At 37.6% G+C, this 288358-nt stretch overlaps 4 protein-coding genes across 5 annotated transcripts; 3 read left to right on the forward strand and 1 right to left on the reverse strand.

The window, feature by feature from the left end:
• The first annotated feature begins 10271 nt into the window (after positions 1–10271).
• LOC126810384 (uncharacterized) lies at positions 10272–31848 on the forward strand. The gene is made up of 8 exons (XM_050535419.2): positions 10272–10387; positions 23153–23343; positions 24547–24712; positions 25930–26150; positions 26652–26765; positions 28288–28417; positions 29824–29926; positions 30766–31848. The coding sequence occupies exons 2-8, from the start codon at positions 23219–23221 to the stop codon at positions 30906–30908; spliced, it is 1002 nt and encodes a 333-aa protein (XP_050391376.1). The 5' UTR covers positions 10272–10387; positions 23153–23218; the 3' UTR covers positions 30909–31848.
• Positions 31849–35327: 3479 nt separating this feature from the next.
• On the reverse strand, positions 35328–52087 carry LOC126810373 (reticulocyte-binding protein homolog 2b). Of its 2 annotated transcripts, XM_050535399.2 has the most exons (9): positions 51988–52087; positions 48589–48702; positions 45848–46015; positions 45291–45410; positions 42011–43450; positions 40264–40548; positions 38587–38649; positions 36819–37973; positions 35328–36328 (listed from the first exon to the last, which is right to left on the reverse strand). In XM_050535399.2, the coding sequence occupies exons 2-8, from the start codon at positions 48680–48682 to the stop codon at positions 37327–37329; spliced, it is 2817 nt and encodes a 938-aa protein (XP_050391356.2). In that variant the 5' UTR covers positions 48683–48702; positions 51988–52087; the 3' UTR covers positions 35328–36328; positions 36819–37326. The 2 variants fall into 2 exon arrangements, with proteins under 2 accessions (XP_050391356.2, XP_055954409.1); XM_056098434.1 differs by lacking the exon at positions 51988–52087 and having other exon boundaries at positions 48589–49789.
• Positions 52088–73680: 21593 nt separating this feature from the next.
• Positions 73681–123243, forward strand: LOC126810381 (zinc finger protein 260). The gene is made up of 11 exons (XM_056098435.1): positions 73681–73704; positions 74639–74810; positions 76715–76798; positions 77356–77454; positions 99885–100060; positions 108861–108989; positions 110048–110214; positions 111876–111995; positions 112724–112880; positions 114367–114565; positions 121833–123243. The coding sequence occupies exons 1-11, from the start codon at positions 73687–73689 to the stop codon at positions 122081–122083; spliced, it is 1572 nt and encodes a 523-aa protein (XP_055954410.1). The 5' UTR covers positions 73681–73686; the 3' UTR covers positions 122084–123243.
• A 134663-nt stretch (positions 123244–257906) lies between these two features.
• On the forward strand, positions 257907–266766 carry LOC126810385 (G1/S-specific cyclin-D2). Its single transcript, XM_050535420.2, has 5 exons — positions 257907–258359; positions 259450–259665; positions 260845–261004; positions 263137–263279; positions 264440–266766. Exons 1-5 carry the CDS (start codon positions 258165–258167, stop codon positions 264593–264595), a joined length of 870 nt encoding a protein of 289 aa, XP_050391377.1. The 5' UTR covers positions 257907–258164; the 3' UTR covers positions 264596–266766.
• Positions 266767–288358: the final 21592 nt, after the last annotated feature.

Genomic DNA, 288358 nt, shown 5'->3' on the forward strand with positions numbered 1-288358 from the left:
TGAACTTAGAACAAAAAAATAATTAAGTGTTCATTAAGGCGTTTTGTCATTAAAACTTTGAAATTATAAAAATATTATTTCAATTTTACATTGAGACCATTAGTAAAAAAAATACACTCTCGTTTCAATAGAGCATTTAACACATTTAGATTATTTCTAATGGTTGTTTTCTGAGTTTATCAAATTCCAACTTTTTTTCTAAGACTTTCTTTCCGACTTTGCCTATAGAATATATTGTCTTAGTATAAATTAGAGAGATTTCAAAAACTTTAATAAGAAATGTTTAATATACCCATCGTTGAATAAATAACAAACTTGTAATAATACATGGGTTTATTTCTAGGACCAATGAACTATTTTTTGAATTGTTAAATTTATAAATGAATAAATTTTCTACTTTTTGAATTTACCGGTTAATTTTGATATTATGAAATGTTTCCTGATAAGAAATTTAGCCTCGAGGTCATAATATGCATTTAGCGATAACACTATTTATAGATACTGATGAAATATACGGGTCATATGAGTATGATATATGTCAAAAAGTTAATTACAGTGGCAAATAGGCTTGTATTCTATATTCTAATGCCACTCCTGTGTGTGGGTGGGGTGGGGGCATATGACCAGGTCTGGGGAAGCTCCTTATCTAGGTTAATTTTACCCGAACAATTTGTGTTTTTGAGCTTGATAACTTTCGCTCTAGTTTCTATGTTTTTAATTTCGATGATGTTATTTGTTTGTTTTCTTGTTTGTTTGTTTGTTTGCTTTGTTTTTTTTTTGTTTTTTTTTAGGGGAGGGGGGGTAAATTGATTTTGAATTTTATTTTTAATCTGCGATTTAGCTGTTCAATGAACTGGCAATATTACATAAGTTATATATAAACTAACAATGATGATGTAGAATTTGAACTCCCGTTTTAATAAGAGGATGAGCATAAGGGATAAAGCACCTGTGTCGACCGGTAGTACTACCCCTAGGGATCGACCCCCTCAGGCTTTAACTTAACAATGGTACTGTTTCCTCTATTATTTTTACTGTTATTCCTATAAACCCCTTTAAGTGACCCTTAACACACATATAGAGTAGCCACCTGTGTGCAGTCGAACCCTAGTAACTATATAATACGTACCATTATGTCTTGGGTGATTTTACATACATGCTTTATAGGAAAAGCAGGTTTTATGGTATGCCCTATTTGTGCCTAAATCATTAATTTGTAGAACATTCATAAGATAGATTCTTTTCATATTATAAAAACAATGGCTGTTGTTTTTGTTTTGGGGATTGCGGGGAGGGATGGGGAGTTACATGTGTTTTTGTTGTGTTGGGTTTGTTTAGGGGGGGAGGGGTGCAACGATATCTATCACATGACCCCAAACCTTTTCAAAATCTAATTCTGAAATACTCAAAGTAATCTATCTTCCAGTCGTCTATAAATCTCCCCCATCATTTAAATATGTAATCTCAGGCTTTATGTCCGTCGCTCGTACGATGGATGATCGTCTACGAATATAAATTTGTATACAAATGATCGATGAACAAATTACCTACAATTTTTCATGACAAATTGAAAAAAGATGCACAAAACAAAATATTATACGAAGCGTAACAAATAAACTGTGATATATCACATTGATATACCATATATCATGACGTAATGATATAACATCGACGTCACAACACATTCACAGAATTAAGTTTGGAATGCGCGCTAATGCAAAACGATTAATAACACAGTCTTTGATAAGTCGGCGATCATTTTTTAGACTTTCGAGGTTTAATTATGTAGAAATATAGATTTATGGTAGTATATAGCTGGTGACAATTATTTTAATATAGATTTTAAACCCGTCAAAATGTCAGAATACCTCATCAATATACCCATCATTTGTCGTGTGTCACTCGTCAAAATGACGTCATATAGATATGTAAATAAAAATGGCTGATATGACGTGTTTTAGTTGAAGACTTTATTAGTGACTTCTGGTGTCAATTCTGGGGTTTCGATGCCTCGAAGAGTGGTCAATATACAATTATAATGGCGTTAATTGATTTACGAGGGACATGACGCCCGTTTAACCCTCTTCATTTTAATCTAGCACTCCGTTCAACTTCTTTAACACCCGTAATAAACAAACACACCCTATTTAAAATCGTATAAACCACAGTTTTAATGGCTCAAAATCATTCTTTAAAACGCAGCATAAAATTTTAAAATAAATGTTTGTTCATGCCAAGATGTTACTATGGAGGTCCTTAAAATGCCACAGCTGACGCCCCAATTAAAATGTCCATTAATGGAAATATTATGGACAATGTGAGGAGGGAAAAAAACATATAAAACTTAGAAAATTAACAGGTTTCGTTTAGAGTATGTGAATTTGATGTAATTAAAACCAATTATCCGATATTTAGATTGACGTATTAATTCCAGGAGTCTTAATATCATTTTCGGATTATTCATTGATTCTTTAAGAAAGAGAATATTATTTACAAGCTTTTCGTTCGTAAAGTTTTAACAAAATAATATTCATTCACCCAAGTAAATATTTAATATAGGAAAGATAAAATAATAGTAGACCCAGAAAAAATAACCCTGTTACACGCAAATTCCTCATACTCTTAATACCAATTAACGATTTGGAGATCTTAGTAAGTTCGACAGGCATTGAAATGAAATGAAATGAAATGAAAGGGGTTTAACGTCCTTCTGTTCTGCTCCGAACTGGGCTAATAAAGACGGGCATACGCCATACAGTGTGCTATGAGGGAAATTTTGCCCAGAGAGCGACACTACGGCCTACTCTTATCTCAAATTCCAACTGTCAAGGGATCTTCTACGTGCACGCCAATGGGTACACGAGACCTCGGTTTTTCGTCCCATCCGAACGACTAGACAGCTGTCCTTGCCAGGCCCTCCGTCCTGCATCACTGACAAGGGGGGACCACGCCGGAAAATCTGGATGAACTTTTTTGGCCAATGCAGGGATAGAACACCCGACCTCCACAGGCTAGCGAGCCAGCGTCTTACGCGCTCTTACCCAAACTGAAGTTTGCAGATATAGGGGTTGTAGCAGTCAGACAACATGCAGGGTTAGAGTTAGGGTTGTGGAGAATTTGAAATGAAATGAGATTTAACGTCATAGGCCCACTGTTCTACTCCGACTATCTGGGCTAATGAAGACGGGAATGTGTCACGAGGGAAATTTTTCCCGCACAACGGTGCAACGGCCTACTCTTATATCGAATTCCAACTGCCAAGGGATATCTTACGAGCATGCCAATGTGTACACGGGACCTCAATTTTACGTCCCATCCGAACGAATAGACAGCTGCCCTTGTCAGGCCCTTCTTCCCGCACCACTGACAAGGGGGAAATCATGCCGGAAAATCCCGATGAACTTTCTCGGCCATCACCTGGGGCGAACCGCGCGACCTCCAGGCTAGCGAGTTAACGTCTTACTTAGCCACCGTGGCTCCCGTATGGAATTTGAAAACACGTGTGTAGGATTTGAAAACACGCCCAATCCACGTTTCATTAATCGTTACAACTTGTATATCGTTAACACACGTACAAAATGCTTTGATTTGAAATATCGTATGTACATTTTTCGTCCCATCTGAACGACCCCACGTCGTACCTTGACAGGCCCTTCGTCCTGCACCTCTAACAAGGGCTAACCACACCGGAAAATCACGATGAACTTTCTCGTCCAACACTTGTTTAGCGAGCGAAAATCTTACTTACAGATCCACTGCGGCTTCATGATTTGTATTAAATTTAGATAAAGAGCTAGCCATTCTTGCTATAATAGTTCGAAAATAGATAATGTAAAATGAATAATTTGAAAATTTCATTCAAGTTTACTCTATTGCGAGCGAAGAAATGAAATGAAATGGGGTTTAACGTCCTACTGTTCTGCTCCGAACTGGGCTAATGAAGACGGGCGAGCGAAGATATTAGCCTTTGAAGGTTTGACAAGACGTGTGCAATAATTTCAACCACTGTACTGGTGTTCGAACCTAAGTCTCGCTCCTCCATTTTTAGCTTAAATCAAAATATGGCTGAGAGAGTTGATTATGGCCTGGATAAGTTAATTAATGTCTAATTAATAATTTAGAAAACATTTCAGGCCTAAAGAAAGACCTGCAATTGGCAGATTTAGCTCTTGCATAATGTATGTTTAAGCCAGCGTTTTAAAAATTTGGGGAAGTTGGTGCTCATTTCATTATAAAATTTAGAGAAGTTGGTGTTTATTTGAATATGTTTTGAATTTGAATATTCCATTTATTTTCTTGACCAATATCTATAATGTCGCGCGTCTCTTTAAATTGTCTATTCATAGAATTATATTAAAGTTCTGGGACGTTATTCACAGAGTTTGGGAACATCAGTGAGAACAGGGGGCTTTAGGCTAACTTCACACATACTTTGTTTAAGCCAATACCAAACTTATAAAAATCTAAATTTTATTGATGACTTGGAGCCGGTTGACACTTCAGACTTAAAAACATTGGTTTTATTTATAACAAATTTCTTATTGAAAGGGGGATAATCCGGTATTTTTTTACTCATTAAAGTTCATTTTATAGTCGAGCTTAAATACACAGGATTTTATTTGGTATTGTAATAACTATAAACTGTACCTAATCCCTTATTTTACATACATTACGTCGTTCAGGGGCTGATTTCTAATGAAGAAAACAATTATTTTATTTGTCTATGTTCTTATATGCAGGCATATAGTTTAGCCATTAGTCGATTTTAAAGAGTTCTGCCACCGTCTTTGTTTTCTCATTAGAAATAGTTTATCCTGGATAATCCCGGATTAGCGTGTATATCCTTGAGATGTGCGTATTCAGTTATATAGACGGTTGTTCATTAAAAGTCTATTAACAGGAATTCTGTTTTTATTTCGACTCAGCGCCCGGCTTCCTATGTTTTAGCCTTCTACACGTGTTGTACCTTAGGCTATAGAATTAACTTTTGTAAAAAAAATGTCTAAAAGATTATTTCACATCGTGTAAATAACAGGTGGGTTCGAACGTTCTCCAAATATTTCACACATTTATCGTATGTTAAGGTACGCGAATAGATATATTTTTATTTCATTTACCATATGTTCGAAATATTTACATATTATTTAATTTTTTTGTTTACATCCGCCTAAAAATAATAATGTTTTCGGGAATTTCAAAATAAGCGAGAAAATTTAGAATAGTAAGACTATTAATATTTAATGATCTGGAGATGTATGTTTCATACCACAGGTGTTAGAAGTAGAATATCCCCTGACCTTTGAACCCGGGAGGTCGTAATACATATGGTATATGCAGGGGGGTGTAACCAATCACGTGATAACAACATAAGTACAATAACTAATATACACATTAAAATCAAAGATGGCTACATTTATATCCCAGATGGTAAACGTGTGTTTTGTTCAATACATGAATAGTGGCCAAATTTGATATTTTTGGGGGTATTGTGAAAAGAGACGCCGTGGCTATACTAGCCTAATCTGGCACCACAGGGGATACAAAGCAGTTTTTTTTTTTTGCAAGGTTTCTGAAATTTATTTTCCCGAATTATCTTCAAGTTCCAAAAATGGTTTTGTTATCCGGAAAATAAATGTGGTCTATATAAAAATGTTTGCCGATGACTTTCTGATTAAGATTAAAACCATTATAAAATGTTTATAAAATGTTTCCAGTTGATATCAAAATCCAATATAATCGAATAGACGACCTATTCTCCTAAACTCCAAATCCGAAATTTGAATCCATTCTTAAAGATTTAAACCTTTAGACCTTATAAAAATATTTTCGTCTTTTTGGTCGGTTGAGTTAATGACGTCATAACGGTCACCCGTGGTTTTTGTATAGGATTCGTCCAGTCTTTTCAAAACATTGAATTCGACGTTCTGGAAATAGTCGTGTTTTTTTAGTCTTTTTGAAGTGGTATACTTTAACGATCGTAAAAAGACTTGATAATGTATCTCGACATGGCTTCATTATTTCTTCAACCTAATGATGTGATTACGTGATAGACCCGCGGTGCCTTTGATGTCTAGAAAACAAAGGGTTTTGATCTTTGATGTGCCGCTATCGACGGGAACAATAAAGGACTGATGTTTTGACAGATAAAAAGAAAAGATCACCGCTTAAAGTGAGAACGATATCATTAAATAAGAAACCAATCTATTGGGGGAAAGAGGGGTTGTATGGGTTTATTCCTCTCTCACGATCACCAAAGTATTGTTTTTATTCCAGTTTTTCTTAACGGCGACACTTATTAAGGTGTTAAAAAAACACAGTAAACGTATTATTACTGTGCATTACTCGTCAATAGAACGACACCCGTAAATAAAATAAAACGACCTTTGATCAAAATTGACATGCGATGACACAATTTGTTTTTAACATGTTAAGTATGGGTAAAACAATAGACCACAAGTCGTGACAGGTGACTATTATTTTAAGTTAATTAAAACTTAAGTAATTAAGAAAAAGGACTAATGAGTAATTACAAATGTTTAATTGAAGTTGAGTTGAATGAACAATGCTCGGCGTTTTTTTTGTCTTAAATAAACTGCGAAGATGTGTTGTTGTTTTTTTTTAATTGTTAAGATTTCTTTGTTAAGAAGAGATGATATTTGAATTAATTAAAAAACGAGATAAGATCAGAGGTGGGAGTAATATTTGGATTAACGGGCATTATCGAGTAATAATTGTTTGATACGATATCAATACCTCAAAGATGAAACCATGCAGAGTTACGAGGGAGGGGGGGGAGCGAGAGGGTTATTTATTATCAGTAGATTAAGGAACTGGGTGGGGGGTAAATCTAGTGCAACATATGTATTTTTATTTCTACATCTAGTTGTTATCACATTTATCAACATCAATGGCGAATTAAAAGGCAGGGGGTGCGTGGATTGAAGCTGAGGGCCCCCAAAACCATAGGCGTGGGAGGCCAATCTCAGTTGTGAGTATGGGGGTGCTCAAAATTCTCTTTGTCCTCCAAATTTTCAGAATGAATCAATCATTATACACTTACATTTTTATGATATATGGTCGGGATGTGGGGGGGGGGGGGGCTGTAGCTCCTACGCCTATGTCCAAAGCCCAGTTACCAGAATATAAAACTGTGTGTATGTTGTATAGATATATACGACGACATATGCCAGAAATGCGAGGGAATAACTTTACTTGAGATCTACTTTACTTAATCGTTATACATCCATGGACAATAATCCCCTCTTTCACAGCAGACTTTAAACATCGTTTCATTTTATTTCTCCTTTCACTTGAAGTTATGATTTAAACAATATTTTATTCACCAAAACAAGCCACTGACAAAAATAAACATATTATAGGCCAACTTACATGATTATAGAGAGAAAATAATTGTCAAGTTGAACGAATAAAGTAGCTGTTAATGATTATCACCAAAAACATCGCAGGCCTTAAAGGTCGGGCATTGTAGAATTTATTTTTTAATTGTATTTTTATTAAAAAACCCAACAAAAACACATACTAATGGAAAACAGCTACTATAGTGTTTTTAAGGCGACGTTTAGAAGAATATTCTCTCACAGTTGTACGTAACAAGGAGTAGGGTCGCCTCTCCAGCCTCGTGGATTTTCTCCGGGTCCTCCGGTTTTCTCACACTGCTAAATACCCCTCCGCGCAAGTGAATTATTGGAATAAAATTGAACCATTGGTTACTACTGAAATTACTTAGTTTGTGTCGAGTGGACGTTAAAGCCCATTTCTCTCTCTCTCCTATTTTGGTTGACAAATATTTATGTATGTGCAAGCGAATTATTGAAGTAAACTTGAACCATATGTTAGACCCAAAATGGCCTAGTTTGTGTCAAGGGAATGCTAAACCCCATTTATCTCTCTCTCTCTCTCTCTCTCTCTCTCTCTCTCTCTTATTACAGTAGCCATACGCAATAAAAAAATAATCGGATACTTATTATCAATAACATTGGCTTATGTATTGTCATATATTAAATTAATTTGAATATAGAAGAATAAGAATGGCGAGGATATACAGTCAGATCAGAACTAATTTGTTTTTAAATCTTTATCTATATCTGGCCACGTGTTACAGATCCAATCAATGACGGTAATAACGACACGAGACTAGTTTAAAACGGCACATTAGTTTGTTTTAAATGGCTACAAATCTTTTCTTAAATCGATCAGAATCCATGACAACAACGACGGTCAAGTCGTCAGTCAGATTGTATCAGTACTTCAGATTGGTCGTTACAGGCAATCATTGGTTTCAAATTTCATGTTTTTCCACAGTTTCGATTGTCTTTTAAAAGTTTTTGTAACCCATTGAGTTAATTTCACAACCCGTCCGGAAAACACGGAACAAAAACTTGTCTTTTGACACGCATTGAAACAGAGCTGACATCACTCGCTTGATTAAATTTTAGCTAATAAATCAAAATGGATGCCGTTTGAATGGAATATCTGGTGATATAACGATCTAACAAGCCGTGAGGCGCTCGCTTCTCGATCACTTGTAAATAACACCTGAATATCATAGATAATTACAGGTGTATTCAAATCCTTTCAAAATTTGCCAAAATACTCAATAGGACTACAAAAATAACTCGTAGAAATGTGATCTAGTCTATCGAAAAGTGCCATTGGTTTGCAGTAGGCATTAACCGCCCTACATGATCAAGACGACGTATATCACGTTTCAAGCCGTTATGCTATTGTTTCGCGCCATAATCAATCTTTGTCTACTCTTGACGTCTGACTTCATCAAACCTGAAAACAAAAGATTGCCCATCAATACAGCAAGCTCTCTCTCTATCCCTAGGGGGGCCTTCTCCACTCACTTCCATAGAAGCCACAACTTCATTAGAATGGCTTGGGACTTGGATAGTAAACACCCCACAGCTTGCGGGTAGATTCGGGACATTCAAAAAGTACCGTTACTTTCAAGGGCTTGTCAATCAACGATTTTGATTGATGCTTTTCGGAGTATCTCAAAACTTCATCATCGGGGATTAAAGAAAACGTTCAAATTAAATCAACAGCGTGTTTTTTGTTGGCTTTTATCAAAACCCGTTTTAAGACTTTGACACATTTTTTGATTTGTGGTGATTTAATCAGCAGATTTTACTTACTTGTAGTGGCTCGATTTCTAAAAGAATGCATTCATGATGAGAAGGAGTGCGTTTTGATATAACGGAATCTATCGATGATTACCCTTATATCTATATATATGACGTCACTAAATTAGTTAAAATTATCGTATACATTCGTTATTGCATAATCCCTATTTTAGTGCTTACCACAGTTTGACAGGTTCGTATAATTTGTCGAATTTAGATTGGCTCTTAATTCAAATTTGATCGTCCTCAGATTGCCTTTTTTATGCAGAAAGCTATTTGTTATCTGTTCCAGTTTCCGGTAACGGTTAACTATTAGAAAACCCACTATAATATGGGCCTGCATTTGTTATAAATATAATTATATTAGGCCTTATAGAATCCGGAAAGAGACATCAGGGCTAATTTATTTTTAAATAAACACTTGATTTAAACTAAAATTATGTTGATAAACTCAAGATGGAATCATCTCGAAGATTCACGGATATCTTGGAGCGACTTTTTTTTTTTTTTTTTTTTTTGTATTCGTTCCGCACTTGAAAGAATCCTTCACATTTGGATTTCGACGACGAGTCGCCAAAAGCGACGCTTTCATGGCAAAATCTCTCTCAGATTCAAAGCACACTGCTTGACCCGTCTTCATTAGCCGGTTTGGTGCGGAATTTCAGCCACTAGTTCTACGTACAGAACGTTACCATTTCATTTCTTCTACTAATTATGTGGCTTTTCGAAGATCCCGCGTAGATTTCTCTTTTGACGATGTAAATGACGATAAATTATACAAATTGAAATTTGTAGTCTTATAATAGTTAAATATCAAATTTGCTTTGAATTTTTTCAAGGATGATATAATCGAATAAAGTGTCTTTAAAATTTAATTATGCGCGAAGTAGAAGTCTGGACAACCACGACTATAAAACAAGAGTTATCTCTAAATCGTGATGTTCTGCTTATTTTCCTAATAGACAAAGACTATAAATATGTTATTGTTTGGTTTTAGCTTATTTTTGTTTATTAGTTACCATAGAAATTATCATAAAAGTATTTACATAAGTTGTGTAACAAATATTTAACAATATTTACAATAAAATAATTATTTCCGTCTATTTTAATTATGTGGATGTGATGCATCGTAGAAATAATTACATGGAAATAAGCAAGAACTGGATTCTGGAAAATAAACAAGATTATTAACGAGTTTTGATATATCGTACATTTAATTCAACAAATTATCAAGAAAGGTAAGTATTTCTAATCTGATGAAGCCGAGACCATTATCACCTTCGTCACAGATCATTCGGAGAATCCTCAAGGCCAAGGCTCAACGTAACGTCCAGTCGCTCACTCGTCTCATCCACTGACACTCAAGACATAGTCATTGTCATTGTCATTGTCATTCATTCAATCATTCAGATTGTCATAAATTTTATAAATAATTGAACACATATTGAATTAACCACCAAGCACCAACACATTCCCGACAGAAGACTTAGTGCAGGAGACGGAACGGGTCGACAAAAGACAAAAGTCACCAAGCCAAGCCCAGAATGTTTTATTATTTTAGTTCCCACTCATTTCTATCAGCTTGCAACTAATAATACTAACTCAGCAATTACTGAAATAAAAATAAACAACAACGTTAGTACCGAAATGCATGGCATAGATAGTTTTTTGTTTTTATCCTTGAATATAGAAACACTTATAGGAGCTTTTACGCGTGACGTATTTCCGGTGTCTAAGTTTAGCCTGGCCTTTTTCAACACAGGTCTTAACATGGTAAATTCTAGGGAAAATGGGGTTTTTCCTCTTTTTCTCTTTATACAAAAAGTATTCTTGAATGCCACTCTTGTTGTAAGTTGCGTGTAGCATTCGTAATAAATTACCAATTTCAAATCTTGTCTAAATTATTTTTGTTTCGTTTTATTGACGATATACTGCGTTGTAGCAGACGATATATGTCAAGCTCGCACATGGTCCAGTTGACCGCAGTACGCAAAAGCACTACAAAGATGCATTGCTGTATGAAGCCGATTTATATGTTTTGTTTTAATTTTACTGCAAACAATTAATAGATAACATCTGTTTGCTTGTAAAATGCCATGAAATAGAGCATAAGAGTAAATAATAGAATGGGTTAGAGATGTTGACCTGCGGTTCCACGAACGAATTATTCAAGACGATATTAAAATTTAAGCACGACCGTAGCACATCTAAGAAAAGAGAACAAATAATAATCACGCTGTATAGAATGCACCGAGTCCAGTTACATATTATTTTCATTCAACAGTTGTTCTCTGAACCAAATACTGAATTAGAAATTGATAAAATGGATACAAATGTATCGTTCTTCTTCTTGGTTGTGGCAAGATAAACTGATTGGATTAAAATTTCACTGAGTGCCAAAAGCTGAGCCAAGACGATTTATGTGGTTACAATTAACAGAAAAAAAAAAAGTTTTAAAAAATATTCACAGATTCAACTTGATCGTCGTTTTATTCTTTCCGTTATTCATATCCCATCAAGAGGAAAATTTCTAAAAATGGCTAAAGTTTTACCCCGTGCACCAAACTATTTTATCATTGGTTAGAGCCGTCTAAACACGGGGAAATTTACAATAGCTATTGACTAACAATACGCATAAACAATCTTATTTGCATATTGCATACTATTTATAGTATTATTAGCTGGAATTATTTTCAAATTGACAGCCTCAAAGACCAACATAGTACCGTGTTTCGTGTCGAGTAGGGTAGCATGCAGTGCTATAGCAGACGATATATCAACCTCGCAAAGAACTGTCCAGTCGGCAGTTGAATGTAAATAGGATAGACCATTTAAATCTTTTGTGTTAATAGTCCCGTAATTAATATATAACATCTGTTGGGCCGTAAAATGCGTAATAAACTTCCTCAATTGCAAACAGCCAATTACGGGTCTTTTAAACTTGCCGTATCATTCCTATATCGAAGTTTTTGTAAATATCGCTTTCTGGCATCTGTCGGTAAAGCTTACACATATATAGAAATGTCGTTCAGTTCCATTTTATGTAAAAGAAGCTTGCTGTACGACGGTATTTTCACAAAAAAACACACACTGGCCTATGGGTTTCAGTCTACGAATAAGGCCAGGGTCTGCGCATGACCGAAAATGACGTCAAAAGGAAAACCCGTAAAAGCTCCTATAATATGAAGAATTGTCTGACTTATGTAGGAGGAATAAAATAGGGTTTCCCATCCTACTGTTCACCACCAACTGGGCTACTAGTAGTATGCCATGCCGTGTGCTATGTATATTATGCCATGGAATGTGCTATGTCTATTATGCCATGCAGAGTGCTATATCTATTATGCCATGCAGTTTGGTACTGTATCATTGTATGTCCATGAGGGAAATTCAGACCCTTAGTGGCTCATTCATTAAGTAAGATGTTGGCTCGCTAACTTGAACGTCCCATGTTTGATCTGGATTTGATTTCTTGGGTGGTTCCTGGATGGACAGCCTGGCAAGGGACAACGTATAGTCATTCGGATTGGAATAAATTGATGTGCACGTAAAAGAACCCTTAGTGCTGATGTCCGGACAAAATTCCCCTTATACCATGGCACACTGTGTCCATTCGGTGCACATCAGTAGGATGTTAAACCCTATTTCATTGGATGAGGGACATCTTGCCTGTCAAGGGGTCTTTATTTTTACTTTATTTGCATTAAAAAGCAACAAAGCTGAGAAAGTGAATATAATTTATAAACTATTAATATAAACATCACATATTTTTGGACCCAAAATATTGCAGCAAAGAAAGTAGTTACCATACCACAATGAGAATAGAGACTGATTTCTTTCTGTCGAAAAAAACCCCCACTAGACTAGTAGTCATCAAATTAACCTAGAAATTAATTAGATTTAGATATTACAGAATAAACATTAGTTTCTTTAATTAAATTATTTTAATTAATGACCCTTTAGACATAAAGAGATCAGACTATTTGAGTGAAAATTGGCAGCCATTGTAAGTAACCTATAGACAGTAGTTGTTAAAAGCTTCAGGTTTTTTAAATTGGTTTTTAAACTGATTTGATTTTTACATTGATGTTTCACTAAATTATAAGTTCTTTTGTTTCATCTAAAAACTATTAATTTGGAATGAAAACTTGATAAGCTTGAAGCCATATTTTAATGAGATTAGTTTATTGAAAGAATTTTCAGTGAATAGAGATTAAGACTGTTATTCCACTAAATTTAGGTTTATTTTGTTAATTGTAAATTAGATGTTAGTTTATGGTGAATTAAGAATGTGAAAGGCTTCAAGTCATTGGTTTATTCTCGAATGATTTTTGTTTATGGTTAAAAGTGGTTTCTAAATCAAGATATTGTTAGTTTATGAAAACTTCACAGTCTTTTTTATTTGAAGTTAAGCTGTTTATTTACTCAATATTAAAGACAATGTTATGAAGTGACGAGTTTTGTCTTAAGGAAACATACAACAAAGACAGATGAGTTTGAAGCCATTGTGTCTAGAGAAGCATATTTTAATACAGTTGAATTGTTATCTCTCTAAACGTACATTATGCAAGAGCTAAATCTGCCTAAATTATCTAAATTATTAATTAGACATTAATTAACTTATTCAGACCATAATGAACTCTCAATGTTATATCGCTAGCCTGCAATATTTACTGGATTAGGATCCGATCTGCTGCTCTACGCTCATTCATGATTATATCAAGAAATGGATAATCAAGACAATGCATTTTATCGTACCGACTTTAGGCCCAAAATTCAATCGCCAAATTCGCGGTTCAGAGTGGATCAATTTGACGGAAATTTTCAGCAAATTCCCTTTACATTATCTAGTTTATAACTATTATAGTGAGAACTGCCAGCTCTTTATCTAATATCGTATAATGTATCTTTAAATGAGTTTATATTCAGGAATTATTATTTGAAGATTTGGAATCACTTGCCATATTGTGATAGTTGAATATAAACAAGTGAACCCCTCCTGATGGATCTCTTTATATTCTGATTGTATCCAAGCTGGGAGATTGTCTACTTTTATTTTTCTTTTCTTAATCAAATGTAAATCGTATTTGAATATATTTACTCAAACAAGTGATATAATGCCCCAGGAAATGGTATCATAAAATATAATCTCTATCAACTGATCATCAGTTTTATGAATTATACACATTATAAAATCAGATATTAATCTACTTTATCATAATAAGCTAGATATAGACATATTATAAAACCTTTTACTATATTTATTAAGGTCTTGAGTAGATATAATCTCCCTGGGCTGTGGTTTTAATAAAAGATATTTTTTAGTGATCATTGGATCATCTGTATTGAATGATCATCGCACAATCTTTAAGATATCTAGATATCTCTACTTGTAAGATTATCTCTTGTGATATACAAAACATCAAAGGGAAGATAATCCATGTCTTATCAATTCATCTTTATTGACTGAGGATTTAAGATGGGTGAATCAGTATTAATTAGAATTGAGCATTTTGTCTCTGTGTTAGGTTCAGTTTGAATATTGTGTATTTAGTTGAGTTTATCAGTCAATTAAGATACAGTTTTAAGCCAAATCTTACTATTAAATAGTATGATTATTTACAGGTTTTATCAAAGGGAGATAAATAAACATACAAAGATGTTGGCTTGTCTTAAAACAATTCTTAATCCCAAGAAACTACATTGAACATGTGCATGTATTTTGTTTGGCTAATTTCGGTAGATAAACTTGCTGACTTTTTGTAGCTAATTTATGAAATATTGACGTTTGTCTTGGTTTATAAGTAGGCCTATTTCTATGTTTGTTGCTAGGATATTAAACATCAAGGGTTTTAGAGTTATGTTTCCATTGTTTCATCCATCATATTTAGTAATGTTATATAAGATAGATTCCAACTTATTTCATTCCAGGAAGTAAGATCAATATTATTTATAAAGTTATTGGGTGTTAATTACTGTGTAAGCGTAGATTGAATTTATAAAATGATTATTTTATTCAACAAACCATATTTCTGTCTTATTTAATAATGAATTTTGTAATATTACATAATTTACAATCAAATTTAGATATTTGAAGGAATTAAAATAAATATATGTTTCGTTAAGAGTGTTAATTGCTGTTTAATGGCAGATTTAAAATGTCTTGAATCTTGTTTAAATATCTAGATTGCTAGATTTAGTAATCTTATGTAAGACTAAGAGTCAGGCATATTTATTGTTAAGAAATAAAAATAAATATTATATGATGATTAAGATAGTTTGAATGGGTTTTAATCAGTTGTTAATTGTTATTTATATTGGAGTCGTAAAATTAATAATTTGTTTAAATGGCTTGGTTATGTAATTAGGGTTTATATTAACTGCCTATGAGAGAGAGAAATGGGGTTTAATGTCCACTTGACACAAACTAGGTCATTTCGGGACTAACATATGGTTTTAAATTTTATTTCAATAATTCGCTTGCGCGTAGGGGTCTTTAGCAGTGGGTGGAAACTGGAGGATCCGGAGAAACCCCACGTGGCTGGACAGGCGACCCTACTCCTTGTCACATACAACCGGGGAATCAAAACAACGCCAGTTGACTCAATGACAGACTTTATGATACAGCGCGCAGGTGCTAACCATTCGGCCATCCACCCCCTCCCCCCCCCCCTACCTTATATGGGATATTTTATCAATCTGTTTCACAGAGGATTACGAAAGTCTTCTGATATCTCTGTAAAAGATGACTGCCTTCAACACATGACGTCAATGGCGTCATTGGCGTGTGCATTGTTTACATCAGACATTACTGAATCGGGCAGAATGCTGCCTTTTACTCATTTTAATACCCATTTATATTAAATAGGAAATAAGTTGTACCTACAAATACTTTAAACGTCTTTATTTATTTTTCTAATACATAACAAAAATGTTTTAGAATTTAATTTGTCGCAGGAAAAAAGTTAATATTTGTTGCTCATTAAGTCGCATTGATGTCATCCTTATCAGTGATTGTAGCGGCCTAGCGAATATTCACTGCGGATCAGTGTTATATTTTATAACAACCATTGTTGAAATACTGGTACAATAAATTGATGATATGTTTTAAACACAACAGTTTGTTAGGATGTAATACTATTTTGTTGATGTGCGCACTGTATCACAAGGTCTGTCAACTGGACTTGGTTTCGAATCCCCTGTTGTACGTGACAAGGGAGTAGGGTTGCCTGTCCGACCTCGTGGGTTTTCTCCGGGTCCTCAGGTTACCTTCCACTGCTAAAGACCCCTACGTGCAAACAAATTATTGAAATTAAAAAATTCAACCATGGTTTGGTTCCCTGGTTGTACATGACAAAGAGTAGGGTCGCCTTTCCAACCTTGTGGGGTTTTTTTTCGGGTCCTCTGGTTTCCTCCCAACTGCTAAAGACCCCTACGCGCAAACAAATTGTAGAAATAAAAAAATACAACCATGTGTTAGTCGCAAAATGACCCAGTTTGTGTGTGTGTGTGTGTCTCTCTCTCTTTCTGTTTCATCCCACAGTGCATATGGAGCAATAGATCATGTTTTATTATAGTAGTACTGTTAGATACTGTGTGATATAAAACAGTATTTACCAGTTTTTTTTAAACCAGATGGGATAATAGAAGATGAAAGGTTGTACAAGGTTGAACAGTGTTGGTATTAATTACTTGTTAATGAGTCATCTAACAGTGGTTGATGTAATTAATCAACTAATGAGTTTGTTGCTCACTGATAATGATGAGACTAATAATGGACATCTTTATAATTGTTCAGACATCATAGAATCTTACTGGAGTTTATTTATTGTTCTCTTCAGACATCATAGAAATGAGTTTTTGTCTTTTATTTATTGTTGATCAAGATGTGGGATATCAAGTTAAAATGATTTATTGTACAGTATAGTTCATCTAGTCCCAGGTTATTGTACAGTGTAGTTCATCTCGTCCTGGGTTATTGTGGTGTTTTGGCTACAGGTCTCTATGAACGATAGGTGTACCAGGACTCTATGAACGATAGGTGTACCAGGACTCTATGAACGATAGGTGTACCAGGACTCTATGAATGATAGGTGTACCAGGACTCTATGAATGATAGGTGTACCAGGACTCTATGAATGATAGGTGTACCAGGACTCTATGAATGATAGGTGTACCAGGACTCTATGAACGATAGGTGTACCAGGACTCTATGAACGATAGGTGTACCAGGACTCTATGAATGATAGGTGTACCAGGACTCTATGAACGATAGGTGTACCAGGACTCTATGAACGATAGGTGTACCAGGACTCTATGAATGATAGGTGTACCAGGACTCTATGAATGATAGGTGTACCAGGACTCTATGAATGATAGGTGTACCAGGACTCTATGAACGATAGGTGTACCAGGACTCTATGAACGATAGGTGTACCAGGACTCTATGAACAATGAGTATACTGGTATAGTACATTATGAACGATAGGTTTGCTAGTAAGGGACTCTTTGAATGATAGGTGTACTGGTACAGGGGGTTGGATGGCTGAATGGTTAGCACGTGCGCGCTGTATCATAAAGTCTGTCATTGAGTCAACTGGTATACGTGACAAGGAGTACGGTCGCCTGTCCAACCTCATGGGTTTTCTCCGGGCCCTCCGGTTTCCTCCCACTGCTAAAGACCCCTACAAGCAAGCGAATTATGGAAATAAAATTGAACCATATGTTAGTCCCAAAATGACCTAGTTTGTGTCGAGTGGACATTAAACCTAATCTCTCTCTCTCTCTCCCTCTCTCTCTCTCTCTCCATGTCCTATGAACGATAGGTATACTTGTACAGGATTCTATGAATGATATAGGTATACCAGGACTCTATGAACAATAGACTTACAGTACAGTTTGTCTAGCGTCAGTTCATTACTTTAAAGACAAGAAACAATAATATTAATCTTGTGGTATTATTTAGTAATTGGATTGAGCAATTAACTATAACATATACTGGCTGCTAATTTATTTGGGTGACGTTTCGAAGAGTATTCTCTCAACATTATATAGAAGTATACTTTCATTAGACCTTATGTTCTATATACTGGAGCGGGTTGGATGGCTGAATGGTTAGCACATGCACGCTGTATCACATGGTCTGTCATTGAGTCAACTGGCGTGGTTTCGATTCCCCGGTTGTACGTGACAAGGAGTAGGGTCGGGTCACCTGTCCAACCTCGTGGGTTTTCTCAGGGTCCTCCGGTTTCCTCCCACCGCTAAAGACCCCTACGTGCCAGAGAATTACTGATATAACATTGAAACAAACATTAGTTCTAAAATGACCTTGTTTGTGTCGAGTGGACGTTAAACTCCATTTCTTTCTCTCTCTCTCTATTAGTAACTGTTTTCTATAAATTATGTTTGCTCGTTAGATCACATGGTATATCATTGAGTAAACTGGTGTCGTCTCGTTTCCCGTTTGTATATGACGAGGAGTTGGGTCGCCTGTCGAACCTCATAGTCCTCTGGTTTCCCTTACTGCTAAAGGGGGGTCACAGTGGCTAAGTGGGTAAGACGCTGGCTCGCTAGCCTGGAGGCTGGGTATTCGATTCCTGCATTGGCCGAGAAAGTTCTTCCTGATTTTCCAGCGTGGTTCCCCCTTGTCAGTGATGCAGGACGGAGGGCCTGACAAGGACAACTGTCTAGTCGTTCAGATGGGACGAAAAACATTGGCGTGCACATTAAAGATCCCTTGACAGTTGGAATTCAATATAAGAGTAGGCTATAGTGCCGCTGTCTGGGCAAAATTTCCCTCATAGCATACAGCCTGTATGGTGTATGCCTGTCTTCATTAGCCCAGTTCGAAGCAGAACAGTAGGATGTTAAACCCCATTCCATTTTATTTCATTTCATTTCCCACTGCTAAAAGTAAAGACCCCTATGTTCAAGAGAATTATTGAAATAAAATTGAACCATATGTGAGAAATGACCTTGTTTGTGTCAAGTGGAGTTAAACTCTCTCTCTTTCTCTCTCTCTCTCTCTCTCTCTCACTCTCTCTCTTTAAACAATGACCTGTTAATATTAACCCCTTACTGTTAATAATTACCGGTAAAAGTTGATAACAATTGTCTATTAGTTCATTTGATTAATTACCGATCACTTACTGTCTGTTTCCGTCTGGTTTGGGGGATCAATTTATTTCTGATCAAAGATCACATGGTAATTATTGCGTCTGCTGATCTTGTGATCATCAAAGGTTTTCACCTCATTAATTATACAGGCCTGTGTAATTTTGACTCGAACATGAAAGGGGTCTGAACAGTAAGGTGCCTAAATTAGGGAAATCAAAAGTATTATTAAGGAAATAATTAGATAGGTGTAACTATATGACCCCTAGTGTGAAACGCCTCATAAAGTAAAGATCCCTATTATTGAAAACATAGGGGTTGTTACTTATCTTAGTTTTGTTGACTGTTGTATTGAGGCCTTAAAAATTTGATTTTCTGCTCTTTGGGAAAACCCGTAGTAATTTACCTTCTTAATTCATCAGGAAAAAGACATTTTTTAAAAAACAAAACGTTTTTGGTTCTGCTGTTCAAAGGCTTTTAGTTCCTAAATTTTAATTTTTGAAATTTTAAACATCTTTCACATGATTCAAGTGGTTATTTGTTTATCAACACTCTGAAAAACAGAAAATCACATTGGTATGGCCTGATTGATTTACTAACATAAGACTGCCCTATTTACTTGTACAGATTTATAACAGATCACCATCTTCTATTCATAATCACCAATTTCAGCCATCTAATCTATGACTTGTACAGATGGATGGTAATGTATAAACAAACATATGAATGATGTCAGGACACACTTTTCTTGTCAGACGATACCTCTAAGTTAAGATACCGGAACATCTAGTAACAAGTCCAGTTCTCTGTCTCCTCAACTATCTTCTTCTCTGTTTCCATCGATGGTGATATCACAGACGAGTTGTCTTATTTTGTTATGTTTAGTACACGCGCAGGGGTCTTTCTTGTAGGAGGAAACCGGATTACCCATCAGGTTGAGAGAAATTGAACCATATGTTAGTCTCGAAATGACCTAATTTGTGTTGAGTGGACATTACCCTCTCTCTCTCCCTCTTCATAGACAAAGGCACAAAAACCTTATTAGTAATAGCATCCAAGTTGTGTGATAGAAAGGTGTTTTAATTATAGAAATCAGAGACAATTATTACCTGTATAATTATAGATAAGTGTTGTTTTATAATCTACACTTGTTAAATACCCTATCCAATAACACCTGATGACAATAGATATATATATATTGTTGTAAATAACACCCATATAAGTATATTATTATATACATTGTTGTAAGTTGTATGTATGTAAGTAAATAGAGATTTACATGGGTTATAAAACACTGAGTTATTATGTTGTAAAATGTTGCAGTAGTTCCCAGATCAAACAATACTAATAAAATTAACCACTGGTATTATTAGACATCAATGGTTACTAATCTCTCTAGGGATAACATCTGATCTTTTTATGACTGCCCATGGTTGATTTATAAGATGGAATGATTTGTAAGATTGTTTACAAGTTTTTTACACAATCTGTAGATTTACTTCTTCAATAGATCAAAGTCTGTTAGAATCAACAACATATCATTCATTCATTCATTCATTCATTCATTCCCAGTTACACACCTGCAGAAGTTGTTAATTGGTTATCTTATAATAAATTAGATGTAAATATAAAATGATGCTACCTGCTAGACTTGTTACACCTGCCACACAAAGGTATTATAAACCTGTAATTTACTCTACAATTAACACAAATCATGAAATAGATTTCAAATATTTCTATGTCAACAAAGGTGATTGTTGACTTGTACAATAACAAATAAATCAGCTCATATCAATTAAATCTTCTAGATATTTTTGAGTATAGGTAATGAATCTATCAATTTATTTATCTATGTGTGAGTAAAGTTATGGAATCTTTCAGTTTATTTATCTATGTGTGAGTAAAGTTATGGAATCTTTCAGTTTATTTATCTATGTGTGAGTAAAGATATGGAATCTATCAATTTATTTATCTAATTGTGAGTAAAAATCTATCAATTTATTTATCTATTTGTGAGTAAAGATATGGAATCTATCAATTTATTTATCTATTTGTGAGTAAAGTTATGGAATCTATCAGTTTATTTATCTATTTGTGAGTAAAGATATGGAATCTATCAATTTATTTATCTATTTGTGGGTAAAGATATGGAATCTATCAATATTTTGTTTATCTATTTGTGAGTAAAGTTATGGAATTTATCAGTTTATTTATCTATTTGTGAGTTGTGGAATCTGTCAATTTGTTTATTTATTTGTGAGTAAAGTTATGAAATCTATCATTTTTTTTTTACCTATTTGTGAGTAAAGATATGGATATTAGTTGAAGTTAACGAATCTATCAATTTATTTATTTTGAGTAGATCTAATTCTTCAATGTTACAATATTTGTATAATAAGTGTTTTGTCTATTGTTTTTCTTTTTATTTTTTAAATTGAAACATATATTTATTGGCTAGAGTAATTATTTATTTGACTATTATTGGCTAAAGTAATTGTTAAATTTTTTATAATCAGTTTTTTCTATTGTTTTTTTTTTTAAATTGAAATGTGTTTTTGTTAAACTGTAGTTGACCAGAGTATTGTTGATGATAGTTTAAGTTAATGGTCATTTATAAGAGTATTATTCACTGGTCAGTCATCGAGTTAACAAAGCATTCTCAGACTTAAAATAAGAATTTAATCAACTTTCAATCACTGTTTATGAGAAATATCTTTGATTCAGAAATACAAAACTTTGCACATAGTTTCTTATTGATGTATTTGATACATTAAAACAACAAAAGTTTTATAAATGTTTATATCTTAGTTAAAGATACATTATGGGAGATTCGATAACGAGTTGGCAGTTCTCACTATAATAAATAAATAAATAAATAAATAAATAAATTTATTGAATTTGTATAGCGCCAAAATCCAGCTTGTAAAGCTGCTCAGTGGCACTTGTACTAAAAAATATATATGATTATGAGTACACCATGTAAAACAATACAGATAGAAAGTCATATACAATAAAATAAAACTGTTCGGTAAATAATAATAATTAAAAACTAGATAACGTAAAGGCAATTTGCTGAAATTTCATTCAAATTGATCCACTATGAACCGAAAACTAAGCGAATGAAATTTCTGCCTAGCCTCGGTCATCATTACAAAAATCAGTACGATAAACAGCATAGTCTCGATTATCCATTTAATCGTTTAATCGTTTAATCGAGAAGGAAAGTTATGCAGTAAATCGGCTCACACTCCACTTAAGATCGCAGGCTAGCGATGCCATCTAGAGTTGATTATGTTCTGAATAGGTTAATTAATGTCTAATTAATAATTTAGATAACATTTCAGGCCTAAAGAAAGACCTGCAATAAGCAGATTTAGCTCTTGCATAATGTATGTTTAACATAAGGCGAACAATTTTGGGTAAATTCTTAACTTAAGTCTGAGAATGCTTTTGGTTTTAAGAAAATAAATAATTTATTCACCACAAATACATGCAATACTACCAACATTGCCAGGTCATATAACCTGTAGGATCAAACAGGTTAGTGAGCCAACATCTTACTCACTGAGCCACCATGGCTCCCAGCTTGTTTTTATCATCTTGATACCAGGCTACATAATTTATTATATATTTGGGGTCAGAAAGACAACAATCTAGTCATTTGGATGGGACAAAAAAACGAGATCCCGTGTACACATTGACGTGCACGTAAAAGATCCCGTGGCAGTTTGAATTCAATATATGAGTAGGCCGCAGTGCCGCTTTCTGGGAAAAATTTCTCTCATAGCACACTGTATGGCGTATGCCCTTCTTCATGAGCCCAGTTCGGAGCAGAACAGTAGGACGTTAAACCCCATTTCATTTATTATATATTTTATTATGTATTCCAGGTTGAAGAATACAACACATGATTATTAACTAGACGTACATAAATTGTGTAATGACTGATTGTTACCATGGCGGCCGAGGATCGTGACACAGTCATTGAAAAAGAACTGGATGAAATAAAGAGTAGGGCTCCATCTATTGATGGACTAAAATTAATCGCATGTGTTCCGATGTTGGTCTCGGCCAGCATTACGTAAGTTGAACAAATTAAATTCATCTTTTAAAGGGACCATCCCGATTTGAACAGAGTCTCAGAAATAAAAGTTTGTGTACATATGGAATTTAAGCGCCAAAATATAGAGGAATGGTGTATTTACCCTGTCCCAAAATTTCAGCTCAAAATATTGTGTTGTTTGGATGTGAACGTCAAAACCGCTTATCTAGACATGTATGTGAGCCTTTTAAGATTTCGGTTCAATTTTTTCGTTGGGTGACCTGATAATCTATTACCATTCCTTTAGAGGTCTATGCAGTGAATGACCCTTGTGCTGTACTTGATAACGAAAGGTGAATTTCACCTACACGTTTTTTTTATAAACTGTATAATACAGCTTGGTCTCCATTTCCAGATGACAGGATTATGTTGTTTGAAAACATATCACGTATATTGAGTTAGTTACTCAGTCCTAAGGTAGAGGATTTTAAGGGCTTTTAAAACAAAATTAAGCAGTTTTATTCTCTAAAATATAATCGAGATTGTCCCTTTAATCTGCATGTAAAATACCATGTTACAAATAGAACTAAGATAAATTATATATATAGATACAATTTATAGACCAATTTAAAAGATCAAGTGTATTTAAAATATATATATATATATATATAGATAAAAATAATAGGCCCCATGTCCAAAACGTTTGATTATCAGTAAACCTCTTGGTTACACCTATGGAGTTTGTCTGAATTATACTGGTTTTGTCTCATCTCGCATCGTCTATATTAAAATACAATAAAGAGAGACGGATTGAAATGGAGTTTAAAGTCCACTCGACACAGACTAGGTCATTTCTGGACTAACATATGCTTTAATTTTATTTCAATAATTTGTTTGCGCGTATGGGTCTTTAACAGTGGTAGGAAACCGGAGGACCTGGAGAAAACCCACGAGGTTGGACAGACAACCCTACTCCTTGTCACGTACAACCGGGAATTCAAAACCACGCCAGTTGACTCTATGACAGACTTTATGATACAGCATGCATGTGCTAACCATTCAGTCATAAATTGATGACTAGATATATGTTAATTATAATAATCATAAATTGTTGATGATAAATATAATAATATTGATTCCTTGATAGTCAGAATTCGAATAGACAGAAATACTACTGTTGAGACACAATTTTCCTATTTGATTAGGGGTTGATCTGACTAACTATTTGTTTTTTTATTTCAGTAAAAATGAATATAAACAGTTAACAGCTAATATACAGTTTCCAGCTGACTATCCCCGTGAACCCATTTTAGTACAAATGAAATCTAAACACCTCGAACAGAAATTTACTGATAAACTGGAGAAGATCTGTGAAGAGGAGGCCAAAAAATGGATTGGGGGCCGTCAGGTAAGGGTGATAACTCTCAAGTTTTATTTAGGACTGGGACAGTTTTTAAAATCACGTTAAATTAAACTTCATAATTTTATGAATATTAAATCGAGAATATATGGTGCAGAAAAATAGGACTTTATGAAATGAAATGAAATGAAATGGGGTTTAACGTCCTACTGTTCGGCTCCTAAACTGGTCTAATGAAGATGGGCATACGCCATATAGTGTGCTATGAGGGAAATTTTGCCCGTGCATACTCTTATATCGAATTCCAACTGCCCAGGGATCTTTTACGTGCACGCCGATGTGTACACAGGACCTCGTTTTTTTGTCCCATCTGAACGACTAGACCGCTATCCTTGTCGGGCCCTCCGTCCTGCATCACTGACAAGGGGACATTATGATTGAAGCCTATTTGATTTCTAGAATATATCTCTGTAGATTTCTTTGTTTATATTTGTTGTTGTTTAGGCCTACCAGTAATCACATGGAAGTTAATTCTTTCCATCTTGACATAGACTCATTGTTTTACGATTTTATTTAGAAGTATTTTTTTTTCGAGTAATGTATAAAGCAGACAAGTCTAAGGGGAGATAAGTCAAAACAGAGTTATCCTTTCTAGATGAGAGTAGTAGGTTTTTGTCAGTCTTGTTCAATATTCGACAGTTGTTTGTGGGTGCTCTGGAGGCTAAATTTAATATCTGATTGATTTTAAATATATACACAGTGTTTAAGGTCATGTCACGAAGAGGCCTATTGTTTTTCAACCATTTCCAATAATTACTGTCAGAGTTATAGTCCTTGATCACTTTGAAATATCTTGTGGACTCTACTGAGGGAAAGGTTAAAATCCAATTGACTTTATATTAATACACAGTGTTTAAGATCATGAAACGAAGAGGTCTATTGATTTTCAACGATTTCTGATAATTATTACCAGAGCTATAACCCTTGATATTAAATGTTTTGTATATTAAACGTTAGCATAGGGCAGTTGTTAATATGTTTTCATTACTGATATAAATAAGACTTAGCTGCTGTGGACGTATGTTCTGTTGCCTAGCAACCTATCTTTCATCGAGTAGGTAATTATCAACAGGGTTATTGCCCTTTACTTCAAAAATCGAGTAGCCAGATTGGGGAATAATTTGTAACCGAAATTGATAAAAACACATCCGTCATCATCATCTTCAATTTTATTATTAACTTCATTATTATTATTATTATTACAGGTGCTTGTGTTATTGAAGTTTATTCGGACATTTTTAGAGGAGAATTCATTGTGTGTTTGTAGTGAAGAGATTGTATATATTAAACGTGAATTGATCGGTGAATCGGACGAAATCAAACTCAAACAAAAAGCGTCACAAATTGTGATAAAAGTCAGACAGAAAAACTATTTTATGAATCTAAATATAAGTGTACCAGATCTCTACCCAAAACATCAGATACAGTAAGTTTTATCCATATTATTACTACTTGTCTGTATTCGTAAACAAACATGGATGCTCCCATGTGGTTAATTAAAGGGCATATAACTCTATTCTTTGGAATCTTAAAATAGATTAAAATTAAAATGGTTTGAAAAGCAAATTTGATTGTAATTTCTAATTAATTATGTTTGGTGAAGTGCATGAACTGTCCAAATTGAATCTCAGTTGTTTTGCACCTGGTTAATCCAGTCTACATGTTTATCTTTTCTCTTTTTGTTGTGTGAAAATCAGAGGTCCTGCTTAGATATTGGCGAGCATGTAATACAACCCTTGACAGATGGAATAAGCAGACGTCATAGTGCCGCTGTCTGGGCAAAATTCCTCTCAGAGCACACTGTATGGCGTATGCCCGTCTTCAATAGCCCAGTTGGAGTAGGACATTAAACCCCATTTCATTTCTATATTATCTATGGTGTGATAGTTTTGACTATAAATATTAAAATGTTTACATTGTTTTACAGAACTGAATTAATCGATACAAACTTACCTGATCTACTAAAAATAAATTTTATGGCTCAAGCGAAAGAATTAGCAAGACAATGTGTTACTCCTCCGTTATTAAAACATTCAAAATCGTAAGTTTTACTTTTCCCATTAAAAAAATTGTGATGAACATGAAGGTTTGTGGTCTAAGGGGAGATAATTTAGGGTTAAAACAGAGTTATCTCAGTTCTGACTAGATATTAAGATTTAGTTCTTGGAGTCTTGTGAATAATGGTTTATTTGTCATGAATATGAAGGTTTGTGGTCTAAGGGGAGATAATTTAGGGTTAAAACAGAGTTATCTCAGTTCTGACTAGATATTAAGATTTAGTTCATAGAGTCTTGTGAATAATGTTTTATTTGTCATGAATATGAAGGTTTGTGGTCTAAGGGGAGATAATTTAGGGTTAAAACAGATTTATCTCAGTTCTGACTAGATATAGTAAGGTTTAGTTCTTAGAGTCTTGTGAATAATGGTTTATTTGAAATTTTCAAATTTACAAATAGAGGAACCATGTTTTTTTTGGTTTTTTTTTAATTTAAAAATGAGTTTTTTCCTGAAGAAATAAGAAGCAGAATTTTGATTGGTGTTCCAAGGGTGTGGTCCATAGGCATGTTTGATAAGACTATTGTGTATTTCTATGTCAGCCATACATGAATTTGGTTGGGGGTTGATTTTATTATTCTGAATGAATTCTTATAAATCTGATTGTATTTGACAAGAAACCAACTTACATGAAAAGTTGAAATTTAAAATAATACTGTTTGAATTTAGATGTAATGAAACATATTTGGCTTCACTGACTAGTTGATGGACTGGAGAACTTAGAAATTAGAATTTCTTGGAATTGATCCTTAAAATACAATATATACGATTACAATTATAGTTTTTTTGTGTGTAAAAACAATACAAAATAAAAATATGTAGAAAATTGGAGTGATGTTAAAAATTGTCACTGTGAAAAAAACCATATTTTGATAAACTGAGGTAAACAGTTTTTGTGAAAAATTGGAGTGTCATTCTTTGAAAAAAACCAATATGTTGATAAACCAAGGTTAACAAAATCTGTCAAAAATTGACCTGCTGGCAGAAATCTCAAGTAAAATGAGACATCGCCTGTCCAGCCTCCGGTTTCCTCCAGCTGCTAAAGACCCCTACATGCAAGCGAATTATTGAAATAAAATTCAAACCGTGTGTCAGTCCGAAATGACCTAGTTTGTGTTGAGTGGACATTAAACCCCATTTCTCTCTCTCTCTCTAAATGAGACAAGCTATTCTTGTGGTCTAAGGGGAGATAATTTCTGGTATTGACAGAGTTATCTTATTCTCTTAGTATTTAAAAAATTTATTTTTTATTTCGAATATTTTAATATCATAAATCAATATATAAGAAGGATAATAACTTCATGGGTTCTTCCTCTTGATAAGTTTTTAGCATCTTTTAAAGGCAGTCTCCAAACGATAAATGTGACTGCTCGGACAGCGGTTGTGGACTGCTCGGACAGCGGTTGTGGGCTGCTCGGCAAGCCGTTGTGGACTGCTTGGACAGCCGTTGTGGACTGTGGGCGTATGTTTTATTGTATGGCAACCTATATTTTGTTTATGTTTTTCAGAGGTGCCGTATTCGAACATAAACCCTCATTAAAAGTTGTTTGTAATTATTTGATACGTGACTGTGTCAAGAGATATCCACTTGAAAACTGTCCACTGTGTAAAAAACATGTTTTAGCTGAAGATCCTGAGGTAATCTTTTTTTTATATTTAATTGTCTAATAACCAAAGAGTATTAATTCTCTAACAACAAACTAGACAAAGACTGTATAATATTAATAATGGTTTAATCTGGGATGCAGCCATTTATAACCTAGCTATAGACAAAATGCTGCACCCTTGGAAACACAAAAAGTACAATTTGTTCCATGGAAGCACAAAAACTGTTAAATCTGTGAAATTGATATAAAAAAAAGTACAATTTGTTTCCATGGAAACACAAAAACTATTAAATCTATGAAATTTGAAATTTTCAAGAGGCAGAACTACTACAATAGTAGGATGACCCGTGCACTTTACAGAAAGTTGGTCTCGACACGGCTTAATGTGCATGCTTCAGTTGCGTGTCTCGAACTGATTTCTGACTACCCCGCACTCGCTTTGAGTCGATAAATAGCCATGGCACGTGCAATTCTCTACAAATATATCAACTATTACAGCCGTAAAAAATCTATTGTTGACGATTTTGAATAGCAGTAAAATTTAGCTTCTTGGTTATTACAGCAGCTTTAGTAATTACGTTTGTTTTATTTTTTAAATTGCTTTATCATTAACTGTACCATTAAGAGCGGCATCTTTTGGTTTAGTATAAATACTATCTCTGAATCACTTTCTTTAGCAGGAACATGATACTAGCAGTAGTTTCATTTTACTTTTACAAGTTTCTTAAAACAATTGTTGAGTTGTCTAAAGTGCTTATTTCTAAATTCAATTTCTTGTTCTAGCTTTCTGTTATGTTTCGTAAAAAAGTAGTCTTGATTATCCCGACCTGTCAATCAGACGTAGAATGGTCGATAGACTGGTTAAGCGAGACTAATTTCAAAACAAGGGCACGTAACCTATCTTTTACTCAAAAGTGTCTGGATGTTATGGACGCAACTTGGAACCAGTTTTCAGTCTAGTATTTATAGATGATTAATGGTCATAGCTTATTAAGTACAACATGATCGTTTATTTAGTGACTATAATTGTGTGAAACTGATTTGAGGCTTGGCATATATATAAATATTGTGGCGTAATTGTCGAGATATTTGGAGATATTTATTTATGGTGGGTCACCCTAACAATAGGTTATTTCGCGTGGAAAGTTTTTTTTAAGATATCTTGAACGGTTTAAGAAATATGGGCCTCCAGACTGGAGAAACAAGACAAAGCCTGAAATCTTTCGATGGGCCTCTTTTAATTTGATTGAAATGAAGCCAGGAGATTATACCACTGTTAATATTCTGATTTTATTTTCTTAATTAAATTAAATGTGAAATAATCAATTTGAGTACAGGTACAAAGCTGTGAACAATTAGATAATGTGTGAAAAATTATCAAGTTTAGTCATGCTAGAAACCCTTTTTTATTTTATTACTGAAAATATTTTATTTCAGAATCAACTGAAAGGTCGGAAAAATCAAATAGAGAGAGTTTATTGTGGTCATCTTTTTCATAATGGTTGTTTAGATGTGTACATGAAAACACCTCCATTTATAGGTAAATATTTATACTTCTGGGAGTCATGGGGACCATCTTCATTTCCTCAGTTCAGGCCCGTAGCCAGACCATAGCTCTAAAATACCTACTGTAGACTGTACCGGGTATGCCAACCCCCCCTAAAAACTTCACTGCCCCTCCGAAGCTAGCAAGCTGGCTACGGGCCTGCCTCAGTTGGTGAAGAAAACTAAAACTTCAAACCCCACTTCATGTCCAATTATTATAATTCGCTTAAATGGTATGGTTATTAAGTGTTACTTGGGTCTTCTATTTTGTTTTGTTTTAATGGAAGCGTGGCGTGCGATCGTCTTTATTACCTCATTTGATGAAGAAAACTAAAACGTCAAACCCGATTTCATATCATATAGTTATAATTCGCTTTAATGGTATGGTTATTAACTGTTACTTGTGATTTCTATTGGTTTTGTTTTGTTTAATGAAAGCGTGGCGTGTGACCGTCTTCAATACCTCAGTTTAAAACTTCAAATTTGGAATTTTGTGGAAGACTAGGTGTCAAATGCCGCTATCTGGGCCAAATTTCCCTCATAGCACACTGTATGGCGCATGTCCGTCTTCATTAGCCCAGTAGAAGCAGAAAAGTAGGACGTTAAACCCTATTTCATGTTATATCACTAGGCATGTCGGGTCCTCCGGTTTCCTCCCACTACTAAAGACCCCTACGCGCATGCAAATTATTGAAATAAAATTGAACCATGTGTTAGTCCCAAAATGACCTAGTTTGTGTCAAGTGGACGTTAAACCCCATTTCTCTCTCTCTCACTAGGCATGTCTCCTTCAGCTTGTGCTTTTTAAGACTTAGCTTATGTTTTTTTTTTCAGGAGGTAAAAAATGTCCTTCCTGTGATAAACGAATTTATCATGAAAAATGGAAAGTGTCCGCTGAAGTAATGGAGAACAGATGGGCACATAAACAAGCTAAACAAAGAGAACTAGAAGAAGTTGTAGATTTCTTAAAAGATTGAAAAAATTTATAATACACTTCTACCAAATACTTAAAATTTACTAACAAAAATATTTATTTACATTTTATTCAATGCCTCTGACATTTGAGAGATTGAGGAATTGTAAAAATTGAATCTCTGAAAGGCTTATCAGTCCATAAACTTCTGTTGAGTAATTACAAAGATATGATGAATATAAAAATTTGTCAATATTCGGAGTCCTCTACAGATGATATAAATGGGATATTATCAAAGTCAAGGCCACCTGTGATCTTCGTTAAAATCTTCTGATTGCTCTCTGTTTAATCGAACTCGGGAGATTTTTTAACGTTAATTCAATCTGATTAAAACACAGATCCAATTTTGTTTCGTTTTTATAGTTTTAAATTTCGATTTTACTTGTCTTTACTACACTTGGATCTGGAAGCGTTGTTATTTAACTCATGTTCTGCTTGAAATGAGAGGTCAGCCAATCAAATGGTCTGTCGAATCGAGCGTTTGACCTTTTTTGCACGGAACTGTGGGTAGACATTAGCGGCAATAGAAATCAAAACAAAACAAAAGTAGATAAGAAATACATGGCGGTTGTTAATTGAATGACTGACGTAATCGGGTCAAATGTGGCTTGCTTGGTACCTGACGTCATAGAACGTGAACTCCCGCTATAACTTGTTAGATCTACATGTAGTGTAGGCTATCGAAAGTATAAAAAACGAAACGAAATATAGATCTATATTTTAATTAGATTGACGTTAATTTTGCTTTTTTTAAAGATGCACTATATAAGATTTAGATAAAGAGCTGATAGTTCTCGCTATAATAGTTCTCGTTGCTTGTAGTGAGCCTATAGGAGGCATGAATCAAGCCCTTGTCTATGTTTTAAAAACATTTTTATAACCTGACACCTATCTTACAAATTATAAATAGTATTTATTAGTTAATAAACCAATGTAATATTGTTTTTAAATCATTTATATAATAAAAAAAACCTGACATCCCAGTGTGTACATATTTGTGTGCACGTGAAACAACCATTGACAGTTGGAAATCGAGGAAGAGGTTCGTGGAAAAGTCGCGGTCTGAGCAAAATTCTACTACCTCGCATTGCCCATAAAACCATAGAAATAAACATTACAATATGTTTGTAACATCCCACACCCCACCCTCGGGACCATTTAACGCTCTCTTCTTCTCCACCAACTAGACACATAAAGACTTGCATATGTCATTAAGAAGGAGGGTTATAGCGTTGTTGCTATCGGTAATCAATCACCTTGGAAACAAAATGATCTGTAATATACTGCAACATATATTTCACATAAGTTTCTTTCAAGCTTTCTGGGGGGTTGGATGGCCGAATGGTTAGCTCATGTGTGTTGTATCATAAGGTCTGTCATTGAGTCAAATGATGTTGTTTCGATTCCCTGGTTGTACGTGACAAGGAGTAGGGTCGTCTGTCCAACCACGTGGGTTTTCTATGGGTCCTCTGGTTTCACCCCACTGCTAAAGACCCCTCCGCACAAGCGAATTATTAAAATAAAATTGAAGCATATGTTAGTCCCGAAATGACCTAGTGTGTGTTGAGTGGACGTTAAACCCCATCTCTCTCTGACTTTAAGAGAAAAGTTATTTCAATTATTGGATAATTGTGTTTGTAAGGAATTAAGCAAAGCAAATGTTTGAATTTTATTTGTAAAAAATAATAATTACTGGTGAACTCTTAGTGAACACGGTTGATTCGCAATTCACAATTGAGCGGAAACAGAACGCTCTCCACTACGGTTTGGTCACCTGGCCCCAAGTTCAAAAAGTATTCTCAGACTTAAGAATTTACTCAACTTTCAATCACTGTTTATGAGAAATATCTTTGATTCAGAAACACAAAACTTTGCACATTGATGTATTTGATACATTAAAACATCAAAAGTTTTATAAAAAGCTATATTTTAGTTGAAATAAGGTGAAAGTTTCTTATTGATGTATTTGATATATTAAAACAACAAAAGTTTTATAAATGGCTATATTTTAGTTCAAATATTAAATTCTTAAGTCTGAGAATGCTTTGTGAACTTGGGGCCTGGATAGCTAAAAATCTGTTCATGAGGGCACCACACATAACACCCATAAGACAAATCTGCGTACAAGATATACAATAATTACACACACATTGATAGTTATAAACAACAAACATACATATAATATTAATTAAATTGATCCCGGGTCCTGGTAAATCCTGATAGCACATATATTGTCATATTATTGGTATCAACAGCTGGGTTCTATCATAACAATCGGCAATGAATGTCGAGGCGTCGAATTCAGCGCACTGTCTGTTCACCTAATGCCATGGGTGGAACAAATTAAGCTTATGAAACAAATGAGAACTTGACTTTCGCATAACGGCACTGATGAATGGCGATATGTTGGACCTCTGCCTCACCGCTGGACAAATGTTAGGAGCTCTTTCACTGGATTCCGGGACAAAGAGGTCCTTCTATAAATCTGGGCCTTTTCTTGGATTAGGGGCCCGTCTATTGGACTCGGAGGGTCAATGCCACAGAGGGTCTATTTTAAATTTTCTCCCTGAATTCAGCGTTTTCTTTCGTGTTTATTTTTTTGGCGATTTTAGTTGTATTTTCTTGGACTTGCACTGAAATCAGAGAGGCCCTTTTCTGATTCAGGAGCCTTCCTTCGACCTCAAGGGATCCATATCAATTTTGACGCCGAATTCAGTGTTTTCTTTCAGTTTTATATTTGGCGATTTTCAATTTTATTTTCTGGTCGGTGGGTAGCGCTTCTGCTATAATGTGGTCGTATATTGTCGTCGCCCCCCGTCCGTCCACAATTGCTTGTGGACGCTCTAGAGGCTAAAGTTAATATCTGATTGACTTTAAATTTATACACAGTGTTTAAGGTCACGAGATGAAGAAGCCTATTGGTTTTCAGCAATTTCCGATAATTACTGCCATTTAATATCTGTATTGTGGATGCTCTATAGGCCAAAGTTATTATCCGATTAACTTTAAATTTATACAGTGTTTAAGGTCATGCGATGAAGAATCCTATTATTTTCAGCAATAATTATTGTCGGAGTTATGTCCCTTGACCATTTCAAAATATCTTATGGATGCTCTAAGAGGCTAAAGTTATCATCCGATTGACTTCAGATTGATACAGAGTTTAAGGTCATGAGACAAACAAGTATATTGATTTCAATGAATTTTGATAACTTGAACAGCTAAATCCATGATATTAAATGTTTCATATACTAAACGTTAGCATGGGGCAGAACTAAAAGCCAAACAAATTCTAATGATTCTCTGATAATTACTTAATGAGTTGGTACTCTTAATCAGATTTTAGTGTATTATGAATTTTTCATTACCAAACGAAAGTAAAAATATGCGACTACTGTTGTTGACTGCCCGGACGATTTAGCTGCTGTGGGTGTGTTTCATTGCCTGGCAACCTATCTTTGATGCAGCGTGGACATACCCAGTGTTTATTGAACCCACGAACCCCTGCCTAGAATCCAAGTGCTAGGAAATTTGTGACATGGTTTAACTTAACTCAATAAGCCAACATAAAAAGTTGAACTTTGGCATGTTTAAAACTTATGCCTCTATAGCTTCGGTAAAATAAAGATCTTCGAGCCACCAAAGCCAGTTTAGAAGTTAATGTGCGCGCAGTGAGTCTACCCTATTCCCCCCCCCACCCATATTTCAAGAGTTTTTACGGTAATTTATCTCGAAAATGCAACAGAGGAGTCTTCCGGAAGTTTGCAATCTAGTAGTTTATGCTCATCTTCGAACTCCATCAAGGCCTTGACCCAATCAACACCTACACCAAGTTTGAACGTTCTAGCTCAATTAGGAGAGTTATTGTGTTCCATAATCTTGGCCAATCAAATTGCTTATCGCTCTGCTTACCCTGAGCAGAAAATGCTCATTATCGAACTTAGTCAAGGTATTGATGTAATGAAACTATACACCAAGTTTCATCTCTCTCACTTAATTAAAACCAAAGTTATCGTGTCCCAAAGCATCAATCAATCAAATTGCTTATCTCCACTTACCCTAAGCGGAATATGCTCATCTTCGAACTCCATCAAGTTATTGACCTAATAAACACTTACACCAAGTTTGAACATTCTAGCTCAATTAGAAAGAGTTATTGTGACCCCAAAAGTGTGACAGACGGATGGACGGACAGATAAATATATTAAGGTTTTTATTGGCGCTAGGAATATTTTTGCTAACTTAACTTTGAATCCAGGTGCTGACCAGGTGAGAGATTCACTTCGGTGATGTTTTTCAATATTTTGCCTATTGCGGACCTTTCTCCGACCAATATGTTTTAGCAAAGTGACCTCGAGTTACTCCATATCACGTTGTGCACTATGTGTCTTTCAAACTCACATGGTATCTGAACGTAAAGGCATGGCAGGGTCTCTTTTATAGGAATCATATTGACATTAGCCTTGAAGTCTATCACGCTCAGATCAGGTTATTTAAAACACTGGATCTGTCCAATTACTGATATGATTGGATGGTTACAGTGTATGATGATGCAATTAGTAAATTTCTAATCACGCGTATTTTACACAATAAAAATGAAATAAAATTTAACGTCCTACTGTTCTGCTCTGAACTAATGAAGATGGGCATACGCCATACAGTGTGCTATGAGGGAAATTTGGCCTGGACAGCAGCACTACAGTCTACTCTTATATCGAATTCCAACTGTCAACTTTCACAACCATCCATCCCACAGTTATGTCCCTTTTTCAGAAAACCATGTGAATGTGACAGTGGATATGGTTTTGAATGGATTTGTTCATATCTGGTTTGAAGCCTTGGGGTAAAATGAAATGACAATATTCAGTTTTGCAACATTCTGTTCCTGAGTCACCCGTCTTTTCACTGTTCTATCCACTGTTTTATCTGCACAGCAGTGTTTTTTGTCCCACCCAAATGTGTAGACTGTTCCTTTGCACTGGAATCGAACTCTCAACCTCCTTGTAAGTCAACCAAGGTTCCCGGATAAATTTAAGTAAAACATTTTGTACGAGTGTTATCGAAACTAGAAAATCACAGTTATACACTAAATCAAAACCCAATAAGAATACCATGGCTAATCTTCTCCTGTGCGGCTGACAAGTAGATTGGATTGGATGAAAAACCGAGGTCTAGTCGTGAACACTGTAGCAAGCATGTAAAAAGACTGCTAACAGTGATTTACCAACAAACATAATATAATGTTTATTTCTATGGTTTTATGGGCAATGCGAGGTAGAAGAATTTTGCCCAGACAGCGGCCTTTCCATGAACCTCTTTCTTGATTTCCAACAGATAATGGCACTCTTAGGTGCCCACTAATATGTACACAGATGGATTTCAGATTTCATTATATATTATTATTTGTGTTTGAATACAGCAGCTCTGAAAAACATAAGCAAAACATAGGTTATCAAGGTATTGTTTATACAATTTTTAACATTATCCCCATTTTTTTTATAGATATATTTAGTAGTGTTTTAATACATAGAAACTATCAATTTAACTGTATGTATTGTATTTTAAGCTTAAATTCTTAGAAATTGTATTTTTTTTCACAGTGCCAGTTGGTCAAATGGACTAAATTCTACTTCTATTATCATCCAGAAAGGATAACTCTATTTTTACAAATCACATTTTTATTTTTTTAATATTTCTAAATAAAATCATAAATAATGAATCTATGTCAAGATAGACAGAATTAACTTCCATGTGATCACTGGTAAACAACAACAAATATAAACAAAGAAATCTGGAGAGATATATTCTAGAAATCAAATAGGCTTTAATCATTTAATGATATTGGATATTTTTAACTCTCATGAGAAAAGTGGAAGTCAATTTATAAAATCAAAAATAATTCAATTTTTCTTACCTTCTATAGTAAATATATTATTTTCTGAATTATGTGGGGTATTCAGTTTGAACGGCTGTAGATAAATTTAGTTTTACATCCATACTGGCCGGTTGTCTTCTATTATTACAGGTTCAACATCATTTCAAATATTATTCTATTCCTCTCCAATCATATCTCTTGGTTAATGTAATTCACTGTGTTATTATTTAAAAGAATGTTGTATTAAAGTTGACTTTCCTGACCAACAAAACATCACATCAGTTGATTTTCTATTCATGTTATTCAACCTGGTAATAATACTTTCAATTTGTTTATAGATTTAATGTGACCTACTGAATTGTAATCACGTTTTACTAGTTTTAATGGCAGGTAGGTGGCCTGTCTATGTACAGAATGTTGTTGATATTGACAAAAAATGATTTATAATAAATTTACATCAAAATAAAACAAAACATTTTCATTTAGTCCTAACATACTTATTAACTACAAAAATAAAGATGTTGTATGATTATTTATATTCTATTTATCAAAGGCCTATTTCGCGTAAAAATGATTCACATTCTGTTTTACCAAACATACGAGCCCAGTCTAATAAATTACCATCATCACTCTTGACATCTAACATCGCACCAGCAGAAGAGAGTAATTTTACTTTCTCTACTGGGTTTATTTCAGACCTAACACAATAAAATACTGGCGTCCTATTACCACCATCCCTACCATCTTTATCAAGCCCTACTTCTAGCAAATATTCTAGACAGTCTGTTGTACTAAACTGACATGCATAGTGTAATATATTACGACCATCATAACGAGTTTTAACATCTAACCTGGCACCAGAAGAGTAAAGTAACTTTACCTTCTCTAATGGTTTTATTTTAGAATGAACACAGTAAAATACTGGTGTTAGACCCAGATCGTCAGGATTATTTAAATCTATGTTTTTATTTATTAAACTGTTGACTTCATCAAGTGTACCATATCGACAAGTATCATATATTGATTTTGTGTTAATTATATTTTTGTCAGTTGTTTTATTAGATTTAGTTGTTATTGCATCCTGAGTAGTATTATTATTTTCATACATAACAAATGGTTGGTGTAATACAGGAGTTATTGATGTGGTGGCCATATTATTGTTTTGTACAGATGTCTGGTTATAATTTACATCATCTGAAATTATATAATATTCATACTAGTTGATTACCTGTTCGTATATACCGTTCTGGTGGTGGTTAAAAACCCTGGCCATCTTTAAACTAGGTTATCATTGTTGTCTGAACGTACAAGTGGAGTAAATAATCCAGTTTGGATGGCCGAATGGTTAGCGTGTGCGCGCTGTATCATAAGGTCTGTCATTGAATCGACTGGCAGGGTTTCGATTCCCCGGTTGTATGTAACAAGTAGGGTGGCCTGTCCAACCTTGTGGGATTTTTCCAGGTCCTCCGGTTTCCTACCACTGCTTAAGACCCCTACGTGCAAATGAATTATTAAAATAAAATTGAACCATATGTTAGTCCTGAAATGACCTAGTTTGTGTTGAGTGGACGTTAAACACCATTTCTCTCTCTTTTCCCATCTGAATTGACTTCAGTTAGCTTTGTGCCTGGCGCCTGCACATTTCCGTATTTTACTATTGTGGTTTCGAATAGAAAAACAACCTGTCAAAGCTAACACTTAAGTCTGTGTGAAAGATATACAACCCTGGCTTAAAAACACCCCGACTAGAAAATTGCTTGCCATTTTTTCAATTGGTCATTAAAATGGCTAAATCGTAATGATATACCTGGAATTGTCAACCCTCTGCTTTCTTCATCTATTGGTAAGTGATCATCTGTATCATCAGTATCTGTAATAGAAAGATATATATTAGTAAAGTGCAGAAGAACCATACCATATAAACAAAGATAGGTTGCCAGACAATGAAACATACACACACAGCAGCTGAGTTGTCTTTACAGTCAACACAGGTTGTCGCATATTTTGTGTCGGTAATTAAAACATTTTCAACCCACTAAAATTCGATTTAGAGCAATAAAACAACCCATTAAGCTATTATAAGAAATCATCGGAAATTTTATTTCACTGATCAAATGGACATGGGTTACCATAAGCATATTACAGACAAAAGAAATGAAATGAAATGGGGTTTAACGTCCTACTGTTCTGCTCCTATGCTAGGCTAATGAAGACGGGCATACGCCATACAGTGTGCTATGAGGGAAATTTTGCCCGGGCAGCGGCACTATCGCCTACTCTTATTTCGAATTCCAACTGCCAAGGGATCTTTTACGTGCATTCCAATGTATACACGGTACCTCGGTTTTTTCGTGTCATCCGAAGGACTAGGCAGCTGTCCTTGTACAGACAAAAGAGAATTGTCATCTTTATAAAATTGTTTAATTAGTTAATACTCAGACAATATTGTCGAAAAGTTTGAATTTTAGTGTAGGTTTCTTATTTAGCATCTTTCTTAATAGTGAAAGAAATAAAACGTTTTGTTGTAAAGCTGTATGACGCCATGACGTCTTAGTTTTTATGGTGTCATAGTTGGGACCCAAAATGACATCTGGAAACGAGTTGTCATAACTTTCCCTATAAAGGGCTTTGAAAAAATCTAGACTATGGTGTATTACGTCACATGGTACAATATCTAGACTAGTATGTATTACATCACGTGATACAATATCTGGACTATGGTGTATTACGTCACGTGGTACAATATCTAGACTAGGATGTATTACATCACGTGATACAATATCTAGACTGTGTGTATTACATCACATGGTACAATATCTAGACTGTGTGTATTACATCACGTGATACAATATCTAGACTAGGATGTATTACATCACGTGATACAATATCTGGACTATGGTGTATTACGTCACGTGGTACAATATCTAGACTAGGATGTATTACATCACGTGATACAATATCTGGTCTATGGTGTATTACATCACATGGTACAATATCTAGACTGTGTGTATTACATCACGTGATACAATATCTAGACTGTGTGTATTACATCACGTGATACAATATCTGGACTATGGTGTATAACATCACATGGTAAAATATCTAGACTGTGTGTATTACATCACGTGGTACAATATCTAGACTAGGATGTATTACATCACGTGATACAATATCTGGACTATGGTGTATTATGTCACGTGGTACAATATCTAGACTATGGTGTATTACGTCACATGGTACAATATCTAGACTATGATGTATTGTGTCACATGGTACAATATCTAGACTACCGTGTATTACGTCACGTGATATAAATGTAGACTATGATGTATTACATCATGTGGTATAAATGTAGACTATGATGTATTGTGTCACGTGGTACAATATCTAGACTATGATGTATTGTGTCACGTGGTATAATATCCAGACTATAATATATTGTGTCACATGGTATAATATCTAGACTATGAAGTATACTACTTACCTTCTAAGAAATCATCTACCAATTCATTGTATCCCATTTCTCTCAAGCATTCCTTAAACTTATTAAACACAACTTCCTCCCGTTCACAAAGAACATCTATCAGAGACGATATCCCTACTTCTGGATTGTTCTCGCTAATGACTTTTTGAATTGCCTTTGCTTCAAATGCTTGTAATGCCCACTTTTCACGTAATCTTGCAATAAGATCTTGTATATGGTCAGCCAGCACAGACATAAATTTCCGTCTGTTTCCATTGAGCTTTTGTTTATATTTAGCATCATAATCTGAAAGGAATAAAAAGATAGGTTGTCAGGAAACTAAACATATGCCTAGAAAAGTTAACAATTACTCGATCTGATTTCAATAAGTTGCAAAAAATGTATCTTCGATGCTGCAGTATGTACAGCAATGAAATGAAATGAAATGAATGGAGTTTAACGTCCTACTGTTCTGCTCCTAAACTGGGCTAATGAAGACGGACATACGCCATACAGTGTGCTATGAGGGAAATTTTGCCCGGGCAGTGGCACTTCAGCCTACTCTTATATCGAATTCCAACTGGGATCTTTTACGTGCACGCCAATGTGTACACGGGACCTCGGTTTTTTTTTTGTCCTTTCCGAACGACTAGACAGCTGTCCTTGTCAGGCCCTCCGTCCTGCATCACTGACAAGGGGAAACCACGTCGGAAAATATGGATGAACTTTCTCGGCCAATGCAGGTATCGAACACCCGTCCTCCAGGCTACAAGCCAGCATCTTACCCACTGATGTTTGTAGAGCAGGCCTGGGTTAATTCTGATTTCAGTGGAAAGGTAAAGTAATCATTACACAAGTTTGAAGTATTAGACATCTAATGGATAATACGACATTTCAAATTGCTAAAATGAAATTAGTTTTTTCTTTCTAAAAGCCTTATATTTCTATATACTTTTACCTGAGAGCAGAATCATTTATATACATGTATAATACTCTTCAAAAAAAGTAGGGGATATGGAAATGGAAATACCTATGCAGGTTGTGATATGATAAATAGTCATGGACACTTGACATGCTTTGAGAGTATGTTCACAGATTAAGAACTTATCACCCCAACAGAACCACTGAGCTGCACATGCGACACGTGGGAGGGGTTCATTGTCAAATTTGACACTGCAAGGAAGGGTTGATGAAAATTGCTGCATGCTGTTTTATCTATCCATGTTTGCTTTCCTGTCAATTCTTGCATAAGATTTTCTGTTTAGCTTATCTTTGCTTTAGTGTGTTACGTTTAATTTGATCGGAGGACGTTTACGTCAACGGACAACACTGCAAGAATTGGCCGTGGCACTGCAAGAGGGATTGTCCCAAATCGTGATTGGACGGTTGATTAGGAGCATTCCACGACGAATTGCTGAATGTCTGAGGATTGGTGGAGCAATTACTCATTATTAAGACAAAAATCAAAAACGTCCATTTTCACTTTTGACAGTGTATATCTTTGCGAGTGAAATGGGGCCGTCAGATAAGCCGCCTATAAGAACTGTTTATGTTCATGTGTAGGCAATTGGCCTGTTATTAACATACACTGGTTATCTCTAATAAAAACAGCAGTGCATTTCCACAGTTTTGTATTGTTTCTGAATATCCCCTACTTTTTTTGAAGAGTATATTTTCTCGCTAGCACCTAATCAATTAATCAACCAGTTGTCTTTTTAACTTAGTTTGTGGCTTTCAGAATGAATGCCTATCCTGCTTTCAAACTTACCTTGTGTTGTGTTGTTGGTTTCCTTGGTAGTTCCACTCTTTAAATGGTTAATAACAATGATGTAGGCCTTGTTATTGTTGTTTGTTTTATTTAATTTATCCATAAGTGTATCCATTGAGGATGACGATTCTGATGAAACTATATCCTCTTTATCTTTTTCATTCAAACAGCCATCTTGTAAAAGAAGACTACATAGTTTCACAAAATCTACATTTTGAATATTTACTGTTTGTCTTAATTTTTCCAATTCGGCGATTTGTTGTTGTGAATCCGTCGCCGTCTTCAAATCTATCTCTTGTCCAGATGGATTAGATAGAGTTTCAAAACCTACACTTTGAATATCTACTGTTTGTTTTGATTTTTCCATTTCGGCGATTTGTGGTTGTGGATTTGTCACAGAGTTGACATCTGTCTCTTGATCCGATGGACTTTTCTTGTTATGTTCTTCCAACAATGTTTGGTTTTGGAGATTCAGTGCTTTATTCTCTTTTTCCATATTTTGTAACTTGTTATTCATTTCGTCAAATTCTTTCTCTCGCTCTTTAAATTCTTTTTCTCTTGCAGCAAATTCTCTCACCATAATTTGGAACTTATTATTAGTCGCTTCTAGCTCATTTTCTCTTTCCGTAAATTCGCTCTCGCGCTGTTTAAGTTGTTCTTCCTTCAGCTTGAGTTGTTGCTTAAGTTCTCTTTCTTGTTCTTCTTTCAGCTTGAAATGTTGTTTGAGTTCTCTTTCTTTCTGGTGGAGTTGTTGTTTGAGTTCCCGCTCTACTTTAGTTTTCTCATCTTCTTTCTGCTGGAGCTTGTCTTCGTATAATTTCTTAGCTTCCTCAAACATTGCATCTCTGTAGTGTTTGCCATTATTGTTTCTTTTTGTTTTCAGCAAGAGACTTAAAATACCATTAACATCATCAGGCCGTGGGTTTTTGTTGTCGATAAGAGAATATCGATTCCCACAGTAACCTTCCAAAAATTCTTTAAATTCTGGTTTAACATCTTCCAAATATTCATCAAATGTTCCATCCAGTGCATCTTTTTTTGTAAAAATAATCACTCCAAACTTTTCTAGGCATTCCCCAAATAATTCCTTGTATTTTTCCACAGTTTCCATGACATGTCCATCAATCCTATCTATTGGTAAAATAAACGAAAATATATGGGGTCCTGGTGCCAGATGAATCATACATTTTGCAAGTTCATTTTTAACGTTTTGGTGTGAAATTTTGGTATCTAATAATCCTGGGGTATCAAGTATTTTGAAAAGATACTTGTCACCGTCTACCTCTCTGACACAATGTTTACATGAATTACAGCTTGTAACCGAGGCAGCGCTTGACTTAGATAAAAATCTAGTATCTAGTGATAAATCCAACAAACTATTCCCCAGGGCACTTTTACCAACACCAGTTTTTCCAATTAATATCAACCGCACTTCCGCTTCTGAAATTGAGAACAAAAATCATAGGCATTTTGAGATTGCCTAAAGAGGGTAGGCAGACCAAACTTTGGTAGGGTATGGGGGTGGGTGAGGGGCGGGTCGATCTGAGGTATAGCTGATCCATGGCATACCATTCCTTGACACTTGGTTGAGGGATTATGATTAAGTCCTAAAACTCAGAAGATGAATTAGTAAATTGTTTCCATGGCATTTAGTAATTGAACTAGAGTATACAGGTCACAGGTCACAATTCTATGGAATACAAGTACATGTACTGCTTATTACTGACCAGAGAAGCCTAGTCGAAACGTCGCTCAGTAATTGTATTTCATAGAATTGTCACCTGTATATGAACATAGTAACAACTTGGTTGAAACAAGGGAGGGGTATCCGGAAAAGATTGGACAATATCAGCATATGGGCAATGGGAATATGGTAACATTGATGCAGGCATTTCTTTGAGTATTTGAGGTAACTCTTTCAAAATTTGAGGAAACTTTTTCAGAAAGGAAGGGACAAACCCCTATATCTTGGTTGGAACTCTCATCAGATTCAAGCATTATCAATCCTTTCTGGCTTCTTTTGTTTTATTTATGAGGGCAGGGAAGCAGCTTGCAAAAACTTATTATTCACACAAATAAGATGTTTAAGTGTTATATTCATATCATTTATGGGGGATCACGATGGCTAAGTGGGTAAGACGCTGGCTCGCTAGCCTGGAGATCGGGTGTTCTATCCCTGCATTGAGCGAGAGAAAGTTCATCCAGATTTTCCGGCGTGGTTTCCCCTTGTCAGTGATGCAGGACAGAGGGCCTGACAAGGACAGCTGTCTAAGTCATTCGGATGGAACGAAAAACCGGGGTCCCGTGTACATATTGGCGTGCACGTAAAAGATCCCTTGGCAGTTGAAATTCGATATGAGTAGGCCGTAGTGCCGTTGCCCGGGCAAAATTTCCCTCATAGCACACTGTATGGCGTATGCCCGTTTTCATTAGCCCAGTTTAGGAGCAGAACAGTAGGACGTTAAACCCCATTTCATTTCATTTATTTAAAGGAACAAATCAGTTCTTAGTAGGCAATACAAAAATGGTAATAAACTGTCCATTTCCTGCAAAAAATCACTGGACTAATGAAGACAGCTAGTAATTCGACATTAACTCAATAAATAGCTAAAAATATGATTACGAGAGAGAGAGAGAGAGAAATGGGGTTTAACGTCCACTCGACACAAACTAGGTCATTTCGGGACTAACATATGGTTTTAATTTTATTTCAATAATTCGCTTGCGCGTAGGGGTCTTTAGCAGTGGGAGGAAACTGGAGGACCCGGAGAAAACCCACGAGGTTGGACAGGCGACCCTACTCCTTGTCACGTACAACCGGGGATTCGAAACCACGCCAGTTGACTCAATGACAGACTTTATGATACAGCGCGCGCACACTAACCATTCAGCCATCCAACCCCCAAAAATATGATTACATTAACATGTGGGTGTATTAAAATAAAGGCCTATATTAACAACATGTGGGTGTATTAAAATCAAAATCTATATTTACATGTGGGTGTATTAAAATACATGTGGTAAGAAACAAATCCATTTATATTCATAACATGTAGAACAATAGGAGTTTGACTATTAGTTTTAGTTTTTAATTTGGAAAGACTTTTACCAAGAATCCCACATAACGGGAAGCTGTTGATTTAAGGTTAATTTTAAAATTATTCATTTCAGAATCTTGAGCTATCTGTAATCAATAAGTATTGAAGTAGGATCAGTTTGGAAATAGAAAACAAAGTTTCTAAACAAATGCTTTCTTAGAACAAAATAATACTGAACTTACTGACAATTTCTAGATTAGCTGGAAGTGAATCACTCATTCCGTCATTTACTGTAACTGTTAGAGTCACACAATTACACGTAAACACAGAATCTGACGTAACATGCACACGTAATTCATCATCTACAATGTAAAATATAGATCTAAATATAGTAACAAATATCTATCAATCACTCTAGTAACGTTTGATTATAGGACAGAAACAGCTAAATTGTACCAAATAAGACGCCAGATATCAATCCAATATACATCCATTGAACATAAATCAAGAAATGTATATCTGCTTCTTACAGCATATATCTATTCCAATTATATCTATGAGTGTCATTAAGTCTAGAAAACCAAGTTGATAAGTTGAAAGTTTACAGTTCTAATACCCAGTGAACAGTAGCATCAAAACACAAATAATTACTTATTTCTGCCTTCTTTTATTCAAACAAACATTAAGAGCTCTGCAAGAAATTAGGCACACTTGTTTTACATTTCCAATTCCATAGAAGTGCACATATTCCATGTCCCTCATTTAGACAATCTTTCAAAATATTGAATTGTATACATACATTCAGGATGGAGAGTGAAATATTGTTCAGCTTCTTCAGGATCCCAGCTCCATTTAAATTTGAGTGGTTGATTATTGGATGTTTCACCAGTTACAGTAAATATAAGTCCTTTACGTTCCTCTATGGCTACAGCATCCGGTAAATTGGTGATTTTACATGTTGTATTTACTGTAATATATAAATATTTAGAGAGAGAGAGAGAGAGAGAGAGAGAGAGAGCGAGCGGGAGGGATTAACATCCACTCGACAAACTAGGTCATTTCGGAACTAACATATGGCTCAATCTTATTTCAATAATTTGCATGCGCGTAGGGGCCTTTAGCAGTGGGAGAAAACTGGAGGACCCGGAGAAAACCCACGAGGTTGGACAGACGATCCTACTCCTTGTCACATACAACCGGGAATCGAAACCAAGTCAGTTTACTCAATAACAGATCTTACAAGGTTCCCGTGGCTTCGTCAAACATTTTTTCAAGGATAATTATACGTCAAATTCAAGGATTTTCAAGGACATTTTTTTAGCCTGAAGTTACAATTTTTCATCTTAAAAATAACCAAAACATTACCAACTATCGTTATAAAACTTCTAATCTAAACGGGATTTTCATATCAACTTACTATTATTACCAATTTGAAACAAAATTAAGGATCTCAACTGAAATTCAAGGATATTTTCCCATTTCCGCGAAATTCAAGGATATTCAAGACCTTGAAAATGAAATTTTAAATTTAAGGATATTCAAGGATTTTCAAGGGCCGCGGGAACCCTGTCTTATGATACAGTGTGCACAAGCTAGTCTTTCGGTCATCCAACGCCCCTATAAATGTTTAGATAACCCATCAAACTAGTACATAACATATTCAGTTAGTAAATAAATTATACTGGTTGCATGGAAGTTTTATACTTTGTTTTTCGCTGGTCCCATTTACAGTGACGATAGTAGGCATATTTTTAACCTAAACCCAATGATATTTGCTTCCATATGACTTATTTTAAAGATATATTAGTTTAATTGGTCCATTGGATGTTTCTTAAGTGTCCATCACGTGTTCAATCCAATCGCTATGCTAGGTTCCCACTGTTGTGCGATGTGTTACGATCGGATTGTCCCTATCGAGTCCACGATCTGGTAGGCGTAGATACGTTTCGATACAATCAACACATGTATGATAAGACCGGATAGGATCACCATGATTAAAACCACGGTTTCAATCGAAGCACAAACCCTGATACTGGGAACCTAGCATTAACACAGGGCTAAAAACACCCCGAAAATACGTATATATCTAATTAACATTACTAAGGCGGTGTTGAATTGATTCCTTGTTTCTCCTGCCACCACTTTGGCAATCATGTGCGGTAGTGCGGTAAACACAACACAAAGTGGGTTTCAAAACACAAAGTGGTCTGGCATAATACCTATATAGTCTGAGGGTTGTGTACCATTTTTAATAATATTATAAATAATCTAGTTATATTATTGGTTAGAATAAAAACACAGATAATATTTATTTAATTAAATAAATTTAATAACAAGCTAAAATTTGGTAACAAATTTGGCTTCTTTGATTAACTTTTTAAAAAATGAAATAACCATATTTTGATATAAATTTTCCGTATTCTTGTGTTACAAAATACAATACAATGGAAACATTCCAGTTAGACGAAATTTGATTCGCTTGTTGAGTTATAGATGGTTTCGACAATATCATCGAACGTGAAAGTGCTGGGAATACACACCAAAGACGAAATTTGATTCGCTTGTTGAGTTGTAGATGGTTTCGACAATATCATCGAACGTGAAAGTGCTGGGAATACACACCAAAGTCGAGTCGAGATAAGTAAATTCGCGTACCGGTCGGCCTAATTTATTGATGTTCAAGGAAATAATAGTGGTCCCGTTCGTTTGTTAATTTATTGATGTTCAAGGAAATAATACTAATAATAGTGGTCCCGTTCGTTCGTTAAACTCCGGAAACGAACTAACGGGACCACTATTTTTTCCTTGAACATCAATAAATTAGGCCGACCGGTACGCGAATTTACCTATGTCCCGGCATAGCTCACCATTTTGTAAGCGTGCGTTATTTATTACACAAGATATGATTGGGTAATACTTGAATAATAATGACGCGTTATAATTTTAGCCAATGAAAAAATTGATTATTCAGGTTCCCGGTTGAATATTGGCGACTGTCTTACAGTTTATAATATGCTTTCTCATTAGCCGAAATGACTGCTACACGCGCCATTTTGCGGAATTCATCCAATCATATACAGTGTAACTTATTCCATAGTATGCGGGCCCCTACATTTGTATTATCTACCGGATCCATTCACTTGATTTGATATTTGTTTATTCGGTGCAATGCCTATTTTCTGTCTTGTCCGCAGGTTTATCTTGTAGATTTTTCTTTTGCGTGTAGTGCGGCCCCCCCCTGCACTCACTTATTTAGTTCGTAACGAGGAATAAACAACGAGAATTGACTTCTGATGTTTGGTAGAATTTTTTTTAGATGTTATTAACGTAATTTTTTGAATATTTTTTTTTGTGTTAAAAACGTAAGCGCGCGATTTTCGGGGTCCTTGACCTAAGCGCGCGGGCGAGGAGAAACAAGGAATCAATTCAACACGGCCTAAGGGGAGATAATGAGAACCCCTGTTGACTTATTTAGTGCAACGGATTAGAAAGCCATATTTTGTCAATCCAATGAAAAGCATACTGTTCATCAGAACTTACCTTTCTGAAGTATATTCATTTCCGCCATGTCATCGATGGCCATGCGACCTTCTTCACTTGCCTTTTTGCTTGTCGTTTCCTGTGAGTATGCCATATTTATCTGATTATCTGAAACTATACAAAATAATTAGATGCCAACGGGGTCTCTAAAACCGTGCTTCTACGCAAACAAATGAAATGAAATGGAGTTTAACGTCTTACTGTTCTGCTCCTAACCTGGGCTAATGAAGACGGGCATACGCCATACAGTGTGCTATGAGGGAAATTTTGCCCGGACAGCGGCACTACGGCCTACTCTTATATCGAATTCCAACTGCCAATGTGTACACGGGACCTCGGTTTTTCGTCCCATCCGAACGACTAGACAGCTTCCCTTGTCAGCCCCTCCGTCCCTACGCAAACAAACATTTTGCCATGTCCAATCTTCCTATATTTACAAGAGCTGGAACGTGGAAAGACAAAATTGATAGTGCTCATCTTCTGATTGTCAGAATGCTTCACATCAAATATTTCAAAACAGTATTTGGGGTTGGGGTTGTATCTCTGGAGAGAGAGAGAGAGAGAGAAATGGGGTTTAACATCAACTCGACACAAACTAGGTCATTTCGGGACTAACACATGGTTCAATTTTAGTTCAATAATTCGCTTGCGCGTAGGGGTCTTTAGCAGTGGGAGGACCTGGAGAAAACCTACGATGTTGGACAGGCGACCCTACTCCTTGTCACGTACAACCTGGGAATCGAAACCCCGCCAGTTGACTCCATGACAGACCGTATGATACAGCGTTATTTCCCCGCAAGTACCTCCCGTACATATAGCGCTTATATTTCGAGAACTTTTGAGTCAGATTATTTGCATATATTGAGATCGATATCAAAGTATTATATATAATACAGTCGCTAGAAAATGAAAAAGTAATCTAAAATCGCAGATTGAATCACGAATGTCGGCTAAATTTCAGTCATGCAATGGCCTCCTATTTGAATTTCACGCTAAAGTCACGTGGCGTGAAATGTTTTCTCTTCGCGGGAGAATTGTCAAAATCGCATAGACGTTTAGATCTACTAGCCATGGATAAAAATGACGTACGTACCTTGTACAGCCAGTGCAGGTCTCTATAGAGTCGATAATTTTATCAGGTACGCTCATTACAATATACTTTTATTTACCCCAAGCAGTAATTAATAGCCTAATAAACACAGCACCACCATACTACCGGAATTAGAAGTTCCGTTCAAATTCAGCCAATCAATGAGGTCGATTTATACATGGAAGACAGGGGGTTACCTCCCTTCGTGAAAGCATGGACGTATTATAAAGTCCATGCTGAAAGTAAATCTAGCCTTTGTCTGCGATATCACCTCGGTGGAAGCGGACGTTAAATAAAACTAACTCACACACATAAATCTAGCCATTGAGTACATTGATCTAGTATTGGCAGGTAACCATTCTTGGGTTTATTGCTAAATGATAAGGCCAGCCCAATTTTTCGTCAGCGCCACCAACACCGAAAACAACTTTGTATATAAAATTATTTTTATAAAACCAGGGATTATCACGAACTAAATTTTCATCATCCTACTTAGTGCTATGTGGAGACCCAACCTCTCCCCCAAATTCCTAAACCTAACCTACAATCTCACCAACAATCACGTGCCCTAACCTTATTTACATATCAGCGACCTTGACAAAAATTGAGCTGGCCTTAACAAGTAGATTTAGCCCACTCTCCGTGAGAAATTTCCTCCCGTGCAGGAGATCGGGAAAAGGGTCGTGAATCCGTGAGTATCAGGGAAAAAAACAGGTTAGTTGACAAGTCTGTGTGCTTGGCGTTTAGGAATTAAATTGGTTTAAATTAATATTACGAAAACTTATTTTATTAAGATAAATAGAAATTACTGATCGTTTTTAGCTGAAAAGTAGCCGAAAATTGGCCTAATTTAAACGGCGAAATTTGCCAGAACTGCTGGCTTCAAATGACATCCCTGATATAACAAAAAACCCAACAAACCCTCTCATCGTACAACCAAAAAAGTACAATAATAATCTGTTAGAGGCATTTAGTAACTGGATCGAGCAAATACACTTATGGAAAAACAGCTATTAATTTATTTGGTTGAAGGGGATACTGCCACAGCTCCAATGATGACGATAATAATCTTTAATGCCTGTTACATTCTAGTAGCTGTTTTTCCATATAATATGTGCATAGTTTAATACGATACATATTAAACTAGATTTAAAGAAAATATTTTGTGCTGTCGTGTTTGAATGATAATGATAACCTTACCAGAATAACTGTACTTTACACTAATTTTATCGGCTTCTACAGATGATATTTTACATCAGGGGATGAACGAATTAATATTTATACTGCCAGTGATATATAGTATCCTGCGTTCTACGAGACTCGATTACACAGTCTCTAGGTGTGCAATGTTTAAATTCATGTATGAATCACTGATGTCTATAAATTTATGAATATGGAAATAAATGACTTGATAACAAGAGCTATTAAACTGGTTTTCCCCTTACCATTAATAGATATTGAGTCACATGTCACATGTTTCAAGGAGTTTAAAGGGAGTTTCATAGTTAATCCAAATGGCAATTGGTGTGGAATTTACCTGTTTAAAATGTTTATTTTAATAAATAGGCCATGTAGACTATATACCGGTATACTAATACTGACCTATATATATATTACAATATATATTCAATTAACTACCATAATACTGACTCTATATGTTAGTTAAAATATGCGACTGGTATACATAAATCAGTAAGTCAAAGACAGAACCCAACGTGTCATAATCATCTGATAATCTGATAAAAAAATATTGAAGGAGGTTGATCATTTCGATTTTGTTCTAGGAATGATCAAACGAAGTAACAGTTTGTGAGGTTGGCGACATTCGTAGTAGTCCCAATCCTCAGAGAGAGAGAGAGAGAGAGAAAGAGAGAGAGAGTTTCATGTCCACTCGACACAAACAAGGTCATTTCGGGACTAACTTTGGTTCAATTTTATTTTAATAATTCGCTTGCGCGTAGGGGTCTTTAGCAGTTGGAGGACCAGGAGAAAACCCACGAGGTTGGGCAGGCGATTCTATTCAATCCTCAACTACACGGCAGGCTTAAAAATTACAATATTACACACCATTTTGTCTGAGATAGCAACTCACCTTTTACAGTCCTCTATCCTAGAAGCTCACTTTTTTTTTTATTTAAAACGTTTTATTGATCAAGAATTTTAGTCGCTTTAAATGACAAGAAGATATACTTATTGGACGGAAGTAAAACTACTCCACATAAATGTTTATCAAACTGATGGAAATATTCTAATATTTATACGAAATTGTCTTTTTGAAGTCAACACAGCCCTTTATCCTAGAAACTCACCTATTTTATTTTTACTTTTATTCTATGTCCAGTAAAATATTTCGTCCCCTGTTTATTGGCGACTTTGTATAATAATTTCTTCCCTGTTGATGGTTTCGGGTTTGCATGCAAGGGAGATAAATCTTTTTGACAAATCAGGATTTAGACCAGTAATTTTCTGCACGAACATGTCGCAATCATCTGATAAAACTAACAGTGTAAGGACCTCCTTATCCCAGGTTGACGTGACTATGAAGACAGTTAGTAATTTAATGTCCACATTTTGGCCGCGTATCAGAATTATCTATACGACCTAGATCATAGTTCACAAAACCTCTACGTGCATTGATAACTTCGCGCATATGGTACCTTCACAGGGATGAGAACAGTACACCAATCTTAATTCACTTTTCCTTAATATTACGTTTTCATGTATTTGTTGCTTCCTTGTAGTTTTTTATTTACTTATTTAGCCTTTGAGGGCAAAATGAACACAATGATATTATAAAGGGCTAGATTACAGGCAGTCACGTTGCATTTTATTTCACGTGTAAATATTGGAAAACCGTCTTTGTATGTTTTTTTTTTATCATATTCTATTATTAACCATGGTAACATATGGTTCACAATTTATATTCGTTAGTCCATGTTCAGTTTGAGCTCAAAAATGTTGACTGCACTCTAATATGCGCGCTAAATTATATCTATTTTTCATGTATGAACGTAAACTGCATATCTAAGCTTTAAGGCCTAAATCAAACAAGCAAATGATTAGCTCAATTTAGATGTAACTAATTAACATCTAAATGACAATTCGTCAACTACGCCCGCTTATCATGGAATATGTGTCGCTGTAATATTATAGGGTTATTTTAGTTCCAAGAAAGGTGTTCTGTTTAATATAGAAATTCATTACCTACATGATGCGTGACGAGAACTAGGGTAATGAAGTAGCTTGCATTATTCTACTACTTTCTTAGACTAACTCACCAACAGTTATGTCAGCATCCATTGCTGGAAATAGGGTATTATCTTTCAGGCAACTGCTGCACAGATTAGTGCAATTAAATGGAATAGTGTTGACGTTAAACGGTGCCCATAGCCCATACAAAACACTTACCCAAAATGATAATTGTCCCGCCCTAATAGCTGACGCATTTACTTTCTATATAAGAAAGAGTGAGTTTTATTTCACTTCAGACATCATGATGAGAATGTAGAAAAGACATAATCCGTGAGTTCCTGGGGGAACGTCATATACACAGCCGTCTCGGCTGAGATAGAGACAAAATGTGATGTTTAAGCCGTTCGGTTTGAGTTATTAAGGATGTTAAACTGAGACCGTGGATATTTCAATAACTCCTAAAGTATCTCTAATAGATGTTGTAGTTTTCCTGTATTTGTTATATTTGTTACTAGCAGGATACCCGGCTTCGCTCGGGGGTCATAATTTCAAAACCGGAAGTGGTAGACTAACGCCACCTGGCCTATGCTACTCCCCAGTCCGAGCTACCCCTATACCCCAAATTTCAGACTCGGGGCAGACCTAGTGTAGCCGCCAACCCCGAACAGACCGGCTTCGCTCGGGGGTCATAACTCCGAAACCGGAAGTGGTAGACTAACGCCACCTGGCCTATGTTACTCCCCGGTCCGAGCTACCCCTATGCCCCAAATTTCAGACTCGGGGCAGACCTAGTGTAGCCGCCAACCCCGAACAGACCGGCTTCGCTCGGGGGTCATAACTCCAAAACCGGAAGTGGTAGACTAACGCCACCTGGCCTATGTTACTCCTCGGTCCGAGCTACCCCTATACCCCAAATTTCAGACTCGGGGCAGACCTAGTGTAGCCGCCAACCCCGAACAGACCGGCTTCGCTCGGGGGTCATAACTCCGAAACCGGAAGTGGTAGACTAACGCCACCTGGCCTATGTTACTCCTCGGTCCGAGCTACCCCTATACCCCAAATTTCAGACTCGGGGCAGATGTAGCCGCCAACCCCGAACAGACAGATTTCGCTCGGGGGTCATAACTCCGAAACCGGAAGTGGTAGACTAACGCCACCTGGCCTATGTTACTCCCCGATCCGAGTTACCCATATACCCCAAATTTCAGACTCGGGACACCTAGTGTAGCCGCCAACCTCGAACAGACAGACAGACAGACAAACGACAGTCTCAAATATATATATAGATATAAACTTAGTAACAACATAAACGGTGTTCCAGAGTCAGTTAATTGATGATTGAAATAATTGATCCCACAAAGTGAAGTCAAAGAAAGTCCGAGGCGATAGTGTCACATCTACCCCGTAGTGCCACATCGCCTCCTACAATAACGCGATTTGCAAATAGTGAGTTAGCCCCCCCCCCCCGCCCCCATATCCTTTTATAACTCATAGATCAATTGTAAATCCATTGACATAAAATTGTACATTGCAATGTTTTTGTATTTTAATATGATTTATTACAATACAATATTGGAACTTAAACTCTCTCTCCTGTTTTTAATTCAAGGAACACGAAAAAATAAACTACGGCGTATGACACGAATACGCCCCTTTAAATTTGGTGGAGCATTGTCTTTAAAGACACCGCATGAATCCAGATAATCAAGAAACAGGAGCGACACCAGACAACTATAAGAACACAATTTTAACACTTGGTGCTGCGGCCTGTACGTCATCAACGTCGAGTACAAATACGGTGGTGCAAAGTGCATTAACAACCGTCTACATCAACGCAACTGCCAAAACAGGACAATGAATTCAGTTCGCTTTACAATTCCCACGCTACACTATGGCTCACAAATGTGGAATTGTATAGCTCTACTACACGCAATCATTAGATAATGACCGTCAATTGCCAACAATTATTCTTCATCTCTGCGACGATGCAAGAAGATGGTACGATAATCTTTAACTACTATTTAAAGATACATTATGGGAGATTAGACATAGGACTGGCAGTTCTCACTATAATAGTTAAAAATTAGATAATATAAAGGCGATTTGCTAAATTTTTTTAGTCAAATTGATCCACTATGAACCGAGAATTAAGCGATTGAAATGTAGGCCTAGTTCGATCATCATTACTAAAGTCGGTACGATAAAAAAACATAGTCTCGATTATCCATTTTTTGATTTAATCAGAAGCAGCAGACCGGGTTTTAATCCAGAAAATATCGCAGGCTAGCGATGCCATCGAGAGTTGATTATGGTCTGGATAAGTTAATTAATGTCTAATTAATAATTTAATCTGCAATTGGCAGATTTAGCTCTTGCATAATGTATGTTTAAGACTGTTAAAAGAACAATTTCTTAAAACATATCAACCAAGCACATTTTTGTTGATATGAGAATAAACGCAAAAACAAACGGTGAAACATGTGAACTGTTATTTAATCGTGTAGAAAAAAGTATCACAATAGAAAAATGGACGAACCTGTTATCATGAGCTCAGCAATTGAAGGACTTCTACCCTATTAAAAGTCACAACCCCTTTAAATATATTGATGTACACTAATAAATAAATGGATTTATTGAAAATCTCTATATATAATGGGGAGCAACTAAATAAATCCGTTCATTGATGTAATGTGCAGTGTTTATCGTCCCACTGTTCTACTCCGGCTGGACTAATGAAGACGGACATAAGAATAAGACATACAGTCATCTACAATAGAAGGCTTGATCTCGCCTTAACTACGTACATCTTATCAAAACTCGCAGTGGTGGCTTCAGGAACATGACCTACAGTGTGCCGAGAGAAATTTTGCCCGGACAGTCGCACTACGGACTGCTCTTATTTCGAATTCCAGTGTCAAGAGTTTTTTCCGTCCCATCCGACCGATTCGGACTATGGTGTCTCTTACCAGGACCTCTGCCACGGGGACCACGCGGGAAAATCCAGATGAACTTTCTTGGCCAACCCCGGGATCAAACATCAAACCTTCGGGCTGGCTCGCTGAACCGCCGAGGCTCTCTAGGATATAAAGAGCTAAGTCATCAAGAACGATTGCGGAAGCTGAAACTCTAACATATCTCTGCGTACAATCTGAACGATCTGCGTATTGTGTTTTGTCCGTATTAAATTTGCCTTGTTTCATCGTTTGTGTGTGGTGCAGTCCCCCTGCACTTACTATATATAGACTTAAGCGGGTTGTGACAAGATCGAAATACGTAAAATAACGTCAGGAATCTACAGAGCCGGATTAACCTTGTTGGGACCCAAGCAAGTCAATGGATGGGTGGGGTGGGGGGCGCGGTCTGAATCTCAAAACATATTATATCCATATTTCTGTCGAACTGGCGACATTATGAACATATAGATGTCTATCAGAGAAAATCAGGCCAAAGTCCCAATTACCCACGAAGCCAGTTTTGCCAACAGTAGCCAAATACACGTACATCTAAAAGCATGGGCCATAGTGAAAAAAACTATATATATTATCTTAAAAGATCAAACAATAATATTAGGTAAGAACGTTTTCTCACGAACAGCACAATACCAATGTGGAACAGTCTACTTGAAAATGTAATAATGTTCTGGTTCAGAGAGACAGAGTGTGAGAGAGAGAGAGAGAGAGAGAGAGAGAGAGAGAGTTTACTGTCCACTCAACACAAACAACAAACTAGGTCATTTCGGTACTAACATAGTTCTATTTATTTCAATAATTCAGTTGTGCGTAGTGGTCTTTAGCAGTGGGAGGAAACGGGAGGATCCGGAGAAAACCCACGAGGTTGGACAGGTGACCTTACTCCTTGTCACGTACCACGGAGCAATCGAAACCACGCCAGTTGACTCACGTTAACCATTCGGCAGGTAAGCCCCCCCCACCCTCAAAGTTGAGAATTCAATTTTTAAAAATAGTTGTGTTTTGTCTTTAGCAGTATAGGGGATCACGGTGACTAAGTGGGTAAAGCGCTGGCTCGCTAGTCTGGAGGTCAGGTGTTCGATCCCTGCATTGGCCGTGAAAGTTCGTGAAAGTTCGTCCAGATTTTCCGGCGTGGTTCTCCCTTGTCAGTGATACAGGACAGAGAGCCTGACGAGGACAATTGTCTAGTCTTTCGGATGGGACGTAAAACCGAGGTCCCGTGTACTCATTGGCGTGCACGTAAAAGATCCCTTGACAGTTGGAATTCGATATCTGATATCCAGAGGATATCTGACAATTCGTTACCATGTTTTTATTAAGTATAGAATGAATAAAAACATTTCGGGACTAACATATGGTTCAATTCCATTTCAATATTTCGCTTGCGCGTAGGGGTCTTTTTCAATTTCATAAATACAAGGCCGTCTTTACAGAATTATAGACTCAGGACAAAACAGTGCACTGGCGTCCCTATCTACATAACCACTCACAAGAATAAAAATACAAATGGTCGATAAAATTAAACATATACTCAGCCAAATTAAAAACTTGACCCTGATGAATTTCAACAATTTTTTTTTTCTGGTAAGTCAAATAAATTTTAAAGTGTTTCTAACGATAGTAAGTAGTAAGAAGCCTTTAATTTCATAAAATTGTAAAGTCACGTGGATCACGTGACTTTTGAGCATATAAAGATGAAAAACCTGAAAAACACCTGCAAACACAAACTTGTGAGGTCAATCGATGCAAGTTTGCTTAAACTGAACACGCACACATAACTTGAACTGGAAAAACAAATTAAAATTGTTATTTTCATCTTTGTTAGAAAATGCCGCGCCTTTCAAATGTAGAACGTCTACGTGCTATAGGTAGGCTCTATGCTGGTCAGTCTGTGGTCACTGTTGCAAGAGCCTTTAATTGTTCACGCCAGACAATAATTAATCTTAGAATGAGAGTGCTTCAAACTGGAACTATTGCCGACCGCCCAAGGGCGGGAGCGCCACGTGTGACGTCACTCCAGGAAGATCAAGCAATACGATTACGTCATCTTAGAAACAGATTTGTCACTGCAACCTCCACAAGTAGAGAGATGTTTGGTGGAAGGGTAACTGCACAAACTGTTCGAAATCGCTTGCAGGCTGCTGGTCTTCGAGCTCGGAGGCCCTATAATGGACCAATATTGACACCTCTTCATCGCCGTAACCGACTTGTGTGGGCCACAAGACACATAAGATTTACTCAAAGACAGTGTAATTCGGTTGTCTTTAGTGACGAATCTCGATTCACTTTGAGATTTGCCGATGGCAGGGCCCGAGTGTACCGCAGACGAGGTGAACGTTACGCTCAAGTATGCGTCAGAGAAGTTGACCGATTTGGTGGCGGCAGCGTCATGGTTTGGGGTTCTTTTTGTGCACATGGACGTTCTCCTCTTGTTGTTGTCCAAGGGAACTTAAATGCTGTTCAGTACAGGGATCAGATTTTGCAACCTGTTCTTCTTCCGTTTATGCAGAGACATGGGCCTGGACTAACGTTTCAACAAGACAATACAGCAATTGCTACCCAGAATTTTTAAAGAAATGCCGGTGTCCAAGCCCTAGATTAGCCGTCGCTTAGCCCCGACCTTAATCCTATTGAACACATCTGGGACGAACTGGGTCGACGTGTTCGTCAGCAAGTGAATCCACCACTGACGTTTCAGGACCTTCAACATGCTCTTGCTGAGCAGTGGCGACGTCTTCCTCGGGTAGTGTTTACTAATGTTCTGAGATCCATGAGAAGACGTTGTGTGGCAGTACGAGACGCTAGAGGAGACCACAACCGTTACTAAACACTTTATTCCGATTGTTCTCCAAGTCTGTGAAGTTCATTTTGGGGGTACTGTGACATCACGAACGTTATCAATGTCAAGGACTTTTGGCGAGACGTATTCTTGCTTTCTGTTGATGTCAAGGTCGTCTGTGCACAACATATACACTAAAATAGTTGCCTTAAACCAAATATTAAAAATCTAGTCCCAAAAATCCCGAGTGTCAAGTTTTTAATTTGGCTGAGTATATATTTATTGTATTGGTACTTCCAACAAAATCTTAAATTTTAAACCTTAAAACCCCCATTATGACAACAAGGCATAATAGAGTAGCATGCGTGTCCCTGCGTACTATCTGTATTATAAGGCTCATGGTAATATCAATTACGTCCTTTGTGTTTATAACCTATCATGTACTCTCTCTCTCTCGATAAATATTCTTGATACAGGGACGGAAGCGTGACAAAGTTGAAAGGTTGATTACGATGACATACAGTAGAAAGTTACATATTTACGTGTACGCTACGCCTATCTCAAAATGTCAACGGTCAACCTCGCACAATCTTTGGGGAAAGACATTGCCAGATGTTGCTCCGTCTTTAGTAGAGAGAATTTGCCACAACGAAAATATAGGAGAAAGTTGGAGCCGGGCAAAGAGAGAGAAAAAAAAATATGAAAATAAATACACAGTGAAAGAATTAGTGGTCTGTATCCATGGCAGAAAAGTGGAGTTGCATCCCTTGATTAATGACGACATAAAATTATGGGATGGATATCAAATCTGTGCAGAAAATAACAACTGCGAAATAAATCAATTATTTACGGTGGGTATACGGATCAAGTACATATCATTCCATTGTTTCAAATTCAGTTTGATCATTTCAATATGTCGACCATTTTTGTTTTCCAATTGACACGAATTTAAGCTGCGTTTCTAGTTTTCTTTTTGCCCGATGGCTGCCACGGGCTGAAGCTGATTTGCATAAAATTATCTCTATTTCATCGCTTCGAGAATAAATGGCATTTTATTTTACGGATATTTACGATTATTAAATATCCATGATCTTCGGACAACCCATATTTGTTTTGTTGTTAATTTAATAATAGCTCAATGGAAGGAAAAGGAACGATATTTATTAATTTCGTACAAGAAAAAAATCAGCCATTTTGGACCAATCAAAATTGGCATGTTATGAATTTTGCTGAAACGAATAAAAGTTTGGCGGGAAATATAAAAATAATTTAAATATAAACCACATCTTTCAGAAGAAACATCTTTTTTTGTTTTTGTATTTTGAATTAAATGCAGTTTTATTTTTAAAAGTCACATTTCTAATGACAATATAAATTATGCATGGCCAGGAAATAGTTCCACTTGACGACATCGCAACTGAACATGATGTCTTCCGTCTTAATTAATTGCCTTCAGCCACAGGCCATGGGGCCTAAGCAAGTGTGGATGATTCTAATTCTAGTACTGTAGGCTATTACAACAAAGGACTTCCTTGCACAATCAAACTTGATTATAAAAACAAGTTACAGTTACATGTACAGGCCTCAAACTCCATAAGTTTCTAATTAAATTGCTCCGTATTTAATTAAAGTAGCTAAGTCTCTAACTCAAATTATCATCCAAAGTCTTACACGTTGAAAATTATACGAATTATTTGTCAATTCAAATCAACATTGTTGATTTTGTGATCTTACCAGGAAAAAGTAAGCTTCTCAGAGCATCATTTTTGACGGGCATCTGCTAAAAATTCAGACAATTTCGACAGTTTTATCAAGAAAGTTGAGCTTGAAAAGTTAAATAAAATATTATCGTGAAGAGTAGTTTTGTTATGGTATCGAGACATTTGGGTTGAAGATTATTAGCTCGGTTGTCAAGTCTCTCCATGACGTTTGCATTCATGATAGATTATTATTTATTAGTGATAGTATTACATTAGTAATAAACGATTGATCGTTTTTAAATGAAATGCTTTCCGTGTTACGGCGTTAGTTTTGTAAGAGTTTTTGATTGTGAAATTTGAATAAATATAACGTTTTGAATTTCTGTCGTGGTCATATAGAAAGGGTCTGGATAATCACGATATATATACATTCCTTTCCCGCCTTTGACATTGAGCCAGAGATTTACTCAAACGTCCAAGGTAGTGTTTTCTGTTGTAAGCATAAGACCGGTAAATCGAGTACTTGACAACCAATGGCATGTTCAATGAGCGTATTCGTCTGCTAGAATTTGGAATTAAGTTGTCCGTTAATAACTAATAAGTACAATTAAATAAATTGGATTTTTAACTGTTTTTTTTTACACCATTTGGATAGATGGTTAAAAAAAAGCTCTTGTGAACAAATTTTTATGTGCTCCCGGAAATTTAAGTGCAAGAGCTTTTTGTGACTCCTGCATGTTTTACAGAAATGATGTCCTGGCTTCTGATATCCAATATTTAAAACAAAATAAACATTTTACCATTGGTACTCGAATCGTGTAGCATAGTGCGTTTCAGCGTCATTTGTAACAAGTGACCAGAAACAACGAGGCTAGACATATTCCACAACTCATGTCAAATGGTGACGCCATATCTTATCTGGAGAGCATGCGCAATAGACTGGAATAACCTGACACTAGAAATTGCTATTCGGTTGAGACTCATGCCGTATTTTGCTGGACATAACTACATGTAATTTGAAATAAGAGTCAAAACGGAAACAATTGAATGTAAATCAGTTTATATACAATCAGATTACATTATTATATGTGTTGCAACCCATTTGGGTCAATTTTTAGGTCTCAAATATTAGGGCAGTGACCGCCCTAGACTCTTAAAACCTTTAGCCAAATTTTTAGCCAAATCAAAATTTTATTATCCAATTCAGAAAGTTTTAGCCAAATATTTTATATCATTTTTATTCATATGTTTGTTAATTAAAAATGAAAATAAATGTGTGTGTGTTAGTTTTATTTTACGTCCGCTTCTATAGTACACAAGAATATTATTTTATCTCCTTGTCCATGCAAAAGTTCACATTATTGAGAGAATGAATGCAGATAACACAGTCACATGATTTAATTTACTTCATCGTCATAACAGAAAAGACACAACGATTCTTTTTAAGACACCACTGATCAAATGCTCTGACAAATTTGAAATTTATGCTTTCCGGTCCATCCATTTTTATAAGCATGAGGTCATTGAGGGTTAGCTCGAAGGTCTCGGTTAAAGGTCTAATTTTTGTCCACATGTTGATGAAGCCAACGATTACGAAGGACTCGCGTCCGAGATGACACGCTCAGTCATGGAAGTAGATTCTGGACTAAAAGTAGTCGTAGGAAGGAAAAAGGAATCTATCCTTATTTTGGGTTTACTAGTATTAGTTGTCATTAATGTGCGTTTTATTTATTTGCTGCGTAAGTTAAGTAAAGAAAACTTGTATTGAAGCGAATGTAAACAACGCAGTGCCACACAAAAGGGGCGTAACTGTGTTTTATAGTCTCGAGACTCGATCTTTCTGTCGTTTTAATGCGTAACATTGTAACATTGACTGATTTGCGACTTGTAAGATCGAGACTAGAGTAATTAATGTACTAAAAATAGACACTTCATCGAGTCGATCGAAAGAAGCGTTTAACGAGACGATTTCAAGTTTAATATTAGCAGATTTACGAAATAACACTCTCTAAAATTCATTCGCCAAATTTTTCGCCAGTATCATCACTTTATTCGCCAATAAAAATAATTGTCGCCATTGGCGAATTGGCGAATGTCTAGAGCGGTCACTGTTAGGGGGATCCCGTGGCTAAGTGGGTAAGACGCTGGCTCGCTAGCCTGGAGGTCGGATGTTTTATCCCCGCATTGACTGAGAAAGTTCATTCAGATTTTCCGGCGTGGTTCCCCCTTGTCAGTGATGCAGGACGGAGGGCCTGACAAGGACAGCTGTCTAGTCCTTCGGATGAAACGAAAAACCGAGGTCTCGTGTATACATTGGAATGCACGTAAAAGATCCCTTGGCAGTTGGAATTCGATATAAGAGTAGGCGATAGTGCCGCTGCCCGTGCAAAATTTCCTCCATAGCACACTGTATGGCGTATGCCCGTCTTCATTAGCCCAGTATATATAGGAGTAGGACGTTAAACCCCATTTCATTTCATTTCTCAAATATTAGGGATTTAGCTCCTTTAAATTTGTAGAGTACTAGTTTAGTACTGCACATACATATGTAGAATTGGTAATAACCATATAAATTATTTGTAAGCCATTTTCCATTGAATAAAATATTGATACTCTAAACCAGTGGTTCTCATTCTCAATGGAAACCTTGGAAAAAAAGAAAAAATAGTTACACACCTGGCTAAATATATTAAAAATATTTGAATTTTGCAAAATAAAAACATGGATAGACTGTAGACGACCTACAACCTTAGACACAGACTAGTGCATAGGCACATAGAATGACTCAAACTAAATAAAGAAAATCACAGCTATGAACTTACCAGTAGACACCAATGAATACACAATTGGGATCACATGGTTTTTTGCATTTCCCTAGTGTGCTGTTCACTGCTCTAAACTGTATAATTATGTGATTTTTGATAAAATCAAATGGCTATGCATTATTCTTTCCTTTTCCTACTTAAAGAGGGGGGTTGGATGGCTGAATGGTTAGCGTGCGCGCGCTGTATCATAAAGTCTGTCATTGAGTCGACTGGCGTGGTTTCGAATCCCCGGTTGTACGTGGCAAGGAGTAGGGTCGCCTGTCCAACCTCGTGGGTTTTCTCCGGGTCCTCCGGTTTCCTCCCACTGCTAAAGACCCCTACGCGCAAGCGAATTATGTAAATAAAATTAAACCATATGTTAGTCCCGAAATGACCTAGTTTGTGTCGGGTGGACGTTAAACCCCATTTCTCTCTCTCTCTCTCTCCTACTTAAAATGGCGGACTGACATAATATGGGAGTCCATAGAAGATGCTAATAGTATTTGGTTATCGTAGGCCTAAACAAAACCTTTAAATGATAGGAACGTTTGGACCTATGCAACACAATATCTGGTGAGTTTTCACCTGGTTGATGTCAAGGCTTTACAGAATTTGAAACATCGCTTCAAAAGTGTAGAACAAATTACCATCCAGAAAAACTGATGGGTAACTAGGTTAGTGACCCACTCTTGTGACTCTTAACTATTTATGATAGAATTACTTATTTTACTTCGAACTGTGTATATGGGGGTCATGGTGGCTAAAAGGGTGAGACACTGGCTCGCTAGCCTGGAGGTCAGGTGTTCGATCCCTGCATTGGCAGAGAAAGTTCATCCAGATTTTCTGGCGTGGTTCCCCCTCGTCCGTGATGTAGGACTGAGTGAGGGCCTGACAAGGACAGCTGTCTTGTCGTTTGGATGGGACGATAAACCAAGGTTCCATGTACACAGCACACAGTAAGTCGCAGCACCACTGTCCGGGCAAAATTTCCCTCATAGCACACTGTATGGCGTATGCCCGTCTTCATTAGTCCAGTCGGAGCAGAACAGTAGGATGTTAAACCCCATTTCATTTTCAACTGTGTGCTATATCATGCTGAGAATTCTTGGTTTCAGGCTATGTTTAGGCTAGTTGCACAGAAGAATGTAGCGACAGACAAGACAGACACTACTACATACAATACATGTACTGCAGCTAAACATGGCCATGGCCATCATGTGAGACAGATCAGTATACATGTATTATATAGGCTATGTTTAGCTGCTGTTGGAGAGAGAAATGGATTTAAAGTCTGATTGAAGCAAACTATGTCCTTTTTGGACTAACATATGAATCAAGATGACACAATTTTTATTTTATGGGGGGGGGGGGGGTGGATAGCTGAATGGTTAGCATGTGCCCGCTGTATCATAAAGTCTGTCATTAAGTCAACTGGTGTGGTTTTGATACCTTGGTTGTACGTGACAAGGAGTAGATGAAGAATAACTATTTCATTTTTCAATATTTTTTGTTTATTTCTTCTGGAGTTATGGCCCTTGTTTCACTTTGTTGCACCTTGTTAATACTATAATGACAAAAATTATTATCTGATCTTAAATTTATATGCATCATTTGAATTAGTGAAATAAATAAGTCTATTGATTTTCATCAATTTCCTTAAATTACTTATAGAGTTATGACCCTTGTTTTACTTTGTTGAACTTTATGAACGCTCTAATAAAAAAAAATTATCATCCAATCTGTATGAAATTTACATTCGTCATTTAAATTAGTGAAATGAAAAAGCCTATTGAATTTCAGCAATTTCTGTCAATCAGTTCTAGAGTTATGGCCACTGTTTTACTTTGTTGAAGCTTGTGAAGGATCGAATGACAAAAGTTATAATCTGATCTATATGAAATTTATATGCATTATTTAAATTAGTAAAACGAAAAAGCCAGTTGAATTTCTGTAAATTACTTCCCAAGTTAAGACTCTTGTTTCAGTTTGTGGAACCTTGTGAACCCTAGAACGACAAAAATTATATTCTGATCTGTATGGAATTTTCTTGTAAATGCCCCTAATTACATGTACATGTACCTACAAAAGAACCACTCGATCGATTTAGCTGCTGTGGCCATATGTTTCATTGCCTGGCAACCTATCTTTTCAATAATTCACATGAGCGTACAGTGTAGGTAAGAGATGGTTATGTTTCATAGCCTAGCAACCTATTTTTCATATTGTTTTATTAACTTATCATGAATCAAAAAGTATACCAACAGCTTCCTTAGAATGTCTGATTTTATTTCTATTTTCAGCAGATATATAGATATCTGAATGTAACTTAAAAATGGAAGATGAGCAAAATCACCAAGAAATGATGCAGGAAGTGGGAACGCTAGATCCGAGTACAATAGAAGCTCTTCAAGAAGGGGAGACGATCACACTAAGTCTCGAAGAAGCCAGTCAGTTATTGTTAGATGGAGCAGAATTTGCTCCAGGCACATATCAGATTTTGACTACACCAGATATTATTCAGGTAGTGTCCATTTTTTTAAATCAGATATTTGATGGTGCTATGGTGATCGAGAGAGAGAAATGGGGCTTAACGTCCACTCGACAAAATTTTATATCAATAATTCGCTTGTGTGTTGGGGTCTTTAGCAGTAATAGGAAACTGGAGGACCCGGAGAAAACCTATGAGGTTGGACAGGCGACCTTCCTTCTTGTCACGAACCAGTGAGGAATTGAAACCACTCCACTTAACCGCTGCCCCATAATGATTGAACGGTGATCGCACTGGAGTCTCGATCACAATGTTCGGTGTTCAAATATTAAATTTGAATTTAAATAATTGAAATTTGAATTTAGATAATTGAAATTTGAATTTAAATAATTTAAATTTGAATTTAAATAATTTAAATTTGAATTTAAATAATTTAAATAATTGAAATTTGTATTTAAATAATTGAAATTTGAATTTAAATAATTGAAATTTAAATATTTAATTTTTTGTAATTTGAATTTACATGTTTATATTTTTGTAATTTGAATTTACATGTTTATATTTTTGTAATTTCAATATTTGTAATTTGGATACATGTTTTAAAATATTTGTAATTTCAATATTTGTATATTTGTAATTTCAATATTTAAATATTTGTAATTTGAATCTTTGTAATTTTTATCTTTGTAATCTGTGTATTATGAATATTTGTAGTGTGAATATTTGAATACATGTATAATATTATGTAATTGGAATATTTTAAAAATTTGTCTGTTTATCTATTTGCACAGAATGGTGAAGTTCCGTTTGAGATTATTAATGGAGATCAGGAAACATTGCTGTCATTTCTACCTCAGAATGCAACAACAGACGGAGTACATCACGCAACAACAGAAGATGGCCGACAGGTCAGTCATTTCAATCTTAGACCTGCATTTTGTTGGTTCCATCTGATTAAAATACAAATCTATATTTCGTTTTGTTTTTTTGCTAATTTCGATGGCCTCTACTACATGAAGATCTGACCCGAGGGATCATACAAGCGGCTTTTGACCCTATGACGTCAGGCACTTGATTAACTGATCAGTGTTGATGTTTCTAGTGGGTTACCCACAGTTCCGTGCACCTCATGGCAAAAACTTGCCGTAACAGACCGTTTCATTAGCTAATCCCTCACATCAGGCCTTGCAAAAAGTTTCGCCCCCCCTGTAAAATAAATGTCGACCATAAAAACAATAGATACACATTGTCCGTAAATTTTACAGCACCCCCTGAGAACACTTCACGCCCCCCTCGTTGCTCTGAGCTAGTTACGGTCCTGCCTCACATCATCCAGAACTCAGGTTATATAATAACTCTTCCAGATCCTAGTGTAGTAATGACAAGTAAAATGAAATTTTGAACTATAAAAAACGAAATTAAATAGTAGCTGTGTTTTAATCCGATTGGTGTCAGCTCTGCCATATTGACTTAAAATTTACATTTACAATTTCTCGTTCAAATGGCTTCCAATGGTTGATCATTTCCTTGGGGAAAAACTTCCTTGTCACAATGATTGGGTTCAAGTGGGTTGGTACATGTATCTATGGGATGTTAAACCCCATTTCATTATAACCATACACTAGTGTCACAATGATTGGGTTCAAGTGGGTTGGTACATAGGTTGTTAAACCCCATTTCATTATAACGATACACTAGTGTTGCAGTGACTGGGTTTAAGTGGCTTGGTACATGTATCTATGGGATGTTAAACCCCATTTCATTATAACCATACACTAGTGTTACAATGATTGGGTTCAAGTGAGTTGGTACATGTATCTATGGGATGTTAAACCCCATTTCATTATCTCTCTTATTGTAGATGATGATTCACATCAAGACGGAAGACGAGAGTATGACTGAAATACAAGAGCCAGTAGAGGAAGGCGTTGATGAACAAAATATCTTAACAGAACACAATTCTCAAGAATCTGAGGAAAATGATACTGTTGACAAGGGAGATAACTCACTTAATGAGACTGAAGAAGGAACTCCAACAGAAATTGTGTTAGATGCTGATTCGATAACGACAGATGTAAATCTAGATCAAACTGAAGGTCAAGGTTAGATTATCTAAGTTAATTTCAATATCTAGCGAAACTTTAGTTGTGTTCTTTTTTTTTTTTGTGTGTGTGTTTGTGTTTTCTACCAAATCAGGTGTCACGGTGGCTAAGTGGGTAAGAGTAAGACGCTTGCTTGCTAGCCTGGAGGTTGGTTGTTCGATCCCTGCATTGGCCGAGAAAGTTCATCCAGATTTTCCAGCGTGGTTCCCCCTTGTCAGTGATTCAGGGCGAAGGGCCTGATAAGCACAGCTGTCAAGTCGTTCGGATGAGACGAAAAACAGAGGTCCCGTGTACACATTGGCATGCACGTAAAAAAATCTCTTGACAGTTGGAATTCGATAGAAGAGTAGGCCGTAGTGCTGCTGTTCGGGCAAAATTTCCCTCATAGCACACTGTATGGCATATGCCCGTCTTCATTAGCCCAGTCGGAGCAGAACAGTAGGACGTTAAACTCCATTTCATTTCATTTCTACCAAATCTATTTATTTAGGCTGACAAATGGTAGACTTGTAGTTGAGCTGTGGACACTGATCTCTTGACCAGACTGCGATCTGGTGAGAATACCCGCGTCGACCAAGATGAACATTCTTGTCTAACAAGAAAGTCAGCCTAATGATTTGGATGGAACAATAAGCGGTGGTCTGCATGTGTACACCCTGGAGTGCACAATGCTTCACTTCAAATTGAACATAATTCATCGAAAATTGTAGCCTGTATATCACGTTCACAAGGTTTTCGACAAAGGGGGGATAACTCTGGAACAAAAATTCACAGAACGCTGAAAATTCCCTCATGACCTCAATGCTTCCCTCTATAGCCTGAATGAAAAATTGGTTGGCTTTAATTACAAGTTTTTTTTTAAAAGAAGCATACCTCTCGAATGAAAATGACCACGAGAAAAGATTTGAATCTGTAGCTTCTATCGCGTTCCCAAGCCAATATGTTGACAGACTGACTGTCTGGGTGACGACATATGACCACACTGAAATGTGAACGTATAACAATTGCAAGTGAAATTGAACCATATGTCAGTCCCAAAATGACCTAGTTTATACGACATACAAATGCATGTCAGGACTAAAATTTGAATCATTTTTTTCAGTAACAGGTCAACCTCAAGTAGTCCGGACCAAAATTATAGAAGGAGGAAAAACTCCACAATCCAAAGAACTAAAGACTGTTAAAAAAGAACCGAAACCGGACTTAGCGTCTCCGATATCTGTTAATGATCGAACGGAAGTGGTTATAAATGGAAAGAAATGTGTCTTATTGGTCAACCCTGATACAAAGGAGATGTGTGCTTATCCTATTTTACCACCAGAAGGTAAGAAACGTATTAAAGATACATTATGTAAGATTTAGATAAAGAGCTGGCCATTCGTGCTGTAATAGTTTAAAGGGACTATCCTGATAGTCTCAGAAATAAAAGTCTGTGTATGTATGAAATATAGAGGAATGGTGTATTGACCTTGTTTCAAATTATTGAGTCGTTTGGATTTGAATGTCAAAACCGCTTATCCAGACATGTAACGCTTTTAAGATTTCAGATTCATTTTTTTCATTGGGTGACCTGATAATCTATTGCTGTTCCTTTAGGGTCTATATAGTGCATGACCCACATGCTGTACTTGATAACGAACGTTAAATTTCACCACGAACGTTAAATTTCACCTACACATTATTATTATAAAATAAAAGTCTGGTTTTATCCATACACCGTATAATACAACTTGGGGCACCGGTCTCCATTTCCAGATGAAGACTGGCGGGTTTAAGTTGTTTGAAAACATATCATGTATATTGAGTTAGTTGCTCAGTCCTAAGGTAGAGGATTTTAAGGGCTTTTAGCACAAAATTAAGCAGTTTTATTCTCCAAAATATAAATGGCCCTTTAAAGATGCAATATGTAAGATTTAGATAAAGAGCTAACAGTTCTTGCTATAATAGTTCAAAAATAAATAATGAAAAATTAGTATGTTGAAAATTTCGCTCAAATTACTTTATTCTGTGCGAAATTATGAGTGTTTGAAGTTTTGACAAAATGTAGTGTAGATTGTTTACTATGTCTCAATTTTCTCTTTTAAAGTTCAAATCTTAGATGGCTGCGGTGTTCTAATCTACTTAAAATCGGCCGAGAGGATCGATTATGGGCCTGTCATGTTAATAAATGTTTAAATTATAGTTTATATATAACATTTAAAGTCAGAAAAAAGACCTACTCTCACATAATGTATCATATTAATTTTACTAATAAAGTACATACAGAAATCGGCAATTATTGAAAGTTTTTATCTTAAAGGGAAAAAAAGACGCGGTCGTCCAAAGAAAGCAGCGAAGACAGCAGAAGAACTTGCAGAAGAAGAGGAAGAACGAAAAAAGAGTAGGGGAAGTAACTCATCACAAGATGTTTTGTCAGAAGGGGGAGCAGATCAAGCTACTAGTGCTGTTGAAGGTTTACTGGAATTATCAAATACAGGTTTGTTGTTATTTATTTGTTGGCTGTTGAATTATGAAATACAGGTTTGTTGTTATATTCCTTGGCTGTTGAATTACCAAATACAAGTTAGTTGTTATTTATTTGTTGGCTGTTAAGTTAAATACAGGTTTGTCGTTCTAAAACTACTACTGTAGTGTTTTTTGAAGGTATATTTGAATTATCAAATTTAGGTTTGTCGTCATTTTAGAACTCATTTGCTTTTCAAGGTTTACGCAAATGATCAAACACAGGTTTATCGTTATTTATTTGTTGGCTGTAGCAAGCGAGTATTTAAAGTTTTATTTTTCTCCACGACAGCGACACTACGTCCGTGGATACACCAACCTGTGTTTGTTGCCCCATCCGAATAACAAGATGTTTTTCCATGCCAGGCCATCTGACATGCTCTTGAAAAAAAAAAAGTCCTACATTTCTGCACCAACCATGCTAATGAAGATGGGCATATGCTATACAGTGTGCTGTGAGGCAAAATTTGCCCGGACAGCGGTCGTGCATCCTACTATTATTTCAGATGCCCACTGTCAAATGTAGTATTATATCATAATTATTTTAAACAGATGAAGAGTCCAGGTGAAGAACGATCTAAGTCACATTTTTGTCTTTTCGCGAAAAAGGCTAAACAGAATTTTGGACGTGAATGTTTGACGCGAACAGAACAACGAGTGGGTTTATTTACAACTTCAAAATGATGTTTACTACGAATCATAATTACCAGTACAACAACTGACTTCCACTTTTCAGCCAAATTAAGGTCAAATAAAGGGTACAATGGACGTATTTGTCAGCGAGGCCATTTCAGAAGGGCCTTGGTTCGATGTGACTCTGATCATTTTTACCTGAAATTGATTGTTCCACAGAAAGCTTATACAATTTGCTACCAGATGGCGCCATTAACTGGGGTTTGTTGAAAAAGTGTCTTAGTTTGTTCTTACCCCGGGGCTCTTCAGATATTTGTCCATGATTATTATGTTATTATTTTCTACCTACAGGCAATGTCAATATTTCTTTTTTCCTACCTACAGGTCCAGATGGTGTCAGACGAAGCAACCGACCACGGAAAAAAACAAAAACATTAGAAGGTAAATAATACATAAGCAGAAGTTCCACAGGTTTCACGAGTTGACAATACATGCAGCTTTAACATTTTGTAGAAGTCCACTCTTAGACGAACTGCTTCAGTAAAATAAGTAAAACTGGTTATATCAGGTTGAAGGATTGTTGCCAGGCATTAGAGATGTATTATGTAAGAGTTAGATAAAAGAGCTGGACGTTCTGGACATAATAGTTAAAAAATGAAAAATGAATATTGACAATTTCACTCAAATTACTCTTTTCTGAATAGTAATGTTATAAATATTTGAAGATCGTTCGTTACCCCATAGCAATGGTACTTGACAATCAAGTCTATGTCTCGTTTGTCTATTTTATCGCTAAATTTTTAAATCTCGCAGATGTTTAAATCAATTTAAATCTCTGCCATCCGATGTCTAGAGAGATGATTACAGACTTGTCATCATGTAAATAAATGTCCAAATGATAGTTTTCTATAACATTTGAAGTCAAAATAAAAACCTGTAATAGGCAGATTTAGCTAGTCTTACATAATGCATCTATAATAATAATTTGATCTAAAATGTAATAAACCCCAAATACATAAACATATTTGTATTTAAATCTACTAGATAAGTTTGTTAATGTTAATATCAGAGTTACTTCCCCTGTCACATAACATTCATCAGAAAATTGGTTTGTAAGAAAAGCATTAGAAAATTACCCCTATAGCTCAATAACTAGTAAGTCTAGATTGGTTCTTCAATCTTTTAATTACTGGAACTTATATCTTACAAATGACAATAATTCAATACATACAATGTATACCTACACAGTGGATGACCTGTTAACATAGCTGCTACTATGTCAGGCGACCTATTATAATGACTTGCCTATTGATGTACATTAGACTTTTTATATTCTAACTATGAATGAATAAGCACATGATTATCACTAGAGACAGTAACATAAATAAACAATATTGGATTAAATACTTAAAGATACATTATGGGAAATTCAATAACGAGTTGGCAGTTCTCACTATAATAGTTAAAACTAGATAATGTAAAGGCATTACTAAAGTCAGTACGATAAACAGCATAGTCTCGATTATCCATTTAATCGTTAAATTGTGAAGGAAAGTTATGCAGTAAATCAGCTCATAATCCACTAAAGATCGCAGGCTAGCGATGCCATCTAGAGTTGATTATGGTCTGGATAGATTAATTGATGTCTAATTAATAATTTAGATAACATTTCAGATCTAAAGAAAGACCTGCAATAGACAGTTTTAACTCTTGCATAATGTTTAACTAATTAGCTTCTATCCTGATTTATATTAACCATGACACATTAAATGCTGACTGTCTTCATTGGACTAGTCAAACGCAGAAGAGCAAGAAGTTAAATTTCATTTCATTTCTTGGACAGAGTATGAAGCGTTGGTATTGTCTGGTGATGAAGAAGATGTTGGTGATGCTGGTGCTATCGATGATGATGACGATGATGATGCAGACGTTGTTTTACCTGGATATAAAAGAAGAAAATTACAAGACTCAAGCTACCAGACTTCTTTTACAACTCAAGGTACATGCAGACGTTTGGCAAGTTTTCTGTTATTTCAGTTGGATGGCCGAATGTTTAACAATCGATTATCCAGTGCCTTTTTTCAAGCGTGTGGTGGGGGGGGGGTGATGGCCTAATGGTTAACATGTGCGTGTTGTATCATAAGGTCTGTCATTGAGTCAACTGGTATGGTTTTGATTCCCCATAGCTCACGACTGCAACCAGCGGTGACCAGTCAGCTACAACTCGAAATGCGACACTCTAGGTCTTCCCGCCCGCCTTACTTTTGTTGCATGTTAGACTACCTAAATATTGTCCATGAGAACTCTTGTAGTTTATATACAGTTTTTCGTTGCCAGGGTTACTGTTATATATTACTATATTTAACAGGTGAAAAACGTCCACGAGGTCGACCAAGACGATATCCACCACCTGGGCAGACAACCACAACATCCTCTATACCTGCTGTTCTTATTCCTTCACATAACGGGCAAACACTGATGATGGCACCATTACAGGTACGTTAAACATTGGGGGGGGGGCAAACATTGATGATGGCACCATTACAGGTACGTTAAACATTCGTTAAACATTATGGGGAGGTGCAAACACTGACGATGGCTCCATTACAGATGCATTAAACATTCCTTAAACATTGGGGAGAGGGGCAAACACTGATGATGGCACCATTACAGGTACATTAAACATTCGTTAAACATTAAGGGGGGGGGGGCAAACACTGATGATGGCACCACTACAGGTAGATTGGTTAAACATTGGGGGAAGGGGCAAACACTGATGATGGCTCCATTACAGGTATATGAAACATGGGTTAAACACTGGAGAGAGGGGCAAACACTGATGATGGCACCATTACAGGTACGTTAAACATGGGTTAAACACTGGGGGGAGGGGGAAACACTGATAATGGATCCATTACAGGTACATTAAACGTTGGGGGGGGGAGATGTTGAGGGGGGGGAGGCGCAAACATTGATGACGGCATCATTACACGTCTGTTAAATAAAGGGGGTGGGATGGGGGCTAGGGGAAACATTTAAAACGTAGGGTGGTGCCAGGGGGGGGGGGGGGAAGGAGCAAACACTGATAATGGCATCAAAACGAATAAGTTAATAGTTAAGGGGAGGGAGAGCCAGCAACTGAAAGAGAAGGAACAAGAAGATGGAAATCATTAAAATCTAGGGGATATACTGTAGAAGATTGGAACCAGTAAATTCTAGGGGATATGGGGGGTTGGATGGCTTAGTGGTTAGCACGTGTGCGCTGTATCATTAAGTCTGTCATTGAGTCAACTGGCGTGGTTTCGAATCCCCGGTTGTACGTGACAAGGAGTAGGGTCGCCTGTCCAACCTCGTGGGTTTTCTGCGGGTCCTCCGGTTTCCTTCCACTACTAAAGACCCCTATGCGCAAGCGAATTATAGAAATAAAATTGAACCATGTGTTAGTCCCGAAATGACCTAGTTTGTGTCGAGTGGACGTTAAACCCCATCTCTCTCTCTCTCTCTCTCTCTCTCTCTCTCTAGAGGGGATATACTGGAGAAGCTGGTACATAATTCAAACGGCAATTTTTTGAGTAATTGAGTCTGGTGTGAAAGATTGATCCTAGACCCTTTGTTACACCACATGTGCTCTGGTCCCCGGCGACTATATCTAGAGGGCAACCGCACATCCTCTATAAAGCCTGAAGAGTTTGAATTGAACAAAACTAGTCGCTTCTTGCGAGAAATCTGGGAAGAATATTCGTCAATTAATAGATTTTTTACTATTTTCTTTGTGATTTTATTTTTTGCAGGGTGTTCAGAATCTTCATTCGTTACAACAGCAAGTGAAATCTCTTCCTAATTTAATGCCGAGAGTCCAGAATGATCCGTCACTATCGGCCGTTTCTACACAGACCATCTTTTCGTCAACAGATTCAGAGTTACAAGATGCTACCAATAATCTACAAATCGACCCAAACTCAGGTAACGCTTTTCTTTTCCTCATGTTTTCCTTTAAAGATGCATTACGTAAGATTTAGATAAATAGCTGACAGTTCTAGTTATGCTACCTCAGCTATTTCATTCCATTGATAAAACTTTTATTGTCCACATGTTTTCCTTTAAAGATGCATTATGTAAGATTTAGATAAATTGCTATAATACTTTACAAATTGATAATGAAAAGGAAATATGTTGAAAATTTCAAATTACTTTATTCTGAGTGAAGTTATGAATGTTGGAAGTTTTGATTAAGAGCATTTTAATCTTGATTGTATAAATAGGTATTTCATTCCATCGATAAAACTTTCATGTCATCTATCCTACATGGGAAACCATGCTGGGAAATCCAGAGAAACACTAGAATTGATCCTGAGATCTCTTGGACAGTGAGTCATACAAGATCTCTATTATTCACATTACGGACTCATAAGTGGTAGACACAATTGCCGAATCATTTGGTGCCAGATTTTAATTGATCGAATTGATGGACACACTAGGCGAATCCTTCGCCCGATTACCAGTCAATTGCATCACCTTTCACGTGGCCACGACCATGTCTCCAAACAATCACTTGACTTCTCTATATGAGTGGATGATGAGTGATGATTGGCTAATGAATTCTACAATCGGGCAAATGCTTCGTTGAAGCGAACACACTATGTGAATATAATTCAGCTGAAGGAAAATTCATCCGAATATGTCAAACATGATTCGCCCGAATGACGGTGGACACACAGGTGACTTTCGACACCGATTGATTCGGCCGAACAATTCGGTCAAATCATTCCGCTAGTGTGTCCACCGATTAAAGCAACAAACCTGTTTTGAAAGGATTGTCAGAGTTGCTCAGAAGAAAATCATGAACACCAACCAATCAAATATACACATCACTGGATTCTATCTTTGGTTGTAAAATATTTACAAAAACATTTGGTCTGTTGTTCATTGGTTCACCTAATAAAATTAAAACTTTTATTAAAACGTTATGTAAGATTTAGATAAAGAGCTGTCCATTCTTGCTATAATAGTTAAAAAATAGATGATGAAAAGGGAATACGTTGAAAAATTTCAACCAAATTACTTCATTCTGAACGAAGTTATGGATGATTGAAGAGTATTATGGTCTCGATGTTACAATAGTAAAAACAAAGTCTTGATTATCAATTTTAATTAAATTATAAACTGGCAAACGTATTTATATCCATTAAAAATCAAAAACATCTGATGATATTTTAAAGATGCATTATGTAAGAGCTAAATCTGCCTATTGTAGATCTTTTTGCTGGCTTCAAATGTTATTTAGACATTTATAAACAGGATTAGCCTTTAATCAGCTCTCTAGACAATAGGATGGTCGAGATTTAATAATTTAACCATGAAATGGATAATTGAGACTTAGTTTCAATTGTCAAGTACTGTTGTTATGATAATAAACAATCTACCTAAATCTACAAACAGTAATAACTTCACACAGAATAAAGTATTTTGAATGAATTGTTCAATATAATCATTTTTCATTATCAATTTTGAACTAATATTGTGAGAATGACCAGCTCTTTATCTAAATCAATCTTACATCTTTAAGTTTGAATCAGTAACGTCTTATTTAAACAATGCACGCGTCATTGAGCCAATGATTGATGCCGTGTGATATGTTGCCATGTGTTGAAAACAGTCATCTTTTACAGAGATATTAGAAGACTTTCGTAATACTCTGTGAAGCAGATTGAATTTTTATAGGTGCACATTGAAATACATCTACCTAGGATACTGTGAACAAAATCAAAAGTATTTAGAGAGATTTCCGAATTGTGACATTACCGAATTGTGGCAGCAAATTAAGATGATACCATGTTGTTTTTAAATGTTTTTTTTTTCTTTTCCAGTTTTAGAAAATAATAATATGCTATCATCATTAGATGGTGAAAATTTGAATTTAAACACAGTAACTTCTAATCTCGATTTACCAGGTAGGTTGAATGGTTTTATTGTAATCTACCCACATTGTAAATTACCCAAATTGTAATATACCCCCATTGTAAATTACCCTCCTTGTGATATTCTCACATAATAATATACCCGCATAGTGATATACCCACATTGTGATGTACCCACATTGTAGTAGTGTACCAACATTGTAGTAATGTACCAACATTGTAGTAATGTACCCACATTGTAGTAAACACATTGCAATGTACCCAAATAGTGATATACCCACATTGTGATGTACCCACATTGTAGTAATGTACCGACATTGTAGTAATGTACCAACACTAGTAATGTACCGACATTGTAGTAATGTACCAACACTGTAGTACCCATATTGTAATGTACCCAAATTGTAATTTACCCAAATTGTAATTTACCCACATTGTAATCTACCCACATTGAAATCTACCCATATTGTAATAGACTCACATTCTAATCTCCTTGTGTTGTAGTATACCAACATTGTATTTTGATTTATTATTTAAAGATATTTTATTTAAAAATGATTATTGATAGATTTTATATTTTGTTATTTTAGATGAGAAACCAGTTGATGGAGATGAGAAACCAACAATAATACAAATCCCTGAAAATCTTCTACCAATGTTCATGCCGAAAAAAGATCCTGTGCGGATTGGTAAGTTTCTGTAAAACTATCCCATCGTCTGGACCCAACCCAGTATCTGGACATGTAACAATCCACAGTTGGGATTCCCAACCTAACATCTGGACATATCCTGCTGTTTTAGCAGGAGTTGGAGTTTCTGTATTGAATGTTTAGTTCACAGTCACACCACTGTTGGAAAATTGTTGACATTTGTTGAGAATCACAGTTTTCTTGTTTTTATACGCCCACATGGAAATGTGGTCTTATATTTCCGTGGCCCCCGTCCTTCCATCGTCCACAATTTCTTGTGAACATTCTACAATCACCTGATTGTTTTAAAATTGATATATGTTGTGTATATGAGTGAGATGAAGAAGCTTATTTATTTCGTTCAGGAGTCTTGGCCCTTGTTTCACTTTGTTGCACCGTGTGAACGCTTTAACGACAACAGTTACCATCCAATCTGTATGAAAATTATATGCATCATTGAAATTATTGAAAGGAAGTAGCCTGTTGAATTGCAACAATTTCCATTAAACATGCATTATGCAAGAGCAAAATCTGCTTATTACAAGTCTTTCTTTAGGCCTGAAATGTTATCTAAATTATCAATTAGACATTAATTAACTTATCCAGACCATAATCAACTCTCGATGTCAAGGCTAGCCTTCGATGTAGGCTGGATTAGATTCCTATATGCCGCTAACGGCCACAGAAAATTAAATCAGAAAAAGTGGATAATCGAGACTATGCTGTTTATATTAATGATTTTAGTAATGATGACCGAGACTATGCAAAAATTTCACCCGCTTCTTTCTCGGCTCTTAGTGGATCAATTTGACTGAAATTTTCAGCAAATTACCTTTACACTATCTAGTTTTTAACTATTATAGCGAGAACTGCCATCTCTTTATCTTATCTCCCATAATGTATCTTTAATTATGACTAGAGTTATGGCCTTTGTTTCACTTGGTTGAACCTTGTGAACGTTCTAACAACAAAAGTAATCATCCGATCAGTATGAAATTTACATGCATCATTCAAATTAGTGAAAGTAGCCTATTGAATTTCAGCAATTTTTGTTAATTACTTCCAGAGTAATGTCCCTTGTTTCACTTTGTTGAACCTTGTGAACATTCGAACGACAAAAGTTATCATCTGATCTGTATGGAATTTATGTATCATTTAAATTAGTAAGTTGTAAAGGCCTGTAAAATTTAAAAAAATTCTGTACATTACTTGCAGAGTTAAGGCCCTTGCTTCAGTTTGTACAACCTTTTGAACCCTCAAACTAAGAAAATTATAATCTGATCTTCTACAAAAGAATAAATATGCGACAACCCTTGTTGACTGCACAGACAATTTAGCGGCTGTGGGCGTATGTTTTTTTGCCTGGCAACCCATCTTTCTGTGATGTAAACCCATCCCAGCATTTTGACATATCACATGTAACTACTATTATAAACTCAATCCAGCACCAGGACATATTACATATTATAAACCACACTTCACACAAACCAAAACAGACAAGACAAACCAAAACAGAGAGAGAGAAATGGGGTTTAACGTCCACTCGACACAAACTAGGTCATTTCGGAACTAACATGGTTTAATTTTATTTCAATAATTCGCATGCGCGTAGGGGTCTTTAGCAGTGGGAGAAAACTGGAGGACCCGGAGTAAACCCATGAGGTTGGACAGGTGACCCTACTCCTTGTCACGTACAACCTGGGATTCAAAACCATGCCAGTTAACTGCTAAATACCTATATGTGCAACCAAATTTTTGAAATGAAGTTGAACCATATGCTAGTCCCGAAATGACCTAGTTTCTCTCTCCCCGACATCTGGTTACCTACGAATGCAATCATTTTTTTTTTTAATCATTCTTTCCCTGTTCACCCTATTGCTTTGCAAATTTTTATGTAGAATTGAAGATAAGATTTGAATATACATTTTCTGCCAGGTTTTGGTGAATATTCATGATTTTGAGGTAGAAGGATACGAGAGTTAATAAACTGACTACGTTGAAATGTTCGGCGGACAGTTTCATGTTCACTACTATGCTACTTCCAGTTTGTGTGCATCTCAAGTTTTCCATGATGAACCTCATACGCGCTTTTGAGCAAGAGGTTGCCACACGTTGTTCCATCTGCGGTAGAAAGCAGTCTACCGAACGAAAATTTGGGAAAAAGTTAAGAGAATGAGGAATCCATAGATAGTATTCTGTGTCCATTTGGCTTTTAATTGAGACGTGTATTGCATGATTGGTCCTGAATAATAGCCTATTAGCATTCTTTCGTCTTTCCTGTTTGTCATTGAACGCATGCCTCCATATATTCAAATATATCCGTAACTAAGAAACTACCATATCCACCATTTCTTTATTTTTTAGTTATTTTCTTTTGAGTTTTCTTAATGACAGTTATTTCCCTTGGATTGTCAGTTAGATTTTTTTTTACCTAATTCTGTGAATTACCACTCACATTTAATGCGGTCGATAATTTTTTATGGTTAATCCGCAGCACTGCTATTAATAAAGTCCAATTTTGCTAAATTTAATTAGCAAATTCAAAATCAAAAATTTATCAGCTGTTTTTCATTTTTAACACAAAACACCTAAGATTTTACTTTTATTCATAACATTAACTAATGACGGTCTATTAGAGCAGTGATTCTCAACCAGTGTGCCACGAGATCTTCCTAAGTGTGCCACGAAATCTTGAACGGGAGACTAAGAAAACGGGTAAAACCATGTAACTCCAGTTGAGTATTCACTGGTGTCTACTGGTAAGTTCATAGCTGTGTTTTTCTTTATTTACTTTGAGTCACTTTATGTGCCTAAGACTAGTCTGTGTCTACGGTTGTATGCCGTCTATGACTTGCCATGTTTTTATTCTACAAAATTCAAATATTTTTCATATATATTTGGCCAGGTGTGGCGCTATTTTTTCATGTGTTCCAAGGTGTGCCGTTGGCAAAAAAAGTTTGAGAACCACTGTATTAGAGGCATTTAGTGACTGGTTAGAGCAATAAACTATAACACGTACTTATGGAAGAAAAATTACTGATTTATTTAGGCGACGTTATTGTTATTGTTTGTCTATATATAATTGCCTTACAGATTTGTTACTGTACTTGCTTGATAACGTTGAGAGAATACTCTTCGAAACCGAAACGTCTTCCAAATAAATCAGTAATTGTTCTTCCATAAGTATGTGTTATGGTTTATTAACTAATGACTGAATAATATGATAAAATTTTATTATTCTTTAGTTTTTACTTATTCTTAAATTTTTCTAACATTGCTACATGGAGATGTGAGAGTCTGTGATGCTTCTTCTTAATTGTTATTTCTTTGTTAGAAAATAGTTTTATGGTGTGTTACTATTTTTGTTCAATCAGAGATACACGGAAATTAAGGAATAGACTCTATTAAAGTGATGATTTCACTTTTTAAAGTCATATGTTTAAAATATGTTAAAATAAAGCCATAAAACACATGGCATCTATACACACAGTCCTACCTTGTTAAAGAATAATCCTAAATCCAATAATAATTCACTTGTGTCAGTTGAGAAATTGGCGAATATATAATTTTATTTTTAAATCCAATGTTGCTTTTTACGGTGTTATTATCACGCGTGCGATTTGAAAAGTCTCGTTCAACCAGGCATCATTATCCTTATCTGTTTAACCATGGACCTTGACAATCAAGACAACGCCCTCTTCCATTGTGTAGACTTCGTTTTCTAGTGAAAAGAAATGATAGAATTTTCAAATTGGCGGGTAGAAATTATTTTAAATTTTTAAGTGGTAGAATGATTCCTATGATTTTATATTAGTGATTTGACAACCTATTAAACATACATTATGCAAGAGTTAAATCTGCCTATTGCAGGTCTTTCTTAAGGCCTGAATTGTTATCTAAATTATTAATTGGGCATTAATTAACTTATCCAGGCCATAATCAACTCTCGATGGCATCGGATTTCCCCGATATTAAATAGATTAGAACAGTTCAGCCATATTTTGATTTGAGCTAAAAATGGAGAAGCGTAACTTATAATAAGCTTCGAACAACCAGTACGGTGGTTGAAATTATTGCACACATCTTGTCAAACCTTCAAAGGCTAATATCTTCGCTCGCAATAAAGTAATTTGAATGAAATTTTTGAATTATTCATTCTACATTATCTATTTTCGAACTATTATAGCAAGAATGGCTAGCTCTTTATCTAAATCTAACATAATGTATCTTTAAGTAGCCTAATAGTAATAGATATAGAAATAATTATATTTTGACTTTCTTAGAAAATATGCAATTATCGCTGTAACAAAGATTTTCAAATCGAATACTGATATAATTACTTGAAATTGACATGTCCCGCAACATGAGTGGTACTTGACCTACTTGATTCTCTATTTCCTGTTTAATAGTCCCCACTCATAGAGTTATGTCCCTGTTTTATACAGTGTAATGAATTGAGTCTGGGTAGTTGAGATGAAAAATGCCATACAAAGAATTCAGTTTTCTTTTTAAAATTTTATTTGGCATTTTATGCACATAAAAATGTTGAGAAAGCCTTCTAGTCTTCAAAATGTGGATAAATCTCTGTGTCAATATAAAAAAAAAATTGGCATATTAAGATTCGCAGTTACTGCCAATCAAAAATATTAGATTTTGATTTTTGATAAGCAAGGATGGCCATTACCCTTTCTAACTCTTTGGGTGGGGGGTAGATGGCCGAATGGTTAGCATGTGCACACTGTATCATAAGGTCTGTCATTGAGTCAACTGGTGTGGTTTCGATTTCTCAGTTGTACGTGACAAGGAGTCGTTTCGCCTGTCCAACCTCCTGGGTTTTCTTTGGGTCCTCCGGTTTTCTCCCATTGCTAAAGACCCCTATGCGCAATACGAATTATTGAATAAAATTAAACCATATGTTAGTTCTGAAATGACCTAGTTTGTGTCGAATGGACGATAAACCCCATTCATTTCTCTCTCTCTACTAAATTAAATGCAAAGTGAAATTTTTTTTTTAGGAGTTTGTCCCTTTAAAGTTTGTTCAGCTAATTATAACAGGGATGGTCCTTTAAATATAATATAGGTCAAAATGTAATGATAGAATTCAAAGTCAGGAGGAGAGTTGAAAGGTTAAAGTTATTTATGAATGAATGAGGATGTACGAATGAGTCACATGATGTGCTGGAAGATGTATTTATGAATGGAACTATGCAACATGTGTGAGGTTCATACAGAAAGCGTGTGAAAGTCTCAACAAGGGCTGATCTAGTGAAGGGGGCTGGGGTGTAAGGAGTACTGGGGGGGCGGGGGAAGGGCATGTGTGAGGGTCATACAGAAAGTCTGTGAAAGTCTTAACAAGGGCTGGTCTAGGGAAGGGGGGATGGGGTAGAAGGGCATGTGTGAGGATCATACATGTACCAGAAAGCATTTGAAAGTCTCAAAAAGAGCTGATCTAGGGAAGCGGTTTGGGGTTTAGGGGGTACTGGTGAAAGAGGGCATGTGTGAGGATCATACAGAAAGGGTGTGAAAGTCTCAAAAAGGGCTGATCTAGGGAAGCAGTTTGGGGTTTAGGGGGTACTGAGGAAAATGGGCATGTGTGAAGATCATACAGAAACAGTTTGAAAGTCTCCACAAGGGCTGAGCTAGTTATTCCTGAGAGAGTCAATTTTTATCAATTGAATGTTTAAAATATAATGATTATTAAGATATTGCTCTATCGCTGCTCTCTAATATTAAAAAACTGTTTTTGACAGTGGTCCGATTGTTATTTATAGCTATATCCTGTGACTTAGATCTGCCAGTTATATATTATTGAAGGCTCCATTACCCCCCACTATATCCTCTGACTTATATCTGCCAGTGATCAGTCTATTGAAGGCTCTATTATCCCCCCCAAAGTCAGGTGACTTAAATCTGCCAGTGATCTATGATTGAAAGCTGTGACTTAGATCTGCCAGTGATCAGTCTGTTGAAAGCTCTATTGTCCCTCCTATGTCCTGTGACTTAGATCTGCCAGTGAACAATCTATTGAAGGTTTTATTCCCCCCCCCCCCAGTCCTGTGATCTATGATTGAAAGCTCTATTATCCTTTGCTATGTCCAGTGACTTAGATCTGTGTGAGTAGAACTACTAGCAACCCTCTGTCCCCTGACATGGGTCTGCCAGTGATCAATTATTGAAGGCTCTATTATCCACCCTATGTCCTGTGACTTAGATCTGCCAGTGATCTATGATTGAAAGCTATGATTATCCCTTGCCATGTCGAGTGACTAAGGTCTGTCAGTAATCGGTCTACGAGTAGAAGTACTAGCAACCCTCTGTTCCTTGATATGGGTCTGCCAATGATCAATTATTGAAGGCTCTATTATCCCCCCTATGTCCTGTGACTTAGATATGCCACTGATCTATGACTAGAGGACATCTAGAGGTATTAGAACCCCTCTCTGCCCCTTGAATTAAATCTGCCCATGAAGTGTCTATGAATGAATATGTTGCTGTTATCTATGTTTTATAGATGGAGACAGTGGTATGTAGAACGTGTGGTAGATAGTTGGGGGGTAAGATGGAGAAACAGGGTCGAGAGGAAAACAGATATGTAATAACATCCTTTCTTATTGCCACTGGTTACAGATAACACACACTTTAGGTCAAAACAAAAAAATTCATCCCTCAACAACAACTTTTTATTTTCTTTTCATAATAATAGCTAATTCATTTATACAGCGCAACAAGTCCAGTCAAGACGATGGCGATTCTTTATTAATTTTAGACATAAAGAGAAACCACATGTTTGTCCAATAACACGACAATAGTTATCGATAAAACACACGACTAGCAGTTATAAGATATTTTAGCAACTCTTATTTTGATTTCCAACTGCCAGGGGATCTTTAACGAGCACCCAGTGGTATACACAGGACCAACTGTCGGGGGATCTTTAACATGCACTCAATTGTATACACAGGGCCAACTTCAGTGAATCTTTAACATGCACCCAATGGTATACACATACACATAACCAACTGTCAGGGATCTTTAACATGCATCCAATGGTATACACAGGACAAACTGCCATGGGATCTTTAACATGCACCCAATGATATACACAGGACCAACTGTCAGGGGATCTTTAACATGCACTCAATCGTATACACAGAACCAACTGTCAGGGATCTTTAACATGCACACAATCGTTTACACAGGACCAACTTCAGTGAATCTTTAACATGCACCCAATGGTATACACAGGACCAACTGTCAGGGATCTTTAACATGCATCCAGTGGTATACACAGGACAAACTGCCATGGGATCTTTAACATGCACCAAAGGGATATTTAGGACCAAGTGTCGGGGGATCTTCAATGAGCACTTAATGGTATACACAGGGCATGTTTTTTTCATACCATCCAAACCCTCCATCCTATACTAATGATAACTTTCTCAAACTTGAAGGACCATATTGAAAACAGATCTAGGCTGATTGAATGAATGAAATAGGGTTTAACATCCTACTGTTCCACATCAACCATGGGTGTAAGGGTGAATTGTGCCATGTTGAAGAACATGAACCAAATATTTTCTGGTTGTAGCCTTAGTCTAGCTTCTTTTAATTTCTTTATCTAGTTAACTAAAAGCATATTTAAAACTAAAAACAGGTTTACATATAGATCAAACACTCTTCAGGGCTTCAGGCCAAAACATAATATTAATACCAGTTTTAATTATTATAATAATCTACCTAAACATAATATTATACTGACAATACTATACCGGCTACCTAAACATAATATTATACCGGCTACCTAAACATAATATTATACCGGCTATGAAAACATAATATTATACTTGCTGCCTAAACATAATATTATAATGGATGCCTAAACATAATATTATAATGCCTGCCTAAACATAATATTATACTGGCTACCTAAACATAATATAATAACGGCTGCCTAAACATAATATTATAATGGATGCCTAAACATAATATTATAATGCCTGCCTAAACATAATATTATACTGGCTACCTAAACATAATATAATAACGGCTACCTAAACATAATATTATAATGGCTGCCTAAACATGATATAATAACGGGTACCCAAACATAATATCATACCAGCTACTTAAACATAAAATTATACCGACTACCTCATAATAAAATACGGGCTACCTAAACATAATATTATACCGGCTACATATATTGAAATTATACCAGCGACCTAAACATAAAATTATTTCGGCTAATACAGTTCACATAATTTACTTTTGGTAATTTATTTTATTCAACTTATTAGTGCATGTAATTTATTTTCGATAGTTGCAGGTAATTTTTCAATGTAAAATTCTGAAATTATTAATTTATTCTATTTTAATTGGATTTATGACATTCGTGTGACTAAGGGTTCTAAAGTGTAGGCTTTATATCATAAGGCCTGTTGTGGGTTTGATCTTACATTACTCTGTGGGGATGGTTGATCTTTGGGACTTTATTTTGACTTTTTTTCGCATGACAAGCCTATAATCAACTCTCTAGACTATCTCTAGATGGTGGAGATTTAAACGGATTATAACATGATCGCCATTTAATGATTCAATTTAAACATTATGAAGCGATGCAGAGTCTCAAATAACAAGTCCATTATTACGATAAGCTTGCCCAGTCAGAATAAAATAATGGGAATGAAATTTTCATTATATTCATTTTTCATTATTAAACAAGAACATTCAGCTTTTTATCTAAATCTAACATAATGCATCTTTAATGTTATTGGGGGGTGGGGTGGCTGAAAATCTGTCATTGGGTCAAGTGGCATGGTTTTCATCCCCCGCTTGTACATGACAAGGAGTAGGCTCACCCGTCCAACCTCATGGTTAATTTTCCAGGTCCTCTCACTGCTAGTGAATTATTGAAATAAAATTCAACCGTTAGTCCCGAAATGACCTACTTTGTGTGTGTGTGTCTCTCTCTCTCTCTCTCTCTTTATTTCCTTCCACTGCTAAAGACCCCTGATGTTGCAATTATATTGAACCTTATGTTAGTCCCAAATTAACCTAGTTTGTGTGGAGTGGACGTTAAACACCATTTCTCTCTCTCTCTTTTTAGTTTTCTCCTACTGTTAAAGTGAATTATTGATATAACATTGCACCATGTCAGTCCCAAAAATGACCTCTCTCTCTCTCTCTCTCTCTCTATCTCTATCTCTCTCTGAGGTTATTTATTTCTGAATTTTATAACCATCTGCTGTACACTTGGTTCAAGAAGACTGAAACAGATTGTAATCCCTAGAGGCCCCAGGAGCATTGAACTCAGTTCTATATCTATTCAGTATGTAATTTATTTAGATATTTTTTACAACCATCTGTTTCTAATGTTTATATAATTATTGTAAAATGATGAAGCAGTAGTTATAATAAGGTCAGAGGTCAAGTGATGTTTGAAAATGGTAAAATGAAAGTCATGAAAGGTTATTAAGTAGAGAAGTATAAAAAAAATCCCCCCCCAACACCCAACCGAAACGGACGATTTGCCCTTTTGATTGAATTTAAATACTTTGTTACTTTTACTCAACTAGCCCAAGGTGTACACTCTCCGAAAAAAAGGTTTGTCACTGAGTCGACTGCTGTGGTTTTGATTCCCCGGTTGTACGTGACAAGGAGCAGGGTCGCCTGTCCAACTGTCCAACCTCCTGGGTTTTCTCTTGGTCATCCGGTTTCCTCTCACTGCTAAAGACCCCTACGCGCAAACGAATTATTGAAATAAAATTGAACCACATGTTAGTCCCATCTCTCTCTCTCTCTCTCTTTCTCTCTCTCTCTATTACTCAACTAGCCCGGGGTACACTCTCCGAAAAAAAGAAAAAAGCCAATGTTACGATAAAAATAATTGGACTTTTCACAAGTGGGCGGATCACGGTAACTAAGTGGGTAAGACGCTGGCTCGCTAGCCTGGAGTTTGGGTGTTCGATCCCTGCATTCGCCGAGAAAGTTGATCCAGATTTTCAGACGTGGTTCCCCCTTGTCAGTGATGCAACATGGAGGGCCTGAAAAACCGAGGTCCCGTGTACACATTGGCATGCACATAAAAGATCCCTTGACAGTTGGAATTTGATATAAGAGTAGGCCGTAGTGCCGCTGTCTGGGCAAAATTCCCCTCATAGCACACTGTATGGCATATGCCCGTCTTCATTAGCCCAGTTAGGAGCAGAACAGTAGGACGTTAAACCCCATTTCATTTCATTAATTTTTTTCATGAGTGATCCCGACTGAGACATAAATGATATGCCACACGGTGGATAATATTGGAACCATTTAAAATCAAAATGGATTTACACAAAAAGAAATTTCACAACGAATGGCTATCCAATTTCATAAGATTGAGTCCCGAAGGTTCTCCACATTCTTCATATTCTTCATATTTATATCAACTAGCTTTGTCCGAGGATATCCTTCAGTATGACAAGGAAACTGTGTATAATCTTTCAGATAGCACAGGAGGGGTGGGTGGTCTAGTGGTTTAACATGTGCGCGTGAAATCATAAAGTCTGTCAATGAGAGAGAGAAAGAGAATGGGGTTTAACGTCCACTCGACACAAACTAGGTCATTTTGGGACTAACATATGGTTTAATTTCATTTCAACAATTCGCTTGCGCATAGGGGTCTTTAGCGATGGGAGGAAACCGGAGGACCCAGAGAAAACCCACGAGGTTGGACAGGCGACCCTAATCCTTGTCAGGAAACCACGCCAGTCGACTCAATGACAGACTTTATGATACAGCGCATGCACGCCAACCATTCAGCCATCCAACGTGGTTTCGATTTCTCGCTTCATCGTGACAAAGAGTAAAGATCATTTGTCCAACCTGGTCAGTAGGGGGGGTGAATTGCTGGATGGTTAGCACGCGGTACTTTGTGTCATAAGATCTGTTGATTCCCCAGTTGTAGGTGACAAGGAGTAGGGTCGACTGTCCAACTGCTAAAGACCCCTACGCGCAAGCAAATTATTGAAATAAAATTGAACTCTAAGTTAGTCCTGAAATGACCTAGTTTGTGTGGAGTGGAAGTTAAACCCCATTTCTCCTTCTCTCTTTCATTTTGATGTAAATTTAAATTTTGTCCCAACATGTAGAGGAATGGGGTTGTAGTTCATACACAAGAAAAACTACGGTAAAACAACCGTGAAAGAAAGTAAAGATATTAAATTGTTTTTTTGCTGATACAGCATTTTTTTTGTAGACAGGGTAATTCCCTTTACATCAGATAAACCACTTACCGTGTATATTAGACTCTTTTAAACTCTTCAACATCATCTAAATCATATCAATAGTCCAACCCAAAAAAATCCTGGCTTTACTTTCACACAAGGCTAAAAACAATAATACTTGCGTTTACCCTTGGTTTAATTAACTCCTCCCCTCCTCCCCCCCCCCCATGTAAGATGTAGATTTCATCTTTTTTACTAATTTCTCATACATTTAACGTAATCATTTGTTTAAGGTGGTTTTCTTGTTACCATGACTTGTTATTTTAAAGGGAACCACGGTGCCTAAGCGGGTAAGGTGCTGGCTTGCAAGCCAGGAAGTCGCGAGTTCGATCCCTGCATTGGCTGAGAAAGTTCATCAGGATTTTACGACGTGGTTTCCCCTTGTCTGTGGTGCAGAACGGAGGGCCTGACAAGGACAGCTGTCTAGTCATTGGCATGCATGTAAAAGATCCCTTGGCAGGGATGTTAAACCCATGTCATTTATTTATTTTAAAAATTATAAATTTAAATTAAAAAATGGGACATTCTTAAAAGATTTCAATCAGGCATTTTTTTAAAGAATTCTTTTTTATTTAAACAATTCTTGATTTTGAAATGAAATGAAATGAAATGGGGTTTAACATACCACTTTTCAGCTCCAAGATGGGCGCAGGCCAAGCACTTATTTTTTTTTTGCTTATTTTTATTTTGCATTCCAATTTATGTGCGCACAAATGTGTAACGGCGGTGGATACAAACAAAGATGGCATATAATTTGATTGACATTGAAAAACAAATACCCCTAAAATCTATTGTAAGAGCTTTCAAGATACATTATGTAAGATTTTTGCTATAATAGTTCAAAAAAAGATAATGTAAAATGAATATACTGAAAATTTTAATTCAAATTACTTTATTCTGAGCAAAGTTATCAATATTTAGAGTTTTGACAATATGTGGCATTGATTGTTTATTGTCGTAACTCGTAATAACTGTACTTGATATTCAAGACTCGGACACGCTTCACCATTTAAATCATTAAAGGGACAATAACACTCTTGCTGGCTTGAAAGCTCCAGAAAATAAATAATATCTCTATCTAAGTACTAGATGTTTAAGTGTCCTACCTGTTGTGTAAATTATCCATTACATCCTATTTTACTTGTCCAGAGGGTTCGAAAATATTTTTAAATCGAAGTTTCATTTGAAAAGGTTTACGTTAGACGTTTCAAACCATTATGTTGAATTTTTAAAAAATTTTAAATAAGGTCTGTTAAGATGAAATTTGTATCATCAATTAATTGAAATATTCTAAAATAGTACAATTTGTTGACCAGAAAAAAGATTGGGACATATTATTCAGTTACAACAAGAGTGGTATTGAGCCTTTAAATGCCAGAAACGTTCTAATCTACTTAAAAATTGGATCTATCCGATGGCTTAAAGAGTTGATTAAGGGCTTGTCACGTTAATAAATGTTTAGATAATAGTTGACATAGCATTTGAAGCCTGCAGGGCCTGACAAGGACAGTTGTCTAGTCGTTGGGATGGGACGAGAAACCGAGGTCCTGTGTACACATTGGCGTGCACGTAAAAGATCCCTTGACAGTTGGAATTAGATATAAGATTAGGTCGTAGTGCCGCTGTCTGGGCAAAATTTTCCTGTAAGGTGTACGTCCTTCATTAGCCCAGTTCGAAGCAGAACAGTAGGATGTTAAACCCCATTTCATTTCATTTTAAGCCAAAATAAAAAAAATGTAATAGGCAGATCTAGCTCTTACATAATTCGTCTTTAAAGAAACTATTTGAATTTCATTTCTCATTTGATGAATTCACATAGCTAAAAAAAAAAATACCTCTGTACTGGAGTCAACCCGAAAGTGATACTATTACTTAGTCATGTAGGAATTTGTTAAGTAATTTTATCGCACATTCCATGAATATATTTGAACACATGGTGAAAATGTCTACATACCAGTGTGTTGTTTACTAATTAGTTATAATTAATTAGACCTAGAAACAATCAACCTGTGAATAGACATTCCACACAAGTCACCATTGACTAATATATCACTGGTATTTTTATTGGTAATAAGAGTCAGTTTAGGTGTGATATTGTTAAACTGTGCAATGCTGACTTGCAGTATATCCTGTTAGTTCATCTGTTCACATATATGTAATGCTGACTTGCAATATATCCTGTCAGTTTCATCAGTTCACATGTATGTAATACTGATTGTACCCTGTCAGATCACATGTATATAATACTGACTGTACCCTGTCAGATCACATGTATAATACTGATTGTACCCTGTCAGATCACATGTATATAATACTGATAGTACTTGTATATAGTACTGACTGTACCCAGTCAGATCATATGTATATAACACTGACTCTATCAAATCGCATAGTACATAATACTGGCTGTATCCTGTCAAATCACATGTACATAATACTGACTGTATCCTGTCAGAGTACCGGTGCGGCGGTACATGTATATAATACTGACTGTACCCTGTAAGATCACATGTATATAATACTGACTGTACCCTGTCGTCAGAGTACATATAATGCTGACTGTACCCTGTCAGATCACTTGTACATAATGCTGAGTGTACCCTGACATATCACATGCATATTATACTGACTACCCTGCCAGATCATAAATGTATATAATGCTGACTGTTGTCACCCCTCCAGGTGCGGATCCAGGAATTCTTGCAGGAGGGGGTTTGCCAGGTTCCTGAGACAATGTATCCCCCCCCCCCCCCAACATGGTCTCTATCGCCATTTTGGCGTATATACATACACATTGAGCTTTTTAAACAGAGGAATTCAACACCTCGTTTGACGTCAATTTTTATTATTATACGTCCACATTCATAATGTGAACGTATTATGCCGTCGCCCCTGTCTGTGTGTGTGTGTGTGTGTATGTATGTATGTGTGTGTGTGTGTGTGTGTGTGTGTGTGTGTGTGTGTGTCTGTGGTTCGCCTACAGGGCGCAATTCTTCATGGATTTTCTTCAAACTTGGTATACTTATTCCTTATACCCCAAGGAAGATCCCTATTGTTTTTGGTGCATGCCCGACCCCCCGGGGCAGAGCCACGCCCATTTCTAGTATTTGTTTGTTTGTCGTCTACAGGCCACATTTCTTAACTAATAATCTTGAAACTTTGCATACACATTCTTTGTACCCTAAGGAACATCCCTATCGTTTGGGGTGCATGCCCAACCCCCAGGGGCAGAGCCACGCCCATTTTCTTTTCGTGTGTCTTTGTGTCGCCTACAGGGCGCAATTCTTACTGGATTTTCTTCAAACTTGGTATACTTATTCCTTATACCCCAAGGAAGATCCCTATTGTTTTTGGTGCATGCCCGACCCCCAGGGGCAGAGCCACGCCCATTTCTAGTTATTCTTTAAGTGGCATTTAGCGATCAGGGAACAAATTAACAGAACACAGTTTTTATGGGATACAATCACTAGTTTATTCTAAAAGCACGACGTTTCCACAAGTATTCTCTTATCGTTATCAATCAAGCAAAAAAAAACAAAAAAAAAACGTCATGCTTTTAGAATAAAGACATCGATTGTTTTAAAATAAAAATTGTGTTCTGTTAATGTGAACGAAATGTTATACTGATAGCAGTCCTACAACCCAGTTTTATTTCACAGACCCTCAATGCAAACTGGACCATATCAAACAAAACAGGAATGTGGACGTATATTGCTGCGTTAGCGATGCTCTTGTGAATTAATACAATGACATTGTGATTCAATTTCATGGATGCAAAGCATTAATATTGTGATATCACATAATGTCTATATCATTATCTCGTGCTTTGAGTGCCCATCTTGTCCCACATCTGACGATAAAGGATAAAGCACACGGCCGAGAAACTTTTCTCATAAAAAGTGTTGATTTAAAAAAAAAATGTATGTAGCTGAGCAGGGGGGGTGGGGGGGGGGGGGGTCGACCCCCCAACCCCCCCCCCCCTCTGGATCCGCTCCTGCCCTCTAGGTTTATTTCAAGAGAAAGTTTACATTTTCCTTCTTGAACTGTCAGCTTAGAATCGCTGACCATATTATATAGTACTTTTTTACGTGTTATTCACTTACATGTTTCTGTAACTTAGTTTATATTTTGAGAATAAAGTTGGCATTCTGTACGTTTCGGTTTATTTTTTGCTGCCATAATGGAAGTTAGTGTTTTGAGATTTTTCTACATTTTACCTTTTACAATCCAGTGTTCATTCTTTTTATTCTGTGTTTAATAACTATTTAATAATTGTTTATTAATTATTTAATAATTGTTTATTAATTATTTAATAATTGTTTATTAATTATTTATTAATTATTTAATAATTGTTTATTAATTATTTAATAACTGTTAAAGATACATTATGGGAGATTAGATAAAGAGCTGGCAGTTCTCACTATTATAGTTAAAAACTAGATAATGTAAAGGGAATTTGCTGAAAATTTCAGTCAGATTGCTCCACTCTGAACCGATAATTTAGCGATTGAATTTTTGGCCTATCCTTGATCATCATTACTAAAGTCGGTACGATAAAAAATCATGAATGAAAGTTGAGCAGCAAATCGGATCCTAACCAGTAAATATTGCAGGCTAGCGATGACATTGAGAGTTGATTATGATCTGGATAAGTTAATTAATATCTAATTAATAATTTAGCTAAAATTTCAGGCCTAAAGAAAGACCTGCAATAGGCAGAATTAGCTCTTGGATAACATATGTTTAATTAACAAGTTTTTACATTAGAATAATTCATATTGTTTACGTTTTTAACTCAACGTGTGTTAAGCAACCTAATAACAACATTCCTTGCATTAAAATAGTCCATATTTTTTACTTTTTAAAGTTTTAAAAGATATATTAATGTTCTGACTTGAGTCTGTAATGGACGCTACAGGAAGTTACAGATTCTGACAAAATACTGTATCTAAAAAAAAATATGAGAACAGTCAAAAAAAATTGTGTATAGTAGTTTGAAACAGACTATAGAGAAGGTCTTTGACATTCTTGGTTTGTATCACATGGCACCAAGCACAGTGTGGGAGTAAACCACTAGAGGTCAGTAGGTCAGGGGTCATTAGGTCATGTCTATTTCTAGCTACCAATGATATAAGACCTGTAGGCATAAATACATGTAAATATATATCACGGTTCAATGTATAACATATGCTTTAACTACCAGCACTGTTCTTTATAATTATTCAACATCTGTGAATATTATAAACGACTTGTTTGAAAATAAATTTTACTAACTTTGTATGGGCAGAGTTAGTCCAATAAGGTACTCAACATGAGTTGCAGAAAGATCTATACTTGTACAGTCAACAGGCTTGGATTCAAGGTGGGACGCACCCGGCGCAGGCCCCCCCCCCCCCTATTTTTTTGCGGTGGCGAACAATTTGCGGGAACGGAGACATAATTTACTCTGAAACAAGCCGGTTGGTGACTTGGTTGACTGTCAGTCCGCCCATCGAGGGCCAGGCTTCACACTCCCAGGTGGGGGCATCACGCCCCCTCCCCCTTTCTGAAAATCCTGGATCCGCCCCTGGTCAACTCAACTTGATCTTGGTACTGTCTGTATCCATGTATCTATGTGACGGTCTTAATCAGAATGTTCTCTTGACAACTCAATCTTGATACTGTCTGTTGCCATGTATCAGAAAGATCTCTACTACAGTCAACTTGATCTTGTCACTATCTGTATCCATCTATCTAGGGGGATGTCCAATTGTTGGTCTGGAACGTTCCAAATTGATGGAATTGAAATCGTGTGACGTGGAATTTGGTCCTATCACAGTTCTGTCAGTACCGACCAGGGAGGTGATGTGAGTAGATTCATGGCGTAATTAAACACAACAAATATGTTTCAGCTGTCATGGTTGGTTGAGATTTTTTCTTATGCAGTCAGTGCATGTGTTCAAACCCCCAATTCCCAACTATTTTTGGGGTTTGAAGGAATTCAATTCCGGAACGGTCAATCGAGCATCCCCTATGTGACTGTCTTGTCAGAAAGATCTCAACTATTGTCAACCTAATCTTGCTACTGTCTGTATCCATTATTTTATAACATATTGTCAACATCATCCTCAGTATCCTAGTGGTCTTATTCCATCTCACTCCGTCGCCGGTCCCGAAATGACCTAGTTTGTGTCAAGCGAGTGGAGGTTAAACCCCATTTCTCTCTCTCTCTCTCTCCATCTCACTCCACTAACTTCTGGGTTCATCCAAGGGGGAGACACATATTCAAATTATCTGCCCTTAATGATTGTGCTCTTTTTTATTGACCAGTAAAAAAATTTGTTAAATACAAAGGAAGTTGGTGAAGGAAGTAACTCCCATCTTGTTGCAAACTTTCTCAAAATCGAGCAAACATTGTTGTGAACGTAAACAATGAGGCTAAGACAGGTTTGATTGGTTTATAGAATCAAGCTACGATTATGGGCAGATAACTTGAACATGTGAATACCCCATGGAATGGATGGACCCAGAGGTTATTTGAGTAGACAGGAATGAGATCACTGGCGATTCGAAAAAATTCCACAGCAGAATTCAAACATAGATATTCCAGTCGATAGTCAACCACTGTAGATCTCCCCACCCAATCTGTTTTACAGAGGATTACGAAAGTCTTCTAATATCTCTGTAAAAAATGATTACCTTTAACATGTGACGTCTCATCACGCGGCGTCAATCATTGGCTCAATGGCGCGTGCATTGTTTACATAAGAAGTTCTAGTTCGGGCAGAATGGAACATCGATGTCATCCTTATCAGTGATTGTAGCGGCCTAGCGAAAATTCACTGCTGATCAGTGTGCTCCCCACCCCTACCTCCCAGTTGATAGTCAACCACTATACACCTCCCCACCCCTACCTCCCAGTTGATATACCCCTCCCCTTGTTCTGACCTAATTGTTTGCGATAGAGCGTAGGTGAAGTTGCCTGCCTGTAATAAAGATAATATACAATATTTCAGACCCTTTCTCTCCAGGCCGAATGGTTAGCGCATGCGGATTGTATCGTAAAGTCTGATATTCAGACGTGTGCGTTCTGAATCATTAGATCTGTCATTGAGTCAACTGACATGGTTTCGATTCCCTGGTTGTACATGACAAGGAGTAGACTCGCCTGTCCAACCTCGTGGGTTTTCTCCTGGTCCTTCGGTTACCTCCCACTGCTAAAGACCCCTTACACGCATGCAATTTATTGAAATAAAATTGAACCATGTTAGTCCCAAATTGACCTAGTTTGTGTTGATATGGCATTAAACCCAATTTCTCTCTCTTTCTCTCTCTCCCTCTCTTTCTCTCTCTCTCTCTCTCTCTCTCTCTCCCTTTCTCTCCAAAACTTTTTTAACATAACTTTTCTCGGTTTCAACAAGTGACACCAATCATTTATAATATAAAAAAAATAAATATTAACCTCTTAATGTATAAAGGAAGTGACTGGTGGGGGAGAGGGAGTTTGTTTGAAATTTCTAAATTGGTTATAAATGGTTAAAATTTAATAATTTAGATGCTGGGAATCAGAAATTGGCCACATAAAATTCAATGTTCTGTCGGTTCTTCAAGGCCAAGTTGCACTTTGCACTAAGACAAGTTATTTCTATTACCCCGTAGTGACTGTGTTTGACAAAGAAAAGGAAGTAGTCCCTCTCATCATGTCTCAAGTGACATTATATCTGTTTATTATATATAGCTGGGTGTTTTTTTTATGGTGGTTGAGGAATTTCAAGTGTCTGTGCCTGATTATTAATCCGACTCAACGATTCATCTAGATCTCAGTCAGTGGGTCAGGTTGTAGCCTCGGGTATGTTTAATAAACAAGGGACTTCCTTAAGCTGTGTATTTTAGGGGGCTTAGCACTGCCGCTTACTTCTCATCGAGGGTTGGGTGGTCTAGTGGTTTAACGCGTGCGTGTGAAATCATAAGGCCTGTCATTGAGTCAAGCAGTGTGGTTTTGATTCCCAGCTTGTACGTGACATGGAGAAGGTTCACCTGTCCAAGATTGTGGAATTTTTCCAGGTCCTCTGGTTTCCTCCCCGGACATGTGAAAATCGGGCATAATATTCAGTGATTTTTCTTTCTTGCATTGGTCCTTGCCAGGTCCTCCATCCTGCTCCCTATCCTGTAACTACATTGGAGAACTCCAGATGAAGTTTCTCGGCCAACGCAGGGATCGAACACAGGAGGCCTTACTCAGAGCCCTGCAGCTTCCACTGCTATGTAGATTTCCAAAATCAAAGGATGACCACACTTCTGAATTAAATCTGGACCAATGACTTATTCCTGACGACTCTGATGAAACTGGTGCGGGTGCTCACCACTGAATAGATTTCCCAAGTCAAAGACATTTATCCATTATATTAAGGCTATGTCTGTTTAAAAAGTTTCTACATGTATTTATTTGTATCTGCTAAACCAGCTGTTTGTTATTTTAAAAAAAAACAACTCTGCGTCTGCTTTCTATTACTTCAAATGTTCGACTCAGATGTGGTGTGTACGATATTAATACACTTAACACTGCGCTGTTTGCTGCTCGTACAAGCACACACAGCAATGGTTTTTTAATGAAGATTATTTTTAAGAAAACATTAGTTTTGACACTATATGTATGGCAATTATAATAATTATGTTTTAAAACGGAGCACTGAGTGACTTGATTTCCTTCTTTCCTCTACTAAAAAAAAATCTATGCATTTAAAAAAAATGGTAAACAGATGCGTGACAGTGGATAAGGCTGTTAAGAGCTGTACATTGATAATTTTACTGGCTCAAAACTACATTGTTAATGGGGGAGGGGGGTGGTGGATGGCCGAATTGTTAGCACGTGCACGCTGTATCATTAGGTCTGTTGTTGAGTCGACTGGCGGGGTTTCGATTCCCGGGTTGTACGTGACAAAGAGTAGGGTCGCCTGTCCAACCTTGTGGATTTTCTCTGTGTCCTCCGGTTTCCTCCCATTGCTAAAGACCCCTATGTGCAAACGAATTATTAAAATAAAATTAAACCATATGTTAGTCCCATAATGACCTAGTTGTGTCAAGTGGACATTAAACCCCATTTCTCTCTTTCTGTTGGAAACTACAATATTGTGAAAGTTGAATCTCTAAAAGGTACATCAGTCCAAAAATTACCAAGATATAATTTGAAACTTTTTCAACATTTGGCACCTAGCAGTTGATCACGTGCCTAAGTGGATAAGACGCTGGCTCGCTAGCCTGGAGGTCAGGTGTTCGATCCCTGCATTGGCCAAGAAAGTTAATCCAGATTTTCCGGCGTGATTTCCCCTTGTTAGTGATGCAGGATGAAGGGCCTCACAAGGAGAAGAAAAACCGAGGTCCCGTGTATATATTGGAATGCACGTAAAAGATTCCCTGGCAGTTGGAATTCGATATAAGAGTAGGCAATAGTGCCGCTGCCCGGGCAAAATTTCCCTCATAGCACATTGTATGGCGTATGCCCGTCTTCATTAGCCCAGTATAGGAGCAGAACTGTAGGACGTTAAACCCCATTTCATTTCATTTGGCACCATGCAGACAATATAGAGATAGGATATGGTCACCATAGACCAGGTTTTGCAGGGGGTGTCTCTGTTTCATCCAATTTACCATTGATATTTCCCTGTAACCGGCCGAAATGCAGCGAAGAAGCAAACCTGGAAAGCGAGGCTTACCGGGTGCACAAACTCATTTACCTAGACTTACTGCTACATTATGTAAGATTTAGATAAAGAGCTGGCCGATCTTGATATAATAGTTCAAAAACAGATAACGTAAAATGAATATAATTGAAAATGTCATTACTTTATTCTGAGAGAAGTTGGGAGATGTAGGGTAGATTGTTTATTATCATAGCAATGGAACTGGACAAACGAGACTTAGTCTTGATTATCCATTTTATTGTTAAATTTGTAAATTGTGGAGGTATTCTAGTCCATTCGAATCTCTGCCTTCTTTAAAGGAGTTACATCTCTTACATAATATATTTTTAAAGGAGTTACATCTCTTACATAATATAAATCTTGAGTATCCATTTTATTGTTAAATTTGTAAATCTTGTGGGTATTCTAGTCCATTCGAATCTTGGCCATCTTTAAAAGAGTTACAGCTCTTACATAATACATCTTTAATAGTTTCCTCATCTGATATCATTCCTGAATTAAAAACAGTACTTGTTAGTCTTGAAATGACTATAGGAAAGTGTCAGTGTAATTTCAATACCTTCTTTGTGTCTCATAGTAAGTAATTATTATAAACCGTTCTAACACATGACCACTGTTCTTGCACTTAATTAGATGCTTAATGTGTGGTAGAAATCATACCATCTTAAAGTTTAAATGGCTTTACAACTTCATTAAATGTGGTTGTATATTGCTGTAGGTCATTAGCCGAGAAAGTTCATCCAGATTTTCCGGCGTGGTTCCCCCTTGTCAGTGATGCAGGACGGAGATCCTGACAAGGACAGCTGTCTAGTCCTTCGGATGAGACGAAAAACCGAGGTCCTGTGTATACATTGGAATGCACGTAAAAGATCCCTTGGCAGTTGGAATTCGATATATGAGTAGGCAATAGTGCCGCTGCCCGGGCAAAATTTCCCTCATAGCACACTGTATGGCGTATGCCCGTCTTCATTAACCCAGCATAGGAGCAGAAAAGTAGGATGTTAAACCCCATTTCATTTCAATTAATTTCATGTCATTTCATTTTGCTGTAGGTCCGCCTGTGATCCACAATTTTTTGTGAACACTCTACAATCTACATTTATTATCTGATTTTTTTTTAATTGTAAAAGCCTATTGAATTTTAACAATTTCCGTTGATCACGTCTAGAGTTATGGCCCTTTTTTTAACTTTGTGGAACCTTGTGGATGCTCTACTGACTAAAGTTGTCATCCGATCTGTATTTAGTTTATATGCATTTACTTTGTTGAACGTTGTGAACACTCTAATGACAAATGTTATTACCGGTATCCAATCAATATTAAATTTAAATGCATTAATTTGAATTAGTAGAACGAAGAAGCAGCCTATTGAATTTCAACATTTTAGATTTATTACTTTGTATATGATTTAGAAATTGATGAACATCTGGCGAGAGGAATTGATATTCAGTTTGTCTTGACAAATCTACTTTTTGTCTTATTTCAGGTTTAAAGGCCTCGGAAAGTGAATTAGAAAAATTGAAATGTCCGAAGTGTGATTTCCAAGCATATTATCCTCAACAGTTTCAGGAACATATCGGAACGCATACAGAAGCTATTCATAAATGTAAATGTTGTAATTTTAACAGTTTTGATCGAGATGAACTGCTCACACATTTTAAGGTAAGATTTGCGGTTTATTTTATTATTTTAGTTTGATTTGTCATTAGTTTTATTATTTTAGTCCACAATTTCTTTTCATCAGATTGACTGGAAATTGATACATATTGTTCATGTTCTTTAAAAGAAGAAGCCTATTGATATTTTCTGTCAGAGTTATCTTTCTTGATAAGTTATTTCATTTCACAAAAAGAATACATATGTGACAACCTTTATGAACTGCTCTGATGGCATTGCTGCGGTGTTGCATATGTTTCATTGGCTGGCAACCTATTTTTTTAAAATTTAAATAAGGAAAAACATTATTAATATTAGTCTCCTTGAGCAGCTAGGCTTTAAAAATTATTTTTGTTTAAATTTATTTTGTGAATCTGCCCACATAATATGGTTATGTTTGTTTGTGCTGGAAATATTCAAAACATATTTATTTAGTAAACCTCTGAACTCTTACAGTTAATTTTAGCTCTCAGAAAAGGTTTTCATATTTCTTATCAATTTATTTTTTCGCAGACTCGGCACTTTTTCTTCTTTCATTTTCTCCAAAAAAGTTTTATGAAATAATTTATAAAATATTTGAATGTTTTTAGTTTAGTTGGTACAAGTAAAACAGAAAGCAATTTTAACATATTTCAACTGTGACAACATATTTTATCCATTTCCGAACCTGGTACTTTCTCCATTTACGTTATTTCTAGGCTGATCTTTTGGACTGAGTTAAATGTATTTTGTATGTAGTTATCATGAACTAGGTGGGTGTGACCAGTGAGGGTATAAGGGTGGGTGTGTCTCGTGTGTATATACGTATGGTATTTATATTGTATACTATTAAACTTTGTTTACTTCTCAACTCAACACATTGTTGCAGTTTGGATGACTGGACAAGAGATGTTAAAGGAGAATAGTCTCTAACTCAGAGAGAGAAATGGGGTTTACCGTCCACTCGACACAAACTAGGTCATTTCGAGACTAATGCATGGTTCAATCTTATTTCAATAATTCGCAAAGGACCTGGCAAGAGACAATGTATAGTCATTAGGATGCAACAAAAAACTGGTCTAATGTACACATTGGCATGCGCGTAAAAGAAACTTTGACAGTTGTCCGTAGTGCCGTTGTCCGGCCAAAATTTCCATCATTATAGCACACTATATGGCATATGGCTGTCTTCATTTGCCCAATCAGTGCAGAACAGTAGGACGTTAAATCCCATTTCATTGATATCAAGTATTACCTAGTTATGATTCAGTTATGAAAGTGTCTAGTGTGCAGTATATTATGAAAGCTATGTATAATACAAAGGTTATAGAGTATATTTATATGTGATATTTATGACAGGTATTAACACATTGACCTTTAGTAGTTATACCATGATGTCAAAATACAGGAATTTCATTTGATACATTACACCTTAAAGAGCCTGTCTTATTGATGTGAAATCACACTCGATTGACTATTTAAAATATTGCAATAATAGCAGCAGGTTTCATCTGATTTGGTTGACATTAATAAATACATAAATAGTCCTCTTGATAAAAAAAAAATAATTACAATATTGCTTTATGAGAAAAGGTTGCCATGCAGTTGTCATGGAGGTTAATGCAGTATGGTTGTCATGGTTTATTGACCTATTGCAGTTGTCATAGAGTTTATCATAGTTTATTGACCTATTGCAGTAGTCATAGAGGTTAATGCAGTACGGTTGTCATGGTTTGACCTTTTGCAGTTGTCATAGAGTTTATCATAGTTTATTGACCTATTGCAGTAGTCATAGAGGTTAATGCAGTATGGTTGTCATGGTTTATTGACCTTTTGCAGTTGTCATATAGAGGTTAATGCAGTATGGTTGTCATGATTTATTGACCTATTGCAGTGGTCATATAGAGGTTAATGCAGTACATTGTCATAGTTTATCAACCTATTGCAGTTGCCATATAGAGGTAACACATTACAGTTGTCTTGGTTTATTAATCTATTACAATTGTCATAGCGATTAAAACAGTACTATTGTCATGGTTTATTGACTTACTGCGTTGACATATCATAAAACTTAATTTAAATGTTGCTATAAACGACTGAATATTTCATTTAATTGGGAATCTCTGCAAACTGCAATATTGTACAAAGTCAAATCTCTAAAAGAAATATCAGTCCAAATATGGTTCAATTCCATTCACAAGTTACAAAAACATCATGAATTTGTTTTTTTAAACAATATTGAATGGTATTAAGAAACAGGCATAGCCAATATGACCTCTCTTCTAGATACATAAATAAATATGGATATATAAAAGAAATAAGTGAGGAAACAACAAAACAATGCGATGAATACTAAGACTTGATCAACAGGGGGGGGGGTGGATGGCCGAATGGTTAACACGCGCGCGCTGTATCATACGGTCTGTCTGACTGTCATTGAGTCAACTGGCGGGGTTTCGATTCCCCTGTTGTACATGACAAGGAGTAGGGTTGCCTGGCCAACCTCTTGGGTTTTCTCCGGGTCCTCCGGTTTCCTCCCACTGCTAAAGACCCCTACGCGCAAGCAAATTATTGAAATGAAAAAAATTAAACCATATGTTAGTCCCGAAATGACCTAGTTTGTGTCAAGTGGACGTTAAACCCCATTTCTCTCTCTCTCACTTGATCAACAATTGAAACTTTTTGCAACATTCTGCCTACTCTTTTAGACAATATAAACTAACCTAGCCCCACCTATAAGTGTTTGGTAAAATCTGTTTTAATCTGATTAATTCCAAGCCAAGAGATAATCTAATTCTTTTCTTAATAAAATGTTAAATAATCAGTTTGAGTCAATTTGATCTTGGATAAAGCCGTGATCGAGATTGGTGACATTAGTTTGAAATGATTCCAGGTATTCTGTTGTGATTCCAGATATTCTGTAGTGATTCCGGGTAGTCTGTAGTGATTTCAGGTAGTCCGTAGCGATTTCAGGTAGTCCGTAGCGAGTCCGTAGCGATTTCAGGTAGTCCGTAGCGATTTCAGGTAGTCTGTGGTGATTTCAGGTAGTGATTCCAGGTATTCTGTAGCAATTCCAGGTAGTCTGTAGCGATTCCAGGTAACTGGGGCCTGTTTCACGAAATTTTAAATAAGATAAAATCCAAATTTTAGTAATTTGATTGGATGATATTAGATTGATTTTAGTGCTTAGCCAATCCAAATGGAAGTATCTACTAAAATTTGGATTTTATCTTTAGTTAAGATTTCAAGAAACAGGACCCAGGTCTTATGCACAAGAGAAATCTGAATTATTTTTTTTGGACCAAAGGGTATCTGTTGTTCTTTAATATATTTGAACTACAATCAATGGATCTAATATTCTGGGTAATAAAACATTATTCATAATGATCAAATCTAATAGGAATTACTGTCCCATAAATCATATATAGTTACAGGAATCAGACCAGACTATTGCTGCTACAACGTTTGATCTTAATCGTACAAATTGGACAATTTAATATAATATCGTCCATTTCTCACCGGTGGCCTGGGTTTATTGCCACTAATAAATTATTTGGACTGTTTTTCATTGTATTTTGACTGGTGTTTGGACAGTAGTTTGACCCATATTACAATCAGCTGATCATACTAAACTCTGTCTGTCTGTCTGCAACTAGCTTCTCTTGAGAACAGACACTAAGCTAGTTGACAGACATTTTAATTCTTTAATCGATATTTTAGTGGAAAACACTAAGTATACTTCCCAAATTATTTCGCTTCCATTTAATTAAACATACATTATGCAAGAGCTAATAATATGTCTATTGCTGGTCTTTCTTTAGGCCTGAAATGTTATCTAAATTATTAATTAGACATTAATTAACTTATCTAGACCATAATCAACTCTAGATGGCATCGCTAGCCTGCGATCTTAAGTGGATTGTTAGCCGATTTACTGCATAACTTTCCTTCTCGATTAAATGATTAAATGTATAATCAAGACTATGCTGTTTATCGTACTGACTTTAGTAATGATGACCGAGGCTAGGCAGAAATTTCATTCGCTTAGTTTTCGGTTCATAGTGGATCAATTTGAATGAAATTTTCAGCAAATTGCCTTTACATTATCTAGTTTTTAATTATTATAATGAGAACTGCCATCTCTTTATCTTATCTCCCATAATGTATCTTTAAATTGATATTGAAATGGTTTAATCAATGTGAAATGGTATAGAACCGCATTACAAACAGTATACTTATTTTTTAACCCTTGTCGGTGCACGTTGTGAGAATCACATAGCAGATAACAAGGGGTCCATATGGACCCCAGTTATAAATCAAAGTTTTTGCGTACAAATATATTTGAATTAAAAGGCAGCGGTTTAGTTTTTATTTGTATTCATATTTGACAATTGAAAAACAACTAAATTATTATACAAAAACATTTTAGTGACATTTTGGAAAAGATTTAATAATCCTCACAAAATTGCTACTTTGTGTACTATGTGATAAAGAGGTCAAATGGCAATTAACGCTTGATACAAAAACCATTGAATATTTGGAATTTATCATTTAATTTTTGGTATTTGTAACATGCAGATGTTAAAAGAGAGAATACTCTGGCATACGCAATATGGTATCAGGCAGCAAAAACATTAGCAAAATCCCTACTGTGAGTTGTAAGTTAGGGGTCCAATTGGACCCCTTGTTCCCTTCAAGTGTTGGGCCTGATTTGCATGTAACAGAACTCTGCATGTGGGAAGCAGATGAATACCAAACTCTTCGCTACGTGTAAAAATGTATAGGAGACAAAGTCACTAAATTTCAGAAAGCAGTGCCCAGTAGTTATTACAAAACACTATAAAACATGTGCATGGGGTCCACAGAGACCCCACGTGCACCGACAAGGGTTAATATGGCTGTCATTGAGGGCAGAGATCTATTCTCAGAGTAGATAATTCTCTGTGTGCTGAATGTCACCTGGTGTGATGAATAGAATAGATGGGGGCAGTAACACCGCTGCCTGGGCAAAATTTCAGTCATAGCACACTGTATGAGGTATATGTCCATCTTCATTAGCCCAGTCAGTGCAGAACAGTATGCCGTTAAACCCCACTAGTTTATTTGGATAATTATAGTACAACTTGAGGTGTTGCTGATAGATCATGTTTTATCAATAAAATTTCTTTGTTCTCTAAATATAGAAATATTCTTTCCACCATTCTTGTGTTGTGTGTCACCATTTTAAACAGATGGAAACAGACCGGTTATTTTCTCTATTACGAGGAAAAAAAGTTTTTAAAAAGCTGAAACACGACACTTGTCATTTTTTTTTTTTTTCCCTTGAAGGGAATCTGTCTTCGTTCCACAAAAAACTTACAACATCTGGTGTCCCTGGAATTCTCCGCCTACAAGAGGTCAAAGGTCAAATCATATTACATTTATCTACATGTATACATCCTGGTTACCATGACCTTGAAGACAAAATGGAAAAACTTTTCGAGTTTAGAAATAAAATGTGTTGACAAATCTGGAGAAAAAGTTGACTGGATGACGAGTGTATCTCATGGTCATCTACATGCATAAATCTTTGTCTGGTTTCCACAGTTAGCACGTGCATGCTGTATCATAAGGTCTGTCATTGGGTCAACTGGCGCGGTTTTGATTCCCGGTTGTACTTGACAAGGAGTAGGGTCGCCTGTCCAACCTTGTGGGTTTTCTCCGGTTTCCTCCCACTGCTAAAGACCCCTACGGGCAAGCTAATTAGTGAAATAAAGTTGAACAATGTGTTAGTCCCGAAATGACCTAGTTTGTGTCGAGTGGACTTTAAACCCAATTTCTCTCTCTCTCTCTCTGGTTTCCACAAAATGTCTGTGGCATTGTGTCTTTCTGTTGTCTGTCAACTTTTAGATTTTCCTTACTTCTACTTAACTTGTAGATTTTCCTTACTACTCAATTTTTAGATTGTCCTTACTTCTGCTCAACTTACAGATTTCCCTTACTTCTACTTATTTTTTAGATTTTCCTTAGTACTCAATTTTTAGATTTTCCTTAGTACTCAATTTTTAGATGTTCCTTACTTCTATTCAGCTGTTTAAATGATTATGTGGGTATAAATTCCTTGATTCCTTATAAGGAGGTCAATAAGCTGACCTTGGTGGGGAAAATGTTAGACATTTTGGATTTGAATTACAGCCTGGGGCTGGGAAAAACCTTTGGAATTTTTACAATCTTATCCTAGCTCGTTCAAGGTGGATACAGACAGAGCTGGCTAAGGTGTACCTAGTTGTTCAATAAACCTATATCCATGCTTCTTTGCTGTTCGTGTAAGAAAAAAAATTGATTTCCAGAGATAAGATCAAAGTTTTAAAAACATATAAAAAGAAATGTTTGTTCACATAATCAGTCATATTATAGGCTTTGCAGTAAACAATAAGTGTCCAAGACCAAAGTTGTAAAAACAATAAAACCATTCAAAATAAAACTGTGCTTTGTGATAAGCTCTGACTTTATCGAAGTATTGCTATATTATTGCAATACAATTTTTGATCGCAATACACAGCCCTGTTATTTTGGCTTCAAATGTTATTCAATTATCATTTAGACATTTATTCATAAGCTTATACGTGACAAGGAGTAGGGTCGCCTGTCCAACCTCATGGGTTTTCTCTGGGTCCTCCGGTTTCCTCCCACTGCTAAAGACCCTTACGCGCAATTGAATTATTGAAATAAAATTAAACCATATGTTAGTCCTGAAATGACCTAGTCTATAGTAGTGGGTGGACCCGGAGAAAATCCACGAGGTTGGACAGGTGACCCTACTCCTTTTCACGTACAACCGGGGATTCGAAAACCACGCCAGTTGACTCAATGACAGACCTTATGATACAGCGTGCACGTGCTAACCATTTAGCCATCCACCCCCCCTAGTGTGCTCTGTATCAAAAGATCTGTCATTGAGTCAACTGGTGTGGTTTTGATTCCCCGGTCCTACTTGACAAGGAGTAGGGTCGTCTGTCCAACCTCGTGAGTTTTTCTCCTGTTTCCTCCCACTATAAAGACTCCTATGTGCAAGTGTGAAATGAAATTAAACTAAATGTTACTCCCGAAATGATCTATTTTGTGTCGAGTGGGCATTAAACCCCATTTCTCTCTCTCTCTCTTTCTCTCTCTCTCTCTCTCTCTCTGTCTCTATCATTGATATAGATTGTCAAGTTATCAAGTTATTGCGTATCATACTTCATTGTTTTCCATTGTTTAATGTGAAAAAAGGTTGACTCAAGTGAAAAAATGTTGATTGTAATAGATTACCATATTATGATTCATTCACAAAATAACTGGTGTGGAAATGATATGAATGTAAAATATATAATAACTGGAGATGGGCTGCATCTTTCTTACTCCCACGCTATCATAAATGCTATCATAAATTACGCAATGTTGAAACAACTTGAGAATATGTATATTTATCAGGATATGAACTGTCAGGGTTATAATTGAACACATTGTTGCCATTCCTATCATATTTAAAAGATCGTCAGATTATATAGATTGACATTTCTATCCTTGACATTCTCATGTTCTCAATTTAAATAATGTATTATTATAGAATATTCACAAACAGCTGACTAGTCACAACATTGTTACTATTATAAATATATACAATGCTCAGTTATTAATTATGTTTATGAGGTTTACCTAAATTAGGGTCAAAGGTTAATGTCTGTATGCACTTTTAAAGGTCAGGCTCTGTGCTGTATAAATTATAATTATAAATTGTCAAGTTTATTCACTGATGAAACCATGCACCGAACCAGGGTAATAGAAGAGGGCAAATACATTGCATTCTCCTATGAAGGTTCTTTTCCTTCCATGTCAATGTGTACGAAACCTCAGTGTTATCCCATCTGAGTCATGTAATCACAATACCTCATTTTGATGAATATAAATGAAATGAAATGGGGTTTAACGTTTGATGAATGTAATCTCAGTGACACAGTTTGATGAATGTAATGCAATCACTATGCCACATTTTGATGAATGTAATCACTATGCTACATTTTGATGAATGTAATCACTATGCCACATTTTGATGAATGTAATCATAGTGCCATGTTTAAATGAATATAATCACTATGCCACATTTTAGTGAATGCATTCACAATGCCACATTTTGATGCTTGTTATTCACTATACCACATGTCATCTAATGTAATCTCCATACCCGTAGGGGCTGACAAGGAAAGCTGTCTAGTCGTTCGGATGGGACGAAAAACCGAGGTCCCGTGTACACATTGGCGAGCACGTAAAAGATCCCTTGGCAGTTGGAATTCGATATAAGAGCAGGCCGTAGTGCCGCTGTCCGGGCAAAATTTCCCTCATAGCACACTGTATGGCGTATAACCGTCTGCATTAGCCCAGGTTAGGAGCAGAACAGTAGGACGTTAAACCCCATTTCATTTCATTTCATTTCAATCTCCATACCATCCTCAAATAATGTAATTCCCCCCCGCCCCCCAACAAATGTAATTGCCTTGCCACCTCAAAATCAAATGTAATCACCAGACCAGGTCTTCCCCAATAACCAAAATACAGATTTGGCGCAAAAAGAATCAAGCCAGTAAGAAATATCTTTTTTTTGTGTTGAATTATATTTCATTATATTTAGAATCTATATATAATATTTTGTTTTTGTTTGTTACAAGAATGTCATCCCCGATGTATTTGTAATATCTTATCTTGTTTATTACAGGAACGTCATCCCCGACGTATTTGTAATATCTTATCTTGTTTATTACAGGAACGTCATCCCCGATGTATTTGTAATATTTTATCTTGTTTATTACAGGAAAGTCATCCACGATGTATTTGTAATATTTGTGAGTTTATGGCAGAGCATGCGTATGTTATAAAACGTCACATGGTTCGTCACAACAATCAGGGATGTAGCTGTAATATCTGTGGTAAAGTTTACAAGGTAAGTTGACAGCAGTGCACCTACGTTACAGGCCATTTTTTTCTGCAAATTTTCCACAAATGAACTCTCTTCTGTATTTATAAAATAATGTGGTGGTATTCGGTAGTATTTAATTACTATTGGGTACTATTGGGTAGATTTCCTGCCCTTTAAAACCTCTATTGTTTAGGGTAAAATGGGGGTTGGATGGCCGAATGGTTAGCACGTGCGTGCTGTATCATAAAGCCTGTCATTGAGTCAACTGGCGTGGTTTCAAATCCCCGGTTGTACGTGACAAGGAGTAGGGTTGCCTGTACAACCTCGTGGGTTTTCTCTGGGTCCTCCGGTTTCTTCCCACTGCTAAAGACCCCTACGCGCAAGCAAATTATTGAAATAAAATTAAACCATATGTTGGTCCCGAAATGACCTAGTTTGTGTCACGTGGACGTTAAACCCCATTTCTCTCTCTCTCTTTAGGGTAAAAATAACCTGTGTCCTAAACGTGCTGCACGATAAAAAGGTCTGTTAGTAGGGTAGGGTGATGCTTCCTAGAATGTACTGACAGTTTGTCAAACACATGACAACACCCACTTCTACAAGATCTGTTAGGAGGGTAGAGCATCGCTTCCTAGAATGTACTGACCATTTGTCAAACACATGACAACACCCACTTCTACAAGATCTGTTAGGAGGGTAGAGCATCGCTTCCTAGAATGTACTGACCATTTGTCAAACTCATGACAACACCAACTTGTACAAGATCTGTTAGTAGGGTGGAGTGATGCTTCCTAGAATGTATTGACAGTGGTATGATGTCTGTTCATTTGCGGTTTCTGAGTATGATGTCTTGTCTATGTATTTCCTTTTTATGTAAATTATGTGTGGTACAGTTCCCCTGCACTTACTATTAGTGATATAGCATATACTTAATGACCTGATTATTGACAATTTTAACTAATTAATGAACATTATGTATATAAAATGTCGACTTTGATCTATTGGTGGCTAATATTATAAAAGTTATTTTTTGCTAAGTCAACGATATCAACTTTACAGTGTCTGTTATTTGTATGTTTCAGGATCAGTATATTTTAAAGATGCACGTAAAAATGGTTCACATGCCAGCCGAGGTTCTATTTGAGTGTAATATATGTCTAAAGAAATTTACTCGGAAAGCCCATTTAAAAAGACATCTTCGTATCCATGATCCAGAAAAGCCATTTAAATGTCCTCATTGTGATTACAGGTAGGGTATATTTAATACATGTAATTACAGGTAGGGTATATTTAATACAGCTGATTACAGGTAGGGTATATTAAATACAGGTGAATACAGGTAGGGTATATTAAATACAGGTGAATACAGGTAGGGTATATTTATAATACATGTGATTACAGGTAGGATATATTACATGTAATTACATGTAGGATATATTTAATACAGGTGATTACAGGTAGGATATATTTGATACAGGTGATTACTGGTGGGGTATATTTGATACATGTAATTACTGGTGGGGTATATTTAATACATGTAATTACAGGTAGGGTTTATTTAATACAGGTGAGAGGTGGGGTATATTAAATAAATGTGAATACAGGTAGGGTATATTTAATACAGGTGATTACAGGTAGGGTACATTTAATACATGTGGTTACAGGTAGGGTATATGTAATACATGTAATCACAGTTAGGGTATATTTAATACAGGTGATTACAGGTAGGGTATATTTAATACATGTGACTACAGGTGTGGTATTTTTATACGCCCACATTGAAATGTGGTCGTATATTGTCGTCGCCCCCCTCCGTCCGTCGGTCCGGCGTCCACAATTGCTTGTGGACGCTCTAGAGGCTAAAGTTAATATCTGATTGACTTTAAATTTATACACAGTGTTTAAGGTCTTGAGACGAAGAAGCCTATTGATTTTCAGCGATTTCCGATAATTACTGCCAGAGTTATGGCCCTTGATTACTTCAAAAAATCTTGTGGATGCTCTTGAGGCTCAAGTTAATATCCGATTGAGTTTAAACTTATACACAGTGTTTGAGGTCATGAGACGAAGATTCCTATTGATTTTCAACGATTTCCGATAATTACTGCCAAAGTTATGGCCCTTAAGTTATCATCCGATTGACTTCAGATTGATACACAGAGTTTAAGATCTTGAGACGAACAAGTATATTGAACAGTTAAATCTATGATATTAAAAGCTTTGCATACAAAACGTTAGCATGGGGCAGAACTTTATAAAAACCAAACAAATTCTAATAGTTTTCTGATAATTACTTCGTGAGTTCTTGCTCTTAATCAAATTTTAGTGTATTATAAATGTTTCATTACCGAAAAAAGTAAAAATATGCGACAACCCTTGTTGACTGCCCGGACGATTTAGTTGCTGTGGGCGTATGTTTCGTTGCCTGGCAACCTATCTTTAATACATGTGACCACCGGTAGGGTATTTTTAATACATGTAATTACAGGTAGGGTATATTTGATACATGTGACCACTGTGGTAGGGTATAATTAATACATTTAATTACAGGTAGGGTATATTTGATACATCTGACCACTGGTGGGGTATAATTAATACATGTAATTACAGGTAGGGTATATTTGATACATGTGACCACTGGTGGGGTATAATTATTACATGTGATTGCAGGTGGGGTATATTTAATACAGGTCCAGCTTAAAGCGAAATCTATCTGTTGCTGTAGAAGAGGCTGTACCTGTTTTTAAAGAGATACAAAGAGATACATGTATCTTCTGTAGTAATATTTTACAGTGGCTGTTGTCCATGCTATTGTCTGGTAATATTTTACAGGGGCTGTTGTTCATGATATTGTCGTGTAATCTTTTACAGGGGCTGTTATTAATGATATTGTTTTGTTATATTTTACAGGGGCTGTGAAAGATCAGATATATCCAAACATTTGTTAATTCATGAAGAACCAAAACATGTCTGTGAAGTGTGTAACAAAGCTTTTAGACATATTAAAAATAAAGAATTACATGTCAAGAGGTAGGTTAATAATAACACTTCTGTCTATAAAACTAGTGGCCTGTCTATGAACTCTAGTGTCCGGTCTATAAACTGCAGTGAAAGCAATAAGAAAACATGCTAAGCTCTTTAGCAGTGAGAGGAAACTGGAGGACACAGAGAAAACCCACAAGGTTTGGCAGGTGGCCTTACTTCTTGTCATGTCAATGCTTTGGTTCGAAACCTTATCACTTGACTAACCAACAGACTATATGATCTAACATGCATGCATTAAACCGTTTACCCACATAATTCCCACGTGGCTAAGTGGGTAAGATGCTGGCTCGCTAGCCTGGAGTTCGGGTGTTCGATCCCTGCATTGGCCGAGAAAGTTCATCCAGATTTTCCCGCGTGGTTTCCCCTTGTCAGTGATGCAGGACGGAGGGCCTGACAAGGACAACTGTCTAGTCGTTCGGATGGGACGAAAAACCGAGGTCCCGTGTACACATTGGCGTGCACATAAAAGATCCCTTGGCAGTTGGAATTCGATATAAGAGTAGGCCGTAGTGCCGCTGCCCGGGCAAAATTTCCCTCATAGCACACTGCATGGCGTATGCCCGTCTTCATTAGCCCAGTTTAGGAGCAGAACAGTAGGACATTAAACCCCATTTCATTTCATTTCATAATTCCCATGCCACCAATGTCTTGCCTCAAAGAGACAATAAACAGAAGCGTTGATGAGAAATAAGACATGGCTGTTGTTATTTTAGACATAATGGTCAGAAAGATTATAAATGTGGTGTCTGTGGTTTCTATGGTTACACGTTTACAGATATACGTAAACATATAGAACGTAAACATGGTGATATGAAGAGTCTAGTCTGTGATAGATGTGGTATGGCCTTTAAAACAGAAATAATATTACGGGTAAGTTATATGTATATATACAACCATAAGAAATAATATTACAGATAAGTTATACGTATACAACCATAAGAAATAATATTACAGGTAAGACTTTGTTTCAATGGTATTTAGTAATTGAACTGGAATAAACAGGTGACAATTCTATGGAATACAATTACTGCTTATTACTGAGCAACGTTTCGACTAGACTTTATCAAGTAATTTCTGCTTATTACTGAGCGACATTCCCACTAAACTCTATCAAGCGAAGATTTGACTAGGCTTCTCTAGTCATTATCAAACAATTACTGTTCATTACTAAGCGATGTTTTTTTACTAGGCTTCTCTAGTGTTTATCAAGTAATAACTATTTATTATCAAGCAACGTTTTGACTAGGTTTTTCTAAACTTTTTGCAGCCGTAATTGTATTTCATATAGAATTTTGACCTGTATATAAATTCTAATACTGTAAAAGATTTTTCCCTTGGAAATTTGATTGTGATTTCAAACGGTTAGAGGGACTAACATATGGTTCAATTTTACTTCAAAAATATGCTTGCGCGTAGGGGGCTTTAGCAGTGGGAGAAAACCCATAAGGTTGGACAGGCAACCAACCCAACTCCTTGTCATGTACAACCAGGGAATCAAAACCAAGCCAGTTGACTCAATGCCAGACCCGCACACATGCTAGCCATGCGGCCATCCAAACACCGCCAACCCCATCCCCCCACAAGGTTGGACAGACGGCCCTACTTCTTGCCAAGTAAAAGTGGAGAATTGAAACTACGTCACATAATAGGAACATGAGACATCTGACTGTATTGATTTATTATATTGTCAGCAACATGAGACATGTGACTGTATTGATATATTATCAGGAACATGATACATCTGACTGTATTGATTGAGACATCTGACTGTATTGATCTATTATATTGTCAGCAACACGAGACATCTGACCATATTAATTTATTATATTATGAGACATGTGACTGTATTGATATATTATCAGGAACATGAGACATCTGACTGTATTGATCTATTATATTGTCAGCAACATGAGACATGTGACTGTATTGATATATTATCAGGAACATGATACATCTGACTGTATTGATATATTATCAGGAACATGAGACATCTGACTGTATTGATCTATTATATTGTCAGCAACATGCAGTGGCGGATTAAGCTTCACCAAGGCCTGAGGCGGCAGTTGCTGGAGGGCCTATTTAGTTTTTAAATAGGGCCTATTTAAAATGGTGTGGGCCTAATTAATTTCGGATCAGGGCCTATGTTGATTCCTGTTGGGCCTAAACCCAACCGCCTAACATTCATTGTCTATGCGTTTTTAATCGTATCAGACAAGTCTAAAAAAATTTTAGACCTGAGGCTGCAGCCTCATCAGCCTCACTGATAATCTGCTACTGGCAACATGAGACATCTGACCATATTAATTTATTATATTATCAGAAATCTGACTGTATTGATTTATTATATTATCAGGAACATCAGAAGACAAGTTGTGGAGGTGTAATAGAACAAGCACTGGCTATAGCTACATCAGATGGTGGTACCAGTCAAGCCATGATACAAATACCTTCTACATTATCTGTTGATGGTCAACATATCACCATAGACGGGCAGGAAATATCTGTAGATGGTGACGGAGCCGTTAATATTACATTTGAACAAGTTTTAGCAGGTAAGAATTAGTATTCATGCTGAATTAATTTTTCACGATTCATTTTTATGTTGTTTTTTGTCTCATCAGTAAGTAACCTGTCACTCTTAATGATCAATGTAAGGCATTATCCATAGGTACACACTCTTAAATTGTTTTGATCCATATCAATATCGTGAAAAACAGTTTTATATCTTCAATATTGGCAGGACTTGGTAAATATTGACCGGGTTATGAATCGTGATACGAATCGTATCGTATCGTAGCACCTGAATCGCAGCAATACGTGTCATATCGTGACTGCAGTAGCAGTACCCAGCACTAATAAGAGCAATTATTATTATCAGGTTCAAAATGCAATCTAAAATCAAAATTAGAAAATCAAAAGTAACCCAAAAAATTCTTGTCTAAAAGTGAAATTTCAGTGGTTGAATCGTTAGAATCCAAATTACATGAATTTCTACATTTGACTTTCTACTCACACTTTTCTTAAGCAGATTTTATCCTCTAGAATTTCTTGTTAAAAAAAAAAAAAAAAATATGGACATTGCTATTCTTTGTTTTCAATCCTCCCTTAAATATACATTATGCAAGAGCTAAATCTGCCTATTGCAGGTCTTTCTTTAGGCCTGAAATGTTATATAAATTATTAATTAGACATTAATTAACTTATCCAGACCATAATCAGCTTTTGATGTCATCGCTAGCCTGCAATATTTACTCGATTAGGATCCCATTTGCTGCTCAACTTTCATTCATGATTTAATCATGAAATGGATAATTGAGACTATGATTTTTATCGTACCGACCTTAGTAATGATGATTGAGACTAGACCAACAATTCAATGTGAAAATCTCGGTTTAGAGTGGATCAATTTCATTGAAATTTTCAGCAAATTCCCTTTACATTTACATTATCTAGTTTTTGATTATTATAGTGAGAACTGCCAGCTCTTTATCTAATCTCCTATAATGTATGTTTAATACATAGACAACAATGATGCATAGCTGTCACATGATCTAATTTATTTCTGTTATATGTCAGTTGGTAGATACTTGATGGTTTATCAAGCATGGTAATAATTAAAATTCAGATCTATACTTCTTTTCGTTCATTCATACTTTCGATGGCCTACACTACATGAAGATCTGACCGGTTGTAGCGATACGGCGCGTCAGAGGTCATAGGAGCGGCTTTTGAACTTATGACGTCCGACATTTGATTAACCAAATAGCATTGATGTTACTAGTGGATTACCCATAGTTTCGTGCATCCCGCCCCTAAAGCTCGCCATAACAGACTGTTTCATTGGCTAATCCCTCACCTCAACCAAAATGCGGGTTATATAACAACTCTTCTAGATCCCAGTGTAGTAAAGACAAGTAAAATGAAATTTTGAAATATAAAAAAAAAACAAAACGAAACAGAATCTGTGTTTTAATCAGATTGTGTATATATATATACCTGTCTTCATTAGCCTGGATTTTAAGCTCCATTTACCTTTATAATCAGATTTATTTAAAGGCACCCAAGTATGGCATAGTTCATAGTATGGCATAGTTTATAGCATGGCATAGTTCATAGTATGGCATAGTTCATAGTATATATCTGTCTTCATTAGCTGGGATGGTCCTGAAAAACTAGGATCTTAAACCTTATTTCACTTTACAACCTGATTTGGGCGTCACAGTGGTTAAGTGGGTAATGTCCCTCATAACACACTGTGTAGCGTATGCCCGTCTTCATTAGCCCAGTTCGGAGCAGAACAGGAGGACGTTAAACCCCATTTTACTTTAAACCTAATTTATTTAAAGGCACCCAAGTATTTTAGTTTGTGAAACTACAGCAAGGCTTGTAATATACAGCTTGACAGACTGAGATGACTCATATAATCATGGCTCTAGACATTCTGGGTGTGTTTCAACCTATTTATTGACAAGAGTGATGTCCCCTGTACTGTATTTTACACTCATTATACATGTATCGCACTACAAACCAAACAGCTAACACAGTGGTACTCAGTTGACCTATTTAAATATCCTGTATGTCTACTTGACACAAACTAGGTCATTTCAGGACTAACATGGTTCAATTATATTTTATTAATTCGCTTGCTCGTAGGGGTTTTTAGCAGTGGGATGAAACCTTGGGACCTGGAGAAAATTCATGAGGTTGGGCAGGCGACCCTACTCCTTGTCATACATACAGACAGGGATCGAAACCATGTCAGTTGACTCAATGACAGACCTAATGATGCTACCTAAAAGGGGTTGGGTGGTTTAGTGGTTTAACGCATGTGCATTTGATCATAAGGTCTGTCATTGACTCAAGTGGTGTGGTTTTGATTCCTAGCATGTAAGTGACAAGGAGTAGGATCGCTTATCCAACCTCGTGGGTTTTCTTTTGGTCCTCCGGTTTTCTCCCACTGCTGAAGACCTATACGCACAGGCGTATTAGTGAAATAAAATTCGTAATAATTAAATGATGTCCTAATAATTAATTGTATGATCTCATTGATTTAAAACATTATTTAGTCAGATAAGATTCACACATTCTCAAAAAGTAAGGATTCAAAAACATGCCAAAGGCTTATATTAATTTATCTCCTTATTTTTAATTATAATACAATTACAATATGTTCACTTAATAATATACAAAACACAAGTAGCAGTATGATGATTAATTTATATTATTTACTATTAATTGTGCATGTTAGTAAATTATGACGATTAATTTATATTTACTATTAAGCGAGCATGTTAGTAAATTATGACGATTAATTTATATTTACTATTAATTGTGCAAGTTTGTAAATTATGACGATTAATTTATATGTGCTGTTAATCATGCATGTCCGTAAATTTAATAGTTTGTATGAACACATGTTAACAATAGGCCTGAGGAATTTTCTACAATCCAGTTCCCAAGATTCTTAACTTTGATAAAAGTTTTCTGGATTGAATATTTTCATGTTCTATTGGCTTTTCACACAATCGTAGGGTTTTACAACAAAGAGGGGTCATTATTTATTGTCAAATAATCAAAACTCCCTAAACCCCTTTCTTCATTCAAGAGACAATAACATGGTGCAAGAGTCTTCGCTGTTATTTAACTCTTAATCCTGTTGAAAACATTTCACACAATCAAACAGCACGCTAGCCATCTTGTTCAATACTGACGTTGATAATCTAGAGATGAGGGTTGTTGTGGATGTCGCGATTATTTGTTAATGGTTTAGACGATGTTGTTCTATGGTTTTCCTTTGTTATTCAGTTGTTATGTAATCTGTAGTCTGTGATTTATTGATGTCTGGTCGACTGGGTCATTGGGTGATGGCGTTGTTTAACCAGTGTGTGCCCTATGCAAGTCATGGGTATGGTCCCATGTTTTGTACTTGAATTGACAAGGTGTATGTTCAGCTGAATTTCTCTCTGTTTTACACTGATGTTTGTGTATGAGGTTAGGGTATCAGATAATGATGTGTTACCTGAAGATGGGGAGGTGTGAACATTACCTGTATCTATAGTTACCTGCATCCTTTATGAACAATTTATAATCTTTTCTTTTAAATTAATGTGTTTTTGTGATCACTGACCTTTTATTTTTGGCCTTGTATAATCATACCAAGGTTCACAGGCAAAGTTTCCATCATAGCACACTGTCTGGTGTATGACCGTCTTCGTTAGCCCAGTCAGTGCAGAACAGTTGGACGTTAAACCCAATTTTATTTCTTTTCTTTCTGGGGGTGGGGGGATGGTCAAATGGTTAGCGTGTGCGTGCTGTATCATAAGGTCTGTTATTGGGTCAACTGGTTTCGATTCCCCGGTTGTATTTGACAAGGAGTAGGGTCACCTGTCAAACCTCATGTGTTTTCTCTCAGTCCTCCGGTTTCCTCCCACTGCTAAAAACCCTACGTGCAAGTGAGTTATTGAAATGAAATTGAACCATATGTTAGTCCCGAAATGACCTAGTTTGTATTGCGTGAACGTTAAACCCCATTTCTCTCTCTCTCTTTTCTTTAAATAAATGTATTTTTGTGATCATTGATCTTTTATTATTGGCCTTGTATAATCATACAATTACCAAGAACCGTGGGTAAAGTTTCCCGCATAGCACACTGCATGACATATGCCTGTCTTCATTAGCCTAGTAGGAGCAGAACGTTAAACCATATTTCATTTCATTACTTTAGTGTAGATTATATGCTTTGTGTAATAAATTATAATGGCACCAAGGACCACAGGTAAAATTTAACTCATAGCACACTGCATGGCGTACTCAGGACGTTAAGCCTAATTTCATTTCATTTCATTTCTTCATTAGGCCAGTCGGAGTAGGAGTTAAACCCCATTTCATTTCCGGGGTGGGGGGGTGGGGGGTGGATAGCCGAATGGTTAGCATGCACGCTAATTAGTTTAATCGATACGACTGTACTTCTATCACACAGATCTGTCAAGTCTTGAAAAGCTCTTTTGTAAATTAAAATTAAACCATGGAAATAATTGGATGTTCAGCAAAACTACATATTAAGGTCTTTGGAATGTTGCTTTTTGTAAGGGGGGTTGGATGGCCGTATGGTTAGCACGCTCGCGCTGTATCATACGGTCTGTCATTGAGTCAACTGGCGGGGTTTCGATTCCCCAGTTGTAAGTGACAAGGAGTAGGGTCGCCTGTCCAACCTCGTGAGTTTTCTCCGGGTCCTCTGGTTTCCTCCCACTGCTAAAGACCCCTATGCGCAAGCAAATGATTGAAATAAAATTAAAAACCATATGTTAGTCTCTCCCATTTCATTTCTTCATTAGCCCAGTCAGAGTAGGAGTTAAACCCCATTTCATTTCTTTTCTTTAAGGTAGATTATATGTTTTGTGTAATAAATCATATATGGAAATATGTCTCTTTATGACTGGAGTAATTTAATACTTCTTATCTACTTTATACTTTATATCAAAACTTTTTATCAACCCTACACAATTTATATTGATTTAAGAAAAAAAAGATTTTATCTCAAATATTTATTAAAAGATGAACTATAAATCTACGACAATCTCTTGAATGTCTTTTTAAACACCTTTACCTTTCTACACCATTTTCACTCCAAACCATAAATTAGAAAATTATCTTTTTGAATAAAAGTTTGCCCTCGGGGGCAAGTGATAGTATAGACATTATTATTAGTCTGACCACCCAGTCGTGGTAGTGTCCAGTTCGAAATCAAACAAAACAAATATTTTCTCACTCACAAACAATACATGTACACCCATCACACTTTTATTGTTTCCTCCAGGTAGTTTTTTTTTTCTGTCGGGTTTCCTTCAGTTATCAAAATACCTTGTATCAATGTAATTATGAATCGTAGAAATCCAGGTAACAAAAAGCTCATGTTGCCGTCTCCTCACCTATCCAGAGGATGTGGGGAGATTGTTATTAAAGCATTGTCTTCTATAGACATTGTTACTATATACTACAACAATGTTGTACATTTCAACACATTGTTTATATACTACAGGTAAATACAGGTAGAATCCCTCCATGACAATACACAGGTGTAAATATAACATATGACACTTGTCATATACTCATCAAATACAACCACAAAATCCCTCAATACAGGTTCTTTTTTCTCATCCCTTTGTTCCATTTGTTGCCCTTTTTATGATATATGTTTATTTTTTCTGCCATGGTGAATGAATTTTATGTAGTGAAAATCAAATAAACGGCAGGGGTAAAAGTTTATATATGCATGTTTCAAGTGTCATAGAAGATCTGCTGTTTTTTTAATTCTATTGTTCGAATTTCGACAGTTTTATTAAAATGATATTTGACAAAAATATTTTCTTGATAATGTAGCAAATAAAATATTATTAATATTAATACAAATATAGGTTTTATATAGTTTGTCAAGGGATTTGACTTAGTGCCATTTTGTTTTTTATAAAATTGATTTTTTTTTTTTGTTGGCCTTGTGTCATTTTATTTACCTGTTTGAATTGTTCCATAGAATTGAGTCGACTAATTGACTGAGGTTTTTTGGTTTCTGCAAGTCTCTGTTATTATGTTCTCTGTAAGCTTCTTGTTTTTTTGAATACATTTGTAGACTGTGTGTGCTGACTTGTTGACTATTGTATTGTCCACTACCGTCCAGACAGTTTTTTGAACTTGACTTTATTGTCCAGACAGATGATCTATTGTTATTAATGTCAATATTTAGTTTAATTGATACGACTATACTTCTATAACACAGATCTGTCAAGTCTTGAAAAGCTCTTTTGTAAATTAAAATTAAACCATGGAAATAATTGGATGTTCAGCAAAACTACATATTAAGGTCTTTGGAATGTTGTTTTTTGTAAGGGGGGTTGGGTGGCCGAATGGTTAGCACGCTCGTGCTGTATCATAAAGCCTGTCATTGAGTCAACTGGTGTAGTTTCGAATCCCCGGTTTTACGTGACAAGGAGTAGGGTCGCCTGTCCAACCTAGTGGGTTTTCTCTGGGTAATCCGGTTTCCTCCCACTGCTAAAGACCCCTACACGCAAGCGAATTATTGAAATAAAATTAAACCATATGTTAGTCCCGAAATGACCTAGTTTGTGTCGAGTGGACGTTAAACCCCATTTCTCTCTGCTTTTTGTAAATGTTAAGAAGGAATTTTGTTAGGTTTTTTTTTCTTCATTTCTTTATGAATACCACATTATTATAATCTGGAAAGTTTAAAAATATTTTCTTGTCCATGAATCCTGTGTCCATACATGTTCGACTGGTTTGCAAGGGGTCATATAGTTCAACTTTGAAAGCATGTTAATAAAAACCTTTGACAATTGGAATTCGATGTCAGAGTAGGCCGTGGTGCCGGTGTCCTGGCATAATTTCCCTCATAGCACACTGTATGGCGTATGCCTGTCTTCATTAGCCAAGTCGGTGAAGAAAACTTAAAGATACATTATGTAAGATTTAGATAAAGAGCTGACAGTTCTTGCTATAATAGTTAAAAAATAGGTATAAAAAGGGTATATGTTGAACATTTCAAATTACTTTATTCTTGGAGAATAACTGAATCTCAATTGTCATTCCTACCATTGTTCCATTGAAAATCAAGAACATCCGATGGCATCGAGAGTTGATTATGGTCTTGTCATGTGAATAAATGTCTAATTAATAATTTATTTAACATCTAAGGCCTAAAGAAAGACCTACAATAGGCAGATTTAGTTCTTGCATACAGTATGTTTAAGACTTTAAAACCCATTTTTATTTTCTGACCTTTATGAGATAATATTTTATTATTTTCAGCTGATGATGAAGGAATACAGTTAATGGAAGAACAAATGGGCGAGGAAGATATAACAGTCACAGACGGTCAGGTTGTCGCAGTGACGGATGCCGTCAACACACAGGCTATTATATCTCAAGGTCATGAAATCATTGAAGATGAACAACAGGAACTGGAATTAGACTTGGATGACCAGGTGCATGCAGAAGAAGTAGACTTGGATGAACAGGTGCATGCCGAACACGTAGAGCAAATGTTAGCTGATGGCTGAAAAGAGTGGTGGTGGGGCCACTTTTCAAAATGGGGAGGGAAGAGGCCATTTGAAAAGTGGTGAGGTATTCCCCTGTCAGCCATAATAGACCCCTATCCTAGGTTGTTTTAATGGATGGTAAAAGTGTTAAAATATGATATGAAAATTGAATGAAGAAAAGACAGCAAAAAAAAATGGTGTGCATGAATGAATGAAGCATACAAAATGGTGTGCATAGCTGAAAGTAGGAATTAATAATTCGTATAATACAAGAAATAGGAATTAAATACTCATATTAAAGGAAGTGAAAGTAGGAATTAATAAGACATGTAATACTGGAAGTGAAAATAGGAATTAAAAACTCATAATAAAGGAAGTAAAAATAGGAATTAATAAGACATGTAGTACCGAAAGTGAAAGTAGGAATTAAAAACTCATAATACAAGAAGTGAAAGTAGGAATTAAAAACTCCTAGTACTGGAAGCGAAAGTAGAAATTAAAAACTCCTTCTATAGGAAGTGAAAGCAGGAATTAGTACAAGAAGTGAAAGTAGGAATCAGACAGAAACAGAATAAAACCTATCTGTGTAATATTGCTGCTGCCTTCTAACTAGTGCCTTTATTCTGGTGAACATGGATGGATGGGGCTAGTGCCTTGATTGTTGTCAGCATGGATGGATGGGGCTAGTGCTTTTATTGTGGTGAATATGTATGGATGGGGTTAGTGCTTTTTTTTGTGGTGAGCATGAAAGGATAGTGAAAGTGTGTGCATGAATGAATGAAGCATACAAAATGGTGTGCATGGATGAATGAAGCATACAAAATGGTGTGCATGAATGAATGAAGCATACACAATAGTGTGCATGAATGAATGAAGCATACAAAATGGTGTACATGAATGAATGAAGCAAACACAATGGTCTGCATGAATGATATATACATAATGAATAAATGATACATTATACAAAATATAATGAATGATTGAATGAAGCATATGAAATGAATGATTGAATATACAAAATGAAATGAATAAAATGAAAGTATGGAATGGGTGAATGAAGCATAAAGAAGAATGAATAAAATAAATGTTTGTGTAGGATGATCTAAAGATGTTTTATGTACAGGTTGTAAATAATACTGTTAAATTATTGAAGTAAATATTTTGTTATATAAATACATAAAGACATACATGATCAGAAAGAATATATTGTTTGTTTCCTCCAAGTACAAATTAAAATACTGTCTTCTATGGTGAGAAGTTATGTCCACTCAGATGGGAAGAGGTACATGTACTGTCTACTCAGATGGGGAGGGGTACTGTCCACTCAGATGGGAAGGGATACTGTCCACTCAGATGGGAAGGGGGACTGTTCACTCAGATGGGAAGGGGTACTGTCTACTCGGATGTGAAGGGGTACTGTTAACTCAGATGGGACAGGGACTGTTACAGTTACTTAGATTGGACGGCGGACTATTAACTCAGATACTATAGGAATTGGCACTGTTCACACAGAAGGGAAGGGGTACTGTTACAGTAACTCAGATGGGAAGGGGTACTGTCTACCTACATGTAGATGGGAAGGGTCAATTTTCAGTCAGTTTACTTGCAAGCCAATATATACACGGGACCTAGGTTTTTCGTCCCATCCAAACGACTAGACAGCTATCCTTGCCAGTTCCTCCATCCTGTACCACTGTCCTGCAATCTATTCTGGAAGTAGAGTAGTTAGTCCTCTTTGTGCCGAATTATAGATCGTAGGGTGATTTCTGGCTATCTTCCGATTAAATGGCGAAGAATTATAGAATGTTAAACCATATCTTGACCTTCATCTGGATCTTTAGCTATTTATGAAAAAACACATTTCTATTATACGTGACTGGAAAGGGTCTGCATTTACACAACAATGGCTATAATAGGGGTCGGTCTAGAGGTCTCGACATGATTTATAGGATGAAATATTGCCTAACCCTAACCACTCGAGATTTCTTTTTTATCGTGAATCAAAACCCTTTTTCCTAAAATACAGTAGGCATTCTGTCGATGAAAAGGGGTCCATTCAACTTTATGTTGACTTCTGAACCAAATATAAAGACCATTTAAATCGTTAACCCCACGACCTTTGACCTAATGGCACAGGATTGGTGAATAAAGAACACGTCCGACAAGCAATAGGGAGAGAGAGAAATGGGGTTTAACGTCCACTCGACACAAACTAGGTCATTTCGGGACTAACATATGGTTTAATTTTATTTCAATAATTCGCTTGCGCGTAGGGGTCTTTAGCAGTAGGAGGACCCGGAGAAAACCCACGAGGTTGGACAGGCGACCCTACTCCTTGCCACGTACAACCGGGTATTCGAAACCACGTCAGTTGACTCAATGACAGACTTTATGGTACAGCGCGCACGTGCTAACCATTCAGCCATCCAACCCCCCGACAAGCAATAGGACATGGGTTTTAACGTCCAACTCTTCAGCTCCGACTGGGCTAATTATGGAAAAAACTAAACCATATGTTTGTCTCGAAATGACCTAGTCTGTGTCGAGTGGACGTTAAACCCCATCTCTCTCGCAATGTGCGATGAAGGTCTACAGGCAGTGGATCTTTAATTTGCTGTCAATTGTACATTTCTCGTCCTGTTCGAATGACTAGGCCACCGTCTTACACCAAACTCACCAAATGAAAATCGGACACAAAAGCATCGAGTCAATGAAATCATGTTTATTACTGAATTCAAAGATTTTTTAATAAGGTCACACTTCTGCTTATTACTGATTGACTGTAACTGTCAGCATTAACCAAATATTGTTGTGTACACGGCATCTCGTTTTTTTCGTCCCGTCCAAACTACTATACATCGTCCCTTACCAGACCCTATGTCCTATACCACTGACAAGGGGGTGCAGCAGTGAGTTATTGAACTAGACAGTGTGAGAGGGGTCATGTGTAACCCTTTGTTATATTTCGACATCTAGCCTTCTACACAGCCCCTCAATCAACCCCTAGTTCATCTCCAAACCAGCCAAGTAGCTAAAGCCGTATTATTTGTACAAGATTGCCACACAGTTGAACAATATTTCGGCCCCTTTTGACAAAAACTGGGTCTCGTCTATTACTTAATCTGTGTCACAAGGTCAGGAATGTTAACCAGGGCTTATCAAGTAACGGTAAATCAGGGTCTTTCCCCCCGTCATTCTATAATAGGGGCCGTACAAAAGAGTTATTTAAGAAGATATTGTTGAATTAGGGATGTGTATTATGAGGTTCGTCCACTCGTCTGCGGGGCCGTAAGATGGAGGAGGATTGCATGCTGGTCATAAATAATGTTGACATAACATTTTAAGGCTCTCGAACCAGCCTTGACCTGTCTCAACTCGCGTCTTTTATAGGATAAAAAAGGAGTTGACCTTTAATTTATTAACGTCATCATAGTAAAATATTTTGTGTGATTTGAAGACGTCGGTTGATAACACTTGTAAAACAATTCACTGCATTGCATGGTAGTCAATGACCCCGACATGAAACGAATTATTAATGATGAAATTTAAATTCTGCTTTAAAAAAAACAAGACAATTTTCGGTATGGGAAAATTGCTAATGAAACAGTCTGGCGGACTCGAAACGAATTATGAATGATCGATAGAAAAATGTGATATATATGCACTTTGTTAATATGTGTAAATATTGTTGCTGTGCAGTTGTTAGTTTTATAGAGTAGGAGGGACATGTTGAAAATGAGAGAGAGAGAGTTTAACGTCCACTCGACACAAATCAGGTCATTTCAGGACTAACATATGGTTCAATTTTATTTCAATAATTCGCTCGCGCGTAGGGGTCTTTAGCAGTGTGGGAGGGGGTGGGAGAGAAAACTCACGAGGTTGGACGGGCGACCCTACTCCTTGTCACCTTGTCACGTACAACCGGGGAATCGAAACCACGCCAAATGACTCAATGACAGACCTTATGATACAAGGCGCACACGCTAACCATTCGGCCATCTAACCGCGCCCCCACCCCGAAAATTAAAACTCATATACTAAAGAAAATAAAGTCATTATTATTAATATCATTACAAAAACTCGTCGTTTGATGTTGAACGGAACAGGAATTCATTTGTTTGTTAAAAGTTTGAAAGGACAGAATTCGATTTCTTATTGTCGTATTTCATCGGCCAAAGAAACCCGAGATGGGGGGGTTTAACGTCCACACGACACAAACTAAATCCTTTCGGGACTAACATATAGTTTAATTTTAATTCAATAATTCGCTTGCGCATAGGGGTCTTTAGCAGTGGGAGGAAACCGGGGGACTCGGAGAAAATCCACGGAGTTGAACAGGCGTGCCTACTCCTTGTCACGTACAAGCGGGGAATCGATTAATGACCATTCGACAAAAACTAGCACATTTCGGGACTAACATATGATTCAATTTTATTTCGATGATTCCCATGGACGTGGTAGTCTTTAGCTGTAGGAGGACCCAGAGGAAACCTACGAGGTTGTATATATAGAAATGACTATAAGAATTATTTGCTCCGACGATTTTGGACCAGAACGAATTTTTCCCCAACTTATCCGAGTCCAAACCTAAAATTATTATATTTTGGGAGGTTTTGGGCATGACTAAGCCTTTTCTGTTTTGATCAGAAATACATGTTATATTATACTCCTGTTGTAATTTACAGTAATTGATTCAATTGAAAACTGCTATTACTACCCGCTTGTCGACCATTAAAATGACGTAATTATAACGCACTACTTTCATGACGTCAAACCGCGTAACAACACTAATTACAGTATTATTAATCCACGTAAAGTAAAACTTGAACAACATTGGTGGTCTCTTTCGGTTTTAAATTTCATACGAAAATTTAAATCCATTTAAATAATTTGTTCCTGGTCTGTATTTATCGTTACAACACCTCTATCGTTACACAGAAACGCTTCTTCGTACTTTGTCGCCAGATTTGACGTAATAATTACGCCATGATGACGTGAAATGTTATTTCTAATACCAAACTCTATGGTGTAATTGGTGTAAGGTTCCTGTACAATGTCTGGTTTTTGTTGATAAACTAAAGAATGAATGTTTGTGGAACCATAGCCATAATTAGATGCAATACAAGAACATAATTTTCAAAATATTGAAACTTTACCCGGATTTATATGTTTGATTTTCACGGTCCGCACAGAATCCAAAACTGGACATTGTATGGCCACCCAGAGGTGAAAATTTGGATTATGAAGTTTCGGCACAGTCGGTGTTTGTTATGGGGTAAAAATAGAAAAATTCGGGCACTCGAACGTGTGCCGCCCAAAATCCGAGGTAGTAAGTGACAAGGTGTAGGGTCCCTGTCCAACCTCCCAGTGTTAAATGTATCAATTCACCGTGTAAGTGTATATGTGACAGTCAATGTCTATAATCAGGCAATGTGTACAATGCCTGAAATATACCAGTCAATGTGTACATTGCCGGGTTAGGGTTAGGGTTAGGGTTGGGGTGGGGGTTAGGGTTTGAGTTACAAAGGCATTGTACACATTGCCTGATTGTAGACATTGACTAACATATATATATATCTGGTGTAAGTGAAGAGTAGATCGTGTCTACATCCTGTATAGTCTGGCATCCAAACCGGTTACATCTATTTGATAAGGCCAACTTCAAGTTTGTTCATAGGTCAGGAGATGTAAACCTAACCCTGGACCTAGCCCAAATGCTTACCCTAACCCTAACCCTCCAATCTCGCCTACAATCACGTGCCCTAACCTTATTAACACCTCAGTGACCTTGACAAAAATTGAGCTGGCCTTAACAAATAGATTTAGCCATCCAAACCCCAGTTTAACCTTTGATATGGAAATATAGTCCACTAATGTAGTTTGGAATCAGCCGGGTTCTGAATCTACACATATTGAAAATATATAATCCATCAAAAAACGTGGTGCAGGACAGAGGGCCTGACAAGGACAGCTGTCTAGTCGTTCGGATGAGGCGAAAAAACGACATCCCGTGTACACATTGACGTGCACGTAAAAAGATCTCTTGGCAGTTGGAATTTGATATAAGTGTAGCCGCAGCGCCGCTGTCCGGGCACAAATTCCTCACAGTAGGATGTTAAACCCGGTTTCCTTTTCATTTCATGTTCTATCTAATGCTCGGATGCCTGGGTAACGAAGTGAGTAAGTCAATAACAACATGACGTGTGATGTTCACCAAGGGTAATATGTCATGTTTGTTTCCCATGTATATGATATATTTCACTTGTCATTAATTCACTGGTCAACAAGACTGTCTCGTGTAGCATCTCTTTTATCTGGATGGACAGTCGACTGGAAGATGTGTCAACAGATAATTCTAGAGAGAGACATGGGGTTTAACGTCCACTCGACACAGACTTGGTCATTTCAGGACTAACGTATGGTTTAATTTTATTTCAATAATTCGCTTGCGCGTAGGGGTCTTTAGCAGTGAGAGGAAACCGGAGGACCTGGAGAAAACCCACGAGGTTGGACAGGCAACCCTACTCCTTGTCACGTACAACCGGGAATTCGAAACCATGCCAGTTGACTCAATGACAGGCCTTATGTTACAGCGCACGCCCGTACTAACCATTCGACCATCCTACCCCCCAGATAATTCTAGGGGCGTGAAAATTGAAATGGGATTTAACGTCCTACTTCTCTGCGTGTACTTTAGATCATAAGGTCTGTTATTGAGTCAAATGGTGTGGTTTCGTGACAAGGCGTCAATCCTCGTGGGTTTTCTCCGGGTCATCCGCTTTCCTCTCACTGCTAAAGACCCCTACGCGCCAGCAAATTAGTGAAATAAAAATTGAACCATATGTTAGTCCCGAAATGACCTAGGTCGTGTTGAGTGAACGCTGCCCCCCCCCCCTTTCTCTCAATATAATCAAGATAGTCAAGAAGTATTGATTTTATATTTTATATTCCATTCTAATCTCTCTCTCTCTCTCTCTCTCTCTCTCTCTTTGACGGGAATGACTTTTGGTGTTTTATGAATCAACCTTCTCGTGTCAAGAAACTTTGAAACAAACATCAATAGATCATATAGTTTATTTATTATTTGACTTATCAACACATCAACAGGGGCAACGTTTTTTTTTTTACTTGATTATAACCATACTTTTATATTTCTCAGCCAATAAATCCCACCAATTTCGGGGTCAAATATTGACAAACGCATTCCTGAAAAAAGAAAACTAAGAATCTTATTTCACGTAAATAACCCTGTGATAAATTTAGCGGATGTTTTCTTTGACGTGAGAGCAATCTACTTTCTACCGAACCACTCCAAGTATTGTTCTCTACAAAAACACAGATATGATCATAGCTAGTGATTTAGGCGGAGGTAAAAAAACACAGATATGATCATAGGTGATTTAGGCGGAGGTCAAAAAGCACAGATATGATCATTGGTGATTTAGGCGGAGGTCAAGTCGGGTTGGGGTTTGGGGGGCTTTAACCGTCAAATATCGAATTATCGTTCATTAACCCATCATCGGCGAGATCGTAAACGTATGATAGAGGAGGTCGTACACGTAAGATAGGAGACTATACGCGTATGATCGTAAACATAAGGCGACCGAACATGGTTGATAGAGGGGGTCGTACGTGAATCATAGGGGATCGTACACGTAAGAGAGGAAAGATAGGGGAGACGTGGTACACGTATGGTAGAGCGGGACGTACACGTAAGATGCGGGCGCGGAGAGGGGGGGGGGGGGTGCTTACACGTGTGATAGAGGGAATCATACACGTAGGATAGTGGGGGTGGGGGCGTACATGTGTGATAAGAGGGTGTGGTACACGGATGATAAAGGGGGTCGTACAGAAGGGACTATAAGCTTATGATAGAAGGGTCATACGCGTTTCATCAATGAGGGCATCACCTTATTCTTGGTTTACAGTATGCGTAGATGATGTTAGCTTTGAGAAATATTGATCGACCCACTTCTCGATGTCCTGATATATTATTTATTGTTTGTATTACATAAACTGTCTACAACCATCCCTGAAACTTGTTTTATTATTCTAGATACGACCTGGATACAACGGTTAAAATCTATAATCATCGTCGACACAACTTATAAAAGGTTCTCCAACCTCGTGGGTTTCCTCCGGGTCCTCCGGTTTCCTCCCCTTGCTAAAGATCCCTACCCCTAAGCGAAGCATTGAAATAACATTGAACCATACGTTAGTCCCGAAATGACCAAATTTGTGTCGAGTGGACGGTACCCCCCTCTCTCTCTCTCCCAAGTTTGTGTAGAGTGGACGTTAAACCCATCTCTCTCTCTCTCCCTCTCCCCCCTCTCTCTCTCTCACGGTGCATGATGATTGATGATCAGTTGAAAACAAACAATCTTTGTGTAAGAGCTAAATTTGCCTATTGTAGGTCTGTCTTTAGGCCTTGAATTCAACATTTTATTAACATGCTTGCCAAGACCATAATTAACTATCTGTGTCATCGGATGCTCTTGATTTTCAACGGATTAAAACACGAGTGGTGGTTAATGATTAACTTAAAAAATGGATAATCGAGACTTTGTTTACTATCGTAACAACGCTAGCAATAACAATCGAGACTCCGCTATTCTCCGAACAGTCCTAACGTATCTTCTTTGAGCGACATTTAGCAATTGACATACGTAATTCAAAAACATAATATGGAACACAATTACTATTTTAATTAAAGCGACGTTACGTTGAGGGTTCTCTCAACGTTTTCAAGCAAACGTAGCTCAGAATGAAGTAATTTGACTGCAATTTTCAATATATTCCCTTTACATTATCCACTTTTTAAACTATTATAGCGAGAACTGTTATAATGCATCTCTAACCTTTTCCGACATATTTGGGGAGGTAATTACCACATTAAGACAAAACTTCTCCCGGGGATGAGGATTCATAAAATAGAACGGATGAAAGGCGTTTCTGAAGAAATACACATGTAGACCACAGGGGAAAAACTGGCAATGTCCACATTTATGCAATATTTAAAAAAAAAAAAACTCTCCCAAACTGAAGAAATGAGTGTTTAAACTGGAAATTCCCATTTACTCAAAAGTCAGAAAACGTGACATCACCAGTTTTTCCCCTGAAGTCTTCAGGTCATATATAGACCTATTGTGCGGATGGCGAGCGAAGATGACGTTGGTACATCTGTTTTTCTCTGATGTACAAGAGTCTTGTGCGAGAGAATGGGTAATTACATATTTGAGAGGTAATTATCACATTAAGACAAAACATTCTTACGAGGATGGGGATTCATAAAATCGAACGGATGAAAGGTGTTTCTGAAGAAATACATACATATAGACCTATTGTGCGGATGTAGGAAGAATATACAGATGGCGAGCGAAGATGATGTTGGTACATCTGTTTTTCTCTGATGTACTCGAGTCTTGTGCGAGAGAATGGACGAGTCCACCATGTGTGTTTATAAACAGTTGATTGTTGTTATTGTCCACCACCCCTTTGACCTTGACTTATCCACACCCTAAATACTTCCAGTCCTCTTTATTTATCAATGAACTGACCTTCACATCCCACTGGTCACTACACATCGTTCATTGGTCAGTCGTGCTTATGGCGCGTGCTTTATCGCTAGTTGATTGGTTGGATTATTTATGAATGAAATCTGGACATGCGATCAGTGTGGGAAAACTACAATATAAGAAATAACTGGTGTAAATTTTCAAGTTAATGAAGATGTTGATATATTTTTTTATCACGTTGTTTAATCTCTGTGATGTTAACGTGAATAAATGAGAATGTCTGTGTTTTATTATAAACGATTTAAAGATATTTGGTTACCTACAAGGATTGGTACCGACTTAATGTCTATTATAGAATAACATTCTTAACCTGTTATGACTAAAACCCGGCGCCACGATGGCTCAGTGAATATTGGGATGGTTCACTCGGGATTCTTCGGATTCGACCCCGGTGTTGGTCAGACTGGTTCCTGATTTCAAGAGACAGGACGAAAAACCGAGGTCTCGTGTACACATTGGCGTAAACGTAAACGATCCCTTGGCAGTTGGAATTCGATATAAGAGTAGGTCGTAGAGCTGAAGTTTGGGCAAAATGCACCTTATAGCACACTTTATTATCCCGGGAGGGGGGTGGGTGGCCGAATGGTTAGCACGTGCGCGCTGTATCATAAGGCCTGTCATTGAGTCAACTGGCGTGATTTCGAATCCCCGGTTGTACGTGACAAGGAGTAGGGACCCCTGTCCAACCTCGTGGGTTTTCTCCGGGTCCCCGGGTTTCCTCCCACAGCTAAAGACCCCTACGCGCAAGCGAATCATTGAAATAAAATTAAAAACCATATGTTAGTCCCGAAATGACCTAGTCTGTGTCGAGTGGACGTTACCCCCCCCCCCCCTCTCTCTCTTCAGTGATTTCTCACGTTTTATCTCAGATTTTATCCAATGGCCGAGATCGAGTTTCTTTAAATCCTCCACAAACCCTGTTTAACAGTCACCAGTCCATCATCTGTACATCGTTCATTATACTGACCACTATGACGTATAACCGGCAACATTGTAACACATTGTGTCCACTTCTAACGATGACCGACGGTCAGCAGACAATGTTTTTAAAGAAAATAAAATCTCGACCCACTTGTGATGTTGTATAATCTGTGAAGGGGTTGACCCCCAGGGGCTTGGTCATATGGGTCAAGGGAAGTTTGGACAGAATGCTAAAATGAATAAGGATTTGTAGAAACATATAAACCCATCCCTTGTTCAGCTAGAATTTCATGAATCTTCTTCATGAAGCTGAACTATAAATAGAGACTAACTAAAGATACATTATGGGAGATTCGATAAAGAGCTGACAGTTGTCACTATAATAGTTAAAAACTAGATAATGTAAAGGGAATTTGATGAAAATTTCAGTCAAATTGATCCTCTCTGAACCGAGATTTTAGCGATTGAATTTTCGGCCTAGCCTCTATCATCATTACTAAAGTCGATACGAAACCATGAATGAAAGTTGAGCAGCAATCGGATCCTATAATCCAAGAAATATCGCAGGCTAGCGTTGACATCGAGAGTTGATTATGGTCTGGATAGGTTAATTAATGTCTAATTAATAATTTAGATAACATTTCAGGCCTAAAGAAAGAAATGCAATAGGCAGATTTAGCTCTTGCATAATGTATGTTTAAAATAACATCAACGCTGATTAGTTAATCAAATGTCTGACGTCATAGGTCAAAAACTGGCCGTATGACCTCTGACGCGACCTTCCACTACAACCGGAAGTATACAAAAAACGAAACGAAATATAGATCAGTATTTTATTTCAGTATTACTGCCAGTCTCATGAACAAACCTATGCATTTTATTACCTGTTTTCTTGGCATTCATTGTGGGCGGGATGGCGCCCTAGATTTATACCCCGACACCGACCCATTCACAGTATCTAGATCCGCTACTGAGCACAGGGGGGAGGGCAAGGTATCCATTGGAATTGGACGAAAAAACTAACAGTTGAAATTTGGTGGGGACCAGGCGGACAAGAAACACCCACATAACACACTACTTGGCGTATGCACGTTTTCATTAAAAAGTTTGACAGAGAAAAGTAGGCCGTTAAACTCCATTTCATTTAATTTCAAATTGACATATTGTGGATGCGGAGGCGCAGTTGTGTAATAAAAATAATCATAGTCGCCCACATCTGATGTTTTCACTGTCTCGTGATCCGTATCATATTTTAATTATTAATTAACTTGTGAAATTTGATTCCACTTCACGTGTTAGGTAATATATTGTCCAAATCGACTGTATTGAAACTTATTGTTACAGCCGCGATGAGCCGTGGACGTCTCTACCTCCAACATTCTGGCCGATTACACTTGGCCTGTTTCGGGGAATTAAGAATCGCTGACGAGGAATAAGTTGAAATGTTCTCATCGACAATTCGAGAATTAACGTGTCACACTGACATGACATCCAACAAAAGATCAAGTCGTAATATTTTTTGACTCCTGGCATTCCGTGTTAAAGGAGTCTGGTTGGTTATTTGTGCTTGGTGACCTCTGACCTCCAGCGGTTCAGCAAACGCCATTGAATGACGTAATGAACTTCTGGTTGCCTCTCATCTCGAGGTAAATCACGTGGAAAGGTTAAAGGCCCCTGGTCGAGCTACCATCTTGTTTAACAGCGAAATAGTTGATAGCCCAATATTGACAAATTATAGCCCTGAATCCGGTCATGGACCTTATACTAACCCTAACCCAAACCCAACACTGTCAAAATATATCACTGAGTCCAGCACGATACTGGATCTTTGTACGATCTGGAAAATATCTTTCCATGTTTATACCCCCAATTCTAACCCTTCAGAACAGTTTTAATCACAATCCACCGTTTAACAACTTCAATTTGTACGTTTGACATGTAATTTTAAACCTAACCCTAACCCTAGAGAAAGATATTTTCCAGATCGTACAAAGATCTAGTAGTGTGACTAAGTCCAACTAACCATATGAAATGGCGAGGTCTATTTCTTAAGGTCACCTCCAGATTTCGTCAAGGTCGCTGAGATGTAAATAAGGTTAGGATACGGGATTGTTGAAGAGATTGTGGATTGGGGTTTGGGTAACGGTTGGGGCTAGGTCCAGATTTGGGGTTGGGATTAGCGTTAGCCCTGTAAAATGGAGTTGGTTTAATGCCCTACTTTTCTGCACCGACTAGACTAACTCAATCCAACCCAACCCAACCTAACCCAAAAGCCCGATATTGTCAAAATATAGTACTAAAAGTTTGAAACTGAAAACTCAGTTGCGCCGCTTTCAGGACACCATTGTCCCTAGAGCGAACTGTATAGCGTGTGTCATAATTAACGTCACAGTTTTAACGCAAAACACAACAAAAATCAAACACAAAGAAGGGTTTTAACGATCCATCAACCACGCGTTGTCTTTGGTTATTAATTCAGATGCGTACAGAGCGGATAAGGTGGGATGGAAAACCGGAAGTCTGGAACTAGCGACCCAGCTCAATATGGAATTTAACCATCACTTGCATTTTGACAATCATTCCTTCTCCTTGCCTACTGCGGCTTAAAATGTCTATATTGGGGAGCCGCGGTGGCCCAGTGAGTAAGACGATGGCTCGTTAACCTAGAGGTCACGTTTTCGAACCTTGTGTTGGCGACAGTATGCACCAACACGGAAAAAACATGGCTGAAAATCTCGAAGAAATTTTTTGGTGAACACCGATATTTAATCGAACTACTTCGGTTGTTAAGTTGCGTAGGTAGATAAACGGCCACGTGGTTGGAGCGTAGGTATACATATACTGTCACGTGGTTGGAGGTCCTTCTGAAGTGGGGACTAAAATTAATGAATAAAGATTTTAATGTGACACGAGGTGAAGGACTTGGTTTATATTTCACCGATAAAAGTTAATTCATTGAATCAATATGGAGAACAAATTGGACTCTCGTGACTTGAACTTCTTCTACCAACATCACCACCAAATCTCATCAAACTATTTATTGATGTAAAGTCTTAAATCGTACGGACAATATTTGGCGGGAGATTCTATCAAACATAACCCGATGAAGTAATCAAAGGGAATTTCCCAAGCTGTTGGTCAAAAAGGCGGGATTTTGCTCGTGCTGTCTTTATTTAAGGCAGGATCAAGTGGGTTTATGTATACAGTCCATGGTCACTCCTTGCTGGCCGTAGTTAATTTGACCCTAAAGGTCAAAGTTCTTAACCAGGGGTCATTCAAATTGACAGAAAGCACCTTTGAAGCAGGCGTGAACGTGAGGTAAGATGGAAGTAACGAGATCCAAAGACAACGAAATTTACGCGAAATGAATACATAACAGGAACAGTGACCGTGAACAAATTTGACACCCATCAGAAAATGGCGGTTTGTGAAAGTTGGAACAAGTTGAGGGTGTTTCCAGGGCCAGCCGAACGTGACATTAACCGATTAAAAAATCAACATTTACAACAAAAACACAACCCATCGGTGTGACCTAACATTCTCATGGTCATACTGTTCTAAATCTGTAAAACAGAAAAACAAACCGGTTGAAAATAAACATTTGTGATACAAATTTCTTTTTAACCAATGAGCTTCGTATCGGAACGGCAGAAGTCAAAGAGATGGCCATATTTACTAAAATAATAAACTTTATAAATAACGAGGGAGAGAGAGAGAGAGGGAGAGAGAGAGAGAGAGAGATTTTTAACGTCCACTCGACACAAACTAGGTCATTTCGGGACTAACATATGGTTCCATTTTATTTCATTAATTCGCTTGCGCGTAGGGGTCTTTAGCAGTGGGAGGAAGCCGGAGGACTCAGAGAAAGCAGGCGACCCTACTCCTTGACACGTACAACCGATTAATCGAAACCACGCCAGTTGACTCAATGACAGACCTTATGATACAACGCACACGCGCTAACCATTCGCCCCCCCCCCCCTTTACACACAAGCAACATTATCTATAGGAACTCATATCTTGGTTAGTTCCGCGCTAAACAGGATTTGCGTCTTCTTCCTCTACACTATCAATTATTATGTTTACCGGATTGGGTAAAATGACAGAACAGGGTATGTTATATTTAAAATGGGGGGAACCATGGTGGCTAACTGGGTAAAAAGTTGGCTCGCTGATCTGGACGTCCCGTGTTCGATCACAGCGCATGTCGAGAAGTAGCATCGGGATTTTCCGGCGTGATTCCTCCTTGTCAGTGATACAGGACCTGACAAGAGACGACATATAGTCGTTTGGATGGGACGAAAAACCGAAGTCCCGCGTACACATTGACGTGCACGTAAAAGATCCCTTGGCAGTTGGAAAATGTTTCAAAGTGCGTTCAGTTATTTCTTCTTATTCACATTACACCTCTATATATGTAGGGAAGCTAAACCTTTCTAGGTGATATTTTTCGGGGAATTCCCATAGCTAGCGATTTCTCACTCTGTTCAAAAAACACCTACGTCACTTATGGCAATATTTACTAAAATATTTAGCCTATATCGTAGCAACCAAAGGTTCAAGTAGGGTCACAAAAAACATAAATTATTTTATTTATTTATTTATTTGTTGTGTTTATTTCTCACGACTAGAGGTGTCAGCATTAAGATCGATTAGGCGATGATATCTAGACGACCCGTACATTCTTTACACAAAGAATAAGTCAACGTTTATTGCTCTTTGACTGACAGTCACTCGCTAGATGTCACTCTAAAATGCCTAGTTACTTGTTAGCACGTGACGTGATTATTGCTAATTAAGTCCTTTTCACCTGTACGACGCGGTACGTTTGAAGTAGATATATATTATTTATATTGTTATAAGATTATTTACGACTACCTACTCTCGTGACGGATATTTATATAGTTATTTTATTTGATCTCAACAAGAAACAGTGATAACCGAGGTTAGAGAGAGGGGGAGAGAGAGAGAGAGGGGGGGGGTTTAACGTCCACTAGGTCATTTCGGGACTAACATATGGTTTACTTTTATTTCAATAATTCGCTTGCGCGTAGGGGTCTTTAGCAGTGGGAGGAAACCGGAGGACCCGGAGAAAACCCACTAGGTTTGACAGGCAACGGGGTCACGTGGCTAAGTGGGTAAGTATCGCTAGCCTGGAGGTCGGGTGTTCGATCCCTGCATTGGCCGAGAAAGTTCATCCCCTTGTCAGTGATGCAGGACGGAGGGCATGACAATGGTAAAAGATCCCTTGGCAGTTGAAAGTCGATATAAGAGTAGGCCGTAGCGCCGCTGCCCGGGCAAAATTTCCCCCATAGCACACTGCATGGCGTATGCCCGTCTTCATTAGCCCAGTTTAGGAGCAGAACAGTAGGACGTTAAACCCCATTTCATTTCATTTCATTTCATTTCATTTTGACAGGCGACCCAGCTCCTTGTCACGTACAACCGGGGAATCGAAACTACGCCTGTTGACTCAATGACAGACTTTATGATACAGCGTGCACATGCTAACCATTCAGCCATTCAGCCATCCATCCCCCCCCCGCCACCAAGGTTAGAGCCTCACGGGCAAGGCAGAATAAAACAACAATTAGTATAATACCCTCTTGTCTACCCCCCCCCCCCTCCAACACGCCCACTGGATGTAAAACGATGTTTTGCCCACTCGAGTTAAGACGCCCCCTTTGCCCATTTTCCTCCGAAGGGGTATACCGATGTTTCGTCCATCCGAATAAAACGCCGCCTTGCCCCCCCCCCCCCGTCTCCGTGAGGGTACGTCGATGTTTCATCGATTGATTCAAGTAAAATGCCGCCTTGGCTACCATCTTCCTGGTGGATACGCCGACGTTTAGACGTTCAACAGGTGCTAACAGGTGCTTGTTTTTCAAAAACTTGTGAACGCGATATGAGGTACAGTTAGTTTTTCACGGATATTAAGCAACACTGGGACGATTAAAGAATGAGTCCTATCAATTTTACCGGTTCCCCTCTCGTCTCTTCAATATGTGGGCGTATCTTGCATGGCAACCGCTTGTTCATATTATAAACAGGACCAGCTACTTTCCTGTCGTTCGTGGTTCCCCCTTGTCAGTGATGCAAGACAAGTACAGCTCTCTAGTCGTTCGGATGGGACGAAAAACCGAGGTCCCGCGTACACATTGGCGTGCACGTAAAAGATCCCTTGGCGGTTGTAATTCGATATAAGAGTAGGCTGTAGTGCTGCTGTCCGGGCAAAATTTCCTTCATAGCACACTGTATGGCGTATGATCGTCTTCATTAACCCAGTTCGGAACAGAACAGTAGGACTTTAAACCCCATTTCATTTCATTTCCCAGTCGTACCCGCCTGTTACATTGAGTGAGCAATATAAAAAAAACAAGGTGCATATATAAACGTGATATAACCCCACCTATTATATTTACTGGGCATTATTTGGTATCTTCTTATTTTACATACGTGATGTCAACACCTATAGACACACTTTGTTATATGATCTGTTTGGGAATTTTGATATAACTCGTGACACCATGAGACCTGTATGACCATACTAATCTCAATGTATCTTACAAGACAAAGAGGTTCCATCGATTGTTGGGCTATAAACGTCATCATATTACTACTTAACGGCATCAATAAGGATAATAAAGATGGACATGCGCATTACAGTGTGCTATTAGCCGACATTTTGGCCTGTTCTGGCAGCGGCATTTCTGTCTTCTTTACGTGGACGCCTAATGGCCAAGGGATTTTTGACCTGCACACGAGTACACAAGTGGACTTTGGGTTTTCGTTCCATCTGACAAGGTGAAACCAGGTTGGAAAGATCCTAGGAAGTTTTACGGCCATAACCGGGATCGAACCCAGGACTTCCTGGTGTAGCCGGACCATACTTACGATATCTAACCAGAACAAGTCAACATTCGACATTTATATTTTTGAACCAAATCAGACCCCTGATCTGTACACCTGTATTCTCACCTGTACCTGTTGTAGTTATACAGGTATTCTTACCTTGTACCCATTGTTAATCACCTGTACACGGTGGTCAACTTCTATAGATAACATCACAGGTTTACCTGTTTCACATAATCCACACCTTCGTGTTTACCTGTAAATTTTATTCACCTGTAATTACAGGTAAATATACCAGGTGATTTCAATCAGGGACATGACCCCTAACGTGTTATAATGTCCACTAGTTGACCATTGTCCGGTTGGGGTAGGATTAACCCCTCAACCTACCCTTGTACATGGTATGTAATGTATACAACTCAGGTGATAAATACAAATTACATTAATAGCTTTGATAACCACTTACCTGAGATCCCAGGTAAAGTTCGAGGACAAGACCTGGCTGTTACCTTAAAACCAATTTAATGTAAAGTTTATTAATTAGTATTATCGGTGTCCTACTTTTGTGTTCGGCAACCATTTTTATTTTAATGAAATGGGGTTTAATGTTTTTAAAATTTTAATAACCAGTTATATATTTTTAGTAGACGTAATTTATAAAGATTTATTGGAGAGTTTTTTTTGCTTAAATCCAATTGGGGGAGGTGGGCGAATGGTTAGCGTGTGTGCGCTGCATCATTGGGTCTGTCATTGAGTCAACTAGCATGGTTTCGATTCCCCACTTCCACGTGACAAGGAGTGGGATCGCTGTTCAACCTCGTGGGATTTTTCCGGGTCCCCGGTTTCTTATTGAAATAAAACTGAACCATGCGTTAGTCCCGATATGACCTAGTTTGTGCCGAGTGGACGTTAAACCCCATTTCTCTCTCCCTCTCTTAAATCGAATAGTGTGGTACATAATATACGTTATCGAATTTTACCCGGTGATGCAGGAAACCACCTTCCTATCTGGAAAGTTCTTTTGATTCACATCGTACGTTCTGATGGAAACTGACATCACGATTAGTAGCTTATTTTAATTTTGTTGTGGGAGCCACGTTGGCTAAGTGGGTAAGACTCTGGCTCGTTAGTCTGGAGGTCGGGTGTTCTATCCCTGCATTGGCCCAGAAAGTTCTTCCAGATTTTCCGGCCTGGTTCCCCTATGTCAGTGATGCAGGACGGAAGGCCTGACAAGGACAGTTGTCTAGTCGTTCGGATGTGAAGAAAAACCAAGGTCCCGTGTACACATTGGCATGAACGTGGTTAAAAATGTCCGGTGTTTAACATTTGGTCGCTTATACACTATAGGCATTTAATCAAGCCAACTGCGTTCTGTTTAACAAAACACACATAAGTCATACGTACACGTAAATCGGGTATATTATTTGACAACTAGGTTCAACAAACGTGCACGGGAGTTGACACACACATCGTACAATGATACCTAGAGCTATAATGAAATGGGAGAAATAGGTATACACGAATACTTGTATTCTATCCGTTCCGCTAAACTCGAAATAACACAGAGAGATATTATAATCTATCCGTTCCGCTAGTCCTGAGAATGTCGTGGTCTATTAAACCCGATCAGCCGATCTCCCGCCAGTATTCTTTCTTTATCTTCCATTATTGATAAAATATGTTAAGTTATTTACCCGGACGACTGACCAGGCTAACAACAATCAGGTGGCTACAACGATAGAAATTAACATCATGGTAAAATCCGATGGAGAGAAAGAGAGCATACAATGAGATATCTTTCCTCGGTGGGATTCTCAATAGGTGTTTTTTGTTACGATCAGTGACTAGAGGAATGTTTATAGATTGAAAATAGGTTAAACGTTGTGATTGAATGGAGGGCGGGAGTCATGGAAGTATGTTAACTGCCATGATGGGGTGGGGGGTATGTATGTATGTATGTATGTATGTAATAACAGCGGTAAGAGTATAATTTGAACAAATGTGTTTCTAATAAATCCAGACACATCGAAATTTACAATATATACAAACTCGATTCTCTCTCTTTGACCACATCTTTTGCGCAGTGGTGTGTTTTACCCGAGTTGGAATTCGATATAAGAGTAGGCCGTATCACCGATGTCCGGGCCCAATTTCCCTCATCATAGCATACTGTATGGCGTATGCCCGTCTTCATTAGTCCAGCACAGGAATAGAACAGTAGGACGTTAAACCCCATTTCATTTCGTGTTGGCTGATCTGGTATTACTGACAGAAGGTGGGACAACGGTCGTTGATAGAACTCTTGACAAGTTTGATCCACGGTTGCTATCTCATTAATGTTGGGCTGAAATTTGAGGGATCTTCCAGACACATTTCAATCGGCAGTTCTTATCAGTCATAGTGTAAAATGTCCCCGGGCCGGACAAAAACCGATCAAATTAGAACGGTATCTTGAGACAACTAGTATTTCTATAAACTAGAGGTCAGATCATGGTAACAGCACCGTCAACGTCACCAGTGGCTATAGGCCCTGGTGGACCGCTCATGCTTCAACAACGTTACCAACAGAGAGTGTCCTATAAAATAGAGATCTGATCATGGTAACAGCACCAACAACGCCAAGAGGAGCTACAGACCATGGTGATAATTGGTGCTTATGGATCCACGTTTCTTGTTGTCAAGGGACTGCTCATGCTTCAACAACGTTAGCAACAGAGACTGAAACTGGGTGATCTATAAACTAGAGGGCAGATCATGGTAACAGCACCAACAGTTGCTACTATAGTGGATCCACGTTACTTGGTGCCAAGGGACTGCTCATGCTTCAACAACGCTACCAGCTGTGAGTGAAACTGTTATTTATACGCAGCATCTTAAACCTGAAAGATTATTGATCCACATTTCTTGATGTCAAGGGACAGCTCATGCTAAAACAAAGTTACCAGCGTGGACGTGGTACTGGATGTTCTATTACACCAACTTTTAAGAATTAAATTTAATGATAAGCTTGATAGATTATGTCTAATACAAATAAACAACCATAAACACTCTTGTCTACATGAATATCTCTGTGTTGACAAAATATTAAAAAATATGTACATGAATCGCATGAGCTCGTCTAACTGTCAAATAATACAACTGAGATAAAATGTACTTTAATGCTCTGATACATTTAGGTTAAGTTTAATGGTTGACTATTTAACTACAAATCTCTGTGAGAGAGGATAGGGTGAGAGAGAGAGAGAGAGATTATGTTGCACAATGAATAGTTTTGTCCGCCTAACTTCGGTGAATTTTCTCCGGATTCCCCGATTTATGTGTATGTGTATGTGTGTGTGTGTGTGTCTGCGTGAGAGAGAGGGAGAGAGAGAGAGAGATAGATAGAGAGAGGTTTGTCCGCCTAACCTCGTGTGGATTTTCCCCGGATTCCCGATCCCCCCCCCCCCCCTGCACGGTACACTGTGAATTACTGAAATAACGATATACCATATGTTAGTCCCATATCCTAATCCCTAATTTATGTTGAGTGATAGTGGGCGCCCCGCCCACTACAACCCCACCCCCACCCTTGTATTCTTATAAAGCTCCCATTAAACACGACCAGAATGAATCACGTTGTTTGGATTATGTTAATAAGAGCGAGACATCTCGGCTTGAATATATATATATATACATCAATGACTAATATATATATATATATATATATAAATATGTCAAGGTTGTTGACTTTTACAGTCACTGAAATATTCTAATTGATCTAAAAATTTGTTTTCTTTTCACATACCTATCCACATTCCATTGTAGACCACGTCTTTTGATTTCTTTCTATTAAGGTATATTCAGTTTGGTGTTCATGATCAAATGGTGAAAGATATTTACGTTAACCCTTTGAGCATCGGAGTAATCATAATCATACAGCGGGGTGGGGGGGGGGGATGGTTAGCACGTGCGTGCTGTATCATATTGTCTGTCATTGAGTCAACTGGCGTGGTTTCGATTCCCCGGTTGTATGTGACAAGGAGTAGGATCACCTGTGTATAAATTGACATGCACGTAAAAGAACCCTTAACAGTTGAAATTCGATATACGAATCTAGTCCAACTTCATTAGCCCATTCGGTGCAGAAAAGTAGGACGTTATAGCGTCTTGTATATATCGAAGCGGGATAATGCGACTTGATGATCGGGATTCCTTTATTCAGTTGTAATCGGTAGTTCTAATTTTTACAGCAGAATAAAAAATACGCGGGAAATAAAGGAATCTCGATCATCAAGTCGCGTTATCCCTATTTTGTTTATATTCGCCGTTTTAGGAGAATCACAGACACCGGAATAGAAATTTGGATTGCAGCTTTCTTATATTAAGATTGAGTACATATACATATACTACCAATCTGTAATTACTTCTAGCTGTTGCTAAAATTAAAATCGTTCAGGTTCTTTATGGAGAGAGAGAGAGAGAGAGAGAGAGAGAGAGGGGGATGGGGGTGGGGGGCAAAGTCCACTACACACAAACTAGGCCACAAACTAACATATGGTTCATATTTATTTAAATAATTCGCTAGATGCAAGCTAGGTCATTTCGGGAATAATTCGCTTGCCCGTAGAGGTCTTTAACAGCTGGAGCAATCCGAGGACTCAGAGAAAACCAAAGAGATTGGGCAGGCGACTCTACTCCTTGTCACGTTCAAGCGGGGGCAAATCCACATTGCACAGACTATTGGGCAAACAGTTCCACTGGGTATGTCCATTGTACTACAATTCACCATCTGTACTTAATACTGACTTATTAATAAGAATGTATGGGAGATTAGATGAAGAGATAGCAGTTCTAACTATAATAGTTAAAAACTAGATAGTGTAAAGGTAATTTGCTGAAAATTTCAGTCAAATTGATCCACTATGAGCCGCGAAAAAAGCGGGTGAAATTTTTGCATAGTCTCGACCATCATTACTAAAATCCTAAATATAAACAGCATGGTCTCGATTATCCACTTTTTTTATTTAATTATCAATGGCCGTTAGCGGCATACAGGAATCTAATCCAGCCAACATCGAAGGCTAGCCTTGACATCGAGAGTTTATTATGGTCTGGATACGTTAATTAATGTCTAATTGATAATTTAGATAACATTTCAGGCCTAAAGAAAGACTTGTAATAAGCAGATTTTGCTATTGCATAATGCATGTTTAAACAGAATTTAAGGAGAATAACAAGACGATGTCCCAAAAGGATGAAAGTATATTTAATATAAGTGAAGTCAATGTGTTGGTACTTTAAGGATATATAGACACTGGTCGGTGATATCACCATAACTACTTATAGACAATAAAAACATCCTAATTATATAATTACACGTAATAGACAAATACACGGATATTTACATAGACAAATAAATATACTTATTAAACCAGTCTTTAGTTAGTGCAGAGTACGGCAAATTATCGACGATAAAGTGCTGATTTTATGACTAAATATCACCGTCGAGAAAATCGCATCAAGTTCGTAGACATTTGTTGTGTTTAGTACAAAATAGTTTCTCGAACGAGTAGATTGACTTTTGACCTACTGTTTTAAGAATACCCCCTCAATATGTCAAATTATGGGAAAATAAAAGAACCAAGATAATGTGTTTTTCTTGTTTCTTTATAAGATAGAAGATAAACACAGAGTTATGTCCCTTGTACCATATTTACCTGTCTCACCTGTAATCACGTGACAGAAAGTAAATATTACCGATTGTGGTCAAAACATAAACAAATACACTGCAATTACTGGTCTCTTTTTGTATTATTTTAAAATCAAATATGGCACAAAATACGTTGCGTCCGTATTTTTGGAGGAATATTCTACCTTTCGGCTACAGATATGTTTTTAAACCCCAATAAAAAAAACTCCTATCTGCATCAATTAGCCAGATCGGAGGGTCTGACAAGGACAGCTGTCTAGTCATTCGGATCGGGCGAAAAACCAGACCCGTGTATTCATTGGCGTGCACGTAAGAAGGGGTCCCTTGGCAGTTAGAATTCGATATACGAGTAGTCCATAGTGCCGCTGCTCGGGCAAAATTTCCCTCATAGCACACTGTATGCCCGTCTTCATTAGCCCAGTAGGAACAGAACAGTAGGACGTTACATTGCACCATTTAGTATCTATATTAATGGACAACATTTCGACAAGACATCCCAAGTCTTTATCAAGCAATGATAGAATATAAACTGTAACGAGGCAATACTTGATTAATGCTGAACAGGCAAAATTTCCCCCATAGCACGTTGCATGGCGTATACATGCTCGTTTTTATTATCCCAGTCGGTGCAGAAAAGTAGGGTGTTAAACCCAATTTCATTTCATTTTTGTCTGCAAAAATAGACCAGATACTGTTCTAGTGGCCCATTTCACCCAGCGGTGTTAAATGCTCATATGTCTAGTCCACACCGGAATACCAGGGTGAAAAAAAACAGATGCCATGTTACTCTGCTTAGAAGTGAAACAGCGCAGGGATACTTCACCCACACTGGGGTATAGTGGACCTCTAAACAGTTAAAATCCACCAGAGAAAAGGGTCGTGTTAATACAAACCCCTTTTTCTTCACGTTCATTTACCTTTCTTAGTTAAAACATGTCTTTCGTTAAAGGAGCTAAATCGCTAATATTTGGGACGTAGAGATTGACACAAGCGGGTTGCAACGCATATAATGATATAACATGAAATTATATAAACTGATTTACATTCAATCGTTTCCGTTTTTACTCTAATTTCAAATCAGTTATGTTCGGCGAATGGCAATCTCTAGCGTCTGGTTATTCCAGTCTACACCGATAGTATTTATTGTGCATGCTCTCCAGATAAAAATATGACGTCACCGTTTGACCTGACTGGTGGAATATGTCTAGCCTCGTTTTTCGAGTCCCTTGTTACAAATGGCGCTGACACGCATTATGGTACACGATTCGTGTACCAATGGTAAAATGTTTATTTTGTCTTAAATATTGGATATCAGAAGCCCATCTTTTCCCTGTAAGACCACAAGACCAATGATGATTTGAATTGACAAATAATTCGCGTTTTAAACGTGTAAGACTTTGGATGATATTGAGTTAGAGACTTAGCTACTTTAAACTGACAAATAATTCACGCTTTCAATGTCGAAGACTTTGGATGATATTGAGTTAGAGACTTAGCTACTTTAAACTGACAAATAATTCGCGCTTTCAATGTCGAAGATTTTGGATGATATTGAGTTAGAGACTTAGCTACTTTAAACTGACAAATAATTCACGCTTTCAATGTCGAAGACTTTGGATGATATTGAGTTAGAGACTTAGCTACTTTAAACTGACAAATAATTCGCGCTTTCAATGTCGAAGATTTTGGATGATATTGAGTTAGAGACTTAGCTACTTTAAGTTAAGTATATTTAGATAGGTAATTATACATGCGCCGTGAGGTATTTATTATAAGATGAGTATAAAACTCAGTTATTTAACCTAAAATGACAAACACATACATTTTTATTTATAAACTTACATTTTCCCACGTTCTTAGTTGACATCGCTACATTGTTGCATAATCACCTAAAGGTCGAGGACTACTAAATAGTATAATAATAAACAGAATACCTGGTCTTTAAACAGTATAATAAATACATAAAACATCTTTAATATAAAAAATATAACCCTTTACCTGTATCTGGTCTCATTCATACCTTGATTAATCGTGAATAAAAGAGTTCAAATAGATTATTTAAACTTCTGAGAGAAATGCAGAAACTATTAGCTGGCATGTTAATGATTACTTTCATGTCTGTTGAGGATGAATGATCTCTGTCTACCTGTATATGAGTGAGAGAGAGAGAGAGAGAGAGAGATGGGTGCAAATGAAACAGTCTGGCGGACTCGAAACAAATTATGAATGGTCGATAGAAAAATGTGATATATATGCACTTTGTAAATATATGTAAATATTGTTACTGTGTAGTTGTTAGTTTTATAGAGTAGGAGGGACATGTTGAAAATTGGAGAGAGAGAGAGAGAGAGAGAGAGAGAGAGGGCTATGTGTGTGTGTGTGTGTGTGTGTGTGTGTGTATGTGAGAGAGAACGAGCGAGATAGAGAGAGAGTTCAATTTTATTTCAATAATTCTCTTGTACATAGGGGTCTATAGCAGTGGGAGGGAACCAGAGGACCAGGAGAAAACCCACAAGAGAATCGAAACCACGCCAGTTGACTCAATGACAGACCATATGATACAACGCGCACGCGCTTACCATTCGACAATCCAACCCCCTTCTACGTTTAGGAGATGATCATGTTTACACGGAGCTGTCAACTATGCGGTCGTGGGTTCGAGCTACAGATTGTCAGACTGTCATCTATGTTATCGTAAGTTCGAGCTGCACATTGTCAGACTGTCATCTATGTGATCGTGGGTTCGAGCTACAGATTGTCAGACTGTCATCTATGGGGTCGTGGGTTCAAGCTACAGATTGTCAGACTCATCTAGGAGATCGTGAGTTCGAGCTACAGATTGTCAGACTGTCATCTATGTGATCGTGGGTTCGAGCTACAGATTGTCAGATAGTTATCTATGTTATCGTGGGTTCGACTGTCAGATTGTCAGACTGTCATCTACGCGATCATGGGTTCGAGCTACAGATTGTCAGATTGTCATCTATGCGACGGTGGGTTTGATCTAAACAGTCCCGGGTACACACTGAGGTACACGTAAAAGAACCTTTGACAGCTGGAGTTCGGGGTAGTGCCGCTGTCCAGGTAAAATCCCCCATATGTACACCTTAAATAGCCCAGTACCAGCAGAAATCTTAAATCCAATCTGATTAAAATACAGATAGTTTCGTTTTTTTATACTTTCGATGGCCTCTACTACATGAAATCTTACCGGTTGTAGTGAAAGGTCGCGTCAGAGGTCATACGAGCAGTTTTTACCTATGACGTCAGACATTTGATTAACCAATCAGCGTTGATGTTTCTAGTGCGGGTCATATATATAACGACTCATCCAGATCCTAGTATAGTAAAGACAAGTAAAACGAAATTTTGAACTATAAAAAACCGAAACGAAATAGGATCTGTGTTTTAATTAGATTGCGTTAAACCCCATTTCATTTCATTAAACCTATATCCGTTAACATATCAGAAAAATCATGTACCGTTACCAATTTGTATTATTCTGATTAAAACACAGATCCTATTCCAGGGTTAGGGTTGTGGTTAGTGTTAGCCCTGTTTACATCACGTAATCTATGACGAAAAATTGAGCTAGCCTTATCATTTAGCACTAACCTGTAACATGAGATCTATAAAACAAGTTTGTGTTACATAAAACCGGAAGAAGGGGACCAATAATAGATTTAATATGAATGAACATCCTCCCGTCAACGTAGCCGTTCTATTCGTATCCGACGTCCGTGAATAAGCTGATCATGGTTGGTTACTATCGGATATGTCCACTTAACATTAATCATTTCCAGGAAATGCCTTTTTATTATCACGAAAATAATACATTTTTTTATCACTTCAGTCTGACTTTTGGCATGTTTAAACCCCAAGTGCTCTGTTTTACATTAATATAAAGAAATTATAGATAATACTCCTAGCGGTGGTCAAGCTTTGTGCGCCTTTTAAAATCTATGTTACATTTTAATCATTTGGTATTCTCTTGAAACGAAACAAAATAACAAAAAAAACTTGAACTGGATAATAATAATAATAATAATAGATTGATGAACGTCACGGTGTGGTTTCATTGGAAATAAAACATATACTTTATTTGACGGCTGTGAATTGAACGACATTTGTGATCGGTGTTTCTGGGGTTCAGGTCTTTGTAGTTTCGCCGATTAGTTGAATTACGGACCATTAATCCACGGGTAACGTCTTCCGACACAGTTCACGCCATTCTTCGGGCACCTGTTAATACCAACTGGTATACGTCATTGTTAATAGATAAAAACCTATGATCTTTATAAACTATCTATAATTTATAACCATTTATAAATGCCTAATACTACCCATACATGCACGTTTCTATTAATATTTCACCGTTATTATCTATTATCCGAACCTAAATCATTCTATTTAAATATATTTTTTTACCGTTATTATTATATCAATTGTCCAAACCTAAGCCATAAATATTGATATGTGCACGGAACACATTCTGTTAAGATATATTTTTTTTATTGTTATAATCAATTACCAACATCTATATATCATGGTCTTCTATATTTGTTTGATTGTTTGTTTGCTATGAAAATAAGTTTATCAAGGCGTTAAATTTACGATGGGAATCTTCGTCTGTATACGTACATTGGCCGAGAAAGTTCAACGGGATTTTCAGACGTGGTTTCGGAACATCTGGATCAACTTTCTCAGCCAATGCAGTGATCGAACACCCGACCTCCAGGCTAGCGAGCCAGTGTCTTACCCACTTCACTTAGCCACCGTGGCCCCACCAAAAATCAATCAAAATTTTGATGATCTGAGAGAGAGAGAGAGAGAGATAGAAAGAAAGAGGGGGGGGGGAGATAGATAGTTTAACGTCCACTTGACACCAACTACATCATTTCGGGACTAACATATGATTAAATTCTTTTGTGCGTAGGGTTCTTTAGCAGTGAGAGGAAACAGGAGGACCCAGAGAAAACCCACGTACATTCGGAGAATCGAAACCAGACTAGCTGACTCAATGACAGACCTATGATACAGCGCACACGCGTTAACCATTCGGCCATCCACCCCCCTAAGAGGTTAAGAATAGGTTATTTTAGATAATATCTCCAACCAGTGTTATCATAACCTCTCTTGATGACCGATCATATCAGTTTACTAAGACAACACACTGAGTGCCATGCTGACCTTTTAATTACATGTGATACCATACCGTTATAATACAAGTATATTACATCACTTCCGGTCATCTATATCCGGTGTATAGGACATGACCTAACAGAAAGGTCATATAAATACTTGATATTCAGAGCCCCTTCAGAATCATACAGCACTTGATAACATATGGCATATGGAATGAGATTTCAGAAATGAAATAAAATGGAGTTTAATTTCCTACTCTTCTGACGGACATACACTATGTGGGTGTGCTGTGAGGTTAATTTTGCCCGTACAGCGGCTTTTCCGCCAACAACTGAAATGGTTTTTATTTGCGTTCCCTGTCAGGTCCCTCGTCCTACATCACTGATAAGGGGGAACCACGCTGGATAGCCTCTGCGAGCTTTCTGCTCCAACACCAGACTCGAGCACCGGACACCTTGGTTAGTGGCTCTTCCTACAAACTAGTCATTTTATTTAACACAATTTATGGGAGGGCGCTACAAAATCTTACAAAAGTTACACGATTAGAACCGCATTACAAAACTAATTTTTGAATATGGCGTCCATTCAGGATAGAGATCTATTATCAAAGTAGATAGTTCTCTGTGTGCAGTATGTCAGGCCCTATTTGAGTATGATTGTACAAGACACGGTATGCTTACTCTATAAGGGCTCACAATTCTTGTAATATGGAGAGTTCGTGTAAATAAGAAGATAATTTAGTGATTGTGACTTTGTATTCAAAGATTTGTTTCCACGAATTTCGTGCATAAGCCACGACATGCTTACTCTAAAATCTCTTTTCATTTATACAGCTCAAAGATTTGTTTCCACGAATTTCGTGCATAAGCCACGACATGCTTACTCTAAAATCTCTTTTCATTCATACAGCTATGAACAAGGGATTGTGCCTCTTTGTATTTTGCTATAACTATACGGTATTACATATGATAATATACCCTAAGTACAATAAAAAAAACAACCTGGCAAACATTTTTATCCAAATGATAGAGTATAGAGAAAAAGAGATAAAAGGGGTTTAACGTCCACTCGACACAAACTAGGTCATTTCGCAACTAACATATGGTTCAATTTTATTTTAACAATTCGCTTGCGCGTAGGGGTTTTCAGCAGTGGAAGGAAACCGGAGGACCCGGAGCAAAGCCACGAGGTTGGACAGACGACGTTACTCCTTGTCACGTACAACCGGTGAATCGAAACCACGCCAGTTGACGCAATGACAGACCTTATGAGAACTACGTATAGTAATGAATAGTGTTGGTGTATTTGATAAACAAGTTCTGATATTATTTTATTAAACAATATCCACCACTGTCTCAAACACGAGCTAATAATGACTGGAATTTTAATATTTTAAAAATCAACATTTACAGCCCATATTCAACGATATCAGATGAACGTGGAGTTGTAGAGGGAGGCATATGTGGCCATGCAGGGGGTACCCGACTCATTTCCACAATCATGCAGTGTATGAAATTGTAGCACAGAAATATTATATTTCATAAATTCTTGCCTTAATTTGCCACTCAATATTAATCATGGCCGCTATTTATTCTATTTTTTGAGTGAAAGATGATAGGCTTATGATAAAGATAGGTTTGTAATATGGAAGACCGGGGGCCTTTGACATGGGGTCACTGTATGATAGTGTAACCCTATGTTTACATACTGCAAGCCAACTGCCTTCATTAACCACACGCCAGGCGGCGCTCTTACGTCACTTCCTGTGATCGATATCCGGTAAACTTGTTTGACCTGATGCCATGATAAGGTCAAAATAAAACGTCGAACGATATGATGAGTTTTATTTTTCATTAATCTTTTTCTTCAAAGGCTAAAAACAAAATTAGAAACAATTTAATTACATGGAGGGCACTGACCGTTTGATAACTTCAAAGCGGTTACAAACATAACCAACGTTAATAATGGATCTAATATAATTCGGACAATGTTGGAATGTGGTGGAATTCAGTGAAACGCATTTTTTGACAATTATCAAAGTCAATTATCTTCTATTTATGCAGACTGATTACAAAACCGTCCTGTTTTCGTTTCGTTCTTTTAGAACAGTTAAAATTGTGTTTAAAGGTGGGGGGGGGAAGAGGCAACACGATCTAGATTAGATCTGTGGCCAGGCTTGTAAATAAGGCACCTATGCCAGGCACATAAATTTATGCTTTGTCAAGCACAGCCTCTGTGGTGTCCTTCAATTTGTCAGTAGGACGTTAACCCCCATTTCAGTTCATGTTTCTCAATTTCTGTTTTTATTGATACCCTTATTAATAAATCCCTGGCACAAAATTCAGAAAATTGAGTAACAGTCTAGGAGTACCCGACATGTTAAGATGTTCAATTTCATATTTTCGCCGGGGGGGGGGGGGCGAATAGTAAGCACGTGCGCGCTGTATCATAAGGTCTGTCATTGACGTGGTTTCGTGGTTTCATTCCCCGGTAGTGGCAAGAAGTAGGGTCGCCTGTTCAACCTCGTTGGTTTTCTCCGGGTCCTCCCACTGCTAAAGATCCCCACGCGCAAGCGAATAATTGAAATATAATTGAACCATGTGTTAGTCCTGAAATGACCTAGTATGTGTCTAGTGGACGTTAAACTCTCTCTCTCTGTCTAACTCTCTCTCTCTCTCTGTCTCTCTCCTTCTCTCTCTTATTCTCTCTCTGTGTGTCTGTCTGTCTCTCTCTCTCTCTCTCTCTCTGTCTCTCTCCTTCTCTCTCTTATTCTCTCTCTGTGTGTCTGTCTGTCTCTCTCTCTCTCTCTCTCTCTCTCTCTCTCTGTATCATATTTGTAACGTGTCAGGTCTTCTTACAGATTTTAATAAGAAAACCCGACACGTTTAAAATAATATGAAGAATATTAAACCATTTATCTAATTTCAGTTTTTGTGTTCACCTACATATTGAGGTGAAAGTAATAAAGAATTATTCATTCTAAGGCGGGTTGTGGAGAAGGGGGTTGGGGGTAGACACATGGTTTACAGGAAGAACTCACCACCAAAAATCAATCTTTGCTGAGGTGAAAGTAATAAAGAATTATTCTGCGGGTTGTGATGGTGGGGGGGGGACATGGGGGTACAGAAAGAACTCACAACCAAAAATCAATCTTTGCTGAGGTGAAAGTAATACAAAATTATTATGCGGGTTGTGGGGGGAGGGGGGAGACATGGGGGACAGAAAGAACTCACAACCAAAAATCAATCTTTGCTGAGGTGAAAGTAATAAAGAATTATTCTGCGGGTTGTGATGGTGGGGGGGGGGGGTAGACATGAGCTACAGAAAATACTCACAACCAAAAATCAATCTTTGCTGAGGTGAAAGTAATAAAGAATTATTCTAGGGCGAGTTGTGTAGGGGTTAGATATGGGCTACAGGAAGAACTCACCACCTAAGATCAATGTTTAATTGTCTGATCTTTTTCAGCCAGACTGAAGATAGTTTATAGCCCATGCATTATTCTCACTCAAAAACCTTATAATTAACAGTTTGTGAAATATCGGCAACTCCATAATCCCTTCTGGCTGTTTCACTCATTTACTAAAAAGACATGGCCCTTAAACGCAACCAAGTGTGCAGCTATTCGCCCCGGGGTCATTTTTGTGTGTCCAAAAGATGTTGACCCGCCCCCTTTTCTCAAGGTCTGAACAAGGCCATTAACAAGCAATACTAAAATATGCTTAATCCCTTTTTGGACTTATTTAGCCAATAATTGTTCGTCTGATTTGACGGAGAGATTAAACCGTCTTCGAATTTGATCTAATCTCTTTATCGAATTAATCTGCGTTTCCATTTTACCCTGGGAAAGTTTTTGATGAATTAAATATAACCCGACCATTAGTCTGAATTTAAATTTGTGATTTTTATCAATTTGAAAAGTTAAATCTTTTTATTTGAAAACACGTGACAATTTGAAGTTTTTGATTGACAGATTAAGAGGGATTGATGATTATGGGATGGATTAAGGGATGTGCAATGATCGCCATTACTGTTATTACCGTCAACTTGTTTAATTGATATAAATTATTACTCTAGTTAAAATCGCTTTCATTCAGGTTATAACTAGATTGATACTAGATTAACGTTGGTACAGACGTACGAAGATGTGAGTCTAGAGACATGAGGATTAAAGTTGGGACTCATGACGTCTTTGGTCAAATTTCGTACAAATACGTACATTATTTCTTTTATGGTATCGAAGATTTTATTTAGTTATAACGATAGATTTAGTAAAATAAAATGTCTCTGTGTCTCTGTGAACCTCTCTTTCTCTGGCCCCATCTCTCTCTCTCTCTCTCTCTCTCTCTCTCTCTCTCTCTTCTCATAATTCTAACTATCAAGGTTATTTTACGTGCACACCACTGTGTACAGGAGCGAACCTCATTTTTTTCGTACCATCCGAACGACGAGGTACATTTTCCATGGCAGCCCCTGAGTCACAAACCCGAAGGCGCCACCCCTGAGAATGTTGTTGTTTATTACAGATTTAACGTTCTATACAATAAATATGATATTATGGACAGGTTGATTTAATTAAATTATTTACACTTGAAAATTGTTAAAAATAAATAAAAAAGTCCTCGGATATCAAAAGTTCCTTAAAACACACTTATAAGTGGAAAGAGGGTTTAAAAATTCTCGAAGGTCCTCCACGGCTCACATCAAGATGTTTGTTTGAAATAACTGCTAAAAGTAACTATGATTTTTTTTACAGGACGGCAGACTATTCAGAAGATCTTGTCAACTGAAAGTGATATTACACCTCAGATATTTATGAGAATATATAAATTTATAAAAAGCCCCGGTATAAATATTATAAATAATAAAAGTGCTTGCATTGAAGTCCGTGTTTTGTATATTTTATCATAATATTATCTTTATTGAGCTTTAAAGATACATTCGATGATTTACAAGCGGATGTCAATTTCTTCACCTGCAGTAGATGTCCGGATATACACCCATCAAAAGACCAACGGATGGACAACAGATTACCTGCATTATTTATCATATTGTCCAGTTTAAAGTGCTACCTGATAATATCTTATATTAATATATCAGGTGTCATATGCGCGGAACGGCTATAGGTAAGAATAAAACACCATAGTGTGCATTCTTATTCATCAACTGTATATTATAATACCTGTGGCAGGTAAGAATAAAGGTAAGAATAAAGCAGCACAATTAGCACTTCCCTTAATAAACTAATACATTATACCAGTGACAGGATTCAGACAGCTATTGATGACTGACACTCACTTTCACTAAATAATAATTCTATCTCCTCAAGTGAATATAAATTTGCCATGATTTCGGGCCCCCCACACAACACCCACCATCTTCTAATTCATCTTGAGTATTGTTTGAATATGATATTGTATATATTAATATTGTGATGGACTGTCAACACTGCATACATCTTCTATACAGCCAGTATATTTAGATAGATCGTGTTAGTATGTTTAATCGCTTTATAGGGGAGAATTGAAAGTAGGGGGACAAAGTTTTATTAGTATTTTGTCAAGCAATGTTAGGATAATGGAGAGAGAGAGAGAGAGAGAGAGAGAGAGAGAGAGAGATGATTTAACGTCCACTCGACACAGCTAGGCCATTTCGGGACTAACATATGGTTCAATTTTATTTCAATAAATCGCTTGCGCGTAGGGGTCTTTAACAGTAGGAGAAGACACAGGGACCCGAAGAAAACCCACCAGGATGGACAGGCGACCCTACTCCTTGTCACGTACAACCGAGGAATAGAAACCACGCCAGTTGACTCAATGACAGACCTTTATGATACCTCGCGCACACGCTAACCATTTGGCATTCTAAACCCCCTATCAGTTGGAAATACCCTTTGTCAATACAGAAATGTTATAATTCTAAAAAAATAAATACATATTATTCCCTAACTGTAGTTCCAATAAATAATTACACGTAACTTTTGTATTGAAAAAATAAATTCATTTATTTAAAACTGAATAGTGGATACAAGCAGACTATATAAATTGAAACAACAATCGAATTAACAAAATTAGAAGGGTCGAATTGACCTCAACTTGACCTATATACCTACCCAACGGTAGACAAAGACACAGTTTTAGTATCCATCCATTCATACATTGATGCTTTCTATCACCTTTACATCCGCCCCTTTAATAGACAGCAGTTAACTCTGTCACTTCAAGTTTCGTTTTCCGGATTAGCCTAATCCCGGATCTGCACCTAATCGGAGAGGGGATCAAAGACGGAAACGGTGTCAAGGATTAAAAGAGACGAGAAGTTGACCAGGGCATAATTTATGAGCATCGAATTATTATTGACACCGTGTACATCCTGTCTAAGCGTATAGTGAAGGGCGTGGGTGGGATATAGAGAGGAATGTTTGCTAGGTGTCTAATTGTATTAAAGTACACTGAACAAGGGGCATGCACTCTAATAATTATAATATACCCTCTATAGACGACTAAATCTATTTGTTTAGGCCAGCTCAATTAAATAAGATTGGGGCACGTGATTGTTGGCGAGATTGTAGGTTAGGGTTTGGGTAAGCATTGGGGCTATGACGAAAATTGAACTGGCCTTATCATTTAGCACTAACTCTCTATAGACACTGCTCAATTCATTGACATCAAATAGGCCTACTTATTGTGAATACCCAGCATCCTCACTTATTTACACCCCTACGTATCTAGGACAACACATAATAGTTGTCAAATTGCCAAATATCTTTTGAACATCACATTTTAGTTAATTCGAATACATTTTGTCTAATTTTGATGACTTAGCGAAAATAGTTAGCTATGTAAACAATCTACATAATGGAGTAAAATAGTGCACTGACTGTGTTAATGAAGACCGACACACGCCATATACATGTAGTGAGCTATGGGGGTAATTTTGCCTTGTCAGCGGAATTTTATTGAATTCTTAAGGGTTATTTTACGCCATCTCGTTTGAACAACGCTGACCGTTTCCAACTCTCAATCCTGCACTACTGACTGCTCGGCCAACACTGGGGTCGAACACTGGACAACCACACGCAATGCAGTATGCTGTATCATTATTTATTCTAACCACGAGTACTGTAATAGGGAGAGGGGTCATTTCGGGACTAACACATGTTTCAATTTTATTTCAATAATTCGCTTGCGCCTAGGGGTCTTTAACAGTGGGAGGAAACCGCCGGAACATCCGGGGAAAACCCACGAGGTTGGACAGGTGCCTCTACTCCGTGTCACGTACAACCGGGGAATCGAAACCACGCCGGTTGGCTGAATGTCGGTTGAAGGACTGTACATTAGAAATCTATTGAATCTCGGGGGGCTTGGATGGCCGAATGGTTAGCACGTGCGCGCTGTATCTTAAGGCCTGTCATTGAGTCAACTGACCTCGTGGGTTTTCTCCGGGTCCTCTGGTTTCCTCCCACTACCTAGTTTGTATCGAGTGGACGTTAAACCCCCTTTCTCCCCCCCCCCCTCTCTCTCACTACGACATCTCGGCTGCATATGTTTTGGCCATGGACGTATTTGCCATAACATATTGTTTAAACACCTTAAATGGCTCTTTAGATTGTGGATACACTTCGGACACATATTTTTCGGCGACGGATTGAAAACCCCTATTAAACTGTTATGTATATCGCGAATAGTGGTTTAGGTTAGAAGATATCGGATCCATAGCTCCAGCGGCAGATCTTTCGACCGTTAACATTTTGTTTTTGAAAACAGTAAATTGTTCTGTAGATTATGGACAGCGGTTTAGGTTAGAAGATGTCGGATCCATAGTTCCAGCGACAAATCTTTCGACCATACCATTTTGTTTTTGAAAACAGTAAATTGTTCTGTATATTGCGGACAGACGTTTCCTCTAGGACATTTCGGATTCATATTTTCCGGCGATGGATATTTCTACTATAACATATTGTTTAAAACCATTAAATGTTTTATGAAATGGTACTATTTGTACGTACCTACCGTGGAGGGAGTGAAGTGTAAAATACAATAATGTCTTAAGGGCGGATCCAGGAATTTTTGCAGGAGGGGGTTGCCAGGCTCCTATTAAGGAAATTTGACATCATCGTCTCTAAATTACGTAGACATACATACACATTGAGCTTTTTTAAAGAGAGAAAGATTTCATTGATGCAAAGCATTAATTGTGATATCACATGTCTATATCATTGTCGTTCGGAAGGGACGAAAAACCGAGGTCCCGTGTACATATTGGCGTGCACGTAAAAGATCCTTTGGTAGTTGGAATTCGATATAAGAGTAGGCGATAGTGCCGCTGCCGGGGCAAAATTTCCCTCATAGCACACTGTATGGCGTATGCCCGTCTTCATTAGCCCAGTTTAGGAGCAGAACAGTAGGACGTTAAACCCCATTTCATTTCATTTCATTTTGTCTATATCATTATCTCACGCCTTGATGATAAAGAATAAACCACATGACCGTTACACTTTTCTTATAAAGTGTTGTCTTACAATTTTTTTTATATGCAGTTGAGCAGGGTGGGGTTTGGACCACTCATACCCCAACCCCCTGTGGATCCGCCCCTGTGTCTATTAAGTGCCATTAGTATGGAATAAACTATAGAAACCAGAGATTGTTATAAACAATAACTAAACATTTCTCTACATTGATCTATCTTAAAGCATGTACGTCGTGTCATCCATTTTATTAAAAGCTTATATACTTGTTTATGTACCAAGCAATAGATTCTACGTGTTTATTGAATGGCCTCTAATTGTTGTTTTGTTTTGTTTTTGTTTTTGTCTGTTTTGAACGTTCACCCTAAGTTCATTAAGGACAGTTGTGGATTGTGTTTATCGTTTTATATGATTAAATATATGACAAGCATGGAATTATGAAAAAATGAAATGGGGTTTAACGTCCTACTGCTCTGCACCGACTGGGCTAATGAAGACGGGAATACGCCATACAATGTGCTATGAGGGGTCTTTTACGTGCACGACAATGTGTACACGGGACCTCTGTTTTAGTCCCATCCGAACGACTAGACAGCTGTCCTTGTCATGCTAATGAAAAGGGGGAATGCGCCATACAATGTGCTATGAGGGGTATTTTACGTGCACGCCAATGTGTACACGGGGTCTCGGTTTTTCATCCCACCCGAACGACTAGACAGCTGTCCATCCTCCATCCTGCATCACTGACAAGGGGGAACCACGTCGGAAAATCTGGATGACCTTTCTCGGTCAATGCAGGTATCGAACACCCGACCTCCAGGCTATCGAGTCAGTGTCTTACCCCCTTAGCCACCGTGATTCCCCCGTTAATATGGAAGAAAACCATTGCACGTTTATCAAGATATATTGTCTGTATATTATTAAATTTATTGATCGTCTGACATACGTCATAAAATAGTTGAAGATATCGATTAAATAGCTTTATTTAACTTTCCATTATCTACTGTTCATTGAGAAAATACGTCATTGAGGAAATATACGTCATTGGATCTGAAGAGGCAAAAAATAATTAAAATTATGTGAATATTGTTTTTTTTTTTTTTTTTTATTTTTGTTGAAAAAAATACCAAAAATTAATAAAAAAAAATATTTCACGATGACACGTGAATTGAATTTATATTTTTTTTCTATTAGTAGTTATGTTGAAGGGAAATAAATTATTATTGACTAATAGAAAGCCTTGATCCGAGTTAATGCCGAGTTAAGTAGATCTCGGTACTAATAACACCGATTGTAATTTTCTCTCAGGTAAAAAAAATAAATCACCTTGATTTGATAAGAAGTTAAGACAATAAATACTGAGACGAGAAGCATCCTTTTTATTAACAATGGTCATTATTTAAATATCAATACGCCATAGATCTATTTACTTCTTCCGGTACTCTCAAAACTTTGTATTCTTTAATTGGATATGGTTGGTGATTCTCTTCACTCGAAACCCTTCATTTGTAGATGACACCTTTTCTTTCTTACTGGGTGTCAAATAAAGGGGCTGGGTAATCCTTAAAATAAGGGGATTAATGTTGACAATGTAGTCCACTTTATCAAGTCCCATGGGGATTTATATACCGGATAATGCCCTCATGAACCTGGGTAATGAAGACTAACGGAATACATTATATTAAGATTTGTATGTTAAAGTTGCAATTAGAAACATATATTACGTCATGCTACGCTAACACCTATTTGTTAGGTAATATCCGGTCATCGCATACGTAACCGGATGTTCTTTCCAGTTGTCATCTTTTTTTTGGTGGATATGACGTCACTAATTTGTCACCCGAGAAAAGAACACCCATTATTTGTATAGTTTAGAAGTTTTTGTTAAGGTGATAAAGGCTAATTGAACGTTAGACAGATATATCAAATTATTGTATCACGTGACATTGCGAGGATTAACACGTTTTGTACAAACTAGTTTAAACTCGTGCCAATCTTAGTTCGTTACAAAAACAACCCGACCCAACCCTAAAACCTAACAACAATAACAATAAGTAACAAAGGAAAATCCTGTTTTAATTGAATCAATAATCAATCTTTCTTGAAATTTAATTCTACTGAACGCAATACCCGTCTTAGCGCGTGCACATACAAAGAACGAACTCTTGGTCTTTAGGATGAAATGATTTAAAAATCTATTAAAAATTGTATTTTTATTCGATATCCTGACACTTGTTAGGCTGTGGGTTTTGTTTAGTGAAATCAATCATGACGTAAAGTATGACGTATAAGCAAACAATGGTGACGTATAGTACAATATATAAGCAAACGAGGTTTTGTGCTCAGATCTGGCAGGTGATGAAATAATAGAGAGAGAAATGGTGGTTAACGTCCACTCGATATAAACTAGGTCATTTCGCGACTAACATGGTTCAATTTTATTTCAATAATTCGCTTGCGCGTAGGGGTCTTTAGCAGTGGGAGGAAACTGGGGGACCCGGAGAAAACCCACGAGGTTGGACAGACGACCCTACTCCTTGTCACGTACAACCGAGAAATCGAAACCACACCATGTGTTAGTCCAGGAATGACCTAGTTTGTGTCGAGTGGAAGATACCCTCTCTCCCTCTCTCTAGGGGATCACGTGGATAAGTGGGTAAGACGCTGGCTCGCTAGTCTGGAGGTCGGGTGTTCGATCCCTGCATTAGCCGAGAAAGTTCATCCAGATTTTTCCGGCGTGGTTCCCCCTTGTCAGTGATGCAGGACGGAGGACAGCTGTCTAGTCCTTCGGATGAGACGAAAAACCGAGGTCCCGTGTATACATTGGAATGCACGTAAAAGATCCCTTGGCAGTTGGAATTCGATATAAGAATAGCCGATAGTGCCGCTGCCCGGGCAAAATTTTCCTCATAGCACACTGTATGGCGTATGCCCGTCTTCATTAGCCCAGCATAGGAGCAGAACAGTAGGACGTTAAACCCCATTTCATTTCATTTCTCTCTCTCTCTATTCTGACACAATAAAGTCAATCACTGTAATATTTTAAGTATGGATTTCGTGTTGAACTATTGACCTATATATATCTATATGACAATAACAATAAAGACCGATATTTTTATATGTAAACCTGTTCAAGACGAACATAAAGACTTGTATTTATCAATCATTTTATATTCTAAACATTAGTGTGTATACAAATTACTCTAACACATGAATTATTCTATAAGATTTGCTGATCGATAAGCATGGGAAAATCTAGTTTAGCTCTCAACGTCTCGTTATACACTCGCTTTGTATGTTCAGGAACCGGCCTATTGACTACTTAGTACACAACATTCCGTTAAAAATACGCCCCCTTCTGCTAAACAGGGCAAGTGTAATTAATGAGACCTATGTTCAGAGCTGAACTAGGGAATATCAGAATGAGTACACAAAGTCTGGAAATGAAATGAAATGAAATGGGGCTTAACGTCCTACTGTTCTGCTCCGAACTGGGCTAATGAAGACGGGCATACACCATACAGTGTACTATGAAGGTAATTTTGCCCAGACAGCGGCACTACGGCCTGCTTTATATCGAATTCCAACTGTCATGGGTTCTTATACGTGCACGCCAATGTGTATACGGGACCTCGGTTATTCATCCCATCCGAACGATAATGCGTTGTTCCTTACCGGACTCTCCATCCTGAACCACTGACTGCACCACTGACAAGGCGGAACTACGCCGGAAAAACCCGATGATCTTTCTCGGTCAAGACATGGATCCAGGTTAGCGAACTACCTCGTTACTCAGTTCATGTTGGTAAATTGTTTTGTATATTTTGTATAAGGTTCTTACCCCCTTTATGTGCTGCACTGTTTAATAGAACACCCTAACCCTAACCCTAACCCGAAACCTAATCGTTCTCTACTTTTAGATTGTAGTGCTGTTAAACAAACCAACAAAAAGGAATGCCATATATGGTCAAATTCGTGAGCTATAAATCTAGATCCGGGGGCTCAGATTTGAAATAAATAACTGTCAATCAAGATATGAATAAATTAGTCAAACCATTTAGTCTTTTATTAAATATTTCTTTGTTAATCTATAAATATACCCTACACACCCGTCTTAATTGTTACAATACATAGCCCTTTATTTAATAACTGGGCTAGTGATATTTAATTAGGCCACATTGACCTATATAAACATCAGAGTTTACTATACACTACACATTTATCACGTAGACTAGTATTAAAGCAATCTTCTCCTTAAAATTATAACTAAGTGGCTCACTAATCAGTAGTCGGTCGGATGGAACGAAAAGCACGCTTACGTTTACGTTTAAGAACCCTTGGCAATTGAATTCAATTGCTGTCGGGGCATAACACGATTGCGAGAGAGCGAGAGAGAGAGAGAGAATTCAATTGCTGACCGGGCATAATACGATTGCGCACGAGAGAGAGAGAGAGAGAGAGAGGGGTCAAACTAGGTCATTCCGGGACTAACACATTGTTCACTTTTATTTAATTAATTCGCTTGCGCATGGGGATCTTTAACAGTGGGAGGAGCCGGACGACCCGGAGAAACCCTACGAGGTTGGGCAGGGGATCCTACTCCTTGTCACGTACACCCATGGAATCGAAACCACGCCAGTTGACTCAATGACAGACTTTCTGATACAACGCGCACGCGCTAACCATTCGCCAACCCCATCTCCTTAGAATTATAGAGTGTCAATAGCAAAGTCGCTTACTAATCAGTAGTCGTTCGGATGGAACGAAAAACACGTTGACGTACACGTTAAAAAACCCCTGACAATTGAATTCAATGGCTGTCCGGGTATAACACAATCGACGTAGGGGTCGTTAATTGGCGCGGTGGTTTGTGTGTGTGTGTGGGGGGGGGGGGGACACGACGAGGTGAAGCAAGCAACCCTCCTTATTGTCACGTACCAATTTGGGATCGAAATCCAATATACGGTATAGTTTTATTTCTAAAACACACTTTCCGGTAGGGTGACATGTGGGTGGAACCTGGAAAACACAGAGAGAATCCACGAAGTCAGACAGGCTACCCCATGTCACGTAAAATTCAGCAATAAAACTGATTAAAACACAGATCCTATTTCGTTTCGTTTTTTATAGTTCAAAATTTCGTTTTACTTGTCTTTACTACACTGGGATCTGGAAGAGTTGTTATCATTGACGTGTTCTGAATGGTGTGAGGGCTTAGCCAATGAAACGGTCTGTTACGGCGAGCTTTCAGCGTCTTTTGCACGGAACTGTGGGTAATCCACTAGTAACATCATGGCTGATTGGTTAATCAAATGTCTGATGTCATAGGGTCAAAAGCCGCTCGTATGACTTCTGACGAAACCTATCGTTACAACCGGCCAGATCTTCATGTAGTGGAGGTCATTGAAAGCATAAAAAAAACGAAACGAAATATAGATATGTATTTTAATCTGATTCATCAGCAATCAAACTCGGAACACAGTTGATATGTCTGATGATCTACGGGGAAGGCGACAGACGACTCGCCCCTAACCCAGGAGATAAAAACAAGGAGACTGTCACTTTAATATAGTATTAAAATTAACATTTGTTTTGATTTATAATCTTGTTTTATTACCTGTAATAAATATATACATGACCTGCCTTTATATTAACACTTGAAACCCTTTATCTAAATCTTGATCTAAATATCTCTATCAATATTATTTTATATCAGAAGACAAGGTGGTTGGACATGTTTTGATTTCCTTTTCTTTTTCTATCTCAAAATTCAATAAATACATGTACTTGATTAATTACGGCACTGGAACGATTACAAGAGCATCACAAGTGCATGACAACCACAAGAGCATGACAACCACAATAACATGACAACCACAAAGCAATCACAAGAGCATGACAACCACAAGAGCATGACAATCACAAGACAACCACAAGAGCATGACAACCACGGGACAATCATAAGAGCATGACAACCAAAGGGCAATCACAAGAACATGACAACCACAAGAACATGCCACAAGAGCAAGACAATCACAAGAGCATGAAAACCACAAGAGCATGACACACAAGCATGACAGGGCATGATAGGAGCATGTCACAAGAGCATGGCAGCCACAAGAGCATGCCACAAGACAATACAAAAAGAGCATGACAACTTCACGAGCATGACACCCTTCGTGTAGTATCAATATCTAACTTAATGTCTCACGCTCGACCATTAAACCACGCACAAAGTTAAGCGAAAACAATAAACACTTCACGGTACAATAGCATATTACTAAAGTATAAAAAGAAAAAGTAATAATTTGAACAATATTATAGTTGATTATTTATATGACAATTGGTCTGTATATTATATATAACCATAGATCAATGGAGGGTTTGTTAGAACTACCTTTCCTTGAACCGAGTGCAATTCATTCAGTACCGTTCGCTTAACTTATATGTACTAGCTGTAAAAGACACAAAGACGGTACATAAATAAAAATAATAATAATGTATGTGTGAAATTATTATGCAAATGTAATGTACAGAGATGTCATAATTCACGGTTGGTTAGATCAACCCTAGATTCACCTGAACTTTGTTAATAATAATGATAATTATCCGCTTTGCAAATACATGTCTAATAAAACATACATATTTATTACATAGAATACCGAGGGGTGTACCGTAGATTTGTTTAGACGAAAGGGGAGTGTTCATAAACACAGTGCAAAAAAATAAAAATAAAAAATATGATGCCCAGGACCACAATTAAGAAAAAAAAATTAAAAAAATAACCCAACAGATGAATTGCATCAAATGAACGTGCTATGGACGAATTTCACAAAATAGAACGTGCTATGGACACATGACTCAAAATGAAATGAAATGAAATACAATGGGGTTTAACGTCCTACTGTTCTGCTCCTAAACTGGGCTAATGAAGACGGGCATACGCCATACAGTGTGCTATGAGGGAAATTTTGCCCGGGCAGCGGCACTACGGCCTACTCTTATATCGAATTCCAACTGCCAAGGGATCTTTTACGTGCACGCCAATGTGTACACGGGACCTCGGTTTTTCGTCCCATCCGAACGACTAGACAGTTGTCCTTGTCAGACCATCCGTCCTGGACTCAAAATGAAACGTGCTATGGACGAATGGAACAAAATAGAACATGCTATGGGCGAACGACTAAAAAAAACCCCGAAACATGCTATGGATGAATGACTCAAAAAAGAACATGCTATGGACACTGACTCAAAACGAAGCATGCTGTGGACGAATTACGAATGAAAATTACTATGGATGAATTGCAGAAAATGAAATACGCTATGGACGAATTACATAAAATGGAATATGCTATGGACGAATGGCACAAAATGAAACACATGCTATGGACGAATTGCAGAAAATGGAACATGCTATGAACGAATTGCAGAAAGCAAAAACAGCGAATGACACAAACTGAAAAAGGCTATTGACGAATTGCATAAAATTGAAAATGATATGGACGAATTACATAAATTGGAAGATGCTCTGAACAAAATGAGACATTATGGAAGAATCAACTGGAAATGTCTCAACTGTGATTTAAACACGAAACAGATTGCAGCTCTCTATTGAAATTTACATACCGAATCTTTAAACCGTTCTTCCTGTTCAAAGCTTAACTAGAACCTTTCTTAAACGTACAAAACAACTCGGTTAATGCTTAATGAAAATAGAAATAAACAAACCATATTTGAATAGGTCGCATTTTGATTATCTTTATGCAATTGTTAATCTATTTTTAAGTTATAAATAAATACAGCAGAACTATTATCAACGTTCTTTGAACTGCAGTATCGCGGCAAATGGTATGCCCTAATTTAACTGGTGAATAAAAGTTCCTTGAATTGCAGTATCGCATTAAATGGTATGCCCTAATTTAACTGGTAAATAAAAGTTCCTTGAATTGCAGTATCGCAGCAAATTGAAGGCCTTAATTTAATTGGTGAATAATGGGACGTGAATAATAGACATGGGTTTGAATGATTGGCATGTTTCTATCTTGTAAATAAAAGAAACTTATATTGTATCTATATACCTGTATTTTATTATCCACAAGTAATAAAATAATTTGAATGGCTCCATGTGAGAAAATATGTTCTTGTATTGTTTAATATTGTTTACCTGATGAAGTGCACACGGGGGTTTCTATGACAAAGCTTACGCCTGGTTGCACGAGCTCAATCAATTATTTTTTGACAATCTAAGGTTGTGAATGTTTATTTACTTCTATGTATGTTTTATTGTTGTTGTTATTATTGGTAAAGCATATTACTATACCACTATAGTTCATTCATTGTAGGGTACCCTGGTCTAACAAATGTGGCTAACACAACCGAAATTAAAAAAAAAGAAAGACATTTAAACTTAATAACTTGGTTATATTATATTATTTACTTATATGTATGTATGTATGTATGTATGTATTGGTGGTTTCGATTTCCCGGTTGTACGTGACAAGAAGTAGGGTCGCCTGTCCAACCTCGTGGGTTTTCTCCGGGTCCTCCGGTTTACTCCCACTACTAAAGACTCCTACTAACATTTTTCGTGGGTTGTGGGGGGGGGGGAGGGGCGAATCGTAGCGCGGTGTAGCATAAGGCCTGTCATTGAGTCAACTGGCGTGGTGTCGATTCTCCGGTTGTACGTGGCAAGAAGTAGACCGTCTGTCCAACCTCGTGGGTTTTCTCAGGGTCCTCTGGTTTCCTCTCACTGCTAAAGACCCCTACGCGCAAGCGAATTATTGAAATAAAATTGAACCATTTGTTAGTCCCTAAATTATCTAGTTTGTGTCGAGTGGATATTAAACCCATCTCTCTCTCTCTCTCTCTCTCTCTCTCTCTCTCTCTCTCACTTACATTATTCAACTCGATTCGCATCTCGCTTCTAGTCGTTTGGATGGGACGAAAAACAGAGGCACACCTTGTACTAAAAGAACCCTATTTGTTTTGATGTATATAAAGTAAAGAGTGTGTTATAATATTATGTTAATCTGTCTACTTAGTAAAAGTAGTAAATCAAGCTGAAAGTCGAATCAAAGGCACCACAAAGATCTTTTATTTCTTTTAACAATAATACAACAAGATGACTGACCCGGGATAAAGAAAATATTTCTCAGTACGTATAAGTCAAACCTGGTCCACTGAGTCAGCTATTTTCACCACTTATGTTATTTTTGATAACGGTCTGCAACTTTATGGCAATAAGATAAAATGAAATGGGGATTTACGTCCTACTTTTCTGCACCAACCGGGCTAATAAAGAAGAGCATACCTCATACAGTGTGCAATGAGGGTCAGTTTGTCCATCTACTCTTCATAGGGTTGGAGGAGGGGGGGACGAATGGTTAGCGCGTGCGCGTTCAATCATAAGGTCAGTAATTGAGTCAACTGTCGTGGTTTCGATTCCCCAGTTGTACGTGACAAGGAGTAGGGTCGTGCAACCTTGTGGTTTACTCCCACTGCTAAAGACCCCTACGCGCAAGCGAATTATTGAAATAGAATTGAACCATGTTATTCCCGAAATGACCTAGTTTGTGACGAGTGGACGTTACCCACCCCCTCTCTCTCTCTCTCTCTCTCTCTCTTTGCCCACCTACTCTTGTCGAATCCCAACTATCAAGGGTTCTTTCACGTGCACTCCGTTCCTAGCTGGGCCCTTAGCACACTGTATGGCGTAGGTCCGTCTTCTTTAACCCAGTCGGTGAAGAAAAGTAGGACGTTAAACCCCATTTCATTTCATTTATGGAAAGACGAGACTGAAGACTTGTGTTTACGTTCCATGAAACAAGTAGAGAGAGAGAGAGAGAGAGAGAGAGAGAGAGAGAGAGGTGGGTTTAACGCCCACTCGACACAAACTTGGTCATTTCGGGATAAACATATCATGGTTCAATTTTTTTTTCAATAATTCGCTTGCACGGAGATGTCTTTAGCAGTGGGGGAAAACTGCATTACCCGAAGAAAATCCGCGAGATTGAACAGGAAACCCTACTCCGTGTCACGTACAACCGGGGAATCAAAACCACGCCAGCTGACTCAAACAAGTAAATAAAACTAATTTAGATTCCTTTCTGATTTTCCCACACGAGTTTTTGGTTGCAAGTGGTTTAACACGGACAAAGGCTAGGGAGGAATTATAACTAAAGCCTTGAGCCAGACAAGTGGTCAAATCCCGTTACCTGACCCCCTGGGGGGTTAAATATCACCTTTTACCCAGGTAGTACATATTTATACCTGGTGAATATAACACCTTCAAGTATACAGGTATATATTTACACCTGATTTACCTGCTAATTACATTCACCTGAAGCACTTCATAAACAACTTTCACACGTACCGAGAATTTCTACTTTTTGTCAGTCTTGTCAGGCATTTTTTTTTTCGTGTTTTTTATTTTGACAGATTTATTCATGTATAAAATATATATATTTATATAAATTAGTGATTTTGTGTGGACTTGACCTAGTAACCTTTACTCAAGGTATACAAAATAAAGTGGAGTTTAATGTCCTAAGTTTCTGTCCTGACAGGGAAATGAAATGGAGTTTAACGTCCTACTGTTCTGCTCCGGACTGGGGAAATGAAGACGGGCATACGCCATACAGTGTGCTATGAGGGAAATTTTGTCCGGACAGCGGCACTACGGCCTACTCTTATATCGAATTCCAACTGTCAAGGGATCTTTTACGTGCACTCAAATGTGTACACGGGACCTCGGTTTTTCGTCCCATCCGAACGACTAGACAGCTGTCCTTGTCAGGCCCTCCGTCCTGTATAACTGACAAGGATGAACCACGCCAGAAAATCTGGATGACTTTCTCGGTCAATTCAGGGATCGAACACCCAATCCCTACAGGCTTAACGAAGACAAAGACGATTACTTCAAGACACGAAAATTTAATTTGCAAAGAATGTCCCTTGTTCTGTGGTCAAATTACAACTTGTAATGTCTGATCAGCTACGACTGGTCCTTGGTCTGTTGTCAAATTACAACTTGTAATGTCTGATCAGGTACAACTAATCCTTGGTCTGTGGTCAAATTACAACTTGTAATGTCTGATTAGGTACAACTGGTCCTTGGTCTGTGGTCAAATTACAACTTGTAATGTCTGATCAGGTACGACTGGTCCTTGGTCTGTGGTCAAATTACAACTTGTAATGTCTGATCAGGTACAACTGGTCCTTGTTCTGTTGTCAAATTACAACTTGTAATGTCTGATCAGCTACGACTGGTCCTTGTTCTGTGGTCAAATTACAACTTGTAATGTCTGATCAGCTACGACTGGTCCTTGGTCTGTGGTCAAATTACAACTTGCAATGTCTGATCAGCTACGACTAGTCCTTGGTCTGTGGTCAAATTACAACTTGTAATGTCTGATCAGCTACAACTGGTCCTTGGTCTGTGGTCAAATTACAACTTGTAATGTCTGATCACTTATGGCTGGTCCTTGGTCTGTGGTCAAATTACAAGTCGCCATTACAACATCTTATTTCATTGTCTACAGAACTAAATGAAATGAAATAGGGTTTAACGCCCTACTGTTCTGCTCCGACTGGGGTGATGAAGACGGGCATACGCTATACAGTGGCGCTACGGCCTACTATTTTATTGAATTTTTAACTGCCAAGGGATCTTTTACGTGCACGCCTATGTATACACAGGTTTTAAGTCCCGTCTAAAAGGACTATACGTTTTCTCTTGCCAGGCACTGGGTCCTGCACCACTGACAAGGAGGAATCACGCCGGCAAATCCCGATGATAATTCTCGGCTAATACAGGGATCTAACACGTGACCTCCATGTTAGCGAGCCACCATGGCTCCTATATGAGGCTTGGTAGTCCCTTGTTCAAAATCTTCTTTCCTAGTCATTTCCATATTTCTGAAGCAATGGCCCGAGAAACCCCTCTCTGGCCATTTCTGGATTGACTTCTGATACTTGAGCTTTTGAGGGATTGTGTCTATTCTTCCCGTTCAATCAAATCTATCCCAAGTACAGCAACATGACAGCCCTTCGTTTAATCTGGGGTTTTCCCTAAAACTTTGAACAGTGATTTAAGGTATTAAAACGGTGAAAGTATGTTCGTCTCCAAATAGTATTGTTCACATTGTTTTTGATTTGATAGCATTGTTTGTCACGCAGTTAGTATTTCTGCAATATTCTGCTATGCACTGGTTAATTGGGCATAATAAAATCGTGAGTCATGACGTAACGTTATGTAAACATATTTGGTCCAATTTGGAGCTCTGTTTTAAGCGTAATGCTAATTGGACCATTGGCCAGTCATAATTTAGAACAGAAATTTTCTTTCGTTAAAGCAGTGTTTAGTGGGATTAGGTATAATCAAACGAAACACTGCGAGGAGTATGGGTCATTTCAAAAGCTACATTAAGCATACAAAGGTACGTAGATTCTTACCCCCACCACCCTAAACATCCAAAAAGGTCCCTGTGGACTGTATTTTGTTGAATTTAAATCCGATACCGATCATTCCCATCAATGACCTTGATTATCTTTGAACCATTTCCCACGACAAACATCAAATAATGTTCCTTTTTCTTAAAAACACTAATTTCAAATAAAAAAAGGCTAATAGCTGCATTTAAAATAAAATATTTAATTCCTTAACATTTAAAAGACATTATTGTGGACGCGTGCCGTGCTTTCCAGCTGTACTTGGTCGGCAACATCAAAACTGATAATGACGTCACGGCCCATAGATTTTTCAACTGAAACACTTATTTTCACCATCATTTAATGTTTTCGTTTATAAAAAGAAATATTTTTTAGTTGTTATTTTAAATAAATGATATTTTGATGAAGTATCGAGGCTGAATAATAAGATGTTTCAATGATTAAGAAGAAAATGATGGTAGTCATTGACTCGTAACGATCTCGAGGCTAAAAGAGACACCTGGCGACAAACATTCCATCACGCTTGGTTGAATTACTTACATCAATCCATCACGGTCGATCATCTTTATCTCGCCGAGAAAATATTAAAATAAGACCAGGAAATTGCTTAGATATGAATTTAAACATCACAAATAAATTTGAAATAATGTCGTCGAGTAGCCTTAGCATACCATGCCTCATGCATTACACACGTCCCTACCTATAGATGGAGAGAGAGAGAGAGAGAGAAATGGGGTTTAGTGTCCACTCGACACAAACTGGGTCATTTCGGGACTAACACATGTTTCAATTTTATTTCAATACTTCGCTTGCGCGTAGGCGTCCATAGCAGTGGGAGGAAACCGGAGGGCCCGGAGAAAAACCCACGAGGTTGGACAGACGACCCTACTCCTTGTCACGTACAAGCGGGGAATCGCCCCCCCCCCCCGCCTATAAATGAAGAGAAACGTTGACGTCAAATTACAATAGAAGAAACTTCTAAATAGAAAGGGAAGAGGGGGTTGGGTGGGTGGGGCGACAAGGCCGGTGGTCGAGTGGTCTAATGGATGCCCTTTAGATCACATGGTCTGTCACTGAGTCAAGTTTCGGGGTTTCTATCACAAACGTGTAGATGACCATAATCTTTGAGTGGCATTTAGCGATTGGGAAACACATTAAAGGGACAATAACACTCTTGCTGGCTTGACAGCTCCAGAAAATAAAAAAAAGCCTTATTCTAAGTATTAGATGGTTAAGTATCCTACCTGTTGTGTAAATTATCCTTAAATCCTATTTTACTTGTCCAAAGGGTTCAAAAATATTTTTAAATCCAAGTCACATTTGAAAAGCTTTACGTCAGCCTTTTCAAATCATTTAGTTTAATTTTTCCAATTTTTTAAATTAGGTGTGTTAAGATGATGTATAATCAATTAATTTGAATATTGTACAATAGTACAATTCATTGACCAGAATAAAGATTGGGACATATTATTCAGTTACAAAAAGAGAGGTATTGAGCCTTTAACAGAATACAGTTTTTATGGGAAACAATCACTGGTTTTATTCTATAAGCACGACGTTTCGACAAGTATCCTCTTATCGTTATCGTGATAACGTAGAAACGTCGTGCTTATAGAATAAACGGAGAGCCTGACAAAGGCAGCTGTCTAGTCGTTCGGATGGGACGAACAACCGAGGTCCCGTGTACATAATTGCGTGCACGTAAAAGATCCCTTGGCAGTTGGAATTCGATATAAGAGTAGGCCGTAGCGCCGCTGTCCGGACAAAATTTCCCTCATAGCACACTGTATGGCGTATGCCCGTCTTCATTAGCCCAGTTTAGGAGCAAAACAGTAGGACGTTAAACCCCATTTCATTTCATTTCATTTATAGAATAAAACCAGCGATTGTTCCCATAAAAATTGAAAGCTGTTAGTGTAGATGACCAGGAGAATGTTGGCCTATTTAATCCCGTGTTTTTTCCACGTGTCGTATAAGGCCTTGTTGAAATTTAAAAAAAAACAACCCAAAACGTGACTTGTCATATGTGCAAGTAGTGGGTTCCGTCGCACGTTTGGGGGGTTGGATGGCTGTGTCATAAAGTCTGTCATTGAGTCGACTGGCGTGGTTTCGAATCCCCGGTTGTACGTGACAAGGAGTAGAGTCGCCTGTCCAACCTCGTGGGTTTTCTCCGGGTCTTCCGGTTTCCTCCCGCTGCTAAAGACCCCTACGCGCAAGCGAATTATTGAAATAAAATTAAACCATATGTTAGTCCCGAAATGACCTAGTTTGTGTCGAGTGGACGTTAAACCCCATTTCTCTCTCTCTCTCTCCCCGTCGCACGTTTGTGAGTATATGGTCACCTGCAGAACCTTGTGGGCTTTCTTCTGGTTATGGGATTTCCTGGCATTGCCAAAGACCCCTGTGAAAAAAACAGGATAAAAATATCCGTATAGGCCTACTGGTCGCCAATTCTCCTTTTACTCGCTCTTTCAACATCCACAAATAGAATATTTAATTAAAAAATATTAAAAGCCCCCCAAAAACGAACAATCAACTGATACGCTTTTTTCTTCTCTGATTGTTCATTTGTTGATTCCTGTGGTTCGTTTGATTCCCAGCAAAATAAAAACAAACTTTCTGAAAAGACCAAACCTTAAATACTAAATGTTCTTTGATCCCTTAAAAAGAACCCCGTAAATAACAGGCCATCCAGTAAATAATTAACTAGAAAAAAAATCCATCTTCTAAATATTCAAATATACTTTGCTTTTTTTTTTTTAGTTCTTGTTCGTTTCAGCGAGAGAAAATAGATCATATTTAAGACTGGGGTTGATCCATCGTATCAGGGTTTTTGGTTTTTAATTATTGGTCGTGTAGCACCTGTTCGTGTTTTAAAACGAAACAATGAAACAAAAAGAATAATTAAAGATTTTTTTAAAGAAGCTCTTAAGAGGTTTTCTAGCGACTGATTTTGTTGTTTAATCAGCCGTACCTAAAGAGAAACAGTTGCGAGTGTGGCGGTCTACAGAGCATTATTCTTAACTGCTAGAAAAGGGAGTACGCTATACGGAGACGGCCCTGCACGCATGATGCCATAATGTGGGTTTTGCGTTAGGGTTAGGGTAAGGTTTAGGCTTGGTTTAGGGTTAGGGTTAGCGCAAGCCCTGTTTACATCACGAGATTCTGAGGAAATTTGCAGGTCCTAACCCTAACCCTAATCCACATATGACGCCATATGTGCTCAAATGTCCAAGACTGTATCTAGCGTTATCCTTAGAAATAATAATAGTCTATTTACATTGCGCAATATCCATGCATGGGCATGCTCAAAGCACAATCCAAAAATGATCACAACTGTCATAAAGTGAATGCTTTGTTAAACAAAAAGGTTGTAAGTCAGGATCTAAACACAGCAATATCTGGAGAGTTCTTTATTTCCAGTGGCAGATCATTCCACCCTGTTGGGGCCGAGTAGGAAAACGTCCTTTGTCCAAAACGGACTGTTTTTGGCTTAGGCACTACAAGGAGTTTCTTATCTACAGATCTTAAGGACCTTGCAGGAGTACATGATTGTAAGAAATGGCGTAGTGGGTGTGACATCGTACAGTACATTATTAATTTACAGTTCTTCGAAAGTTTTCTTTATTAGAATTTTCGTGTCTTAGAATAAAACTGTAAAATTTTAGATATATTTTAGTCGATCAAAGGTTTACATGCACGTCAATGTGACCACGGAATCTCGAGTTTTGGTCCGATCCTAACGACTATACGTTGTCCCTTGCCAGGCCCTCCTTCCCACATCAAGTCGATCAAGCTGTTTAATGCCGTGTTAACAACACGCGGACATATTCATCCCAGCTCTGTAGAGCTATGGGAATCGCCCTGGTACATTTTACCATCAAACCAGAGAGAGAGAGAGAAAGAGAGAGAGAGAGAGATGTCACTACCATGTGATACGTTTTCAGTGCAATGTTTTGTTTGTATGCAGTGGTATGTTACAGGTAAGAAAAACGGAGTACCCAGAGAAAACCCGGGGGATTAGTCAGGCAGCCCGACTCCTTGACACTTGATCGGACACGACAAGCATACGTGTTACCACGAGGGAATACGTGCTCCTGTACTTCTAGCAAATATCCAATAATTGTCGTAATTATCCAGTCGTGAAGGTCATGTTTAAGGTAATCGATGATTATCCAGTTGTGAATGTCATAGTGTTTACAAGATTGTTAACGGAATCGATCAATTTTAATTAAATTAAAATTTAAAAAAAATATTGCACGCTGCAATAGAATAAATATTGTTCACCAATTAACCAAATATTTACGTATTGAATATGATATACGGGTTCAAACCACACGCGTCGCTGTCCTTACAATAACGGTTTAATTATCATAAAGCTTTGTGTTTTAACAATATATATAATACGTGATATCACATGACGTCATAGGGACGACGTGACTGTTTTTTTATTGGCCTTAGGGTACAGTCACACTATTGGATTCATCCTAGCAAAAGATGTACGGGATATTTTTTGTTTCAGCCCGTTTGAGTTCGATTATTTTCGATTTCGGCCCGGTTGGTCTCGACTACTTTTCTATTGCTATCCGATTGAGCGATGGGTGACGGCAGCTAACTGGGTAGGACGGTGGCTCGGGTGCTCGATCCCTGCATTGGCCAAGAAAGTTCATTCAGATTTTCCGGCGTGGTTCCCCCATGTCAGTGATGCAGAACGGAGGGCCTGACAAGGACAGCTATCTAGTCGTTCGGATGGGACGAAAAACCGAGGTCCCGTGTATACATTGGCGTGACGCTGTCTGGGCAAAATTTCCCTCATAGCACACTGTATGGCGTATGCAGCAGAACAGCAGGACGTTAAACTCTATTTCATTTCATTTCCGATTGAGCGCCACTAATCTCGACCTGATTGCACTCGACTAATTTTCGGTTTCGACCCGGTTGTGTTCTACTCCGCCATTTTGAGAAGTACTGATCAATGATCTGAAGGTGGACACAGTTTACATGAATATGTTTGTCCTACCGACATAAAACCCCCAGATAAATCCGTTAGTGGGATTCGACTTTAAGTCGTGTCCGTTTTCCACAGGTAATACAGGTAAATAGGGGTGGATGGCCTGTCAGTGGAACCGTACACCTTTACCTTATAAACAGGTAGGTGATTGAAACAGGTTCAAGCTTACCTGACATTGGAACCGTACACCTTTACCTGATAGGTCGATGACTCAGGTCACCCTGTTTTAGCTGTAATACCTGTGATTGGACCTTGACGCCTTTATGCTTGGTTGGAAATCCTTTTTTTTTTTTTATCTTTGACGTCATCAATATACTGATTACTTAAATATACATTATGCAAGAGCTAAATCTGTCTATTGCAGGTCTTCCTTTAGGCCCCATATGTTATATCTAAATTATTAATTGGACATTAATTAACTTATCCAGGCCATAATCAACTCTCAATGTCATCGCTAGTCTGCGATATTTAATGGATTATGTTCCGATTTGCTGCTCAACTTTCATTCATGATTTAATTATGAAGTGGATAATCGAGACTATGTGTATTGTACCCACTTTAGTAATGAGAATCGAGGCTAGTCCGAAAATTTAATCGCTAAAACTCGGTTCAGAGTGAATCAATTTGACTGAAATTTTCAGCAAATTGCCTTTACATTATCTAGTTTTAAACTATAGTGAGAACAGCCAGCTCTTTATCTAATCTCCCATAATGTATCTTTAAGAAAGCAATAAACTTACACCGTAACCCTAACTATTATAGTTTATCTGCTATTAAAAAGTACAAACAGGTTGTCCCTTGTAATAGAGGGAACCGCGGTGGATCAGTTAGTTGGCTCCCTAACCTGGTAACCCTTGTGGTGGCCGAAACAAAAAGTTCATCGAGAGTTTTTGACCGTAGAGCAGCGTTTCCACCCACTCTTCATCGATTTTCAATTGTCTAGGGTTCTTTTACGTGCACACAAATATAAACACAGAATTAGTTTTTTGACCTATCCCAACAACTAGGTCGAATGGACCTCGGATTGAGAGAATAGTGGTGTGCTTTTAAGATTGAGTTGGGTTGTTCTTCAATTTACCATTTGATCATTTTGTGTATAAGAACAAGGCATACACGTAATCTTTTCCGGCGTGATTTCCCCTTGTCAGTAGTGCCTGGCACGGGCAGCAGTCTGGTCGTTCGGATGGGACGAAAACTTGAGGTCAAGTGTTGGAATTTGATATAATAGTAGGCCATAATACCGCTGCCCGGGCAAAATTTCCCTCATAGCACAAGGTATGGCGTATGCCCGTCTTCATTAGCCCTGTATAGGAGCAGAACAGTAGGACGTTAAACCCCATTTTATTTCATACACGTAATCCCTGTTGATATACCATGGTTAATATACCACAGTTGTATAGTGACCAATCACCGTTACACATGATTTGATCTCATATGGTCTACTAACCTGATATCAGATCAACTGAGACACAATCTAATGAATAAAACATTATATAAACAATTTATCTTTATTATATCTGACATATTTAATTCATCGTTATGTTTAATATACCGTTCTACATTTCATATATAAAACTCAAATACCACGACAGCTTATGGCCAGGTCAAGGTTGATCCCAAAATCAACCATAATCAAACAATTCTAAATTGAATTACTAGAAGAGAGAGAGAGAGAGAGAGAGAGAGAGAGAGGGAGGGAGGGAGAGAGAGAGAGGTGGGGGTTAAAGCCCACTTGAATGTTTCAATGTTCTATGGCCATGTGTACTATACTACGGACGAGAGAGAGAGAGAGAGAGAGAAATGGGGTTTAACGTCCACTCGACACAAACTAGGTCATTTCGGGACTAACATGTGGTTTAATTTTATTTCAATAATTCGCTTGCGCGTAGGGGTCTTTAGCAGTGGGAGGAAACCGGAGGACCCGGAGAAAACCCACGAGGTTGGACAGGCGACGATACTCCATGTCACGTACAACCGGGGATTCGAAACCACGCCAGTTGACTCAATGACAGACTTAATGATACAGCGCGCACGTGCTAACCACTAAGCCATCCAACCCCCCACGGACGAGAGAGAGAGAGAGAGAGGGGGTTTAACGCCCACTCGACACAAACTAGATCATTTCGGGACCAGCATACGGTTCAATTTTATTTCAATAATTCGCTTGCGCATAGGGGTCTTTAGCATTTAGCAGTAGGAGGAACCGGGGCCACTGCGGTTCCCCCAGACTAATGTCCGTCTGTACACGGGGAGATCGGTTTTTCGTCCCATCCGAATGACTATACGCTCTCTGGTTAGTGAACCATCGCTGTATTCGCTGAGCCACCCTCGCCCCCTAGAGATTAACCCCCTACTTGAGATGGCTGTAAACAGGATATAAGTAAATATAGGTTTATTGTAATCAAATAATCCACACCTATATAATACAGTAGGGTGGGGTATACACCGTCAACATACAACTTGATATTTACTATATATACAACAGACATTAAAGTAACACGGAGTCACGGTGGCTAAGTGGGTAAAACACTGGCGCGCTAGTCTGGAGGTCGTGGGTTTGATCTCGGTGTTGTCCGAGAAAGTTTATCGGGATTTTGCGGCGTGGTTTCCGACGTAGGGCCAGACAACGATAACTGTCTAGTCATTCGGATGGAACAAAAAACTAAGATCTCGTGTACACATTGGCGTGCACGTAAAAGATCCCTTGGCAGTTGGAATTCAATATAAAAGTCGGCAGTAGCGCCGCTGTTCTGGAAAAGTTGCCCTCATATAGCTCACTGTATGACGCATGTCCGTCTTCATTAGCTCAGTCGCGGCAGAACAGTAGGTTGATAACCCCATTTCATTTCATTTCATTTCATTTAAATAGTAACACAGAAATCATTAACTGAAGTACTTTTAGATGTGGCGTTTTAATTGGCTAAGAAGTACATTTGTGCTTTGATTTAAGCTCTCGGACAATGAGCTATCAGTACTGTTATACTATTTTCGTTTAGATGTAGAAGGCACATTTAACATTTTGTAATTACATGTATACATTTAGGTTTTGTCTTGTTTAATAGGTTCATAACTTTCACCATTCTCTCAAGTTTCATAGTTTCGTATTTTCACCACTCTCCAGTTTCATAGTTTCGCATTTTTCGCAACTCCCCAGTTTCTTAGTTTCGTATCTGTCCTCACTCTATATAGTTTTATAGTTTGATAGTTTCCTATCCGTCCCACTCTTCAGAGTTTTATAGTTTGATAGTTTCGTATCCGTCCCCACTCTTCATAGTTTTATAGTTTGATAGTTTCGTATCTGTTCCCATTCTCCAGTTTCAAAGTTTTGTATCTATTTTCACCCTCTTGTTTCATAACAGAAAGTAGATGAATTAAGGATTTGTAAACATCTAGTAAGACTTGTGGAAGAGAACGTTAGCGCTCAAAGGGACGAACAGACGAACTCTAAAATAGTAAGATAGAACGAGGCGGCCCTTTAAGTTCAGACCTTTTTAATGTCAAGTGTATTGTTTATAGAGAATGTAAGTAGATTGTAGGTAAAGTACTTTCGTCAAGAGCTAATTAGGTCATTGAAAGGGTTGGTCAGGACGTTCGGGGTCGAGTTATCCGCCCTTGGTTACCTTGTTAAGACAGGCGCCAGTTGAAGAGTTAACGTCATGCTATAAAAGGAATAAAGGTTGACGACATTACATTATCTCTTATTGCATGTATTGTACTCAATAAACAAATCCGACTTTAAAAGGGTGAATTTAAGTTTATTATTAAAACTTGTTGGGACTTGAAAGTTTACGACAGTACTTCGTATGTTATTGCATAAATTTTACCCAATAAATTTAGTTAAAAGGTGAATTAAAGTTTATTAGTCAACTTGTTGGGACTTGACCAACTGATAATTAAATATGTAAACATCCCTGTCTTATAATAAAACCAATCGCAAGCGTGATGTTATCCAATAGTTTAAGACCATGAGAGGGGGAAACGTGGTGACTTGAAAACGACACTAGAATCATTGTTGAAACCGTTGTGACTCAGTGGGTATAACGCTGGTTCGCTATCTTGAAGGTCCTGTGTTCAATCCCCGTGTTGGCCGAGACAGGTCATCTGGATATTCCGGCGTGGTTATCATTCGTCAGTGGAACCCCTCATAGCACACTGTGTATGACATATATTGCCCCCCCCCACCTTCCCATCCCAGGACCGCCTATACTAGGTAGTCGTTCGGATAGGACGAACAAAATAGGTTCCGTGTACAAATTGGAGTGCATGTAGAAGCAGCTGTCTGGGCTAAATTTCCTTTACAGCACATTGTGTTCCATATGCCCGTCCTCATTAGCACAGTTCGGAGCAGAACAGTAGGACGATAAGTCCCTTTTTATTTCATTTATTGGAGAGAGAGAGAGGAGAGAGAGAGGGAGAGAGAGAGAGAGGGGAGAGATGGGGTTTAACGTCCACTCGACACAAACTAGGCCATTTCGGGACTAATATGTACAACCGGGGAATCGAAACAACGTCAGTTGACTCAATGACAGACCTTATGATACAGCGCGGACGAGCTAACCATTCTTCCATCCACCCCCCCCCCCTCATCTATTGGATAGTTATGAGAAAGGGTCAATCTTTCTTAAGAAGACATTTACTTTCCTTATAACAAAATAAACCTGAATAAAGTTTTATTATGACCCATATATTATTGGGTCTCATATCGATATGTCTCGATATACCGTTTTTAACGTCCTCGTTTCTCGATGAAGACGAGCGTGCGTCATACAGTTTGCTTTGTCGGAAATTATTTCCGGACAGTGTCAGTTCCTTCTACACTGTCAAGGACATTTTTACTTGTAGGTCAACGAGCTTGGGATGGTAGTGGGGACCGTGATAGGCCCCCAGTAAAGGAAATGAAATGGGTTTTAACATCCTACTGTCGATTCCGACTGGGCTAGTCAAGACGGGCATACCCCATACAGTGTGCTATTAGGGAAATTTTGTCTGGACAGCAGTTCTACGGCCTACTCTTAAATCAAATTCCATCTGCCGAGGGTGCTTCTACATGCAGGCCAATTTGTACACGGAACCTATTTTGTTAGTACTATCCGAAGGACTAACCAGTTTAGGTAGTCCTGAGATGGTGTAGAACACCTTGTCTTTTTAGTATATAATATTTAAGTTCAGTGTTATATAGGCCTACAGTTATTTATCACCAGTGATTATAACAGTGATCGTCACGCCCTCTATTTGTTTTAAATAGTAATTATAAACCGTGATATATCAGTCTGTAACACATACCTGATATATATATATATACATGTACCTGTTAATTATATACCTACTATTTTTATATACCTACTATTTTATGTAGATAATAATAAAAGTACACAGGGTGCAACATTCTTTACATACGACATGTTTTGTTTATAATAAATATAAACTGAATTGAAGTGAACTAATATCTTAAAAACAGTTGACTAAATTGCTAACTAGCAATATAATTGTTAAATGGTTGACTGACTGGGTTGTGAATTGGTTGACTAACTGAGTTGTTAAATGGTAGGTTGACTGTGTTGTATGGTTGGCTAACTGGTTTGTTAAATTGTTGACTGACTGGTTTGTGAATTGGTTGACTGGCTGGTTTGTTAAATGGCTGACAGACTGCGGTGTTAAATGGTTTGCTGACTGGGTTGTTAAATGGTTAGCTGACTGGGTTATTAAATGGTAGGTTGACTGGGTTGTATGGTTGTCTGACTGGGTTGTTAAATGGTAGGTTGACTAGGTTGTTAAATGGTTTGCTGACTGGTTTGTTAAATGGTTGGCTACCTGGGTTGTTAAATGGCTGGCTGACTGGTTTTTGAAATGGTTTGCTGTTTGTGTCCACTCGACACAAACTAGGTCATTTCGGGACTAACATAAGGTTCAATTTTATTTTAGTATTTTGGTTGCGCGTAGGGGTCTTTAGCAGTGGGAGGAAACCGGAGGACCCGGAGAAAACCCACGAGGTTGGAAAGGCGACCATACTTCTTGTCACATACAACCGGGAAATCGAAACCAAGCCAGTTGACTCAATGACAGATGTTATGATACAGCACTCACGTGCTAACCATTCGGTCATTCCACTCCCAAAATAATAACATACGATTATACTCTATGCTTAAAGCTTTACTGTAAAGCAGGAAGTTTTTTTATTTTTAAAAATATGTATCATTTGACAATGTATTTTTATATTTGAGAATTCAATACAAACTATCAATCTGACCTATTTCTATTTTACTAACAACAAAGCTAACATATCTCAAGTAGATTTTATAGGATTAAAGTTGATTCTCGATTCAATATCAATTGTTTACTGGTTTCATTTTCCTCTTTCATCGTTTCAAAATAACAGTAAATATATTCCAGACATGAAAAGAAAAATCGATTTTGAAGTTTGGTCAATATCCCCGCCAATTTATGTTTATGTTCTAAAGTGGTGTGTGAAATGGGCAGGGTGTGGGGCCGTGGTCGTGTGTGTGTGTGTGTGTGTGGGGGGGGGGGGGGGTATAAATCTGGATTTTCACTCGACATAATACAGACACATAGCAGCCGGGTTTGAAATTGGGTTTAACCTTTTCCTGTTCTGCAGCTAACAGGCCAGTGAAGATAATATGCCAAATGGCGTGGTTTCGATTCCCCGCTTGTACGTGACAAGGGGTATTCGCCTAGCCAACCCCGTGGGTTTTCTCCGGGTCCACTGCTAAAAGACCCTCTCAAGCGAATGATTGAAATGTGATTAAACCATATGTTAGTCCCGAAATGACTTAGTTCGTATCGAGTGGACGTTAAACCCTATTTATCTCTTTCTTAGGGATTCTTTAAACGTGCTCCTAATCGTATACAAAGGACCAACTGCCAGGAGATCTTTAACGTGCACCCAATTGTGTTTACAGGATCAACTATCGGGGATCTTTAACGTGCACCCAAATGTATTTACAGGATCAACTATCAGAGAGTTGGAATTCGATATAGTCACTGCAGTACGTATTCCCGTCTTCATTAGCCCAGTCGGAGCAGGACAGTAGGACGTTAAACCCCATTTCATTTCGATTCATTAGCCCAGTTGGTGAAGACAAGTCTGACTTTAAACCTCATTTCATTAGCTCAGGCTATGTGGGTAAGACGCTGGCTCGCTAGCCTGGAGGTCGGGTGTTCGATCCCTGCATTGGCCGAGAAAGTTCATCCAGATTTTTCGGCGTGGTTTCCCCTTGTCAGTGATGCATGACGGGGGGGCCTGACAAGGACAACTGTCTAGTCCTTCGGATGAGACGAAAAACCGAGGTCCCGTGTATACATTGGAATGCACGTAAAAGATCCCTTGGCAGTTGGAATTCGATATAAGAGTAGGCGATAGTGCCGCTGCCCGGGCAAAATTTCTCTCATAGCACATAGTATGCCCGTCTTCATTAGCCCAGCATAGGAGCAGAACAGTAGGACGTTAAACCCCCTTTCATTAGCCCAGTTGGTGAAGATAAGTCTGACTTTAAACCCCATTTCATAAACTAACACTTTAAAGTATTGTAATAGTTCTATTTACTTTAATAAATACCTAACACTAAAAGCGTCATTTATTTTTGAATATACAAATAAAGAAAGATCTCGATCACTTGAATAGATCGAGAACTGTGAAAAACAACTATTAAAGATATGTACCGTGTATTTATAATCTTTATATGTTTAATTGTAAAATAAATATTGAACTGTTTACATTACCATGAGGTGATTATATTTATTAAAATATCAGCTATAAAAATAATCCATTTGTCATTGGTAGATATATTTCAATATACCACATATATAAAATATTATAACATTAGTATATACTTCAATATACCACATGTATAAAATATTATAACATTAGTCAGTAGATATACTTTAATATACCACATGTATAAAATATTATAATATTATTATATACTTCAATATACCACATGTATAAAATATTATAACATTAGTCAGTGGATATACTTCAAAATACCACATGTATAATATATTATAACATTAGTCAGTGGTAGATATACTTCAATACATCACATGTATAAAATAGTGTAATATTAGTCAGTAGTAGATATACTTCAATACATCACATGTATAAAATATTATAATATTAGTCAGTAGATATACTTTAATATACCACATGTATAAAATAGTGTAATATTAGTCAGTAGTAGATATACTTCAATACATCACATGTATAAAATATTATAATATTAGTCAGTAGATATACTTTAATATACCACATGTATAAAATAGTGTAATTTTAGTCAGTAGTAGATATACTTCAATACATCACATGTATAAAATATTATAATATTAGTCAGTAGATATACTTTAATATACCACATGTATAAAATAGTGTAATATTAGTCAGTAGTAGATATACTTCAATATATCACATGTATAAAATATTATAACATTAGTCAGTGGATATACTTCAAAATACCACATGTATAATATATTATAACATTAGTCAGTGGTAGATATACTTCAATATACCACTTCCAATATACCATATGTATAGAATATTATAATATTAGTCAGTGGATATACTAATGTAAAGGGAATTTGCTGAAAATTTCAATCAAATTGCTCCACCCTGAACCGAGTATTTAGCGATTGAATTTTGGGACTAGCGTCGATCATCATTACTAAAATTGGTACAATAAAAAAACATAGTCTCGATTGTCCATTTTTGATTTAATCATAAGCAGCAGACTAGGTTCTAATCCAGTAAATATCCCAGGCTAGTTGATTATGGTCTGGATAAGTTAATTAATGTCTAATTAATAATTTAGATTCCCATTTCAGGCCTAAAGAAAGACCTGCAATTGGCAGATTTAGCTCTTGCATAATGTATGTTTAATAAAATAAAACTTAAAAGTATCAACGGCATCCTGTGTACTTCCTCTTCACTCTTCAATACCAATATAGCCACGTGATCCCCTATCCTGTTCAATACCAATATATAACAAAAAAACATCAACCATAAAAACCCAGGTGTATTACCTGTCCTATAAGTAAATAGTATTAAAACGATTGAATGTAGTACATTTTTATTGAACTGTATACAAAAAAACAACCATCATTAGCTAAACAAACGTCGATTTTAATCTTGGGGAAATTGATCAGGAAATTGACCAAGGATAGATAATTGATCCTGATGTCGGTGAAGGTTACGTGCATCGTCTTAATGTGATTAGAAACCGTCTCTCTCTCTCTCTCTCTCTCTCTCTCTCTCTCTCCCTCTCTCTCTCTCTTCCTCTCACCCTCTCTCTCTCTCTCTTCCTCTCACCCTCTCTCTCTCTCTTCCTCTCACCCTCTCTCTCTTCCTCTCACCCTCTCTCTCTCTCTTCCTCTCACCCTCTCTCTCTCTCTCTTCCTCTCACCCTCTCTCTCTCTCTCTTCTCTATCCTCATCTCCCTCTCTCCTGGGGTCGAAGTCTCTTAGACCGGCTCTAACTTTTTCCACGAGGTACATCATGGAAAACTTGAAATACACAAACTGGAAGTAAAGACTAATAAACATACAATTTTCCGCCCTACGTTTCAACCCAATCAACCTCTCAACTCTCGTATCCTTCCGCCTCAAAATCATGAATATTCACTAAAACCTGGCAGAAAATGTGTTTGCAAACCCATTTCGTCCATTCTATACCAAAAGGTCAACAAAAATCGCCATGCAAAAGGGGGAAAAGGAAAAGGGAGAGAAAAACTAAAAATAACTTTCGCCCTACATTCTTCTTGTAGGTGGACGTGCAGGTGGCAAGGTTGGACAGGCGATCCTACTCCTTGTCACGTACAACCGGGGAATCGAAACCACACCAGTTGACTCAAAGACAGACCTTATGATACAGCGCGCACGTGCTAACCATCCAGGATAAGATAAATACGCGTGTGTGCTATGGAAATCTTCATCTGGAATATTGTTTTCAATACATCAACTGAAATGAAATGAAATGAAATAAAATGAAATGGGGTGTAAAGTCCATCTTCATTAATCCGGTTGATGCAGAAAAGTAAGACGTTAAACTCCATTTCTTTTCATTTTTTCGGGGTTATCTTCGCTTGATTTAAAGTTTAAACGTATATCTGTTGATGCAGAAAAGTAGGACGTTAAACTCTATTTCTTGTCATTTTTTCGGGATTATCTTCCCTTGATTTAAAGTTTAAACATAACATATCCGTTTAAATGGTGTTTAATATAGGTTTAATTGAGGCGAGAATATATCGACTATTTATATGATAACATATACCAGATATAGATTATCGACTATTTTGTTTATTCAGCAAATCATCTAGATAGATCTCTGAAAACAATTGTTCATCATCATTTCTCTTGATAATCTTATAGATCTCTGAAAACAATTGTTCATCATTTCTCTTGATAATCTTATTGTTGTAACTGCTCTATGTTTATTAGATATAAATAATATTAATTGATAGAAACGATTAACAGTACGTGTTGATTGAACCCGTTCACGGACAGATGAAAAGATACACAATATTCCATGGTGGAGATGTCATTGAAGGTTGTTGAAGGTGAGGTCAACACTCGACACAAATGGCACTGAAATGTCTTATTATTTATTTATGGGTTCTTTGATGGTAATCTGTTATTTATTGATCAGAGAGGGAGAGAGAGGGAGAGAGAGAGAGAGAGAGCAATTAGTCAGTTACTTGAAGCCACCTCAAGACAAACAAGTGTCACTGGGTGTTTCCGATAACGATTAACCTTTGATGGTAATCTGTTATTTATTGATCAGAGAGAGAGAGAGAGAGAGAGAGGGGGGAGAGAGAGAGAGAGAGAGAGAGAGCAATTAGTCAGTTACTTGAAGCCACCTCAAGACAAACAAGTGTCACTGGGTGTTTCCGATAACGATTAACCTAGTTTATCTCTTGCATAACGTTGGTAGATATCAGGTTTTAACGACCTACTTTTCAGCATCAACTGGGCTAATGACGCCGTGTACACGCCATGTAATGTACTATGGGGGCCATTTTGCTCTGTCAGGGGCGCAACGGCAGCCATGAACTAAAAAAATGACAAGATTTGAAGTTTGTTAAAGTTATGCCAAATATTTAGAAGGAATTACCTATATCTGTTAACCTGATTATGGTATATCAGTTTTATAGTATGATATATTGATGTATATATTGACCTATTGATATGATATAGCACGGTTATAAACTCGTATATACGTGAGTTATTGTGGTATATAGATGAGTTATTGGGCCTTATTAAGATAATACACTACTCAATATTTATTTAACTTACAACATTTTAATTTCTATTATAAAATACTCCGACTTAAGCATAATATATGACAGAGTTCGAATCCCACTTGAGCATAATATATGACAAGATTGGAATCCCACTTGATCCCATCTTCCGATAGATCAAAGAATCAAAATTAAAGAAATGACCCCGCTGGTTGTTCTGGCGGCTTGTTTGTGAAGATGTAAAGCAGGCTTGTCGAATATAGTTCCAAGAACACACAAAAAGAAATAGACATTCTCGTAATCCAGTTACCGGATTCGCAATGGATTATACATTGGTGAATATACAAGACTTTATACTCAGTCATATTATAATACACCGGTGCTAGGTAACCACTGAAGAAATGAAATGAAATGAAATGGGGTTTAACGTTCTACTGTTCTGCTCCGAACTAGGCTAATGAAGACGGGCATACGCCATACAGTGTGCTATGAGGGAAATTTTGCCCGGACAGCGGCACTACGGCCTACTCTTATATCGAATTCCAACTGTCAAGGGATCTTTTAGGTGCACGCCAAAGTGCACACGGGACCTCGGTTTTTCGTCCCATCCGAACGACTAGACAGCTACCACTGTAGAAAAACAGTGTCTTCCAATCGAGAAATCTGTGATGACATTTTAAATTCCATTTATTAATGCAAATATAAACACATCGAATTGTTTAAGTCAGTATTTCTGTATTATGCCCCCCCTCCCCCGCGCACAAAAAGAGAAAGAAAAAAACCCCAACAACAACCAAACAAACAATCCAACCCACCTCAAAAATAACCAAGCTTTAAAATAACCAATCTGATTAAAACACAGATTCTATTTCGTTTCGTTTTTTCATAGTTCAAAATTTCGTTTTACTTGTCTTTACTACACTAGGATCTGGAAGAGTTGTTATATAACTCGCGTTCTGGATGATGTGAGGAATTAGCCAATGAAACGGTCTGTTGCGGCGAGTTTTTGGCGTGGGGTACATGGAACTGTGGGTAACCCACTAGAAACATCAACGCTGATTTGTTAATCAAATATCTGACGTCAAAGGGTCAAAAGCCGCTCGTATGATCCCTGACGCGACCTTCCACTATAACAGGTCAGATCTTCATGTTGTATAGAGGCCATCGAAAGTATAAAAAAACGAAACGAGATATAGATCAGGGCCCTTATTCACGAAAACTTAAACTAAGATACAATCAAAATTTTAAGAAATACTGCAATTCGATTGGCTGACCAATATGCAAATTGGATATATGCAAATTGATTTTACTGGTCAGCCAATCGAATTGCAGTATTTCTTAAAATTTCGATTGTATCTTAGTTTAAGTTTTCGTGAATAAGGGCCCTGTATTTTAATCAGATTATTAAATAACGACAGATTCAATCACCCTGGCCCCGCCCCCGCCCCGCCCCGCCCCCGCCCCGCCCCGCCCTGGCCCCGCCCCACCCCACCCCACCACACCCCCACCCCACACAAACAAAAAGAAACAAAAAGAGAGAGAAAAATAAAGACAACAACAACCAATCAAACAATCCAACCCCAAAATAACCAACACCCTGTTTTAAAACAACGATTGATCTAAAAACCCTGGCCCATAACTAATATGTTAAACCATGGTCTACCACAAATCTGAAGAGTGACAAGGACAATTGTCTAGTTGTTCGGATGAGACAAGAAATTGATCACATATAAAGCCGATAGTTTAAAAGTTACCTGGCCCATAACTAATATGCTAAACCGTGGTTCACCGCAGATCTGGTGAGTATGGTGTTTACAAAATGTTTCAAAATATAATTACCAAGTCCCCTCACATTATATCATCAAACCTTCATTATGTGGTAAAATGGCGGGGTTTCGTGTGAACAATATCTAATTATTTGTGTTAGCTCATGACGAGCTGTTCTCACACATCATTAACTTGTTATAAACAACAATTTCAAGATGACATTCGGTGGGTATTTTCCGGCAACAGAAACAAAATTATTCGCTTTTCTTCATTTGTTCTCGCGGTTAATTTGACACATCATACGGCCTGACAGTATTTGCCTAACCCGTGGTTAACCGTTATATCATCCGAACCCGTCCATTGTCCCTTTTCACTAGCCCCGAGCTTCTCTCGTTCGTTATTCTAACGGCTTAGATAACACTAGTTCCGCTAATTATTCCTAAAATACGATCCGTTAAAAATCAACATAGCAAGGTTGTGTACTGTTGGTAACCATCGGTACTGTCCGTAGTCCAAGGGTCAATCCGGTATCCCGCCGCTCACAAAACATGACTGACCGTTACAAGAACGCTGAGAAAACATAAACCTAATTACAAGCGGTCGTTAGTCAACAAAGTGACATAACCGCGAACAAAAGTAGTACCTTTGACCTCTAAAGACATGAAGGTCAATAGTACCCGTTGGATCATTGCCTAAGTTTTTAACATTCATACAAGTTCACGGAACAAGAGGCACGAACTGGACTTATGTAATTTCTGGAATCTGGAAGTACTGTTTAGAAGGGTTAGGACCCTCTTTCTTGTTGATAAAACTGGGGATTTAGGGGGTTAAGTTTCTTTAAACAAACGGTGAACAACCTGAATCTGGGAAGAAAGTTTGTATTTTGAGTAGAAATTGAACACCTGGTGCGACCTGGTATTGTTTATATTTGTTTAAATTTGTCAAATTTGTTTCTTGGGTTGAAGATTTGATAGAATTTAACTTGCACCAATTGTTTCTTTTGGTAACAGAAGGAAGACCATCAGCGCCACCAATACCCCCCAAAAAAAACACCCCAGCGAAACCAGCTTTGTATATTAATCTAATATATTGCATGTATATTTTTTTTAATAAAACTAGGAAATATCACCAACTAATTTTTCATCACCCTAGGTCAGTGCTTATGTGGAGACTTAACCTCTCCCCCAAATTCTCAAACCTAACCCTAACCCAATTTGTAATGAAATGGTGTTTGATGTCCCATTTTATTGCGTCAACAGGGAAAATTGTTTTTAATACAGATCGTTTTAAAGCCCATATTACTTTCTTGGATGATGATTTTTCGCATTTTCAAGACGTCTACTGAAAAGCCTAATCGAATCAGTCACGCTTCTTCGACTCATATATGGGCGGGGTGGGGGCGAATGGTTAACGTGTACGCGTTGGATCAGAAGGTTTGACATTGAATCAAGTGTCGTGGTTTTCAATCTTCGCTTGTACGTGACAAGGAGTACGGTCGTCTGTCCAACCTCGAACCATATGTTAGTCCCGAAATGACCTAGTTTGTGTCGATTGGACGTTACTCCCTCTCTCTCTCTCTCTCTCTCTCTCTCTCTCTAGATCGATATCGATCGACGGTCGACACATAATAGTTCACGTGGAAAAAGAAGATGATCATGAATATGAACTGATTATGACTCTGTTGTAGTTAAAACTGTCTGGTAAATAAATATTAGGTCTGTTTGTTTATCTTTAAGGGGTTTGTGACCTTTCTTCACCTGTCTTTCAAATGATATTGAAAATGAAAGTAAACACATATCAACAAGAAACACCTGTATTTTATATAAGTAAAACTATATAAACTATATATGTTTATTTAGACTTTGTATCGATTTCAACAACCAATCAATCACCTCCTTACATCGATCAATTGTTGAAGGACACAGGTCAATGGAATACCAGCACGTGCGATAGCTGTTGACCTGAAGGGGAGATAAGAATACATTGTTTCAAGTTTTTATGTATATAATATATAAGTATTGTTTTTGCTATTCAGACATATTGAACATCAATATAATGGCGATAACACGGTAAAATCTTCTGGCTGATCAGAACAAAGGGAAACTACATAATAATGTTTTTTATTTCTGAAAAGTTCTTTACAAAAATCTTATCTGGAATTTTTGAAAAAGAATTTTCTAGTTTTATATCAACAGACAGACAGACAGTAGATTATTCCATTAGTGTATGGTATTCCAGTTAATAACTTGTTCAGTGATATCAAACTATCAATTCTTGTATTAGTCACGATCATAAATAATGGTCATGACGAGAAACGATGTTATTTCTAAGTGTTTAAAAGCTTCATCTGAACTTATATCATCGTAGCAAACAGAGGGAGAGAGAAAGAAAGAGAGAGAGAGAGGGGGGGGGGGGGGGTAACGTCCACTCGCCACAGCTAGGCCATTGTTTTCTCTCGACGCATACTAGATCATTTCGGTTCTAACACATGGTTCAATATTTATTTCAATAATTCGCTTGTGCGTAGGGGTCTTTAGCAGTGGGGTGAAACCGGAGGACCCGGAGAAAGAAAACCCACGAGGTTGGTCAGGCGAGCCTACTCCTTGTCACGTACAACCGCGGGAATTGTTATAGTTAACACTATTGTAGTAGTATAATTTATGACAAAGGGTATAGAATAATAACCAATGATGCAGCAGCCCCCTTGTTACTTTCTGTCGGCCATTGTTTGTTAGTTATCGCTATAGTAGTATAATAATTTATGAGTTAATTAATAAAAGGTTACGACTGTTTATATAGAAATATAAAACACCGTATAAGTAATTATAAAGTCAGGTATTTATCTACAGACACGCATTACATACCATAGTTGCCCGTTAACCTGTTCCGCGGTCTCTTTGATCTGTCTGTCTCGATTTCTACTTACCTTAGATAAGTAAGTTAGTACATGTACCTGTATATCAAAACAACATTCCTGTCGTGTATTTAGAGTACTTTCTGTCCTAAATTACCCCGCACAATAATCGATCCTTAGGGGCGGGGAAGCCGCATTGATTCCGTGAGTGAGGCGCTGGCTCTGTAATCAGTAGGTCCGGGTTCGATCCCTGTGTCGTGCAAAAAGGTACATGGGATTTCTTCTCGGTCTGGTTTCCCTTTGTTAGTGGTGTAAGATGGAGAGTCTGGTCAAGAACGTCGTCCTGTCGTTCGGATGGGTCGAAAAACGAGATCCCTTGTAAACGTTGGTGTGTACGTAAAATAACCCCTAATGGTTGGAATACAAAATACACGCGGCATGGGGTATGACCGTCTACATATGCCCAGAGAAGTTTACTCGTAAGAGAGAGAGAGAAAGAGAGAGAGAGAGAGAGAGAGAGGAATGGTGTTTAACGTCAACTCGTCACAGACTAGGTCATTTAGGGACTAATATATGGTTCAATTTTATTTCAATCAATCGCTTACGCCTAATGGTCTTTAGTAGGGGTGGGGGGGCGGAAAAAACCCACGAGGTTGGACAGGCGACCTACTCCTTGTCACGTACAAGCTGTGAATCGAAACCACTCCACTTGACTCAATGACAGACCTTATAATGCAACGCGCAGTCGTTAACCATTTGCGTCGAGTGGACGTTAAACCTCATCTCTCTCTCATTTGAAATAGTTTATATTGATTGTAACTCTAGTAGTTTATTATATAATTTATCTTTCTTACCTCTCTATACTCAAATAATCTTTCCATAATCAGTTTACATAACGACAAGTTTTCAATCAATTTTGATTTATTTTAAAATCTTATCTTAAACAAAGTCCCTAAAATAGATTGACTACAATTAACCTTTATTGAAATAGAAGACATTTCTAAAACTTGTATAAACATGTAACTACAGGTTGATATAAACATGTAACTACAGGTTGATATACTTACATATATATACGTTATTAGTGTGGATGTTCTTTTACTGCATTGGCCGAGAAAGTTCATCCCGATTTTCCGGCGAGGTTTCCCCTTGTCAGTGATGCAGGGCGGAGGGCCTAACAAGGACAGCTCTCTAGTCGTTCGGATGGGGCGAAAAACCGAGGTCCCGTATACACATTGGCGTGCACGTAAAAGATCCCTTGGCAGTTGGAATTCGATATAAGAGTAGGCTGTAGCGCCGCTTCCTGGGCAAAATTTCCCTCATAGCACACTGTATGGCGTATGCCCGTCTTTATTAGGCCAGGTTAGGAGCTGAACAGTAGGGCGTTAAACCCCATTTCATTTCATTTCACATATATACGTTATCAGTGTGGGTGTTCTTTTATTTTGTGGGGGTTGGATGGCTAAATGGTTAGCGTGTGTGCGCTGTATCATAAGGTCTGTCATTGAGTCAACTGACGTGGTTTCGAATCCCAGTTGTACGTGACAAGGAGTAGGGTCGCCTGTCCATCCTCGTGGGTTTTCTACGGGTCCTTCGGTTTCCTCCTACTGCTAAAGACCCCTACGCGCAAGCGAATTATTGAAATAAAATTAAGGCATATGTTAGTCCCGAAATGACCTAGTTTGTGTCGAGTGGACGTTACCCTCTCTCTCTCTCTCTCTCTCTCTCTCTCCCTCTCTCATTTTATTTTAAAGTGCAATATGTGGACACTTACCTTGTCTACGATATCACCTTAGGTGGAAGTGGACTTAGGGGATTTTTTTTTAATGTGTGATTTAACATTTAAAGGCGCTAAATCGCTATTTTTGACATCTAGAAACGGACACAAATGGGTAGCAACGCATATAACAGTGTTATATGTATGTATATGAACTGATTTACATTCAATCGTTTCTGTTTTTATTAAAATTTATAATCAGTTATGTTCGGCGAAATACGCGAATAGTCTGAATCGAATGGCAGTCTTTGGCGTCTGGTTATTTCAGTCTACACCAGTAGCATTCTCCTGCGTGGGATATGTTTATCCTCGCATTATACAAGTGACACTCAAAAGCATTTTGTGCTTTATAATAGGTATTCAATCAACTAGTTTTGGGGGGTTTTTTTTAAAAAAAAGTGTGAATTAACATTTAATTAAAGATGCATTATGTAAGATTTAGATAAAGGCCTGGACATGCTTGCTATAATAGTTCCAAATAGATAATTCAAAATTAATATATCGAAAATTTCATTCAAATTATTTTGTTTTGAGTGACATTATCACTGTTTGTTTATTATCACAGCAACATTACTGGTTAATGGAGACTCAATAAAAAATATTAAATGGTAATCGTATTTTTAATGTTTACATCTGCGGTACCCGATTGTCTAAGAGACGGAGGGCCTGACAAAGACAGCTGTCTAGTCGTTCGGATGGAACGAAAAGCTGAGGTCCCGTGTACACGTTGGCGTACACGTAAAAGATCTCTCGACAATTGGAATTCGATATAAGAGTAGGCCGTAGTGCCGCTGTCCGGGCAAAATTTCCCTCATAGCACACTGTATGGCGTATGTCCGTCTTCATTAGCCCAGTCGGAGCAGAACAGCGAGGCCTAGATTCTAGCGAAGTTTAACTTCATTAAGCAATCCAAAACTTTCAAAAACACCCCAAATGATCTATAATACCACTCTAACATTAAGGTCGATAAGAGGGTAACACTTGAAGGGTTCAAAAGGGGGTTCTAGTTAAAGTATGATGTATCGTTTAAAGAAGGTGATTCGAAGTTTTGTTTCAATCACCGGAAAGACCCCCCGCGATATGATTTGGTTAAACATATTCCCTACTAAGCCGGTTATCAACTGCTTGTCGTAACATCATAATACCAAGTGTTTATAAACCCCGATCCCCTGCAACTTGGACTGATGGGTATTAAAAGGGAAAGCCCCCGGGGTTCTGATTTAAACACCACGACCCTCTTAGTTGTCTATATTTATATACAGCGACCTCTTCATGGAATTGTTGTCGAACAAGTACTTGTTTTAACAGTCGATGAAAAGCAGAAGTGTGACTTCTTCACGACTACCAGGGAGATGAAAACAGCCTCAACCCTAAGGCCGACCATCTCAGTAGGTGGTACTTTCGTTTGGGCAGCCATAATCTCCAAGACTCAAACCTTCTTCCCTGTTTATCTCGGCTTTTTGTTTGATGTACATGGAGTAAGATATATGGGCATAAGTATTAAACTTCGATATGGTTGTATTAAGCATTGGGTCCCCTCTGCTAAACATGTTGAATAAAACGTCACAAATTGTGTTGTAAGAAAAACGTCACAAATTGTGTGTAAAAAATCCATGGTGTTTGGAAAAACTTTGGCACTCTGAATAACTTTGGTTTCGTTATAATTTTTAATATTGTACTATAAGCATCTGACGGTGTTCAGATCATTTCATCGTATTGTCAGATTGTTTGTATTAAATAACGGCCCACAGTGCTTCGTTGTATTGTAACCTAGACAAATAAAACGGAATTGTAATCGTTGTATTTACAATCCTTGCGACTATCAGGGTCTCTTTCGATCTCGTTCTCGACTATCAAGTCACTTATGTCATTAAACGTAATTCAGTTAAGCACGTCTAGGGGACGTTTTCGAATGGCTTTATATATTTTTGATTTGAAACTTGCAAATTGGGCAGTATCTTCACATTTTTTTTTGGGGAGGGGGACGTTGGCTAAGTGGGTAAGACGCTGGCTCGCTAGCCTGGAGGTCGCATGTTCGATCCGTGTAGTGGCCGAGAACGTTCATCGGGATTTCCGACGTGGTTTTCCCCAGACAAGGACCGGGGCCCCGTGTACACATTGGCAGTTGGAATTCGATATAAGAGTAGGCCATAGTGCCGCTGCCCGAACAAAATCTCCCTCATAGCACACTGTATGGCGTATGCCCGTTTTTATTAGCCCAGTCGGAGCATAAAAGTAGGACGTTAATCCCCATTTCATTTCATTTCACATTTTGGAGTAAGATTTGTCAACTCCAATCTTCTTTAAAACGTTTATACTTTGTGGAATCTGTGACCACCAATTTATAGACTTACAGGAGAATACAAATGGAATCTGGGTTCATCCTTTAATAAAAAATATAATGGTTCCAAGATATAGAGATTCCTTAACATTCAATAAAACCACTTAACTGCCATTTAACAATCGTGTCATGGCGATTTGCTATTTGTGGAACTTGAGGCTAGATTTAGAAAGCTATCACGTCAGTGATTGAAAAGCGTGAAGCAAGGATGTTGTAGTCATACATTGTGTCAGATTGGTAACACGTAGATGAGGCTGGAGGTAATGGACCATTAAAACGATGACAGAACACTACGTATACTGTTTCTCATTGGTTAACTCCACGGGCACCTGCTGATTGAAAGAAACAAATCGTGACCTTTATACCAGGTCAGGGGTCATAATAACACTGACCCTAGTGTATGACGTAATAAGTCAATACCATAACAATACTACGTCACGTTAACAATGGCGTTTAACGTAATGCTTGCACTAGTATTAATGTTACGATTAGCTAAATATAAACTCTAATCATTTGCTGCCTAAAGCTAAATAAAACTTTAATTATTTGCCAGCCAAGAAAAATGGATGCTCTAGGGATTACCCGAATCGTCTTTCAATAACACAATTATCATGTCATAACCTAGCATCCTTATACAGGCTTACAAATATAGTTTGACATGCGTATCCGTGTTATTTTAGAAATACTACAAATATAGTATGACATTAAAATTGTTCCTAATTTTAGAAATTTACAAAATTTGGAAGGGGGGGGGGGGTAATGGATGTGCTGAACACAAAGAGTTCAAAACGAGATGATTTTTTTTAACGCATACTTCGGCCATTTTGAGATCAACATTTGCTAGAAAGGAAGGATAATCTTGCCAAGAATGTGTACATGAATGGCCTTGGGTTTGTCGTGCCCACCCCACAAGGTACACTTGCCGTGACTGCCCCACAAGCACCAGATCTGACAAAGCAAGACCGTGCTTAAAAATCCTAGATTCGTCTTTTTCAGATTCGTTACTTTAATGGACTCTAAAATCATAAAATATACCCCCTCCCTCCCCCAACCCACTTTCCGCACCCAGATCGATGTGCCATGATAAACCCAATTTATTTATAAAAGATATACTTTAATATAATATTTTACAGAAACTAAGCCACAATTTTATTTCATAGTGTTGATAATTTCTGTCCAATTACCGACAATAGATGTTCTTCTCAGACCTGGGAGCAGTGGTGACTCAGTGAGTAAGACGTTGTTTCCTAACAATGTTTAATCGTTCGGATGGGAGGAAAAACCGAGGTCCCGTTTGCACATTGTCATACACGTAAAACAATCCTTGACAGTTAGCATTCGATATAAAAGTAGGCCATAGTGCCGCTGCCCGGGCAAAAAAATCCCTCATAGCACACTGTATGCGTATGCCCGTCTTTATTAGCCTAGTCGGAGCAGAACAGTTAAACCCAATATCATTTCATTTCCTAAAAAAATCACGCCATTGAATCATGTCCGCCACACATTAAGGATCGTCTTTTTATAGGCTAGAATATTTTTCTAATCAACACTTGAAGTTCGATCAGTTATCAATTCAAACCCTTGAAATTCCACAGATTGTTTTATCTGTACATCCTGGTGAAATTAAAGATGTTTTTAATCTATCAGTTAAGTATTTGTTGTTTCTGGGGAATGTTTTGATTTACGAGATCCAGTACTTTAATATCACCGTGTTATATAAATATTAAATAAACTTATCTTGAAACAGAGACGTATTTCATTTCGTCACTGAATAAAAAACCCCCCACTGATCTCTTTGATAGGCGCGACGGATCCTTTATTGTTGACGTGCAAAGACGTTTGTTGATTACCTTGCGAGTATCAACTGTTGCGTGGTTACCAGAACGAGTTTCCGACAAGAATGTCGTTGTCTGTGTGGGTGGTGAATAATCTTCGAGTATAATCGTCCGGATGGGACGAAAAACCGAGCCCCCGTGTTCACATCGTTGTGCATATAAAAGAGCCATTGACAGTTGGAATTCGATGTAAGAGTATAGAACACAGTGTCACTGTTCGTCTTCATTAGCCCAGCTTCGATCCCTGCATTGGCCGAGAAAGTTCATCCAGATTTTCCAGCGTGGTTTCCCCTTGTCAGTGATGCAGGACGGAGGGCCTGACAAGGACAGCTGTCTAGTCGAGGTCCCGTGTACATATTGGCGTGCATGTAAAATATCCCTTGGCAGTTGGAATTCGATATAAGAGTAGGTGGTAGCGACGCTGCCCGGGAAAAATTTCCATCATAGCACACTGTATGGCGTATGTCCGTCTTCATTAGCCCAGTTTAGGAGCAGATCAGTAGGACGTTAAACCCCATTTCATTTCATTTCATTAGCCCAGCCGGTGAAAAACAGTTGGGCATTAACTCTCATTTCATTTTCATTTCACTAACATTCGGGAATTCCAACTTCAATTACTGACTGTTTAGATTGGCGGACACTGACCAGGAAATAGTCTCTTGTCATCCAAAAAAATTTAAATGAAATGAAATGGAGTTTAACGTCCTACTGTTCTGCTCCTAACCTGGGCTAATGAAGACGGGCATACGCCATACAGTGTGCTATGAGGGAAATTTTGCCCGGACAGCGGCACTACGGCCTACTCTTATGTCGAATTCCAACTGCCAAGGGATCTTTTACGTGCACGCCAATGTGTACACGGGACCTAAAAAATTTAAAACTAAGACATGTTTGTCTTAAACGGTCTATTCAATTTGAGGTGGTGGGGGCAGGGAGGGGGGTGTAAATTGTAAGGTCTTTCATTGAGTTGCCTGCAAAATCTCATGGGTTTCCTCTGGATCCTCCTGGATCTTCCAGTATCCCCCCACTTCTAAAGCCCCCTACACGCAAGCGAATTGTTGACATAAAATTGAAACATTTAAGTCCCGTCCAGAAATGACGACTTAACGAGACAACTAGGAAATTATTTTAATGAAAGTACACATGACGACTTCTGCTCGTTTCATTTTGAACTGTTTGAATATCGAAACTATTTACAGATTTCAATATCATTTCAAGTAGCAGACGACTGTGGAGATTTAATCGTTAATCCGGCTTATCTAACCTATACACTATAATATGCAGTCGGAGTCATAAAATATTTTGTTAAATATATTAAATTTAATATCTTAATCTCCCCAGATCCCCTACTTTTAATTGTGTCTACGTTTACGCGTTGAGTGTCTTGGTGATAAAAACTTACATACTCGTGTTACCAGGACATAATCTAGAAATACGTGTTACCTTACGGTGCATTGTCTTCATATAATAACATTGAATAAAAAGTGTGTGTGTGTGGTGGGGGGGGGGCTGAATGGTTAGCACGTGCGCGATGTATCATGAACTCTGTCATGGAGTCATCTGGCGTGGTTTCGAATTCCCCGGATGTACGTGACAAGGAGTAGGGTCGCTTGTCCAACCTCGTGGGTTTTCTCCGGGTCCTCCGGTTTCCTCCCATTGCTAAAGACCCCTACGCGCAAGCGAATTATGAAAATAAAATTGAACCATATGTTAGTACCGAAATGACCTAGTTGTGTCGAGTGGACGTTAAACCCCATCTCTCTCTCTCTCTCTCTTGCATAAAAAGTGCCATCAAGGTGTGCAATAAACATAGTACGAGCGTACTATAGACTAGGAACTGGACATGATGTTCGAGAATATGAAACATAGAGTTCCCCCATCATTTGTCCATGTTTAATAATTATCACCGTAGCGACATAGATTCTCGTCCCGGAAGATTTATTCCTAAATAAATCCTTTCTTCCAATGACCAATTATTATTAACAAAAATATGACCCTGAAATCTACGATAAAGAATCACTAGAAGAAATGTGGACGGAAGTTGTGAGCTATGTGAAAAGATGTTGTGAGCTATGTGAACATAAGTTGTGAGCTATGTAAACATAAGTTTTGAGCTATGTGAAAAGAAGTTTTTATCTATGTGAAAAGAAGTTTTTATCTATGTGAAAACAGAAGAGTGGTATAAGGTGTTCTAGAAAGATAAATTATTCTGTCTCTTGCACGACACCAATCGTTATTTCACGTTTTATTTTGGTTACTTTTTGTGTATATAAAGAGAATTTCGCGAAAAACTCCGGTTCAATTGTTCAGCCAATATCTACCTTTGACATAGAAGTATCCAGTTGTCTGCGATATCACCATACATGGAAATGAAATGAAATGGGGTTTAACGGCCTGCTGTTCTGCCCCGAACTGGGCTAATAAAGACGGGCATACGCCATACAGTGTGCTATGAGGGAAATTTTGCAAGGGCAGCGGCTCTATGTTCTACTCTTATATCGAATTCCAACTGCCAAGGGAGCTTTTACAGGTACGACAATGTATACATGGGTCCTCGGTTGTTCGTACCATCTGAACGATCAGCCAGCTGAAATATCAAACCCTCTGTCCTGCAACACTAAAAAGGGGAAACCACGCCGGAAAACACCATAGGCCTAGTTGGAAGGGTATACAGGACTAGGTTTACTTATAAACTAAATCTCGAAAAACAACCAACTGTATATATTCCTTGTTTGTATATGGGTTATTTTTCACGTATAATTTAAGGGAACATCTCGATTGACTGCATGGCCGGAGTCTCGTCTTTCATGGTGACCGCCATGGGAGTGCCATCTTTCATGGTGACCACCACGTAGACTCACTTAACTCTCTAGTTTAGAGAAGTAAGGGAACCCCCTTGTACTTTGTGTAAATTACAGGAAATGGCGGTGCAGGTGTTAAAATTTGACACCTGTACATCAGATCATATCTATATTCATATACCTTTATTTTATACACGACGGTATCTTTTGATCAAATTATTACAATATCGAAGGACAAGGTGTTCAAGATTTCAGTGATTAATAGTCTTGTATTACATGCCTCATTTGTCAGTAACATCTTTATTCATTCGTCTCATTAGTAAATGTCGTATAGTGGACATATGATAGGTCATTGATACTTCTACTGGTCATTCTCAACACTCACCATGTATATTTACTTCCTCGTCTAGCAGGTGCCCGTATGACGTATGACAGAAACACGTTCCAGATGGCTATATCTTCAATAGTCTTTATTTACTAGTCGAACGATTAAGTGTGCGATATACGAAAGATAAAGACTTGATGATCGTATCAGACATGTTGATGACGTATTGTTGTCGTGACGTAAATTGGGAACAGACGCAGGCGCATAGCACGAGTGTAATTAATGAATGAGTGACACGGATGGAATTAGACGATGATGAGTTATAAAGATGTTATTAACGGCTTTTTGACGGTCAATTTACCAGGAATGGTAGGCATGGCTTATATCACTGGCTGTAGAAGAAGTTGATGGGTGTCTGGTAGCAGGGATATATAACACTAGAGTGCCAATGTAGAATATATGAGACACTATATATATTATAGAGTTGACAGTTGAAAAGTATTATATAATTTAGAACCGTTATTTATCAATGCCAACTTATTAAATTACCGTATTAATGAAACTAGTTCCATTTACAACTTGTTATCAACAGCCCCTTTGCAGGGTTGTTTTTGTATATCAGTATCACAACCAATTTAATCTTATAAGCGAAAAAGACTACTTACCAATAATGATTGTATAAAATTTCGCCCAATCTATTATTCATTTCCACATAGATGTGTGTGTACAAAACATTATTCTAACGTCATAGATGTGTATGTACAAAAGATCATTTTAACGTCATAGATGTGCATGTACAAAAGATCATTTTAACGTCATAGATGTGTATGTACAAAACATCATTTTAACGTCATAGATGTGTATGTACAAAACATTATTCTAACGTCATAGATGTGTATGTACAAAAGATCATTTTAACTTCATAGATGTGCATGTACAAAACATCATTTTAACGCCATAGATGTACATGTACAAAACATCATTTTAACGTCATGGAAATAAAACATTGTAAACATATTTTCTTTTATACAAAGTTAATTGCCTTAGGATTTTTAGGAGAAAGATAAGATAGATCAGTAGACAGTGCATGGAATCAATTCTTCTCAAATCCTGCAGATCCTGTTTTATCAAAAACCGACTATTAATGAATTGGACGATTGCCAATAATTGATGCAGAATAAAAATGGAGCAATATTATTATGCTTAGGAGTTTTGTATAAAAATCACCGGGTCTATATTATTTCAATAACTCTCTTGCGCTTGTTTTCTATTCAATTTATTATTCATAAGATGTCTTAAGTAATCAAATTTCTTCTAGATTCGTTTAGAATACATTAGAATATAAAATGTTTATTAAATATAGGCTAACCATTTTGCGAGTTTATCATTTTAAACTTAAAGATACATTATGTAAGATTTAGATAGAGGGCTAGCCTTTCTTGCTACAATAGTTCGAAAATAGATAATGTAAAATGAATAATTTGAAGATTTCATTCAAATAACTCTATTGTAAGCGAAGATATTAGCTTTTGAAGGTTTGACAAGACGTGTGGAATAATTTCAACCACCGTACTGGTTGTTCGAAGCTAAGTCTAGCTCCTCCATTTTTAGCTTAAATCAAAATATGGCTGAACTGTTCTAATCTATTTAATATCGGAGAAATCTGATGCCATCGAGAGTTAATTATGGCCTGGATAAGTTAATTAATTATTATCTGTGCCTGCTTACAAGAGACTCAAAGGAAAATTATCTTTCCCTATAAATGGTGCCCATATGTGGAATAAGCTACCAAGAACAATTTGAGAAAGTTCAACTTTTGTTAAATTTAAATCGGGGTTAAAAACACACTTGTTTAGATATTATTACAAACTGTGATTTGACATTTGTTAAGCGCTTAGAAATATCACTGGTGGATAATAATGAAGCGCCATTGAAGATGAATAATAATAATGATGGTAATAATATAATAATAATAACAAGATAATGATAATGATAATGATACTACTACTAATTAATAATTTAGAAAACATTTCAGGCCTAAAGAAAGACCTGCAATAGGCAGATTTAGCTCTTGCATAATGTATGTTTAAGTGATAAAGTAACCTTTGTGTATGCTTTATATGCAAATAATCTTAATTAAGATCAACCTCTCAATAATGTATTAAAATTTCTCTTTGAACTATTGTTTAGAAAAATATGCAATGTTAATAATTAAATACAGGCTAATACTAGTGGTGCTTGACGATTGCGACGAAAACACAGCCGAAATCGGATGTTATACCATACTGGACAGAAGCCAGAAATTATTTCGATCTATCAAACTCATAAAAAGAAAAATTAAATTTCAAAAGGAAAATGAAAATAGCACTTAAGTAAAGTTGGGATCATATGACTACTGTTGCACCGAATGAATTGAACGGAGCCTATTTGTGGCTGACATCAATAAGATTATACCACAAAGGAATATCATATTTACTATGGTTCTAGCATGTATTTATGTATTCTTTTACTTATATAATTGACTAACTGGCTAATATTACACGTCTTGGGTTTAATAAACTATAATACCCGAGCATGTTAAATATTCCAATCTTGACTTTTAATATACCAATATTGTTTGATCTTATGAAATCGATATCGAAGGTTAAAAAAAAGAGAAAAAAATCAAACGGGATAACCTTTAAGGGATTAGTTTTTTTAGGGGGTTCATTAAGATATAATGATTTAAATCAATCAAAGAATATCTACCTGTAATATTTACCTGTAATAGAAGGTGTTAAGTTGATTTTAACACGTAAGGTAGTATATAGATCAAAAGTTATAAAGACAGGTCACTAGAGTAAAAAAGTATTGTAATTTATTTACGAGCAGAGAAAAGTTGTTTGATTTTGTTTTCAGATTTTTTCGTGTTCGTAACAAGGACTAGGGTTACCTGTCCAACCTAGTGGGTTTTCTCTGGGTACCCCAGTTACCTTCAACACTGCTAAAGCCCATTGAAAAGAAAAGCGCAAGCGAGTTATTGAAATAAAATTGAACCATACATATGTTAGCTCTCTCTCTCTCTCTCCCTCTCTCTCTCTCTCTCTCTCTCTCTTTTTCAATCCATCCAATGACAACACTTAGTGAAATTAGTTCTGATTTCTTCTAACAAGATTTACTTATCTTAGATATAGTGCCCCCCCCCCCCCCCACCTGCCACCACCATTTCAAACCATACATATCTTAGATATAGTGGCCTCTTCAAGCCTTACATATATAAGATATAGTGCCCCCCCCCCCCCTTCGCCACTTCAAACCTAACATACCTTAGATATATTGCCCCCCCCCACCTCTTTAATCCTTACATATCTTAGATAATAATATAGTTAATATAGTGCCCCCCCCCCCACGCATTTTCAATGTTTAATATATATTAGATATAGTGTCTCCCCCACCCCACCCACACCCCTTCAAGCCTTATATATTAGATATAGTCTCCCCACCGCCACCCCTTCAAGCCTTATACATATATATTAGATATAATGTCCCCCACCCCACCCCTTTAAACCTTACATATATTAGATATAGTGTCTCCCCCACCCCTTCAAACCTTACATATATTAGATATAGTGTACCCCACCCCACCCCTTCAAGCCTTATATATTAGATATAGTGTCTCCCACCCCTTAAAACCTTACATATATTAGATATAGTGTCCCCCCACCCCGTCAAGCCGAATATATAATAATCATCTTTATTCATGTATTGGAGCCTTGTGGCCATAGTACAAATTCAGCATATTGAAGTGAAATTATGTACACTTATTAGATATACACGATCCCCGATAAAAATTGATTTACGTGCGCTTTACTCAAAATATGTATAAACGTGAAACAGTCATATATGGCGACTGAAATTGTTTATATTTGATTTAATGGATGTTTATTTTACTTATTGATCTGGATACTGTGAATTATATCTAATCGTTATAAAAATCACAACATTCTTCTTCTACTAGGTAACGTCAAGGTGCGAATCTACCCTCCATTACTGTACCGTTAAACAGTAAATCTTTTTTTATCAGTATTATTGAATTTCTGTTATTTGATTTACCTATCTGTAAGTATATATTTAATTGTTTTCGAGATTTAACATGTTCAGATATACAATAAATTACTTATCGACGTCTAATCATCACGTCAATATATTTTAATCTTCGTATTTTATTCCAATCAATATTTTTTTATTTCTTATCGAATTTTTACCTTTTAATTTATTTGAAGGTTATTTGGTTGACGGTTTGTGATTATTTTATTTCTAGAAAGAATTCGATCTGCTGCGTGACGATTTTTGTTAGGAGGAATGTTTAAAGTGACATGAGTATATGAAGTGAAAAATGATTTTATCGGACTGATGTATATTTTATATGATTTTATAGGACTGATGTATATTTTATAGAACTGATGTATATATTTTATGGGACTGATGTATATTTTATGGGACTGGTGTATATTTTATATGAATTTATAAGACTGATGTATATTTTATAGGTCTGATGTATATCTTATAGGACTGATGTATATTTTATAGCACTGATGTATATTTTATAGCACTGATGCATATTTTATAGGACTGATGTATATTTTATAAGACTGATGTATATTTTATAGGTCTGATGTATATCTTATAGGACTGATGTATATTTTATAGCACTGATGTATATTTTATAGCACTGATGTATATTTTATAGCACTGATGTATATTTTATAGGAATATCGTACATTTTCTAGAACGGTCGTACATTAATAGGACGGGTGTGGCAAAAAAATGTTAATTTTAAAGGCCCCTGTCCTCTCTCGGGTGTAACTTGCTTTATTCTCATAAAGATTGAAGCATTGTGTTTACGATTTATCTGACTTCATTCACGCCATTTTATTTTTAACTTTTCCTTAGGAAATATAAGCCTTTATTTTGATTATAACCGGATTGTATGATTTTTAAATGCTCATCTTGAGGGGCAACTAAAATCGAATAATGGCTCAGATTTCTAAATACATAAAGATCTAATCCTTATCAGACATAAAACAACAAATAAATCGCCACTCATACTCCAAATACGTGATATAAATAAACACATCATAACGGATTTAGATTACTCTTGATCAACCAGAACCAATCTTAACATGAAGTGGATGGCTATTGTAATGTCTTGTATGTTCGAGTCATCAACGACCACCGACATTATGTCAAGATGGCGGCCAGTTGGTGCCTCGTGCAGACATCTCGCGATGACGAGATTTGATATGAGAAATATGATAAAGATTGGGTGCTGGCGACTTATAATAATATTTGTTAAAATGATGAATTGGGTGGATTAGTCAGTGACAGATCAAGAGAGAGAGAGAGAGAGAGGGGGAGAGAGAGAGAGAGAGAGAGAGAGATTAACGTCCACTCGACACGAACTAGGGAGTTTTGGAACTAACACATGGTTCAATTTTCTTTCAATAATTCGCTAGCTCGTATGGTTCTTTAGCAGTGGAAGGAAACCGGAGGACCCGCAAAAAACCCCACAAGGTGAGACAGGCGAATTACACCTTGTCACGTATTAGCGGGGGATTGAAACCACGTCAGTTCAAGGGTAACGTGGCACCATTCTAGTTTTAGTTGTGGTTGCCGGTCTTTAGCCTTGTTCTCTGACTATAATAATAACGCCATTCGTCATTGGGTATAATTTATAGATAATAGAACAGTGAACTATAGAACATTCATACTCATTATTCTATTGAAATGATTTCAATTATCCATTCACACAGGTCACACCAGGGTCAAAGGTGTCAAAAACTTCTTTTTACACGTCCATAACATGTGATGTATCATTTCACGTGCAGTTGATAGTGTCATGACACGTCATACATTATGACCACATAATAACGTCATTAATAACAGCCTAAGAGGACATTGGGTTGTGGTATTTTGGGACGCGTGACAGATACAATGACGAAACAACAACGAAACATGTATTACATGCAAGCCATCGGAATAAAATTTAGATGAACCTTACGGTCAATTCTCTAAGAGTAGAATCTAACATAAAAATAATAATTGAGTTGCTGGTAGGCCGAATAAAGCGATATAAAATTATCATAGACAAATGAACGTCAATTCATCTTTATCTACTGTAATTTTTCGAGGATGCATGGCCGAATGGTTAGCGCGTGTTCGTTGTATCATAAGGTTTTTCATTGAGTCAATTGGCGTGGTTTCGATTCCCCGGTTGTACGTGACAGGGAGTAGGGGGACCTGTCCAACCTCGTGAGTTTTTTCCGGGTCCTCTCCGGTTCCCCCCCCCCACTGCTAAAGACCCCCTACGCGCAAGCGAATTATTGAAAGGGAATTGAACCATATGTTAGTCCCGAATGATCTCTCTCTCTCTCTCTCTCTCTCTCTCTCTCTCTCTCTCTCTGTGTTCACCGATTGATGTAATAATCAACTGTATTCTGTGTAAGTCTATTGTTACGTTTCAAACTTAATAAACCAACCAAGAATGTCAAATATTCAATTATTGCTTTTTACATTCAGTACATTTTACAGGTAATATTGAGTTTTACAATCAGTACATTTTACAGGTAATATTGAGTTTTACATTCAGTACATTTTAAAGGCAATGTTGACTGAGCGGAATGTCGCAGAGAGAGAGAGAGAGAGAGAGAGAGAGAGAGAGAGAGAGAGAGAGGGGGTTTAACGTCCACTCGACACAAACTAGGTCATTTCGGGACTAACAACGGAAGATTGAAAACCACGTCCACTCGACACAAACTAGTCATTTTGGTACTAACATATATGGTTCAATTTTATTTCAATAATTCGCTAGCGCATAGGGGTCTTTAGCAATGAGGGGAAACCGAAGGACGCGGAGAAAACCTACGAGGTTGGACGAATAGATGAACCTGGCGAACATTTTATTCAAAATATGCGACCTTCTTGGACTCGGCTTTAAATCAATCAAGCTAATCGATTGACCTTTAGGAGACGGTAGAAGTATACATATACATATAAATGTAGAGTATATTAGGATTTCTACCTACATTATACTTATATGTACAATGTTATTAATCCCTTAGAATATAATTCCTATATCTACCTTTTATATGTATAAAACCCAATATACTATACTAACAATATATATACATCTACAGGTTAGAAATATATCTTCTATTGTAATATCAGTTGTCCATGATCTCTTAAGATTTAATTCATGGATTTTATTGTAATCTCTCAGATTCAATATATTTATTGATTTTAGCAAATAATTGTTGACCTTGTCCACATGTCTCACAACTGTGATGATCACGCCTCATTGATTAGGAATGTGGAGACTGTTGGTTGTTTTTGTTTTTCGAAACTGCAATGGTTTTTTTTTTACAACAGGATTGCAAAGATCGTTATTGGCAGTTCGTTTAGAGAATTGTGGTTCTTTTTACCCAGCTTTCGGGGAACTGCGGTTCTTTGTGGAGCTGCGCGCAAAGGGATCGTGTTTCTTTGTGGGGTTGCCTGCCGAGGACTCGGGTTCTTTGTGGAACTAGGTGCCGAGGACTCAAGTTCTTTGTGGAGCTAGGTGCCGAGGACTCAAGTTCTCCGCTTTCGAGGAACTGCAGTTCTTTGTGGAGCTGGGCGCAGAGGACTGTGTTTCATTATGGAGCTGGCTGCCGAGAACTCAGGTTCTTTTTTTTTGAGACGACATCCAGGGACCTGTTTCATATTGTCACCACACGCAGGAGACTGGTTCATATTGACACGACATGCAGGAGACTGGTTCTCAGATCTTGTTCAGGGAAACAATGTTGGCACTACATGCGGCAGAAAGGTTCATGTTAGCACCACATGCGGGAGACTGGTTCATATTGGCACTACATGCGGCAGCCTGGTTCATGTTAGCACCACATGCGGGAGACTGGTTCATATTGTCACCACATGCGGCAGCCTGGTTCATGTTAGCACCACATGCGGGAGACTGGTTCATATTGACACCACACGCAGGAGACTGTTTCATATTGTCACCACATTCATGGGCCTGGTTCTCAGATCTTGTTCAGGGAAACAATGTTTGTTTTTGTACCATGATTTTTTTATTTTTCATTATGGCATTTTGACACGTTTAATCGGATCTCTTTAGATCTGACACAAGTCGTAAGTCAAAATGTCTGAGACACAGCGAAGGAACCGAGGTAAAATGCTACAGACTGGTTTTAGGAAATTTTCCCAGATCCAGATAGTCGTATAATCTAGGTGTCAATAGAATCGTCATATGTAGATTAATTATAATAAATAGTGTATTATTTATAAAGAATGGTTGTCTACAGTGTGACTATACTATAATGATATAATAACAGGAGAGGTTTAACTGACCAAGTCATGAATATATAATTATGGTCATACACAATTTGATCTATATAATTATAATAATATAGTTGTATAAATACGTTATAAATACCAAATATAGCAAATACGATTTCGGTGAGATTATCGCCCACTCGATAGTCATGAATATACAGTCTGATCTATATATGATAGCCTAGTATATACATATGATAGTGAAATGAAATAGAGTTTAACGTCCTACTGTTCTGCTTCGATTGGGTTAATGAAAACGGGCTTATGGGGGACGAGGGGGCGGGGTGGCGTGTCGTACAGGACCGAGGAACGGGCAAGTCGGGCAGGACGTAGGAGCGGGTAAGTGGTGCAGGACGGAGGCAAGTCGCACAGCACTGAGGAACGGGCAAGTCGTGCCGGGCGGGGGAACGGGCAAGTCAAGCAGGAATGAAGAACGGGCAAGTCGTGCAGGGCGAAAGAACGGGCAAATCGTACAGGACTGAAGAACGGGCTAGTCATGCAGGAAGAAAGGACAGGCAAGTCATGCTGGACGGAAGAAAGGGCAAGTCATGCAGGACGGAAGACCGGGCAAGTCATACAGGACGGAAGAAAGGGCAAATCGTGCAGAACGGAGGAACGGGCAAGTCATGCAGGACTGAAGATCGGGCAAGTCACATAGGACGGAAGAAAAGGCAAATCGTGCAGGACTGAAGAACGGGCGAGTCATGCAGGACTGAAGAACGGGCAAACAAAAGCTTCTAGTCGTAAGGGTGGGATAAAAACTTAGCTCAAAAGAGTACACATTGGCTTACATGTAAAGTAACTCTTGGCATAATGAAGAGTGGACCAAAGCGCACCTGTCGAGACAAAGCTTCTGTCATCACCAACTGCAAGTCTTCATTAGCCTGGTCGGTACAGAAAAGTAGGACGTTAAACCCCATTTCATTTCATGTCAAAAACTCCAGGAAACCTAGACAGTTGGAATTCGAAATAAGACTAGGCCGTAGCGCACCTGTTATCGCCCACTTCACGTAGGTCATGTTTTTGTTACCCCATTTCGATGAATAACTGTGAAATGATTACACTTTGTGTCCTATACCTTAGTCATTTCAGTAATTCATAATTCATAAATAATATTCATGGGATTTGGGTGGGGATTAAAAAGCTTCATTCATGACTGGTTGTAAGTTGTAACCTATAGGGTTATTAATTGACGATTTATTCCCGGACAATATTCACGTAAAGAGAGTTAGATACAAGAAAAGAATGCGTCTGTGTTGTTAAGAGTACAATAGTCAAGCTATAATACATATAGAACACTATTAGACTTATATCATGAAATATCTGATCAGTTTTCCCTAGCCACGTCTATATTAACTTTCTTGTACTGTACAGAACAAGAACTGGGTTAACAGTCTTAAAGATACGGGTGGGTAGGGGGTGGATGGCCGAATCGTTAGCACGTGCGTGCTGTATCATAAGGTCTGTCGTTGAGTCAGCTGGCGTGGTTTCGATTCCACGGTTGTACGTGACAAGGAGTGGGGTCGCCTGTCCAATCTCGTGGGTTTTCTCCTGGTCCTCCGGTTTCCGCCCACTGCTGACGACCCCTACGCGCAAGCGAATTATTGAAATAAAATTGAACCATATGTTAGTCCTGAAATGACCTAGTTTACGTCGAGTGGACGTTAACCCCCCCTCTCTCTCTCTCTCTCTCTCTCTCTCTCTCTCTCTTAGCGATACATTATTCAAGAGATAAACCATTAATTAGACATTGATTTACATGCCAACTCGGGTGGGTTGAATTTTGAATAGATTTAAGTACGATTGGCAGTTAATGATTTAATTTAAACTTGGATAATCGAGACTTTGTTTGTTATCGTAACACTGATAGCAATGATAATCGAGACTACACTGTTCTGCAAATGAACTATTATAGCAAGAACAACCAGCTCTTTATCTAAATCTTACATAATGCATCTTTATGGATTCTAGATACTGGTAATGGTGACGTTTCTATAGTCTTGTATTACAAGTAGAAAAAATAACTGTAGCTGATTAGTCAACTCGACTTTTGCCCGAAATCTTTAAAGAACACTATACCGACAGGCAATAGTCTGGATTACCGAGACCAAAAAACTTCTCCGGGAATAAACAAATGGGTTCAATAGATTCACTTAAAGACGTAAACATTCATGTACAAATAATCCCTGAATGCACCAGTACAAGGCTATAGACGTTATCATATACATATCTAATAAACCCGGATCACAAATACATCAGTACAAGGCTACAGGGATTATTATACATAAGGTAAATGTCGGGGTGCCTTGCCCATCTAAAGGATTCGTTTCATATGGGCGTCCTAGTCACTTCATATTATTGGGCGGCTGAAGCTCGCAAGAACCGTTCTCGTCTCCCAAGGCAGCGGGAAATGTGGTTCCACAAGACGGCTGAAGCTCGCGAGAACCGTTCTCGTTACCCTAGGGAGCTGGTAATATGGTACCACAAGACTGGGTCTCGCTACCCTCAAGATACTATGAATAAGATTTCGTCGCTACATGTCACGAGGTCTAGATGTACATGCACGAGGATAAGCACTGGATAGTGGACGTGTATATTACCCATCCTCGTGCATCCATGTTGACCAGTGCGCATGACAAATCAAACTTTGTTTACTCATTGAATCCTTTATCACCAGATTTATATGAACATGTGACAAATTTGGTAATGGATGGAAGTGTTGCCCTCGCCCCCCCCCCCCCCACCCCTCTCCAACGTTTCTGTAGAAGTCGTGGCCTTTACTCAAATTTGGTAATGGATGGAAGTGCCCCCCACCCCTCTCCAATGTTACTGTAAAAATCGTGTCCTTTACTCACGCCCTCGCTCACCTTGCAATAAAATACAACGTAGTTGAATAAAAATTGTTAACAACACATACGCACCGACAATGAATGAACAGGCAAAAATAAATATAAAAAAATAAAAATAAAAAAAGAGCATTAACATATATGTAAGATAGAATAACAGCAGGTAATGTGTATGCAACCCACACCTTGACATATTTTAATGTGTATACCTACAGGTATAGACATAGTTTACAATCTACATTATGTTTACCTGACTATTATGGACAGATTAATTACAGGTGACCATGAGGTGTACATGTGGGCGTGTGCAGTCGTGCATATCATAAATCGTGGATTATCCAGCATAACTCCTCGATTTTCAAGACTATATTTAGCTGTAATGTATTAATCATGGATTATCCAGCATACCTCCTCGACTTTCAAGACTATATTTAGCCCCCTAATACATTAATCCCTAATCCCTGTTTATTGAAACGACATTAAGTTGAGATTTCTGTACACGGGTACAATACAGGATGGGGATCACGGTGGCTAAGTGGGTAAGACGCTGGCTCGCTAGCCTGGAGGTCGGGTGTTCGATCCCTGCATGGCCGAGAAAGTTCATCCAGATTTTCCGGCGTGATTTCCCCTTGTTAGTGATGCAGGACGGAGGGCCTGACAAGGACAGCTGTCTAGTCGTTCGGATGGGACGGAAAACCGAGGTCCTGTGTACACATTGGCGTGCACGTAATATATCCTTTGGCAGTTGGAATTCGTTATAAGAGTAGGCGATAGTGCCGCTACCCGGGCAAATTTTCTCTCGTAGCACACTGTATGGCGTATGCCCGTCTTCATTAGCCCAGTTTAGGAGCAGAACAGTAGAACGTTAAACCCCATTTCATTTCATTTCATTTACAATACAGGTACAACAAGGTTATAAGGCAACCGATTCACAATTATTTATTTTTGAACCATTTGGTCTGTCCCGTACCGCACCCTTCCATTATTTTGGGGTTGAAATTTACTCGAATTCCTCTCAATATCAACGGGAGCCACGGTGAATCAGTGAGTAAGGCGTTGCTCGCTGACCTCGGGGTCCCGTGTTCGATCCCTGTGTTGACCAAGAAAGTTCATCTGGATTTTCCGGTGTGGTCCCCCCTATGTCATTAGTGCAGGACAGAGGGCAAGGACAAAGTATAATCGTTCGGATTGCACGAAAATCGAAGTCCCATGTATACATTTGTGTGGACGTAAAAGAACCTTTAACAATTGGAATTCGATAAAAGCGTGGCTCTTAGTGACGCTGTAAGGACAAAATTCCCTCTCCATTCCAACATGTCTTCAAATATTGACGTCTGCTGTGGTTCCATATCATTTCTTTACTAAAAAAAATCACCAATTTTTACACAGGTGAAACAAAGACCATGGTCGATTAGTACACACCTTCATCAAAAGTCGATAATCAATATGATAATCCCGATTACGTGTAATAATTGTTTATCGATGTTGACGATTATATCCGTGCCCTTTGACTCGACGCACATGTGGTGTAATCTGGTTATGTTTATTAAAGAATAATGTTCATATAATCAGCTCAGTCTTAAAATACCATGCATTGTTTTCAGTTAGAGGGAGAGAGAAAGAGAGAGAGAGAGAGAGAGAGAGAGAGAGAGAGAGTATGTCATTTCGGGACGGGACTAACATGGTTCAATTTTATTTCAATAATTCGCTTGCGTGTTGTGTAGGGGTCTATAGCAGTGGGAGGACCCGGAGAAAACCCACGAGATTGAGCAGGTGACTCTACCCATTGTCACGCACAAGAGGGGAATCGAAACCAGGAGTACGATGTTGTTCAATTTGTTCATTGGCCTGTAATTGGTTTAATATGGTCGGTACGTCTCTTTAACTAACCATGGACTGAACGTATCTTTAACATGGGCAGTATGTCTCTTTAACATGGACAGTGCGTCTCTTTAACACGGACTGTATGTATCTCTAACATGGACAGTAAGTCTCCTTAACTAAACATGGACAGTGCATCTTTTTAACATGGACAGTATGTATCTTTAACATGGACCGTTCGTCTCCTTAACATGGACCCTGTGTCTCCTTAACGTGGTCAGTGCGTCCCTTTAACTAAACACCAATCAAACAATCAAATGTGGTTTAAACAATTTAACCGGAAATAAACGGAAGTCGTTCGCAAAAAACCCCAAAACAATACGTTTTATTATTTATAACTATGCTTGTCTTGCACGCACAATCAGACAGTACAGGAAGGTTATATAATGGTTTTTTTTGTAAATATGATGAAGGAAATATCACATTAAGCAACTTAATCCTGTAGAAGTTCATTAATTTATTATACTTTTAATGTCTTTCAATCGGCTACGACAGAAGAGATATAAACCGCATAACGATATCGCCAGAAAAATATTGGTGGATTCCGCGCGTAAATGAAAACTGAAATGGAGTTTAACGTTCTACTGATCTGCTCCGACTTGGCTCATGAAGACGGGCATCCGCCAAATAGTACCTTGAGGGAAATTCTACCCGGACAGCGGCGCTACGGCCTACTCTTACATTAAATTCCAACTGCAGGGGGATCCTTTACGTAAATGCCAATTTGTACATTGGACTTTTTCGTCTAATCCGAACGCCAGGCCCTTCTTTCCTGCACCACTGACAATGGCGAGCGCCAGGACGGAAAATCCCCATGAACTTTCTCGGCCAACACCAAGATCGAAACCCTGACCTCCTGGTTAGCTAGAAAACGTCCTACTCACTGGGCCGCCATGGTTCTTCCTTAGATAAAGCAATAAGATGATTTAGATGGTACTAGTAATACTTAGAAAACGCCCTACCCATTGAGCCACCGTGGACCCTCCTTAGATAACGCAATCAGATGATTTAAGTGGTACCAGTAACTCGTTGTCTTGAAATATATCTGATTTTTTGATTCCATTATCTATTGATTCCATCGAGATGCATCAGCCATAAATAGACGATTTGCTGCGAACAAACAAACTGTTTGATGTACGCCGCTTCGCACGTTTCAAACCGTCATTATTTACCGTTAAATATAAATAATGTTATCTATAACATTTTATGATGAATCGACTTGTTCTTTTTATTTTATTGAAAGTAACATTACTAACATGGTGACTCGATTGCTACTTATCCTTTAGAAGTTTGCCGGCGCGTTACACATTCCAAACGGTTAACATTATAATGATCTGTCCAGCTTGTGGTGCTGCCACCAGCGGTTTTCAACCCATAAAACACAATAGATATTCAATAACCCACGACCCATCAACATGAGAAACATTATATTGACCACACCGGTGTCTATTTTATCATTCAGACCAGGTGAATGTGTAATAATGACCACATTGTTGCTTAACGACGCAGTCCATCTCGTATCTAATGTCCACTGCTGGGTGATAATCAGACACCTTGATTGAATGATGGGCGGCATTAAGTTGATTTGTTTGATGCTCAAACAATGTTGACAACGTTAACTAACGGTAAATACAAACAAATAAACACAATGTTTACATTGTAATCGGCGACATGAAAGGGTATCGGTGTCATCAGGGATGATATTTGATGCGGACAGTTGATTGATCCTGTTGTTTTATTTTGTTTATTTGTCGATGACTGATGGTGTGACGTCACATCAGCTGCCTGTCGTTTATTTGTTTGTTTGTTTGAATTCATTTGTTGATTGATTTAAAGTTATTGAATTAACTGATTGATCTTTTTGTAAAGAGATCTGTTGGTTGGTTTTTGGCTGTTGATTGAATTTAGTCGGAGAGTGTGTTTGTTGTTTTATGTTATTTATTTATTAATGGTGGATTGTCATTACCTGGTTTTATAAATCAACAAGTTACGTTTTAATGTGTAAAAAGATCCGCGGTACAATTGAGACTGTTCGATAGATCAGTACCGTTATTACACTACGTGTGATCGTTTACCAAACAGATGCTTCGCAAATACATATTGTGCGTCCGATATGTCCTAGGGAGCAAGCGGGAGTAAATTTTTAGTATACACAAATACACGTTAAATCGCCGAAAACAACCCACCTCATCGAAGTCATAATAACATAGTACTGATAATAGAAAGGGTTGGAAATAGAAAACAAATTTATCGACAGCCCCAGTTCATTTTTAATTATTTTTTTTTGGGGGGGGGGGGCGAATGGTTAGCAGGTGCGCGTTGTGTCATAGGGTCTGCCATTGAGTCAACTGGCGTGGTTTCGATTCCCCGGTTGTACGTGAGAAGGAGTAGCGTCGCCTGTCCAACCTCGTGGGTTTTCCCCGGGTCCTCCGGTTTCCTCCCACTGCTAAAGACCCTTACTACGCGCAAGCAAATTATTGAAATAAAATTGAACCATGTGTTAGTCTCGAAATGACCTAGTTTGTCTCGAGTGGACGTTAAACCCCATCTCTCTCTCTCCCTCTCTCTTTAATTTTGACTTATCACCCACGAATTTAAGACTTTTTCCTAGTACCCATTCACTTAAGACTTTAGAACTTTTGACGGCAGACTTGCAGTCCATGAATTTAGAAGTTTTTGTTATAATAAATTAAGAATTGTTTGCGTTAAACCAACGGCGTAATAAAGCTACCTATAAGGACAAGGGTTGTAAACTTTCAAATCCATCGGTTGAACCCCCCTGTTTTGCTCTTTTATTATGTAAAAGATCAGAAGGTCTTCACGGACTGTAAGAAGAAGCTTGGTCATCTGGGATGTTACTTAATATTTAAGATAATTGTAAGGACCCAATCTGTCCCCTAATTCTACTCAAGGGGTCATTTTATTAACTTCTTGATAATTAAATTACGATTACCTGAAAGATGAGAGACGCCGACAGGTAGAAGATGAAGAACAAGACGACAGAATGTTAACCTGAGGAGATGCTGGCGGGAAACAATGGCGTCTTTTGTTTGGTAATGGAGTAACAGCAAATTACATGAAATGATCATCCCTTGGTTTATTATAATGTTACACAACTTGTCATTAAAGACTACTAAATATCCAGCCGACTACTATAATAAATTACTCATTATCTTCGGCAATGAAATTACCATTAAAATAATCGGTTTATCTGACGATTATCGGTAACCAAAGTAACAAAAAGCAATTTTACCTTCGGCATGAAATTATTTCTGTTTTCGCAGATTTGTAACTCGTGTAAATTAGATACCATTTATATTGATGTACAGGCAGGTGACGTCCTACTAAACGTTTTATTTACATCTTCATTAATACTTTATTAGCCAGTCTCTTAAGTCACATAAGTATATATATTACCTCACATAACATGAAATCAATAGAAGAGAAAAAGAGTCACGACTGATCGTGCATTCGCAATCTGGATTCGCTCAAAACCCGTAGCTGATTCGATCTGAGTCCAGTCCACACCAATCCATGTGGAAACCTGGTCAAATAAGACATGAAGATAATAATTAATGCCCAGGAACTATTATGAATGAACCAAAACTTTCTCCTGGTAACAAATTTAGGAGAGAAGAATGGAGATAATGGCCTTGAAAACCCCATTCTGGACCAATAGGTTCATTGACCAACAACACCAAACACATCCTGTAGTAGGCCTGTCGTTATTTTATTGATACGAATAATGGCCATTAGAAATAAAACAACTCCAATATTTTAAAAATTGATTTAAGATCCAGCAGGTGAAGCTATTGTAATAGCTACAACCTGTAGTGTCGGTCCACTTTATTCTTGACCAGTTGAACCTCGTTTAATGACCAGTAAAATACCTGTTCATCTTTTACAATAACTCCGCCAAACGATGCACCATTGTGACATCATATTGATAACTATTGTGACGTAGCCTCACACGAGCACCTCTTGTCACCAAACGTTCTTCACGTCTCGCCGATCTTTTGTCGGAAATGACGTAATGAACGTGATGGTGAATCAGAGGGATTAAAGGGTTAGTGATTCTCCATTTTAAACTTTCCAGATTTCAATACATTGCTTGTCGTCTAGTTTTACTTTGATGTAGAGTCAATAAAACCCGGTATTTAATGACATGCGATAACATTTTAAACAAGAGGAACTGATTTTAGTCGAGAAACAGGTGAAGACGAGAGATGAGAGAAAGGGAGGACATTAAACTCGTTCCTATTAAAATTTTAAATCTCTTTACCATCGCCATAACCCATCCAGATACAATGGACAGACTCTTCAAGTTTGGTGCTAAAAATATCGTATCGCCGTCCCCGATGACATCTATAATAAAAGTCGACTTACAGACAATATGGGGCGTCTTCAAGATGTACCACCATCCCCCGATCCTTTTATCGTTAATACTGCATTAAAACAACAATTCATCTTTAGTTCTTTTCCTTCTCTGTACAGTCATAAAAGCTCCCCGTTATTATGTTCCAATACCCAAGACTACTGTCCTTGCTTCTACACATAAGATGCCTATGATCTTTGAATCAGACCAGTTTCGCAAAGAATTTTCTGACTTAAAAATTTACTAAATTTTCAATCACTGTTTATATGAAAAATCTTTGATCTAGAAACACATAGTTTATTGATGTATTTGATACATTAAAACAACAAACAGTTTATAAAGTGTTATAGTTTAGTTAAGATAGATAAAGGGTTGACAGTTCTAGCTATAATAGTTAAAAAAATAGACAATGAAAACAGAATTTGATGAAAATTTCAGTCAAATTGCTTCACTCTGAACCAAGATATTAACGATTCAATTTTAGACTAGCCTTTATCGTCATTTCTACCGTGGGTGTACGATAATAAACAAAGTCTCGATTATCAAGCCTTACGTTAAATCATCCATTATAAAACGTATTCAAATCCACTAAATATTGCAGGCCAACAATGCCACCGATGGTTTGGATAAGTTGATTAATGTCTAATTAATAATTTAGATAACATTTCAGGCCTAAAGAAAGACCTGCGCTAGGCAGATTTAGCTCTTGCATAATGTATGTTTAAAATAAGGAGAACAATTTGGAGTAAATTCTTAACTTAGTCTGACATAGTGTTTGTGAAACCGGGGCCAGATTTCTTCTATAGATCGTTACCTTGTGCTTGCCCAAAGACATAAATAAACTCTGAAGTTAGACTTCCATGGTAAATCCCGGGCTCCGTACTTCTCAACTATTGTAGATCTTTATTTGTCAAATCATAATCTTACATTGTTTATAATCTTGTAATGACTTTAGATTCTCGTCATTTAATTAAAAATGCATTAATCAGGCAAAACAAATATCTTCTATAATTCAAATTTTTAACAACTGACATTAAATGATTATAGGTCGTTATGCGGGGATTTGGTTGCTAACCCAAAAGAGGTTTTTGTTGCTAACCCACAAGAGTTCTTGTGTGGATTTGGTTGCTAACCTAAAAGAGGTTTTTGTTGCTGAACCACAAGAGTTCTTGTTGCCAAACCAAAGACTGACACATGCAATATCTTCTGACCAACTGAATTTTATTATTCAATGTTTAAAATAGAAGAAGGCTAATAAAAGCCCAGCAAGATGTCCGTCTGTTCTTTCTGTGTCGACATTACGACAGACAACTGCCAGCGTCTTCCACGGAACTACAGATTAAAATTCTTGACTAATCAAGATGCTCTGTCAAACGTCTTTTGACTCGAATCTTTATTTCCTTGGGAATTTTTTTTTTAAAAGAAAGTCACAAAAAATCTCCATGTGGTAATTGGTTTAATAAACCACAGGGTGCCCCTTTTACGACATCATTGCAGGGTTTTGTCTTGCCATGTGACCTTAAATTGCCATTTGTTGGTCGTAATGACTCAATAAAAAATACATTAACGACATCTTTTGTTGATTTAAGACGCGGCAGGATGAATGACGTCGTTCTTTTAGCTCCCACCACTGGAGATCAGTTACCTTTAAAAATAGTTCGTAATTCAGCCCAGAAACCAGAATCCCCATTTAAAAGGCCCGAACCTTTAAAAATGATTCGTAATTCAAACATAGAAACCAGCCATATAAAAAAAGTCTTGAATCTTTATAAGCGATTACTTTTTCATGTGCGGGATCCTTGCTCATCTGAAATATCATTTATGTTAAATACATTTATTGACATCAAAGCTAGTCGTTCGGATGGGAAGATAAACCGAGGTGTGCGTAAAAGAATCCTTAAATTTACTATATAGCACACTATATGCCCGTCTTCATTAGTTTAGGACGTAAAACTCCATTTCATTTCTTCTTATCATCAAATCTTAACTCCCCATTTCACGGATGTGCTAACCCGTCCAGGGCGAGTGGATGGCCGAATGGTTAGCACGTGCGCGCTGTATCATATTGAGTCAACTGGCGTGGTTTCGATTCCCCGGTTTCCTCCCACTGTTAAAGACCCCTACGCGCAAGCGAATTATTGAAATAAAATTGAACCATCCGTTAGTCCCGAAATGACCTACCGAAATGACCTAGTTTGTGTGGAGTGGACGTTAAACCCCATCCCCCCCTCGCTCTCTCTCTCTCTCGCTAACTCGTTCAAGGAGATGTTGTTCCGTTTCTTCCGTTTTTTTTATTGATCAAAACGTGGAATCAACCATTAAACCGCTATAAATATTGATTAATATTGTTATTGAGAATAGTAACAACATCTTATTTATTGCACACCTAACACTATTATCAATATAACACCTTCTATTTAATGGCTTTATTATCTCATGTTTTATATATAGTACAGGATATGTTCCAAGAGAATAGTTTTTATTGTGACTACTATTGTTTGTTACAAGACCGATTTAATTTCATAAAATATCAGATTCAAGCTGAGCTATCCTCGAATAAACATTCATCAGTTATGTACGAGTTCTGAAATGAAATGAAATGGAGTTTAACGGCCTTTTGATATGTTCCTAAATTGGGCTAATGAAGATGGATTCCGCGCGTAAATGGTTGAAATGGAGTTTAACGTTCTACTCTAAGTTATACAGTACTTTAAGATCCCGGACAGCGGCCAAGGGATCTTTAACGTGCAGCCAATGTGTACACGTGACCTAGAATTTTCGTCCAATCCGAACGACTATGCGTTGTCCCTTACCTGGTTCCCTGTCTTGCACCACTGACAAGGGGAAACCCCGCCGGAAAATCTGGATAAAATTTCTCGGCCAAAGCAGGGAACGAACACGGGACCAACGTCTTACTCACTGAGCCATCGTGGCTCCTACATTAAATTCAACAATTCGGTTATTTAAAATAAACATTGTTCTTCTGATGACATGTACATACAGGCTACCCGCTGACCTGACAAGTATTATTGGGGAGGTGTTGAACATAATTTTATAAAATTGCCATAATCTTGAAGGGTTCCAGATCTGAAAACACACAAATAAAACCACAGTGACACGCGTGCTTAACAGGAAGTTGTTAGTGAAGGTGTTATAAGTCTCATACAACCAGGCTCAATTAGTAATACAACATACCAATTGGTCTGGATGAAGAAGGCTAAATGTTTTAGCGATAATTTCTATCAGAATCCGTTAGTCAACAAATAATCAGAAAACAGATAATCTTCATTAAAATCAGATGCCACTTGTCATATAGATAATACCTGATACAAACAAACCTAATCACCACAACTTAATTAACAAATCTTTAATAAATCTTATTATCTTGATGACATAGATAACATCCGTGATGATTATGCTAATTACGTAGGAGATTTATGTGTGTTACGTAGTATGTCATATGTTACGTCATATGTGCATTCAATTTAGATTAAATGGAAATCACAGTGAAATATCCATGGATCCTGAATAAACTCCAGAGATGCGGGGGGGGGGGGGGCTTTTTGTCGTTATGTTGTTGTTTATTAAAGATTTAACGTCCAATACATTATATATGGATATTATGGACAGGGCTACTATTGTCGTTCTCCCTTTCCCATCTTAATATGCTGACGTAGCCTCTTATACAAAACAGTTTCCGGTAGCAAGTGTCTCGTGAAACAGTTGTTTGCGACATCCGCCTAGATGAAAGCAGACGTTAAACCCTAGGAACGAATAAACAGGGTTGACTTGTGTGTATAAAAGTAAGCACAATACAAGACACAATACGCAGAAATCACAAACAAACGTACATATCAGATTAAGTGAATGGACCCGGGGGCTAGTCGTAAGCGTCCAGTGCGCTGTACAGTTCCAGTGATACAGATTTCACTCAAAACCGAAAAACAAACAATCAGGAATATAACCCAGAGAAAAAAAAATTGTGTAATACTAGTAGGAGTCATGATCTGCTACATGTAACTAGTCATGATCTGCTACATTTATATGTGCCACATGAAATATGAATGTAAGCATATTGAAGTAAAAAAATAACCTTATACAAGTAACCATATTGGTATAGTCTATGTTATAGTGAGAAACATTTGAAGTGTTCAAAATAATTGAGGTATATTGACTATAAAGTTACGGCATATATTCCATTTACCACAAAAAAAACCCCCAAAAAACAAAAACAAAAACAACCCCCCAAAAACCCAGAGGAAAACACAAATAATACCGAATACAAAGAAACAAGCAGAAAAGGTGCTAACCGTCTCGAAGACAGAAACTTTCTTGAGTCCTATGGATAAGTCGATAAATTTTGGCCAGATTATCTGAACACAAGAAAACTTTTAACCACAATTCTCATCCTTTTTTAATTCAGAAAGTTTGATTTCCTGCTATGCTATTTCACAAGATGGCGACAGTTTGTCAAAAAATGGACACAAATTTCAATTCAGATGACACGGTGCATTATTAGAAGTTCCAATGTTTAGGAAGAAAGATTAAGGCCCATTACTTTACAACAAAACACACACACGACCATCCTCGTCTCCCCTGGTGTGTGAATTAAATCGGGTTTTTTTTTCACACCAGTGGAAACATCGGGTGCCATCATGCCTCTGACAGGCGACATTTTTCTTGCGCCCCGCCGTTTAATCAGGGGATAATTTTTTTCAAATTGGGTCAAACTTCGCGATTATTTTCTATCTAGCGCGTGCTTAAAGGGTGGTCAGCTTCTTTCATTTGTTCTGATTGGTGTTTTATTATTGGTCGTCACAGCACGTGCTAAATCTTGTTCAATATCAATTGTTCTGTTACGTCATCTGCGATCTAAATGTAAAACCCAACATCTTAGAATTGATCATCTCGCCAGGACCTGAATACCCAACCGAGATGTCACGGGATAAAATGAACAGCTTAAAGAAAACTGAGAATTTCAATTAAGATTTCGTGGGGTCTATTCATGAGGCCATGCATATCAAATGTAAAAATAATACTCGAAGAAAATTAATAAATGTTCAAAACCAAATGTTGGTGATAAATTTGAATATATTGGCGACATCTGTAACAACTGTTGTTCTATCATATTTATTAGGATTCCAATTATATGAAAGTTTAAAAGAGTTAAGCATCACGGTGGCTAAGCGGGTAAGACGCTGGCTCGCTAGTCTGGAGGTCGCGTGTTCGATCCCTGCATTGGCGGAGAAAGTTCATCGGGATTTTCCGACGTGGTTTCCCCTTGTCAGTGGTGCAGGACGGAGGGCCTGACAAGGACAGCTGTCTAGTTGTTCAGATGGGGCGGGAAACCGAGGTCCGGTGTATACATTGACGTGCACGTAAAAGATCCCTTGACAGCTGGAATTCGATATAAGAGTAGGTCGTAGTGCCGCTGCACGGGTAAAATGTCCCTCATACCACACTGTATGGCGTATGCCCGTCTTCATTAGCCCAGTCGGAGCAGAACAGCAGGACGTTAAACCCTATATATATATTACATTTAGAAGAGTTATTAGCAACAGAGGATTACAAACCAAATTGAAATTAACTGTTCTGTACCATTGCTTTATTCAAGAAGAGTGGGAATAATTTAGCCAAAACATCTAAATATCTGAATTGAAATTTAACGAATTATCAATCCCACTTGCTTCCCGTTTGTACATGGCAAGGAGTAGAGTCGCCTATCCAACCTCGTGGATTGTCTCCGGGTCCTCCAGTTTCTTCCCAGTTTATGTGAAATCGGACTAATCTTAAGGAATATGACTTCATCCAATTTGTCCGTCTAGTTTAAGCAATGCTTTGGATTTGGAATTCAGAAACTGAAAGTACAGATCCATTGTGGGCATTCTAATAAGTAAAAATTAACAATGACTTGGAATTCAGAAGCTGAAAGTACATGTCAATTGTAAGTACATGTATGTTGATAACTAACAGTAAATGATTTGATGACCTGTGATTGACACCTGTCAATAAGAAATAAATCAAATGTTTAACATGGACACCTTGTTTATCAACAAATAAATAATCTACCTGTAATTAATAAACAGGTAAATAATCTAATTATATCATCAAATCTTCAGGTGATAAATCCCCACACTATATTTAATTACCTTATTTTCTATCAAATCTGACACTGAAATTGGCTTCTTCCCCCAGGAAACCAGATCGTGAAATGAACGTGTATTTTAACATGAACATTGGCTGTATGTTTAACACATGGTGTTGGCACTAATTATAGGGAAATCCCCTCTAATTCTACCTGAAGGGTTCAAGGGGCTAGAGTATAGGGCCATCTAAATTAGGGTATTTAGCATATGGTATTATAGAGAATGTTTATAACAAGCCGTATTGATTCGCTGGAGGGGCTATCTTTGTCGTATTATTGTTTGCGTGGTCGCACGTGAATGCAATTTTTGAGATCTGCTCGAGGAGGCGTTCTCCTCTGGAAGCAGTGTTAAATATTCTTGAATAATTGATTTTGACACTTTAGAATAAGTAGAAATGAAATGGGGTTTAACGTCCTACTGTTCTGCTCCGAGGGAAATGCTGCACGGCTTACTCTTACTTCGAATTCCATCTGCCAAGGGATCTTTTACGTGCATGCGAATGTGTACACAGGACCTCGGTTTTTCGTCCCATCCGAATTTAGAATAACAATGAATAACTCAAATAACATTTGACACGCCCCACCCCACTCCAGCCCCCACATATCCATTACTTGTCCTGGCTCGGTAAAGCACATGACCAAAATGGCAATAGATTCCAGGTATTTAGTGGGTGCTATAGCAGTTAGGCTACAGATGGGGTTGGGATTTTTATAGTTTCAGTATTAGAGGTACGACAGTTATTAGATAATTGGGGGGGGGGGGGGTAGCGTGCGAGCGGTGTATCATAAAGTCTGTCATTGAGTCGACTGACGTGGTTTCGAATCCCCGGTTGTCCGTGACAAGGAGTAGGGTCGCCTGTCCAACCTCGTGGGTTTTCTCCGGGTCTTCCGGTTTCCACCCACTGCTAAAGACCACTATGCGCAAGCGAATTATTGAAATAAAATTTAACCATATGTTAGTCTCGAAATGACCTAGTTTGTGTCGAGTGGACGTTAAACCCCATTTCTCTCTCTCTATTAGATAATTACTGTACATGTATTGGTCAGGGAAACGGGCATTTTGTTATTTTAATAGTAAGTGCGGGGGGGGGGGGGGCTGCACCACCCATAATTTACACAAAACAAAACTACGAACAAGACACAATACGCAGAAGTCATAAACAAACGTACATATCAAATAAAGTGAATGGACAAGTCATGATCTGCTATATGTGCCACATGAAATATGAATGTTAGCATATTGAAGTAAAAAAATACCTATACAAGTAAATATATCGGTATGGTCTATGTTATAGTAAGAAACATTTTGAATGTTCAAAAGAATTGAGGTATATTGACTATAAAGTTGGGGCATATGTTCCATTTAAAGTTATATGAAAAAAATTAAATGTTAAGTTAAGAGGTTACAGTATAGCGCCTATTTCTTTTGACAGTTTATATCTAATGTTGAATTATCACAGTTTAACAGACGTCAAGTTTCAATATTTTCACAACACGTCTACGATTTCCCGCTAAAAACTTACAGCTGAACTTTAGTGTGTGTTTTATTATTTGTTGTTTTATCTCTGTGTGAAACGAAACAGATTTCACCTGAAAGGCGTGACAACTCGTAAAATATTAAACTATAAGATTACCCACACCCGTGAAATCTTTTGTCTAGGAGATTATCTGATTAAAGATTAACGCTTGACTAATGGTTGTCGTAAATCAGACAGCAGACAGTAGGTCGCGGTGTCGTACTTTGTTTAATATTTCTTTTTAATGACGTCACATCCACCCTTTTGTTTATTACGTCATATGTAAACAGTTGAATAATCTCTTGTACTAATTAATGATTTAATTAATGGGGCGTTAATTATAATAAATATTTGTTTTAACACTTTACATGGTTTCGAATTGACTATTCGATGCTTTCTTTACAATTGTTTTTGCTGTCTGCGATACCACACGGTGGAAGCGGACAACAACAGCTTTTAAAAATATGTTATTGTCAATTTATAATCTGAAAATTATTATGAAATGGGGGTTTAACGTCCTAGCGTTCTGCACAGGAAAATTATTATAGTCTTAACCATCTCCACATTACGGGAGCTACAGTGACTCAGTGAGTAAGACGTTGTCTCGATAACCTGGAGAACCCACGTTCGATCCCTGTGTTGGCCGAGAAAGTGCATCAGGATATTTTGGTGTGGCTACCCCTTGTCAGCAGTGCAGGATGGGGGGGGGGGGGTATAGCAAGCGACAACGTATAGTCGTTCGGATGGAACAAAAAATTGGCGTGCCTGTAGAAGAACTCTTGGCAGTTGGAATTCTCTCTCAGCAAATTTGATAGTCTGGTCTTTAATCCTTACAAATACAGACCTGTTCTATATAAATATTGTTCAAGTTTTCCTTACACAACAGCGGGATTGATACAATAAAATATTAAAACTCTATGTTTTATAATGTTTATTTTTATAATTGAATAATTTATGAGATGTCTGTGAAAATACTGAAATAACATTTCTGTTGAAGAGAAATAATAAAACATTTGTATTAATTTCTCTATAAGACAGAATCCATTTGTTTAGATTGTGAATAATTAATACGATATAGATTTGATAACACGTCAATATAGACAATGTGTTTTATAAAGAACAATATGTCGTTATAATAATACACGGCGCTAATCCACCCACGTGGGTTTCTATCAATTTTATACAGACCCGCGGGATCTAAACGCATTGGTGCCTACGATGATCAAGGACAATCGAAAAATAGAACAGAAATCGGTCAACTATTGGAAAAGAGCAGTGAAGCATACCCTGTCTTGTACACAAGACCCATCAATACTCCAAACAATTGTATATCTACAGGATCTCCTCTTTATACTTAATTGAACTTTTGTTTCTTTCAAATTTAAAATAGAATAGAATTTGTCAGCTATAGCAAAAAGGACAATCAGTTATATCCTGTTTAATTCACCATACTCGTCTGTATTAACACACGAGGTTATTTCAAGGACTAACATAATATGGTAAATCTTTATCAATAATTGTTGATCGAATCAACAATAACTCAATACATAGGCCTTCAGATCTAAGGCGCCCAGTTTACACTCGGCCGCCCCCCCCCCCCCCCCAGCTCTGGTCAGCCACCACCATCTCAGTCATTCAGAAATGAAAATGGGTTAAACGTCATACTTTTCTCCGTCATTAGGATTATTTCTGTTACGTCTTTCTTGTAAATAAGGGCAGCTATCTAGTCGTTTGGATGGGACGAAAACCCGAAGTCTCGTGTACACATTAGCGTGCACGTAAAAGATCCCTTTGCAGTTGGAATTCAATATAAGAGTAGGCCGTAGCGCCGCTGCCCTGGCAAAATTGTCCACATATCACACTGTATGGCGTATGCAAGTCTTTATTAGCTCATCAAAATCACGCCAGTTGACTCGATTGCAGACCTTATGATGCCACGCGCACGCGCTAACCACTTGGTCATCCAACCCCCTTCCATGACGTAATAAAGATAACCATTATGTAGTCGACAGTTCTTAAAATACGATAACAATAAACAGAGGTGTCAGGAGTAAATTTCTTACAATTATTACATCTCAGAATTAGATTCTAATTTTATCTCAAGTCCCGTTGATTGACAGGGAAATAAACACGTATGTTACCAATTCTCCTGTCATCATTATGTTCCCATGATACATATTAAGACTATTTTACACAATTCACCGTTATACTTAACCCAAGGGAGGTGGTGTCATAGTCTGTTCCAAATTAACCTCCCCTCATTCTAGATAACAATTAAACTATTAATAGAACATATTGATTCATTAGGGTAATCAGTACTGGATAACCTCTACAGTGACAAGCACTAACATCCAGTCTTGTTCGTTAATCATTTCAATATGTTCACATTTGTGTTCGTTTTTCAAACTGACGAAGGAATCCCTGTCTTCCACCGTCATCTAGCCACAAGTTTAGCCTTCTGCCTATTTGCAATTCTTTTGATAAACAGGGCGACATCATCATCCCAAAATCCGAAAATCTATCCGACTGACTGGATCAATATTAATGTCTAAAACCTATCCCACTCAGTTCAACATCGTAGCCTAAATGTTGATGATGACACCAGACCCCTCAATGGTTTCTACCTGTTTCTAATTAACGTCACTTTTATCACAAACTATTAATGTCAGGGTGTATTTAAATCCTTGAAGGTTTTAATATCGTTCTTATGTGAAATGATAATTTTAAATATCGATGTAGATGAAGTTTATTGAAATAACAGGTACCCTTTTATTGTATACATTATCATTGAATTTCTGTATTTGATTGATAGTGAAATCGATTACAAGAACAGACTGTAATATATAAAACTTATATATGATACTGCTTTTATTATCAAAGCTGAGGTTACATAAAATGAAATGAAATCGGGTTTAAGGTTCTGCTGCTCTGGGCATACGCCATACGGTGTGCAATGTGGCGCTATGTCCTACTCTTGTATCAAACTCCACCTGCCATGGGATCTTTTACGTGCATGACAATGTATACATGGGGCCTCGGTTTTTCGTCCCATCCGAACGACTGGGTGAATGTAGACGGACAAGCACCATACAGTATGCTATGAGGCGACATGTCATACTCTTATATCGAATTCCGAATGCCAGGGGTACGTTTACGGGCACACCAATGTGCACACGGGACCTCGGTTTGTCGTCCCATCCGAACGACTATGCACTGTCCCTTGCCAGACCCTCTGTCGTGCATCAATGACAATTGGGAACCAACCCCGGAAATCACGATGAACTTTCTCTGCAAACAGGGAACACCTCTGGAAAATCCAGATGAACGCCCAGCTAACGTCTTCAGCAGTGGGAGGAAACCGGAGGACCCAGAGAAAACCCACGAAGTTGGACAGGTCACCCTGACAAAAACTAGTCACCCAGAAGACTGTGAGTAAGACATATTGTACCATGGAAAATTAGAGGTGTAGCCAAAATGAATACCATAGAAGAGCGTAAGCAAGACTTATGATGGAATTTCCATATGGTATCATGGACAATTATAACCGTGTTTTACGTTACATTAGGTTTTCGTGAAATGACATGTTTAATTGATTACGTCATATCTAATTTCCATATGGTACCATCTTGTTTCCATTACAGGTATAAACAGACGAATTAAACAAAAGATTACGTCATTTATTCCAGAAAGAAGATGCTTAGTCGTTCGTTCATTCATCCGTTCATATAACTAATTTTCATTCATTCATGCGTCCATATCCATTGTCATGCAGTAGTTTATAAACATTTACCTATGTAACAAGCGGTAATTGTGTTACATATTGTGATGTACCTGTATGTCGACATCTTTGATGTCTATATTAAAGGTAAGTTATTCAGGTATATAAGTAATTTATTGGATGTTAAATAAAACGTCTTAATGATTTGATTGTACGCCATCTTGTTCCCAATAACTTTACGTCACAAGATTAACCATGACAACATATGTCTCGTTATAGAATCCTTCACAGCAGCCTCGATTTCAGTCTACAACATCCTGATAATATTAAAGGGTTTTGTTCACCCTCGTTGGTTAATTATTGGAATGATGTTGTACAAATACTCATATTTTATGTCGAATGGATGCCCCCCCCCCCTCGCTCTCTCTCTCTCCCTCTCTCTCTTTCTCTCATGTAGCACCAAAAACTCTCAATTCCCAATTGACATTATCGGTTACTCCCCCCTCACCCTCTCTCTCTCCCTCTCTCTCTCTCACACTCTCTATCAGATAGCACCAAAAACTCTCGATTCCCAATTGACATTATCGGTTACTACCCCTCACCCTCTCTCTCTCTCTCCCTCTCTCTCTCTCTCTCTCTCTCTATCAGATAGCACCAAAAACTCTCGATTCCCAATTGACTTCATCGGTTACCCTCCCCCTCCCATACCCCCCCCCCCCCCTCTCTCTCTCCAGACAGTGATAACGAACATCTCGCCATGAGGTATCAAGAGTGATGTGAATGGGGTGTATTGTTGGTACTTGACCGTATATCTCTATATATCTTGACGCGTCTCTTTGATCTTCTATTTATGTCAGATTATAACAAGTAGTTAATCACCAGTCTATGACATCATCAATACATGTGTACATGTGTACACACAGACAAAACAGCTGATGTTGACTACATGACTTATATCTACTAGTCAGGGCATTCAGGGCTTAGTGACCCGCTGTGGATCTTTCAACTTTGTTTCGATTGTACGGGTAACTGACATACGTACAGGGCCATACCTTGGGTTTTCTTCCGCTGACAACTGGGCAAAACTCACATTAGAATCCTTGCTGACTAGGAAAACCGAAAGTCCGTGTATCGGCAGAAAGATTCTTTAGCAGTTGGAATCTTTCCCATGCTAAAACTCTTAACATGCCCAAACTGCTACCATGCCCAGTCTCCTACTTGCCCAAACTTCTACCATGTCCATACTCTTACCATGCCCAAACGTTCAATCCCTTACCATGCCCAAACATTCAAACTCTTACAATGCCCATGTACATGTCCAAACTACTACCATGCCCATGTACATGCCCAAAATCATACCTTGCCCAAACTCTTACCATGTCCAAACTCTTACCATGTCCAAACTCCTATCATGCCCATACTCTTACTTTGCCCGAAAATCCAAACCCTTACCATGTCCAAACTTCTACAATGCCCAACCTCGTACTTTGCCCAATCTCTTACCATGTCTAAACTCCTACCATATCCATATTCTTACCATGCCCAAAAGTCCAAACCCTTACCATGCCCAAACGTCCAAACCCTTACTATGCCCAAACGTTCAAACCCTTACCATGCCCAATCGTTCAAACTCTGACCAGGCCCAAACGTCCAAATTCTTACCATACCCAAACATGAACTCTTCTCCACCTCTTACATCAAATACTTACCTGAACTCTAACCGTTGTGTGTACTTAGTGTTTTAACGTCCGCGTCCACCTAGTGTGATATCGCAGACAGAGAGAGAGAGAGAGAGAGAGAGAGAGAGAGAGAGAGAGAGAAATGGGGTTTAACGTCCACTCGACACAAACTAGGTCATTTCGGGACTAATATAGACAAGTTGTATATATTATATATATATATATATGACGTTGCATATGCGTGTAAAATAGCTTTATCTAAAGCCCGCTTCCACCGAAGTGATATCGCCGACGTTGTATATATCTGATGATTTAGATTTAAACGCAATTTTATTCATAAACAAATGGGATTGGGCAACAGGCTTGAAGCCTGTATCTGCTCTTTCCATAGATACAAAATAATAAATAATAAAGATGAATATGTTATTAACAAATATGTTTAAAGAATGTGCAAACATTACATGTAACTATATCATGTTATACATAAAGATCTATTGATAATATATGACCCAGGTCTAGTGCACCTCTCGTGCCCCCTCTTCAAAACATCTGTAGTCTTCTTCATCTAATCACCCGTCGGTAAACATCAAACAGATATCGATTCAGGTGACTACCGGAAGGCTTACCTTGAAATTCTCATAATGACATGAACTTTGAATACTTGGGTTGTATGTATTCCAGGGGCGGATCCAGTAATTTTTGCAGGAGAGGGTTGGCCTGGCTCCTGTTAGGGAACCATGACAGTTGACAATGCATGATGCCACCATCCTCTCTAACTCACGTCGGCACACATACACATTGCGCTTCTTAAAGAGAGAGATCAACACCCCGTTTGATGCCAATTTTTATAATGAATTAATAGGATCACATTGTGATTCAATTTCATTAAAGCCCATCCCATCCCATCCCACTATCTGATGATAAAGGATAAAGCACACGACCGTTGTTTTACAATTTTGTATATTGTATACAGGTGACAATTCTATGGAATACAATTACTGCTTATTACTGATCGATGTTTCCACTAGGCTTCTCTAGTCATTATCAAGCAATGATAAAATATAAAATTAAAACGGGAAAGTAATAAGCAGTTATTGTATTCCATAGAATTGTCACCTGTATACTCCATTTCAATTACTAAATGCCATTGAAACAGTTAGTATAGGTAGTTGAGCAGGGTGGGGTTTGGACCCCACCTCCACACAAACCTCCTCTGGATACGCCCCTGTATTCCTATGTTTGGTTTGTTGACAGTTAATGGGCGCTGTAAATTGTGATAAAACTCCTAAAAAGTTCAACCACACCAATAACATTAAAAATATAATATTATAATTCGTAGAAAAAAAGCTCAACATTAAAATACAATTACAACCACGACCAGCTTTATTCATCTTCGTCAGCCACATTTCTGAAGATGTCTATTTCGAAGTGTTACGACTTATCGAATCTAAAATATAAAATCGTGATTGGAAATGTCACCTTGTGTGTATCAGTCCGTTTTGAAATATAGATATGAAAACAACAGTTAAAAAAATATGTTTATTGAATGGGAAATAAGTAAACATCTTCGATTGAAACGTTGATTTTTGGTCAGCAAAGATGACTGTTGTCTAGAGAGTATATTTTATTTAGATAAATCTGTCGGAAGATGCCCCGAGCAATCATTAATTATTATTATTAGGTTCAAAGATCGTTCACTAAACCAAAAAATACAACATTTTAACCAAAATACGCCACGCCCCCTTCAGTCTCTCTACTTATAGAAATATTATTTATAATCCTTTGATGTTGAACGCGACACGTGCCGAACGGAAACAACTTCAAGTCACGCGCCACTTTTAACTCTTAATTTGGAATATAGGCCCACGCGAAACTATTTCTATATTTTGTGCATTTTAATTTAGATAAAAATGTTTATTCGATTGCGTTGTTTTAAAATTTAAATAACAAAGTTTAATGTTCCCTTTTAAATGTTTATTTTTGTACTTTCAGTTTGTAATAACATTGTCACACGATACTGGCTTTATTTATCAGCGCCTTTAAGGTTTTTATGGAAAAGAAATACATTATTTGTTTCATCAGAAGAAAAAGGTGGAGGGGTGTGTAGTTCTATTCATGCACTTTACAGCATAATGTCTGTCATTTATTCCGGCGTGGTTTCTCCATGTCAGTGATGCAGGACGGAGGGCCTGACAAGGACAGCTGTCTAGTCGTTTGGATGGGACGAAAAACCGAGGTCCCGGGTACACATTGGCGTGCACGTAAAAGATCCCTTGGCAGTTTGAATTCGATATAAGAGTAGGCCGTAGCGCCGCTGCCCGGGCAAAATTCCCCTCATAGCACACTGTATGGCGTATGCCCGTCTTCATTAGCCCAGGTTAGGAGGAGAACAGTAAGACGTTAAACCCCATTTCATTTCATTTCACTGTCATTTATTCACGTTGTGTGGTTCGATCCAAAACTTGTACGTGACAAGGATTGAATAGCCGACTGGGTTTTCTCCAGTTTCCCTTGCACTACTCATAAAGACCATCCAAGATGACCTAGTTTGTACTGTGTGGATGTTAAATGCCCCCCTCTCTCTCTCCCTCCCTCCCTCTCTCTCTCTCTCTCTCTCTCTCTCTCTCTCTCTCATATGGGTCTCGAATTTAGTTTATAAATACACTGCTAATTAATTCATTAACGTCCTAAAAATAGCAATATTAATATCCAAAAAAACAGCTTTCTTCAGAAAAACAAACCCATTAGGCAGCTGTTAAACTATCACCTATAATTAATTAATGCATTTTGTTCAACTTAAAAATATGGTTAAAAAGACTACTCCGTGACGTAATTAGCGAAAATTTACATTTTAGTGACGTCACGTCATTTCTTTTGACCAATGTGTGAAATTGACTCGAGCTGTTTAGACTGCAATACGTAAACACAATAAAGTCTAATTTAACCAAGTGGGCTGGCGTTTACACCACTCGCCATTAATCAAAGTATTTTAGATAAATATCATCTATAATTAATTAATGCATTTTGCTCAACTTCAAATCAGGTTTAAAAATGAGGCTAAAAAGACAAATCCGTGACGTAATTGGCGTAAAGTTACATTTTAGTGACGTCACGTCATTTCTTTTGACCAATGTGTGAAATTGACACGAGTTGTTTAGACTGCAATACGTAAAAACAATAAGTCTAATTTAACCAAGTGGTATGGCGATTACACCGCTCGCCATTAATCAAAGTATTTTAGATAAATGAATTTATGTTTTTATCACCTTGATATAAGTATTATAATGGGGAGACAACTTGTGAATATTGTTTCACAGGTGGGTTATGAACTGACCAGTCTTTGTTTCCACATTATTGTTCAGTGATCTACTAAAACTGACTGACTGCAGTTTCACGTCTGCTAGAATTTTCCGTCTCCATTTAATCACCCTGATTGAGACAAGAAAACAGTGTCTTCTGTGTTTAATCCATTTTATTTCATATAATTAACACTCATGTAATTATACTGATAAAGTCATAAAAACGGTTTTCATTAATTACATGATAATTAGGTCAACAGACGTGAAAATTGCTCACACAGCTTTCTAGAATATATCGGTCTCCTTTGTGGGTTTTGGTCTTCGTTTTACGTACATTATGTGTATTTCTTTATTTTAATTACTTACTTATTTTCTTACGAAAGAAGATTGTATGCGATTTCACATTAGGTGCAAGCGGAGTTCAAACTCCAGTATACTAGTCGAAACATCAATGATTCCATATTTTGAACCTGTTTTATCAACCCTTTAAGACAAGATATTTCAAGCAAAAGAAAATGAAATGGCGTTTAACGTCCTACTGTTCTGCTCTGATTCAAGCAAACGAAATTCATAACAGATTTTTTAATTCGTGTTTTAATTATGAATAAAAAATTATTCTAAAATTTGCTAGTTACTTGGACCATTCCCGTAATTTGATATAATATAGCTTGCAATACCCGTGTTGCTTATTTGTCTTGTCCGCAGGTTTGTCTTTTCCGTAGGTTTGTCATTTCCGTAGGTTTGTCTTTTGTCCGTAGGTTTGTCTTGTGTCCGTAGTTTTGTTTTGTCCGTAGGTTTTCTTTTCCGTAGGGTTGACATGACGTGTCCGTAGGTTTGTCTCTAGGTTTGTCTTTTGTCCGTAGGTTTGTCTTGTGTCTTGTGTCCGCAGGTCTTGTGTCCGTGGGCTTGTCTTGTGTTCGCAGGTTTGTCTTGTGCCCGTGGGTTTGTCTTGTGTCCGTAGGTTTGTCTTGTGGGTTTGATTTGTGTGGTGTGGTCCCCAATCACTTACTATTATAGCTACTACTATTATAGTTGGTTGTTTTTCCCATAAGAAAATATAAAAGTCAAGTTTAAAGACAGCCATGTTGCAATGTTTTCTCATATGATTATGATAACCACGAACCTTGAAGGTGTCAATCGCCGGATCAAGTTTAAAGTTTCACTGAATCATTTCATTGTAAAATCTCAAATGAAGCACGGTCAACAAACCACAATTTTAAAGCGACACTGTGAGTTGAATATAAATTTTATAGCGACGCTATGGTTTGAATGTGAAGTTTAAAGCGATGCTATGGTTTGAATATGAATTTTAAAGCGGGGAATCTAGGGTTTGAATATGAATTTTAAAGCGACGCTATGGTTTGAATATGAATTTATAGCGACGCTATGGTTTGGATGTGAAGTTTAACGTGAGGAAGCTATGGTTTGAATACGAAGTTTAAAGCGGGGAAGCTATGGTCTGAATATGAATTTTAAAGATGCATTACGTAATAACTAAATTTGCCTACTGCATATTTTATGTTGACTTAAACTACTGTATGAGCTGTTATTTACACATTTATTAAAATAACAAGCCTTTAGCCAACACCGGATGGCAGAGATTTAAATGGATTAGAACACTCGCACGATATAAAAAAATTAACGTTAAAATGGACAAACGAAACAACGTCTCAATTGTCCAGTATTTGCCCCCATCTTCCAACACCCATAACTTGGCTCAGAATAAAGAAATTTAAATGAAATTTTCAATATATTCATTTTTCATTATCAATTTCTTTAATTATTAAAACAAAAACGACCAGGTCTATATCTAAGTCTTACATAATGTATTATTGTGTACATGTATATATTGTCTTGTTATAGTTACATATTTTATCATTGCTTGATAATGACTAGAGAAGCCCGGTCGAAACGTCGCTCAGTAATAAGCCGTAATTGTATTCCATAGAATTGTGACCTGTATATCTTTAATACGACGTAGCTATGGCTTGAACATGAATTTTAAAATTTTGAAAATTTGGACAAATCCATTGGACTGTTTCTGGTGACGCCGGCGTCCTTACTATTCTTTGTAAATATAAAACCGCAACTTTAAGTTAGTAAAATAGTACCAATTGGTTCATGCTACGTGGGAGTAGGTGTGGACATCAAGACGGTTATTTCAAGTGTTTTCAAGTGGAAAATTGATCAGGTCTCGGTCAGTAGGTCTTCACGTGACTTTGTAGTATTGAAGTATATAGGGAGTCAAGTTATAGTATTTATAGACGTGACTTTGTTTATATTATTAGTTGTCTAATTAACCCACGCGGTTTGTCTGCGATATCACGTTTGTGGAAGCAGGCGTTAAAGCACTAAGATACTACTACATACTAACCGACGGTCATCGTCCCAACCTATTGTTTGTCAGCGATATCACGACCATGAAAGCGGACGTCAAACCATCAGCTACTACTACAACTACTGTGATAATTAATGCCCTTGAAAGGTAGTAATACTTGTCCTGATTCATATCGTGTCCTTAATATTAATCATTATTAAATGGCATTTACAAAATATGAAATATCTTCGCGCACCAGACGCCTATTTCACGAAATTGTAACTAAGATAAAATCCAAATTTTAATAGATTTCGAGAAACAGGGCCCAGATGCCTCCCATTCCTGATAATAGTTTCTTTCTTTCTTTCTCCTCCTACCACAATTCGATTTTCGCATACCCTTTCCGTACTATGAACATCAGACAATCGTCCTGCTAACCCCTCAACGTTTTCTACTATACTAATGTCCAAAAGAAAGTATACACTGTGCATTTTGTGCTGTATCAACCAAAGTCGTTTTTCCATGGTATACGGTATTTGGGTAGAATGTCAACTTGTTTCACATTTTAATTTTACCTAGAAATGTTGAGTTTGGACGCAAGAGACAAACTCAGTTATGCTTTATCAAATGTTTTTAATCGAAACAAAAATTAGTCATACTTTTAGTGTGTATACTTTCTTTTGGACATCAGCATACTTTCTGTACTTTACCTGATTTATACTATAAACCAATATAACTTTTTGACTAATTAAAAAAGATTAAACACATTTACCTTGTAATTTTATACCAGTATATTATTTATGATTACAATCTTATACAAAAGATCCCTTGGCAGTTGGAATTCGATATAAGAGTAGGGCGTAGTGCCGCTGTCCGGGCCAAATTTCCCTCATAGCACACTGTATGGCGTATGCCCGTCTTCATTAGCCCAGGTTAGGAGCAGAACAGTAGGACGTTAAACCCCATTTCATTTCATTTCATTTCAATCTTATACACTGTACTTTATTATATTCCTGGGGAAATGAATTTATATAAGCCCCGGCTTGTTTTCAGATCCGACAATCATATAGTGTACCTTTATAATATGTAAATATTTATTGAATAAATCATGTCAGACCCCCCCCCCCCCCACTACTTTCATCATTTGAAGAAACAGAAAATGTAACGAATGATCACGGTACTATCATTGGATTCCCCAGACGCATTTAGAACTAGATATCCCGAAATTGACAGGGACTATCATTGGAACCTCAGGTTCATAGAGAACTAGTAATCCCGAAATTGATAGAGACTATCATTGGAACCCCAGGTTTATAGGAAATTAGAAATCATTTGGTTTTCCTAAAATCCGAAAATAGTTGACATTATGGACAAAAGCTAGACAATTATATTAGCGCCCCACCCCACCCAAGATAATACTAGTATTTTATTCTAGTTTCCATTCATTTGTTGACGTATTTAGTGAAATTATGGGATGTAGTAATATGATATGACGTGACATCATGTCAATCGTGATCGGAAGAGGAAATATATTTTAGAGAAATTGACCTTTTAAGTAGAGGTCATCAGTATAAAATATAAGTGGTATATATAATCTACATCGGTCCGGTAGAAGCGGAAGTTAAATAAAGCTATTTCACACACTTTCTCGGCCAATGCAGGGATCGAACACGCGACCTCCAGACTACGTTTGTTTGTTCGTTCGTTCCTAAAGTTTCACGTCCACTTCCACCATAGGTGATATCGTAGACGAGCCTCCAGGCTAGCGAGCCAGCGTCTTATCAAGTCAAACGCCGTAGCCCCCCACCTCCTCCACCTCGTCCTCCGGGATCATCTTGTATCTAGTCCCCTACGAGATCTATATCCTACAGGACCGGATCATCTTGTATCTAGGCCTCTACGAGATCTATATCCTACAGGACCGGATCATCTTGTATCTAGGGGTCTACGAGACCTATATCCTACAGGACCGAATCATCTTGTATCTAGGCCTCTACGAGATCTATATCCTACAGGACCGGATCATCTTGTATGTAGGGGTCTACGAGACCTATATCCTACAGGACCGAATCATCTTGTATCTAGGCCTCTACGAGATCTATATCCTACAGGACCGAATCATCTTGTATCTAGGGGTCTACGAGACCCATAACCTACAGGACCGAATCATCTCGTATCTAGGCCTCTACGAGACCTATACCCGACAGGACACGATGATGGTATTAGCCAGCTTATCACTTGAACAGAACAGGACGAGATTAAATTCGTGACTGTAGTTATACGTCACGGAACTTAAATTAACAACAGCATCCTGGTAGATCGTTAATTAATAAGCACAGTTCTATTCTCAGTCGCATTCTAAATATATTTCTAGCGATATTCTGATCAGAGTACTTGCATGTTGTCAGGGAAGTTTATCTATTCGACGAAATGTCACCAGTCATGTGCGATAAAATTAAGATCAAATTGGAATTCATTTATCGAATAACTAAAGATGAGTTTGGTGTGCCGGTCTAGTAGATCGGATGGGTTAAAAAAAATTGAGGTCCTTGCGTAAACTCGTGTTGGCCTGCACGTAAGGAAAGAGAGAGAGAGAGAGAGGGAGAGAGAGAGGGGGTGAGGGGGTAGTAACCGATAATGTCAACTGGGAATCGAAGGGGGGGGGGGTGCGACATGAGAGAGAGAGAGGGGAGTTAACGTCCAGTCGACACAAACAGGGTCATTTTGGGACTAACATATGGTTCAATTTTATTTCAATAATTCGGTTGCTCGTAGGTTTTTTTTAGCAGTGTGGGGGGGGGGGGGGCGAAATCGGAGGACCTGAAGAAAACCACGAGGTTGGACAGACGACCCAACTTCATGTCCGCACTTAAAGAACTTGCACCCCTCAACTGAGCCACATCACAGGGACCACTACACTTTCGTAGTAGACTTTATTCCTTAATAATTTTTATAGGAACGTAAAATAAGGGATGCTATTGTTACTATTAACATTTCTGGGGCCTGTTTCACGAAATTTTAACTAAGATAAAATCCAAATTTTAGTAATTTGATTGGATAATATTAGACTGATTTTAGTGCTTAGCCAATCAAAATAGAAGTATCTACTAAAATTTGGATTTTATCTTTAGTTAAGTTTTCGAGAAACAGGGCCCAGGATTATAACTTCTTTAAAAAAAGCCATTGACAACAGATGGCTCTACCTATAACCTGATCTAGTAGGTTTAAACACCTTGCTAAAACACAGAACCTAAAATTAGAGGGGATTTCCCTATAATTAGTGCCAACACCATGTGTTAAACATACAGCCAATGTTCATGTTAAAATACACGTTCATTTCACGATCTGGTTTCCTGGGGGAAGAAGCCAATTTCAGTGTCAGATTTGGTAGAAAATAAGGTAATTAAATATAGTGTGGGGATTTATCACCTGAAGATTTGATGATATAATTAGATTATTTACCTGTTTATTAATTACAAGTAGATTATTTATTTGTTGATAAACAAGGTGTCCATGTTAAACCTTTGATTTATTTCTTATTGACAGGTGTCAATCACAGGTCATCAAATTATTTACTGTTAGTTATCAACATACTTACAATTGACATGTACTTTCAGCTTCTGAATTCCAAGTCATTATTAACTTTTACTTATTAGAATACCTACAATTGACATGTACTTTCAGTTTCTGAATTCCAAGTCCAAAGCATCGCTAAAACTAGACGGATAAATTGTAAGGTGTCATATTCCCCAAACTTTGTCCGATTTCTCATAAACTGTTCTAATACTTGTAATACTGTGATTAACTTTTATGTACTTTCAGGTTCTGAATTCCAAGTCCATGTCATTATTTACTTTATTATATGGCATACTGCTTTGGCTTCTTAACTCATGTTCTAAAATATCGCTTCGACGATTGACGGGTGTCGTGTACTAGGTAGAGAATCTGTCGCGGAGTACCGTTGTATTTCAACAGTTTCAAACTAGTGATGGATGTCGTGTGCCTGGTAGGGTGTGAATCGGGTACTATTATTATATATCAGTCGCATAATTAAAACAATGGAGTTGTAGGTTTAATGCTTCATCCGTGATATGGCTTTGATGGGAAGTAAACATCATACCCGGTCTTAATGGTATTGTAATTGGTAACTTTCAATTCTTCAAAACTCAGTTGAAAAACATTTCGGGGGTCTTCGGCAATCTTCGTTACCCTCGGCGATCTTCGTTACCCCCGCCAATCTTCGTTACTCATGGTGATCCATCGTGATATTATTAATAATTCCGGAAATTCGAGGGATTGAAATGTAGTACCATTACCTTATAAGTTTTTATTTGCTACTCCAGATAAATAATTCACCATGGATGATCACACTAGTTATGTAAGGGTTCGGATTAGAGTTAGAACTATCTGAAAGAGTTAGGGCCATATGAAGAGGTTGCTAAACCGTTAGGACTAGAGTTAGGGCCATATGAAGAGGTTGCTAAACCGTTAGGACTAGAGTTAGGACCATATGAAGAGGTTGTTAAACCGTTAGGACTAGAGTTAGGGCCATATGAAAAGGTATGTAAAATGGTTTACATAAAAGAGGAGTTAGGACCATATGAAGAGGTTGTTAAACCGTTAGGGCTAGAGTTAGGACCATATGAAGAGGTTGTTAAACCGTTAGGGCTAGAGTTAGGACCATATGAAGAGGTTGTTAAACCGTTAGGGCTAGAGTTAGGACCATATGAAGAGGTTGTTAAACCGTTAAGGCTAGAGTTAGGACCATGTGAAGAGGTTGTTAAACCGTTAGGACTAGAATTAGGGCCATATGAAGCGGTTGTTAAACAGTTAGGACTAGAGTTAGGGTCATATGAAAAGGTATGTAAAAGGGTTCCAGTAAGGGCCATAAGAAGAGGTCGTAAAAGTGCAAGCATGCAAAGAATGTAAGAATGTAAACAAACAATAAAATAAAACCTGTCAATCAAACTAAGATGATTGACAGTTTACCTGAGAAAATGAAATCGTCAAGGTGTGATACAAGCCTCGAAGCTGAACAAAGACCATTAGGTACATGTAAGATGCGATATTAATATAGTCCGGATGGAATGCGAGGACATTTAACGAGAACTGGTCTGTAATTCAATAATAAACAAATAAATAATACAACATGACAGTTGAGAGAGAGAGAGAGAGGGAGAGAGAGAGAGAGAGAGAGAGACTAACGTATGGTTCAGTTTTATTTCAATAATTCAATTGCGTGTGGGGGTCTTTAGCAGCGGGAAGAAACCGGAGGACAGTTGGGGTGACCAGAGTGGAGAGAGAGAGAGGGAGAGAGAGAGAGAGATTAACGTCCACCTAAAGCTACGCAGGTCATTTCGGGATTAACACACGTGAAATCACTATTTCAACAATGTGTTTGCGCGCACTCGGGCGACTGAATAACCCATAGAAACCCATTAAGTAAAGTAGGCGACTCTATGCAATCACCCCCCCCCCCCCACCACCATTGAATCAACAATAAAGACGACGATTATTGCACCAAACACAAACAATATCATGCCATTTATATTAAGTTGTCGGGTTTTTTTATAACAACCTGGCCGACATATTGATAACCCCATCTAGTTTTAGTAGCGATAACAAACAAGAAGAGTTATTTAAGTATTACCTGGACATTGATAGGAATCTACAAGGACTACAAGGACATTTATAGGAATTTACAAGGACATTGATAGAAATCTACAAGGACATTGATAGAAATCTACAAGGACATTCGCAGGAATCTAAAATTTTACACGACAAAGTTTGATGAAGTTAGATTACCTGGTTTGGTTATATTTGATGACGCCAGATATAAGAGCTTTATATAATGTCAGATATACCAGGTTTGTATGACGTCATATATACCAGGTTGATATAAAGTACGTTGATATGACGTTAAAATACCATGTTCATATGACGTCATAGAGAGAGAGAAATGGGGTTTAACGTCCACTCAACACAAACTAGGTCATTTCGGGACTAACATATTTCAATAATTCGCTTGTGCATAGGGATCTTTTGCAGTGGGAGGAAACCGGAGAAAACCCACGAGGTTGGACGGGCGACCCTAATCCTTATCACGTACAACCGGGGAATCAAAACCACGCCAGTTGACAGACCTTATGATACAGCGCGCTACCCCCCCACCCGATATGACGTCGAGTATATCAGGTTTTATATAAAGAATCAATGTAAAGTAGGGAGAATCACCAGTAAATATAACAAACATATGATTAATTCATCGTTTTATTACACAATAGATACTCTACAACAATAGAAATACAACTTCCGGTATAAGGATATCCAGCATTTAATCAATATCAGCTGATAGTTCTCAACAACAATTCTCTATAGAATTCATATGTTAAAGTAACAATTTTCGAATGCAATCTGTCCCAATTTCCCGATGGTTCTATCACATATCCGAAATTCCATTTTAATATTCGATTTTCTAAAACAGAAAAGAAACCGCCCCGCCCCCTCCCACGTCATAACCAAATTGACATCATAACCTGTTGCCTGGGTCGTCAATACAGATTTATTTTTGCTCCATATTTTACCGAGTCAAGTGCCTTGGTCTTCTTCCGTTTAGCAAGCTAGGTGCCTTCGTACGACTTCTCGTTCAAGAACACATGAAGTTCATGAAGACTGCTATTTGTATTGTACTTAGTCTTGCTCTGTAGTCATTGATCGATATTTGAAACCAGAAACGGAACTGTAGGCTGTCGTTGACTTTCATAGGTTTTATTTAATAATAAAAGCTTTGTATCTTGTGAATCTTGAAATAAAAATTATTCCTGAAATAGAACGAGACGATTAGTTCAATATTGTGATATTTTACTGGTTAGTTAGTGATAATGTTATTTCTCTAAACAACACTTCCTATTGGATAGTCACAACCAGGATGTCCCAAGATTTACCAGTCAGGGTTGTGCTCACTCGGTTAACAGGGAGTGTAGCTATTCGGAAGATAAAAAAAAACACGTGCACGTAAATGACCCCTTAGTAGTTGGAATACGGAGAAGAGTAGGTTAAACGACCGCTGTCTGGAAGTGAAATTATCGACAATTAGTCACAACCAGGATGTCCGGAGATTTACCTGTCAGGGTTGATGCCTATTCGGTTAACAGAGAATATAGTTATTCGGAAGATAAAAAAACCCCAGTCAAGCAATATTAGTTCGCGTGCAAGTAAAAGATCTCTTAGTAGTTGGAATTCGAAGAGGAGGAGGTGAAACCATTGCTGCCTGGAAGTGGGATTATCGACTTTCAGAAAATACCACAAGCGTTAAAGATTCATTTGTCAAGTGCAGATCGTTCTTTGGGCTTCAAATGTTATATGAATTATTAATTAAACATTTATTCACAGACCATAACCAACTCTCTGGGTCATCGGGTGCTCTTGATTTTCAACGGATTTAAAAATGATTTTCTGATAATGATTTAATTAAAACTGGATAACCGAGAATGTGTTTACTATCGTAACAAACGATAGAGATGACAATCAAGATTCCGCTATTCAAACAGCCCTAACGTCGCTACACTGAAACTTTCTACCTATTCTCTTTTCATTATATATTTTTAATCTATGATTGCGAGAACTGTCAGCTCTTTATTTAAATGTTAGATAATGCATCTTTAACTAGCACCATATGTTTCATTTCATCTTTAACTAGGTGAGTCCAATAAATGGATTACTTTGGCTCGCACATTACACCAGCCATTACAGGATTCACATCCTCGATTTTTCTGTCAACAGTGTTCAATAATCGGTATTCGATGTCATTTGCCATAAACTGCGGAATACTAAATTGGTCTGACAAGGACAGCTGTCTAGTCATTTGGACCTGTTTATACATTGACGTGAACGTAAAAGATCCCCTATCAGTTGGAATTCGATATAAGAGTAAGCCATAGTGCCGCTTCCCGGGCAAAATTTCCTTCATAGCACACTGCATGGCGTATGCCCGTCTTCATTAGCCCGGTGGGAGCAGAACAGTAGGACGTTAAACCCCATTTCATTTCATTTCACATTCGTGACAAGTATGTTAAAACAGTTTCAGTAAGCTTTTAGTTTTGTACAGATCATAGATCGTCCTTGTCGTCTATTTCATCATCAGTACTTCTCGGTTAACTGACAGAACGAGAGAGACAGGATTATATGACGTCATTGATTAATATTGATTAGTAGACAAGTAGAAGTGGTTTATTAGGTTGATTGGTTTTACTTCCTTCACGTCATGCGTCATACAGTTTCTTACCTGACATCATGAGTCATACGGTTTCTTACCTGGAGTCAAACGGTTCTTACTAGCATTACCTTGATTTAATCATTTTATATACTCTACGTCATGTCAGATGACAAGAGGGGACGACTTAATAGGAGAGAGAGAGAGAGAGAGAGAGAGGGGGGGTTTAACATCCACTCGACGCAAACTATGTCATTTCGGGACTAACATATGGTTCAATTTTATTTCAATAATTCGCTTGCGCGTAGTGGTCTTTAGCAGTGGGAGGAAACCGGAAGACCTGGAGAAATCCGACGAGGTTGAACAGGCGACCCCACTCCTTGTCACGTACAACCGAGGCAATCGAAACCACGCCACTTGACTCAATGACAGCCTTTATGATACAACGCGAACGCGTTAACCATTCGGTCATCCGTCCCCGCTGAAAAAATAGAGGGAGAAAAAAGTGGGGTATAGAGGAGAGAGGGGGTGGGAAAGATTAAAAGAGAAATACATTTTTCCATCAATACATGAAACAGGGAAAGCACTAAGAAACTATTTGACAACCAATAAGTTCATTACGAAGAAAACCAAAATGATGAAATTGATTGGCTTTGGTTAAACAGAGAGATGGGAGTGAAAAATGTGTCAGATCGGCATGACCGTGGAACGAACGTACACAATCGATTTGTTTTAACCGATTCCACGCTAGTCAGATGTGAAAGCCTACTGTATACAGGTTTATTCTGTGAATCACTATTACTCACTATATATAGGAGTTATTGACTGGTGTATGGCATCAAGGTGTGGCACGTGTCTGTCGTATATATATATAGAGAGAGAAATGGGGTTTAACGTCCACTCGACACAAACTAGGTCTTTCGGGACTAACATATGGTTTAATTTTATTTCAATAATTCGCTTGCGCGTAGGGGTCTTTAGCAGTGGGAGGAAACCGGAGGACCTGGAGAAAACCCACGAGGTTGGATAGGCGACCCTGCTCCTTGTCACATACATCCGCGGATTCGAAACCACGCCAGTTGACTTAATGACAGGCCGTATGATACACCGCTTACGTGCTAACCATTCGGCCATCGACACCCCCCTCCACTGTCGTATATAGAAGTTATTGACCAGGTAATAATAGCATCATGGTGTGACAGGTGCTCGTGATATGATATAATAGTCATTCTGTTTATGAGTAGTGACACTGTCATATTATGTTGACAGTTGAATCATTTTAATAACCACCTCATCACATTCAGTGTAGAGAGGGTGAATCTACATGGGTGTGGGGTATGTGTAAAGAACCCCGGGGGGTTGGGTAACTAACAGATCAGTCATTGTATGATGTAGGCATGAATCAAGTTTTATAAACACTAGATGAAGTAAGGTAGTATTTTCCTGGGTTATTCGGTACACTGTTTCATCGGATCTGTGGTAAGCCACATGATAGGGGGCGGCCCGGGGAGGGGGGCGTTGGGAATGGGGTTTTATAGGTGTGTGACGTTGTGAATGAGGGTCTAATAGGGGTTTGACGTTGTGAATGGGGTCTAATAGGGGTTTGACGTTGTATATGGGTTCTAATAGGGGTTAGACGTTGTGAATGGCGTCTAATGGGGGTTTGACGTTGTGAATGGGGTCTGATAGGGGTTTGACGTTGCGAGTGGGGTCTGATAGGGATTAGACATTGTGATTGTGGTCTGATAGGGATTTGGCGTTGGGAATGTGGTCCGGTTTCCTCCACTGCTAAAGTCCCCCTACGCGCAAGCAAATTATTGATTGAAATAAAATTGAACTATACGTTAGTCCCGAAATGACCTCGTTTGAGTCAAGTGGATGTTAAACCCCGTTTCTCTCTATCGCCCCATACATTGTCAGAACTTCTATCTGTCCATACCTTGTCTGTCTGTCAGAACATATGAAAAGAATCCATAATACCTATATGGTGTTTATAAATATACTTATATACATTGTTCTTCGTGCTTATTTTATTATACCTAACACGTTACAGGTCAGAGGTCAGGGTATATGTATTTATTATGGTAAGGAATGTAACAAGTTGAAAAATATAAACAAATTACACGAACTTGTAGACAATTACCCAGTTGTTTATATAGCTAGAAAAGCTAGGTGTAAAAAGGGCGGGATTATTTATCACCATATTTCTGATAAGTAAGGTCACGTGAAACTTTGATACACCGTCTAGGTGATTCGGTACACTTCCGGTAGAAATAACGTTTTGTTTTTAAAACTGAAAGCTGGAACATTTTTGGCTGTCGGCAGAGAGATTAATACGGTGTTCACTAACCATCGTAGCCTAGCGTTACTATTCTGTCTCCGCGACGTGGATTACAAAAAAAACCCCCAAAAAACAGCTTAAATTATCTATCATTCAATATTTCTTTAATACATTCAACCCCCAGCCAGCAATGTAATAAACAATACTACTAAAAGAATTCTCAAAGCACGACGAGGAAATATTCATATCAATCTGATTAAAACACAGATCCTATTTCGTTTCGTTTTTATAGTTCAAATTTCGTTTTACTTGTCTTTACTACACTGGGATCTAGAAGAGTTGTTATCACTGACGTGTGCTGGATGATGTGAGGGATGAGCCAATAAAACGGTCTGTTACGGCGAGTCCTTTGCTTTTTTATGTGCGGAACTGTTGGTAAACCACTAGAAACGTCAGGGCTGATTGATTAATCAATGTCTGACGTCATAGGGTCAAAAGCCGCTCGTTTGATCCCTGACGTGAACTCCCACTATAACTTGTCAGATCTTCATGTAGTGTAGGCCATCGAAATTATAAAAAACGAAACGAAATATAGATCTGTATTTTAATCAGATTGTATAGGATTGCCCCTATTGAGTCCAGTCGTACGTGTATAGATACGTTCGGATACGTTTCGATGCGACCAACACGATTGCTACGACTGACCTCAATATATGACAAGACCTGATAGGATCACCACGATAACTCCACGATTTAAGCCACGATTTCAATCGTTGTACGAATCGTGATAGTGGGAAGCTAGCATTAAGTGATATCAAGCGCCCTGGAGAGATTAAGCATGCCTACCTCCTGTACGACACCAACCTGGATTACTGCAGTCGAAGTCTATTACTTTTTAGAAATAATATTAGGGATCCAGTAGTTTAAATCAAATTCATATTAGAAGGAAACCAGAGAATCTGGAAAAAAAAGAGCTTAATCTATTTGTTAAGGCCAGCTCAATTTTCGTCAAGGTCGCCTAGATGTAAATAAGATCCCTGAGATGTTAATAAGGTTAGGGCACGTGATTGTTGGTGAAATTGTAGGTTAAGGTTAGGGTAAACATTGGGGTTTGGTCCATGTTTAGGGTTGGGATTAGTGCTAGCCCTGTTCGCATCTGGTGACCTTTGACCAAACTTGAAGTTGGCCTCATCAAAAAGATCTAACCGGAGACAAGTCAGAATGAATTCGGTTACAGATAACACAATTAAGATTAACCAGTGGCTAATCGTAAGGGACGCAATGGAGCGTCCTGTGTCCCCATGGATGCATAAAAGTACATGTATGACTTTAAACCCCATTTCATTTCATTTCGCGTTTTATGTCATGGGTTTACAGATTTTGTGCCCCGATAGGTTTTTTTGCGTCCACGGGATCCTGTTCCTCGTGTAATTAACGTGTTAGACTCAAATTGACCATTAAAAACTCATCCCTTTTCGGTATACTTTATTATGAATGACAGAGAAAGTTCATTGGGATTATCCGACGTGGTTTCCCCATGTCAGGGGTGAAGTTCGGAGGGCCTGACAAGAACTGCTGTCTAGTCGTTCGGATGGGACGAAAAACCGAGGGCCCGTATATACATTGACGTGCACTTAAAAGATCAATGGACAGTTGGGATTCGATATAAGAGTAGGCCATAAGGCCGCTGTCCGGGAAAAATTTTCCTCATAGCGCACTGTATGGCGTATGCCCGTCTTCATTAGCCCAGTCGGAGTAGGGCGTTAAATCACATTTGATTTCATTTCATTTATTATTAATGGACTTTAATTCCAGCTAAATGTACTTTTCATTATTCGGTCAAGAAAACATAAACCTGAGAGATCGATATTAATGATCTAAGGAACGGCACAATAGTTCCATAAGAATGAGGTCATTATGACAAATATCTCATAGTAATTATTGAAATGACTGTGGTATATAGCCACATATACCATACTTGAGTACGAGGCTACCAGGTATGATGGCTATAAATATTCCCCAATAATCATCAAGCCTATATAGTTTATATTCAGTGTGCCAATTCTGTTTACCAAGTATCGATGTATTTCACCTTAAACAGTGTGAGTTCTTTTATACGTTGACATAATACTACAGAGTCGATCAACACCGACATGTTCCAACATGTTCAATTTGCGCGCGTCACCAAACTCCAGAACCAATGGCGGGTAATATCTCGCGCGCTATCTGCATGCTAATAATAGCTATAAATATTAACCAATCAGAGAGAATCGAGAAGAGGTTATTTGCATATTTTATTTACGTTTTTACGCACAACGTAGATATGTGTGTTTGGTGGATTTATCACGTATATATTTGATTGTTAAGTCATTATAATAAGTATATAGGTATTATTGACTTACATTATCTATACCTTGGTATGTACCTTAATATACCCCGGCAATATACCCCAGCAATATACCATAGCAAAATATACCCCGGCAATATTCACATATACCATACAATCCACTGCATAATATTAACATTGAACTAGGCGATTCGAAACTATACAACCCATTAATGGGGAGTGCCACCTTGATACCCGAAAAAAAAAAAAAATAATATTGATATTTATTCATTCACTGTTAGTGAAATCAAGTTTTTGATTAGACGTGTAAGTGATCGGTTAGTTTTGAATAAATATGCTAAGATCTTTGGGAAAAACTTAAATCAACTACGCTACGAAAACATTTAATATATTTAATTTCTGGTGTTACCAAATTAAAAACTGAAATCGATTACGCTAAGAAAACATTTAGTACATTTAATTTCGGGGTCCCCAAATTTAAAAAATTCTTGTTTATAATGGCACTCGAAATGAAAGAAGTTGATGAATGTCCTTGAAAATACGATGACGTCACATCATGCTTGAATAACGTCATAATCATAGTCAAGCATTTAGTAAGTGTTCCATTCAACGTCCAAATACCCCACTCCCTCTTCACCCATCAAAGTTTTAACTAAGAGCGATATTTTTTGTTTTAAGAAAGGGGGGTTGGATGGCCGAATGGTTAGCACGTGCGTGCTGTATCATAAGGTCTGTCATTGAGTCAACTGGCGTGATTTCGAATCCCCGGTTGTATGTGACAAGGAGTAGGGTCGCCTGTCCAATCTCGTGGGTTTTCTCCGGTCTTCCGGTTTCCTCCCACTGCTAAAGATCCCTACGCGCAAGCGAATTATAGAAATAAATTTGTGTTAGTCCCGAAATGACCTAGTTTGTGTCGAGTGGACGTTAAACCCCATCTCCCCCCCCCTCTCTCTCTCTCTCTCTCTCTCTGTTTTAAGATATTTTTGGGAAGGGATGGAAGTTTTGGTTATATTGTTCTGTTTATTGTGGGTTGGTTATAGTGGGTTCCAACCTAGTATAGAACCCCATAGTGTCCCTATAGCTGTATTACAATATCCCATGTCGGGATTTGAACCTAGTAAACAGACCAGTGTGTCATCAACATATTTATTATTCGACATCTGTACTTCACTAACCTCGTGTATCTCGGTGCATTTGGGTTTTTTTTACCAGAAAATTGAATTCATTTTTTTTTTATTATTTCAATCAATAACTACAAGTGTTTAAAAGGTTGTACTAAGAGAAACTTGTCTCTTAAGATATGTGGAAGAGTTATTGCATAATTTCATTTTAAACTTCTAGTAGGGCAATTATCTGTAAAAACTACTATAGCAGGGTAATTAGCTATATGTGAATGGTGGTGTGGGTTGTGCTATAATTTCAGTTTAAAATTATTATTTCTGAAATGAAATGAAATGGGGTTTAACTTCCTACTGTTCAGCTCTCATACTGGGCTAATGAAGACGGGCATACGCCATACATTGTGCTACGAGGGAAATTGGAAATTGGTGTGTTTTTCTTTTTTTTGGGGGGGGGGGGGAAGAGAGAGAGAGAGAGTGAGAGAGAGAGAGAGAGAGAGGTTGAAGAGAGAGTGAGAGAGGGAGAGTTTAACGTCCGCTCGACACAAACTAGGTCATTTCAGGACTAACACGTGGTTCAATTTCATTTCAAGAATTCGCATGCATGTAGCGGTCTTTAGCAGTGGGGCTAAACCGGAGGACCTGGAGAAAACCCACGAGGTTGGACAGGCGAATATCTTGGTGTGTTTATTCGGGGGAGGGGTTGAAGTCTTTGGGGGGTGGGGGTGGGGGTGTGGAGTCTTGGTGTGATTTTTAGGGGGCGGAGTTGAAGTCTTTGTGTGTGTGGGGGTGGGGGGGAGTCTTGGTGTGCTTGGTAGGGGGAGGGGTGGAAGTCCCGGTGTGTTTTTGTTAGTAATTTAACACCCCACGAGTATCTTTTCATATTTTCAAGCACCGATTCGTGGAGTAGGGTAGTCTAGCCTCGTGGATTTCTTCGGATTTCCTCCCGTTGCTAAAAATCACTGGATGCCAGCCAATTATTGAAAAACATGCATATCATATGACCAATAGTTTAAGTTAGTGAACGTTAATCCGCCCTTTCTCTCTGGATGATAATCTTCTTAGTTGATGTCAGATTGTGATTAAAGCATATTTAAATCTGAAATGATTATATGGGATGGGGTGGGGTGGGTCAGTGTGACGGGTCTAAGTTAGTCAAACTATGGTACTATTACTAACAGTGACTATAAAACTGTTTAGTTATGGTATTAAACTATGACTATAAGAACCACGCCCTACTTGACTCACTCCTAAAACATTGTTTACTCTTTCTTCTTATTTATTATTTATCATATATAATCAATAATCAATAATCAATATACATGTATACATTAGTTTCAGTCATCGACAATAGAGAGATTCATAATCGTTTAACTCATCATCGCAGCCTCATCATAAAAAACAAAATAATACCCTCATATCCCCCCCCCCCATCCCCTTTCCTTCTTATGACCAGTTTATCATATAAGCAGTAAATATGCGTTTCTATTATAAATATACATTAGTTTCAGTTATCGACAATGGAGAGGTTCATAATCGTTTAACTCATCATCGCCGCCTCATCATAAAAAAACAAAATAATACCCCCCCCCCATCCCCTTTCCTTCTTATTACCAGTTTATCACATAAGCCGTAAATATGCGTTTCTGTCTTTGGATCTTGAAAATGAATTAATTTCATTCTTCCGACTCGAATGAGGAAAATCTACCATTTCTTTTGTTTTTTTAAATTTTTAAAAAAAGGGTTAATTCAATCTGTTGTACTTATAATAATCAGATCCAAAAATTATTGAATAGGGTATCGATCACGCAATTAAAACAATATTCCGCATCGCGATGCACACACAGGTGTGACAGGAGGGGTGCATGCAGAGTTATTCCCTCTTGTTGCTAAGTGAAACAAATTGGGATGGGGACACAACTGCATCAATCTCGCTAAGCCCACGCGGGTTATCCACCTTCAAAAGATTCGCCCCGTGGCAATCGTCGGTTTATCGTCAGGATTTAAATATATCAATAATACAGAAATAAACACACTTAACACAATGGATGTTTTAGAAGCATTTAGTAACCGGATAGATTAATAAACTATAACACATACTTATGGAAGAACAATTACTGAATTATTTGGACGAGCACAATAACAAAGGGGGAGAGAGGAAGAGAGAAAATTGGGGTTTAACGTCCACTCGACACAAAATAGGTAATTTCTTGACTAACATATTGTTCAATTTTATTTCAATAATGCGCATGTGCATAGGGGTCTTTAGCAGTGGGGGGGGGGGGAGGGACTGGAGGATCCGGAGAAAACCCACGAGGTTGGGCTCAACGTTATCAAGCAAGTAACAAGGGAGCAAGATAGTTATATATAGACATACTTTACAGTTCTTCATTTCAAAAGATTTTAAACATAATGGGTAATATTGTTTGTTATAAATCAGGGAACAATTTTGCTTCTGAATTTAAAAAACAATACAATTTAATTTAAAGATGACAACATAGTTAGGCCTATATAGTTTACGATCTAGGGTCAAACAATCTTATAATAATTTGTGTATAGGCCTACTATAAACAATAACCTAGCAGTTGGAATATAATGAATGAAATGAAATGGGTTGTAACGTCCTCTGCTCAAGTCCGGGTAATGAAGGCTAGCATCCACCACACGTGCTATATGATGGAAATTGTGCCAGGACAGCAATTGAATTCCAACTGTTATTGGTTCTGTTACGTGTACGCCCATGTGTATACGGAACCTTGTTTTTTTTCGTACCATCCGAACGGCTAGACGCCTTTCCTTACCCTGTACTCCGTCCAGGAATATAACAGTCTAATGGATGTTCTCCATATAAAATACAAAATGTTTTTATTCAGTAAGTCGAACAAAGAAAGTAAACACACGTTTACGTGATCTTTGCACCATATACGGGGAAATCGAAACTAGGCCTATTTTGATATATTCACATTTAGAGTTCGTGTCCACATAATTCTCATGTCAAGGGCGGAAATCCATTTTAAAGCGCCATTATCTGCTCTGAGAAAACCTGTCCCTTTAAACATTGAGTAACGTGTTGTCACGAAATATGAGAAGTCCTTGTGATGTGCCCAGAGAAATCTACCAATATCTGTATGGTCTGATTTTTAAAAAAAAATTGTATGGTCAAGCTTAACTATTACAGAGAAATGATATGGGGTTTAACGTCCTACTGTTCTGCTCCGAACTGGGCTAACGAAGACGAGCATACGCCATACAGTGTGCTATGAGGGAAATTGTGCCCGGACAACTACGCTATGATCTACTCTTATTTCGAATTCCAACTGGCAGGGGTTCTTTTACGTGCACGCGTACAAGGGAATATGATAACCGAATATATACGGAACGAATACATGCCATCTAATTTGAAATCAGAGATATGGAAGAGATGACACGTTTTCGACTTTGTTTAACGGTACATCAATTAACTCACATTTAGACAGTGAGTCAGTCAGCAGGGTTTAACGTCCGCGTGACCGGTTGGTGATTACGGGACCTAATCGCTTCCATTGCCTTAGTGAATTAGAGACAGTCTACAAATATAATATTTACTTCGTGTGCATTGATCAGGTGTACACATTAGCATGCACGTAAAAGATCCCTTGGCCGTTGGAATTCGATATCAGAGTAGGCCGTAGCGCCGCTGCCCCGGCAAAATTTCCCTCATAGCACACTATATATACCCGTCTTCATTAGCCCAGTCGGAGCAGAACCGTTGGACGTTAAACATCATTTCATTTCATTTCTATTTCGTGAGCAATAAAACCAACGAACTTCTGTAAAAAAATAAAAATAAAATATTGTATATATGTCCCTTTAACATTAAGAAGAAAAAAACCCACAAAATATATTTTTGAAATTGTGCATGGATATCTATTTTGAAATGATTAATAAACAATGAATTTTAATTTGATTTAAAAAAACAAACCCAAAAAACATTATCTTGGGGAACATACAATATAGAAAAACAAGGTCCTGTCATTATGACGTAAAACAGACTCACTTGGGCACGTGGCGTTGGCTATATCAATGGTTAAAGGTTACCAGGGATGGTCTCGAATTTATTTTTATAGGCCTGCATAACGTCAGCAGTTTTAACAGATTATGCAATATGCAAACAATAACTATATAAAATATACAAATCATTTTAAAAAATATGCAGATACGCTTAAGTGTTCGGGGCACTTTTATGGTGATGTGTTATAGGGCTCCACAGAACATCTCTTTTAACTGAAGTGACCCCTAAAGGGGCTAACTCTATTTGTTAAGGCCAGCTCAATTTTTGTCAAGGTCGCCTAGATATAAATAAATTTAGGGCACGTGACTGTTGGCGAGTGTGGGTTAGGGTAAGCATTGGGGCTTGGTCCAAGGTTAGGGTTGGGATTATTGCTAGCCCTGTTTACATCTCGTGACCTATGACGAAAAAATGAGCTGACTTTATCATTTAGCACTAACCCCCTCAAAAAGCACAGATCAGTTGACAGCGATTGTTGTGAGCCCTGGGCATGATTTTCGGAGAAATTCTCTTTCCATAAAAATCGGTAGCGGTTATATTTATATCAAATTTGAAGTAGTAAAATCCGTTGGTATCTGGCAGGGTAGAGGGCAATAATTTATTATAACATAATCATAGTTGTCCGGTTAAGAAAATGTTGATTGTTCACGATACGAGTTCGAATTCTTTCAGTGCGCTATGTCAACTTTCGATTCCTAGATTACTACGACATCGAATAAATGAAATAAACAGTCTCAACTTTAGAACCGTTAAAATCAACCTGGTTTTCGTTTGAAGGCGCAAAACCTATTTTATATATGAATATAATGGACAATTGGTTAGTAAACGAGAGGAAGTGAGAGAGAGAGGGGGAGAGAGAGGTGGGGGAGAGAGAGATGGGGTTTAACGTCCATTCGACACAAACCAGGGTATTTCGGGATAACACACAGTTTAATTTTATTTTAAGGACCCGGAGAAAACCCACGTGGCTTGACAGGCGACCCTACTCCTACAAACGAGGATTCGAAATTGGTTAGTAAACAAGGAATACTCGTATATTTACACTTTATGTAGTCATTCGATATCAGATCCGGTCTTTTTGAGAGAGAGAGAGAGAGAGAGAGAGAGAGAGGGTGTAAACGTCCATTCGTCACAAACTAGATGATTTCGGGACTAACATATGGTTCAATTATATTTCAATAATTCGCTAGTGCGTAGGGGTCTTTAGCAGTGGGAGGAAACCGGGGGACCCGGAGGAAACCCACAAGGTTATTGGACATGCGTAAAGAAACAACAAGCAGCGATATCTGGGCGACATATCACAGCGTAACAAATAAACCCATGATACAATATTATCATTTAATGGGTGTGAACGCCCCTCTCCCCGTCCCCACCAACCCGACCCCCCCCCCCCAATTTCTTTAACATGATCAATCCTGCACATTATCATGCTGAAAATGGCTAACTGCATAACTCTATAAATTCCAAGTCTTGTCAAGAGCTATGCTAATTTATATCTCTGTACTAATCAAATATTTTTGTCTTTCAGGATTTAATTAAGCCCGATATAAATTGTGTTTATTGTTTAAAAATGTTAGATGCAGTTTGCTTTGATTAAAATTCGAGCTTGGATGCTAATCAGTCACAGATTAAACATACGTCATGAAGCACTCGGGGTAGAGGTGAAAGGACTGGAGTGAGAAGCGACATTTGCCTGAGTTGTTAGCTTACCAACTGACGGGTTATTCTCATGCAGTCAGCCCAGAGAGAACGGGGCGGGGCTTATTTTTTGACAGTTACTCTCTCTCGTGTGGGGAGCTGTGAACACGGTGAATGTGCTAACGAAACCTTTCCATTCATAAGACACCGGCCTACTTTCATTGGTTGAATGTACGGCTGTGTCAGGACTAAACTAATCATAGCTATTAATAGAACCAACACTAAGCAACGCCAGACTACATTGCAATTTGCATAGCTACTTTTATGTAAAAAAAAATAATTATCAATTATTCCAAATTCAATTAAAATTGTATAGTTTATTAGTAGATCAACTTTGTGGGCGAATGTAAACAAAATGCAATGAAAATGCACGGGTAAACTGACAAGGGGGGTTCGTTTCGCTCCTCCGTCAGCTCCCATACTAAACCATGGTATGTAATCGCATATACACGACACAATAAATATAGGACCTACATGACATGACGACAGTACACTGGGACATTCGAGGCTTCAACTATTGCATGTTGATAAACCTAAATGCACAGAGAGACCTTAAGGCCTATTTTAACTGATAAAAGTTTTCCGTCCTAAAAGATCTCCTGAATGCATCTCTATAACGGAATGCTGAATGCACGGGGACAATAACTTATGGAGCAGCTGAACTGGTGAAAAATATCTATACGTCGCTCAAGCTGCCTCATGCATATATTTTTGGAGCCTGGAAGAAAGCTGATTATTTTTAAAATAAAGGAATTTATTATAAAATAAAGTGTGTTGCCAGCTAGTTGTGAGTACCAACTTGCTAGTTAGGCCTGATATTAACAACAATAGCATACTGTGTAAACGCTATTGATTGGAAATCACTCTCACAGCTGGCCTCTCGTTGGCTCCGCCCACACGGCGCACGCGCATTGGCTAGGAACTTCTTTTTGTATGAACAGGGTCTTATAGAGGAGAGTGGAGAAGACCTCCGTTAAACAGGACTAGCAAGCGGTCGGTCGGGTATTGGTGTGGAAATCGTGAATCTATTAACTTATAAGTCCACAACAATTCCGACCAGTTGACAAACTACCTCACAATCAGTCAAGTACTCAACCAGAGAACGGAATATAGCCGATAGTTCAGCGAAAGTTTTTCTTCGCTTCGAACAAAGTTAACGTTGTCACTTCAGCAGACACTACATACCGTTAACATCATGGAGCTTATGTGCTGCGAGTCTGAAATTATTCAGCAATCTTACGAAGATCCAGTTCTATTGAAAGACAATCGAGTTCTGCAAAATTTATTGGCAACGGAGGATAAATATGTTCCTATGACATGTTATTTTAATTGTGTACAAACAGACATTCGTTCATATATGAGGAAAATGGTCGCCCAGTGGATGTTAGAGGTACGTCAAATTGTGTTTTTTCGTCCACACCACGACTTATTAAAAGTCGAATAACTTTTTTATTTATTGAGATTCAGAGATGACACGGATTTATACGGAAAGCTAATGAATTGCGGATTCGTTTAAGACCAAATATGATAAAATTACTTCAAATTCTGATTTATTTGATCAATTTTGGTGATAAAAAGTCGCTGACTAAAAATATGGGACAAGTTTGGAGGGAAAATGTTACTTCATGCTGAAATATCAGCCTCTTATAAAACTAGTTTGCTAAATTTATGCTTAAAACGTATTAAGACTGAAAATGGGATGCATTTTAGACAATTTGCATGGTTTTTGCGCCGCAAATTACTAAATTAAGCCCAATTAATGAAGGGACTTCAAATTGTGGAAATTTTTAAAAACTATCCAAGAAAATTATGCAGCCATGCAAATTGTTGCATAATACTGTGTGGATTTTATTCTAAATTTAAGATAGAGAATTTATTACAAGGTTTTGGTAGCCAAATTTGTTTGAAATATTGGGGAGAGCTAAAGGAGGGAGGGGAGGGGGTGATATTTTGTCTACACCCTATCTTGGAAGTTTGGTAGGCCTATATAGTTGGTTTAGGTGGATCAGTATTCTAAATTGTATACAGTGACATTGACGTGAACTACAGTTTAGGCTACTCTAACTAGGCTTATGGCTGGGACCCAGACTTCAAAATATGCGGGGGCCTACTTATTTTATCAGGACTTTTTTTCTTTTTTTTTGGAGTCAGCTTAAAGCGGCGATATGTAGACTACACTTAAAGGCTTGAAATATTTTCTTAATAGATTAAGTTTTGCTTTATGTTGTGTTATTTCTGAATATTTCTTGAATTTTTGGGTTTCATTTATTTTTCAAAACATCATAGACTCGTTTCTAAAATTAATTTAATAATCAATTGCTGTAGATTAAGATAAAGATTAAGTCTAGGCCGTCTCTAGGCCTACATATAAATCCAACTGAACATTTTTTCAGGAGTACAAAATTAGCCTTATTGTTATAGATCTATGAGAAAATAATTCTTTTCCCCAAGTTTAATTTTTTTATATATCATTTCTCAAGGTTTGTGAAGAACAAAGATGTGAAGACGAGGTGTTTCCACTAGCTGTGAATTATTTGGACCGTGTTTTATGTGTTAGAGACTTGAACAGAACGTCATTACAGTTGTTAGGGGCCGCCTGTATGTTTCTTGCCTCGAAACTCAAGGAAACCACCCCACTAACAGCCGAAAAACTTGTCGTGTACACAGATAACTCCATCCAATTACACGAATTAATGGTAAGTTCATTAGGTTTTTATTTTTTATTAAGATATATCGATATATTTCTCATTTTTCCCTGTGTGACTGTGGGGCTGGTCATTGAACAGAGATGAATGGATAGGCCAAGACCTATTAATCGAGTTGTCAATGTCCGCCGAACTTTATAGATCATATAATAAATTATTGTTTTTTTTGTAATCGTGCCTCCCCGAGTTTATTTTTATCTGTGGAATTTTATGAGAAAATCAATGCGTTAATCTATTTGGGTATTATATGATAATCTAGGTCGGGATGTATTATCGGGGTATTATTGAGGTTTATAATCCCAGCTTATATTGTCAATTGTACCAGTCTGCATTGTAACTTACAACAAAGTAATACATGGTCAGCTATAACTGGACCATTGCACTTCATGGCCTTGGGGCGGTCCATTATTCGGACAGGGGGGAAACAGGTTCGTCTGACACATAAACAAAGATCGTTGAAGCGATAATTAAAATTTCTAAACGATGACTTTTATGTTTTGAAAAATCAGCAATTCTTACTCAAATAGAACCCACTCCCTTATTTTTGGCGATTTAGCAATTTCGACATTTATAACAAATGGTAAAGTTTAACTTTGGTTGGTGTATCGACCACAAAGGGGTATTTCCTGGCAAATATAGAACTCTTATCCAGATGTAGGATATATGTTTATAACGTGTATGTAGTCAATATGCGAGAAAAAATCTCAATGAAAATCATATGGTTAGCTGTCAGTGTGGTAATATGGCGACTACTGTATTTCGTACTAGATGTAAAACGATATGTTTTAACTGATATTGAGAAGTGAAAAACTAGAGCCTTGCACGTACAGGTTGCTGACTAGTTTTGTATAAATCTGTTTTCTATAATGGTTCTAGCAATCTGGTGAAATTTGAACTTATATTTTGTACTGAGATAGCGTGGAAACGGAGACGACCGTAACATCGACTAGCCGTCATATTTAGGCCCACTCATGATTTATTAAATTTATATTCATATTAAAAGTGGGGGTGGCGGTGGGAATATTTTTTTGTGTTTTGACATCGGTTTTGTTTATTTATCACAATATTTGATCAAATCACAGTATTTGACTATTTTTTTTTTCTATTTGAAGAATTCTATTCTCCGTTTCGTTTTTCAGTTTTAATTTTTAAAATTTATTTTGTTTTTAGGAAATGGAATCATTAGTGCTGCAGTGTTTAAAATGGGATTTATCGGCAGTCACACCCCACGATTTCCTAGAACAAATACTTAGTCGCTTAGACATTAGTGCGGAAAAAAGCGAAACTCTAAAAAGACACGCACAAACCTTCATTTCTTTGTGCGCCACAGGTATGTAACTTGCATAATTTAATATCATTTTATATTGTTTAACGAAGTTTTAACATTTCTCATTAGATTTGTGTTAATTGTGAAATATCAACTTTTTAAATTAAGTTTTATCGCATTCTGATGGGTGGCCGTTTTACACAATGACAGTCAATAGACGTTATCATCCAGACATGTTTTAAGGACGTAATCGTCGTATAAAAATTATTATGCTTGGGGCGAATAGTTGACATTTTCAACATGTTTCGGGAAGAAATTATCTCCATAAATAATCTAGATTATTAACACAACAAAGGCCAGTGTTAAACAATTAAAAGACGAATCTACATTCCGTGCAGCAAAGTGAGACAAAGTGCATTTCATCTTTTTTGTCAGTTTCGCCTCTGGACTCGACTCTTGACAAAATATTAAAATCAGAATTCGCCTTGCATCTATTCAATTTAGGAATAAAATATTTCTGTTTGCCCGATAAAAAAAAAAAAAAAACGTTGTAGAGAAAATAAAATCTAAAAGTTAACTCGCCTCTCGCCAGACTGTACACCGTTCTTTAACTTTAATAGGACAGGTCCGAGTCGCGAAATGTTTGTAGTAAGAAGATGGCGGCGCTATTCGTCTGCTTATTTCAAAACTCCAGCCGCTGGTTGCCCTTTATAAATATATTAAGAAGTGGTCAAATGTAGTCGTAACATTTCCTAGGACGAGGTCGTCTGGCTGCTTGAACTCGTGAGCCCAACTTGATGAAAAGGTAAACAATTCCAGCTTAGTTTGGTTGGCTACGAGTTAGCCATATCGGTCAAGTTCGGTTTTCCTACACGAGTTAATTCCCTTGCTTTGTCTGCAAGAAGTAGGTTGCTGAACTTGAATTGGGGCTAAGTTTCCGGTTAATAGTGTTACAACAGGCAATTCTTATACTGGTCTGTCGAGTGATAGCTAATATTTATTGATTCAATGTACTTGTAACATATTTAATTTAAAGAGAATCTGTATTAAAAGAAATAAAATTCCACACGATTTTTTATTAATTAAAATGGCCTATTAATTTCTCTCCAAAAATGAAATCGAAATATTTATTAACTAAAAAGCAGTCTTAATATCTGAATTGTATTGGAATTTGAATTTTGTCCGTTATTGAGGTCATTGTATTGAGGGTGGCCGTGAGCACGCGACGGCAGATGTTTTGAGTGTTAAAGGGGGCCAATAAATAGGTTAGTTAGACGAAATTCATCAATGAGTTTAAAGATGGTTGAGAAAGACAGGTGTATTTTGTAGGTGTGTCTTCGAGACATGATTTGTATCGTTAAATACTGCTAGTGATCGTTGTCGTTAACTAGAGTTCAAATAAAGGTTATAACCATCGTCCAAAAATAAACCATCAACGTAAAAAAAAAAAAAAAAAAAGAAAATAATACAACCCGAGATCACACTTGGTTAGTCGATTTGGAAAACATCAAAAAGTTTTTTTTTTTGTTGTGCGAAAATTCACACTGATAGTAAATAAAACACTAGGCTAGTTTCCCATGAATAATAAATGATCTGTCTTTTATAGCGATGTATTATGTCCAAAAGTCATTTTAAACCTTTTACAAAAAGTGCATAGCGTTCCCAGATATTTGCTTATTTAAAAGATGAGTTTACTTCAGTGCTATGTTAAAACTAACGAAAGTTCCGTTTTCAATATATTTGCACCATGAGAATTCGTCCGATCGGGAGACAAAATTTTCCTTTGCTGTCGAATCTGCTGATATTATGATAATACTATAATATTAATAGCAATGAAATAATTAGGTAATTATCACGGTAATTAGATAATAGGCCTTAAGTCATTAGGCCTAAATCTGCTATTTTATGTAAAATCCCATAACTTATCTAAGTTATTACCATTATCTAGGTTCATATTAGCTTAGTTAAAACCCATATTAATCAGTTATCGTTAATATACCCACACCCGACATACCAACAGCCATCTTTGTCACGTGATGATTGATCGGAAACCACGAATCCATTGTTAATTACATAATTAGATTTGATGTCCGAGACACGCGACCTTCACCTTGACTTACGTCATTAAGATTTTTCGCGTGAAGACACAGACTTATACCAGTTATTAAATATATATAAATCTTTGTATTTTTCAGATTGTAAATTTATGTTGTATCCGCCATCAATGATCGCAGCCGGATCTGTTGGAGCCGCATGTCAAGGTCTTTCTCAAACGTTAAACAGTCACTCGAACATGAAATTCTTAGAAAAATTACACAAAATCACCGGAATCGAATTGGTAAGTTAAACATTATAATGAATTGAGCTCGTGTTAAAATCACCTGAACCAAAGTAGACGAGATCAATTATTTTGTAAATATTGATAATGAATTGTGCTTGTCTCAAAATGACCGGATCTGAGATCGAATGATTATATAAAAGGACTTGTATGTTCTAGACTATGGACCACACGTCTGCAACCCGTTACATCATACTTGCTTTTCTTAAACAAAGCAACGAAATACTTTCACTATCTTCAGCCATTGTCACTCGAGTGACCTTTGTGCCTGAGGGGTCACGTGAATTGTGTGAGAAAGTTGTTGAAGCTGTTTTTAAGAGAGTTTAGCGAGTGAGAGGATTGTTTTATAGGCTTAGATGTAGACAGTACTTAAAAATACAATCACAAACGAGACTAGATCACACCAACACCTACCGAGATATCAATGGACATAAATTTAACAGATAATTCCCAAGCCAAATGGATCACGATTTGGGAAACCTTAATAGAAATTGGGATTTTAATTGAAGCTCTTAAACGATGACTACACGTACTTACGATCTCGACTTTGTTCGTTTTGAAACTGGTAAAAAGTGCATATCATTCGAGCAAAGTGGCCATACTTTGTCCAGGGTGGGAGGGACAAAGGTCTTCCTTGGAGGCGGGGGTCCTCGACACTTTTTTCAGGGTGGAAGGGCCAAGGATATTTCTTGGGGGGTCTTTTATTCCAGCATTCCATGAGGTATTTATCAAGATGTGAAGCTTGTTTATAATTAACCCCGTGGCCAAGTAAATGATTCCTGAAGCTCGACCCCCCACTTAACGTATCAGTAGGACTCAGGCAGTTTATATCACCTCGTGACCTGACAGAAGATTACGGCGGCCATCGTGTTAGTTTTATGCCTACAACTCTCGCTGATTAACATGGCCGACCTATAAAACATGGCCGACAGATAAAACACAGCAAGTAGTTGCAGACATAACAATTAATTAACAATAATATATATATACACTATTGTTTTAGATTCACGGTTAGCAATTCATGTGAACTGTCTGTCTGGGTGAGATAAAACGTGAATCAGTGCGCTGACGACACACGGTGACTAATTTCCTAAACATCCGAATTAAATAATGATTTATATGAAATGTTAAACTTATAAAAACTTTTTTATATTTTCCAGGATTGTTTAAGATCGTGTCAAGAACAAATTGAGCAGACGGTCGCATCAAATTTATCCAATTTAGTACCGGAAGCACCAGAAACGCCAACAAAATCCGACCCTTTAAAATCGCAGCCAACAACCCCAACTGATGTCCGTGATATTCATCTAATATGAACTTAGTTTTTCTACTCCATTCAGAGGGAGAAAACAAAATATTAACCAAGAAATCATCTAGTTGACCTTGACCTCAACTCAAGGTCATAGACAGATCCAGAAGGCTATTTCCTGTTTTACCAAATATGGTCTGAAGCCTCTTCTTCCGATGGCCATATTGTGTTCAAATTAAGGTGCCTGGCTGCCTAACGGACGGAGCTGTTCCGGTTCTAATGACAGCGCCCCCAGTGCCATGGAATGACCTGGAGGTCACTACGGAGAATTTACTGCCAATAGACTGCCAATAGGAAGCTGCCAATATTATTGTAGCAAAAAAACTGCCATTTATATCCCTTGTTGCCAGGGACCAAAAAAACATTACATCACGTTACGTCATATATATCCCTTGTTGCCAGGGACCAAAAAAACATTACGTCACGTTACGTCATATTCATCTAATCAGACTTCATGATTCATACCTTAGTATATATTCATTAATCTTCAGTTCTGTTGTTGGCTTGTTTATTTTTTACTACTACTACCATATAAGGCAACGCTGTGATCTAATAACTATTCAAACTGTCGTCAACGTGCAGCAGTTTAAAAGGGCTAATCAATGCAATTGGCCTCAGTATGATGGACCACTGAAAGACATTATTACATAATGACCTCAATTAGACGGACCTATGAGTGATGACCTTTCATAAACTCAGGAGAGACAGTGATAGTACCTCAGTTTTTAAAATGGTGACCATGTGACTAGCTATATACGGTCAGTGGTCACGTGACTTTGTGGTCATGTGATAATTCAGATATGGTAATATTGTGATTTGTTTAACATATTCAGTTTTATTTTCCTTTCTAATTTGTATCGTCTGGTAAATCAAGGCTTTATTATTCAATGACGTAATTTATAGACTGGATTGATGTAGACTACAACTCTGTTCTAAGTTATCCAGACTCAAGTAGACTCTTCAATTACTTCTACCTCTGTTTAATTAACATTTCCTAATCTTTTCGGCTCCTTTGATTTATTTATCTACCTCAAGATTAGCCCAGTGCATGTAATTTATTTTCCCCCTTCCCTCGAAAATTAATATTTAAATCGATATAATTTATTCACCCCCACCCCACCCTCTCAAATATTATTTAACTAATAATAATGTAATATTAATTCTAGTATATGTAGTCTTTGCTTTACCAGACGTTAATTAAGTGATCCCATTTAATATATCAGATACAATGTTTTGTAAACTAATCAGAATGTATGTTATATTTAATGCAGACTGATAATTTGACGCGCGCGGATCTGTAAGAAGTCCATTATGGATGTGATATAATAGAAATAGGCGTCTTTAGAGACCAAAACAAAAAACAAAAATACTGTGATAAAAATAGTTTTAACCAGTCAAAGGTTTGAAATAAAAAAAACTCATGTGTTTCTTATGACTGGAAAAACAAACAAAAATACAAAGATTTTACGTCACGTCATCTAGGTGGCGCTGTTTTTACAGATTGTTTATCTGAAACGAGGTTATATATAGCGCGTGAGATTGGGACTGACAAAATGCCGTTATATTAACTAGATCGGTCTATTGTGATATGTGATTGTATGTAAAGTTAATAGATCTAGTTAAGGCTAACGGAAAACGTAATCAGAGAAAAAAAACCATTTGTAAAATATGTTGCTAATCAGCAATTATCTATTCTTAATGAAAAAACTTTGAAAAAAATGTCAAAAAACGAGTTTGAAATATAACTTGAGGATATTTCTCAACTTTATAGAAAAATCAAAAAATGTTCTTTATTATCGATATAGTGCTTACTTGAAATGAAAATCTATTAAAAAAATATAAACAATTCATTATTTTTTTTATTCGTTCTGTAATTAAAATAACCGTGTACATATTCATTCATATTTAGCGCGTGTTGCCGCCATCTTGACGAGACGTCAAATGACGGCATTATCTGATTACGTCATAACTAATTGTCTCGTTTCGAAACCCACAAGTCTCGTTATTTTCATTCATTAAAATGTTAAATTGTTCATGTTATATTGTTACCATGGTTACAACCAGCTTGTTCATCGTTCATGTTTTTATAAGAAATAACTTTGTATACCGATTGTAATTTTTTATACCAGTGTACAGTGTCGTATGTGCCGATAATAAAGACAATGAATTTAAATATTATATCAGATCTTTCTTATTTTGTTTAAAGGCATATTGACCCGAAACACGAAGCAACATTCATGGTGGGGTGTTTTGGGGAACGTTTACTAGTAAACCTTTCGGGTTGATTGGGATCTGCTGATCAATTAACGGTTCCAGGACACTGAAAAGGGGTTTAACAGACATTTTGGGGATCACGTGGCTAAGTGGGTAAGACGCTAGCTCGCTAGCCTGGAGGTCGGGTGTTCGATTCCTGCATTGGCCGAGAAAGATCATCCAGATTTTCCGGCGTGGTTTCCCCTTGTCAGTGATGCAGGAAGGAGGGCCTGACAAGGAAAGCTGTCTAGTCGTTCGGATGGGACGAAAAACCGAGGTCCCGTGTACACATTGGCGTGCACGTAAAAGATCCCTTGGCAGTTGGAATTCGATATAAGAGTAGGCCGTAGTGCCGCTGTCCGGGCAAAATTTCCCTCATAGCACACTGTATGGCGTATACCCGTCTTCATTAGCCCAGGTTAGGAGCAGAACAGTAGGACGTTAAACTCCATTTCAATTCAATTAAAAAAAACGTCTACTTTTTCTGCACCAACCGGGCTTATGAAGAGGGACATAAGGCAAGCAGTATGTCATGCAGGGAAATTTTGCACGGACAGCGGTGCTACGAACAAGTCAAGAGATCTTTAACGTCCTGGATTTTCGTCCCATCTCAACGACTAGACGTACATATTATTCCCTTGTTAAGTCCCCCCTCCTCCCAACCCCTATCCTGTACCACAGACAAAAAGTACATGGACTAAATAATCCCGACCAACTTTCTTGGTCAACACCTGGCACATCTGGTTGGTGCGTCAGCCTCGCTGAGTCTACCCGTTAAAGGGAAACCTGCTTATATCGTCAGAACGCAAGGATCGTTAAAACCTTAGTTACTTTGGTATACGGGGAGTTGGATGGCCGAATACTGATGTATGAATGAATGAAATAGGGTTTACTGTTCTAGTGGTCTGCACCGACTGAGATAATGAAAACAGACATACAGGGTGCTGTGAGACACATTTAACTGGAGATCAATTGAATTCCAAAATTCCAACTGTCTAGGGTTCTTTTACGTGTACGCCAACGTCTACACGGATCCTCGGGATTTTCGTCCCACCCGAACGACTAGGCTCCGTCCTTACTCTTCATCGAATTCTAACTGTCAAGGGGTCTTTGCCGTATACGAACGGACCACGGTATTTTGGCATACTATAGACAACACTGACAAATGAAACTTGGCTCGAATATCTTATCCACGATTAGAACATGAAATATTCTCGTCTAGCAACCCCGTACTACGGTACTACCATGTTGGAAGAGATGTGTTTTTTAACAGGGTTAGATTAAAATACCCACAAACGGAGACTGGATCAATTACGTTCTGTAAAAAGAACGATACAAGGAAATGGAAAAAAAGTTCTCTCGAAGTACAGTAACGTGACAGCCCTTAATTTAAGCTGGGGTTTTCCCTAAAACTTTGGACTTATTTAAGGTATTAAAAACGGTGAAAGTATTGTTCGTCTCCAAACAGTGTTGTTTACATGGTAGCCGTTTTTGATAGCCCCGTTTGTCACGCAATTAGTTTTTCTGCAATATTCTGTTATGCACTAGTTAATTGGGCGTAATAAATTTTATGAGTCAAGACGTAACGTTATGTAAACAAATTTGGAGCCCCTGTTTAAACCCGAGTGATATTGTTACGCAGTTAGGTATTGGTTGTTAATCGGACTATTGATTTTGGAATAGAAATCAAACGAAACACTGGGAGGAGTAGGCTCGACCTCGGACTGAGTGAACAACTTTTGGGAAGTCAGCTTTATGGCATGTGGACAATGAATTTCATCACTCGATGTTGGTTTCACAGCAATAGAAATGGCGATCCGCTTACAATGGGTTGATGTTTCACGTTTGTGATCAGAAAGGCTATTAAGATTGTCCATAATTTTGAAAAGCGGTGGCAGGCTTCCTAGGGGTTGGTATGGGGTGGGGGTGTAAAAAAACCGTGAATGGATGACAGTCGATATCAGAGAGTATATTGTACGAGGCAGTGTACTACTGATTCTGCGAAACTTCCCAATACAGCGATACAGGTTGTACGAAACCGCTCCATACAAAACTGCTCTATACATGATTAGAAAACTAACGTTCGTTTTCATAGAAATTGGTCAATCACCATGCCAACTATTTAGTTCTGATCAAAACATTCATAAAATTCAGGAAAACGGATGTGGTTTGCCTGAAATTTAAATACTTGCGTCATCTAGCGAAATTCAGCCATGTTCTAGAACCATTTATTGGTCATCTTTATAAGACCATGGAATTGTTTGCTTGGGGTTTTAAAGTTGGAAGAAAACAATGGCCTTCTACAATAAGTTCATTGTTTTGGTCCCGTACCTTCGTTGTTTTAACAGAATCTGTTAATCCTTTCCGCCCGATTATTTCTGATATAATCCAGTCAAATATTACCTGACCACATAATTATACACATCGGTATTTCATCATACAACGCGCGTCCATGATTATAAGGCCTGTGTCGGTATTTAGTCGTGCGTGCATGTTTGGAATGAGGACAGCACGCGCTGGTAGCGTGCCTCAACAATAGCTGTATTATACGACTGTCTTTTTGATGTAGATTATGAGAGCAGGTGAAAATGGAAGTTTCTATGAAGATGGCGGATTTCGTGCTCCGCTAATTCTTTTAGAAGTTTCGTCGAACGGTCTTAACGTATTCTGTTAGCCCATAAAAAAATCTCCCCGTATTATGCTTCGATGAATGAAGGTCCACACGTATCCGACAAAATCTGATGACTTTTTCACCCTTTTCTTTAGTTTTCTTAAAATTATATAAATTAGCATAAAATACCAATAACTCATGTTTAGAGTCGGGCGGATATGAGGATTCTTTTTGAATAAAGAAAGAGAAGTATGGACGCGAAAGCAGGCGACACTTCACAAAAGTATGGTGGAATGTTATCAAAAACGTTGTCATGGCAGCGGTTTTAAACATTATTTCAGTTTTAAATAAACGGATATATATCAGTACAAAAAGCCTATACTGACCATTTACTGTGTTCACTTCCTTATTACATGACAAGGAGTAGGGGCGCCTGTCCAAGGTCGTGGGTTTTCTCCGGGTCCTCCGGTTTCCTCCCGCTGCTAAAGACCCCTACGTGCAAGCGAATTATTGAAATAAAATTAAACCATATGTTAATCCCGAAATGACCTAGTTTGTGTCGAGTGGATGTTAAACCTCATCTCTCTCTCTCTCTCTCTCTCTCTCTCTCTCTCTCTCTCTCTCTCTTCTCACTTCCTTATTAAGGCCCTGGCTTGCTGTTCGATCCAGGAGTTCATCGGGATTTCCCGGCGTGGTGGGACGAGAAACCGAGATTCCGTGTACACATTGGCGTGCACGTAAAAGAGCTCTTGACAGTTGGAAATCGAAAGAAAGAGTAGGCGATTGATCCGTTGTCAAGCCAAATTTTCCCTCATAGCATATGGTATGACGTAGTCCTGTCTTCATTAGACCATTTCGGTGCAGAACAGTAGGATGTTAAACCCCATTTCATGTCATTTCATTTCATTACATTAAATTTCGCTCAACAAACGGCTTTCATTGGGACGACGGAAACGCAACGCAACTGAAACTTGTTAAATTGTTTCTGGACTTATTGTTTAAAAGATAACTTTTCAGTGCGCAAGGAATGGGGTCATCCCGAATAACGACTCAATACCATGATCAAAGTATAAGGCAAGCATTCTTTATCCTAAATAACGACCCCATCTTGTGACCGACTCCATATTGCCTCTCATCAGCACATTAAACTATTTGTAGATTTCTTACAAAGAACCCGTTGATTTCCGATTTCCAGCAAAGATGTCTCCAAGATGTTCTAAACAAAAGACCGAATTGACAGACTCAGATTTCCGACATTCTTCATGCTGTAAGACACGACAGAAACATCTTTGCACACAAACTCATTACGTCATAGACAATAACCCCAGATTGCGGTGACGTTTTACGTCTTTGAAAGGAATGTCAAAACGTGGTTCCTCTTTGCTGACCATCGTGAGGTTATGTGCAGAGTTCAAAGGTTAGAACATCGACCGGAACTTAATTACAACCGTCCATGAAAGGCTGGGCATGATATTATTACTGTTCTTGGAGGTTGATGAAAATCTTTTGGAAGCTTTTACAATTACAATGAGGTTTTTATTATCCATCCCCTTAATATTCTATGAACACAAAAGAATGTGACGTCTAATGTTCGTCGAATTTTCCGGAATACGTCTTCGTATTAATCCACAATCCATTTTTAGTATCCCCCTTCCCCACGCTACATGTGAATAATGAAAACAAGTGCTTAGGTTTTTATATATCTATCCCCTTTGTACGTCAATATTCTATGAACACGAAAGAATGTGATATCTAAAATTCGTCAAATTTTCCGAAATACTTTTTCGTGTTGATCACATATCCAGTTTTAGTATCCCTCTCCCACCCCCATTTTACATGTGGATAATGAAACAAATGCTTATGTGACTCGGTTTATTTCAGTAATACATGTATAGACAGATGATGGAATTTCTAGTTGTGATGAATGTCTAGGTATATGCTATAATAGGTCTCTCCCACTGTTAAAGACCCTTACGCGCAAGACTGACACAAAATTGAAATAGTAGTTTATGTCGAGTGGACGTTAAACCATCTCTCTCTCTCTCTCTCTCTCTCTCTCTCTCTCACCTCTTTTATGATATAGGAGGGTTGGAAGGCCGAATGGTTAGGACGTACGTTGTATCATAAGGTCTGTCATTGAGTCAACTGGAGTGGTTTCGATTCCCGGGGCGTACGTGACAAGGAGCAGGGTCGCCTGTCCAAGCTCGTGTGTTTTCTCCGGGTCCCCTACGCGCAAGCGAATTATTGAAATAAAATTGAAATGACCTAGTTTGTGTCGAGTGGAGTGCCCCCCCCCCTCTCTCTCTCTCTCTTATAATATTGACAGATGTTAAAATGGCGCTAGTTGTGATGAATTAAGTTATCAGTAGATGGTCATTGCGTACTCTATATATAATTATATATACCGCCCACCTATATACCTGAACAATTACAATAACAATATATACCTGAAGAAAGACTATAACCATTATATACCTTACAGACAAAAAATACCACACATAATAGGCTTTAAAGGGAGTGGGCTAACATCTTGATCTCCCTCTCCATCAACACGGAGGCAGGGGGTGGGGTGGGGCTCATTGTGTCAAGCGTAGATTCCACTCCCCGCTTGTACGTGATAAAGAGTCGGGTGGCTTGTCCAACTACGTGGATTTTCACCTGCGGGTCCCCCGGTTTCCCCCCGCTGCTAAAGACCCCTATGCACAAGAGAATTATTGGAATAAAATTGAACATTATGTTAGTCTTGAAATGACCTAGTTTGTGCCGAGTGGATCTCTCTGTGTTTTATTCAGATTGAATAATTTGATAACATTTTCACGTAGATTAAACAGACATTATGCAAGAGCTAAATCTGTCCATTGCAGGTCTTTCTTTAGGACTTAAATGTTATCTAAATTATTAATAAGACATTACTCATTACTTATCCAGACCATAATAAACTCTCGATGCAATTGTTATCCTGCGATATTTAATGGACTTGAATACATTTTGTGATGGATGATTTAAAGTAAAAATGGATAATCGAGACTTTGTTTATTATCGTATCAACGTTAGTAATGACGACCGAGGCTATTTAAAAACTGAATCGTTACTATCTCGGTTCAGAATGAAGCAATTTGACTGATATTTTCAGTATATTCTGTTTTCATTATCTATTTTTTAACAATTATAGCGAGAACTTTAAGTGTGTATCAGATATTGTCAGAAATGTGAAAATGACGATCCGCGATTTTAAACACATCTCTTCGTCTCATCCGATGATCCGAAGGACTAATAACAATTTTCTTTAAATGCATTTCCAGTGTTTATTGTAAGCTGTGAACCCGACGGCCTTTCTCTATCTGATTTCTGGTTGGGTTACAGATAATAAAAAGGCAGAAGCCTATATTTAAATATATCAGTGTATATATTACGCTCTCGGTACGACTAAGTTCATCATATATTCAACTTAAATGAACCAGCATACTTCCCAACACCACTCACATTTCTTTCATCGGTTTAATCTCGGTTATAATCAGGTTTTTCACGGGGTATTAATTCCACGGAATATCAGGTGTGAATACACTTGAAAAAATACACGAAAAACAAAGTTACTATTTATTTTGAATTCAAAGGGGTGAAAAAAATAATAATTTGAGTAGCGAAAAAAGAGACAAGGGGCATGTAGATAGGAATTTGATCTACATGTTTATATTCAGAAGCACTGGGTAACCGGTGTGTATTGATATTGCAATGTTATAGAAAAAACGTCATTGCATTTCAATGTTATAGACAATACGTCATTTCAATGTTATAGACAATACGGCATTACTATGTTATAGACAAAACGTCATTTCAATGTTAAAGACAAAACGTCATTTCAATGTTATAGACAATACGGCATTACAATGTTATAGACAATACGGCATTACCATGTTATAGACAAAACGTCATTTCAATGTTATAGACAAAACGTCATTGCAATGTTATAGACAAAACGTAATTTCAATGTTATAGACAAAACATCATTTCGGTGTTATAGGACAAAACGTCAATTCAATGTTATAGACAAAACGTCATTTTAATGTTATAGGTAATATTATAGACAAAACGTCATTTTAATGTTATAGACAATACGTCATTTCAATGTTATAGACAATACGGCATTACAATGTTATAGACAAAATGTCATTTCGGTGTTATGGAGTTATAGACAAAACGCCATTTCAGCGTTATAGACAAAACGTCATTTCATTGTTTCGACATATAAATGGAATATTAACTATTGGATATGAAACATCAGCCTGACGTTATTCTTTATTTTCTCAATATTTGATATCCATGTCAGCTGAAACATGACTCCTAGAACTGCCCCAACCCAAAGTGTCCACAGCTCTAGTCTCAGCTATGGTAGCTTGCGGTCATGGATACTCCGAGGAACCCTGAGTGAATCAAACATCCATATATCATAGCACGAAAATGATAACCGAATTGTTTAAGCTCGGTACACCAGTGTACACAATGGGCATGCGCAAACGTCGATGTCTGGGAAATGTTCTCATCCCTAGCATTGCACACGTGGGATGCTAGTCTCAAAACAAACTAACCAAAGTATTCTGTAGATGGGACTGGTGGTATCAGGTTTTCCAGAAAGAGTAAGCACACCCCGCCTCATGTACAACATCTATCAATACATAGACACTAAGGAGTATCCGATGTTCTAGAAACAATAAGCATACCCTGTCTCATGTACAAGATCCATCAATACATCGACACTAAGGGGTATCAGATGTTCTAGAAACAATAAGCATACCCTGTCTTAGGTACAACATCTATCAATACATCGACACTAAGGGGTATCAGATGTTCTAGAAACAATAAGAGAGAGAGAGAGAGAGAAATGGGGTTTAAGGTCCACTCGACACAAACTAGGTCATTTCGGGACTAACACATGGTTCAATTTTATTTCAATAATTCGCTTGCGCGTAGGGGTCTTTAGCTGTGGGAGGAAACCGGAGAACCCGGAGAAAACCCACGAGGTTGGACAGGCGACCCTACTCCTTCTCACGTACAACCGGGGACTCGAAACCCTGCCAGTTGACTCAATGACAGACCGTATGATACAGCGCACGCGTGCTAACCATTAGGCCATCCAACCCCCCAGAAACAATAAGCATACCCGATCTCATGTACAACATCTATCAATACTATATATTTATACTAAGTGGTATCAGGTGTTCTAGAAACAGTCAGCATACCTTACCAAGTGAACATTGAATCGATAACAGAGTAACATTGTTCGACGTTAGTGTATCTCGGTATAAAAAAAATAATTAACAAATTGTTTCTTTAAAAAAAAAATTGAGGTCACCGACAAAGTAAAAAAAAAGAAAATAGTGTCTACATAAAAGTTTTATTCACTACAAGTTGCGGGTATGTATGTATATATAAGTAAAAGTCTATACCAACAAAAGACATATAGGTATACAAGTATATATAACACCCACAGAGACACATTATCACCAACACAATTTGACGACAATTAGGGACACTTTAGTGATTTATAAAAGAGGGTGAAACACCAGAATGACTTTAAATAATCGTTGATAGTATTATAAGGTATTTTATAGGGTCGACCCCTTATCTGCTCGACAGATACCTTATTATAACAGGTGGTCTTTATCAAGGTCATCACAACAGTCATCATCGTCACAGTCATCATCGTCGTCATCATCATCGGGAGGAGCCAAGTAGGTGCAGAAAAGTAAGACGTTAAACCCCATTTCATTTCATTATCTATCGTCGTTATCAAGGTCATCACAACAGTCATCATCGTCACACTCATCATCGTCGTCATCATCATCGGGAGTAGCCAAGTAGGTGCAGAAAAGTAGGACGTTTAACCACATTTCATTTTATTATAACATTCGAATGATATAACCGAGACGATTCTTCGTTGGTGCAACAGTCTTATGCGTGTGGATTAGATCACCCGGTCTATCTGTCATAGAGTCAAATGTCGGGGTGTCGATCTCGGTCTTGTGCGTGGCAATGAGTAGGGTCGCATGACTTCGTTGGTTTCCGTCGGGTTCCTCCCCCTGCTAAAGACGCCCAAACGCAAGCCAATAAACGAAGTAAATTTAGATCATATGTCAGTCACGAAATGACGTAGTTTCAGTTATATGGACGTTAAACCCCATTTCTCTCCTACCAAAGTTAGGTCGCTTGTTCAACCTCATGACTTTTCTCCGGGTGCTACGGTTTCCTCCCACTACTAAAGACCGCTACGCGTTAGCGGATTATTTAATATAAAATTAAACCATATGTTAGTCCCGAAATAACCTAATTTGCGTCGAGGGGATGTTAAAACCCATTTCTCTCTCTCTCGCTCTCGCTCGCCCTATCGAAGTTGTCAGTCTTATATTTGGTAGCTCGATATGACGGAATAATTAAATAACCTTAGCCTACATCAAACACGCTAGGAGTGAATGACCCCAATGTTTAAACAACGATTAACGGATAAATTCCTCCATCGGTGAAAATATCCGACCATGTCGACAATGTTTTTATACATTTTGTAGAAAGCTCGGAGCCGAAATGGATTAAAACTCCGACTGGAAAATTTTACATTCTTCATTTTATATTCGGGTTGATTTTTGTTTTAGGATTTTGATGAATATTGGGAAATGAAATGGCTATTAACGTCCCCATCTTTCTGTCTGTTACCAACAGGATAAAGAGTGAGAGAGAAATAAATAATAGAGATAAAGAAATGGGTTTAACGTCATATCGACACAAACTAGGTCATTTCGGGACTTACATATGGTTAAATTTCATTTCAACAATCCGCTTTTGCGTAGGGGTTTGTAGTAGTGGGACGAAACCGGAGGACCCGGAGAAAACCTACGAGGTTGGATAGGCGACCCTACTCCTTGTCACGTCCAACCAACAGTATAAATTTGAAGGTATATTTCACCTATAACAGTACATATGTTGGATGGAGGCGGGGTGGGGTGGAAGGGGTGGCAGCCTCTAACAGTACATATGCTGGATGTGGGGTTGGTGGGGTGGAAGGCTTGTGGTCTATAAGTTATAACAGTACAGATGTTGCGCTGGAGGAGGGGTGGGGTGGAAGGGTTGTGGTCTATAACTGTACAGATGTTGGATGGAGGAGGGGTTGGGTGGAAGGGACTGTGGTCTATAACAGTATATATGTTGGATGTGGGAGAGGTGGGGTGGAAGGGGTAGTGGTCTATAACAGTATAGATGTTGGATGGGGGCGGGGTAGGGGGTGGAAAAGTTGTGTGTGGTTTATAACAGTATATATGTAGGGTTTTGGAAGGGTTGTGGTCTTAAACTATAAATGAAATGGGGTTTAACGTCCTACTGTTCTGCCTATAACTATAACAGTACATATATTACTTTTCAAGAGTGTGAAGGTTGAACGATTGTTGTGGTCTACAGCAGATGTCTGACCATCTTGCTACTCATCAATAACCAACTCAAGACAAATCATCACAAATCAAACATATGTTCTTTCTACCCCAGTCTTTGATGTTCCGGTGAGGGGCAAGTGACGCATGCGCTATGGTAGTAGGTCCAGTTGTGTTTGAGGTGACATTATTAAGATGATTAATGCAAAGCCTATAGATCACTTGTCACGTGATAATCAGACAAATAATTATAGGTCGTCTTCTCCTCGCATCTCCTCCACCTGTACGTTCTTATCACATCTCTATTATTCACCGCTATACATGACCCCTTTACCTCACCTCTAAAAGGACACCATGTGACCCCTTCACGCTGCTTGGAACCTGAGCGCGCGCATATGTTCAGTAATTTTCCCGCGGTCTGTAGGCATCTGTCGAACCATTCCAACAGACGACAATAGAGCAGATGGCGGGAAAGATTCGCTTCGCTGAGTTTATATTCATTTCCAAATTTCTTCAGACGACAGTTAACAATGTCGTCTCGGGTTTTTCAGGGGGTAGTTGCCTATTTAAACCTATCGAGCAGCTGTTCAATACGTTTTGTTATTTTCCATGTCGTTTTTCTTTTTTTTTATTTCATATTTATTTAATAATGGACGAATTAATTCAATCAGCATTAGAGTACACGTAGACCCTTGTTACCGGTCTCTAATAAAACACTAATTACATCTTGATTGCAGTTTCTCTTTATAGTTTAATGGACCGGTCAAAATGAAAAAACGTATTGTTGAAAATGATGACATACTTAAATGGACGCTTATTTTAGAGTTTTGTACTAAAATAATTGAGTTTTATTCTCAATAAATGATCATCTTTTGTTTAAATCAATAAATGGACTCCTGCATGAGTAATAGTCATCAGTAATTTTATATTGTATGTCAGAACAAAACACAAGAGTAATAGCCTATAACTATTTATGACATTATAACAATACATGTACATACAAGTTAAAATTATTTCCATTTAATCAACTAGCTATTTGTTCTGTATCAAGAGTCATCAAGTTGCTTTTTGTCAAAGTCAAACACAAGGTCCAGTGTGTTTTTGGTTATTGTGGAGAGGGGGTGATGACGGGCCCCAACATAAGGCCCAGTGTGTTCTTGGTTATCGTGAAGAGCTGAGTTGGCTACCCCAATGGTGTAATACGTGCCTTTCACATCATAAGGTCTGTTAGTGAAATAAAAATATGCCATATGTTATTCCCTAAATGACCTGCACCCCCTCTCTCGCTTCCACCCCTCTCTCTCTCTCTCTCTCTCTCGCTCTCTCTTTCTCGTGGTAGAGGGGATGGTGGTCAATCACGATCGATCTCCGACTTCTGAACCTACGCTTCCACATTTAGAAGAAATATGACTGGCTAAATCATCCAAATATTTGACAGTTTAAATGCAGAAATCTATATCCGAACTCGCTAGAATTCTTTTACAATATCAGCTATTTGATCAGACATTGTAAACTGTTTTAATAAGTGTTAAAAACTTATCACCAACTTGGGAGGCTTGGGAGATGGGATTACTGTGGTTTGGGAATCGGAACCACTGTAGCTTGGGAGGTGGAACCATTGTGGTTTGGGAATCGGAACCACTGTAGCGCGAGAGGTGGAACCACTGTGGCTCAGTATGTTGTCTCGTGTTGGATCTTGATGTTGACCGACAAAGTTCAAGAGATTTTCCAAACTGGCTGCCTTTTCGCGAGTCGTTCAGATTGTCCTGAAATCGAGTACTTCTTTGCGTGCACGTGAAAGACCCTCTGACAGTTGTAATTTAGCGAAGAGTATCGCTATCAGAGCAAAATGTCCCTCATAGCACACTGTATGGCGTATGCCCGTCTTCATTACCCCATAGTCGGTACAGAACAGTAGGACAATCTGAAAGGGCATAAATCTTTTAGAAGATTCTGCAATCTTAAATCTTTTAGAAGATTCTGCCCACTTAAATCTATTAGAAGATTCTTAAATCTATTAGTATTAGTAGATTCTGCCATCTTAAATCTGTTAGAAGATTCTGCCATCTTAAATGTCCACGCTCCCTGTCTAGTTAAGTAAATATATTATACTCTTTAAATTGACCCAATGTTAGTGTTTAATATTTCACGAACATTTTAGAAGTAAAACACGGTTCCTATAATAACAAAACATAGGCTAGTAAGAAAAAGTGACAGGTTTGGAAAGCGAAGAAAATAATAAAAGAAAGTTATGCAAATATAAAAATTACAAGAAAGGCAGGACTATTTTCTTAAGACAATGCTTGTGTTTCATTTTGCCGTTCAACAACTGTTAGTTTTACCCCTGTATCTTTAATCATTCCGCCTATTTATTATCTTAATAATAACCCATTTAAGGTTCTTAATACCTTATTCATTTAAAAGAAATAAAACCCCTTTATTCCTCGTTTTGACAGCGCTGACATCTTGAGAAATTCACGCGCAAAATTCCAACAGTTGGGAATCGCACATGTACGTGCCTATAGTAACTGACGGTGTCTTGTCTCGTGAATAAAGACCGAGCAATTATTGAAATGTAAAGAGGTCGTTTAATAAATCGATTTCCACCTGGCCTATCCGCATTACAATACGAAACGTCACGCATCATCGCTTCACGACGTCAATAAACGTTCACCGTTTCGCACATGTCGCGTTACAGCCAGAACACATCACGTGAGCTGTAAATACAGTGTCGCGATTGGTTGAAAGTTATAACGGTGTCCATGTTCTAGTCGGGAAATAAGAGACGAGTATTGTTGATGAGGCGTGGATTATTGTAATGAGGAAGGGGGTCGCAGTACCTATTGAAGTTTTTAATAGAATTAGTACAAATATATACCCCTGGACTGTGGACAGGTGAAACGACACGCGCTCTGTTATTGTCTCATACTCATCCCACGATGACCGTTTGTCAAACAGCTGCACGCGCATGAATATGATACGGTAAATTCTGTGTGTGGAGGAACGCAGGTGCGTGGAGGAAAACAATATCCACAGATTTGATGCATTGTGATTTTTGTCACAAATTACACTTTTCATGTTTCACCGATCTTTCAAGTTCTATGTTTATATTCCGTCTATATATATTATCTTTTCTATTGTTTTCCCCGCCATTCAGCACGTGCCAGATCGCAATACACCCGGCGCGTGGCAAAAGTTCATCAAATCAACAAACACATGTTAACGGAACCAGAAAAACTGAATAACGGCAGATGTTCTGTTACAAATTTTCTAATGACTACAATTGTGTTTTGAAGACCAATTTCATCCACTCTATAAATCAACTCGGTCTGTCCGATCTGTTATCTACTATAAACTGGGGAAACAAACGAATCATTCAGAATAAAATCTAATATTACAGCTGCTATGTGTAAATTTTCGTATATTTTATTGATTATTCGCCAAGGTCCCCCTGATCCCCCGGTTGATGCTGATTGTGTCACGAGAACAAATCCGTAAATCATCTACATAATAATGTTCATTAATGGCGCTTTTAATCATCTGGCAGCTGACTTCACTTCTGGCGGTAAAATCTAGAATGTACCATTCGGACTTCAATGTACCAGGTTTATATCTTTAATTTCATTTCAGTTTTGGCGCTCATTTCAGGTCCAACAGCTGCCATCCCGATTTCGCAAAAGCATGCGATATGATGTCTAAAATTCGGAGCGAATCCCAGTTCAAATCGCAAAAAAAAACCCAGACACGTAACTACCAAAACCCTCCTTTGATTGGCATTTAGTAATTGAACATATTAACACAAGGTACAATTTTATGGATACACAAAACATTTGTTTGATAAAGATGAGAGTATCCTCGTCGAAACGTCGATTAGTATCAAACTCAGTAATTGTGTATCCAATTAAAATTCTTCTTGGTTTAGTATAAGACGCTTTATAAATTATTTCAAGCATTTCCTTCTGATGAGCAACTTCCGTCCCAACAGCTAATGAACAACCTCCGCCCCAACAGCTAATGAACAACCCCCGTTTCAACAGCTAATTGGACAAATAGTTTGTAATTCTCTGGTCAGTTTAACATTAACCTGTTTGTGGGGGTTTCTAAACAAATTTATATTTACATTACGAGAGGAGAATTTAACGTCTATTTACCTTTGAATTGCCGAATACCAGTTGGTAGTTTATGTGAAATAGCATGATTTACATGGAACCCCGGGTTGGTTTTAAACGGAACCCCGGGTTTTCGACCAATCTATAAAGCCAAGGTTATGGATTTCAGAAACTAAAGATGTGCCCTGTGGGGGTTTCTAAACAAATTTATATTTACATTACGAAAGGAGAATTTAACGTCTATTTACATTTGAATTGCCGAATACCAGTTGGTAGTTTATGTGAAATAGCATGATTTACATGGAACCCCGGGTTGGTTTTAAACGGAACCCCGGGTTTTCGACCAATCTATAAAGCCAAGGTTATGGATTTCAGAAACTAAAGATGTGCCCTGTGGGCGATGGAGTATCGATATTGTGGTTGGTGGAAGATGGACCTTGTGGTTGGTGGAAGAAAGACCGTGTGGTTGGTGGAAGAAAAACCTTGTGGTTGGTGGAAGATAGACCTTGTGGTTGGTGGAAGAAAGACCTTGTGGTTGGTGGAAGATAGATCTTGTGGTTGCATGGTGGAATATATGCCTTTGTGGTTGGCGGATGATACACCTTGTGGTTGGTGGAACATATGCCTTTGTGGTTGGCGGACGATACACTTTTTGGTTGGTGGAACATATGCCTTTGTGGTTGGCGGACGATACACTTTTTGGTTGGTGGAACATATGCCTTTGTGGTTGGCGGACGATACACCTTTTGGTTGGTGGAACATATGCTTTTGTGGTTGGCGGATGATACACCTTTTGGTTGGTGGAACATATGCCTTTGTGGTTGGCGGACGATACACTTTTTGGTTGGTGGAACATATGCTTTTGTGGTTGGTGGAAGACAGATCTTGTGGTTGGCGGACGATAGACCTTGCGGTTGGTAGAAGATGGGACCTTGTGGTTGGTGGGTGAAGTCAAATTTCAAAATGATAAAAGTTCAGTGGTGTATAACCCCCCAATAACTGATTTAATTATCCAAAATAAAACTGTGGGACTATTTACCTCCCCCCCCCCCCAACAAATATGTTTCGTGCACCCCAATCCACCGTACCCCTCCGACTCCACTGTCTGAATTATTTGTTCGTTAGGGATGGTTTCATCTTAATGCATAATGCAGATGGTCGTTTATGAAAAAGTGAGAATTTTACTTTTCTTTCTTCAATTTTTGTCACAATGCTTTTAATTTCACCAGCAAAACAATGAGGGTAATGTACGGAGATAATGCCCATCCTTTGAAGAAAGTCTCAGACAGCGGCTGCTAAATACATGTATGTTATTTTATTGCCCAAAAGAAAACCCGTTTTCTTTGAAATATAAAATTCTCTCGCACCAAACAACTGTTATTTCAAGGGTATCTTTAATTAATTATTCACTAGTCTTTTTAGGCATTTCTAGATCGACACGCTCAAAATATTTCTTTAAGAACATTGTTATTAAAGAGTGTAATACGAAAAGTCAAATATTCATGAACCAAGAGAAAGAATACAAATGATCTTAAAGATTAAAAGATGTTACGTAACCTGGATAACCTTTCTAAAACAACAATAATCCACGGAAACTGAACAGTTATTGTATTCAATATGGCATTAAGCAAATGTTGTTTTTACATAATTTGTTATGAACTGCATACATTAAAGTCTGTGAGTGTTATGTTTCTATGGTCATAAAAACGTTATGTTTTTTTTTCAAGCATAAATTAAATAGCTTTAGGCACTTAATAACCCTTCTCAATTAGCTGAGAAGTTACAGGAAGCTAACTGGTGTATATGTCTTGTGGTCAGGTCCGTACTGTGTGGTCATTTTGAGAGAGAGAGAGCGAGAGGGGGGGGGGTTAACGTCCACTCGACACAAATCAGAAAGGTATTTACATTTTAATAATAAAAAAAGGGAGAGAGAGAGAGAGAGAGAGAGAGAGATAGAGATATGGGGTTTAACACCCACTCGACACAAATCAGGTCATTTCGAGACTAACATATGGTTCTATTTTATTTCAATAATTCGCTTGCGCGTAGGGCTCTATAGCAGTGAGAGGAAACTGGAGGACCCGGAGAACACCCACGAGGATGAACAGGCGACCCTACTCCTTGTCACGTCCAACCGGGAAATCGAAACCACGCCATTTGAATCGATGACAGACCTTATGATACAATGATTGATTGATTTGTTAGAAAATGAAGATGGACATACGCCATATAGTGTGCTATGATGAATATTTTGTCTGTACAGCGGTGTTACGGGCTACTTTTTTTTATCTCAAGGGAGAAGAGAAAGACATGTATGTATAATAGGTACAATATCATTGATTTACATTTAGAACAAAATAGTCTATAACACGTGCCCTTGTTTAACACCTATCACGTTCCCTTCAATATTAGATAAGCAATATTTAACAACTGACAAAATATTTTACACAGGTAATGTTTAACACCTGACAAAAATATTTTACACAGGTAATGTTCAACACCTGACAAAATATTTTACACGGGTAATATTTAACAACTGTCAAAATATTTACATATGAAAGATGAAAAACTAGGATTGATTGGAAATCGATGCTGTCTTAATTAGAACACGTGATAATACCTTGTTGAACGAATGCGTGGTCTTAAAAGTTACGAAAAAATCACATACACCCTAAAATGTTTGTCAGGGTCGTAAAAAAAAACCACCTCCCATTTTCTAATATATCTTGTTTTCTGTTTCTGAAAATAAAATCCATGACAAGATGTCACTAGCGACAATAATTACACCATTATTCAAGGAACCATCAAATTCACATCAACAATCTAAATGTATTTGCTTAATTAAAGCCCAATCAATCGTACATTAATCGTTTAATGGTATATTGGTTATTGTTAATTGATCGGAGAAAATAAATGAAATGAAATGAAATATGGTTTAACGTCCTACTATTCTTCTCCTGTGCTGGGCTAATGAAGACAGGCATACGCCATACAATGTGCTATGAGGGAAATTTTGCGTACATTCCAATGTATACACGGGACCTCGGTGTTTCGTATCATCCGAAGGACTAGACAGCTATCCTTGTCAGTCACTTCGTCCTGCATCACTGACAATGAGGAACCACGCCGGAAAATCTGGATGAACTTTCTCGGCCGTGATCCCCGGAGAAAATAAAGAGACCTATAAACAAACCAATAAAAGGGAGAAGATGACCCGACCCGCCCTCTCTTCTCACGACACTGATTTTTAAAAGCGTGTTTTAATGTTGTATCTATATCTGACAGGGGGAAGGGTTTAATATAGGCTATGCTTGTTCCCTAATCCCTATTCAGATACAAATCTGAAAAAAAAATATTGCTTAAAAAAATAAAAATAAAAATAAAAATAAATAAATGTGACGTCTTGATAGAAGGACTTTTTTATTTTGTGTTTAATCCATTTTCAACCATTTAAGTGTAAATAATTTAATTAAATGAACCTGTCCATAATATTTTACTTAATGTGTTGGACGTTAAATCTGTAATAAACAACAACAACAACAACGTTTATTGTTTAATTGTTCCTTGAGAAGCAGGGAGATGAGGTGTATGGGTATGGACATATGGAGGTCGATATACGACCGTTAATCGTGATTAATAAACTGGAACAATTTAAGCCAGACAGCTGTTTAAGATTAAAAAAATGAAACGTTATCTTTTTCCCCGAGAATCCCCTTCTTTAAAATAAAAATACCCATACACAGAACACTCCATGGATCCGTATCTTCAAAGGAGTCTCTTTCAATAGCATAATCGTTCTTCGTTTACATATTGCCCACAAACAATGGAGTAACAGTGAAGTTTATTGTTTGAATCTAGCGGCACGCGCTCTCTGTTTATTATTGGCCTATTTTTTTTTCTTTTCAACTTCGCCTAAGATTAAAAATATAAGCCTCCATTAAAAATCAGCGTCCTCCAAACACTTGAGGTATGTGGTGGCTAGCGAAGAAACACGCGCATCACTTTACCGTAAACCGAATCATCATAGATACCGATGATTCAGGCATCACCAATAATTGTCCACATATCCAGGTCGCGAGACAGGTGGTTTGGCACGCGCCGGCATCACGTGGTCTCGTGCCGTCATTCCAATACAAAGGGTTAAGGGGGATAATTTGCATACAGGTGTAGATATAAGTGTGTTATAGACGAAGATATATAATAAACTCCAAGTTCACCTGTCGTCTATAAATGTCTGCCCTCCCTTCAAAAAAACATTTCCACAGTTTCAATATAAAGAAGGCATTGTCCTTCCGCCACGTCATTTGACCCACACGAGACAAGGGGTCACATCTTTACAGTCGGGACAAATTTAGGACAATTACAAAATTCGTTCTTTCATCTTTTTTAACTGTAAAATGAAGCCAAATATTTTCGGGGCTATCTTAAAGAGGGGGTTTTATATCATGAATAGATAAACGTGAACAGATTGTACTGTTAAAAGTACCGTTTTCCTCCAAAATTCCATCACATTTGAAAATTGTGTTTGAATTGATTGACGAGCTTCCATTAATTTCACGTGTATTTCAAATTGCAGTCTGTGTTAAAATCAAGTCAAAAATAAAATGATCGATTTGATCGAGATTTGTTTTGAATTATTTTGTAACACGACAATCTTACTTCGTTCAAAATTGTGCGTCCGTAGATCAAATGAAATGAAATGGGGTTTAACGTCCTACTGTTCTGCTCCGAACTGGGCTAATGAAGACGTCATACAGTGTGTGCTATGACAATTGTGAGATACATGTATGATAATGGAATGCGTGTTCGACAGTCGACATTTAACAAACCGAATTGGCTTTCGGAACGAGAATTTAATTGATAAACTCGTTCCTTTTATTATCGAAATAAAACCATCTTGCCAATGACAATTAAATAGGGTATTTTGATCTAGACCCGTTGGTTTTTATTATACCTATCTTAAAATAAATTTCCAACAATTTAAAAATAATTTCACCTATTCATTTTGAAGGTATGTATCTCACTTTTAAGTATTTGTTAACATGAAAGTGACATTAAATAATATATATAAAATATCTTAAATAGGTAATAAAAATAGTAAATATATTCATACCTGTATCTACCTATCTCATATACCTATATACACTTACATTATAGGCATACAGCTCTTTGATCTTTTACCTATATTGGTGATGAAGTGATATATAGATACGGTACATGGTTGTAACTGGGGCCATATTCCCTAAACTAGCAATTCTTTATTTTGATTTTAAGATGAATTACCTGAATAAATGTATATGTAAATTCTCTAATTACAGGTGTATCTTTTAAATTATATCTACCTTTTATGTACATTGACATTTCTTTACTTTGATATTTTGATATTTTATTTTCGTTTTAGGATGAGTCAGGTAATATTAGAATCCATGCCTCATCTTAAAGACACATTATGTAAGATTTAGATAAAGAGCTGACAGTTCTCGCTATAATAGTTCAAAAATAGATATATATATTGTAAATTTTATTGATTCCGTATTAAAGATACATTATGTAAGATTTAGAAAATGAGCTGACAGTTTTCTCTATAGTAGTTCTAAAATAGATATATATTGAAAATTTCATTCAAATTACTTTATTCTAAGTTATCAATGTTGGAAGGATTGACAATATGTGGCATTGATTGTTTATTATCGTAACAACGGTACTTGTTATTCGAGACTTAGCCTTCTCCATTTTTAAATTAAATCATTAAATGGTCGAACCGTTCTAATCTACATAAACCTAAAATCGGAAGCACCCGATGACCTAGAGAGTTGATTATAGGCTTGTCATGTGAATAAATGTTTAACCAATAATTTATATAACATTTGAAGCCAAAATAAACCCTGTAATAGGCAGATTTAGCTCCCACAGATGCAAGACACACATAGGTCCGCCAACACTTCGTCGAGTTTCAACTGTCAAGGGTTCGTTTAAATCCACGCCAAGGTGTACACGCGACTTCGATTTTCCGTCCTACCCGATCGACTAAACGCTTTTCCTAGATAAATGTACGCAAAAGTCACCACAAGAGTTATCTGTATCAGTCCTTCTATTTCAGATATAACAATAAATGAAATGGAGTTTAACGTCCTACTGTTCTACTCCGAACTGTGCTAATGAAGACGGGCTATATAACAATAAGAAATAAACAATATAATAAAACATCTTACAGAGTCTATCAATGTATTGTTTAAATAAATCGTAAACTCTAGGTCCTATGTACACATTGGTGTGCACGTAAAAGAACCCTTGACAGATGGAATTCGAAATAGGAGTAGGCCGTAGCCCCGCTGTCTGGGCAAAATTTCCCTCATAGCACACTGCATGGCGTATGCCCGTCTTCATTAGCTCAACCGGAGAGGAACAGTAGGACGTTAAACCCAAACTAACTCTAAATAATAATGAGTATATCGTAGTTGTTTAGTATAAGATACGCGTAAAAGTTCAGTTGGCAGTTGAAATTCGATATAAATGTAGGCCATAGTGCCGTTGCCCGGGCCAAATAACCCTCATAGCACACGGCATGGCGTATGCCCGTCTTCATTAACCCAACCGGAGCAGAACAGTAGGTCGTAAAACCCGAATAAGTTTAAATAATAATGAATAAATTGTAGCTGTTTAGTATAAGAAGGTGTGAGATGTATTTTTAAATAATGTCTGACCTTGTACAGAAAGGAGGCTATAAAATATATGCCAGGTGATTATTATATATTGAACGAAGTTTATAGTTGGTCGGCTCCTATACAAGGACAAGGGGGTTGGCTACCCCTGCCTGTACGAGAGGAGCCTCTTATTTGGCTCCTCTCGCATGGTACCCAGAAAACACTGGTCCCACGGAAGAAGAAGAAGACTACTAAGCGACATACATGGTTGGGTCTAAAGCCACATAGTTACTATATTGTACCCTAATTCATATCGTAACTATCTGGTAAACCAAAACATATCGTAATTATACTATACTAAGCCACATGGTTACTATATTGTACACTAAACCATATCGTAACTAAATTGAAAACTATATTATACACAATCATATCGTAACTATCTGGTAAACTAAAACATATCGTAATTATACTATACACCAAACCATATTGCAACTATATTGTACGCTAAACTCTATCGTAACTATATTATACACTAAACTATATCGTAACTATATTATACACTAAACTATATCGTAACAATATTGAACACTTTATTATACACTTAACCATATCGTAACTATATTATACACTAAACTATATCGTAACTATATTATACACTTTATTATACACTTAACCATATCGTAACTATATTATACACTAAACCATATCGTAACTATATTGAACACTATATTATACACT

This window comes from Patella vulgata, chromosome 2 (assembly GCF_932274485.2).
Source record: "Patella vulgata chromosome 2, xgPatVulg1.2, whole genome shotgun sequence".
Classification (NCBI taxonomy): Eukaryota; Metazoa; Mollusca; class Gastropoda; family Patellidae; genus Patella; species Patella vulgata.

Excerpts from the sequence above, each read along its gene's own strand:
- LOC126810385 (XM_050535420.2), top strand. The coding sequence starts at position 258,165 with ATGGAGCTTATGTGCTGCGAGTCTGAAATTATTCAGCAATCTTACGAA. Across the intron at positions 259,666-260,844 it reads TCCAATTACACGAATTAATG|GAAATGGAATCATTAGTGCT; the intron begins GTAAGTTCATTA and ends TTTTGTTTTTAG. Across the intron at positions 263,280-264,439 it reads AAATCACCGGAATCGAATTG|GATTGTTTAAGATCGTGTCA; the intron begins GTAAGTTAAACA and ends TATATTTTCCAG.
- LOC126810373 (XM_050535399.2), bottom strand. The coding sequence starts at position 48,682 with ATGGCATACTCACAGGAAACGACAAGCAAAAAGGCAAGTGAAGAAGGT. Across the intron at positions 45,411-45,847 it reads TTTCACTCTCCATCCTGAAT|ATGATGAATTACGTGTGCAT; the intron begins GTATGTATACAA and ends TTTACATTGTAG. Across the intron at positions 38,650-40,263 it reads GGTAGATGATTTCTTAGAAG|ATACTGATGATACAGATGAT; the intron begins GTAAGTAGTATA and ends TTTCTATTACAG.
- LOC126810384 (XM_050535419.2), top strand. The coding sequence starts at position 23,219 with ATGGCGGCCGAGGATCGTGACACAGTCATTGAAAAAGAACTGGATGAA. Across the intron at positions 26,766-28,287 it reads TTATTAAAACATTCAAAATC|AGGTGCCGTATTCGAACATA; the intron begins GTAAGTTTTACT and ends TATGTTTTTCAG. Across the intron at positions 29,927-30,765 it reads GAAAACACCTCCATTTATAG|GAGGTAAAAAATGTCCTTCC; the intron begins GTAAATATTTAT and ends TTTTTTTTTCAG.
- LOC126810381 (XM_056098435.1), top strand. Across the intron at positions 76,799-77,355 it reads TTCTAATCTCGATTTACCAG|ATGAGAAACCAGTTGATGGA; the intron begins GTAGGTTGAATG and ends TTGTTATTTTAG. Across the intron at positions 108,990-110,047 it reads TCTGTGGTAAAGTTTACAAG|GATCAGTATATTTTAAAGAT; the intron begins GTAAGTTGACAG and ends TGTATGTTTCAG.